The 286,919-nt window shown below is 43.3% G+C and overlaps 8 protein-coding genes, 8 long non-coding RNA genes and 3 pseudogenes across 38 annotated transcripts; 9 read left to right on the top strand and 10 right to left on the bottom strand.

Moving 5' to 3' along the window:
• The first annotated feature begins 7,370 nt into the window (after nucleotides 1-7,370).
• Nucleotides 7,371-37,953, top strand: LOC131511071 (zinc finger protein 426-like). Of its 2 annotated transcripts, none has more exons than XM_058728907.1 (4): nucleotides 7,371-7,554; nucleotides 8,181-8,269; nucleotides 8,914-9,040; nucleotides 37,864-37,953. In XM_058728907.1, the coding sequence occupies exons 1-4, from the start codon at nucleotides 7,371-7,373 to the stop codon at nucleotides 37,890-37,892; spliced, it is 429 nt and encodes a 142-aa protein (XP_058584890.1). In that variant the 3' UTR covers nucleotides 37,893-37,953. The 2 variants fall into 2 exon arrangements, with proteins under 2 accessions (XP_058584890.1, XP_058584889.1); XM_058728906.1 differs by lacking the exon at nucleotides 37,864-37,953 and adding an exon at nucleotides 9,865-10,422.
• LOC131511053 (zinc finger protein 177-like) lies at nucleotides 9,015-46,699 on the top strand. 4 transcript variants are annotated; one of them, XM_058728884.1, is made up of 6 exons: nucleotides 9,015-9,040; nucleotides 37,864-37,949; nucleotides 38,580-38,706; nucleotides 39,155-39,247; nucleotides 39,950-40,032; nucleotides 40,558-46,699. In XM_058728884.1, exons 2-6 carry the CDS (start codon nucleotides 37,917-37,919, stop codon nucleotides 41,656-41,658), a joined length of 1,437 nt encoding a protein of 478 aa, XP_058584867.1. In that variant the 5' UTR covers nucleotides 9,015-9,040; nucleotides 37,864-37,916; the 3' UTR covers nucleotides 41,659-46,699. The 4 variants fall into 4 exon arrangements, with proteins under 4 accessions (XP_058584867.1, XP_058584866.1, XP_058584869.1 ...); XM_058728883.1 differs by having other exon boundaries at nucleotides 40,555-46,699; XM_058728886.1 differs by lacking the exon at nucleotides 39,155-39,247.
• On the top strand, nucleotides 10,480-17,646 carry LOC131508342 (zinc finger protein 559-like; annotated as a pseudogene).
• On the bottom strand, nucleotides 34,465-36,540 carry LOC131511088 (uncharacterized). Its single transcript, XR_009261339.1, has 2 exons — nucleotides 35,137-36,540; nucleotides 34,465-35,017 (listed from the first exon to the last, which is right to left on the bottom strand). It is a non-coding gene; the product is annotated as an uncharacterized LOC131511088 (long non-coding RNA).
• Nucleotides 46,700-52,380: 5,681 nt separating the features above from the next.
• On the bottom strand, nucleotides 52,381-87,417 carry LOC131511048 (zinc finger protein 426-like). Of its 4 annotated transcripts, XM_058728864.1 has the most exons (8): nucleotides 86,492-87,417; nucleotides 82,626-82,692; nucleotides 79,694-79,791; nucleotides 79,111-79,196; nucleotides 78,355-78,481; nucleotides 76,910-76,990; nucleotides 76,299-76,381; nucleotides 73,134-74,973 (listed from the first exon to the last, which is right to left on the bottom strand). In XM_058728864.1, exons 1-8 carry the CDS (start codon nucleotides 86,505-86,507, stop codon nucleotides 73,708-73,710), a joined length of 1,824 nt encoding a protein of 607 aa, XP_058584847.1. In that variant the 5' UTR covers nucleotides 86,508-87,417; the 3' UTR covers nucleotides 73,134-73,707. The 4 variants fall into 4 exon arrangements, with proteins under 4 accessions (XP_058584848.1, XP_058584849.1, XP_058584851.1 ...); XM_058728865.1 differs by lacking the exons at nucleotides 73,134-74,973; nucleotides 76,299-76,381; nucleotides 76,910-76,990; ... (3 more) ...; nucleotides 82,626-82,692; nucleotides 86,492-87,417 and adding exons at nucleotides 52,381-55,779; nucleotides 56,231-56,313; nucleotides 56,994-57,074; ... (2 more) ...; nucleotides 59,200-59,253; nucleotides 66,475-67,011; XM_058728866.1 differs by lacking the exons at nucleotides 73,134-74,973; nucleotides 76,299-76,381; nucleotides 76,910-76,990; ... (3 more) ...; nucleotides 82,626-82,692; nucleotides 86,492-87,417 and adding exons at nucleotides 52,381-55,779; nucleotides 56,231-56,313; nucleotides 56,994-57,074; ... (2 more) ...; nucleotides 59,200-59,250; nucleotides 66,475-67,011.
• On the top strand, nucleotides 87,412-88,239 carry LOC131511086 (uncharacterized). Its single transcript, XR_009261337.1, has 2 exons — nucleotides 87,412-87,499; nucleotides 87,863-88,239. It is a non-coding gene; the product is annotated as an uncharacterized LOC131511086 (long non-coding RNA).
• A 351-nt stretch (nucleotides 88,240-88,590) lies between these two features.
• On the bottom strand, nucleotides 88,591-93,139 carry LOC131508635 (zinc finger protein 639-like; annotated as a pseudogene).
• Nucleotides 93,140-97,695: 4,556 nt separating this feature from the next.
• LOC131511079 (olfactory receptor 7D4-like) lies at nucleotides 97,696-98,762 on the bottom strand. The gene has a single exon (XM_058728914.1). It carries the CDS (start codon nucleotides 98,751-98,753, stop codon nucleotides 97,815-97,817), a length of 939 nt encoding a protein of 312 aa, XP_058584897.1. The 5' UTR covers nucleotides 98,754-98,762; the 3' UTR covers nucleotides 97,696-97,814.
• Nucleotides 98,763-100,757: 1,995 nt separating this feature from the next.
• On the top strand, nucleotides 100,758-101,405 carry LOC131511068 (small ribosomal subunit protein eS8-like). Its single transcript, XM_058728903.1, is given in 1 exon segment — nucleotides 100,758-101,405. A coding segment is annotated over 1 exon segment (627 nt). The 3' UTR covers nucleotides 101,385-101,405.
• An 11,705-nt stretch (nucleotides 101,406-113,110) lies between these two features.
• LOC131511080 (uncharacterized) lies at nucleotides 113,111-152,420 on the top strand. 12 transcript variants are annotated; one of them, XR_009261327.1, is made up of 7 exons: nucleotides 113,111-113,272; nucleotides 113,460-113,539; nucleotides 123,522-124,992; nucleotides 125,729-125,883; nucleotides 129,077-129,183; nucleotides 129,872-129,924; nucleotides 150,833-152,420. It is a non-coding gene; the product is annotated as an uncharacterized LOC131511080 (long non-coding RNA). The 12 variants fall into 12 exon arrangements; XR_009261322.1 differs by having other exon boundaries at nucleotides 113,111-113,374; XR_009261328.1 differs by having other exon boundaries at nucleotides 113,111-113,539; nucleotides 123,522-124,721; nucleotides 124,870-124,992.
• LOC131511085 (uncharacterized) lies at nucleotides 127,143-171,718 on the bottom strand. The gene is made up of 2 exons (XR_009261336.1): nucleotides 171,482-171,718; nucleotides 127,143-128,015 (listed from the first exon to the last, which is right to left on the bottom strand). It is a non-coding gene; the product is annotated as an uncharacterized LOC131511085 (long non-coding RNA).
• A 1,465-nt stretch (nucleotides 171,719-173,183) lies between these two features.
• Nucleotides 173,184-174,888, top strand: LOC131508634 (large ribosomal subunit protein eL15-like; annotated as a pseudogene).
• A 5,880-nt stretch (nucleotides 174,889-180,768) lies between these two features.
• Nucleotides 180,769-185,529, bottom strand: LOC131511087 (uncharacterized). Its single transcript, XR_009261338.1, has 2 exons — nucleotides 183,846-185,529; nucleotides 180,769-183,607 (listed from the first exon to the last, which is right to left on the bottom strand). It is a non-coding gene; the product is annotated as an uncharacterized LOC131511087 (long non-coding RNA).
• A 2,031-nt stretch (nucleotides 185,530-187,560) lies between these two features.
• LOC131511081 (uncharacterized) lies at nucleotides 187,561-240,429 on the bottom strand. Its single transcript, XR_009261331.1, has 7 exons — nucleotides 240,214-240,429; nucleotides 228,233-228,322; nucleotides 219,983-220,133; nucleotides 218,870-218,948; nucleotides 189,833-190,047; nucleotides 188,279-189,103; nucleotides 187,561-188,043 (listed from the first exon to the last, which is right to left on the bottom strand). It is a non-coding gene; the product is annotated as an uncharacterized LOC131511081 (long non-coding RNA).
• Nucleotides 240,430-251,702: 11,273 nt separating this feature from the next.
• On the bottom strand, nucleotides 251,703-256,846 carry FBXL12 (F-box and leucine rich repeat protein 12). Of its 2 annotated transcripts, XM_058728121.1 has the most exons (3): nucleotides 255,737-256,838; nucleotides 255,547-255,619; nucleotides 251,703-252,656 (listed from the first exon to the last, which is right to left on the bottom strand). In XM_058728121.1, the coding sequence occupies exons 1-3, from the start codon at nucleotides 255,820-255,822 to the stop codon at nucleotides 251,835-251,837; spliced, it is 981 nt and encodes a 326-aa protein (XP_058584104.1). In that variant the 5' UTR covers nucleotides 255,823-256,838; the 3' UTR covers nucleotides 251,703-251,834. The 2 variants fall into 2 exon arrangements, with proteins under 2 accessions (XP_058584104.1, XP_058584105.1); XM_058728122.1 differs by lacking the exon at nucleotides 255,547-255,619 and having other exon boundaries at nucleotides 255,737-256,846.
• LOC131510684 (uncharacterized) lies at nucleotides 253,995-255,540 on the bottom strand. The gene is made up of 2 exons (XR_009261139.1): nucleotides 254,627-255,540; nucleotides 253,995-254,375 (listed from the first exon to the last, which is right to left on the bottom strand). It is a non-coding gene; the product is annotated as an uncharacterized LOC131510684 (long non-coding RNA).
• Nucleotides 256,847-261,158: 4,312 nt separating the features above from the next.
• Nucleotides 261,159-262,619, bottom strand: LOC131510682 (uncharacterized). The gene is made up of 2 exons (XR_009261138.1): nucleotides 262,559-262,619; nucleotides 261,159-262,249 (listed from the first exon to the last, which is right to left on the bottom strand). It is a non-coding gene; the product is annotated as an uncharacterized LOC131510682 (long non-coding RNA).
• Nucleotides 262,571-264,256, top strand: UBL5 (ubiquitin like 5). 4 transcript variants are annotated; one of them, XM_058728117.1, is made up of 5 exons: nucleotides 262,571-262,709; nucleotides 262,986-263,052; nucleotides 263,228-263,311; nucleotides 263,472-263,509; nucleotides 264,090-264,256. In XM_058728117.1, the coding sequence occupies exons 2-5, from the start codon at nucleotides 262,997-262,999 to the stop codon at nucleotides 264,131-264,133; spliced, it is 222 nt and encodes a 73-aa protein (XP_058584100.1). In that variant the 5' UTR covers nucleotides 262,571-262,709; nucleotides 262,986-262,996; the 3' UTR covers nucleotides 264,134-264,256. The 4 variants fall into 4 exon arrangements, with proteins under 4 accessions (XP_058584100.1, XP_058584101.1, XP_058584102.1 ...); XM_058728118.1 differs by having other exon boundaries at nucleotides 262,645-262,721; XM_058728119.1 differs by having other exon boundaries at nucleotides 262,648-262,729.
• Nucleotides 264,257-271,271: 7,015 nt separating this feature from the next.
• PIN1 (peptidylprolyl cis/trans isomerase, NIMA-interacting 1) lies at nucleotides 271,272-283,695 on the top strand. The gene is made up of 4 exons (XM_058728116.1): nucleotides 271,272-271,404; nucleotides 273,440-273,652; nucleotides 282,082-282,192; nucleotides 283,073-283,695. The coding sequence occupies exons 1-4, from the start codon at nucleotides 271,347-271,349 to the stop codon at nucleotides 283,180-283,182; spliced, it is 492 nt and encodes a 163-aa protein (XP_058584099.1). The 5' UTR covers nucleotides 271,272-271,346; the 3' UTR covers nucleotides 283,183-283,695.
• Nucleotides 283,696-286,919: the final 3,224 nt, after the last annotated feature.

Here is a 286,919-nt window from a genome sequence, read left to right as displayed (position 1 = left end):
TAAAAGATAATGTAGAGGATTCCTAAGACTTATTGTAGACCGTCCATTGCCAACTTAATGATTTATCTGCCTCCTTCTAGGAAATGACTAATGACACCCCTGAAGCTCTGCCATGGGAGGTCACTGTAGCGTTAGCCTTAAGGCCAACTCAAGGCTAATAATAGGGAGAACTCTCCCACTCTGGGTCTCCCAAATGATAAGCCGTTTCCTTTTAGTTGGTACCTGAAAGGGATGGCCAAGCTCTTAAAACTTTTTAAGTCGAAATCAGAGGCTCATTAGGCATAACAGTTGCTCTCCTAACCCGGTAAAGAAGACATGTAGCTTCAGCCGCACATCTAGACAAGCCATTTCATTTAAACTTAGGTCACCTCTTCACCTCCAGTGTAGTGTCAGAGACTTCAGACTGAGATGCTGTAGCGTTTCTCCCTCTTGCCTCAAGTGTAGTTTGCAGCTCCCTTCACAAACAGGAGGCTGAACTACATTGAAAAAATGAATCACGCATAGTGCCATAGGAAAAGGTCAAGTGCAGCTATGTAGCGATTGTATTCATGATCTCCGCGGGGAACGTGCAGGCACAGTTGTGCAATGAAGAGGACGGTTCACGTATGCACCAAAATTTGAAAGCAACTGTCATCCAGGTGAGACGGGTAAGAGCACCGCGCCGGCCCTGGACCACAACCCCACCTTCCGCTCCAGCTCCTTCCGAGCGGCTCCCCGCCTCCCGGCAGGAGGAAAACTGCCTCTCTCAGCTAGCGGGCGCGAGAAGAGGCGTCGGCGCGGCCCGCCCAGCTTCCGAGGCCCCGCCCCTCGCGCCGTTTGCGGAGACCGGAAAAGCGCGTGCGCGGGGCGGCGGCCATCTTGGCCGCGCGCCACTCCCGCGTCGGAGGGAGAGTCATTGCTTGTCGCCGCCAGGCCTCTGAGTGGATACGTAGGAAGGGGGGAGCCCAAGAGAGAGGCGCGGAGTCAAAAGCCCCTTCCTCCGAGAGCCCGGGCCGGCTGGGCCCCCGAGGCGGGGAGCAGCCCCGGGGGGGGGCGTGGGAGCCAGGCCTTTCCTGGTCGCGGCGACTCCGGCCCCGACGTCGCCGCCCCCCCAGCGTGGCGGTTGTGTCGCATCCTGGCGGGCACGCGGTGCTCTTGGCGTTGTCAGTTATCGACGTTAAACGCCTTGAGTGAGTGAATTCGCGTTAAGTTAGAAAACTCAGCGCGGCAGAGCCTTGCAAATGCCCGAAGCTTCGACTGTAGCAGTTAGAGAGCAAAGACGCGGCGGGCCGGTGGCCGTTAGCTGGAATTGAATTCACCCTAAGTAGGGTGAAGTTTTGACAGGTAGGTTTTTCTTTCGGGTGTCCGTGTAGAAATTCTTCCTTAAAATCTGTAGCGCCACTATAACGAACATCCGTGGAACCTTCATCCACGTTCGCTAATTGTTAAGATTTTGTCTCTAGTCCTGTGTATTCTTAACGATGAGCCACTTAATGGTAAATTGCAGACATTCGCTTCACCTTTTAATCGTAAGCATCCATCCTCTGAGAATCAGGACAGTCTTCTAACATCAAAACTCCACTGTCCGTCCAAGAAAGTAGACTTTCTCCAGTTTTCCGAAAGTATCCATTACAGTTGTCGGGGTTTTTGGAGCTAGAACCCGAACAAGATTGCAAAATGCACATTGCATTTTGCTTTAGCTCTCTCGTCCCTAAAACAGTTGCCTGCATTTAAAACTGAAATTAATTTTGGTTCTTGAAGGCTCCAGGAAAGTTATATCGTAAAATGTTGAGATTCAGATACGATGTTGTTCTCTTACGGTTTTATTTAATTATCTAACTTGACTGTTCCTTGTAAAGTGGTCGTTGGGTCTAGAGCCGTACTGTCTCATAGAAATATAACGAGGTACAGATGTAATTTTTTATAATTCTTAATAGCCAAGTAAAAACTTTAAATGTACCTGGGAAATCATTTCTAATATGTTTTATTTAAGCCAATTTATCCAGCTATCAGTTTCAAATTAGTGGAATTAATGACAAATGCAGCTAATAGGGAATTCTTAATGAGAAATTTTATGTTTCTTTTGTAATAAGTTGCTGGAATCTGGCGTGTATGCCGGATCTCCGTGTGGATGCTGAATTTTCATTGGGAATTCTTGATCTGTATTTAGCTTTTACTGTTTTACTGTTGAAAAAGGTCTCCAAACTGAGATTGTTGGAACATACTGAAAAGTGTTTTTTTTTTTAAGTAACTGAATCAATTTTATTTCTAAAATCTAATTAATTAAAAGTAAATAAAGTTGAGAATGTAGCTTCTCAGTCACACTAGCCACCTTACATGTTCATGGTAGCCACAGAGAACCCCCCCCCCCAGTGGCTCCTGGGTTAGAGGCAAGTTTAGACACTGGAACGTTTCTGTGTACTTTGTATTGTATTCCATTCAGGAAGCACGTCCCATTAGGGATGAGAAGAGAAGCATTTAGTTAAGGTGGCCTTCTGTCTCATATAGGCACACTTTTTTTTTTTTTTTGGGGGTAATCCTTGGGTAATACTTGGCAACAGAGGGATATTCTGTTCCCCAACAGCCTTTCATCTAAGGGTTTCAACATCACTTGTCAATCTTTGCCTCAACCTATTTTTACATGGTGGGCGTGGGGGGGGGTGGTTACAAAGTGATGTTTTTGCTAATTGTGTCAATCCTTCTCCATTCTTTAGCTGAGCAGCTTTCCTTCCCCACTTCCCCTGCCCTCTATACTTTTTTTTCTTTTTGGGAGTATCACAACATATTCTTGGGCTTTTCTTTCATTCACTATTTTATAATCAATTCCTGTCATTTATTTTGATGCTCCAGCTGTCCCACATTTGCCTTTTGAATCAGTGTCCCTTCAACATGAATCCTATTAGTCTTTAAACACAACCCTATTAGTCTTTAAGTGTAAAACAAAGCCTCAGTTCACTTTGTACTTTCTTGTTACAAACCTGTAACCAATGATTTCTCCAAAAAGCCTGTTTCCTTTTAGACACCAAGGTTGGTGTGATACATGGGCTTGGTGCTACTTGGGTATAATCATGTCTAGGCCTTTCAGTGGATATCTAAAACACATGTTTCCTTACTTGTAAGTTCGTACTCATATTCCCAGTAAAAATTTAATATGGGATTTTTTTTTGTTTGCTTTCTCTTATTTTATACTCGTACCTCTTTTCTGTTATAATAAACACTAGCATTAATATATTGTTTTATGCTACAGTATGTGTATAGTGGTTTCAAAAAGTATAATACCAATGTTACTATCAACTGTAGACTTACTCAGTAAACTATTAAATTTATTTGAGTTTCTTTTTGTCCTTACAGTTTATATTAAGGATATAAAGTTCAGAGTACTCTGCTCAAATATTTGCATGTACTCTGAGTCTTTTCTCTGCATGGTTAGGTGATCAATTTGATACAGTTCAGAGGTGAAGGCAAATTGCAGCTGAGAGGCTATTTAAATAGGCACTGAACAGCAGAAACATGTTAGCCCAGTCTGTAAGAGCAAAATATTTACTGGTTGTTGATTGGATGGAGCCAGGATTTTTAATAATATTGAATCTTGGGTGGGTGGGGGGGGGGCCCTAGTTGGATGGAACCACAGTGTTACAGTTCTCGTAATACATCATAAGACACCTTTTATTTTCTCCAGGTTTAAGAAGAGGCAAAATTGGGCTGTCAAATGGAAAAGTTGTTGCAAATAATCACCCCTTTATTAATTAGGTTTTATATCATGAGTTTCCCCCCTTGAAGACCCTCTTTTAAATTACATTGGTCCTATTAACTATTTTACCTGGGGTCCATGGGATTACATTTTAATAAGCCAATCCATGACTGCTGAAGATTGAATTTTAATTTATCATTCATTATGTTAGAGCATCTGTCTAATATGGAATGTTTTTAGGGCACTGGGTATTATGACTAGGGGAGATTTAGGCAAGGTGTTCAAGAAAAAAATATTCAGTGACATTTGTTAAGGATGGTAAGGCAAACTTTTCTTAGGAGCATTGAGATAGGTGTAGGAATCACTGCAATGGGAATTTACAGCGTGGGTGAGAGCTTGGGCTCTACTCCAATTGAGTACCGCATAAGTGGAAATCTATAGCCAGGTTAATGAATAGAAAATTACTAAGAGGAAACATCTGAGGTAAGGGGGATTCTGGCTAAAATGACCTAACAGGGTTCTTACTGAAGACAGATCAGCGGGTGCCTGGGTGGCTCAGTCAGTTAAGTATCTGACCCTTGATTTTGGCTCAGGTCAAACCTCACAGTTTCATGGGTTCAAGCCTTGCATCGGGCTCTGCGCTAGCAACGTGGAACCTGCTTGAGATTCATTCTCTCCCCCCGCCCCCCTGCTAGTCCTCCACCCATGCTGTCTCTGTCTCAAAATAAATAAACTTAAAAACAAAAGACAGGGGGACCTGGGTGAATCAGTTGGTTAAGCATCTGACTTCAGCTCAGGTCATGATCTCACCCTGGTCAGGCTGTGTGCTGACAGCTGGGAGCCTGGAGCCTGCTTCAGATTTTAACTGCCTCTCCCTGCCCTTCCTCTTTCGTGCATGCGCCCGCACCTGCGCTGTGTGTCTGTCTGTCTCTCTCTCTGTGTCCTATAAATAAACATTAAAAATAAATTAAAAGAGTGATCAGACATCACCTGGGAAACGGTAGAGGATTAGGAACTTGATCAGATATTGAGGGTGATCATGTAATTAAACTGACTTAATTAGGGTTCTTGCTAAAACTAGATTTTACAAGGAAGTGCACAGATAGTCCTAGGACACTGAATGGCAAATGCTAGACACAAATTAATGCACACGATATGATTTGATATGAAGTTAAAAAACAGGCAGAATTACAGTTTTATAAGGCAGAATAGTGCTTCCATTTGGAGAGGAGAAAGGAGTAATTTAGATGAGGCATATGAGTGCTTCGGGTCAAGAAATTCATGATAGTGTACTGTACACTTATAATTCTGAACTTGTTTGAATGTATAATTCCAAATGTTTGAAAAAGGAACTCAACTATAATTTCTAAACGTTTGAAAGGACCAACAAAGGGGCGCCTGGGTGGCTCAGTCGGTTAAGCGTCCGCCTTCGGCTCAGGTCACGATCTCGCGGTCCGTGAGTTTGAGCCCCGCGTCGGGCTCTGTGCTGACGGCTCAGGGCCTGCAGCCTGTTTCAGATTCTGTGTCTCCCTCTCCCTCTCCCTCTGCCCCTCCCCCACTCATGCTCTGTCTCAAAAATAAATAAACGTTAAAAAAAAAAAAAAAAGGACCAACAAAATGAACATAAAGCATAGGTAAAGAAGGAATAAAAAAGGCAAAATTTAATGGAAAAAAAAGGTGAGGTTTTTCAAAAAATAAATACATAAATAAACTTTGGGCAAAGTCTGATTTAGCACTCCACCTACTCCATCCATCTTATACCTGTAAGACCTAGGGGAGAGGGTCACATCTTTTATGTGAGGGGTTTCTAAGCTGATTGATTCCCCATTGAAGTAGAGCAGTATTTGAAATGTATTCTGAGTTTATTTTGTTTATTTTGTTTGTTTGAATTATGCTAGTGCTTTAGATCAAAAGTTGAATCTCACTTTTTAGGCAAGTCAGATGTTAGTTTTCAAGAGTTTTCTGAAAAATGATTGTTTTCCTGTTCTGTCTTTATCTTTCCCAGAGCTAGTCCTGAGTTTGATAAGAAAAATCCTTGGGTGTGTGTGTATGTGTTGGGGGAGGCAGAGGATAATATTCCTGATCTGTTCATATTTTTTCCCTAGCACTTATCACCAGCTGATAGAATACAAATTTATGTGTTTATTATCTGCTTGGCCCTTGGAAAGTGATAAAAAATCTAAGGTATGGGGCATTTTCTGTTCACTGCTCTCTCCTCATTGCCTATTGTGTTACGTTGCAAAGAGAAGGACCTTCAAGATACTTGCATAATGAATGAAGGCATAGGTTGATGTAAGGATTTGAAGGCAACTGGGGCTAGGTGGTTTTGCCAGCTGGATGAGCTCAAAGATGTCTGAATTAAATAAACCATTTGTGCTGGGGATCCTCAAGAATACCCTTATGCTCTGCAATGCAGTAGGATGCACAAGACTCCTGCTGTTAAACCCGTTATGGTTTATTACAACCAAAGGATACAGATTAGAATCAGCAAAGGGATAAGTAAGACACACAGGATTAATTCCAGGACAAACCAGGCACAAGCATCCAGGTGTCTTTTCCCAGTGCAGTCAAATGGGCATTGCTTAATATTCCTAGTAATAATAAATTACCGAGGAAGCTCACCTGATACAGTAGGCTGTTCAGTTGGGCTGTGGTAACAAAAATATAGATTGGGTGGCTTGTCAACAACAGAAATATCTCACAGTTCTTTTTTTCTTTTTTTTTTTTTTTTTTTTTTTTTTTTCCTCACAGTTCTGAAGGCTGGGAAAACTCAAGATCAAGATGCCAGCAGATTTGGTGTCAGGTTAGGACCTACTTACTGATTAATGAAGGCAGTCTTCTCACTGTGTCATCACATGGCAGAAGGGGCAAGGTAGCTCTTTGGGGTCTCTCACAAAGGCACTAATCCCATAATTACCTCTCAGAGTCTTCACCTCCACAAACTGTCACACTGGGGATTAGGTCTCAATATATGAAGATGCAGGGAGGTGCAAACATTCAATCTGTAGCACCTGAGCTCTGGTGTCCTAAGGTTTTATCGTGGGTCAGTCCTGTAGGCCTACACCACCTGCATGACTGACTTCAGCCACTTAGGCTCCAGCGCCCAAAGCCTCAGGCGTATAAAAACATGTTTAACCATAAATCACGTTGTTAGCATAAACTACCTGGTCAGACTGGTATTGTGTGACCCAAGGCCTCAGGCATACAAAAACATTCTTACCAGGCAGGATAGTCCATGGACGTCTCCCACAAGCCCAGCCTAGAGTAGGTCTGAAGACAGGCCTTTCTCAGGAAAGTGCAGGATTTGAGCAACCCAGACCTGGGTTAATCATTTCTTGCACATCACCTTATGACGGTCATCCAGGTATGTTAGAGAATAACAATAACCTCAGGAGTTCAGGCTTTTGAGGTAGAGTAACCTGTATTCAGACTCTGGCTCTTCCTAATTGGTGATCTTGGGTCAGTGACTACTCCTGTCTCAATGAAGGTTGCCTCAGCTGTTAAATGACAGTAATAGTAACTATGTTGATAATCCTTTGGGCTACCACTGCTTGTGGCACATAATAGGTACTCCGTAAATGGCGATTGTTATGTAAATTCCTGTAGTATACTACTCTACAGTTTCTAACGGCTTTTATGTAATACAGCTTTATCTTTTGCAGAGAGCGACTAATGAATAATGCTTCATGATAGCTGAGTGATGCCTGTTGCTTCAAGATTGATGGTACGTGGCGAGAATCCACTGGTACTTAATCAAGAGGAATTGAGATTGACCTCTCCGCTAAATTCAGACACCATCTTGAGGGACTTTGGGAACGAGAAGGGTTCAGTCAGATTTTACTGTCATACCCACAGGATGCCAGCCATTGATCTTTTCTCCTGTGGTAAGTCCTTGTTGATGCTCCTGTCAGGGACTGGTTTAAACTGGCCTGTGAACGGCCTGTCTTGTCAAGGTCTAAGCAGTCCTGTTTCTGTGCTAAGAGAGGGCTTAAGTAGATAAGAACATCCTGATGTCTGAATCCTTAGATTTGGGAAGGAGGGATAAGGATGTGGTAGATGTTCTGCTTAATCAACATGAGATTCTTTTTTTTACGTGAGGTTCATTATTGTTGGCCAAAGAAAACAACAACTTTGGGGCACCTGGGTGGTCCAACTTCAGCTCAGGTCATAATCTTCACGGTTCATGAGTTCAAGCCCCACGTTGGGATTCTCTCTCTCTTCCTCTCTCTGCCCCTGCCCCACTTCTGCTCTCTGTCTCTGTCTCTCTCTCTCTCTCAAAATAAATAAATAAACTTAGAAAAGAAAACAACATCTTTACCTGTCTCAACTTTAAATTTCATTGTCTATAAAATGGGAATATTAAACTCTTCCTCCCAAAGCCCAAACCTTCCTTCTGGTTTCAGATGAGGCAGGCTGCTTAGCATGTGTGTCAACTCTGGAGTCGCTTCTAGGCTTGTGAGTAGAAACTTTGGGTAGCCTGGGTTCTCAGGTTTTATTTCTTCCTCCTAAGGTCATCTTGGTCAAGATTTTTTCTGTCTTCATGAAGAGAAATCAGAGGGAGAAAGGACAGTGACTAGGTGTCTGACAAATTATTCTCAGGTAAGTAGGAAGTTTATTCTTTTATAAAAGTACATGTTCTTCCTGCCAGATAGACATGTTTTTTTTCTAATAGAACACAGAGTTTCTTTGTGCATATAGGGCCTGCATACCCAGCTAAATTTCCTCAGGTTTCAGGATATTTTATGTGGTTGACAGATGACATAAGGAGATGATACTATTATCGCAGTATCTACTAATTCAGTCCAACTCTCATTCATGTTGATTGTGTGCTCTTGTCTTGCTTTGATACTCTATGAGGGAGTGGACATGTGTCTTTCAGAATTTGTGCTGTCCCTGGAGGAATGATTCATTCATTGCCAGCATTTATTGTGTCTGTAGTGTACTCAGACCATGGTAAGTCCTGTCATTAGAGAAAAATAAGATTAGAAAAGAGTACAGTGTAGCTGTGGTGAGATACCTGCAGTCAGGTGAATGAGGTGCTCTTAAAGCTACATGACTGGATGAGCTCACCAGTGAATATGTCCAGGTAGAGAGGAGAATGGGCATGAGGACCATCAAGCCCTGGAAGAGATGATGGGAGAACATGGAAACCTGTCTAAGCTTTGGGTCTCCCATTCTCTTTCTCCAGTGAACATTGGTTTAGATGGCAATTGCTTGATGCCAGAATGTTTGTGATGGTTTAGGATCTGGTGATCCTTGAGGATGTGGCTGTGGAATTCACCCAGGAGGAGTGGACTTTGCTGGATCCAACTCAGAGAAACCTGTACAGAGATGTGATGCTGGAGAACCACAAGAATCTGGTTGCAGTAGGTAAGGCTGGTACCATTTCTTCATTTAGCTTTTTCTGGAAGAAACCTTTCCTTTTTATTTTTTTTATTTAAAGGTAGACTCCATGCCCATTGTGGGGCTTAAACTCAAGACCCTGAGATCAAGAGTCGCATGCTCTACCGACTAAGCCAGCCAGGCGCCCTTGCTTAACTGTGTCCTAGTGTCTGTGCCGACTACTGGCAATGCAGTGGTAAAAAGAGCAGATGTTGTTTCTGCTCTCACTGACCTTAGCTTGAAGTGACTTCCTCTTGAAAACGAAGATCTGTTCATTGTACTGGCCTTATTGTCTGTATGGATTGAAAGGCTTAGGACTTAACTTATATGTGTGTGCTTGTATTTTAGTTTCATTTGAAAGTTTATTGGTTTGGGGCGCCTGGGTGGCGCAGTCGGTTAAGCGTCCGACTTCAGCCAGGTCACGATCTCGCGGTCCGTGAGTTCGAGCCCCGCGTCAGGCTCTGGGCTGATGGCTCGGAGCCTGGAGCCTGTTTCCGATTCTGTGTCTCCCTCTCTCTCTGCCCCTCCCCCGTTCATGCTCTGTCTCTCTCTGTCCCAAAAATAAATAAAAAATGTTATAAAAAAAAAAAAAAAAAAATTAAAAAAAAAAAAAAAAAGTTTATTGGTTTGATAAAGTTGGCACAAACATTTTGTTTCTCAACTTCTATCTGACCGTATCTGGTGTCCCTGCAGAGAAGACTCTTGGTCCTGGTTTGTGGAACTATCTGTCATCCCTTGCATGTTCTTCTTACATCAAGTGTCTTCCTCTGAGAGCCAGGTGCTAGCTATGCAGACCTGTTCTGATCTTTCAGGTGGAACAAGAAGGAGAGCTGAGGATAGTGGGAGAAGTTCTGCAAAGTAAGGGAAAAGGGAGATGTGATTCTTTATGAAAAACAGCAGGAATCCATGAGAGCTGCAGTCCATTTGGAAATGTTAAACAGGAAGCTTTTGAAGATGGATTTTTCCTGAGAATGCTGGTGCCTTTGGTTTCTGAGGTTCCTTGGGTCCTTCAAACTTCTCTTTAACTTTTCATCTACTTTCTGAAACTTCCTTTTGACCTGACAGTAAGATCTATTTCTTCTTTAAATTCTGCATTTAGTTCTTCATTCGTTTTCTTTCAGCTTTGTTTTCCTGGTTATGTTGCTCTCTGTTCACCATCAGTCTCGACATGTATAGAATCATTTCTTAGAGAATCACCTACCAATTTGACCAGCACCCTTTTTCAATGCCAAACTCTTAATATAGTCAGACTTTTCAATCTCTGTATGTTCATGTCTTTTTTATTTTGTAATCTATATTAAGTCAGTCTTTGAAAGTAAATAGGCATTGGTCTTTATTTTTAACTTCTTTCCATCATTTATTCCTCCAAGACCTTAATTTTTTTTTTTTAATCTTATTTCAGATTGGGAGATTTGTCTTAATACCAAATGGTCAGCACCTCAGCAGAATATTTTGCAGGGGAAAACACCCAATGGGTAGAAATGGTGAGATTCACAGTGTGTAATTCCTTGCCTTCCACAACAGTGGACGTTTGGAAATTCCGTAAGATAGAAAAGCAGCACAAAACCATAACAGACACTTGGGGCTAGTGTTATTCATCCTAAATGAAACCGTTTCTCATAGAGTCTCTGAGCATTATGAATTTGACAAGTACTTTAAACACTCCCCAAAATACATTCACACATTGTTAGCTCAATATTTCATATATAGAATTCAGATAAAGTTTTTGAAAAGTAATTTCATCTTGATCAATTATCAGCTAAATGCTATAAGAATCCCTGTGAAAGTAAAGACTACAAAAGGAAAAAAAAAAAAGACTGCAAAAGAACTGTTTAGCAGAATGGTCTCTTCATTCTGCTTGAAAGCACTCAGGTCTGGAACAATGCATTACATACAGTGAAAATGGAAGAGAAAACAAAAAACTTTAGTCATACTGATTGGTTTCCTCTATAGTATAACAGTTCAAGGCAGAGGGGAGGATCTCTGAATGTAATAAAGCTGGAAAACTTTTATAAGACCTCACCAATCTGTTCAACAGGAGAGAAACACATCTCACCAATCTGTTCACCAACAGGAGAGAAACACATTGGAGAGGAATTGTTTAACCATTGGGAAGAAACCTTGAGTGAACACTGCTGCTTTAAGACTTACAAGAGAGCTCACAGTAGAAAGAAAACTTGTGTGATCAGTGTGTAAAAGCCTTTACAAAGAACTCTGCCTTTAATCCATACAACAAAACTGATAATGGAGAGAACCCTCCTAACTGTAATCAGTGTGAAACACCTTAAGCTAAAATGCACATCTGGTTCACAGGAAACCTTGTACTTCAAAGAAACCTTATAAATGATAAATGCACTGTCAGAAAGGAATTCCTTCTTCCTCACACCTTAGAGAATGTGTAAGAATTCATAGTGGAGAGAGGCCATATGCCTTTAAGAAATGTGGGAAAGCTATTTATCATTCTACAAGCCTTTTTGTACATGTGCAGATTCACAATAGAAAAAAGGTCCTATAAATCTAAAGAATGTCGGAAAACCTTTAGTTGATCTTCATATCTTATTCAACATTTAAGAACTCAAAGTGAATTAATGCCTGTGGAATGTAAGAAATTTGAGAAAGCTTTTTCTTGTTCCCTAGATCTTGCTAAACGTGTACAATTTTATACTAGAGAGTAAGATTATGTTTGCAAAGAGTGTAGTAAAGAGTTTACTTGTTTATCAAAACTGAATACTCACATGCGAATTCACACTGGAGAAAAACCACAAGTGTAGTAAATGTGAGAAAACCTTCACTGATTGTTCAGGTCTTAAAAAACACAGAGGAACTTACACTGGAGAGAAGCCTTATCAATGTGAGGAATGTGGAGAAGTGTTTGTTAGGTCATCACACCTTACTGTACATATAAGAACTCACACTGGTGAGAAGCCTTATCAATGTAAGGAATGTGGGAAAGAAAGCCTTTAGTAACTCATCTTGCTTTGAAAATCCCATGCAGACTCACCCTGAAATGAAACCCTAAGATTGTAAGCAGTTGTGGGAAAGCCTTTAAATTCACAGTGTAGAAAGACATTTTGAACGTGAGGAATGTGGGAAATCGTTAGTCAACATGAAAGAACACATACTGGAGAGAAGCCATATGAATGTAAAAAATGTGGGAGGGCCTTCACTATTTCATCAGGCCTTACAGTACACGTGAGAACTCACACTGGTGAACGACCTTTTGAATGTAAGGAATGTGGGAAAGCCTTTACTCAACCCACATATCTTATTTGACATTTAAGAACTCACAGTGGGGAAAAGCCATAGATAGATGAGGAATGTTTAGTACTTCATGCCTTACTAAACGCATAAGAATTCACACTTGAGAGAAGCTTATGCTTGCAGAGAATGTGGGAAAGCCTTAAATACTTTCTCTTTTTAACTTGTACTAATTCATTATAAAGGTAACCTTATTATGAGGAATATAGGAAGCCTTTAGCTCTGTCTTGTATTTTACTGTTCAGCTATGATTTCACAGTTGTGAAAAATCTTATAAATGTAAGAAGGGTAGGGGGGTTTTTTTGTGGTTTTTTGTTTGTTTGTTTTTTTTAGTTTTATCCTTCATTTGGGGGAAATATGAAAGCACACATTTGGTTTGAAAATGTGTGCACACATTTGAAAGCACACATAGGATTTGAAGAGATCCTATGACTGAAAGAGATATAGGAATGTCTTTGATCTTTGTTATTAGGAAACAACTCACACTGGACAGGAATGGTAAATTATAAATGTAGGGAATGTGGAAAAAGGCTTTGTTAATTTTATTTTACATGTAGTAAGTCATGTTAGATTATGAATGTAAAAGCAATACTTTCAGTAAATAACTTACATATATTTTTATAAAAATTGAAATCCTAAAAGGGTTTTTAAAATGAAAAGCCTTTGCTACAAAGGGTTTTTAAACAAAATCTAAAAGTATAAAAGTTTTGGTAAAGTATAGAGTACAAATTTTCATTTACTGCATATAAGAAAAGTGATACTTGAAAACCAAGGAAAGCATTTTTATTTAAATGAGTTGCCTTTCTATGTGTATGTCTTTTTCAAAGTAGACCCACAGTTTTAAAGACTAATAATGTTGAACATCTTTTCATGTACTTATCATCCATTTATTGTTGATGAAGTGTATGTTCAATATCTTTTTTCTTGTTAGAGTCTTTGGTTATTAAGTTTGGTTTTCTTAACAGGTTTATTGAGGTATAATTGCCATGCAACAGATTGCACATATTTTAAGTGTACAGTTTAAGTTTTAATGCATGCACATATCCATGAAACCATCAGTTGTTTTCCTGTACACTAACAATGAACAAATAGAATTTGAAATTGCAAACACAATACTGTTTACACAACAAAATATGTACTAGATCTCTCTAGATCTAGAGGAATACCGCAAAATTCTGATGAACAAAATCAAAGAACTGAATGAATGGAGAGACATTTAATGTTCATGGATATACTCAGTAATTGTCAAGGTGTTTGTTCTTCCCAATCTCACTAATGGGTTCAATCCAGACAAAATTCCAGCAACTTATTTTGTGGGTATTGACAAGCTGATTCTGATGTTTATATGAAGAAACAAAAGACCCAGAATAGCTAAAACAGCATTGAAAGAGAAGAACAAACTTGGAGGACGGAAACTGCCTGCCTTCAAGACTTACTATAAACCTTGGGGCAGCTGGCTGCCTCAGTAAGAAGAATGTGATCTTGGGGTCGTGAGTTTGAGCCCCACGTTGGGTGTAGAGATTACTTAAGATTAAAAAACTAGATTTACTATAAAGCTACATTAATTAAAACAGTGTGGTATTGATAAAAGAATAGATCAATGGAACAGAACAGAGAGCTCAAATAGGCCACATAAATAGTCAACTGATCTCTGACAGAGGAGCAAAGGCAGTGGAATGGAGTAAAGATAATTCTTTCCAACATATGGTGCTGGAACCACCAGAAATCCACATGCAAAACCATGAATCTTTACAGTCTATATTTATAAAGATAAATTCAAGATGCATTATAGACCTAAGTAGAAAACACAAAACTATGAACTCCTAGAAGATAACATAGGAGAAAACCTGGATGTCCTTGGGTGTGGCAGTCCTTTTTAAATATAACACCAAAATAAATAAATAAACAAACAAATAAAACACCAAAGGCATGATCCATAAAAAGAAATAATTGATAAACTGGACTTTATTAAAATTTAATATGCTCTGTGAAAGACATTGTCAAGCAAGTGAGAAGACGCACAGGTTGGGAGAAAATATTTGCAAAAGACGTATTTGGGTAAAGGACTGTTATCCAAAGTATACAAAGAATATTAAAACAACAGTGAGAAAATAGCCTATTAATAATTGGTCAAAGACCTTAACAGACACTTCTCCACAGAACATGTACAGATGGCAAATGAGCATTTATGAAAAGAGGCTCCACACCATATGTCACCAGAAAAATACAAGTTAAAAGGAGATCCCCCTACACATCTATGAGAATGGCCAAAATCTGGAACACTAACAGCGACAAATGCTTTGCTGGTGGGAATACAAAATCATACAGCCAGTTTGGGATAGTTTGGTGGTTTCTTATAAAACTAAACATACTCTTACCAAATGATCCAGTATCTAGGGTCCTTGGTATTTCCCCAGAGAAGTTGAAAACTTCTGTCCGTTCAGAAACCAGCACATGCATGGTGTTGGGTTTTTTTTTTTTTGTTTTGTTTGGTCATGGATGTTTATAGCAGTTCTATTCCTAATTGCCAGAACTTCAGTAGGCAAATGAATATCTTCAGTAGGTAAATAAACAAACTGGTGCATCCAGACAATGGAATATCCAGCATTTGAAAGGAATGAACTATCAGGATTTGGAAAGACCTGGACGCACCTTTCATACACATTACTAAATGAAAGAAGCCAATCTGGAAAGGTTATATCCTTTATGATTCCAACTCTATGACATCCTGGAAAAGGCAAACTTGGAGATCAGTGGTTGTCAAGAGTGGAGGGAGGTGGCTGGGGGTATGAATGGGCAAAGCACCTGGGATTTTGAAGGCAGTGAAAATACCTTGTATGATGCTATAGTGGTGAATATGTCATTCTATATTTGTCGAAACCATAGAATGCACACCAAAAGTGAACCCCAGGGGACTGTGCCTGATTATGACATGTCAATGTGGGCTCATCAGTTGTAACAAATTAACCACTCAGGTATGAGATGTTAGTAATGGTAGAGGTTATGCGTGTGTGGGGGCAGGGGTATATGGGAAATCTGCGTACCTTGCCCAATTTCACTGAACCTAAAACTTGTTTAAAAAAAAAAAGGTCTTGAAGTGAATAGAGATCTTGAACCCCCAAACTGTGGGCAGGGAGCAAGATGAAATAGGTCTCTAAAACTACTCAGTTAAAAATATGGTCCTACGGGAAAGCAAGTATGATTCAGGTAGCAGAACTCTGCAAAGAATCATTGCTGTGGCTCAGTAGTGTCCCTTAAGGAAAAGGCAAGATGCTCCTGTTTGACTTTCAGAATTGCTATGGACCATTGGCTGCAGTGGGTCTTCCACTCTTCCCACCCACCCACCCCCTTTCTTTCTATGATAAGCAGCCAGCATTTTATTATTTTTTTAAGTTTATTTAGTATTTTTTTCAGTCTTCTCTTCACCCAGTGGGGCTCCATCTCCCGACCCCAAGATCAAGAGTCATGTGCTCTTCCAACTGAGTTAGCCAGGTGCCTCCCACCCATTTCTTAATATGAATATCTCTTCTGATTATCCTTTCCTTCTCTCACAATTATATGTTGAGTGTGTGGGGAGTAAATAACTTGTCTCTTTACTTCACAAATCTTCAAATTGAGAATAACATACTCAAGCCAAACCTTTTAAAATAGCCTTTTCCAGATTGGCCCTGACTTGGATGTTAAGATTCTGGACATAGAACTTGAGTCTGATACTATAGGCACGAGATTTTGGCATGGTTTTAATAGGCAATGACTATTGTATGTGTGGAGGTACATAAAAAAATTTGTGGCAGATTGATGGTTTTAAAACATGGCCCCCAAATTCTTTGACATTGTTGCCTTCCCTTGACTTTTACCTAGAGGAGTACAATATAAATGATGCCGTATAATTTCCGAGTCTAGGCCATAAGGGGCCATGCAATTCTCTCCTGGTTATCTTCACGTGTTCTCTTTTGGGATACTCCCAGTTAGTATTCTTTCCTTGGAAACAAGTAGTTATGCTGTAACATGGAGGGGCTACATGGAGATGCTTCTCTCAGCAGTCCAGCTGCTCTCAGCCTTCTAGCCATTTCAAGGAAGGCACCAGATGCATGTATGAGTCCCCAGATGACTCCAGCCCTTGGCTTGAGCTGTGTGAGTCTTCCCAGGTAAGGAAGGCCCTGGTCATTGTAGGGCAGAGACAAGCCATTCATTCATTCCCGCTGCATCTTGTCCAAATTCCCGACCTATGATCTGTGAAAATAATAGAGTGGTGGTGGTTCCACACCAGCACTTTTCAAACTTTTTGACTTCAGGACTCCTTTACACTCTAAAATTGAGCATCTTTATTTTATGGGCATTGTGTCTATGAGTATTTGACATATTAGAAAATAAGACATGTTTTAAATTTTTACAACTAATTTCACAGTGTACCTAACATTTATGAATAACTTTTTCAAAATGATAACAAATGTGAGAAGTGAGAGTCTCTTCTTGTCCAAACTTCAGTGAGGGTCCTGAACCTTCTCCTACATCCATCTGTGCACTTCCTTGTAAAATCCAATTATAGCAAGAACCATGCTAACTCATCAAGAGTTCCCCATTCTCCATTAACGAGCATTCTTGATACCTAGTTGGGTTCCTCATCCTCCACCGTCCTTCAGGTGATTTCTAATCACCCTGGCCTGTCTTCAGCAAAGATTCTGTTAGGTCAGTTCAGCCAGAATCCCCCTTATCCCTGATCTTTTCTCAATAATTTTCCACCCACTGACCTGTGTATCCTGTTCCTTGGCTGTAAGTTCCAACTTACCCATGCTGTATTCAGACTTAAGCCCAATCACTCCCCCTCCCCCTCACTGCAAAATCTTGTTGCAGTTGTCCCTATACCTGTCTCAATGGTGGAAAAAGTCCACTTTACCATCTTTAACAGGTGTCTTTAAGTATTTTTTCTTCCTTGCCAGATGAGTGACAACTTTTACAAAAAAATTTTATAAATCATTTTGCCTAGCTTAATGACAACTGGAGTCTCATACCTGCTTCTGAATTAAATTTTTTCCCGTAAGTTGTTTCGGATGAAGTATATATAGAAAATTCGGTTTCAGTGAGATATATAATTGGAAAAAAGAAGTATTTTCAGATAATTTTGGATATTTGATACGTCACCGAAACTCAACTAATGTAGTTTCTTAAAGATTAGTTGCACTGTGGAGTATGAAGTTCTGTCAGTGAATTCTTCCTATTCTGTTACATTCAAGTCCATTGATTTTTCTTGTATTTTGAATCGATATTTTACCCATGCATGACCTTGTGCCATCATGTATTAGTCATATGGGAAATAGTTCACTACATTATGCATATTTTTCTTTTTTTTTATTTTTTTAAATTTTTTTTTTTTTTTTTTTTTTTTTCAACATTTTTTATTTATTTTTGGGACAGAGAGAGACAGAGCATGAACGGGGGAGGGGCAGAGAGAGAGGGAGACACAGAATCGGAAACAGGCTCCAGGCTCCGAGCCATCAGCCCAGAGCCTGACGCGGGGCTCGAACTCACGGACCGCGAGATCGTGACCTGGCTGAAGTCGGACGCTTAACCGACTGCGCCACCCAGGCGCCCCATATGCATATTTTTCAAATGTTGGCCTATTTTATTATCCAGCATCAAGCATCATACACTAATACAATTATTGATCATAGCAGAAAGGTTTGTAAATGTTAAGAAACAGCCAGCATCATGGTCCCAGGTATATATTTTCTAAATTTTCTGTTGCCTCAAGGACATTTTTAAGGAAAACTGGATTTTTTATTTCTCATGAATATGTGGCAATAAGGAATACAGTGTGGCACTTGCTGCTACTGTCTTGATTTCTGCGAAGGTGCCAGCACTTTTACCCACCGTTGCTTTTATATCATCAATATAAATGTCAGCATGATGAAAAGGTAAATAATAGAACTATTTTAACAATAGGCTTGGCCTCACAAACTGAAAGTGTCTGGGGTCCCTCAGCAGGCTGGCAACCACATTTTGAGAACCACTATTATGTATGACCATGTTTGGAGTGGTTTGTTATACTGCAGAAATAACTATAACAGCCTTAACTCTCTTCTTCATTATTAGTCTCTTCAGTGGTCTAAACTATTAACTGGGAAAATCCAGGGTTCCAGTGTGCTTCAGAAATTGGCTTTCTTTTTGCCCAAGTAGAGTATGTGTGTTAAGGGCTCAGACTGGAGCCTGACTAGAGCTGGAGTGTGGGTCCTGTCCCTTGTTGCTTTTGAGCTGTGTGTTTGGGGTACTTCCTTAGCCTCTGCTAAGCCCCATTTCCATTTGTTAAATGAGATCATTAATACGTCAGATGCTTTTGTTGCTAAATGCCACAGAAACAGATTTCTAACAGTCTTGACTTAAAAGGGCTGGTGAGAGCTCACAGTTATTTTGCACTTACTGTATGCCCTGAAAGCTTTCCATGGATTGAGTCACTTCATCACAGCTCTCTGAGGGAGCCTCTGTTCTTACTCTGTTTTATGTGATTTATATGACATGAAGTATCCTCTATCATTTCTGTTGGATTCTAGTTCAGTGTTTCACTTTAAACCATGCAGTTTTTAGAGCTAACAGGAACCCTAGTCACTGACTCCAGGCTTTGTGGCCTCATCCAGAATTAACAATAGCCAAATTGTGTTCCTCCAGGTTCTGTATTACAAGTGGACAGATTTTCAGAATTATTGTGTTCCTCTGGGCAGAGAACTCACAATTAGAACACAGGTATCTCCACACAGAAACCCATTGTTGATGTTGCAGCTGACCCAGAACTGCCAGCAGAACTGAATCTGCCCTTGCTTTCAAGATGTGGCCAACAACTGATTGTAAAGAATGTGAAACACGCATTTTGACGAAAGTGAATAGTTAGGACAGTAGACAGTCGTAGGCTGGGTCTTGACAGGAATGAAGACAAGCCCGTGGTTTTGCAGCTGTGAATGAATAATTTTTATGAGTTTTTTAAATAGTTTTAATAATTTTTATCTCCCTATTTTTACTCCTCCCATTTATTTCCCCTCTCTTATTGTGGAAATTACACAGCAAATTTCATCCATTTGATTGCACATCATCCACAGTCTTTTTGTTGTTTTTCTAAGTTTATTTATTTTGAGAGAGAGAGACAATGTGAGTAGGGGAGAGGCAGAGAGCAAGGAGGAGAGAATCCCAAGCAGGCTCCCCTCTGTCAGCACAGAGCCCGATGCGGGTCTCCATCTCTATGAAACTGTGAGATCATGACCTGAGCCTAAACCAAGAGTCGGACCCTCAACCAACTGAGCCACCCACACGTCCCTATACAGTCTTGTTAGACATCAGATATTTCAGAATATGAGTATGACAATAATTAAGGACATGATTTTATTATTATTAAATAAGGACATTATTATTATTATTATTATTATTATTATTATTATTATTAAGCCACTTACTCACTAGATCCCAAGATAAACCTGAAAACTGCCCCCAGTGGTTGGTCGCAGAGACCTATTAAGTCAGAGTAAAATCATACCAGAACAAGACTGACCTTTTTGCTTCTTAGTAGTTGTTCAGATTTAGAGCCACAAAAACTCCAGGAGAAATAAAAGGGATGTATATTTTCTCCTTTGTTTTGCCACTAGTAACAGTACAAATGATTTAATTTCAGGTAATCCCAGTTATATGTGTTGATTTTTGAGGAATCTCCAGAAAATGAAAAATTTGTTACTGTCATCAAGAGTACTTGGGGTGCCTGGGTGGCGCAGTCGGTTAAGCGTCCGACTTCAGCCAGGTCACGATCTCGCGGTCCGTGAGTTCGAGCCCCGCGTCAGGCTCTGGGCTGATGGCTCGGAGCCTGGAGCCTGTTTCCGATTCTGTGTCTCCCTCTCTCTGCCCCTCCCCCGTTCATGCTCTGTCTCTCTCTGTCCCAAAAATAAATTAAAAAAAAAAAAAAAAGTTGAAAAAAAGAGTACATCTGTCTACTATAAAAAAAAAACTTAGCATTTGACAAGGGAAGGTAGATAATTTTAAAGTATACATGAGCATTTAATGAAGCCAGAAGTTTTAGTTTTGGAATCCTGAAATCCCTCAGGTTTAGTTTCTGGAAATTTGTATTGAAATACGTCTCCGTTCTTACCCCATATGTGGTACAATGATCTTGGTATTAATGGTGAGAGGGACTTCTTTTTTTTTTTTTTTTTAATGTTTGTTTATTTATTTGAGAGAGAGTGAGCAGAGGAGGGGCAGCACTGACAGCAGAGAGCCCAATGCAGGGCTCGAACCCAGGAACCGCAAGATCATGACCTGAGCCAAAGTTGGATGCTTAACCGACTGAGCCACTGAGGTATTTTTGTTATTTATTTTTTTTTTTGCTTTCTTTTTTTATTTTTATTTTTATTTTTTTTATTTTTTAATATATGAAATTTACTGTCAAATTGGTTTCCATACAACACCCAGTGCTCATCCCAAAAGGTGCCCTCCTCAATACCCATCACCCACCCTGCCCTCCCTCCCACCCCCCAACAACCCTCAGTTTGTTCTCAGTTTTTAACAGTCTCTTATGCTTTGGCTCTCTCCCACTCTAACCTCTTTTTTTTTTTTTTTTCCCTTCCCCTCCCCCATGGGTTTCTGTTACGTTTCTCAGGATCCACATAAGAGTGAAACCATATGGTATCTGTCTTTCTCTGTATGGCTTATTTCACTTAGCATCACACTCTCCAGTTCCATCCACGTTGCTACAAAAGGCCATATTTCATTCTTTCTCATTGCCACGTAGTATTCCATTGTGTATATAAACCACAATTTCTTTATCCATTCATCAGTTGATGGACATTTAGGCTCTTTCCATAATTTGGCGATTGTTGAGAGTGCTGCTATAAACATTGGGGTACAAGTGCCCCTATGCATCAGTACTCCTGTATCCCTTGGATAAATTCCTAGCAGTGCTATTGCTGGGTCATAGGGTAGGTCTATTTTTAATTTTTTGAGGAACCTCCACACTGTTTTCCAGAGCGGCTGCACCAATTTGCATTCCCACCAACAGTGCAAGAGGGTTCCCGTCTCTCCACATCCTCTCCAGCATCTATAGTCTCCTGATTTCTTCATTTTGGCCACTCTGACTGGCGTGAGGTGGTATCTGAGTGTGGTTTTGATTTGTATTTCCCTGATGAGGAGCGACGTTGAACATCTTTTCATGTGCCTGTTGGCCATCCGGATGTCTTCTTTAGAGAAGTGTCTATTCATGTTTTCTGCCCATTTCTTCACTGGGTTATTTGTTTTTCGGGTGTGGAGTTTGATGAGCTCTTTATAGATTTTGGATACTAGCCCTTTGTCCGATGTGTCATTTGCAAATATCTTTTCCCATTCCGTTGGTTGCCTTTTAGTTTTGTTGGTTGTTTCCTTTGCTGTGCAGAAGCTTTTTATCTTCATAAGGTCCCAGTAATTCACTTTTGCTTTTAATTCCCTTGCCTTTGGGGATGTGCCGAGTAAGAGATTGCTACGGCTGAGGTCAGAGAGGTCTTTTCCTGCTTTCTCCTCTAAGGTTTTGATGGTTTCCTGTCTCACATTCAGGTCCTTTATCCATTTTGAGTTTATTTTTGTGAATGGTGTGAGAAAGTGGTCTAGTTTCAACCTTCTGCATGTTGCTGTCCAGTTCTCCCAGCACCATTTGTTAAAGAGACTGTCTTTTTTCCATTGGATGTTCTTTCCTGCTTTGTCAAAAATGAGTTGGCCATACGTTTGTGGGTCTAGTTCTGGGGTTTCTATTCGATTCCATTGGTCTATGTGTCTGTTTTTATGCCAATACCATGCTGTCTTGATGATGACAGCTTTGTAGTAGAGGCTAAAGTCTGGGATTGTGATGCCTCCTGCTTTGGTCTTCTTCTTCAAAATTACTTTGGCTATTCGGGGCCTTTTGTGGTTCCATATGAATTTTAGGATTGCTTGTTCTAGTTTCGAGAAGAATGCTGGTGCAATTTTGATTGGGATTGCATTGAATGTGTAGATAGCTTTGGGTAGTATTGACATTTTGACAATATTTATTCTTCCAATCCATGAGCACGGAATGTCTTTCCATTTCTTTATATCTTCTTCAATTACCTGCATAAGCTTTCTATAGTTTTCAGCATACAGATCTTTTACATCTTTGGTTAGATTTATTCCTAGGTATTTTATGCTTCTTGGTGCAATTGTGAATGGGATCAGTTTCTTTATTTGTCTTTCTGTTGCTTCATTGTTAGTGTATAAGAATGCAACTGATTTCTGTACATTGATTTTGTATCCGGCAACTTTGCTGAATTCATGTATCAGTTCTAGCAGACTTTTGGTGGAGTCTATCGGATTTTCCATGTATAATATCATGTCATCTGCAAAAAGCGAAAGCTTGACTTCATCTTTGCCAATTTGGATGCCTTTGATTTCCTTTTGTTGTCTGATTGCTGATGCTAGAACTTCCAGCACTATATTAAACAGCAGCGGTGAGAGTGGGCATCCCTGTCGTGTTCCTGATCTCAGGGAAAAAGCTCTCAGTTTTTCCCCATTGAGGATGATGTTAGCTGTGGGCTTTTCATAAATGGCTTTTATGATCTTTAAGTATGTTCCTTCTATCCCGACTTTCTCAAGGGTTTTTATTAAGAAAGGGTGCTGGATTTTGTCAAAGGCCTTTTCTGCATCGATTGACAGGATCATATGGTTCTTCTCTTTTTTTTTGTTAATGTGATGTATCACGTTGATCGATTTGCGAATGTTGAACCAGCCCTGCATCCCAGGAATGAATCCCACTTGATCATGGTGAATAATTCTTTTTATATGCTGTTGAATTCGATTTGCTAGTATCTTATTGAGAATTTTTGCATCCATATTCATCAGGGATATTGGCCTGTAGTTCTCTTTTTTTACTGGGTCTCTGTCTGGTTTAGGAATCAAAGTAATACTGGCTTCATAGAATGAGTCTGGAAGTTTTCCTTCCCTTTCTATTTCTTGGAATAGCTTGAGAAGGATAGGTATTATCTCTGCTTTAAACGTCTGGTAGAACTCCCCTGGGAAGCCATCTGGTCCTGGACTCTTATTTGTTGGGAGATTTTTGATAACCGATTCAATTTCTTCGCTGGTTATGGGTCTGTTCAAGCTTTCTATTTCCTCCTGATTGAGTTTTGGAAGAGTGTGGGTGTTTAGGAATTTGTCCATTTCTTCCAGGTTGTCCAATTTGTTGGCATATAATTTTTCATAGTATTCCCTGATAATTGTTTGTATCTCTGAGGGATTGGTTGTAATAATTCCATTTTCATTCATGATTTTATCTATTTGGGTCATCTCCCTTTTCTTTTTGAGAAGCCTGGCTAGAGGTTTGTCAATTTTGTTTATTTTTTCAAAAAACCAACTCTTGGTTTCGTTGATCTGCTCTAGAGTTTTTTTAGATTCTATATTGTTTATTTCTGCTCTGATCTTTATGATTTCTCTTCTTCTGCTGGGTTTAGGCTGCCTTTGCTGTTCTGCCTCTATTTCCTTTAGGTGTGCTGTTAGATTTTGTATTTGGGATTTTTCTTGTTTCTTGAGATAGGCCTGGATTGCAATGTATTTTCCTCTCAGGACTGCCTTCGCTGCGTCCCAAAGCGTTTGGATTGTTGTATTTTCATTTTCGTTTGTTTCCATATATTTTTTAATTTCTTCTCTAATTGCCTGGTTGACCCACTCATTCGTTAGTAGGGTGTTCTTTAACCTCCATGCTTTTGGAGGTTTTCCAGACTTTTTCCTGTGGTTGATTTCAAGCTTCATAGCATTGTGGTCTGAAAGTATGCATGGTATAATTTCAATTCTTGTAAACTTATGAAGGGCTGTTTTGTGACCCAGTATATGATCTATCTTGGAGAATGTTCCATGTGCACTCGAGAAGAAAGTATATTCTGTTGCTTTGGGATGCAGAGTTCTAAATATATCTGTCAAGTCCATCTGATCCAATGTATCATTCAGGGCCCTTGTTTCTTTATTGACTGTGTGTCTAGATGATCTATCCATTTCTGTAAGTGGTGTGTTAAAGTCCCCTGCAATGACCACATTCTTATCAATAAGGTTGCTTATGTTTATGAGTAACTGTTTTATATATCTGGGGGCTCCGGTATTTGGCGCATAGACATTTATAATTGTTAGCTCTTCCTGATGGATAGACCCTGTAATTATTATATAATGCCCTTCTTCATCTCTTGTTACAGCCTTTAATTTAAAGTCTAGTTTGTCTGATATAAGTATGGCTACTCCAGCTTTCTTTTGGCTTCCAGTAGCATGATAAATAGTTCTCCATCCCCTCACTCTCAATCTAAAGGTGTCCTCAGATCTAAAATGAGTCTCTTGTAGACAGCAAATACATGGGTCTTGTTTTTTTATCCATTCTGATACCCTATGTCTTTTGGTTGGCGCATTTAATCCATTTACATTCAGTGTTATTATAGAAAGATACGGGTTTAGAGTCATTGTGATGTCTGTATGTTTTATGCTTGTAGTGATGTCTCTGGTACTTTGTCTCACAGGATCCCCCTTAGGATCTCTTGTAGGGCTGGTTTCGTGGTGACAAATTCCTTCAGTTTTTGTTTGTTTGGGAAGACCTTTATCTCTCCTTCTATTCTAAATGACAGACTTGCTGGATAAAGGATTCTCGGCTGCATATTTTTTCTGTTTAGCACACTGAAGATATCGTGCCAAGCCTTTCTGGCCTGCCAAGTTTCAAAGGAGAGATCAGTCACGAGTCTTATAGGTCTCCCTTTATATGTGAGGGCACGTTTATCCCTTGCTGCTTTCAGAATTTTCTCTTTATCCTTGTATTTTGCCAGTTTCACTATGATATGTCGTGCAGAAGATCGATTCAAGTTACGTCTGAAGGGAGTTCTCTGTGCCTCTTGGATTTCAATGCCTTTTTCCTTCCCCAGTTCAGGGAAGTTCTCAGCTATAATTTCTTCAAGTACCCCTTCAGCACCTTTCCCTCTCTCTTCCTCCTCTGGAATACCAATTATGCGTATATTATTTCTTTTTAGTGTATCACTTAGTTCTCTAATTTTCCCCTCATACTCCTGGATTTTTTTATCTCTCTTTCTTTCAGCTTCCTCTTTCTCCATAACTTTATCTTCTAGTTCACCTATTCTCTCCTCTGCCTCTTCAATCCGAGCCGTCGTGGTTTCCATTTTGTTTTGCATTTCATTTAAAGCGTTTTTCAGCTCCTCGTGACTGTTCCTTAGTCCCTTGATCTCTGTGGCAAGAGATTCTCTGCTGTCCTGTATACTGTTTTCAAGCCCAGCGATTAATTTTATGACTATTATTCTAAATTCACTTTCTGTTATATTATTTAAATCCTTTTTGATCAGTTCATTAGCTGTTGTTATTTCCTGGAGATTCTTCTGAGGGGAATTCTTCCGTTTGGTCATTTTGGACAGTCCCTGGAGTGGTGAGGACCCGCAGGGCACTTCCCCCGTGCTGTGGTGTATAACTGGAGTTGGTGGGCGGGGCCGCAGTCTGACCTGATGTCTGCCCCCAGCCCACCGCTGGGGCCACAGTCAGACTGGTGTGTGCCTTCTCTTCCCCTCTCCTAGGGGCGGGATTCACTGTGGGGTGGTGTGGCCCGTCTGGTCTACTTGCACACTGCCAGGCTTGTGGTGCTGGGGAGCTGGCGTATTAGCTGGGGTGGGTAGGCAAGGTGCACGGGGGCGGGAGGGGCAGGCTTAGCTCGCTTCTCCTTAGGTGATCCACTTCAGGAGGGGCCCTGTGGCAGGGGGAGGGAGTCAGATCCGCTGCCGGAGGTTTGGCTCCGCAGAAGCACAGAGTTGGGTGTTTGCGCGGAGCGAGCAAGTTCCCTGGCAGGAACTGGTTCTCTTTGGGATTTTGGCTGGGGGATGGGCGGGGGAGATGGCGCTGGCGAGCGCCTTTGTTCCCCGCCAAGCTGAGCTCTGCCGTCCGTCCGGGGGCTCAGCAGCTCTCCCTCCCTTTGTCCTCCAGCCTTCCCGCTTTCTGAGCAGAGCTGTTAACTTATGACCTCCCAGACGCTAAGTCGCGCTTGCTGTCGGAACACAGTCCATCCGGCCCCTCCGCTTTTGCCAGCCAGACTCGGGGGCTCAGCTTGGCCGGCGAGCCGCCCCTCCGCCCCGGCTCCCTCCCGCCAGTCCGTGGAGCGCGCACCGCCTCGCCGCCCTTCCTACCCTCTTCCGTGGGCCTCTCGTCTGCGCTTGGCTCCGGAGACTCCGTTCTGCTAATCCTCTGGCGGTTTTCTGGGTTCTTTAGGCAGGTGTAGGTGGAATCTAAGTGATCAGCAGGACGCGCAGTGAGCCCAGCGTCCTCCTACGCCGCCATCTTCCGGAACTCAGTATTTTTGTTTTTTAAACAAAAATTCTGGGGCGCCTGGGTGGCTCAGTTGAGCGTCCGACTTCAGTTCAGGACATCTCACAGCTCGTGAGTTCGAGCCCCATGTCGGGCTCTGCTGACAGCTCGGAGCCTGGAGTCTGCTTCGGATTCTGTGTCTCCCTCTCTCTCTGCCCCTAACCCACTCGCATTCTGTCTCTCTCAAAAATAAATAAACGATGGGGCGCCTGGGTGGCGCAGTCGGTTAAGCGTCCGACTTCAGCCAGGTCACGATCTCGCGGTCCGTGAGTTCGAGCCCCGCGTCAGGCTCTGGGCTGATGGCTCGGAGCCTGGAGCCTGTTTCCGATTCTGTGTCTCCCTCTCTCTCTGCCCCTCCCCCGTTCATGCTCTGTCTCTCTCTGTCCCAAAAATAAATTAAAAAATGTTGAAAAAAAAAAAATTAAAAAAAAAAAATAAAATAAAAAAAAATAAATAAACGTTGAAAAAAAAATTTTTTTAAGAAAATTCTAAAGTAGGAATTTTTTTTTTTGATCTGAAAATTTGGTCAGTAATAATGCACAGATTGGAAATGCAGAGGTTTCTAATCAAAGAAGAGTTACCCATTGAGATTGAAGGCTTGTTTTCAATTTGAGGTCTTATTTGTTTTGTTTTGTTTTCTTTTTTTTAAAGAGATCAAAGATTCTAGGCAAATGCATGGCAAAGTGTTCCTGGATTTGTAGGAGCCTATGGTGGCTTGGTATAAATGTAGTTATTCTAACATGACTTTTACAAATGCTTGTGAGGAAATCTCCAGCATTTCTACACTGCTTACCCCAAACCTAACTGGACTGTCAAAGCCCATAAGGTTCCCAGTAAGGGAAGCCTATATCATTAGTTCTCAAATGAGATTCATACAAATGGGAAATTCACATCTGGTGCAGTAGTTTGATGCCAACCCCATTCATGTCCCCAGGTTCTGCTTGGCACTTTGAAGGCATCTTGTGTGGGTTCCCTCCACTTACCTTTGACATAAAAATCAGTGCAACACCCCACACCCACTCCCCTGCCCCAAATGTTTGCATCCATGGGAGGTGGGGTCAGCCCTTTGGTAGTCCTTTGAGTAGAAGAACATTGAGGTGAAGGTCCAGGATTGTTCACTGTAGCAGAAGGGAGCAGAGCAGGCAGTGAGAAGAGACATTCCACTGTCTGAATTTCTGGACCATTTGGTTCTCTGGAATTTCCTTCCTCCCCCCACCGCCCCCCCCTCAGAAACAGTGAAATCAAGGAATCCGATTTCATTAGCTGTGTGTTTATGAATAAACAGCCTGACCTCTACATCTGCAGGTGCACCTTTGTCACGACCTCTAGAAATGAGAGGTCCTGGGTTTCCAGTGCAGTGCATAAACACAGATGGTCAGGATAGAGTTATTGGCCAAAGCTGTGTGTTGGCGGGGAGCTCATGAGGGCTAGGGCATTTTACCTCTGTCACAAAATATTCTCTGTCCACAGAACAAAGCCAAGAATCAGTGATCAGTAAATGTGTGTAAGCATCCTCATAGTTCACCTAACAGTACCGTGTCTTGCTGTGCTCATTATGTAGTGAAGAAAAGAACCTAGCCTCTTCAAAATCTTTTTTTTTTTGGGGGGGGGGGGTGGAATGTAGGTTGAAATTTTTCCATTTTTTAAAAGATTTAACAGCTTTTGAAGTTTAAATAATCTCTATACCCACCAAGGTGCTTGACTTTACAACTTCAAGATTGAGTCACATGCTCCACTGACTGAGCCTGCCAGCCTCCAGAAAACTTCCCATTTTAAAAACATGGTTCTGATCTGTAAACTTAATATTAGTAATAGAGTCCCTGGCACTTAAAGGGCCTTCAGTTTACTGGCAGGTATTTTCTGGAGCTGGTCTGCCTGAGAAGCACAGCCCACCAGGAGGTATTGAGATTTCTTTTTTTTTTTTTTTTAATTTTTTTTTTTTTTTAAGAGAGTCTTTAAATTTTTTTTTTTTCAACGTTTTTTATTTATTTTTGGGACAGAGAGAGACAAAGCATGAACGGGGGAGGGGCAGAGAGAGAGGGAGACACAGAATCCGAAACAGGCTCCAGGCTCCGAGCTGTCAGCACAGAGCCCGACGCAGGGCTCGAACTCACGGACCGCGAGATCGTGACCTGGCTGAAGTCGGCCGCTTAACCGACTGCGCCACCCAGGCGCCCCTATTGAGATTTCTTTTAACCACGGATCTCCACTTCTAGGTACCACCATTAAATAATATTAACAATGGTCCTCTTAATTATTCTTAAATCCTTCTGTGTCTAGGCAGATGTTTTATTCATGGGGGTGTCAAGAAAAGGCTCAACAAGGGGCTATGGAGGTTTTTATAAATCCTGAGTTTGGAGTGTCTAAATGTAGTAATAACCCCAAAGCACCTTAAAAATGTATCCTTTTCTCTACTACCAGATTGGGATTTTTTTACTTTTAAGTGTTTATTATTTTTGAAAGAGCACAAGCATGAGAGGGCCAGAAAGTGGGTGACAGAGGATCTGAAATGGGCCTGACTACAGTGAACCCTGTGTGGGGTTTGAATTCATGAACCCCGAGATCATGACCTCAGCTGAAGATGCTCAACCAAGTGAGCCACCCAGCGCCCCAGGATTTTCACTTTTAGATCATAGTCTCTGATTATGCAGATTTAAATCAATCCTCAGTCCTCACGCCCCTGATAAAATACCATTTCTTAGGGTTGTAAAGCACTGATTGAGACCCAAAGTTTACAGGGTTCTTTTAAGTCTAGTTTTAAGATACATGCTTTTAAATGTTTATTTTTGAGAACGGGGGGAGAGGCGGAGAGCGATGGAGACAGCTTGTTATATATCCTGCACCTGAGAATAATGCTGTATTAGAAAGGGGTCATACACTGCCCAGGGCCTGACACTTCAGGAAGTGTTTCTGGTATATGCTGTGTGCACTCTGTTGCGTTTTGGCTGCTCTTTCCCATTGGTCTTCCTCTGCATAGCTCCTCCTTGCTTGGAGTGGGGAGTGTTTGGACCTTTACCTAGGTGTGCTTTGATTCTTTGTTAGAATAAGCTGGGGGGGAGGGGGGGCAGGCAGGGAAGGGAGGAAAGCCTGATCCCAACAAGAGAAAAGGAAAGGGAATAAAGAAAAACAAATAGAGAATCAAAAACCTGTAAGACTGATTCCAAAGAAAAAGGGGAGGGGGGAGGGGAGAAAGGAAATGAAAATTCAAGCCTGATCCAAAAAAGAAAGAAAAGGAAATGAAACAAACAAGAAACCCTGAGCCTGATTCCAAAAGAGAAAAAAGAAGAAAGAAAAAAAATAAGCCCAGGGGCTCCTGGGTGGCTCAGTAGGTTGAGCGTCTGACTTTGGCTCAGGTCATGATCTCACACTCCGTGAGTTCGAGCCCCGCGTCGGGCTCGTGCTGACAGCTCAGCCTGGAGCCTGTTTAAGATTCTGTGTCTCTTTCTCTCTCTCTGATCCTCCCCTGTTCAAGCTCTGTCTCGATAGATAAATAAATAAATAAACAAACGTACGTTAAAAAGGATTCTGTGTGTGTGTCTCTGCCCCTCCCACACTCACTCTGCCTGCCTCCCTCCCTCCCTCTCTCTCTCTCTCTCTCTCTCTCTCAAAAATAAACATTAAAAAGAAAAGAAAAGAAAAAAAGTAAGCCTGGTCCTATTTCCACCAGAACTGCAGGTGTCATTTTGAAGCACTTGATTTTCAGTACACTTGGTGCATGCAGGGTGTTGGCCATGCTGGTCTGATGTAGGAGAGTCCCACTGCGTTGGCTCAGAGTCAGTCTTGGCCCAGTAAATAAGCAGTTGCCGGGCCCAGGGGGATGGAGTTTGGTGTAAGCAGGGCCCACCTCCACTGGGGGCCGCTTTGCTGCCCTCCGAAGTCCCACCCTGCTGGTGTTGGGGGTAAATGGCACCACCCCAATCTCATCCCTGAACAGAGGATCTCACAGCCTCCGCTGTTCAGGCAGCCCTCACAGAATGGCAAGGGCAGTCAGCTTGCCCTGCGCCACAGCTCTCCTGCTTTTTTTCTTTGGCGTGACTGGCATTCAGAACTCGAAGTCTTAAAGGACCCAGCACCACACGGATCCACTCCCTTCTTCTGGTGTAGAACCTCTCCACGCTCTGCCTGAAGTCCTCTGTCCCTGAATAATAGTACCATGTCTGCTGCCTGCACAGTGCATAGAATCTGTGATGTAGCACCACTAAAATCAGCAAAGGTTAGGGGCATCTGGGTGGCTGAGTCGGTTGAGTGAGTGACTTCGGCCTAGGTCATGATCTAGCCATTCCTGAGTTCCAGCCCCGCATCAGGCTCTGTGCTGACAGCTCAGAGCCTGGAGCCTGCTTTGGATTCTGTCTCCCTCTCTCTCTCCATCCCTCTCTCTCTCTCTCTCTCTCTCTCAAAAATAAATAAACATTTGGGGCGCCTGGGTGGCGCAGTCGGTTAAGCGTCCGACTTCAGCCAGGTCACGATCTCGCGGTCTGTGAGTTCGAGCCCCGCGTCAGGCTCTGGGCTGATGGCTCAGAGCCTGGAGCCTGTTTCCGATTCTGTGTCTCCCTCTCTCTCTGGCCCTCCCCCGTTCATGCTATGTCTCTCTCTGTCCCAAAAATAAAAAAAAAACGTTGAAGAAAAATTAAAAAAAAAAAAAATAAACATTTAAAAAATAATAAATAATAAAATCAGCAAAGGTTAAATTTCCTCAGGGTGTGCCCTTGTCCCCTGCAATGAAAGGCCTTTTGCTGCCGCCTGCGGGGTCTTTTGTCCTTGAGGATAAGTATGCTACGAGTATGCCAGGAAAGGAAATGTTCTTTCCCAGTCTGCCCCCAAATCACTACCCCATGCTGTGCACTCTGGGGGGGGGGGGGGGCCAGCTCCCTCTCCCTAGGAGCACCGCACCCCAGCTCCACTTTGAAGAAAGTTGCACACTTCCAAAACCTCAGAATGTGAGCTCCAAACACTGTTTGCAAAAAAAAAACAAAAAAACAAAAACCTGTGACTGTCAGTACTTCTTGCTCCCCAGTCTGTGGTCCACAGAGGTTTTCCTCTTGTGCGAATGGATGCTGCACTCTCTTAGCCCCTCTCTCTTTCTCCATCTTGTCTCTCCAGGGAAAGGGTTCCCTCCCTCTCCACCGCACCAATTTTTCCTCTCTTCCAGTTCACTTCCATGCACCTCACACCTGCCATACTGTCTCCCCCCAGCTGTGGAGATCCTTCTGCCAGTCTGCAGATTGATTTCCTGGGTGTTCCAACTGATCTGACCTGAATACAACTGTGATTGAGGGACAAGGAAAGCCCCGGATTCCCCTACTTCACCATCTTAACTCTTCCCCCCATATTGTTTTTGAAGTATGTATCACTTTGGTTTTTCTTCATCCCCCTCTCCTTTCTCCTTTTTATTTTCTTTTTAATTCCATTGACTTTTTAATTCCATTGAGATACTAAGTCATTTGTCCTTAAAATGTTCTTCATTATGTATTTGGCTGGTACCGTGTCTTTGTGTTTAACTTGTTGATCCCTATATTTCCTGTTAAAAGTAGCTAGTCTAGAAGCTTGACTAGATTCAGGCTTGATGTCATAAATTTGCTCTTAAACTAACGGAGATGTTTTAACTGGATTTAGGATTCTAAGTTGATGGTTATTTTTTCTTGGCACAGTGAGGGTACTGTCCTGCTCTTGTGTGACATCCATTATTCCTATCGGAACTGGGTCGTCGCTTGTTTTTCCTTTTTGGATGATCTTTGTTTTCCCCTGACTGCTCTTAAGGTGGTGGTGGGCAAAAAAATTAAACACCGAAGAAGAAAAAGATTATAATGAATCTAGGTGTGGATTTCTTTTTATTCATCCAGCTTGGAATTTATTGTGCTTTCAGAATCTAAAGGTTAGTGTCATTTACTAATACTAGGAAATTTGTAGCTAGTTTCTCATCAAACGGTGCTAACAAAGTTCTAATCTGGTTAGAACTTTGCATTGAGTTTCTTTCTGACTTCATGAGTATGTTTTTCCTTTCTAGAAGTTATATGAGCTTTCTTAAATTGCTTGACCATCTTTATAGCATCTTACTCCATATTCATCCGAGTTTCTCTTAATTTAAGTTTTTTATATTCCCTGTCTAAAAAGTTGAATATCTGAAGTAGTATTTTTTGCCTTTACTTCCTGCTGCCTGTGTTTTTGGCTGCTTTTCTTTCATGGTACATTGTGTATTTGCATTTATAACATTTTAAAGTGTGGCTTTCTCAATTTACTTAGAACTTTATGTGAGGGAATTTTTTGAGGCTTGGCTTGAAGTTGAGTTTTCCAGAGATAAGTCCATTTGCTCATACTAATTGCAATTAGTGTGGCAATGCCACCTAGGACCCTCTTGAAACGAAATTATGCTTTTTAAAAAAATTGTTTTATGTTTATTTATTTTTGAGAGAGACAGAATAGGAGCAGAGAGGGGCAGAGACAGAGAGAGGGAAACACAGAACTCAAAGCAAGCTCTGGGCTCCAGGCTCCACACTGTCAGCACAGAGCCCGACACAGGGCTCAAACTCACAAACTGTGAGATCATGACCTGAGCCGAAGTCGGATGCTTAACTGACTGAGCCACCCAGGCGCCCTCGAAATGAAATTATTCTTTATGTTTTCTGGACTACACGAAGAATGTGAATTTGGACTAAAACCTAAGATTTGCTTTTGCTACTGAATCTTATGCCAGGGTCTAGACAGGTGCACATCCTCAATGTCCCTTTCTGCATGGAAGTTTTTTTTCTTTTCCTTAAAAGTTTTAATTATGGACTTTCAAACATACTCAGGAGTCAAGAGTGCTATGATAAAATCTCCCTGTACTCATCACCCAGCTTCAGTGATTACCACTGCTTGCCATTCTTATAATGTCTGTTCCTCCCTTTATATATTATTACTGAGTTTTATTTTCCTGTTAGAACAAATATCAGACATCATATCATTTTGCCCATAATTTGAGTTGTCTCTCTAATAGAAAAGGACGTGTAGGGCGCCTGGGTGGCTTAGTTGGTTAAGCATCCAGCTCTTCTTTTCAGCTCAGGTCATGATCTCACGGTTGGTGGGATCAATCCCTGCATCGGGCCCTGTCCCGACAGCACTGAGCCTGCTTGGGATTTTCTCTCTCCCTTTCTCTGACCCTCCCCTGCTCATGTTCGCTTGCTCGCGCGCGCGCGCGCGCGCTCTCTCTCTCTCTCTCTGTCTCTCAAAATAAATAAACATTAAAGAAATAATAATGGGGCACCTGGGTGGCTTAGTTGGTTAAGCATCCAGCTCTTGGTTTCAGTTTAGGTCATGACCTCACAGTTGATGACTTCAAGCCCTGCGTCAGGCTCTGTGCTGACAGTGCAGGGAGTGCTGACTCCCTCTCTCTCTGCTTCTTTCTGCCTCTCTCTCTCTCCAAATAAATAAATGAACTTTAAAAATTTTAAATAATAATACTAAAGGAAAAGGAAAGGACAGCATGAGGATATAACTACCTAACCCGGTTTGGGGCTAAACGAGGAAGGGAGAGCTGTTACAGATCAAGAGACTAAGGAGGCAATCCACTAATAAAAATAAATGTTTAACAGAAGTTTTTAGCATTGTCACAATACCGTTATCACACTCCCTAAATGAACATTTCTTGATATTTTCAGTGGTCTTTGGCTACAAGTAGTTGCACAGGTTGGGTCTATCACTCCTTGCAGCAAGGCAGAATGCACAGCATTGTGCACCAGGGGACCTCTCAGTCCAAGGGTGTTAGACCTCCAGGGTGTGAGCTCGTGGCAGGTGCTCTTGGTGGAGGGTTCCGGATTAGATGTTGTCAGGAAGTGAGGGCAATTTTGCAATCGAATTTATTAGTAAAGCTTACCAAGAAGGAGGGAAAATAAACCAGGGGTGAAGCTGTAATTGATAAGGAAGCAGCGTTGTTCATTTTGGCCAGAAAGGGGGGACACTGAGTCATTTCTGAGGCTTAGATAATGTTCTGTGTTCAGACATGACTACAGAACAGCCCTGTTGTGTCTTCGTATGCCGTGGTCAGAGTGGCCGTGTCTGCTGTTACTGTTCTGTGACATCGTTCGTGTTCAATAGAACACACAGGCCTCGCTGATGGTCCCGGGGCTGCTCCTGGATGTCAGGGGCTGCTTTTCTCTTTGCCAGTATCATCTAATACCCAGTCTGTGTTCAGTTCCCCGGGAATGTCTCAAAGTGTGTTTCTGCAGTTGGTGTTGTTGGAATCGAGATGGAAGGTCCACACGCTTCTGTGAGCTGTTACAAGTCCTTCCTGTCTGTCCCCCAGACTGGGTTTGGCTACTTGTATCTTCGTGATATCATCTTGTATCTTCATGATGTTAACATGTCCCCTCAGACTCTTTCTTCTGTAAACTGCTAATTAGATGAAAGGATTTGTCAGGGTTTTTTTTGTTTGTTTGTTTTTTTGGGGTTTTTTTTTGGCAAAAGTACTTTATAGATGGTGCTGTTTCTTTTTACATCATATCAGAACTTACCTGCTATCCAGACATCGTCTTTGTGATGTTATCACTTGGTTCCAGTGTCAGCTTGATCCTTCCTTGATAAAGGTTCCCAGCTTATCTATACAGTCTCCAATTATCCCCCTAGTTAATAAGACTCCTCATTAATTACAAAAGTAGAAAATGGTAACTTCATAGAAAAACCTGTGGCATGCCACCTTAACCAACTGATCATAGTTCTCACCTATAATGAGACAGACTGGCACCTAAGGCCTCCTAAGGTGGCACGCTGAGGACACTCATCAGTCAGGTAGTCCTTCATCCAAAACTGAACTTCCTGGGGCGCCTGGGTGGCTCAGTCAGTTGAGCGACTGACTTCAGCTCAGGTCATGATCTCACAGCTCATGAGTTCGAGACCCGCATCAGGCTCTGTGCTGACAGCTCAGAGCCTGGAGCCTGTTTCAGATTCTGTGCCTCCCTCTCTCTCTGCCCCAGCCCACTCGCATTCTGTCTCTGTCTCTCTCAAAAATAAATAAACATCAAAAATTAAAAAAAAAACCAAAACTGAACTTCCTGAATCTAATCATGAGAAAACATCAGAAAAGCCAAAACTGAGGTAGAGTCCATCAAACATCGGACCTGGACTCTTTGTATCTTGAAAGATGAAGAAAGGCTGAGGAATGGGTCCCGATTAAAGAAGCATAAAGAACCATGGTTTGAGGGCATGATGCCGTATGGGAAATTTAAAAAGTGATTGCTGGAGGGGCACCCAGCTGGTTCAGTCAGTTGAGCGGCCAACTCTTGATTTCAGCCCAGCTCATGATCTCACAGTTCATGAGATCGAGCCCCACTGCACTGTGCCTGCTTTGGATTCTCTGTCGCCCTCTCTCTCTGCCCCTCCCCCCCAATAAATAAATAAATAAATACACTTTAAAAAAGGTGATTGCTGGAGCACCTGGGTGGCTATCAGTTAAGGGTCCGGCCTAGGCTCCGGTCATGAGCTCACGGTTCGTGAGTTCAAGCCCCACGTTGGGCTTTGTGCTGACAGTTCAGAGCCTGAAGCCAGCTTTGGATTCTGTGTCTCCTTCTCTGTCTCTGCCCTACCCCTGCTTGCACTCTGTCTCTCTCTGTCTCTCAAAAATGAATAAACATTAAAAAAACTGAACAAAAAAAATGATTGCTATAAAGGATATTACTGGACCAGTTAGTGATATTCTGCATAGAGAGTGTATAATATTAAATCCATGTTTAAATGTTCCTGATTTTGATCACTGCGGTTATGTTAGAGAATGTCCAAGTTCCTGGGCCACTCTGAAGTATGTAGGAGAAAAGGGTCATGGAATCTGATATTTCTTCTCGAATAGATTCTTCTCAATAACATTCTTGCTGAAGCACAGAGGAAATCGGGGTGGGGGGGAGGGTGTGGGGGAGAGAAGACAAATTTTAATGGCAAAGAATCTGTGGAAGTCTATCATATTCACACAGATCTTTCTTCCTTTTAGTTTTAACATATTTTCAAAATTGAAAACTATAAGTAAACATCCCCACTCTCTTTTCCCCTAATAATTGAGTAACCACTGATTGTTGCTTAGATTCATTAATTTACTATTGGTTGCAAATGGTGACTTTCTGACTCTAGCATTTTCTTTATAATAAACAAAGCTTATAAAGCATGTACAATTCTTGTATAAAGAAGAACTCTTCCCCATCACAACAACTTAGCAGTCGTAAACTATTGTTCATAAAGGAGAGAGAGACACATGCTTGATTCTTGCCTCTCATGAATTTTCAGAATTATGACTTGATATCCTGGCCTTCTCCAATACTGACCATTAAGGTTTTTTTAAAATATCATTATGAACTCATGATTTTGTTTTACATTTGATGATTTCAATTGACTGCAGTCATTATTTATTAAATTATTCTTTTTTAAGATTTTATTTTTTTGAGTAATCTGTACACCCAGCATGGGGCTCAAATTCACAACCCTGAGATCAAGAGTCACACGCTCTTCTGACTGAGCCAGCCGGGGGCCCCTAAATTATTCCATCTTAAGCCAAGGAGAGCTCCTTTAAGTTTTCTCCTGTGTATTTTTGACACAACTCCATTAGCCTTTGATGGGATTCTTACTTTCTGCTATAAGATGTTCCAGACTTGGGGCACCTGGGTGGCTCAGTTGGTTAAGCGTCCGACTTCGGCTCAGGTCATGATCTCGCAGTTTGTGAGTTCGAGCCCTGCATCAGGCTCCATGCTGACAGCTCAGAGCCTGGAGCCTGCTTCAGATTCTTTGTCTCTCTCTCTGCCCCTTCCCCGTTCACACTCTGTCTCTCCTTCTCTCTCTCTCTCTCTCTCAAATAAATAAATAAACATTAAAAAAATAACTTAAAAAAGATGTTCCAGACTCACCTTGAACACTTCACGTTCTGCACTGGACTCAGCTATTTCTCAAATGAGCCTTGGTTTCTTTCATGGGCAAGTGACATTTAGAGGCATTCTGGAACTAGTGGGGGCTCATTGCTCCTTGCAATGCCTATTGGCCCTAGACATTTTTAGGAGTTTGGCCCAGAAAAAAGTTTAAAAAGAAAAAGAACATATTAGATTTCTAATTCCTAGTTGTTCTTGGATAGGGAGATAAAATCTTAAGGTGAACTGTACTGTGTGTGTGGGTGTGTGGTCCCTCTGAAGCTAGTATGAGGAAGCTTCTAGGTTGTAAGCGTTGAATATCTGTCAAGCCTAGACTTTCATGGCTTCTGTCTTCTCTAGGTCGGCTTGCTCAGAACCCTGTCTGGTGACAAGGGAGACACACAAGAGGAAGAATGGCTGCAGGATTGCTGACCACCTGGTCACAGGTATATAGGAAATTATTCTGTTTCAAAGAAAAAAATGCTGTTTCCAAAGGATACGTGTCTTGCCCACAACCCACAGCTTCCAGCGGGCTGGCCTCAGGCTTTCCCAGTTCTTTGGGCGTCTCAGAATGAGAGAAAGAATGCCTTTGGAAAGGCTTCGATTACTACAACATTTGTAAATTTTTTGTTTTTTTCCAGATATTCCTCCAGGTTGAGTATTCGTTCCATATTCTGCTGGGTGCTATGAAGGAAAAGAGATTTTTCACTAGGAAAATCATTCATTCATTTTCCAAGTATTTTTCTCCTCCTGCAGTATGGTCAGTCTGTACTGGATCTTGACTAAGACTGGAAGGGTCCTCACAACCTACTGGGTGGAAATATCGGGTCAACTATGTATTAGAAAAGCTGCTAAAAGCTTGAGTCTGGATGAGGTGGTCCAGGCAAAGAGAGCAAAAGAGGAGAGTTCCAAGAACTGAGCCTTGGGGTAGATAACAAGAGACCTTCAGAGCACAACTGCACTTCCCAAGCAGTGCGCTGGTCTCCTTCCCCGGTCCTGGCAGCCTCCCCCACCATTCTTTTGCTACATAGTTAGAAATGGGCCTTGGCTGAGCCCGAATGTGTGCGATGTTTCAGGATTCAGTGACCTTTGAGGAAGTGGCGGTGGATTTCTCCCAGGAGGAGTGGGCACTTCTGGACCCTACTCAGAAAATCCTATACAGAGACGTGATGCTGGAGAACTACAGGAACCTGGCCTCTGTGGGTGAGACTGGCCTCCTTCCTTCATTTTTCCATTTCTTCATGCAGCAGGTAGTCCTTCATCACACACCGTGTTCTGGGTTTTGTGAAAAGAACGGCAGTACACAGTCAACACAAAATGAGTGGCCCCTGCTCTTGTGGGAATCTCGTGGCTTCCAGTAAAAATGCATTGATTTCATTTTCAGTATTATTACAACATTTAGGTAATTGCAGTGTGTATTTGTTCTTGGGTTTGGGTGTCAAGGGTCTGTTCCATGTGGACAGGACGTTATGTAGGTGTTTGTTTGGGGGACCTTGTGGAAAAGCTTGGATCTGATTCCTTTGTCACTCCTGAAGTGGTACTTGCCTGGCTTCAGAATCCTTTAGTATCAAAGTATTGGAACCACTTTTGTGGACAGACTTCTTGTCTCCTTCACAGTCCTCCCACCTCATGTGTCTTTCTCTACGAGCAGGGTACCCTCTCTGCAAGCACAGTCTGATCACTGAGGTGGGGCAGGAAGCACTGAGCACAGAGGAGAGAGGAATGCTCCAAGGTACCTGTATAGGTGAGTCCCAGGCAGAAGGGAGTCATTGTGTGGAGCAGCCATAGCTGATGTGGGATGGTCCTTTTAGGAATGTCGATTTGTGTTGACAACACTGAGGCCATTATTTGAACTTTCCCTCTTTGACCATCTCTCCCCTCATTCATATCTTCGTGTGGTCTCAGAGAAAAAAAAAACTGGGTTTTTTTTTCTTCTTTTTTTTAATATTTCTTTTTGAGAGAGCATAAGCAGGGGAGGGCCAGAGAGAGAAGGAGAGAGAGGATCCAGAGCGGGGCTTCGGGGCTCAAACTCATGAACCGTGAGATCATGACCTGTACCAGAGTCAGACAGTAAACCAACTAAGCCACCCAGGCGCCCTGAGAAAAATACTGTTTTAATTCCTCTGTAAATTTTACTTTTCTTTGAATACTTTTTGTGCCATTCTCCCTACTTTGCTTTCCAGATAATACACTCTCCTATTGTCTCAAACCTTCAGAATCGTTTCTAAGTAAAACACTTCCCATTCCATTGCTCATTCCTATCAATGGCATCTTCTCAAAGAGCCAAGTTCCTAGAATAATTTCTCTGGTCATGGGTTACATCTTCTGTTTCACATTTCCTCTCTATATTTAGTGTCATTGAAAACACATCCATGGGGCTCCTGTGTCCTTTCTTCTGTTATCCCTATTTTTTTATCCCAATAGTTATAAAAATTTTCAATTTCAGGCTTGGATATTCAACTGAAATCAAAAGATGCATTTCCTGTACAGAATGTTCCTAGAGAAAAAACTTGCAATGACATAAAGACGGTAAGATGCACTAGGAATGATTCCTGGTCTTTTACAGGAGGAGAAGTCTGTGAATGTCATGGAGTTAAAGCACTAGCTTCCAAATGAGGAGAGACAGTGAGGCAGGTGGCATTCACTCACCATAAAGCTGTCTCAGGAAAGTATTCCTGAATCTCATAAAATTAGAGGAATCTCTAAACTTGGCTCAACATTTGCTGTTTCACAGAGAATGCCAAAAAGTAAACATTTATTTAAATATGATTCCATTGTGAAGTATTTAATACATAATTAATTCAGTCTTTACTCATTATTGGCAAAACTCCGTATTTAGGATGTCCTTTATTAGGGATGATGGAGTCCTGGGTTGGAGCTGATTCAACTTGAAAGAATAGAGCAAAAAAAATTCCCATACATGCACTGAAAAATAGTAAAAATGTCAGTCGTAATCGTGTGTTTCCTGTGTATGGCCAAATCCACTTGGAAGAGAATTCCCATGAATGTAAAGAAAGTGAGGAAATATTTACTTACTTACTCCTTGTTCAGCAGGTACCAACTCAACCCAGCAAGAAACCCTTGGAATTTGATCGTTGTGGAAAATTCTTCAGAAAGAACTGTCACTTGATGTGTACAAGACATTGCAAGGGAGAGAAATGCCACAAATATAAGGATAATGGGAAAGACCTTGGCCAACCCTCAGTTCCTACGAGTCATGTAAGTACTCACAGTGGAGAGAAGACCTTTAAGGATTGTGGCAAAGCTTTCAATCAAGAGTCCTCCCTTAGGAAACACTTAAGGACTGTCACAGGAGAGAAACCTCACGAGTGTAACCAGTGTCTTTTGTCCCTCAGCATACACTCTTCCTTTCCAGTATATGACCAGATACCTACTGGAAAGAAGCTCTGTGAATGCAGTGATTATAGAGAAAGAGCTTTGCTTAGCGCCCACCAAAAACTGTGTACTGTGGAGGAAAGCTCAGAACATAATGAGCGTGGGAAAGTGTTCGCTGGCCCCTTGTCCCTTCAGAAATGTGTGAGACCTCACACTGGAGAGAAGCCTTATGAATGCAGTGACTGTGGGAAAGCCTTCATTTTTCAGTCTTCCCTTAAAAAACATGTGAGATCTCACACTGGAGAGAAACCTTATGAGTGTAATCACTGCGGAAAGTCCTTCAGCCAGAGCTCCCATCTTAATGTGCACAGAAGGACTCACACTGGAGAGAAACCCTATGACTGTAAGGAATGTGGCAAGGCTTTCACTGTTCCTTCATCCCTGCAGAAGCACATGAGAACCCACACCGGAGAGAAACCCTACGAATGCAGTGACTGTGGGAAGGCCTTCATTGATCAGTCATCCCTTAAGAAACATACACGATCTCACACTGGAGAGAAACCTTACGAGTGTAGTCAGTGTGGAAAATCCTTCAGCACGGGCTCTTACCTCATTGTGCACAAGAGAACTCACACTGGAGAGAAAACCTATGAGTGTAAAGAATGTGGGAAGGCCTTTAGGAATTCCTCTTGCCTGAGGGTGCATGTGAGAACTCATACAGGAGAGAAGCCCTATAAATGTACTCAGTGTGGAAAAGCATTCAGCACCAGCACTAACCTTATAATGCACAAGCGAATACACACTGGGCCGAAAGTATGAATGAAATAACTACAGGAAAGCCTTTACTGATCCTTGACACTTCATTCCTCATTGTAGAAGTCACACTGGAGAGCAGCCCTGTTGTGACCAATGTAGAAAGCCTCCAGGCACAATTCCTGACTTCCTGGGACCAATCTTACAAATGTTCTGGGTCTGTGATTGTCTTTATCAGCGAGTGTTTCATCCTGAAAGAGCGACACCATGTTAAGTATTAAAGGTTATAGGGCGCTCTGTAGTCCCCTTAATCTACGTCACAGAAGTGTTGATAAATGTTTTCACCGTAATTTACTACTAAATGTTTTCCAGTCCTCATCAAGATGTCTTGGACCTATAGTTTATTTAGAAATGTATTTTTTAATGTGAAGACTCCATGCATATGTTATTTTTGATAGATTTCTAACTTAATTGCATTATACACAAAATGCATGGTCTTCATGATACAGATTCTGTATGACAGATTCAAACAGAAAATTGTTGGAGACTTTCTGTGTGGGCTGATGTGTCAGATACAATGAGTTGCTGTCCCCAGATCTATTCCACCCTTCTTTTCCTAAAGTAACAAACTATATAATTGTATTCAAGTTGGCAGTGTGGACAGTTTTTTAAGGACTCATCTCCCAACTTCTTTGCCACTTTGCCCATAAGCCCATAGTTCTGGCCTGTGAGAAATAGAGGTCACTGCTTGTGGGTTCTAGAAAAGCTCATGGAAATGGGAATGTCTCATCTGGAATTTTCTACCATTTGCCCTCTCTTCTATCTCTTCTTTCCTAGTAGACCAAGAGGATGACAGTCAGAGGCTACTGATGATATGTCAGGGATATATACAGTATTATTTGTCTGTACTAACCCTGGATTGCCTATTTCTGGACTTCCTGTAACACAAGAAAAAATAAATTCCTAACTGGTTTAAACCACTCTGGAGGGAAGATTCTGTTAAAACGGATTTCAGTTAACTAATAAATTTCAATTTTCTTAAGGTGTATTTCATTTTGAGAGAGACAGAGACAGAGTGCGAGCAGGGAGGGGAAGAGAGAGAGGGAGACACATCATCTGAAGCAGGTTCCAGGCTATGAGCTGTCAGCACAGAGCCCAATGTGGGGCTTGAACCCACGAGATCATGAACCACGAGATCATGACCTGAGCCAAAGTCGGACACTTAACCGACTGAGCCACCCAGGTGCCCCTAACTAATACATTTCATGTGTAGTCAAGTTTTATGAATCCTTTAAGTGTGGTTGGAAACACCACCTCTTCTGTAATTATTTGGTATAATTGACTGTCAGTGCATCTGTTGGATGAATCTTACTGTGTTTTTAAAATTTGTGTCATTACAAACCTTCTTTGTCCTTTATTGAGAGAGGTATGTTAAAATGCGTCACTATCACTGTGGATAGTAAGGTGGTTGTTGGTTTGTTTTTTTTTTTTTTAACTCTGTCTCTTTTATTTTGAGGCACTATAACTAAATGCATACAAATGTTGTCATCCTATATTTCTGGTAAATTGCCTTTTTGTTCTTCTATAGGGCCCATCTGTCTTCCCTAATAATAAATGTTATGATTCGCTGGTATAAATGCAAACTGTAGACCTAGTCGGTAACATTTTCTCCCTACCAACTTGTAAGGACAACCAGAAACAACTTACCTCTCCTCCATATTATGTGGTGGTGTTCCTTGCAACTCCAAGGTGGGGGGGTGGGGGAGTCTCCTCATCCACTACATCCCCCGTGGGGGACAAAGAGATCAGGAGGTCCTCAGCAGCCTTCTCTGCCAAAGACAGCAGTGGCCCTCACATACGTCTCTGTTGTTCTTGCTTCGCTTCTGTCATGATGTGTACCCCTGCCTACCTGGTGGACTATGAGGGATCTTACCGATTTTATCCATGAGGTTTCCTAAGAAACCTCAGGAGGTTTCTCAACTCAAACCGGTTTGTAAATCTCTTGGTCAGTGTGCGTGGGCTCCCTTGAGTGCCACTGCCTATCAATATGTAAGAGCATCTTCTTGAAAGTCAAACTATTATAAAATTGGGAATTCCCTGTGTTGCTGTCTTGGAGATAGACTCCAGCCCCTGAGGTTGAAAGGGACCATCTAGAAAAGGAGACCACCACTCATAGCAAAGGGCCACTCAGGACCATCGAGAGTTTATAGGTAAATACCTAAAGAAAAAAAAAAAGGAGGGGCACCTGGGTGGGTCAGTCGGTTAAGCGCCGACTCAGCTCAGGTCATGATCTTGCGGTTCATGAGTTCAAGTCCCACATCAGGCTCTGTGCTGACAGCTCAGAGCCTGGAGCCTGCTTCAGATTCTGGGTCTCCCTCTCTCTCTGTCCCTCCCCCACTCAAACTCTGTCTCTCAAAAATAAATAAACATTAAAAATTTTTTAAAAATGGGGAAAAATAAAGAGTCCAAAAGGAAAAAAAAAAACTAGGCAGGGGTTTTATGTGGCTACGAGCAATCCCTCCCTTTCCAAGAAAGGCAACTTTAAATCTTATGCACTAAATAACTGTCAGGTCTAGCAAACATGTTAGTCTTCAACTGCTTACGGATTTAAAAACAGTAATGGGCGCCTGGGTGGCCCATTTGGTTAAGTGTCCGACTTCAGCTCAGGTCATGGTCTTAAGGTACGTGGGTTCAAGCCACATCAGGCTCAGCCTGATTCAGACCTTTTATCTCCTGTGGGTGGTTGTATAGGTCTGTTTTAAAATTTATCATTGTATCCTGACCTTTTCTTGGTGGGCATGATGTATCCTTGCCCTGATGGCTAGACCAGTCTAGTTGCTGCGCCTTCCAGGTTGCATCCTGCCCCAAAGCGGACCTACACAATTCACTCTTTGTCTTCTACCACCTGAATGCTCTTACTTGACTGGCATGAGCGGACATTCCTAACACAGGGACTACGTCATCATTGAAAATGCTCGTGGAGTCCATCTACACTGGAGTCCCCTACCTACTGGCCAGGGTAGGGGATGTAAACCGTGTCTGTCAGTTTTGGAAGGATGGCCTTGTGTCCCTCTCTCACCTGATCCTATCCCGTGAAATCTCAGGATGAAGCATAGGACTAGTGGCGAAAAGGTGAGATTACACCTAGTGATGTGAGACACCATGAACACATGCCCTGGGAACACCGCCCTACCAACTGGGGAGGCCCATACACTCTTCTATTCAAGCTGTGCAGCAGGAGGGTGAGAATAATGAATGTGCTCTTCCGCCCCTTTATCCAGTACCACAATCTGGCAAAGCAACCATATCACCTGTGTAGCTCAAGCAACAGGTGTCGCAGCGGGGGTCTGACTGTGCTTGTCATTCTATCCATGTGCTGTGAAAACAGACAAATGGTGTGAATATAGCTGGTCTTGACAATCTCCTGTGCTTGATGCCATCCCTGACAGTTCCTAAGTGTGAACGTTGGGTGTGGAAAGGGACAGACACAAATTCGTTTCAGCCTTAGTGATACAAATTCATACAACTCTGATGCCCCAGCAACACTGGGTTACATCATGGGTGGCCATCAGGGCTGCAGCTGCTTGGTGACACTTTTCTTGAGGCTTAATCAGACCATTGTAATGATCATCCAAATCAAGCTTCACAGTCAATCCTGAATGGGAATTACCTGTGTGCCTTTCTCTCTTGCCCTCCATCACTTTTATACCTGGGAAGAAGGCAAGTCCGTCAACACTCTTTCCCTAGGCAATTTGTTAAATGTACCTTTGCAGTGAAGAAACTTGAACGCTGAGATCATCTCTCCCATTGAGACAAAGAGCAGGCTTGCTTACTGCTTCAAATAAGCTAGATTCCACAAGCTCGGTATTCCTTTCCTTTAGCAACCAGGGTGTACGGACACATCCATGTAGGCCCTCTGTAACCCTAGACAGACGTGGGGACAAAGGGAGCCAATTCAGACATGCTGATGCTTGTGCTGCTGGCTAGACCGTGATTGAGTTACGGCCTTTGTCTCTGACGTCAATGTCTCAGCTTCTCTGCCAACATCAATGAGCTAGTGACAGGCTAACTTAAGGCCTTGGAAGAAAGGAATAATCAAATCACACGTTCAAGAATTTTGGCAATGGGAATGACATGTTAGTATAGTCATGGCTTTTCAGGGAGGGAGAACAATGGTGGCCAGGCTGTGCGTGAAGACATGAGTGTCTGCAATGCAGTCATGAAATTTCTGCCTCGAGAGGTTTCCTCATGATATGGGTGAGAAGAGGGACTTGGAGCCATACACTCCTACCTATTCACGAAAGTTGTTTAAGTGCTATAGTGCAGTTACATCAGCTTGCTTCTCCTCAACTTGTCAATCTTCCTCTAGCCTTTTATTAGTCTCCTTTTATGCATACTATATGTAGAGTTCTGTTTTAAATCACACTTTAAATCCTTTTCTTTCATTTGGAACATTAGTCCATAATATCATGTAGTTTACTAGTAAATAATGGACTTGGGTCTAGCATCTCATCTTTTTCAGTATTTATCTCCCCCTAATTTTAAAACCAGATGGGGCGCCTGGGTGGCTCAGTCGGTTAGGCGTCCGACTTCGGCTCAGGTCATGATCTCGCGGTCCGGGAGTTCGAGCCCCGCGTCGGGCTCTGTGCTGACAGCTCGGAGACTGGAACCTGTTTCAGATTCTGTGTCTCCCTCTCTCTGACCTTCCCCTGTTCATGCTCTGTCTCTCTCTGTCTCAAAAATAAATAAACGTTAAAAAAAAAAATTTTTTTTTTTTTTAATTAAAAAAATAAAACCAGTGTATTGCCCCTATTCCATCAACCTTGTATTTAGGCCTTTATTTCCCCTTCTTTCATTTTATTTAACATTGGACACAATGGTCAACTCTAATCATGGATTCCTTGTGCTTTCAATGTAATGACATTTTATAAATCTTTCATATTTTTGTTCACATACCTATTTTTGTACTTGTTTTGTGAAAAAGTACTGACACTGGGCATTCTTCCCTTATTCAGGAATGGTTCTAAAGTTACTCCATTAATCATGTTTGCATTGATTTTGAGTAGATTGTCTTTGTAGAGTTAATAAAAATCTTCTAAAACACTGATTTAGTTACACATGTCCATTTCTAAACATAACTGCATCAACTGAATTATCTATTTTGTTATGTTAGAGATTCACATTTAACGGCACAAAACATTGAATTTTTATGTGGGCAAAGAGCGTTTTTGAGAATATCTGGCTTTACTATCTTGCCTTTAAAAGTCTATTCAAACTTGGTTATATACAGATTTTATGATTTTCATCTTAAATGTATTGTTTAAAACCACTGAACTCTATTTTTAAAAAATTTATTTGAGAGGGGCGCCTGGGTGGCGCAGTCGGTTAAGCGTCCGACTTCAGCCAGGTCACGATCTCGCGGTCCGTGAGTTCGAGCCCCGCGTCAGGCTCTGGGCTGATGGCTCGGAGCCTGGAGCCTGTTTCCGATTCTGTGTCTCTCTCTCTGCCCCTCCCCCGTTCATGCTCTGTCTCTCTCTGTCCCAAAAATAAATAAAAAACGTTGAAAAAAAAAAAATTTATTTGAGAGAGAGAGTGCAAGTGGGGCAGTGGCAGAAAGGGGGGGAGAGAATCAAGCAGGCTCTGTGTTGTCGGTTGCTGAGCCCTGTGTGGGGTCTCATTTTCATGAACTGTGAGATCATGATCTGAGATGAAATCAAGAGTCAGATGCTTAACTAAGTCACCCAGGTGCCCAAAAAACATTGAACTCTTTAATCCTAACTCTTTAGGAATATAGTTTAACATATGGGGTGTGGGACTGGATCCAGTCACTTCTCCCCCAGAAACAATGGCGAAATGATTCAGTACCACTTATAAACTGTTCTTGACCTGCTTCAAATTCACTTTTTTGAATTTGAAATACCAACTTTATTAAACAAGAAATTCCTATTTTAGGCTCTAGATACTTCTGTGCTAATAATATATTTGCTTATGCTAATATACTGTTTTGACTGGCATATACAATACACTGTTTTGACAGTATGTCTGTGTTTTGATGCAGTTCTATTATAAATGTGTTAATACTTAGTGGCAAATATATAAAGGTTGGTAAAATTTGCTGCATTTACTGTTATGTTGCTCAGCTTGGGATACTTCCTGTGGTGGTACTACCTAATTCCTGTCATCATTGCCTTTTTGCATTTTATCTGTACATTTGAGTAATCACTCTTCCAGTCTTTACAGGGTCACATCAGGACAGATAGTCCTTCACCTGTCAGCTCAGCTTAGGCTATTTAATGGTCTGCTGGTCTTGCCTGCAGGCAACTGTATAGTTCAGAGCATATAGACTGCTTTCATAGATAAAACTGTCTTGTGATAGGTCCCCGGACGGATGGTTTTGCCTGTAGAATCATAGTCAAGTGGGTTTGAGACCAGGTCACATGGCTGCTGTTGGGTCTGTACTGGAGTCTGTGGTACACAATCCTGTTACCAGGTGAATCGACCCTGTCTGGTCCCTGGCCAGGAAAGGACATCACTTCAAGACCCTGGCCAGTACGGCTGACACTAAGACAAGGGATCTCTTCAGGGTTCACATATGGCAGGGCTATTTTTCCAGGTGGAAATGTATGGCTCTCTCGCTAAACATGCATTAATGGCCCCACAACGCAGCTGAGAGAGGCTGTAGCCATGTCACAGAGCTGCTTTAGGGTCCATATCCAAGACCAAGTTCTGCAGGCCTCCCTCAGTGGGCACTGATGGATGAAGTCTCCACCCAGGTCCCTAGGTGAGGATGATTCCTTCTATATCACGGCCAGAGTGTCTGGAGCTGGGTTATGGGCTGCTTCAATATCTGCAGTCAGACCAAGGTTAGTAGACCTGCCTCTAGGAACACAGATGGACACAAGTCTTTCTTGATTACTACATGGGAAAGACAACAGCTGAGTCACAGGCTGGCTGTTCAAGGGCTACATCTCAGAGTGAAGTCAGCAGGCCTGTTACTGGAGGCATGGGTGGACGTGACTCTTATTGGAGCCTGAAGGATAATGCTGCTGTCAAGGCCATATGGGGCTGTAGCTAAATCCACATAGGAACATGGCTTTTTCTGGGTCTAATTGGGACCACAGTCAACAATCCTGCCACCAAGGCATAGGTTGCCTTCTCAAAATGGCCCTCCTTGTTCTTGGACTCTACTGAGGTTTTACAGTCTCTTACATGGATCCCAAAATCCAACAAAGGCACTTTTGTTCATGGAAGCCTGCCGAATTATTGTTCCTATCAGAGAATACAAGTGGAGAACTACCTCATATTCTGCTGTCTGGCTGATGTCACTGTAATTACAATGTACTCAAGGAAATCTACTTACATTAATTTAGCACGTAAATATATCAAAGCAAAAGCTGGCAAGTCCAGTAGTATTCAAAATGTGATTACTGATGTTTCATAGCCCTTGCTGAATATAGTGTTGTATGTATGTCTGTGTTTTAGGGGGTGGGAGGGAAGTAGGCTCTTAACCTACAGAAGTATGTACTTGAATTATACTGCCGCCAGTGTAGACTGACGAACACCAGACCAATACAACTGAACTCTTGAGGTACTGTCACCAGTGAGGTGTTCCATAGGCACCTCAACTCACCATTTCCAAAATTACTCATGTTTTATCCTCCAACATGTTCTTCCTGTTATTCTCATCACTCGGAAAGCTAACACCATGGAACTGATTTCCTCCAGTGGTTCTCAGGCTGATTTTGCCCCCTACATGACAACTGGCAATTCCTTGAGACATTTCTAGTTACAACTCCGTGCTGGCACCTAGTGGGTGGATGAGAGGGAGCACTTAAAAAACTACAACACACAGGAAAACCCCTTAACAACAAATTATTAAATAGACCACAATATTGTGATTTCAGTATCCCAGTACAAACTGCTGACTAAAACACTCAACAATTCAGTATTCTCTTACAAGGGAATTAAAGATATTATCTGAAAGGAGTCTCATGGTCTTTCTCCATTACTTTGTGCCATTTCACTTTCTTTGTTATTGTGGTTAAATAGGCATAACATAAAATTTAACATTTAAATACTTTCTGGGGTACAGTTCTATTGATTTGGCATGAATCATATTGATTTTGTGCAACCATTATCACTCTCCATTCCCAAACATTTTCATATTCCCAAATTGGAACTCTACCCACTAAATGCTCATTTTTCATTCCTCTCTCCCTCCACCCATTGCCAGTCATACACTGATAAAAGTAGTTTGTATCTGAGGTCTTCAGGTGTATCTTAAGACCACAGTGATGGAAAATGAAGGTATGGGTCGCCTGGGTGGTTCGGTTGTTAAGCATCCAACTCTTCATTTCAACTCAGGTCATGATCTCACAACTCATGAGTTAGAGCACCCCACATTGAGCTCTGCACTAACAGTGAAGATCCTGCTTGGAATTCTCAATCTCTCCCTCTCTCTCCCTCTCTACCCCTCCCCCCTCACACATGCACAAGCTCTCACTCTCAAAGATAAACTTAAAAAAAAAAGTGTAGGTGTGATAAAACAAGGACAATAAAAGGGAATGAAAAAAGGAGGCTAGAAGGGAAAGAGTGAGGCAATATCTCAGACTTATCCTATGCAACATATACTACATAGAAACACCTCAGCAAACTACCATTTAAATCTAGATTCCTACACTGAAAGTTTCAAATCATGTCACTGTTTCCAGGAAAAGTATGATAATCAATTAGGAGAGTGTCACATTTCCAGGATAAAGGCCATTCCAATTAGGATCTTTAAAAAACGGGGTAAATCAGAAAATACTTCTAAGAAATGTCAGGATTACATAAAATTATACGTGTAAAACAACAGTCTTGATATGAAAAACATGTTATTTGACTGTAATAAATTTCCCTTGCATTATTTTAAGGGGAAAAGGTGAAGGAAGGAAGGATCAACGGCTGACAGAATGATTTTTTTAAGATTTATTTTTCATGTGCTCTCCACACCCAACTGGGGCTTGAACTTAAAACCCTCAGATCAAGAGTCGCATGCACCACTGACTGAGCCAGTCAGGTGCCCCAAGAGAGGATGATTTTTAAGGAAACCATGCTAGTGCTTGATGTATGTGCTTCACATCTAATGTTAGAGATCTAAGGAATGGCTATACAAAATTGGACCAAGCACAGAATTTTAGTGCTACAAATAGGGACAAAAAGGAACAAAGGAATTACTGAAAAGGTTATTGAGGAAAAACAAATGCAGTGACAACTATAAGCAAATCATAGCTGCTTTGGGAACAGAGGAAATGTATCTTTTCAGAGGAAAAAATAACCAGAAGATTTAAATTCTTAACAATTGCCTTTGCGTCCCTTGGTGTCCTCTTGGTTCAAAGGCCAGTGGCCCATCACAGACAGGGGCTCCTTGGCTGAGAAACCTACCAGGCGCCCCAATCACATCACTCTTCCTCAGGCTGTACATGAAGAGGTTCAGCATGGAGGTGAACACACTACATTACTGAGGCAATTCAGCTTCTATAGGAAGAATGGATCGACCAGAACTGAGGTCGAACACAAACCTTCTCCCACAGGAAAAGGAGAAAACATAGGTAGCATTAGGAAGTCAATAAAAACTAGAGAAGAATAGACGGGAGGAAAAAATACAAACTATCAATGGAACAAAAAATCTTTTGAAAAGATCAATGTAATCAACATTTACATAGTAATAGAAAAAGAAAAAAAGACTTAAATTACTAAAACCAGAAATGAAAGTGGGGGCATTACTGTGATTCTACAGGGGGGAAAAGGGATTGGAAGAGAGTGTATGCCAATAAATTTGATAATCTAGATGAAATGGAAAAATTCCTAAAATCACAAAACCTACCAATGCTAAATGACAAAATAGAAAAAGAATAAAGGGAAAAAAGAATTCTGTTACAAACCTATAATGAGCAAGGAGATTGAACCTATAATAAAGAATCTCACAACAAAGAAAATCCCTAGATGACTACACCCAAATGAAAGCTATTGATCAGCAAAGGAAACAAACAAAAAAACACAACATAGTGAATAGAAGATAATTGCAAAGGACATATCTGTTAATAGACTAATACCCAAATACACAAAGAAAATACACAATTAGGGGCCCCTGGCTGACTCACTCAGTGGAAATTACAACTCTTGATCTCAGGGTCATGAGTTCAAGTCCGATGTGGGGTGTAGAGATTACTTAAAAATAAAATCCTTAAACAAAAGAAAAAAAAAATCACAATTAAACATCAAAAAATCCAATTAAAGAATAAGCAGAGGACCCCAACTGTACATTTTTCCAAAAAAGGCAGATGGCCAACACAGGAAAAGATGATCAACACCACTGATTTTCAGAGAAATGTAGACCAAAAAAATACAAAATTTTTTTTTGAAGATTAGAATACACTAAGTGTCTTTGCATGCAAATATAGGGGGAGACATTGCTTATGGGTTGAAAGTCCAGTGCATAAAATATTCTAATTCTAATCTGCAAAAATGATTTAGAGATTCATAAAGTAAGTATATGCACTTACTAAAGAATAGGCCAATTTTCATTAAAAATTTCAGGGTTGACTGGCTTGGTTAGTGGGTAGAGCATTCAACTCACTCTCAGGGTCTTGAGTTTGAGCCCTAGTTTGGCACAGAGATTACTTAAGGAAAAAAAAAGTTTCGAGCAATGACAGACAAAGACGACTACACCCCATTATTACCCAAAAATAAATACCAAAAGACGTCTCAAATTGCCAGTAAATAAAATAATTCAGGCTGAACACAGAATTCATTATATCCAAATTGAGTTTTTTCTATAATTACAAGATTGGTTCAACATTGGAAAATCAATTAATCATACTTAGAAACACACAAATATATGGAAATCTAAGCAATGACAGAAGTGGCACTATCGAGAGATAAAAAGAAAGATTATCTTTTCAATAAATGGTCCAGGTAATTTTGATATCTAAGCAAGAGAGACAATCAGACACAGAGTCATACCATACACTAAAGTACTTCAGATGGGTTACATAAATACAAAAATATGAGATCACAGAATATATATAAACAAGGTACAACAAAATATCTGGATACATGAGAAAATTATAAATCTGACTCACAAAACTAAGAACTTTTCATTAAGAAAACATGAAAAATAAACAGACTTCTGGCACTTTTTCCACTTCATATACAACTTTGTTATCCACTAATACCAGAGATTCGGAGCTCACCTGTTTGACTTATCTCATGCAGCACTTAATAACGATATTACTATTAGTCCAAGTAGTTAGATAAGGCCAACCTGCAGTACTTACCTCAACCGTAAAGTCAAGGACTTAGTCTCATTTGACTGTGAACAAGTTCGGTTAGGTAAGACATGTAGGCTTTGAGATGACTAATTATGTCACCTAAGGAAGGCCAATGTATTATATGCTGCAACCCACTCAAAGCAGTGAAGACCACACCCATACCCAAGAGAATCACACTGTAACCCAATCTCATCCAAACACAAACATACCACAAATGTGCCCAGGTCACTTCTGATCAGGATTTATCATTAAGCTTGATCCGGAATGTTCTACACTGGTTTCATTAAGCCCCATAGGAAGTGACATTAAGCAGCTGCAGCCTCCATGGCCACCCACAACATAACCAAAGGCTACTCAAGTGTCACAGGTATAATGAATGTGTTAACACAAAATTGAAACTAGGTTGTGATGGTCTGTGTCTCTATCCAAAGACCACTTTCAAGAACTGCCAGTGATGCATCAAGTACATCAGGATACCAGGACCTGCCATAATCACATGGTTTTGTGTTTTATAGCATACAAAAGGATGAGAAACTAACCAAGTCACATGCCAGATGCAGTTGTTCCTGAACACACACACAAATGACATAATTGTTCTTCCAGGATGTGGTGATGTAAGAACAAAGAGAACATTCTCCATTCCCAACCTCTCACTGGGAAGCTACCAAAAATTAACACATTATTTCCTTCCCTACTACTGGGAGTCTTGCTCTCCTTCTAGGACCATGAAATTAGGATGTATACCCACACCATTCCTAAAGTCTTTCCTGACCCAAAGGATCAAGTGTGAGAGGAACAAGAGCATTTCCAGAAAATTTAGAGACATATGTCACCCACCTTGGCCAGCAGGAGGGAATACAGATGGATTCCATGAGCAGTGAACTAATTCAAGTGGTCACCATCTTCACAGTATTAGACAAGGTCCATACAACTAGAGAACCCAGGTGGTTTGAATAGCATTAAGTCTAAAACTGCTAGTCTCACATGGGTCTAGACTGCAACCTGGTGTAGAAACTTGACTAGAATAGCACAGATAGCTGAATAAAGAAAGCCAAAATATTCCGAAAAATAGTGGGGGTAGAGTGGCACATGTTCACAGGTCTACAAAACCATCCTATTAGCGGAGTTCCACACGTCTCTTACACATTGAACAACTTCACTGTTGTTCCAGCGTGGGTTGTAGGGTGTCCTGATTGCTTTCCAACATTGCTTAACTTCATACAAGATCTAGTTAGGGAGTTCTTCCATGTATTCAATAGGACACCTGTAGACTTTCCCACATTTCTCATATTCAGTCGGTATCCCTCCAATGTGGCTTCTTTCGTGTTTTTGAAATGAACTGGAAAAACTGAGGCTTTCCCACGTTTATCATGTATGTAAGTCTTCTATCCATTGTGCATTTTTAGGTGTTTTAGTAAGTCATGACGACAATGTGAAGGCTTTATCACATTCTTTACATTCACAGTTTCTCTCTGGGGTCAATTTTTACATGTTGAGTTAGGCTTGAGGAAACAGTGAAGGCCTTCAGTCAGTGTGTACATTCAAAGGACTTGTCTCCAGTGGGACTTCAAATGTGTATTTACAGATGTGGAAGTGGTGTAGGCTTTCCCACATTCCATACACTCACAGGGCTTCGCTCTAGTGTGAGTTCTCAAATGGAATTTCCCACGTTCACCACTTCCTAGGTCTTCTATCCATTGTGAGTTCGTAAATGTTTTTTAAGGAATGAGGGCCAAGCAAAAGCTTTTCCACATTCCTTACATTGATAGGGTTTCACTCCAGTGTGAACTGTTAAATGTCCAATTAAGCCTGAGGAAAGATGGAAGGATTTCCCACATTCCTTGCATTCATAGGGTTTCTCTCCAGTGTGGATTCTCAAATGTTCATTAAGTCGTGAGGAGTTAATGAAGGCTTTCCCACATTCCTTGCATTTATATGGCCTCTCTCCAGTGTGAATTCTCAAATGTGCTTTAAGAATTGAGGAACTACTGAGGGCTTTCCCGCATTCCTTACATTTATAGGGCTTCTCACCACTGTGAGTTTGAACATGTCTACGAAAGCCTGAGATCCAAGCAAAGCATTTCCCACATTCCTGACATTCAAAGGGCTTCTCTCCAGTATGAATTCTCAAATGATGATTAAGATATGAGGAACTACTGAGGGCTTTCCCACATATCATACATTTATAAGGCTTCTCACCAGTGTGAGTTTGAACATGATTACGAAGCATTGAGGGCCACTGGAAGTGTTTCCCGCATTCTTTACATTCATAGGGCTTCTCTCCAGTGTGAATCATAAAATGTATATAAAGGTGTGAGGAAGTGTAGAAAGATTTTCCACATTCGCTACACACAAATGGTTTTATTCCAGCGTGAAATCGACTGATGTGTTTATTGAGACGTTTCACATTTGCGTAACACTTCCCACACTCCCTACATTCATATGGTTCTCTAACCGTGTGCATTTGCATATACACAGGGTGACCTGCTGAGGGAACTGAGATCCCTGGAAATGGAAGCATCCATTCATAGAGGTCTCCTCCACCGTGACTTCTCCCCTGTGTCTGAAAGTGGGAATGACTAATGAACGTCATCCCACAGCCACTATTTTCAGAAGGCTTCTCTGCCAGACTGGTTCTCTCATACATGCTGTGTGGAGTCAGGTGGAAGACTTTACCACCCTGACTCAACTCAGAAAGCTTCTCTCTCGTAGAGCTTTCCTTTTGCAGAGGACGGAAGCTGTTGGCATACTGAGTATGCTCAAAAGTGTTCTCTCTATTTTCCGTTCTCATGTGTGTCTTAAGGAGTAAGTGTTGGCTTAAGATTTTCCCACTTTGCTCATACTCAGAGAGCTCTGCTCCCTGGTGGGTCCTTTCCTGTTGATAAACAGATGAAAGTTGATGATCGGATTTTCAGATTCATTACAGATTTCACACTTATAAAGCTAAAAACATGATGATTCTTCCCATTTTCATACATAAACACAGCTCCTGCTGACTGCTTTCAAGTTAAATGAGGGAACTCCTCTGACAAAAACCGATGCCATCTACTCTGCTCTTAGAAACATTCCATTAAAATTGTAGGAAAATGTTTAGACTCAATCCCTCTTATATATGTGGAAACTTGTACTTGTGGTATCTAGGAAGCAACAACTTCCAAGACAGGTTTGGATTATCCTCCCAAATCATAATCGAGTATCTCTGAATTGCTTTCTCTTGGATGAATGCCACTCGTCTCAAATACCTCCTACTTGCACTGATTTTATAACAAAACTACCAATCTTTTTTTTAACGTGGAAAAATAGGAGATATCACAACTCAACCTTACTTTTTGAATTTCTCTGGCTGTTTTTCCTTCCCCCAAATCCTGGAGAGATGGTGACTCTTTGCTTTGATGTTGAGTTTGCCATTCTAAAGTAAAACAAATGTAAGCATTTGCAGAAACAAATGACAGGTTAAACAATTAAAAAAAGATAAGACTCAGTTTTCTTTACTTTCATATTAAAAACTGTGAAAAAGGGGGCACATGGGTAGATCAGTCAGTTTAGCATCTGATTCTTGATTTTGGCTCAGGTCATGATCTCACGGTTTTGAGATTGAGCCCCATGTCAGGCTCCATGCCAACAGGTGGAGCCTGCTTGGGATTCTCTCTCTCTCAAAATAAACATTTTAAAAAAGTGTTGATAAAACAATAAAGAAAAAAGATTTCAGCAGTCTGTCTATGGGAAAATTTGGCACTAAGTGCAGATGGTCAAACTTTGGTGGTCTGCTAAAAAATAATTTTTGGAAAATTAAATATAGTGAGCAAAAACAGACTATTATCAAGGTAGAAAAGTAGGAAACCTCTGGACAACTAAGTTTACCAAAATGATATCTTAAAGAAGAAACAGAACAGGTCACTTTGTGACATCATAGAAAGCTTAAGTAAAAGAGGGAAGGAAGTTAAAGATACGCAAAAACATCAGAGACAAATGGTTTCAGCACTATGAGACAAAATGAATCTTAAATTTTACACATTGCGAGTATGCCATATTTCAGACTGACTAGTAACATTCTTCTCATTCACCAGCGATATCTGTCACAACACTCACCTGGGAAAACTCCTTTCTCCACTGTCCTCAACTCTTCTTGTTCCAACCTAGCTACTAGGCTGGGTTTTGACTGTTGATATCCTGTCCAGGGGGAAAGGTACATTAATAGAAGAGGACTGTGTAAGAAATGACAAAGCTTCTGATGAAAACAGTAAAATCATTTCAAAAGGACTAGAAAAGCAAATCAAAAGATTACTTATCTCTGACTCTGAAAGCCTAACCCAAAGGTATGTACACATTTACAGAGCACATAGACATTTATTCAAACAGCAAATAAAGGAGGTGAGGAAAGGAGACCTTCCTTTTGATGGGGAAAGCACTAAAGCTATAGTACTCAAATGCTGGATGGAGTGTGTTGCAATCATCAGGATGGCTTATTGAACACAGAAGACAGGGCAACAGCACCAGCTTTATAATTCAGAATGTCAAAAGTAGGGTCTGATTTGGGGCATCTGGGTGGCTCAGTCAGTTAAGCGTCCAACTTCAGCTCAGGTCATGATCTTGTGGTCTATGAGTTCGAGCCCCACGTCAGGTTCTGTGCTAACAGCTCGGAGTCTGGAGGCTGCTTCCAATTCTGTGTGTCCCTCTCTCTGCCCCTCCCCAGCTTGTGCTGTGTGTCTCTCTCTCAAAAATAAATAAACATTAAAAATATATATATGTTAAAAACAAAACCCAGGGTCTGACAACGTAAATTCCTAACAATGATGGTGTTAGTTACTATTGGCCCTAATACCACATTTATGGAAAACCCATTAAAGATTACAACCCATTAGTGCAGGGACTATGCATCTCTTATTTCCAATTATGTTTCAGATTAGGCATCACCAAGGCTGGAACACCAAAAATACATAGTACAAATTTGTTCCTAAAGATGTTACAAGGAATGTTGGCAGCCTTACCTACTGTGACCAGGTTCTGGTAGTTCTCCAGCATCACGTTTCTGTATAGGTTTCTCTGAGAGAGGTCCAGTAATATCCACTCCTCCTGGGTGAAGTCCAATGCCACGTCGTCAAAGGTCACTGCAATCTAAACCATCACACCAGGATTGGCTTGAGACAAGAAACATCTCCGCCAACATTCATGGGAGAATGAGGACGGGAGACTCAATACCGATGCAGGGTTATGAGGTTTCTCATTATCCTCCCATGGTTCTGTGGTCCTAGGTACTCTTCTCTCAATCTAGACTCACTCACTGCTCCTCTCCACTCATATGGTTTTAATGTCACCTTTTAAACAAGACCTTATGTCAGCTTAACCACAGTAGTAGGTCTTCAGTTTCCTCTACTAGAACACACTCCTGAGCATGCTACAGATTCTTCATAAACAGCACAGAATAACTGAATTCTTTGAGAAAAGGACACTTATACTATCATGTCAGAGCTCACAGCAAGGCGGAAGCCTGCATTTGGAATCCATGAGCTTCCAGATTGATTACCGAAATACCAGAATTTTTTCAGGGTAATCCCTTTTTGATAGGAGAGTTTCTACTTCCAGAGGAAACTCATCTGGGGACTCAGTCCTTGTCTGGAGTTTATTTGCTTTAGGAAGCTCAGGACACAGGTGTGCCTAGAAACAATGTGTTCACCTGGTGGATGTAAATATGGCTTTCTGTTGATTGATATGTTTTTATTACCTGATTATAATTTTTCGGTCTGACAGCCACCATCCCTTCTATCTCTGTGTTTTCCTCAGGATGGGAGAAAGGATTCCTAGAAAGAAGATCTTGGGGAATGGAAAGGATACTTCAGAATACAGAATTGACCCTACTTCCCAGAATCACCCACCTGAAAATCATTCCATCCTAATTTAAGATCCCCATATATCCCTGCATGAGAAATCTCACAGAAACACACACTACTGCCATAAAATACAACAGCCCTGCCTTACCTGGAGCCAGAAAAGGGACTTGCTAGACATGCTACCCATGAAGAAAGAGGTCATGGTCTTATTTTACAGGTATGGAAACTTAGCCCCTAAAACATTTGGTTCTTTATTTGCCCAAAATAATAAAACTCATCAATGAGATTATGTACCACCAATTCCCAACACACACACCAGGAAGCTTAGATAATAGCACTCTCTGGCATATTTCAGCTCTTTCTAAAAGAACAGCAGTATGACTAATTTAGGACCAGGTTGTTGGACTCCAGGTTGTGTGGGGATGACCTTTAGAATTCTCTGGAAATGAGAATCAATAATGACTTACCATAGGTCAAGTCAATGGTTGCCATCCTGGGAGAGTGACGGTGAAGTCTACCTACTGGGAAATTTGATCACTTCAGTACAACTTATGAATCTAGGTGAATATGACAATCTTCATTATTCTTGACATTGGGATACCCACAGTCCTTTTCATACCAATCATTAATCAGCAAGCATTGCCAATCCATCATCAAACATCACACATTAGCTGTCTCTCTGAAGGTGGTATGTGGGAAATGACTGAAAATGATATAATCTATGGCATGAAAGTCACTAATATCAATTACCATTCACTGCAAATCAGTATATGACAGATACCGGTCTCACTAACTTTATGTATACCAGCTCACTTAATTAGCATAACAACCCATTTCAATAGATATCACTAGCCCTACTTAATAGCTGATAAAGCTAGATTCATAGAACACTAATCATTGGTCCACCACCCTCCAATTAGGAAAAAGAAATCCAGATTTGAATGCAGATAGGCTTGTCTCAAATGTGTGATCTGAGGTTCTTATTCGCAAATATGATCAGTTGTCAATCTAGACCTGCACTGTCCAGTTTAGTAGCCACCAGTCACATACGCTATTGAGTACCTGATATGCAGTTAGTAAAACAGGATTTTAAATTTTGTTTAGGTAAACTTAAATACATCTACATTCTCAACTGTATTTATTACATGCACATACAAAGTACATGTCATAAAAATTCTACGTCCAGTGAATTTTGAAATCTTACTATGACTTAAAGAATTTAAGATACTTCCATTTTAGCAGTGCCTGAGTGGCTCAGTCATTTAAGTGTCCAACTTCAGCTCAGGTCATGATCTCACTACTTGTGGGTTCGAGCCCTGCAGCAGGCTCTGTGCCAACAGCTCAGAGCCTGGAGTCTGCTTCAGATTCTGTGTCTCCCTCTCTGCCCCTCCCCTGCTGGTGCTGTCTGTCTCTCAAAAATGAATAAACATTAAAAAAAAATTTGAAGAAAATTTAAAAAATAAAAAAAAAAATACTTCAATTCTTATATGGGTTACATGCTGAAATATTTGGAATAGATGGGATAAAGTACATTATTACGTATGATCTCTTTTTGTTTATTTCATGTACAGAAAAGCTTTAATCATATACATGGCCTGCAGGTCATATGTCCATTGGCTAGTATTAGCCTAGAATACTGCTGGACATTATATAGAAGAGAAAAATGAAGTGTTTTATTTAGTTAATACCTTGAGCTTTGGTTGATGGAGCTTACAGTGGCTTGGAGCCCTGAACCTCCTTTTTTAAGTTATCATAATAGGTTTATTCTTTCATTCTTTCCACAAACAATTAAGATAATTGTGGTCCTGTGCTAGGCAGAAAACAGTGAAATATACAAAAAATGTCCCAGGATTTAATGACCCAACATTCCTAAGGGACAAGATACTCAATTATTAATGGATACATCCATTCATAAGTGCTTATGGAGGAAAAACTCAAATAGGTGAGAAAATAAAGACTATCCTATATATAAGCACAAAGGTATACATGAATATTTTGGATTGCTTCTTGGGCAAGGTAAAGACAGAAAAAGAAAAAAACCATAGGCTGTTCCAAACAGGACCCAAAAATATATGAAAAATAATGATGGAAGGATTTTAAAGACTCAGAAGACATTTCAAGTATTCAGCAGCTTCAACGGGTCTTGACTGAGGCTCAGTTCAGTTAAGGTTTGCCCACTTCCCCTTACCCTGGCAAAGGAGCAATGCCAAATCAGTCTGTGTTTCACACTGGTCTATTTTATGAGTCTTCCCAGAAAACCTTCTTTTTGTATTATCATTTGTTTTTCACCAGGTTTTTATATTTACTCCATTGTTAATAAGGCTTCCTTCTTGCCTGGGTGGCTCAGTCGGCTAAGTATCTGACTTCAGCTCAGATCATGATCTCACAGCTCTTGAGTTCGAGCCCTGCATCAGGCTCTGAGCTATTAGCTGGAGCCTGCTTCAGATTCTATGTCTCCCTCTCTTTCTGCCCCTCCCCTACTTGTGCTCTCTCTGTCTCTCTCAAAAATAAAACATTAAAAAAAATCATAAGGCTTCCTTCTCACTTTAATATCTTTTAACCCGATACAGTTCAAACGATAACTCCTATGTTAAAGACTAATGACTCTTGGGGCACCAGGGTAGCTCAGTCAGTTAAGGATCCTACTCTTGATTTCAGCTCAGGTCATGATCTCACAGTTCACTGGCTCGAGACGGCATCAGGCTCCACGCTGACAGTGTGGAGCCTCCTTGGGATGGTCTCTCCCCCACTCTCTCTCTCTCTACCCCTCCCACACGTGTGCACACACTCTCTGATAAATAAATGAACTTACAAAAATTAATGACTTTTCAATAAATTAAACACAGAACAGCAGCCCAAATGCTGATCTACAAAACTGAATCCAAATGATGGTAAACACGAGAAGTTCCAGTTTCTTTACCATAAATGAAATTAACCCTCATGACCCAAAAATCTTTTTTTCCAAGAATTCTTATTCTACAGGTGAAAAGACCAGAACCCTGAAAATAACAAGCTGTCACAAACAGTGCATCTCAAATGCTAGTATAGGTTGCACTTACTCCTAGAGGTCTCAAAATGGGGCCTTTGGGCTGAATAAGCCCACAAATGTGTTTACTTTTGTGGCACGTGCACAAACATTTTTCCATTTGGTTTTGTTTCCTTTTCTGATGGAGATGTAAGTGCTATGCAATCAAAGGTGTAGATCTTAAGGATTTTCTGGATGAGCTCTAACAACTGTAGTTACCTTATCAGTCTTGAAAAAAATAGAGAATGGACAGCATATTGAACTTCTAAAAACACAGACAACATACTCGTCTCCCTGAAAAGCCCTCTTCAGCCTTCTAGTTCACTCCCTCACCCTAATTCCAGACAATCTGTTTCTGATTTCTTTCAGTTTCTATCAGTTCCTAGATAGGTTACTCAGTTTGTAAAACGTTTACAAATATATATGCTGACTTTTTTCTATTTAAAGAAACAATAAGGGAAAAACATTCTTAAGTCTCCCAGTGAATTTTGGACTTGTCCATTTTTTCTTATGTTTCTGTCAAGCATTGGTTTATACCTTGTGCAATATTATTGGGTACATACAAATCTTGAAATTGAATCATATTAGAGATATTGAATCATCTACCGTAAAGAACTCTATGTGTAGTAATGATTTATGACAATGCTGTCTGACATGGAGATCCATTTTCTTTTGGAGAGCTCTTTGGGTATCAAAGATGCCCTTTATTTTCCAATACGTGACATAGGCCCTGGCTCAGTGAGGGCACCAAGTGATTGCTGACTGACAGACAAAGACCCCAGAGTCCCTACGTCACTCAAAGCACATCTAACTAGGAGCGCCTGGCTGGCTCAGTCAACAGGGCATACAACTCTGGATCACAGGGTCATGAGCTCAAGCCCCAAGGTAGGTGTGGAGGCTCATTTAATAAAAAAAAGTTTAATTTATAAAAAACACAGTACATCTATCTAGATTACATTGAAATAACAGTCCCTGACAAAATATATATCCCAGGTTTTAGGAGATGTAGTTAAGTACTCTAATATGAGTGTGGGGTCTCATGCTTCTGAGCACTCACCCACCAGCTAGGGCATGTCTGTAAACTTCTTCCCCACAGAACCCCTAATGTGGATACTCGGGTGCTGTTTCTTATACCTGCTGTCACCCATGGTTCCCTCCACTCATCTGCTCACCAGTCATGGCTTGACTGTAATCCAGAGGTTTTCAAATGCTTGCCCATTGTGCCAACTACCTCTGCCCCAGGCAACCCAGCAAACTTCTTTACAACCAGTTGACTGCAATGATATCACTGACAATAAGGTCTGACCCAGTCTTGGGGTGAAGGGCCCTGTACAAATGTGAACTTCCCTATTACTCTCCATCACCTGTAGGGTCTGTGAGTTGTTTGTATCTCTGTTACTCTTCCAATGTATATCAACAAATCAAGGAGTGGGGTACCTGGATGGTTAAGCATCCGACTCTTGCTTTTAGCTCAGGTCATGATCTCACAGTTGTGTGGGTTCAAGCCCCAAGTAGGGCTCTGCACCCATAGCACAGTAATTTTTTAAAAAATCTTAACTCCAGGGGCGCCTGGGTGGCTCAGTCGGTTAAGCATCCAATTTCGGCTCAGGTATCTCAGTCTGTGGGTTCAAGCCCCACGTCAGGCTCTATGCTGACAGCTCAGAGCCTAGGGCCTGCTTCAGATTCTGTGTCTCCCCACCTTCTCAAAAATGAACAGTAAAAAAAAATTCTTTTTTAATAAAAATAAATAAATAAAAAGTCCAATGAACTCAGATTAAACACAGCTATAGCTTCTAAATGTATCTGCAATATAGACATTCTTGCCAACTGGCAGAATTCCCGTATCTCTGACCTGTAGGGTAAGGGCCATTATAGTAGGAAAAGTTAAAAGGAGGATCCTGGAACTCCCCACCACTGGATATAATCATCCAGGAATAATACTGACACTGCTGAGGGAACTGCAAAGACTAACACCAACATCCAGTTTGCCCAAAGACTGGGAAATAGAGGATTGGCTTTGAAGAAATAAACCATGGACATCTATAATCACCTCAAGACCAATTCCAGAAACCTAAACTAAACCTAAACTGTACTGGGTTGACACATTTTGTCTATCCTTGTATTTGTTTATTTATGTGCATGTATTTATTTGCATAAACTAGGCTTTCACTTCTGCTACATCCTTCCCATTTTGATTACTATACAAGCTATTACAGGATAACAGTTTTTAGGTAAAATATTTTCATGAGACTGTGACTAAATTTGAGGAGTACTTTACAAATGGACTGTGATGGAGATCAAATGACACTTGATGTACATTTAAAACTCCTTACGCAATATAATTAGGTACACATCACCCACAAAATAGTTTGTGACAGATTTGAAGCCTCTGAAACTGAAGTTCGGAAACTAAAACTGACAGGCCTGTTTCTGCAAATGAAGTTTTGTTTTTTTAATGTTTATTTATTTTTGAGAGAGACAGAGACAGAACGCAAGTGGGTTAGGGCAGAGAGAGAGGGAGACACAGAATCCCAAGCAGACTCCAGGCTCCGAGCTGTCAGCACAGAGCCCGACGTGGGGCTCGAACTCACAAGCTGTGACATCATGACCTGAGCGAAGTCAGACACTCAACAGACTGAGCAACCCAGGCACCCCCCTTTTTTTTTTTTAATTTTTTTTACTGTGCAAATGAAGTTTTACTAGACAAAACCACACACATTTGTTTAGTAAGGGGTATGGTTGCTTGCGCAACTACAAAGGCAGAGCTGAAGAATTCCAGGCCGGATGGCCAGCAAAGCAGAATGTACTCAATGCAAGAGGACTTCAGCCACCTCCACTTTAACCTCAAACTTTCTAACTGATTAAGGTCTTCTTTCCAGGTTCCCTCTTAACTCAGACAAAAGACCATGTGGGCAAACGATCCCCTGATGGAAACCTAAACTTCCCCCTTCGGCAAGAAGTACTGCCTGAGCCACAAGACCCTGCATGATGGACTCCAAGACAGTAATGGACCTGATCTTCACAGCCCACCTGCACTTACTCACTAACCTTTACCTGGCATTCTTATATGAACCTGTATTTTCAGCACTTTAGCTACATTACTACCTGAGCCTTTTCAGACAAAAAGTTGGCAAGCCTGGTTACTGGACTCACTTATCAGTGTATGAAATTACAGAAAATAAAGACAGCATGCAAGGCACCTGGGGTGACTCAGTCGATTAAGCATGGATTTGGGAGGACAGGGGTGTTGAGTGGCTTAGTCCGTTCAGCGTCCGACGTCAGCTCAGGTCATGATTCCAGTTTCTGAGTTCCAGCCCTGTATCAGGCTCTCTACTGTCAGCAGGGAGCCCGCTTTGGACCTCTGTTCCCCTATCTCTCTGGACCTACCCCACTCGCGCCCACTCTCTCGAAAATTAAAAAAATTAAAAATAAAAATAAATTAAAAAAATAAAAAGGCGGACTTCAGCTCAAGTCATGATCTGTTTGTGAGTTTGAGCCCCACAGTGGGCTCTCTGCTGTCAGCTCAGAGCCCGCTTGGGAACCTCCGTCCCTCTCTCTCTCACTGCCCCTCCCCCACTCAGTCTCCCTCTCCCCAAAATAAACAAACATTTAAAATAAATAAATAGGGGCGCCTGGGGTGGCTCCAAGCGTCGGACTTCCGCTCAAGTCAGGATCTGGTGTTCACGGGTCTGAACCCTGGGTGGAGCTCTTGTGCTGAGAGCGCAGGGCCTGGAGCCTGCTTCAGATTCTACCTCTCCCTCTCTCTCTCTCTGCCCCTCCCCCGCTCACACTCGGTCTTTCTCAAAAAAAAAAAAAAAAAAAACATTAAAAAAAAATTAAATAAAGACAGCACGGAAACATCAGGAATCTCAGAAACTCTGAGTTTCGCAAAGAGTGTGTGAGGCTTCCAAGTCAGTATCATGAAGAAACAATGGCTCTGCCCCAAGTTAGAAGAGCCTAAGAGACAAACAATTGTCATATATAAACCTTGAATACATCCGAGATCCAAAACATATTCTGAGGTAAAGTGGAAAATTTTACTTTTTATACAGTACATATTGCATAACATTTTTAATTTTCGCGGCTGAATCACTGTATTATGATTTCAGTAGTAAAACCTCATACTTAAAACATGCATTTCTGAGTATTTAAAGGTCATGTATCATGTCTACAATTTATTTCCTATTTACTCGCAAACAACCCGCTAAAAAATACATTTCTTTATCCAAAGAGCGCAACCACGCAAAATGCGAAAATGGGTGAATCTGCTTCGGTGCACATTCATAGCAACAGTTGCTTACATTTCCTTTAGGTTTAAGATTTTACTAAAAAAATGTCGGGAAAAAACTTAGTCCAAATGCCCTGTTAATGGGAAATCCAGTTATTCTGAAAATGGAGTATTCACGCCTCCATTCTTTTCTCCCGGACTCCCTGGCTCGCAACTTGGTGGGAATGGACAGGCTCAGGAGGGTCTCAGGAAAAGCGACGTGAAAACGGTTTCTCTTTAGTACAAAGACCAGTGGAGCACGTGTGTATAACTAGGTACTGAAACATGCACACTACACACAGCCGAGAAAGCATATCACCTGCCTAAGACAGTGTGTCCCGAAGAAAAGACGAGCGCAGACAAAGCCACATTCTCAGATAAAACTGCCTCTTCCCTTCCCCACCGAAAGGAAACACAGGCCCCGCTGACCCAACTTTCCAGAACGCTCACCGGCCGGGTCCCTGAGGCTGCGAGTAACGGGGCGGAGTCTGGGCCACTCCCAGCAGCAGAAACTCTTTTCCTTTGGGACAAAAGTCACAAAGGCCGCTTGCACGCTGCAGGACAGGCGAGCACAGTGGCCACGAACACCCCGCGCACGCGCCCTCCCACAGCAGGACCACAGCGGCTCCGCGCCAGAACCGCCGGCCTCAGCGGCCTGTCGGGCGGTCTAGGCGGATGCGAGCCGCGCGGCCCGGCCGTTAAGCAGGCCCATCGGCGACCCCGACTAAAACCGGCCTTGGACTCCCACGTCCTGCCTCCCTTCACGCCTTCCCCACCACAGCGAGCCCACGTCCAACCACCAGCAGCCCAACGTGCTCAATGCTGCGCGAAGCAGCAGGCGAAGAAACTCCGGCGAACGCGTGACACCACTTCCGCTTCCTGCCGGGAACCGGGGGCGGGGCTTCCACCTCAGACGGCGGAACTGGGCTTCCCTCGGGCGTGGGCTTCGCGCTGGGCCTGAGGCCTGGATCCCGCCCGGAGGACAAGGCTGGGGCAGGAACCAGGTATGGGGGCGCGGCTACGGGCGGGGGCGGGACCCTGCGCGGGGCGGGGTGGGGACCGAGCCGGGGGTGGGGGGCGGGCCCCAGCTCCCTGGGGCGGTGGCAGGGCGCCAATGGGCTCAACCCCACATCCTGCGCAGTCATGGTTTCCTGCCGGCCTCCCTGCACGTCCTGGAGACTCTACGGTCGTTGTCCTTGTCGTTAAGCCCGAGAGTCCGTCACATAGTCTGTCTACCGCATTCAGTCCATCCCGTCTCTAGGCCTTGATTTCCTCTGATTGTCGTTTACGTTGGACACGACGCTAAAGTCTAGTCGTTGATGCCTTGCTTTCATTGTTATGACAGTTCCTGTAAGTCTTTCCTTTTTCTGTGTCAAATATGCATATCTGTTTTTGTGAGATCGCACTGATATCAGGCATTCTTCTCTTCAGGCATGGTTATAAAGTTGCTCCCCTAATCACGTTTGCTGTGGTTTTCATTGGATGGCCTTTGTGCAGTTGGTAAAGATCTCTTTAAACAGGACTAGAGTACATCTACTCAAGACTTAGTGGAGGGGAGTGGGAGGGAATGGAGGAAATAAGTGAAGGGGATTAAGATGTACAGTCTTCCGGTTGTAAAATAACTGGGACACTGGATATAATGTTCACAATAGGGAATATAAGCCAATCCAACATTGTAACAACTTTGGTGACAGATGGTAACTAGACTTACTGTGGTGACTATTTTAGGATGTGTGCGTTGTATAGGATATATATATCAAATTGCTACGTGGACGCCTGAAGGTAATCCAGTATTGTATGTCAGTTGTTCATCAATAAAAAGTGAAAGAAATGTCCATGTACATCATGCAACGTGCTTTATGCATACATTGAATTGATGTCTCTTGTTAATGTTTCATTAATAACTGTAGAAACTTTTAATTTTTATATAGCTAAGAAGTCTGGTTTGTTTTTTGTTTTTGACCAAGAGAGTTCTCGAGTCAGGGAGAAGGGAAAGGGGAGAGATAATCCTACGCAGGTTTGATGGGGGGGGGGGCTTCATCTCACAACCCTTGGGATCATGACCTGAGCTGAGGCGCCCCTCCCCTTATTTGTTTTTGGTTACACTGGACGTAATGGTAAACTCTAATCATTGATTCCTTGTGTTTTCAATGTAATGACAATTTTATAAATCTTTCATATTTTGTTCACATATATATTTTTGTTCTTGCTTTGTGAAAAACCACTAACACTGGGCATTCTTCCCTTATTCAGGAATGGTTCTAAAGTTATATTTGCTGTGATTTTGAGTGGGTTATCTTTGTACAGTTAATAAAAGATCTTTTGAAATACTGATTTAAAACATATTTCATCCAGGCTTGTTCATGTGAATCGTTAAATGTTTTGTACCCATCTATTGAACTGATACCTATTTTGCTACATTAATGTTTCATGTTTATTGCATAAATCATTAAATTTTATATAGGCAAAGAAGTGTTTTTAATTTTTCTTAAATATCATTGAATGTTGTTTTTTTAATGTTTATTTTGAGAGCAAGAGAGAACAAGGGCAGGGGGGGCAGAGAGAGAGAGGGAGAGAGACAGAGCATCCCAAGCAGGCTCTGCATTGTCAGCACAGAGCTGGAGGCGGGTCTTGAACTCAAGGAACCATGAGATCCTGACTTGAGCTGAAACCAAGAGTTGGACGCTTAACCGACTGAGCCACCCAGGTGCCCCCAAAAAAGTTTTTAAAAATTATATATGAGGGGGGAGCCTGGGTGGCTCAGTCGGTTGTGTCTGACTCGGTTTCGGCTCAGGTCATGATCTCACAGTTCGTGAGTTCAAGCCCCACATCAGACTCTGTGCTGATGGTGCAGAGCCTGCTCAGGATTCTCTCTCTCCATCTCTCTCTGCCCTTTCCGCACTCTCTCAAAATAAATTAAAAAATAAACTTAAAAAAATAAAAAAAATTATATACGAGGGTGCCTGGATGGCTCAGTCAGTTCAACACCCGACTTTGGCTCAGGTCATGATCTCATGGTTTGTGAGTTTGAGCCCTGCATTGTTGCATTTGCCGCTGTAGGTGTTCAGCTTGGGGTTAATTGCATTGGTGGTAACATGTTTACCTAATTCTTGGGATCATTGCCTCTTTGTGTTAGATCTGCACATTTGAGTAATCTATCACTCTTGCAGTCGTTCTAGGGTCACATAGTTACAGAAAGTCCTTCATCTCTCAGCTCAGTGTAGGCTACTTAATGGTCTGTTGGCTCTATCTGCAGGCAACGGGGCTTGCCATTTGTGTCTCCATAACTGAAAGAGCAAACATCCCTTTAAGAGTGTATAGACTGTTTTCATAGGTAAAAACTGTCTTGTATGGGTCCCTGGACTGATGGGTTCTACCTCCAGAATCATAGTCAAGTGGGGTTGACACCAGTCACATGGCTGCTACTAGGTCTGCATTGGAGTCTGTGCTATACTGTCCCGTTGTCAGGGCCATCATCCTTTTTTGGACCCTGGTCAAAGGACGTCCCTCCAAGACCTTGGCCAACACCAAGACAAGCACTCTCTTCAGGGTCCAAAGATGGTGGTAACATTTCTAGTTGTGCGACTAGGCAGGCACAAATGGCCCCAGACCACAGCTGAAAGGGCCTGGAGCCAATTCACAAGGCTACTTAGGGCCCACAGCCATGACCAAGTTCTGCAGGCCTGTCTCAGGGGGTACTGATGGGCAAGTCTCCCCCAGGGTCCTAGGATGGGCAGGACTCCTCCTATATCGTGGCCTGGTGCCGGGAGCTGGGTTGTAGGCTACTTTAATATCTGCAGTCAGACCAAGGTTAGTAGGCCTGCCTCCAGGCTCACAGATGGACACATGTCCTTCTGGATTCCTCTGTGGGGAAGACCACAGCTAAGAGAGGCTTCAGGTGGGGGGCGCCTGGGTGGCTCAGTTGGTTGAGCTTCCGGCTTCGGCTCCGGTCATGATCTCACGGTTTGTGAGTTCGAGCCCCGCATCGGGCTCTGTGCTGACAGCTTGGAGCCTGGAGCCTGGAGCCTGGAGCCTGGAGCCTGGAGCCTGCTTTGGATTCTGTGTCTCCTTCTCTCTCTGCTCCTCCCCCGCTCATGCTCTGTCTGTCTCTCTCTCTCTCAAAAATAAATAAGCATCAAAAAAAATTTTTTTAAAAGAGAGGCTTCAGGTGGGTCACCGGCTGGCTTGCTCAAAGTCTGCATCTCAGAGTGAGGTCAGCAGGCCTGTTACCTGAGAGGCATGGCTGGATGTGTTTCCTTCCAGGGCCTGAGTGATGGTACTGGTCACAAGGCCAAATGGGGCTGTAGCGAAGTCCACATGACAACATGGCTGTTTCCACATGTGTAGCTGGAACCACAGCCAGTGAGCCGGCCATCTGGGCATAGGTGTCCCTTCTCAAAATGACCCTCCTAGTTTGTGGACTCTACTCGGGTTTTGTAGTCTCCTACCTGGATTCCAAAACTTCCACAGAGCACTTTTGTTCATGGAAGGCTGACTGATTATTGTTGCTGTGGGGGGATCCAAGTGGGGACCTCATATTCTGCCATCTTGCGTCCCAGGAATTTCAGTGCATTAATCTTAAGGAAATCTTAAGTTAACTTATCACATAACTAAATCAAAGCAAAAGATGGCTAAGCCAGTAGTATCCAAAATGTATTTGGTCACTTTTCAGTCATTGCTGCATATGGTGGTGAGTATGTGTGTTGCAGGAGAGGAGAGAAGCAGGCTCTCAAACTGGAGAAGTATGTCCTTGACTTATACCTGCATCAGTACAGACCAATGGACACACGAGTAAAACTGACCTCTGATATACTGTTACCAGTGAGGTGTTCTGTAGGCTCCTCAACTCACCCTTTCCAAGATGAAACTGATGTTTTATCCTCCCCACAATTTTCTTCCTCTTATTGCCATCAGTGTAAAAGCTAACACTTGATAGGAGGACGACAGAAGGCAAAGAATGAGGCAGTATCTCAGACTTCTCCTATGCAACATACTACATAGAAACTCCTAAGCAAACTACCACTCAAATCACATTCCTACACTGGAAGTTGAAAATCACATCCCTGTTTCTATGGTAGAATCCACTGCAATCACAAGCTATTTGTGGGAAATGGGGTAAATGAGAAGATCTCTGTAAGAAACATCATAATTGCATGAAATTATACATGTAAAACAGGATGAACAGTTTTGACATGGCCAAGGACTTTAATTACAACTGTAGTAGCCTTTTCATGCCCCTTCTTCATGTGAATAATGCACCCAAATAAATGCACTTGAAGAGTATCAACATTTGAGAGGGCAGTTGAGGAAAGCAGGCCAGCACTTGATGGAAGTGTTTCACATCTAATGTTGGCCATGTCAGGAATGGCTACAGGAAATCTGACCAAAGAATTTTGGAACTGTAATTAGGGAAGAAAGGTAACAAAGGAACTACTAAAGAGGCTGTTGAGAAACAAATACAAAGACAAAATACAAGCACGTCATGGGTGCTCTGGGAACAGAGGAAATGAAGTTTCTATTACAAGAGAAAAATAACCACAAGATTTAAATCCACAACATTTGCATTTGGGGCCCACAATATCCTCTCGGTTCTGAGACCAGTGGCCCATCAGGGCCCACTCTCTTAGGTAAAGACTTCCCAGGGCCCCCATCACATCCTTTTCCTCAGGCTGTAGATGAAGGGGTCCAGCATGGGGGGTACCACAGTGTAGATCACTGAGGCAATCAAGCTTCTCTGGGAAGAATGGTTCCAGCAGAACTGAAATACACTGCCAGGCTTCTCCCATAGGAAAAGGAGGTCACAGCAGTGAGACCCACCAGGTGGAAAGTGCTTTATATTTCCCCATCTAGAAGACATTCTTATTAAGGAAGAGACAATCAGACTACGAAAAGAGGATCCTAATGAGACAAAAAGTCGGCAAGCGTGGTTATTGACAAACACAGATGTTACTGATGAGGGTATCAGATCGTTGGAATGAGGACAGGTAGGTTTTGCATCATCCAATGATGCCACCGAAGGCCAGCGTATTCTATACTGCAACCCACACGAAGCAGTGAAGCCTACACCCCCACCTACACCCGAGAGAATCACTTCATATCCCAACCTCCTCCAAACATAAACCTAAGACAAATGTGCCCAGGTCACTTCTGATCAGGATCATCACTACATTTGACTCGGCGTGTACTCCACTGGTTTAAACCCAAACGAAAATGACATGAAGCTGCTGTGGCCTCCAAGGCCACCCACAACAAAACTAAAGGCTGCTCAAGGGTCACGAGTGTGTGAATGTGTCAACTCAGTACGGAAACAAGGTTCTGGTGGATTCTGCGTCTCTATCCAAAGGCCAATTTGAAGAACTGCCAGTGGTGGCAGCAACTACTTCAGATTATCAGGACTTGCCATATTCACAAGGTTCTCTATCTCCCACAGATGAAAGGATGAGAAACTAGCCAGCAAGTCATGTGCCAGCTGCAGCTATTTCTAAACACAGGCAAACAACATAATTGGCTTCTTCCGGGTTGTGGTGATCTAGGAGCTCTGTTCCCCACCTCTCCACACACTGAGATTGAAAGTATTTTCTAACCCAGTACTGGGTGTGTAGCTCTCTTTGCAGAGCTATGAAATCTGGGTGTATAACCCTCACCATTTCTAAAGTCTTTTCTGACCCAGAAAGATCAGGTGTGAGACAGAACCAAGAGCATTTTCAGGAAATTTAAAGACATATACCACCCCCACACCTTCACCTCCATGAGGCACCATCAGTGGACTCTCTGAGCAGTGAACTAACTACTTCAAATGTTCATCGTCTTCACGGTATTAGACAAGGTCCACGTGACCAGACAACCCGGGTGGCTTGAACAGCATTAAGTCTAACGGTGGTAGTCTCACCTGGGACCAGGCTGCAACCAAGGTGTAGAAACTAGACTAGCAAAACTCTCAGGGGCAGGAAGCCAGACCCTTCCCCAAAATGGTCAGGGCAGAGTGGCACATGTTCAGAACAGATATATAAACCCATCCTATAAGCTGAGTTCCACGTCTGTTACATTTAACCACTTCACTGTGTTCCTCCAGCGTGCTCTGTAGGAGACTGGTTGCCTTCCCACACTGCTTAACTTCACGGGGCATCTAATTAGTGAGTTTTTTCATGTATTCAGTGGGACACCTGGAGACTTTTCCACATTCCTCATATTCATACAGCTTTCCCCCCGTGTGGTGGTCATGTTTTTGAAATCAACTGGGTAACAAATTTGGTCACAATTATTCTGTACATAATCTATGGTACATTTTTTAGGTGTTACGTTGTGACCATGACGTGAAGGCTTTCTCGCACTCCTTTATGTCTAAGGCGTTGCTCTGCGGTATCAGTTTTTACGCATGGAGTTTGGCTTGAGCAAACAGTGAACGCCTCCCCTCTGTGTGTACACTCAAAAGGCTTCTCTCCAGTGGGACTTCAAATGTGTATTTGCAGTTGTGCAAGTGGTGTAGGCTTTCTCACATCCCGTACACTCACAGGGCTTCCCTCTACTGTGAGTCTGTATACGCTTGTGAAGCCTGGAGGACCAAGTGAGGTCTTTCCCACATTCCTTACATCAACAGGGCTTCTCTCCAGTGTGGATTCTTAAGTGTTGAATCCAGATGAAAGCAGCAGTGAAAGCTTGCCCACAGTGCTTACATTCACAGGGTTACTCTCTAGAGTGATTTCTCAAATGGCTATGAAAATAGGAGAAAGTCCTAAAGGCTTCCCCACATTCACCACATTGAAAGGGTCTGTCTCCAGTGTGAGGTCTCAAGTGTTCATGAAGATACGAGGAACTACCAAGGGCTTTCTCACATTCACCACATTCATAGGGCTTCTCTCCACCGTGAGTTCGTAAATGTTTTTTAAGGACCGAGGGCCAAACGAAAGCTTTCCCACATTCCTTACATTGATAGGGTTTCTCTCCAGTGTGAGTTCTCAAATGTACACTAAGTCGTGAGGAATTAGTGAAGGCTTTCCCACATTGCTGACATTTATACGGCTTCTCTCCAGTGTGAATTCTCAAATGTTCGTTAAGAATTGAGGAACTACTGAGGGCTTTCCCGCATTCCTTACATTTATAGGGCTTCTCACCACTGTGAGTTTGAACATGTTTACGAAGGACCGAGAGCCAAGCAAAACGTTTCCCACATTCCTTACATTTATACGGCTTCTCTCCAGTGTGAATTCTCAAATGTTCATTAAGAACTGACGAACGACTGACAGCTTTTCCACATTCCTTACATTTATAGGGCTTCTCACCACTGTGAGTTCGAACGTGTTTACGAAGGAGCGAGGGCCACTGGAAGTGTTTCCCACATTCTTTACATCGATAGGGTTTCTCTCCGGTGTGAAGTCTCAAATGCACATAAAGACGGGAGGATGTAGCGAAGGCTTTCCTACATTCACTACATTCAAAGGGTTTTATTCCAGTGTGAAGTCGAATGACATGATTGTTGAGGCACTTGGAATCTGCATAAGATTTCCCACATTGTTTACATTCATGGGGTTCTTGAGTGTGTGTCTGCACATGCTCAGTATGGCCTGCTGAGAAGACTGAAGCTCTTATAAACGGCTTCCATTCATCGAAATCTCCTCCAGTGTGAATCCTCATGTGCGCCTGAAAATGGGAATGATTAATGAATGTTTTCCCACAGTCGCTGCATTCCAAAGACTTCCCTGCCAGGCTGGTTCTCTCATACATGATAGGTGGAGTCAGGCACAGGATTTTACCACACCGATTCAACTCAGAAAGCTTCTCTCTAGTAGAGTTTTTCTTTTGCGGAGTAAGGAAGCCATTGTGATACGGGTTACACTCAAAAGCGTTCTCTCTATTTTGAGTTCTCACGTGTGCCTTAAGGTTGAAGTGCTTCCTCAAGTCTTTCCCACTTTGCTCACAGTCAGAGAGTTCTACTCCATGGTGGGTCCTCTCCTGTTGATGAAGGGATGAAAGATGATGACAGTGTTTTCAGACTGATAAGTTTCAACCTTATAATGCTAAAAACATAAGGACTCTTACCACTTTTATTTTTTATTTTTTTTTAATTTTTTTTTAAACGTTTATTTATTTTTGAGACAGAAACAGAGCATGAACGGGGGAGGGGCAGAGAGAGGGAGACACAGAATCCGAAACAGGCTCCAGGCTCTGAGCTGTCAGCACAGAGCCCGACGCGGGGCTCGAACTCACGGACCGCGAGATCATGACCTGAGCCGAAGTCGGCCGCTTAACCGACTGAGCCACCCAGGCGCCCCAACCACTTTTATTACATAAATACAGTTCCTGTTGATTTCTTTCAGGTTAAACCAGGGAATTCCTCTGCCAAAAACTGATGCCATCTATTCTACTCTCATGATCATTCCAGTAAAAATTTATTTATTTATTTATTTATTTATGTTTGTTTGTTTGTTTGTTTGTTTTTGAGAGCACGCACGCGAGTGTGAGCAGGGGAGGGGCACAGAGAGAGAGAGACATAGAATCTGAAGCAAGCTCCAAGCTCTGAGCTGTCAGCACAGAGCCCAACTTGGGGCTCAAACCCACGAACTGGAAGATCATGACCTGAGCTGAAGTTGGACGCTCAAATGACTGAGCCACCCAGGAGCCCCTAACTTTTTTTAATGTTTATTATTTTTGAGAGACAGAGTGCAATCAGGGGAGGGGCACAGAGCCCAACGCAGGGCTCAAACCCATGAACCGTGAGATCATGACCTGAGCTGAAGCTGGATGCTTAATAACTGACCGAGCCACCCAGGCACCCTTCTAGTAAAATTTCATGAAAATGTTTAAAGACTCAATGACAAGTTATATCTTGGGGAATGTGTACTTGTGGTATCGAGGAAGCAACAATTTTCAAAAACAGATTTAGATTATAAACCCTAAATCATCATATTCAGAGTATCTCTGACTGCTTTGTCTTTGGTCAATGCCATTTGTCTCAAATATCTCCAAACTGCACTGAGTTTTTATAACAGAACTACCAATCTTTTTTGAATGCGGAATAGAAGAAATATCATAAAAAGGGGTGTCTGGGTGGCTCAGTCAGTTAAGCATCAGATTTCAGCTCAGGTCATGATCTCATGGTTTGTGGGTTCAAGCCCTGAGTCAGGCTGACAGTGTGCAGCCTGCCTGGGATTCCCTTTCTCTCCCCTTCTCTCTGTCCCTCCCCCGCTCGCTCTCTTTCTCTCCCTTAAAATAAATAAATAAACTTAAAAAAAAAAAAGAAAAAAAAAAAGAAAAGAAATATCTCAAATCAGTCTTACTTTTTGTATTTCACTGGCTGTTTTTCCTCCAAAAAAATCCTGGTGAGATGCTAACCCTTTAGTCTGAAGTCCTGTCTCCCATTCTGAAGTAAAACAAAGACACAGATTCAAACATCTGTAGAAATAAACCATAGGCTAAACAATCTTAAAATAAGACTCAGTTTTATTTTCATATTAAAATTAGTGAAATAAGAAAGAAAAAAGATTGCATCAGTTTGTTCATGGGAAAAATACAACGAAAAGTGTGTGGGAACACACTTTAGTGGCTTACTAAAAAATAACTTTCTGAAAACCAAATATGATGTGAAACTATCAAAATATTGTCCAGGTAACATAATATGATCAAGTAGACACATGAAAAACATGTGGACAACAAGGACACGCCAAAGATAAACCTGTAGAAGAATCAGGTCATTTGTGACATCACAGAAATTTTCAATAGAAGACTGAAAGAAGTTCAAGGTATCCCAAAACATCAAAGACAAATGGCTTCAGCCCTGAGACAAAATGTATCTTAAAAATGTTACACATTAAAGTTGCAAAGATGTCATACCTCAGATTGACCAGTGACATGCTTCCCATTCACCAGTGATGTCTGTCACCACACTCACCTTGCAAAATACCCTGCTCCACTGCCCTTAGCTCTTGTTGCTCCAACCAAGCGATCAGCTTAGGTTTCGACAGTTGATATTCTGTCCACAGGAAAAGGTACGTTAATAGGAGAGACTCACGCAAGAGATCACAAGGCTTCTGATGAATCCAAAACTATATTTCTTTTTTTTTAATGGTTTTTTATTTACTTTGAGAGACAGAGCACAAGCAGGGGAGGGGCGCAGAGGGAGAGGGAGAGAGAGAATGAATCCCAAGCAGGTTCTGCACCGTCAGCGCAGAGCTGGACGTGGGGCTTGAACTCACGAACCATGAGATCACAACCTGAGCCAAAATCAAGAGTTGGACATTTAACCGACTGAGTCACCCGGATGCCCCTAAAACTCTTATTTCTTTTTTTTTTTTTTTTTAATTTTTTTTTTTTAATGTTTATTTATTTTTGAGACAGAGAGAGACAGAGCATGAACGGGGGAGGGTCAGAGAGAGGGAGACACAGAATCCGAAGCAGGCTCCAGGCTCCGAGCTGTCAGCACAGAGCCCGATGCGGGGCTCGAGCTCACGGACCGCGAGATCATGACCTGAGCTGAAGTCGGCCACTTAACCGACTGAGCCACCCAGGCGCCCCCTAAAACTCTTATTTCTAATGAAAGCAGTGAAATTATTCCAAAGGACCAAAAAGGCAAATGCTCCCTTTCTGTGACAAAAAATCATTATCTCTGACCCCTGAAAGCCAAAACAAATGCACATATATATTTAAAAAGCATAAGACAAAAAAAAATAAAAATAAAAATAAAAAAATAAAAAATAAAATAAAATAAAAAGCATAAGACATTTATTCAAATAGGAAATAAAGAAGGGGCACCTGGGTGGCTCAGTCGATTAAGCATCTGACTTTGCCTCGGGTCAAATCATGGTCTCGTGGTTTGTGAGTTCGAGCCCTGCATCAGGCTCTGCACTGTCAAAGCCTAGGATTCTCTCCCCGCCCCCCCACCCCCTATCTCTTTCCCTACCTTTCTCTCTTCCCTCCCCCTACTCTCTCTCTCAAAATAAATAAATAAACATAAAAAAAAAACCCAAAGGAAATAAAGGAGATAAGGAAAGGAGATCTTCCTTTTCTGATGGGGAAATCACTAGAGCAGTGGTCTCAAACGTTGGAGCGCATCACAATCGTCAGGATAGCTTACTGAACATAGAAGATAGGGCAACAACCCCAGCTTTATAATTCAGAATGTCAAAAATGGAGTCTGAGAATTAAATTCTTAGCAGAGCGATGGTGTTACTGTGGGCCCTACAGCCACATTTCCAGAATACCCACTGCAGATTACAGCCCATTAGTGCAGGGACTATGCATCTCCTATTTCCAATTCTGTTTCAGATTAGGTATCACCAAGCCTGGAAACACATTAAGTACATGATCCATATCAGGAATGGTGGCAGCCTTACTTACCTACTGTGACCAGGTTCTCGTAGTTCTCTAGCATCACGTTTCTGTATAGGTTTCTCTGAGAGAGGTCCAGTAATATCCACTCCTCCTGGGTGAAGTCCAATGCCACGTCGTCAAAGCTCACTGCAATCTAAACCATCACACCGGGGTTGGCCTAAGAAACATCCCCACCAACGTTCACCAAAAAACCCCAAAGGAACACGTTTTTTCAGGATGGGAGACTCAATACCGATGCAGGGTTATGAGATTTCTCATTATCATCTCATGGTTCTGTGGTCCTAGGTACTCTTCTCTCGATCTACACTCACTCACTGCTCGCCTGCACTCATATGGTTTTAATGTCACCTTTTAAACATGAGTTTATCTCAGCATAACCAGAGTAGGAGCTCTCTTCTTATTTCCCTCTATTGCAATAGACTTCTGAGCACGCTACAGATTCTCGATAAACAGCATAAAATGACTGAATTCTTTAAGAAAAGGACACTTACATCTTACCATGTCAGAACACACAGCAAGGCGGAAGCCTGCACTTGAAATCCTTGAGTTTCAGGATTGATTACTGAAATACTGAGACTCTTTTTCACTGTAATCCCTTTTCAATGAATTTCCACTTCCAGGGAAGCTTCAATTTGGGACTCAGTCCTTGCATGGGGCTTTATTTGCTTTAGGAAGCTCAGGACATAGATGTGCCTAGAAGGAATGTGTCCACCTGGTAGATGTAAATACGGCATTCTGTTGATTGATGTGATTATTTCTTACCTGATGATAATTTTTCAGCCAGACAGCCACCATCCTTTCTGCCTCTGTGTTTTCCTCATGAAGGGGAAAATGATCTCTAGAAAGATCTCAGGGAAAAAATAACACTTAGATTCTTAGAATGCAACACAAGCATATCTCCCAGAATCACCCACCTGAAAGTCATTCCATCCTATTCTGAGATTCCCGTATATCCCTACACACTCAAGAAATCTCATGCAAATACACACTATTGCCATAAAATACCAGAGTAGCCCAGCCACACCTGAAGCCACAAAAAGAATGTGCCAGACACACTGCCCATGTAGAAAGGGGCCACAGTCTTATTTTACAGGTATGGAAACCCAATCCCTGGGAAATCTGATTCTTTATTTGCCCAAGATAACAGAACTCATCAATGGGACTATGCAGCACCAACTCCCAAAGCACACACACCAGGAAGCTGACTTAGAGAACAGCATTCTCTGGCAAATTTTAGTTCTAATGAACCAGCAGCCTAACTGCTTAGGCCCAGATCCCTGGACCCTATATTGTATAGGGGTTACATTTAAGAATCCTCTGAAAATGAGAATCAACAATGACTTACCATGGGTCAAATCAATGGCTGCCATCCTGGGACACTGATGGTGAAATCTGCCTGGTGCGAAATCTGATGCCAAGATCACTTCAGTGCAACTTAAGAATCTAAGTAAATATGGCAATTTTCATTACTCTTGACACAGGGTTAACTGGAGTCCTTTCCACATCAATCATTAATCAGCAAGCATTACTAATCCATCAATCAAACATCATACATTAGCTCTCTCTCTGCAGATGACATATGTGAGATTCACTAAAAATGGTATAATCTATGGAATGAAAGTCAATAACATCGATTACAATTTCCTGAGGGTATGTGACACATTTTCTCACTAGGAGCTCTATGTATATCAGCTCACTTAATTATCATAACAATTCTCTACAATAGGTATCATTAGCCCTACTTAAGAGCTGATAAAGTTAGAGATACAGAACATTAATCATTTGTCCAACACCTTCCAATTAGTAAAAAAGAGATCCAGAATTTAATGTAGATAGGCTTGTCTCTAATGTTTGATCTCCTGAGGTTCTTATTCCCAAATAATAATCAGACATCATTTTAGACTTGCATTGTCCATTTTGGTAGCCAGCAGCTACATATGCTATTGAGTACTTGGTAGGTAGTTAGTAAAACAGGATTTTAAGTTTTATTTATTTTTATATTTTAAATGTAAAACTCATTTGCAGATTCACTTATTAGAGAACTTAAATATGGTTGGATAAACTTACATCTACTTTCTCAACTGTATTTATTACACGATTCAAACACATATCAAGTACATGTCACAAAAATTTTATGTCCAATGAATTCTGACTACTTGGTATGACGAAAAGAACTTAAAATCAATTTTTATATGGGTTACATGCCGAAATATTTTGAATAGATGGGATAAAGTGTATCTCCTTTTTTTTTTTTTTTTTAATTACAGGTATAGGAAAGCTTTGTTCATATACATGACCTACACATTTGTATTTCCATTGGACAGCACTGGCCTAGAATACTGCTGGATAGTACACAGAGGATAAAAATGAAGTGTTCTATTTGGTTAACACCCTTGGGCTTCATTTGATGGAGCTTAGAGTGGCTTGGAGCCCTGAACCTCCTTTTAAGTTATCATAATGGGCTTATTCCTTCATTCTTTCCACAAATAATTAAGAAATTGTGGTCTTGTGCTAGGCACTAAGTAGAAAACAGTGACATATACAGCAAATGTCCCAGGGCTTAATGGCCCAACATTCCAAAGAGACAAGACACTCAATTATAAATGGATTCATCCAATCATTGTTGCAAAAATTCAAACAGGTGAGAAAATCGAGTATCCTATATACAAACACAAATGTATACACGAATATTCTGGATTTCTTTTGGGCAAGGTAAGGACAAACAAGGCAAGTAACCATAAGCTATTCTAAATAACCCAAAAAGATAAGAAAAATAATGGTGGAAAGGTTTTATAAAACTCAGAAGACATTACAAGTATTCAACAGCCTCAGTGGGTCCTAATTGAGGCTCAGTTCAATTAAGGTTTATGGACTTCGTCTCACCCCGGCAAAGGAGCAATGTCAAATCAGACAGCTTCACACTGGTCTATTTAGAAGTCTTCCTGGAGAACCTCCTTTTCCTATTATCACTTCTGTTTTTCACCAAGTTTTTATGTCATTTTTATTCCTTTTTTTTTTTTAACTTTTAAAAAAATGTTTTTACTTATTTTTGAGACAGAGAGAGACAGAGCATGAGCAGGGGAGGGGCAGAGAGAGAGGGAGACACAGAATCCGAAGCAGACTCCAGGCACGGAGCTGTCAGCACAGAGCCCGACGCGGGGCTTGAACTCACAGACTGTGAGATCACGACCTGAGCCGAAGTCGGACGCTTAACTGACTGAGCCACGCAGACGCCCCTTTATTCCTTTCTTAACAAGGCTTCCTACTCACTTTATCTTTTAATCTGATACAGTTCAAAGGATAACTCCTACGTTAAAACTTAATAATTTCTTAATAAATTAAACACAGAACAGCAGCCCAAATGCTGATCTACAGAATGCTATCCAAGTGATGACAAACACTGGAAGTTCCAGTTTCATTACCATAAACCAAAATAACCCTCACAACCCAAGATACTTCATTCTATCCATGAAAAGACCAGAACCCTGAAATTACATGCTGCCACAAATACTGCATCTCAAATGCTTCGTACAGATTGCACTTACTGCCAGGGGTCTCAAACTGAAGTCCTTTGGGCTGAACAGACCCAAATGTGTTTACTTTCATGCCACACCTGTACATTTTTCCTTTTGGTTTTTCTTTTTAACTGAGATATAAGTGCTATGCAATGAAATGCGTAGATCTTAAGTATTCTGAGGATGAGCTCTGACACTTATGTTTACTCGTGTAATGAGCAGTACAAGGAAAATACAGAATATATTCATCTCCCCAAAAAGCTGTCTGACAGGAGGATCCCCTTTCTTTTGGAGAGCTCTTTGCATATTAAGGGTAGCATTACATCTGCTTGAAGAACATTATTTTCCAGTACATGTCACGGGGCCTGGCTCATTGAGGGCACCCGGTGATTGTTGACCAAGACCACTAAGCTACTTTACATCACTAAATGTGTCTCCATCTAGATTACACTTAAAGAACAGTCTCTAACAAAGTATATATCCCAAGTGTTGGGAAATGCAGTTAATTATTCTAGAAATACAAGCGTATGGGGATCTCAGTCTTCTGAGCACTTACCCACCAGCCAGGAATGTCTGCAAATTGAACACTTATTTCCTGTGGATACCTGGCTTGTCTGCATTCCAAATGCTTGCCCAATGCCTGCTGACCACCTCTGCCCCAGGAAACCCAGCCAACTTATTCACAAGCAATGGACTGCAATGATACCTTCACAAATAAGATGTGACCCAGTCTTGGGGAGAAGGCACCCCTACAAATCTTACCTTATTATTCTGTTCAGTTCTAGGATAGAGTGCTCTTTACATCTTTGTAAACTCTTCCCATGTAGATCTAGAAATCAAGGAGAGATTTTTGTCTCCTGATCATACACCCAGACTTATACAAAATTGAGACGGACAGTGACTGCAGGAGGTACACTGGTAGAGATGAGATGTGGAGATTCATCAAGTGTGTGACTTCATCAAGTCTTTGTTCTGGAGCCAGGAGCTAAGCTCCCTGACAATGGGAAAGACATTCAGCTGCGTTATGAAAATCAAGCTATCACCTGTAGCTCATTGTGAAGATAGGCAAACAAAAGCACTTGCTTGGGAGTCCAAGTAAATGCTATGTTTGGCTGCTACCTCACTAGTGATGAGTACAAGGATTCTTATGGCTGGACTTGCACACGAAATGACATGCTCAGATTTACTACGACAAGCTCAATTCAAGTTCTGAGAACCAGAAAGCTTCAAGACAGCTCTTAAAAAGCACCTTTCTTGTGGCCACGGGACTCACACTGTTGAAAATCAAACAGGAAATTTAATTGCACAGGTAAAAATAACACAATTAGAATGGCTGTCTCAACTAGTTGTTCGTGTGAAAATTAGGGCACTGATGAGAGAGGAACGAGTACTTGAAAAGTGGAATGGGGACATCTAGTCGGACCAACAGGAAGCTCACAATCTTGAATCCGTAAGACACTGACTCTCCCATATTAGGGAATTATCCTGCCCTTTCGTTTCTGAAATGAGCCTTCCTCTGCTTAAAAATACTGAGGAAAAATCTCACTTGGGGTAGAAGTCTTGGAAGCAAATGCTCCTCCTCAAGACCCACCCAAACTACGTGCTATGCCCCTGGTGACATAAGTAGTTCAGTTCACTATCCACAGTAACAGGAATACAACACAGTGCAAGATAAAATAGCTTGCACAACAAAATAGTTCCAACGCCAGTAATATGGAGAAGAAATCTGGGTACCCTACGGGAGAAACAGCTGTAAGCATGCCAAACCTAGAAGGCTGAAATACAACAAATAAACTGGGCCAAATTCATTGACATGGGTGCGCTTTTTAGACAGTCTGGGTTTAATACATTCTAGCTCATGGATCTGGGGAAAGCTCTAACAGCTTAGATGGCACCACAGACTCATTGGTGACCCACATACCAGCAGAAAGAGTTCACATACCAGCAGAACTCCACAACAAAATGTGAAGGAGCAAATCCTAGGGAGATGGGAATGTTGCAACGGATTTATCATGTGTGATACACAGCCCCCATTCCCCATCCCATCTTGAGGGAACAGAACACTCTTTCCACAACTTTATTGAGAAACAGGTAAGTGGAGCACCTTCACCCTTGAAGCCTAAGTGGTTATTCTCCTCTATAGGTCAGGTATGATTGTAGGTGATATACCATCACTGAGATGGACTCCCTGATTTCAGTAGGAATGAGGAGGACCCAGAGTAGCAGAAGTCAAGTAGGCAACACTTAACTATCAAAGACAAAGTGGGCACATGAACTGTCAAGACCAGTGAGAATGAAACAGGAAATCAGAATGCTTTGTTCTGCAGAGATCTTTAGTGGTGGCTAACTAATCGGAAACTAATTAGTCCCTTGCAACGAAACAGACAGGCAGCCTATTATAGCAGAGGTCAACAAACTTTCTCTAAAGATCCATACAGTACCTTTTAAGCAAAGCAGGCCAAATAGTCCCTGTGCTATATTTAACTCTGTCATTGTGGTTTCAAAGAACCAATGAATACATTTAAGTTTGTATAAAGCTCTATGTACAAAAAAATAGCTGGAGGGCCAGATTTGACCCAGGGTCCACAGTATGCCAACCTGTGTACTAGAATTTTACTTGATGTCTGTAAGAATAAGTCTCTAATAACCAAAACTCTGACTTGACTCACCCCAGTGGAAAATCACAGCCCACTACCCAACTTCCAGACATAGACAAATTAAACTTAGAACCCCTTCAGCAAAGGATTTTGCACCATCACCACAATCCATACTATAAATCTTCATACAGATCCTTCATATAAGCATTCATGAGAATGACTATACACGGGGGAAAAGAAAATACTATTCCACACCATCTCTAAGAGGACACTAAGTACTAAGGATCCAATATATCACTGTGGCACACCACCAAGTCAAAGTGGAGGCTGATGGTCGATAACTTTTTAAAAAGTCTTAACTCCAGGGGCGCCTGGGTGGCGCAGTCGGTTAAGCGTCCGACTTCAGCCAGGTCACGATCTCGCGGTCTGTGAGTTCGAGCCCCGCGTCGGGCTCTGGGCTGATGGCTCGGAGCCTGGAGCCTGTTTCCGATTCTGTGTCTCCCTCTCTCTCTGCCCCTCCCCCGTTCATGCTTTGTCTCTCTCTGTCCCAAAAATAAATTAAAAAAAAATAAAAAAATAAAAAGTTGAAAAAAAAAAAGTCTTAACTCCAATGAACTCAGATTAAACCCAGCTGCAGCAAGCTACCACTCTGTGGTTTTCTTTCCCCAGCGTCTAAATGTGTAATTGCAATACAGACATTCTTGGCACCTGGCAGAATTCCCTTATCTCTGACCTGTAGCGTAAGAACCATTATGGCAGGAAAATCTAAAAGGAGGATCCTGGAATACCCCACCACTGGACATACTCATCCAGAAATAATACAAACACTGCTGGGGGAACTGCAAAGACGAATGCCAACACCCAACGCACCCAAGGCCCGGAAGTAGGGGATTAGCCTTGAAGAAGTGAACGATGGACAATCGCCTCAAGGCCAATTCCAGAAACCTAAACTAAACCTAAAATATACTGGGTTGACATGTTTTGTCTATGCTTGTTGTATTTATTTATGTGCATGTGTTTATTTATATATACTATGTACTACACACACACACACACACACGCCTTTCACTTTTCCTATGTCCTTCCTGTTTTGCTTAATATACAAATTATTACAGGGTAACATTACAATTTAGTCTTTAGGTAGCTGATTTTCGTGGCATGGGCCTTACTGACGTACATTCCTGTGGTGTTTCAACAATACCCCCTTCTCTGATTTTGTAAGCAGCCAGTAACAGAACCCGGTCTGTTTTAGAACCTGGGATTTTAGAACCCCAGAGCCAGCTGCTCTTGCAGCTATGTACTACCTCTGTCCTTTCAGACAAAAAGTCTACTAACTCTATACTGAACCCAATTACCACTTTCTAAAATTCCAAGAAATAAAGAAAACATTTAAACACACCATGGAAATAAAATCACAAATAGCATTAAGTACAAGTTTTCAAAGAACATGTGACTCTTCCAAGTCAGTATTATGAAGAAAAAATGGCTCTGATCTAGCTTTATTTTTTTTTTAAGTTTATTTATTTATTTCAAGAGAGAACACACGTGCCAGCCGGGGAGGGGCGGACAGAGAGGGAGAGAGAATCCCAAACAGGCTCTATGCTGTCACCCCAACAGAGGGCTGGATTTCATGAGCTGAGCTGAAATCAAGAATCTGAGGCTTAACCCACTGAGCCACCCAGGCACCCCTCTGCTCTAGCTTTAAAGAGGCTTAGAGACATAAAAACTTGTCATATAAACCTTGATTGCATCCTAGATCCAGAAACATCCAAAAACGTATTTTGAAACAATGTGAAAAACTTTAGTTTTTACAGGGCAGATATTAGATAACATTTTTCATTTTCTTGGGTGAAATCAATGTATTATGGTTTTAGTAGCACAATGTCCTTATATTTAGAAGATGCGTTACTAAGTATTTGAAGGTCAAGCATCATCTACAATTTATTTCCTATTTACTCTCAAACAGTCCACTGAAAAATACATTTATCTAGAAGAAGCAACCACGCAAAATGCAAAAATGGGTGAACCTACCTGAACGCACATTCATAGCAGTAGTTGCTTACATTTCCTTCAGGTTTAAGCTTTTATGAAAGAAAAATGCCTTTCCACTAAATGGAAAACAGTCCAAATGCCCTGTTAATGGGAAATCCAGTTATTCTGAAAATGGAGTATTCACGCCTCCATTCTTTTCTCCCGGACTCCCTGGCTCGCAACTTGGTGGGAATGGACAGGCTCAGGAGGGTCTCAGGAAAAGCGACGTGAAAACGGTTTCTCTTTAGTACAAAGACCAGTGGAGCACGTGTGTATAACTAGGTACTGAAACATGCACACTACACACAGCCGAGAAAGCATATCACCTGCCTAAGACAGTGTGTCCCGAAGAAAAGACGAGCGCAGACAAAGCCACATTCTCAGATAAAACTGCCTCTTCCCTTCCCCACCGAAAGGAAACACAGGCCCCGCTGACCCAACTTTCCAGAACGCTCACCGGCCGGGTCCCTGAGGCTGCGAGTAACGGGGCGGAGTCTGGGCCACTCCCAGCAGCAGAAACTCTTTTCCTTTGGGACAAAAGTCACAAAGGCCGCTTGCACGCTGCAGGACAGGCGAGCACAGTGGCCACGAACACCCCGCGCACGCGCCCTCCCAGCAGGACCACAGCGGCTCCGCGCCAGAACCGCCGGCCTCAGCGGCCTGTCGGGAGGTCTAGGCGGATGCGAGCCGCGCGGCCCGGCCGTTAAGCAGGCCCATCGGCGACCCCGACTAAAACCGGCCTTGGACTCCCACCTCCTGCCTCCCTTCACGCCTTCCCCACCACGGCCGGCCCACGTCCGACCGCTACCAGCCCAACCGGCTCAACCCTGCGCCAAGAAGCTGCCGGAGACCCCGGCGAGCGCGTGACGCCACTTCCGCTTCCTGCCGGGAATCGAGGGGCGGGACTTCCACCTCAGACGGCGGAACTGGGCTTCCCTCGAGCGTGGGCTTCGCGCTGGGCCTGAGGCCTGGATCCTGCCCGGAGGACAAGGCTGGGGCCCGAACCAGGTATGGGGGCGCGGCTACGGGCGGGGGCGGGGGCGGGCGGGGGGCGAGGCCAGTTCCCCGCAGGGCGCCAATGGGTTCACCCCACAGCTTGTGCAGTAAATGGTTTCCTGCCGGCCTCCTTGCACGTCCCTTATCGTTAAGCCCGAGAGTCCATCACATAGTCTGTCTACCGCATTCAGTCCATCCCGTCTCTAGGCCTTGATTTCCTCATTGTCATTTACGTTGGACACGACGCTAAAGTCTAGTCGTTGATGCCTTGCTTTCATTGTTATGACAGTTCCTGTAAATCTTTCCTTTTTCTGTGTCAAATATGCATATCTGTTTTTGTGAGATCGCACTGATACCAGGCATTCTTCTCTTCAGGCATGGTTATAAAGTTCCTCCCCTAATCACGTTTGCTGTGGTTTTCATTGGATGGCCTTTGTGCAGGACTGAGGGTCACATCTATTCAAGAGTTAGTGGAGGGGAATGGGAGGGAATGGAGGAAATGGGTGAAGGGGATAAGAGATACAGTCTTTGAGTTATAAATAAAATAATGAAGACTAGAGATATAGCGTACCCATATTTGGAATATGGTCAATGTAACACTGTAACACCTTTGTATGTTGACAGATGCTAACTACACTTACTGTGGTGACCCTTTCATGATGTGTATGTATATCAAAGCGTTATGTGTATGCCTGCAACTAATCCAGTATTGTATGTCAATTATTCTTCAATAAAAAGAGAAACATCGTTTTCATGTGCATCATCAAATGTGTTTTATGTATCTATAGAACTGGTCATCTCGGTTGCTATGTTAAAGTTTCATCTTTTATTTGAGAGAGAGAGAGCGCGGAGGAGGGTCAGAGGGAGAGAGAGATCATCTTAAGCAGGCTCCATGTCCAGTTTGGAGCCCAAATGGGGGGCTTGATCTCAGGACGGTGTGATCATGACCTGAGCCAAAATCGAGTCAGATGCTTATCCAACTGAGCCACCCAGGCAACCCTAATGTTTCATCTTTTACTGTACAAACATTTGTTTTTTTAAACATCCCCAGAAAACTCAAATTTATTATTTTACATTAACATTATGGAAGTTAAAGAAAGTAATCAAGTTGTCTCATGGACTTGAAGGTGACTTCTTAATTCTCTCTCACTTCCTAAACCCCATAAAGCAGTCACTACATTTATAAGGTAAGTCAGCTTAGTGCTTGAAATCTAGATGACTATTAAATTCTTCAGTTGGTCTTGTCGAATATTCACCATATTGACATAAATTAACCCCTTCAGATAAATGTGAATTCAACTGTTTGCAATATTCTAGCATCCTTGAAAAGCCTTTCCCAGTCATCACAAGCATGAGGAGAAATTTAAGTATCCCTGTAGCAACACACCTGTTAACATTTGCAAGAAGTCTCCTCCAAAAACCACATACTTGACATACAAAGAAGTTTTTACATTTGTCAGGGGTAATTTTGCTGAAGAGGCTGTAGCTGTCCATCTTCTCCGTGGTTATATTTATGATTAACTCTTTAGTTATGTCCACTTACCACATGGGTGTGGAAGTCTTCTGGATCGACTGTTTCATGCTCACAAAACTGACACAAGTACCATTCATCACAGCTGTGCTCCCGGAAATGTAGGTCGAGGTCACTGCATGAGGAGAACTGTACATTGTGCAGCTCACACCAATAAAGGTGGTCAATAAAATGGGTGTCTGCAGTGTGCTGGCTGAGGTTCTCAAAAATCACTGTTTTATAGTCACAGTATCAATAAATGTAGGGCTCATCTTCACGCAGTTTGCGTGTTCGATCAGAAGCACATTGGTAGAGAAACTGTCCTTGCATGCTTGACACACATCTGAATCAGTACACTTATGCTTCAGGATCATATGCTGATTTAAATCAGGAAAATATTTGCTGATAGGGTTTTGGGAGTAATGGTGGGGTTCAGAGCCAACAGTCAAGAAAGACTTCTGGAAGATGTCTTTGGTGCAAAACAGTGATTTTATTAATGCACAGGCACAAGACCCATGGGCATGAAGAGCTGTACTGGGGTCGTGATGGGTAACTCATTATATATCCTCAGGTTGGGAGGGGGTCAGGGATAGAGAAAGTCTCTAAGGTATTTTGGAAGCAAGGTTTCCAGGATCTTGAGGGGCTGGTTGTTGTTAGGAAAACATCATTTATTACTGTTAGTAAAACCTCAGCCATGAGAGCCTTCAGATGTATATCAGGGGCCATATGCTTGGAGTGTAATTTCCAATATATACTCAGGGGTTAAAGAAAAAGGAGGCTTGCAAAGGAATTTTTATGTGTTTAAAGAGACTCACAGGATCCTGGTTGGGGCGGGGCAAACAGGATAATGTTAAGCCAAGATACCCTTTTGCCCCTAGCAAAGTGTCATCATCAAGGCAGCTGAGCTCCTAGAGGGAGGTCACTCTGCCTGTTTCAAGGACTTGTCCAGTGGGCTGTTGGCCATAAGGGAATTTAATTTTTTTTTAATTTTTTTTTAACGTTTATTCATCTTTGAGAGACAGAGCATGAGTGGGGAAGGGGTAGAGAGAGGGAGGGAGACACAGAATCCGAAGCAGGCTCCAGGCTCTGAGCTGTCAGCACAGAGCCTGACGCGGGGCTCAAACTCACGAACTGCAAGATCATGACCTGAGCCAAAGTCAGATGCTCAACCGACTGAGCCACCCAGGTGCCCCGGGAATTTGATTTTTCCTTTGCCTTAGTTTCCCACATCACCATGGCAAGCACTTAAACCCCCCTTACATCTTGATGAGGGTGATATTAGGGCTCCAGGAAACAGAGTCTGTAGGTTTCTAGAGATTAGGCTATGGATAAGATTGCCTTTTTCTTGCAGTTTACTAAGTTATCTGTAAACTGAAGGAGACCCCTGTCAGTTTAACCATTTGTTTTCTGTCCTTTTCCTTTGCTCTTAGGCAGCCAGGAGTGTCTGAGGACCATCACACATATCCCACCTGGGGGAGGGGGGGGGAGGGGAGAGGTGCTGTTAGCCTGTACTTTGCCCTCAGCTTGCCTTATGCTCCCTCATTACTGTTGAACTCACAAAGTTCACATTTCTAGATGCCACTGCTATTAGCTCTCAGTAAAGGCTACTTCTGCTGGGCCATCACATTCAAAGCTTGGCTCTTGCCAAGAATTTTGGAAAGCTTAGCTGGAGTCTCCCCTTCAGTTTGATTGTGGAGACTATCAAGGAATTGTTTTCTGTCTCTATATCATAATCTTCAGAAATTGCATGCACTTCTGCAGCAATTGGAATATCTTCAGCAGTGTGAATTTCTATAGGACTCTGCTCTTGAGTTTGTTGGTTGACTGATTCAGGTTGTAAAGGGCAAACATAGCTAGCCTCCTGTAGTCCAAGAGTAAACTATGACCTATGTAAGCTTAGAAGGACCACAGACTGTGAGATGCTGAACCAGTGTTTGTTTTGGGCTTTCTCCTGTTCCCAAAATATTAGTTCTGCTTAAAACCACATTTGCTGAGTTACTGAGAGATAAAACTCCCTCTTAACTGCTTGTTTGAGCTTCTGTAAACCTGCTTGGCGTAATCACCCTTCCCCATTCTCAGGCACCGCATTCTGTTCGAACTAGATAGAAGACTAATATTGTGAACAACATGATTCGGCATTCAACTAGCTAGAGTCAACAAGTTATATTTTAAAATTCTTCAGGACTGTGTGATTGGTGCCCGCCTCATATTTTAAAGACCTACAACACTGTGTGATTGGTGCCCGCCCTTTCAAACTGCCACCCTTTGCTACCCGAGTGGTCGATACAGCCTTTATGAGACATTCCCAAAGCTTGTTCGGGGCCAGACTTTCAGGACCTGTTGTATTTCCCTGTCTGGCCTGGCCATAATAAACTTGTTTTGATCCTGTTTTTGCTTTCCGAAGTTCATAAGTGACCACGACCTGTTAGTGTCAGGCGTTGGGCGGGGTAAAGATAGGAGTTAGAGTCAAAAAGAATTTTTGCAGGTTAAGGCTTTATTGGGAACTAAGGTTCGGGGCGAGGTTCCGTGACTCAAGGAGTGAGAGGAGTCAGGGAAGTCGCCCCGGGTATGGTGGGGTAGGGTTTTTAAGCTGCAGCAGTTCCGGGTTTAGGTTCGGGTGGGTCTTTCTTTCGTGCCAGGTTGTGCTGTTGCTCAGTAACTGGTTGACCTTCAGTTCGTTCTGGCGAGCTCGAGCTGCTCGGGGCTTTCCGTTGGGTTGTGCTGGCGCTCGGTGATTGGTTGCCCTTCAGTTTCTTCGGGCGCGCTGGCGAGAGGGCTGTCCCCTTCCAGGGACATCCTAACACGACCTACAACAAGGTGAGTCACACACTCTTCACAAATTTCAGTATCAGCAGATTTTTTTTGTGGGGAAGGCAGTGTGGTCTAGAATTCTAAGTAGAGGACTGGGAGCCAGATAGTAATGGTTTTTCTTTCTGGCCTTGATTCCATCTGTAAATTTTAGGAAGTCATTTGATGTCCCTCTATCAGAATCATCATTTTTGGTGTCAAAATAAGTTTGGTTGTCTCATGGAACAGACACCAAAACAATGGCCAGAAAAAATTCCATTGAATCCATCTGCAATTCTGCAGTTTTTACAAGACTATCTGCATTTCCTGCTTGGATTTAAAAAGTCTCTTCAAACTGTAGATTTTATTCAGATTTTATAATTTTCTTCTTAAACATATTTAACGGCATTTAAATCTCTCATCTGAATGGAATTTATTTTGACATGTAGTGTGTGATAGTGGATCCAGTCACATTTTTTCCTCCAGAGAACATGGCTAATTGTTTTAGGACGACTTATTGATAAACCGTTTGGCATACTGATTTAGAATTCCATCCTTATTTAAAAAACAATTATTATAATTTTTTTCAATGTTTATTTATTTTAGAGAGAGAAAGACAGAGCATGAATGGAGGAGGGGCAGAGAGAGAGAGAGAGAGAGAGAGAGAGAGAGAGAGAGAGAATCTGAAGCAGGCTCCAGGCTCCAGGCTCTAGCTGTCAGCATGGAGTCCAACGTGAGGCTCGAACTCACAAACTGTGCGATCGTGACCTGAGCCAGAAGTCGGACACATTGGTTTTGAGAACTCTTGTGTACTAGTAATATATTAATATATTTATGTATGTGCGTTACGCACTCTTGATTATGGTAGCTTTATATGTTTTAATGTGTCATGGTAAATATATAATGTTAGGTAATATTTGTTGTATGTTATGCAGTAGGTGTTCAGCTTGGCCTTCTTCACAGGTCAGCTGGTAGTGTATGCAGACAGGTGGGATTAGTATTAGGGTCTGTGCGTTTGAAGGAGCAAACACTTCTTTCCATCTAATTTAGAGGCTTCTTTCACTAGATAAAGATCTTCTGCTGGGTTTCAGGGATGGTGGCTTTGCCTCTGGGATCATAGTTGAGTGGGGTTGGAGCCATGTGATACCACAGCTCCTGGATCTGTAGAAAGGCCTATGGTTGGAAATCCTATTAATAAGGAAAAGGACCTTATCTGGGTCCTGGGAAGACAGGACTGCCTCCAGGACTTTGGTCAGGGCTGGCACAGGGTCTTCAGGGTCCACAGGTGGCAGTGGTGGGGTTTTGGAGTGGTGGGGGGTCCAGAGCCTATTTCCAAGAAAGAATTCTTGAGACATCTTGGTGCGAAAAAAAAAAGTGGTTTTATTAAAGCACAGGGACAGGATCCATAGGCAGAAAGAGCTGCACTGGGGTTGTGAAGAGTGGCAGGTTATATACTGTGGAGTTGGGGGAGGTAAAGGCAAAAGGAGGGCCTCCTGAAGGACTTTTACGTGTTAAAGAGGACTCACAAGATGCCAGGGGTCTTGCTATTGTCAAGCTAAGGTTGTTTTCCCTCTAGTAATGCATTAACATTAAGACAGTAGGAAGTTGCTGGAGAACTGTTATACTCTGTATTTGCCTCAAGCATTTGTTACTGGGCTGCTGGTTATAAAGAAATTTAATTTTACCTGTCATCTCCTTCTTGCCTTTGTTCCCCCTATCACTTTGGAGGGGAGGGTGATATCAGGGCTCTAGGAAACTGAGTACACAGGTTTCTGGAGATTGAGCTATTGATAAGATTGCCTTTTTCTTGTAACTTACTAAGACATTTGTAAACTAATGGAGATTCCTGTCCTGTTTGACTGTAATCTGTGTCAGTTAACCATTTGTTTTCTTTCCTTTCCTTTGTTCTTGGGCAGCCAGGAGTGCCTGTGGAATATTACACACATCCCACCTCGGGGTGGGGGGAGGGCAGGGTTTGGTGGGGGGGGGTGTTGTGCTAGCTTGTGCTTGACCTTCAGCTTGCCTTATGGTCCCTCATTAGCTTGGCTATTTTCCCAGTTGTGTGGAAAGGTATGGCTCTCTCACTACCATGTGTGAATAGCTCCACAACGCAGCTCAGAGGGGCTGCAGCCATGTCATAGAGCTGCCTTAGGTTCCACATCCATGACCGAGTCCTGTAGGCCTGCCTCAGTGGGCACTGATGGATGGGGCTCCCCCTCGGTCCCTCTGTGGGCATGATTCTTCCTACGTCATGGCAAAGAGTCTGGACCTGGTCTGTGGGCTGCTTCAAAATCTACAGGGACACAGATGGACACCAGTCCTTCTGGATTCCTCTGTGGGAAGACCACAGCTGAGAGAGACTAGAGCTGGGTCATAGGCTGGCTCTTGAAGGTCTGCCTCTCAGAGTGAGGTCAGCAGATCTGTTACCTAAGGCATGGATGGATGTGTCTCCTTCCAGGGCCTGAGGGATTTTGCTGGTGCCATGGGCAAATGGGGCTGTAGCCAAGTCCACATGGGGTTATGGCTGTTTCCAGGTGTGTACCTGGGACCACGGTCAGTGAACTGACCACCCGGGCACAGGTCTACTTTTTCAAAATGCCCCTTTGCATTCTCAGGCTCTTCTGGGATTTTGCTGAAACTCCCACAAATGGGGCGGGGGGGGGGGTCTCTAGAATTTGGAAAAGGCAAGGAAACAAACTTTCTCAAGCACCTCCAGAGAGAAGCAGCCCTGCTGATGCATTTTAGACTTCTGACCTCCAGAAATATAAAATAATAAATGTGTGTCATTTTAAGCCACTCAGCTTAATGGCAACATGTTATAGCTTCAAAAGAAAATTAATACACCTCTCTTCCAAAATCTGCCCACTTCATTGCCACTGGCTAGGTCACAGCCTCATCATTCATCGTCTCTCCCTTCGACCACCTCAACCATCTCCTAACTGTCCCCTCTGCCTCCACTTTCTCCCACTCAGAGTAATCCTAAGGTCCTCATGCTACACCTGTGTGCTCCATTGCTTTCAAATCCTTAATATGTCAAAGTAGACTCTCAATAGTCTGTCCTCTGTCCACATATCTAGACTTATTTCCAGTAACTCAGTCATCAGTTCCATATACCCTCCGGAAACGCCTCCGTCTTGAATTTCTCCATGTTAATGTGTATGTGCTTCCTTTCTCCTCTAGTTCCCACTCTCTACTTCCTACCCAACCCATTCTCCAGTTAAACCTCTAGTGATCATTTGGTGCTCAGTGCTCAGTGTATTCTCCCACAAGAACTTTTTGCTGAATCCCAAGCGTTGGCGATGATGTGGAAAATGTGGATCATCACTCATTTCTTGGGGGAATGCAAAGTAGCGAAGCCACTTTGAAAAAGCAGTTCAGCAGATTCTTACAAATGAAATGTAAATTTACCGTGTGACTCAGTAATTACACCATGAGTTGTCTACCCCAAAGAAATGAAAACACGTGTCAACACAGAGACACACATGCAAAAGTTCATCCATCATAACCCCAAACTGGAATATCCAAGTGTCTACCAACTCTGGATAAATAGGGCGACATTTATTTATACATGTGAGCATTATCCTGCAAACATAAGAAACAAAATGCTGATACGTGTTTTCTACATAGATAACCCTCAAAAATCGTTACGCTAAGTGAAAGAAGCCAGAATCAAAAGACCACATATTATATGATTCCATTTACATAAAATATCTAGAAAAGGCCAATTTATAGAGACAGGAAGCAGATAAGGCATTGCCTAGGACTAGGTGGGAGTGGACATTAACTGCAAATGGAGACAAGGGAACATTTTGGAGTGTTAGAAATGTTCTAAAACTGCATTGTGGTGATGGTTGCATAACTCTCTGTTTACTAAAATTATTGAATTTACATTTTGAATGGGTGAATTTAATGGTATGCAAATTATACCTCAATTTCATTAAATAAATTTAAAAATTTTTGTTAACATTTATTCATTTTTTGAGAGACAGAGCACAAGGTGGGAGGGAGGGGGAGAGAGAGAGAGAGAGAGAGAGAGAGAGAATCCGAAGCAGACTCCAGGCCCCAAGATGTTCAGCACAGAGCCTAACATGGGACTTGAACTCATGAGCCATGAGATCATGACTTTTGCCAAAGTTGGACGCTTAACCTACTGAGCCACCCAGGCACCCCTCATGAAATAAATTTTTAAATATTTTCTCTGGAATTACTCAAGATGACTTGAAAACTTTTTACCTTTCTTTTCATCAGGTTCTTTTATACACCAACATTATTATGCTCACCACTCCGTATTACAATCATGTTTACCTCTTTGGTCCCCTCCTCAATTTGTAGGGACAAATTACAAATTAGACAATAATTACACACTGCTAGAAACTTAATGGAATCAAAGTGAATTGAAGCCACCCCAATATTATTGAAAAATTATTATTTTTTTCAGTAATTTCAAGATCTAACTATATATGTATGTATATATATCTATATCGATATCGGTATCGATATAGATATAGATATATCTCCAATACTTGTTTTTTGTTCAGTTTGGTTTTGTCCCAAAACCAAAAATTCCAGCTATGATATTGTTTTAATTCCCTCCACAATCTTTACCACCTGACTTCATTAGGGGTCCTCAGAAACAGACACTGAGCCAATGATTCATGTGCAAGTGCTTTACTGGGAGAAGTAAGGAACAAGGACATGGGTTAGAGACAGGAGAAGTGATACAGGGGACAAAATATATCCAATAAAGCATACCGTAAGTCAGCTCCCACAACAAGTGAGCAGAGTTTTCATCCTGTGGGAAAATACTGGAAATTGGCACAAAATGGAAATATGCGAATTATCACAGCTAAGGAGTAAAGAAGATGGTATACCTCACACCTCTCCATCAAGATCTGTCCATGCTGGGGCATACTTCCCTGTTACTTCTACCCCCATGCACCTGTTGCTGAACATTGGCAGTCATAACATCGTTATGCGGTGGAGAAAGTAAAAGGATCCCGGGGAATGAAGGAGAAATGCTGATATCTTCTACTACTCCATTCTTCACTGCAGACTCATTTCTATCAAAATTCTTCTTGACAAGTGAAGTGAGTTCTGAATACAATTCACAAGTGTGTAACTACAACTCCTGATAATACCTACTATGAATACTCTCCCCCCAAAATAGTCTTAGTCTATTGTAATCATTATTACATGTTTCAGGATCTTGGGGGCATATCTTAAAACCACAATAATGGGGAAATAAAGGTCCAATAGAACATGAAATGGGCAGAAAACAAGAAGAAAGGAAGGAAAGAAGGCAGAAGAAAGACAAATATGAGGCAATATCTCAGTGATATCCTATGCAATATGTTACCTACAAACCTGAGCAAATGAGGTTTCAAATCAAGATCCCTACTCTTAAAGTTGAAAATCCACATCAGTGTTTTCAGGAACACTAAGATAGCAAACTTCGGAGCATGGGATCATATTCAGGTTTCCACGTTGGGATCCATCCCAATCTCAATCTTTTTGAAAAAGAGGGAAAATATCTTAAGTAAATGTCAAATACATAAATTTACAGATGTAGATCAACAAGCACAGTCTTGATATGGCAAGCACTTTGGTTATGACTATTGTGTGGTTTCCATTCTGTTTCCCCCAGGGAGAAACAAACTTACACCCAAATTAAGGTGAAGGATGTCAGCATTTGAGAAGACAGTTTTGGGAGGAAACCATGCAGGCACTTGCTATAAGTGCTTCACATCAAGTATTAAAAATCTCAGGAATGACTGTAGGAAAGCTAACCAAAGATAGAATGTTATGGGCTGCAAACGGGGAAGACAAACAAAAAAAGGAATTACTGAAGAGATTATTGAGGAGAAACTAATACAAAACCAAAACCAAATGAAGGCAAAGTCATGGGGACTTTGAGAATAGAAGAAGTGAGGCATGTCTTTTAGGGGAGGAAGAAAACCAAGAGATTTATATGCACAATTATTTGCCTTTTGGAGCTCACAATGTCTACTTGGTTCTGAGGCCAGTGGCCCATCATGGACAAAGGGCTCCACGACTATGGAGTCTTCTCAGGGCCCCCTTCACATCCTTGTTCCTGAGGCTGTAGATGAAGGGGTTCAGCATGGGGGTGACCACAGTGTACATCACTGAGGCAACTGGGATTCTCTGGGAAGAATGGATCCCAGCAGGACTGAGATAGAGCCCCAAGCTTGCCCCATAGTACAAGGAGACCACAGAGAGATGTGAGCCACAGGTTGAAAATGCTTTATATTTTCCTGCTGCAGAGGACATTCTCATTAAAGAGGAGACGATCAGAGAGTAGGAAAAGAAGATCCCAGTCAGAGGAAACACACCCAGTATGGCAGTCGACACATACAAGAAGATATTATTGATACGGGTGTCAGAGCAGGCTACCTGGAGAATCTGAACCACTTCACAGAAGAAATGTGGAATTTCCGTACCTGTACAGAAGGTCAGCCGCCTCACCAGTAGGACATGAATCAGGGAGACCCAGAAAATGATGAGCCAACACACCAGAACCAGCAGGCCACAGAGTCGTGGGTTCATAATGACTGTGTAGTGCAGGGGGTGGCAGATGGCCACAAACCGGTCATAGGCCATCACGGTCAGGAGGAAACCATCCATTCCAGCAAAAATCATAAAAAAATACAGCTGAGTGAGGCATCCAGGGTAGGAGATGTCTTTGCTCTGTGCCTGGATGTTTACCAGCATCTTCGGGACAGTGGTGGAAATGAAACAGATGTCAACAGAGGACAGGTTAGAGAGGAAGAAGTACATGGGGGTATGGAGGTTGGAGTCAGAGAGGATGGCCAGGATGATGAGCAGGTTTCCTAGTACAGTGACTAGGTACATGAACAGAAACAAGCCAAAGAGGAGGGGCTGCAGTTCTGGGTCATCTGAGAGGCCCCGGAGGAAGAATTCTGATACTCTGGTATGGTTTTCTGCTTCCATGTGTCTGATGTGTCTGCTAGAGAAGGAGTGAAAAGAAATATTTAGTGCCTAGCCAACTGGGACATCAGCCAGTCATTACCTTTATAATACCATCTTTAAAAATTTTTTTTAATGTTTATTTATTTTTGAAGGAGAAAGAGAGCATGAGCAGGGGAGGGGCAAAGTGAGAGGGAGACACAGAATCCGAAGCAGGCTCCAGGCTCTGAGCTGTCAGCACAGAGCCCAACGCAGAGCTTGAACTCATGAACTGTGAGATCGTGACCTGAGCCAAAGTCAAATGCCTACTCAGTCAGTAACCGACTGAGCCACCCAGGCGCCCTTCTAATACCACCTTTAGGTGGACATCCTTCGCCCTCCATTAGTTCTTCCAAAGGTAAGATTCACTCAGTCAAATGGTAGCTCATTTCCAATCTAAATGTTCTTAGGTATCCTTTTAAAAATTTAGCAGACATCTCTTTTTATCTCCTATTCACTGGTCTAATTCTATTTGAAGCCATGTACATAAACCAATTTCTTCTATGACCATTCAAAATAACTGAAGACATTGAATGTCTTTCTTTGATAATCTCCACTATTCAAAGACCTGTATACTAGTTACTCAATGTGTATTCTCAAGTCAAATCGCCTTAATTTTATGCTTCATATCAATGTGACATAGCTATTGTCTTATTATTTTTCATTCTAAGTATGTGGTTATGGATATTAACTTCTTTGAGGATTCAAAGGGCTCGTGTGCAGTAAATAAATGATAGTTTTTTGGTCAATAAATGATAGCTTTTTTAAATCAACCTATTCCTTCTTACTTTTGATACACAACTCTCCCAAAATACAGCATACAGCTGTGGTTTAGAACATAGGATCTGAGTCGGACTTGCTGGAATAGAAATTTGGTCTACCAACTTACTCTCTGTGTGACCCTGAGAAAGTTAATCTCTCATAGCTGCAGATACTACACACCCCCCCCCCACATGGAAGTGGTAAGTGTTCCCTACACCATAAGCCTGGTGAGTGAAGTAAATGAGATGATGCATGTAATGTTTCTACTGTGATGCTTGTGACATTCTGTGGACACTTGATAAATGTGAGATTCTGTCCTTACCATCACTATGGTCTGTCTGTCTTATATGGCTATTGCTTATCAATATTAAACTGAGAGAGCCATCAGAGATGGAACTCGGATCATTATAAACACAGCAGGCCTGGTAGCTCTTTTGAACACCATCAAGTACTTCTTATTAATGAAGATCCTATGCCTCCCTCTTTCAAATACCATCTGCCAAGTGGACTCATCCAAGAACAGGGAAGAGCAGGTGGACTACATAGATTTTTTAAAAAGGTGAAACAGGGGCGCCTGGGTGGCGCAGTCGGTTAAGCGTCCGACTTCAGCCAGGTCACGATCTTGCGGTCTGTGAGTTCGAGCCCCGCGTCGGGCTCTGGGCTGATGGCTCGGAGCCTGTTTCTGATTCTGTGTCTCCCTCTCTCTGACCCTCCCCCGCTCATGCTCTGTCTCTCTCTGTCCCAAAAATAAATAAAAAACGTTGAAAAAAAAATTAAAAAAAATAAATAAAAAGGTGAAACAAAAGCTCACACACATTAAAGCAAAACACGAAACTTGTATGGGAGCGTGTGCTCATGTGCACTCACTCTAGAGCAGGGGTGTGTTATATTAAAACTTAGCACTTTAATTGTGGAAAAATAATCAATAGATTTCATCAAAAATAGCAAAAATTGGGGCACCTGGGTGGCGCAGTCGGTTAGGCATCTGACTCTTGGTGTCGGCTTAGGTCATGATCTCCCAGTCACAGGATCAAGCCCCACATAGGGCTCTATGCCACCCTGGGCCTGGAGCATGCTTGAGATTCTCTCTCTCAATCTCTCTCTCTCTCTCTCTCTCTCTCTCTCTCTCGCTCCCCAGCTTATGCATGCTCTCTCTCCCTCTCTCTCAAAAAAAAATTAAAAGATTAAAAAATATCTTTAACCCTTTCACAGCCAGCGCCGAGAGCTATGGGCATCTCTCGGGACAACTGGCACAAACACCGCAAGACCGGGGGCAAGAGAAAGCCCTAGCACGAGACGCGGAAGTAGGAGCTGGGACGTCCCGCTGCCGACACTAAGATTGGCCCCCGCCGTATACCTGCAGTCCGAATTCGGGGAGGCAGTAAGAGGGAGCGTGTCTTGAGGCTGGACGTGGGCAACTTCTCCTGGGGCTCTGAGTGTTGTACGCGCAAAACAAAGATTACTGATGTTGTCTACAATGCATCCAACAACGAACTGGTCCGCACCAAGACCTTGGTGAAGAAACGTATCGTGCTCATTGATCGCACACAGTACCGGCAGTGGTACGAGTCTCACTATGCACTGCCCCTGGGCCACAAGAAGGGGGCCAAGCTGACTCCCGAGGAGGAGGAGATTTTAAACAAAAAACGATCAAAGAAAATTCAGAAGAAATATGATGAAAGGAAAAAGAATGCCAAAATAAGCAGTCTTCTGGAGGAGCGGTTCCAGCAGGGCAAGCTTCTTGCATGCATCGCTTCAAGACCAGGCCAGAGTGGCCAAGCAGATGGCTATGTGCTGGAGGGCAAGGAGCTAGAGTTCTATCTGAGGAAAATTAAAGCCCGGAAAGGCAAATAAATCTTCCTCCTTCCTATCTTCGGTCATGTAATAAAGGTGTTTATTATTCCCTGTAAAAAAAAAAAAAAGTATGGGGCGCCTGGGTGGCTCAGTCAGTTGAGCGACTAACTACCGACGGCTCAGGTCATGATCTCACGGTTTGTGAGTTCGAGCTCCGGGTCGGTCTCTGTGCTGACAGCTCAGAGCCTGGAGCCTGCTTCTGATTCTGTGTCTCCCTCTCTCTGTGTCCCTCCCCTGCTCATGCTCTGTCTCTGTCTCAGAAATAAATAAATATAAAAAAAAAAGTTTTTAAGTATATATATGTATATATATATATATACATATATATACTTCTATATATTCATAGAAGTTAAAAAATGTGTATATATATATATATATATATATATATATATATATATATATATATGGCTCAGTCGGTTAAGCATCTCACTTCTGCTCAGGTCATGATCTCAGGTTAGTGGGTTCCAGCCCCTGGTCGGGCTCTGTGCTGACAGCTCAGAGCCTGGAGCCTGTTTCAGATTCTGTGTGTGTGTGTGTGTGTCTCTCTCTCTGCCCCTCCCCTGCTCATGTTCTCTTTCTCAATCTCTCTCTCTCTCTCTCTCTCTCTCTCTCTCTCTCTCTCTCTCTCTTTCCCTCTCTCTCTCAAAAATAAATAAACATTAAAAAAAATTTTTTTAACTTAAAAGGCAAAGGGGTGCCTGGGTGGCTCCATCAGTTAGTTGAGTGTCCGACTTTGACTCAGGTCATGATCTCACAGTTGGTGGGTTCAAGACCCACATTGGGCTTTACACGGACAGCACAGAGCATGCTTTGGATTCTCTGTCTCCCTCTCTCTCCCTCTCTCTCTCTCTCTCTCTCTGTGCTCCTCCCCTGCTCATTCTTTCTCAAAAATAAATAAACATTAAAAAAAAAAAACTTAAAAGGCAAAAACTTTAAAAGGCAAAGTTAACATGACAGTAAATGTTTACTTTATGCATGATTGAAAGAGGCCCTTGTTATTACTAATGCCTAGAGAGTGCAATTAATTAAAGAGAGAAACAATTATTGAGGACCAATTTTGTCTGGGGAGTTGCATAGAAAAGTCTTTTCTGAAATTGTATTCTTGAACTGCAAGAGTAAGGATGGGCAATTGTTCATCAAGGGAAATAAGGAAAGGGCACTCATTTGGGGTGGAGGGAACAGAATGTGCACTTTCCTCATGGTTGGATGAGCTTAGTAATGGAACATTTTTGAGAGGCCAGCGAGAAGGAGAGCAGACAGTGAGGTTTAGGACAGACAGAGCACGTGAGGAGCACAAGTGGAGCATCCTATACTATGCCTAAATGTGCCTCTCATGTTGGTGATTTTATGTTTATTTGTGGGTCAGAGGTCATGACTATTTTTGCTCTCCATTGTCTTTCTAGAGATATACTTGGTGCCTACACTTACTAGGTGTTCAACACATGAAATGTTAGATGTATAATAATGACTGAAACCAAAAGTGTCCACTATAACACTACAAAGGAATCTTTAAGCTCAACATATGATTAAATGTAGACCAAAAAAAAAAAAAATAGAATAATAAGGTTAAATACAACACAGTCATACCTCTTTAAAAAGAGTAATATATCATAAACAAGTAACACAAGTATTTCAGGAATGGAAAGTTCCTTAATGCTAGGGTGTTTGCAAAAAGTATGCATCTCAAAAATAGAGAAATGAAGAGGAATCATAACCATAATCACGATGGAAAAAGTATTTGAGAAAATGTAACAGCCATTACTGTGGTTAGCTGCCTGGAAAAAGCCTCTTGCTACATGAAGAAACTTCGGTCAATTTCTTAACCGGAAAAAGAATAGTTGTTTAAAATTGCAGCCAACAGGGTATTCTACATTAAGACACTAAATTATTTCTGTTAAATTTGTGAGCAAGCCAAGACAGTTTACTCCAACTTCAATCAGTCAATATTCTCTTGAATATTCATATACATGAGTAAGAAAGTTGGGGAATGGATATTAGCCTGAATACCGAATGCCAGAAATAATTACATTATTTGTAGGTATATTTTGGACACTAAAGGAAAACAACAACACAGAACTAGTAAGTGCTATCAGTAAGTCAAGTCTGCCAGGAAAAACAGGGAATATAATAGAAAAATCCAATCACTTGAGGGACAAAGAAGGCAAATAATGCATAACACACTTCGAATGAGTGGGTAATGAATAAATGATGGGACAGGAAATCAAACAGGAACCTAGAATTCATGGGAAAGAATAGAGAAGAGGAGACTCACTGGAAAATAACTCCTATTGGAGAGAGGCTCTAGTTTCTGGAAGAGTGAAGGAAACATAGCAAGAGCTGGAAAGACTGGTTTAAGTAGCAAGTAAATCGCCTTCAAATTACAGAGGCTTCAGCTTTGTTATGGGATTGTTCCAGTCCCATTATTCTAGAGGTAAACCCAATACTCACTTTCTCATCCCTTTTCCTCATACTCCTCCAGCCCTTACTGGGAAACAGTGATCTTACCCTCTCTGATTGTTACCACTGAAGCTTTCTTTTCTTGCAGTTTGTCCCAGAAGAGCCCATTTGGGTTTTCCTCTAGGCTGCCATCAGAGAATTATAGGAAAGGGGCAACAGGACATGTTATTATCGTCTCAGTTACTGAATTCTCAAAGGTCCTCACTGAGTAAATTGTTCTACTGACTTTCCTCTTTCCAAACAATTCAGGTCCCTTGGGATACAGAGATGAAAGAATGGAAAATTTCCAGACAGTCATGTCTATGTAGGCAACAGGGGGCCAAGATGAAGGTATTTTCTCAAAAAAAGAAATTTCTTCTTTCTGTGGTTTGACTTAAAATGAGAAAACATCTCCTAAGAAACATTTAATTCCTACAAGAACGAAAACCAGGAATCAACTTTATGGGATGCTCATTGTTGAAGAATCTTTGGAGATTTCAAAGGTCACTTAATCCACAGTGTCATGGAAGCAAAAGAGGTCCTTTCTGAACAAAAGCAGAGTAGCTAATAGTTTTTTGTTCTCTTTAAAGGACTAACAAAATGACTGAAAATATCCCTTGACATTTGCTAGAGACATGGAGGCCTTTGCTGATATTAGATAGGGCTTCATTTTTTACCTCTAAAGTAAAGAGTAAGGCTGTAAACAATCCAGTAGAGTGTGTTGACAAGTGAGTATTGAGGAAATAGAGGTGCCAGTATAAATCACCTCTGAAATTTGTCAGGAAAGGTGAGGATAGAGGTAAAATAACGCAGAAAAGAAATTGTGGAGTATGGCTAGTTTAAATTTTTTTGTTTAATGAAAGTTTGCAACAGGTTTAATTTCAAAGCGTATGGTCACATTTTTTAATGTTTATTTTTGAGAGAGAAAGAGAGAGACAGATAGAACCTGAGCAGGGGAGGGGCAGAGAGAGAGGGAGGCACAGAATCCAAAGCAGGCTCCAGTCTCTGAGCTGCCAGCACAGAGCCCTTCGGGGGGGCTTGAACCCATAAAGCATGAGATCAACACCTGAGCTGAAGTTGGACACCCAAACTATTGAGACACCCAGGTGCCCCCAAAGAGTATGATCACATTTAGAGCAGACATTTGCATTCAGCAGACATTCGAGCTACACAATTCACAGGATGCATATACACTCAATAGTCAATGACAATCATAACGTGCAGTATCTCCAATATATGGGATACATGGGTTCAGAAATCAAGCTTGTTAGTAGAAACAGCCCTGTGTAATGTCACTCCCAGTGAGCCACTTGGGCAGTATTTGCTTCGGGTCTCCTCAACTCAACCCTTAGCAGGTTAAGATGTCTTGAATCCTAAAAGGTAGCACTTCCAGCGACATGGCCAATGTCCTATTAAACCTGAAGCTATCCAGCTACCTGGCACTTGAGGTCCCTCATGTCAGAAAGAGGGGACATCATTTTGGCAGGGTTAATTGACCCTGGTCATCAGTGTCACTGTGTGAGCACGGCAATGGGCATGCTCTGGTACCCTACTGTATTCAGTGGGCGGATGGGAGCAGTCCAGCAACATCCTCAGAGCAAACACAGTGGTGGATACAGATGGCTGTCAGGCAGTTGTGCTTTCACAGCAAGAGACATGAGTGGATGGGTGAGGCTGCTTCCTTTGGCTGAGGGCAATTCTCTAAGAGGGCTGAAGACTGAGGGCTGTCAGATGGCTGCACTCTCTGAACCTGGGGAAGAAGCCTTTCATTCTGAATGGAAAAGTGAGGGACACAACAGGGTTTACTACAGTCCACCCCATCGGCATTTGGATCATGGCCTGCAACAACATGTACAGTGTCCATGAGAGTTTATTTGTGATGCATGAGGGTAAGTAGTTGGGAAGGACTGTCCTTAGAAAGTGGGAGCCATGCTGAGAACTGGAGGACTATAGGGTTACTGATAATACCTACTCCAGCTTTGATGCTTCATCTTGCTCATGTTCTGGCCATGGCCTCTTTTGGGAATACCTGTTTTGGGTCCCTTGGAGACTAATATAGCCAAGGCCCAGATAGGGGGAGGCTTGCTTTGACCCTTTAAATAAATTTGTTAAATTTGTTAAAGATAGCAGTCTCTGGGGCGCCTGGGTGGCGCAGTCGGTTAAGCGTCCGACTTCAGCCAGGTCACGATCTCACGGTCCGTGAGTTCGAGCCCCGCGTCAGGCTCTGGGCTGATGGCTCGGAGCCTGGAGCCTGTTTCCGATTCTGTGTCCCTCTCTCTCTGCCCCTCCCCCGTTCATGCTCTGTCTCTCTCTGTCCCAAAAATAAATAAAAAACGTTGAAAAAAAAAAATTTTAAGATAGCAGTCTCTCCCCCTATCCTTTTTAAAAATAATTTTATTTTATTAAGTTTATTTTTATTTATTTTGAGAGAGAGAGAGAGTGACTGGGAGAGGGGTAGAGAGAGAGGGATAGAGAGAGACCCCAAGCAGGCTCTACACTGTCAGTGTAGAGCCCGATGCGGGGCTCGAACCCATGAACCATGAGATCGTGACCTGAGCCAAAGTCGGATGCTTAACTGATTGAGCCACCCAGGCACCCCTCTCCCCTTTCTGACACATAGCTGGCACCGCAAAATCTAATTAAAGGTTAGCTGTCAGGTGCTTGTGAAACCTCTGGAACAGTTCCCACACACACACACACACACACACACACACACACACACACACAAATAGCATCCCGTTGCCCTATAAAATTTCTGGAGTAGGGTCGGGACTTTGCAGAGAATAGCTGTGCAGGACCTGGATTGTCACCCGACCTGTCCCCCCATTTGTAAATTTCCCTGAATAAAACTGTATAAGTTGTATGGAGTCACCAGCTTTGTTTTTGGGTCTCAAAGTGCCTTCTCAGTGAAGAGACACTCCTCCTCCCCCACTTTGAAACAAGGAGCATGAGTAATGCTGAGCCACGCATAATCTTGTCTTTCTGACCTGCTTCTCTGTAACCTAATTCTCTCTCCCACTACTGCCATTAGACTGAACATGAGATCAACCCATGCCACTGCCAATGGAAATTATCTGTGGGGTGTTTCACAGGCACATCGGACTGAACCTTTCCACCAAAAAACTCAAGATCGTTCTTTTTTTTCCCACCCTCCTTCTTTCCTTCCTTTTCTCCTCCTTTCCTTCCTTCCCTCCTTTCCTTTTAACATGTGATACCAGAGAGAGCAACACCATCAACAACATCAACATATCCCCACATGGAGCATCCTGGATGGTTAAGGAACAATAACATGATGTTAAAATAGGATTCCTAAATATTTTTATTAGCACTTAGCAGAAACTCTGTTATTACTCTTTATATATTAGTTTATTTTCTTTCTCCCAATTAAAGGTAAATTCTGTGAATAGTGGGCCTTTGTTTTGTTTCAAACATCATACAAGTTCATAGAATCCAGCAGTTAATAAATGTTTGAATCCACAAATCAGTCAATCACAACAATGCTAAGAGTAGAATGAGAAATGATTTGGGGAGTGCAGACCTGTGTCACATTCACTCTCCCAGTCTCTGCCTGATACTAGACATCACATACACAAACTGAATATTTGTCACCGGATGAAATGTACACAGTGCGTTACCCTTTGAAAGAAATCTATTCAAGAGCTCCACCCCCACCCCCAGCCAGCCAAGCTTATAGACAAAACTCACAGGTGTCTGCACTTGGCCCTAACTCTGCTTTTCTTGGTCAGGTGCCCTACATTCTTGGAAAGTAGATCCCAACTACAAAACATATTCTTCTCTAGCCTGACCACAACCCACATCCCAGATGAGCCGTGGACAGAGCCCCTGGAAAACCTGCCACCCCCCCTGCTCTATGTGGCCAAGAGCTGACCCCCTCCCCATACCCATCCCGCCCTGCAACGGGCACAGCTGCAACCTTCCCACATCTTTCAAAACCCCTTAAAAGGCCCAGCCTGACAGAAATTTGGGTCAACATTTCTCTAGATGTCTGGCCCCTCTCCTCCCTTGGGGAGGAAATAAGCTCTGTCTTGCTGTTGCTCTACTCTTCGTGAAATTGTTTGCTACCCCCATCACTGGCCACCCTAACACCCTTTGTTTCTTTCATTAATCCTTCTGTTAATTTCAGAATGCCTTGTTTCTCTCATACATTTTACTGACATGGTACATTTAGGTTATTTGCCTCCTTAAAGCAAAACTCCATATTTAAAAGTAGTGTAAGTAGTGGAATATAATAAGAAACAAGAACTCTGGTCAAGATAGCAAGTTTCCCGCATGGTTAATAAAAAGGAATAATTACAGAAGGGCATATAACACACATCTTGGACAGTGTTGTGGGCTGAACTGAGTTCTCCCAGAATTCATGTTGAGATTGTGATCCCCAACACCTAACAATGTGACTGTATTTGAAGAAACCCCTTAAAAGAGGTAAATTAAAATGGGTACATTAGGGTGAGCCTTTAGCCAATCTCACTGTAGGTCTTTATAAGAGATTTGGACACACAGAAACACACCAGGGGCATGCATGCACAGAGAAATTATCTGAAGAGGCAGCAGGACAGGCATCTGCAAGCAAGTGACAGGGTTCCTGGAGGTACCAACCCTACTGGTACCCTGATCTTGGACTTCCAGCATCCACAGTGACAAGGAAATTAATTCTGTTGATTATGTTCACTCACTATAGTCTTGTATTATGGCAGCTCCAGCAAACACATACAGGCACCAATCCATACTTTCTTGTCACATCTTAGGCTTCAGCCATGTCTGCTGTAATTAGGTCAATGGAAGCCATGGAAAGTTTTGCACAGCTGCAGCTGGTCGGCACTTTGCCTCAGGCCGAAATCCCATACCTCCTGCTTCCTGCCCTGAATCTTCTGTGACACCACAATATGGGACACCTGAGGAATCTACTCTGTATTCATTGATGTGCAACCCAGAACCACAGGGGACATTAAATCTATCCAGGACCACCCTTGGCCAATAGAACTCCTGTCTTTTTATCTACCAAGTGGCAAGTTCTGAGACACACTTCATAATTTATATCAGAAGGGTTTGGTGAGATGCGGCACCAGTCACCCATAGAGGGATCAAAATGATAATGATTCCTTTCATTGCCTTTCCTTCCTTCCCTGATTTACTCCCATTGTTCTGTATTCCTGCTCCCTAGGATCAAATTCTCCCCAAAAGCCTACCTGCACAGAGACTTTTTGATGAGGACCAGTTTTCAAAAAACACATCACAAGATGAAAGAAGGGTAGCCACATAGCATTTTGCTTAGGAAATACTAATAAATTTGTTAATGTTAATGATATAATACTAAACTATTAGCAACTATAATAACATGCCTCATTGTTTTATACCTCAGTGCCCTTGTGTATGCTGTTTCTGATTTTATAGTTGATTCAGCCATTCCAGTGATGAGAATTCACCACTTAATTACACTCATATTCATGCAAAATGTTCTATGCACAAGGTTGTTTATTGCATGATTGTTTGTTATCTGAAAACATTGGGAACAACCTACCAGTCACTAGGGAACTATTCTGATAAAAGAGGGCACATGTACACAATGTGTATAATCAAAAAAAAAAAAAAAAAGCAAGATGTATGGTTTATCTACAATAAGCTACAACAGTAAATAAACAAATTGAGCCAAGTTGCAGTGTACAATATCAACACAGAAAAATCACCTGTGTTTCTATACACTACAACCAATCTGAAAATGAAATGTTTATAACTATGGTTACAACAGCATCAAGAAGAATAAAACACCTAAGGTTATATTTAATGATAGAGGTAAAAGATTTGTATATAGAAAACTAGAAAAATGTGGTGAAAAAATTACAGAAGACCTAATAAAACGCTGATGAGATAACACTAAACACCTAATAGAACAGCTAAAGTGAAAAACAATACTAAGTGTTGGTGAGAATGCAGAGCAACTGGAACTCTCACACAATGACGGCGGGAATGGAAAATTGCACATCTACTCTAGCGGTGATTGGTAGTTTCCTCATTAGTTACATATACACTTACCATGTGAAGCACTTCTCCCACCCCTAGCTGTTTTCTCCAGGGAATAAAAGAATTTGTGTGCACACAAACACTTTTACAAGAATATTTATAGTGGCTGTATTCAAAATTGCCCATAAGGAATAACTCAAATGTCCTTAAGTGGATACATGGATTAAAAAAGTTGGCATATGGGGCGCCTGGGTGGCGCAGTCGGTTAAGCGTCCGACTTCAGCCAGGTCACGATCTCGCGGTCCGTGAGTTCCAGCCCCGCGTCGGGCTCTGGGCTGATGGCTCGGAGCCTGGAGCCTGTTTCCGATTCTGTGTCTCCCTCTCTCTCTCTGCCCCTCCCCCGTTCATGCTCTGTCTCTCTCTGTCCCCCCCCCGCAAAAAAAAAAAAAAAAAAAAAAAGTTGAAAAAAAAAAAAAAAGTTGGCATATCCGTACAATGGAACAGGAGTCATCAATGAAAACTAAAAACACTATTCATGATGAAATTGATAGACCTCAATCAGAGACATGATGCTGAGTGAAAGATGTCAGTAACAAAATGGCTACATACTGTATGATTCCATTTATATGACATAATAAGATGAAAGTACAGTGATGGAGAACAGACCACTACTTGTTAGAGATAAGTGAGGGTGTAATTACAAAGGATAACACAATAGGTTTTTTTGAGGGGGAGGTGATGTCGATGTTCTAAATCCTGATAATGTGTGTAATATATATATGTAAATATATGTAAATATATATATTTGTATTGTTTCCCAGCAAGCATAATACCCAAGAGAAAAAGACATCTGCACAGAAAAACATACATGAATTTTCATAGCAGCATTCCTCCTGATACCCACAAAGTGTGAACAACTCAAATGTTCACTAACTGATGAATAAATAAAATGTAATATACCCATACAATAGAATATCATTTGCCAATAAAAAGAAATGATACATGCTACAAAACATATCAACCTTGAAAAACACGCTAAGAGGGGTACCTGGGTGGCTCAGTCGGTTAAACTCTGAGTCTTGATTGATTTCAGGTCAGGTTGTGATCTCACTGCCGTGGGTTTGAGCCTCACATTGGGCTCTGCACTACTGACAGCATGGACCCAGAGGATTCTGTCTCTCCCTCTCTCTGCCCCTCCCCCACTCACATTTCCTCTCTCTCTCTCTCTCAAAATAAATACTTTTTTAAAATGTTAAAAAAAGAAAAACACACAAAGAAATTATTGACAAAAGATGTATGGTTTCATTTCTGTAAAATAACTATGAAACACAAATTGATAGAGAAAGAAAGATTTGTGGATGCTTAGATGTTGAGGCAGGAGGAAAATAAGGTTTGGACAGCCAAGGTACTTGCAGAACGATGCAAAGGTTCTAAAATGTAATGATTGCACCACTGTGTGAACATATTAAAAAACATGGAATTGAATAGTTTTAAAAGAGTAAATTGGTGAGCACAAGCCCCATTTTGGGTGAGCCCTGTTTCTCTGGCTCCCTCTCCCTATCCCTTGTGGGATTCTCTCTCTCTCTCTCTCTCTCTCTCTCTCTCTCTCTCTCTGCTCCTCATTCACTTGCACCCTTTAAATAAATAAATAAGTAAATAAATAAATACTGTCTAAAAAAAGATGAAAAAGAGTAAATTGTTGACATGTGAATCATATCTCAATACAGCTGTTGCAAAACAAAAAAGATAAACTCGAGATAATAGCTACATCAGTAAAAGCATCAACAATTTCATGTCTCTGAAGAACCTTGAGAAGGAAGATGTAATAACCATTAGCTGCCATTATATTTTTACCATTCAGTGCTAAAGCATAGTATAAAATCATTGTTAAAAAAGAGTATGATGTGGGGCGCCTGGGTGGCGCAGTCGGTTAAGCGTCCGACTTCAGCCAGGTCACGATCTCGCGGTCCGTGAGTTCGAGCCCCGCGTCAGGCTCTGGGCTGATGGCTCGGAGCCTGGAGCCTGTTTCCGATTCTGTGTCTCCCTCTCTCTCTGCCCCTCCCCCGTTCATGCTCTGTCTCTCTCTGTCCCAAAAATAAATAAAAAACGTTGAAAAAAAAAAATTTAAAAAAAAGAGTATGATGTGACTGTAAGTATATATTGCTGTCACAGAAGTCTAGAAACCAAAACAGGTGTAGATAGAGCAATTCACTGTTTAATAAAAGTGAAATTTCAAATTGTATGTCAAGGATAGTTTAGCAATAGGTCATACTACAGTAAGCTATCTTTGGGACCCACTATCCCATACCACATGCTAAGATAGATTCTTGGAGGAATAAACATTAAAATGTCGTTAAAACTAATACACCTCAGAAGACAATGGAAAATCTGCATGTCGTCTAGGGTTTGAAGAGAATTTTTTAAGGCAAGGCAAAAAAGCCAGATTATTTCTTCAAAAAGACTCCTTTGGCTACACAGAAATGAAGTATTTTATAGAAACAAATTAAAGAAAGCAAAACAGTTATGCATTGAAGAGATGCGTAAAACACACTTGATAACGCACATAAGCAATTCTTGGTAGATGTACTAATAAATCAGGATTTAAAAGGACCTTTATTAACTTCATAACGACCACCCACTGAAATCCACATCACGCAGGACAATGGTAGAAACTTTAGAACTGTTGCTGAATAACTAAACATGCCTGGTATTGGTGCTGTCCCACAACTTAGTATGGAAACCCTGGCTCGTATTATGGCATGATTTGAAAAATAAAAAATCGAAATAAAAATACAGCTGTATATAGAGGAATTTACTACATAACAAGAGGGGAATTTCGAATCAGTACGTCAAGGATAGTTTATCAATAGATCATACTACAGTTGGCTGTATTTCTCACGAGAAGGGAGAAACGGATCCACTATCCCACACTACTATCCTACGAAAATACATTCATAAGATATCACCGAACGTAATACATTTTGAAGAAAATTATAAAATCTGTAAGTAATCTGGAGTTTGAAGAGAATTTTTAAGGCAAGGCGGGAAACCCAGAAATCACTTGTTAAAAAAGCGTCCTCTGGGACGACTCCTCCGCCCCCACCCCCAGCGTTGCCTTTCTGCCTTCTAAACACAGAACGGGCCTGACTCCAGCCCCATTCGACTCCCTCGGGCCAGAACCCGCCCTCTGCCTTCGTGCTGGGCCAACTCCTGGGCCCTCAGCACCCACGGGTGACAACACTACCGCTTCCGGCCTCCAAAGCGTCGGGCGTGGCCGCAACCCAAGCCCTGGAGCCCCGCCCCTTGAGGCGAGAGGCAGGAAGCGGAAGTGGCGTCACTGGCCCGCGGCGGTCTTTGTCCCGTTGCCTAGAGCCTTTCCGAGCCTCTCCTCTTGGTCGTCTTGCGGTGCTTGGTGTCGTCGGTGAGGCCGCGTGCCAGGAAGGTTCGGATGCAAGGAGGGCGTTAAAGGACAGGTGTGGCCCGGCCTCCGAGGGGCCTCCTTAAAGAGGCCGGGTCCCCTCCGCTCGCCCCCTTCGCGGCCGCTGGCGCCCGCGTTGGGCCGGCCGAGAGGAGCGGTGAGGGCGCACCTGCGAAGTGTTTTCGGCCACGGTGCCTCCTTGTTCAAATTCCTCCTAAGTAACCGTTGTGACTCTTCTCCAGGAGGATGAGAATTTCCGCTGGGCAAGTCAGGTTGGCCCGGCCCTGCGGTGGTCACCGCCCTGTCGCTCCTGGCTGTCCCGGTGAGCCCTGGGGAAGCGTTGGTTCAAAGGGCCCTTCCTCTAGAATGCAGAAAGACGTTTCTTGCGAGCATTTGGAATGTGTTTGCCGGTTCTTGTTGAGCGTCCCCTACAGGTAGAAAGAAAAGAGACTTGTTAGGTTCGAGGGTGAGCATATTTCTCTAGATAAATACGAACATGTGTAAGCTACAAGTCATCCTTCCAGGTGAAAGTAAGAATGCTCAGCTGTCTTGTCCTCTGATCGTCCTGGGGCCCTGCCTCCCCCACAAACTATCAGAAGAAGCGCCTCCGGGAGAAAAAGACGTTATGGGCTTTATAACGCTGGTTCCAGAATGACCGAGTTTACCCTTAACAAGATGTGTGGACTAAGTGTGGTCTTTGCCCTCAGTTTTTGTGCTGTAAAATCTGAAGCTTTCAACAGAATTTGATCATCCAGCACAGTGAATGTTGGTTATAGCAGTTTCACCCATTTTGACCGTTTTGCATGTTTGCTCTCTGCATAACAATACATTTTACGGGAACTGTTTGAGAGTGTAAGTTGAAAATGAAATGCATACATGATACTTTTAAATACTTGGTAATGTATCTTGTAAAAGACGTTATCCTACTAAAACCACAGTTCTTTCTTTGACCCAGGAAGATTGAAAATGAAAATGCCTCTTAAATCTGCTCCGTGTAAAAGCTGAACTTCCCCACATTATTCTAACATAAGTTTTTGGTGATTTTTGGATCTAAGACCCAGTCAGTTTTTATATGATGATTATTTCAGTCTTTTAGTCTTTTTTTTTTTTTTTAAGTGTGTTTATTTTGAGAGAGAACAAGTAGGGTAGGGGCAGAGAGAGTGGGGGACAGAGGATCCTAAGTGGGCTCCCTGCCGATTGTAGAAAGCCCAGTGTGGGGCGTGAACTCACAAACCGTGAGATTATGACCTGAGCCAAAGTTGGAGAGGCTTAACCGACTGAGCCACCCAGGCCCCCCTTTTAATCTTTTTTAACCTGTATTCCTTTTTGTTTGTGCATTACATTGACTTTTTATGAGTCTTATGTGTTCTTTTATTTTATTTTATTTTTTTAATTTTTTTTTAACGTTTATTCATTTTTGAGACAGAGAGAGACAGAGCATGAATGGGGGAGGGTCAGAGAGAGAGGGAGACACAGAATCGGAAGCAGGCTCCAGTCTCTGAGCCTTCAGCACAGAGCCCGACGCGGGGCTCGAACTCACGGACCGTGAGATCATGACCTGAGCCGAAGTCAGACGCCCAACCGACCAAGCCACCCAGGCGCCCCTTATGTGTTCTTTTAGAAAGTCACACATTTTGAAAATTCTGATTTTATTTTTCACAATATTTTTAGATGTTTCCTCCATTTCTTGTATTTTCTGTCAACTGGTAATTGGGTCCAGAACAGACGGTGGCAAACTTTTTGTCTGGAAAGGTGCAGAAAGTAATTACTTGATGGTCTGCAGGCCATAAGGTATCAGAATTACTCAGCTCTGCCTTTGTAGTTTTCAGGCAGTAATAGATCTGAGTCAACAAATGGGGATAGGTGTTCCAAGAAAACTATTTAGCAGTCAGCCTTGTGACCAACGTGTGCCAGTTCCTGATGTAGAGGCTTCAAACATCGTTTCCAAATATCCTATAGGTGATGTTGTGTACATCAAATTGCACTCCATCAGGAAGACTTGAATTTATACCATTCCTCAGATGCCCAGTTTGATTGCCTGCTTAAGTTAGTGATCACCAGAGCTCTCTGTTTTCAAGATAGACTTTTCCTTTGGAATAACAAAAGTCACATATGGGGTGACTTTTTTTTTTTTTTGAGAGAATGCACAAGCACGCCCACTTGGGGGAGGGGCAGAGGAAGAGAGAGAGAGAATCTTTTTAAAAAAAATTTTTTTTAATGTCTATTTATTTTTGAGTGAGAGAGACAGAGTGTGAGGGGGGAGGGGCAGAGAGAGAGGGAGACAGAATCTGAAGTAGGCTCCAGGCTCTGAGCTGTCAGCACAAGAGCCCAATGCGGGGCTTGAAATAGTAGACCGCAGACTGTGAGATCATGACCTGAGCTGAAGACGGATGACCAACTGACTGAGCCACCCAGGCAGAGAGGGAGAGAATCTTAATCAGGCTCCATGCCCAGGCTGGATCACACTCTTTCTAAAACAATACAATATAATATATATTATGTATGTAATATTACATAATCATACTCTAAAGTGAAATAATATTTATTATTACACTTAATGTATATATGCTTTAAAAAAGATGTTTAACCAACTGAGCCAACCAGGTGTCTGGGTTTATTTTGATACTCATAAGATTCTGAGTATTTTTGAGTATTCTTTCTAAGTACTTTTTTTTTTTTTTTTTTTTTGAGAGAGAGAGAGGGCACATGGTGGCGTGGGGGGAGAGGGAGAGAAAGAATCTTAAGTAGGCTCCATACTCATCACAGAGCCTGACACAGGGCTCCGTCCCATGACCCAGAGATCCTAACCTGAGCCAAAATCAAGAGTCAGATGCTCAAAGGATGAGTCATCCAGACACTCACTAACAATTGCTTTAGTTCTGTTAATACATGTGTGAGTAAATTTTTGTGTATAGTGTTTCACATTTGTGGGGGTGTGTTTCAAGGTAAGGGTAAGCTGCTCAGGTTGGTTTTCTTGGTCAAAGGGCAAGTATACAGGGCCCCCTGGATGGTTCAGTTGGTTAAGCAGCCACCTCCTGTTATCAACTCAGGTCTTGATTTCAGGATCATGAATTTAAGCCCCATGTTGGGTTCCATGCTGGGCCCAGAGCCTACTTAAAAAAAGAAAAAAGGACAAATGTGCATACTTTTAGATGGATACTATAAATTCTGTTAGAAAATTATTGTGGCATGTGTCAGTTTGTGAATCACCTTTTTAAAACTTCTAAAAATTAAGGAGAAACATAAGGAAGAAATTTATATTGTCTGGGCACTTGTTTCAAAAAGAATATTGTGTCCGTTTTTATCTGAGTACTCAAATGCCTTTGCAGAAGTACAATGTTTTGCTTTATGTTATAGTGTGTGCAAACATTTTATGTGAGACTTAAGTGGTTTTTATGTTGTAACTCTATTTTTGTCTTCCTTTTCTTTGTACTGTACTGTAACATTTTTGGTAGTTAGTAGAAATTGTCTCACATCCCACAAGGGGTCATTGAGTTCCTTTAATAAACTAGACTGTGTTCTTGGGACAGGGAAGTCCATAACATAGTACTGCCACCATACGGCTTATAGTCTATCTGAGAGTACAGACTTCAAGTGAATACTGGCAAGTTTGTGACACGAACATAAGAATGGCACAATATGAGGTGGTAATACCTATCGGGAGGGATTGATACAGATTATATATGTGTGTGTGGATATATTTATATATTTTTTAATGTTTATTTTTGAGAAAGACACCACGAGTGGGGGCAGGGGCAGAGAGAGAAGAGGACAGAGGATCTGAAGCAGTGTCTGCACCGACAGCAGTGAGCCCCAAACTCACGAACCTTGGGATCATGACCTGAGTCAAAGTTGGACGCTTAACCGACTGAGCCACCGAGGCGTCCTGGGAGGGATTGATATTTAACTTCTGAAGGGAAGCATGAGCAGGATTTACCTAGGCAGATTTTGAATGGGGGTGAGGATTTGTAGAGTGGGTAAGAAGGATGTCAGGTGAAGGGAACTTCATGAGCAAAATACAGCTTAGTGTATTTCTTGAACTGATGGAAGAGTGTTGGGAGAAGGTGAACAGACAGTGAGTGGTGAGAGATGGAGTAGAGGACAAGGGCAGGACCAGGGGAAAGAGTAAGGCAGTCTAGCCAGTATTCTAAGGCCATCGACAATTCTGAAGTGCCTAAGCAGGGGAATGATTTGAGTCCATTTACAACATAGATAGAATTCACTAACTCCCACTTTGGGAATGGATAAGAGTGAGGGTATGGAGTCAGGATAGAATTTTAGGATGCATAAGTTTTATCTTTATTTATTTATTATTAAAGAAATACTTTTTTTTAATGTTTATTTTGAGAGGGAGGGAGGAGCAGAGAGATCTAGTTTAAAGGGTTCAAGGGGCACTTGAGTGGTTCAGTCGGTTGAGCATCTGACTTCAGGTCATGATCTTGCAGTTGACGAGTTTGAGCCCCACGTCACGCTGTATGCTGACAGCTCAGAGCCTGGAGCCTGTTTCAGATTCTGTGTCTCCCTCTCTCTCTGCCCCTCCCCCGCTCATGCTCTGTCTGTCTCTGTCTCAAAAATAAATAAACATTAGAAAAAAATTTTAAAGATTGTTATTGATTCTTCTCGAAATGTTTGTTAGAATTCACCAGGGAGCCAGTTGATCCTGCTCTTCTGATTTTTGGGAGTTTTTTTAATTGTTGATGCAAAAATGAACAAAGCTTTTAGAATTTCTAAATTAAAAAATTTTTAAAAAAAAGGAAGAGAGTTTTATTCCCGCTGCCTGGGATACAGTCTTCACCAAAGCATGGTAGCCCCAGTAAAGGAACATTTAGTGTAGGGTTGTATAAATCTTTTACATAAAAGGCTACAAATTATTAGACAAAGGATATTTCAGAAAGCCGCAGACCTTACTGTAAGACTCTAGTATATGCAGGGCCATCTGACTTTAATCTTATAGGAACCAGGGAACTTTCTTCTTTTTTCTTATCTTTCATGTTTGGAATGTTTGGTTTTCTTTCTCTTTTTTTCTTTCTTTCTTTCTTTTTTTTTTTAATTTACATCCAAGTAGTTAGCATATGGTGCATTAATGATTTGACAACCAGATTCCTTAATGCCCTTTACCCATTTAGCCCATGCCCCCTCCCACAACCCCTCTAGCAACCTTCTGTTCTCCATATTTAAGAGTCTCTTATGTTTTGTTCCCGTCCCTGTTTTTATATTATTTTTGCTTCCCTTCCCTTAGGTTCATCTGTTCTGTGTCTTAAAGTCCTCATATGAATGAGGTCATATGACATTTGTCTTTCTCTGACTAATTTCGCTTAGCATAATCCCCTCCAGTTCCATCCACACAGTTGCAAATGGCAAGATTTCATTCTTTTTGATTGCCGAGTAATACTCCATTGTATATATATACCACATCTTCTTTATCCATTCACCCATCAATGGACATTTGGGCTCTTTCCATATTTTGGCTGTTGTTGATAGTGCTGCTATAAGCATGGGGGTGCATGTGCCCCTTCGAAACAGCACACCTGTATCCCTTGGGTAAATGCCTAGTAGTGCAATTGGTGGGTCATAGGGTAGTTCTATTTTTAGTTTTTTGAGGAATCTCCACACTGTTTTCCAGAGTGGCTGCACCAGTTTGCATTCCCACCAGCAGTGCAAAAGAGATCCTCTTTCTCTGCATCTTGCCAACATCTTTTGTTGCCTGAGTTGTTAATGTTAGCCATTCTGACAGGTGTGAGGTGGTATCTCATTGCGGTTTTGATTTCTATTTCCCTGATGATGAGTGATGTTGAGCATTTTTTCACGTGTCAGTTGGCCATCTGGATGTCGTCTTTGGAGAAGTGTCTCTTAATGTCTTTCGCCCATTTCTTCACTGGATTATTTGCTTTTTGGGTATTGAGTTTGATAAGTTCTTTATGGATTTTGGATACTGACCCTTTATCTGATATATCATTTGCAAATATCTTCTCCCATTCTGTCGGTTGCCTTTTAGTTTTGCTGATTGTTTCCTTTACTGTGCAGAAGCTTTTTATTTTGATGAGGTCCCAGTAGTTCCTTTTTGCTTTTGTTGCCCTTGCCTCCAGAGACGTGTTGACTAAGAAGTTGCTGTGGCCAAGATCAAAGAGGTTTTTGCCTGCTTTCTCCTTGAGGATTTGGGTGCATCAACTTTTAATTTTTTTTTTTTTTCAACGTTTTTAATTTATTTTTGGGACAGAGAGGGACAGAGCATGAACGGGGGAGGGGCAGAGAGAGAGGGAGACACAGAATCGGAAACAGGCTCCAGGCTCCGAGCCATCAGCCCAGAGCCTGACCCGGGGCTCGAACTCACGGACCGCGAGATCGTGACCTGGCTGAAGTCGGACGCTCAACCGACTGCGCCACCCAGGCGCCCCTAAGGTGCATCAACTTTTTTTTTTTTCAACATTTTTTAATTTATTTTTGGGACAGAGAGAGACAGAGCATGAACGGGGGAGGGGCAGAGAGAGAGGGAGACACAGAATCGGAAACAGGCTCCAGGCTCCGAGCCATCAGCCCAGAGCCTGACGCGGGGCTCGAACTCACGGACCGCGAGATCGTGACCTGGCTGAAGTCGGACGCTTAACCGACTGCGCCACCCAGGCGCCCCTAAGGTGCATAAACTTTTAAGGGCAGTAGGTACAAAGCAGTAATCTGAATGCTTTGGCATGCTAAGGTCTCTGATTATGTGTCATTTCCATTTGATGATAGAATGCTACTGCCTGTGCCCAGTCTCATAAGATAGGCACGTCAGACAATACCCAGTTCGTGACGGGACACTAAATCCGCTTGGTCACTTGATGTCTCATGGTTGCTTATTTAGTCTCTACCATGTATTTATTAGTGGTAAGCCATAAGTTGTTCCTGAAAAGAGTAGGTATATGCAGAAGAGGTCATAGATTTGCTCCAACCTACAAGACTGTGCCACGAATCTCCTTCTCGTGGTTGCCAGAGACTACCAACAACTTCCTATTTACTCTGGACAATTCAAGTGCCTTGGGAAATGATGGCTCACAGGGATTAAGTGCTTGAGAAGTTTGTACTGCTGCCAGAACTTGCTGCAGAATGCTCTTACTCTGGTCACACTTAAATCCGGAGGCCTTATAGGTGACTCTGTAGATGTATTAAAGTACATTCAAATGTGGTATATGTTACCTCTAATCAAGAAGTTGTGTCAGGGGCACCCGGGTGGCTCAGTCGGTTAAGCATCTGATTTCGGCTCAGATTATGATCTCCGTTTGTGCATTTGAGCCCCGCCTTGGGCTCCACACTGACAGTGTGGAGCCTGCTTGAGATTCTCTCTCTCTCTCCCTCTCCCTCTCTCTGCCCCTCCCCAACTCATGCTTTCTCTCTCTCTCAAAATAAATAAAAATAAGCTCTCTGTCAAATGGTATGCCTTTTGGTGGGGGGAGCAGAAGGCATTACGTACAGTAACTTGGACCAATTCCTCGTGCAGCTGTCTTGACATACCTGCCCTTGAACTTGGTTGAGTTGGTATACCACTCCTTTGTGCATGTTTTATAAAGATGTGTAAAGTATCTGCTACTTTCATTGGATCCAGTCCCCGTAATGTCTACATGGTGGACCGTGTGTTGTGTTGTGGAAAGTCAAGACCTTTGAGGACTGTATTTTGGCAGAGTACAGGAGAATGGACACAGCCCTGGGCCAGTGCTGTGGAGATACGCTCTCGGTCTTGTCAGGTAAAAACCAGATGCTTCCAGTTATTTTATGAAATTTGTATGGAGAAAATGGCGTTACCTACATCAGTAGCTGCATTCCAGATGCCAGAGTTGGTGCTCGTTTGTTCCAGTAATGATACTATATTTAGAATCAGCATTACTAATCTTGTTTCCCAATACCTTTGAGGAAAGGGTGGCTTCTGGGCCTTCAGCATAGATTGACGAAGGAGGTCTGTGCAGGCCACACGTGATATATACAGGCAACATTGCTGTCTCTAGGATTGGCTCCTTCATGTTACGCCAGGCAAACTTTGCCTTATCGTCATCATTAACCATAGGTCAGCATGGAGTCCAAATTTCAACCATGCTACCAAAATAAGCTGTTAGAGCCATCTAACATGACGAGCTAAATTCATGAGCTAATATGTCAAATCCAAATTTTCTAGTATGTACACCCATGTCTTTGAAACAGCTCTGTCTTACGTGATACTCTATCCTCCTTGGTCTAACACCCTAAAATCCATTTTCACACATGTTCCTCAAGATTTTTATGATACATGTTAGTGGAGTTGGAGTTATTTTTGCAGCTATTGTCTTCTACCTTATAGTTTATACCTGTCCCACGGGATTTTGTATTAATTGTGAATCTAGAGACATAGCAAGTGGTTGTGGTGGATCTTAAGAACAAGCATTTCCTTGCCGAGTATCTGCACCAAGTGAGATTATCAAAGCTTTGTCAAGTAGAAGAAGGCTAGTCTCCTCAGAAACTAAGGGACAAACTACCTTCCTGACAAGAGAGGTTCAGTGTCTTGTGGCTTCCTAGTCATGCATTTGATCTGGGTCCAAGTAGGTGTCCCCATGTCAAAGTTCACCTGTCATTTTTTTTTCCTAATACCTTCATTTTCACATCAAAAACTAGATGAGACTGACCTTAGCTGCTGTTGTACAAATACATTTGATAAATAATACAAAACATGGGTTCTCTGAAAAGATTCATAAAACAGACACATGTTAGGCACAGTGTGATTTGGAATTGCTCCTCTGCCAAGGCAAGAAGGAGGGAACAGACCTGATGGACTTGAGTGTTTCCCACCAAGACACTGTTGAGACTACTCAGTATTTGAAATGTATTCTGAGGGGTTTTTGGTCAAAACCTTGGCATTCCTCTTCTTCTTCTTACCTTTTTGTATCAAAGGTAGACCAACCAATGGTTATTTCTCTTTTCTGTCTTTACCCAGAAACCAACAATATAGTGTATGTGTGTGTGTTATAACCCTTTTTTCTTGCATGCTTGATTGATTTCCCATATCACTTATGAGGTGATATATCAATTATTAGTCTTTTCCCAAGGGAGTGTTGGATCTTTAAGGTCTAGTATACTTTCTGTATACGGTGCTCATTTGTGCTCATTGCCGGGTACTGGGATGTGATTTCTTATTCATAGAAAGAATAAAGGAATAAGTTCTGAGAGATGAGAGCTCAAAAGGAAGCCCAGAGCTTCAAGGTTCTGCAGCATCCATTAAGAAAAAAGTTTAAGTGTGTCAACCAAATAAAATATTTCCTTTTTTTCTTTTTTCCTATGCCTAACAACAGTCTAGACCAGTGCTAATGCAAGTGTAATGTGTAGATCATATATAATTAAAATGTTTTCAGTGCCCACAATAAACAAAGTGAAAGAAGTGTCATTATTTTTTTTTAACGTTTATTTTTGAGAGAGAGCGACAGAGCACAAGTTGGGGAGGAGCAGAGAGAGAGAAGGAAACACAGAATCTGAAGCAGGCTCCAGGCTCTGAGCTGGCAGCACAGAGCCCGACGTGGGGCTCGAACCCACAAACTGTGAGATCGTGACCTGAGCCGAAGTCAGTTGCTTAACCGACTGAGCCACCCAGGCACCCCAAAAGTGTCATTATTTCTAAGAATATATGTTATTTTACCAGAAATACTCTTTTTTTTTAAGTTGTATTTATTTTGAGAGACAGTGCAAGCAGGGGAGGGACAGAGCAGAGGGGAAGGGGGACAGAGGATCCAAAGCAGGCTGTGTGCTGACAGCAGAGAGTCTAATACGGGGCTCAAACTCACAAACCATGAGATCGTGACCTGAGCTGTAGTCTGATGCTTAACCAACTGAGCTACCCAGGTGTCCGTTTACCAGATATATCCTAAATACCATTTAAGCATGTAACCAATATTTAGAATTTGAGGTATTTGACATTCTTTCCTTCAAATTCAGTCTTCAAAATTCATTGGACACTAAATTTGGTCAGATATACTTCTCTTTATATCTTACAAAATTTACCGCTGAAAGACAATTAAAAATCCAAGTTATCTCAGGGTTGCCTGGGTGGCTCAGTTGGTTAAGGGTCTGACTCCATTTCCACTCAGGTCAGGATCTCATGGTTTGTGACATCGAGCCCTGCTTCGGGTTCTGGGCTGACAGCAAAGAGCCTGCTTCGTACTCTCTCACTCCCTCTCTCTCTGCCCCTCCCCTGCTCACGCTTGCTCTCTCTCTCTCTCTCTCTCTCTCTCTCACTCTCTCTCAGTTGATGTTACTGATACTGCTATAGGGCATACCATTTTTAGTGTGTTTCTCATATATCATCTACACAGAGCCAACGTATGACGATTGATGACTGATAACATTTACTGATTAATGGTAAATACAAAACACGACTCCAGATTACCCGGTGTCCATGGGGATGGCTGTCTGTACTTGTATTCATAAGATACCCTAAAATGGTCTTGGTGTCAGAGAAAGGAATGTCGGGTAAATTATTCTGTCACCCTTACAGGATGGCAGCCATTGATTTGTCCTCTGGTAAGTCCTGTTGATACCCCTTGTTTTTAATAGACTCAGCTTTAGATCACCCTTGCACAATGGTCTGGGCCTGAGCAGTTATGCTGCTGGCCCTTTAAGGAGGAGTCAAAATGGGCCAACGACTGTGTTTTCTAAGTTGTCTTACTGATATGTGCACATTGGGAAGAGGTACTACATAACTTTTTTATTAATTATATTGCTTTGGGCAGAAAATGAGTCCCATTTCTCGGGGCTTAAATTTCCTTCCCTGTCAAATTGACTTACTCTTTTCCTCATGGGCAGCATGGATCACTATCCCCTTTTCAGTTCTAGGTGAGACAAGACCACGCTGGCATCCTATAGCAGCAGTCTGTGTCTGCGGGAGATTTCTTGAGAGTTTTGGGAATTTCACACTAGAATAGAAAGACTTCTAGGCAGGTGAATGCGAGAATTATGGTCCTCTCTGGGTATACGTGGCTCCTTTGTTTTCTTCTATGTTTTCTTTCTGCCTTCCTGAGGAAAAGATAAAAGTAGGAAGGATGGTGGCTGACTGGCTGAGAGATTGTTCTTGGCTAGGCAAAAAGTATGTCCTTGTACAAAAGGACATATCTGTATTCACCAGATGGACACATTTCCTTCCAGGTGGACCGATCTCCAGAGCTTCTTAAAGTCACTCAAAGACTGAGTGTCTATTGAATTTCCCCACAGAATAGAACCTTTCGTATTGGTGGTACGGGAATACTCTGAAAATAATTTGAGCGTTTCAGTAAGTACTAACTAAACTTGACTCTCATGATGGTGACCTTTTTTATTTATTGTGTGCTCTCACAGATGATATGGAAGATGGAGGTATGCTTTTCTCAAAGAATTGATCCATTCACGACCATTTATCAGGTGTCTACAGTGTGTTCGGGCATGTGCTGCATTAGAGGGAAATAAGAAAAGAGCTCCGAGTCCAGGTGTGGTGAGACAAGGTCATGTTTAAGAGTTTCCATTGAAGCCATGTGACTGGAGTGAGTATAGGTATTTAAAATATTTAGAACCATTGACCCTTGGAGTGTGAGAGAATTTGAAACTCTGTATTACTGTTTCTCTCATCCTTGTTCCATTGAACATTGATGATGTTCCTTGAGTCAAGCCATTACATGTGTGATTATTTAGGATTCAGTGACCTTTGGTGATGTGCCTGTGGACTTCACCTTGGAGGAATGGACTTTTCTGGATCCCTCTTAGAGAACCTTACGCAGAGATGCAGTACTGGAGAACTCCAAGAACCTGAGTACGGTGGGTAAGGCTGCCATTATTCCTATAGCCTCCTGTTGAACAGATACATATTATTTCCTCATTGTGTTGCAGGATGGGTGATGTCAGATCTGAACACAAGTGACACACAGTTGCTTCACTGATGTGTTCTAATCCAGTGTGGGTGCTGTCAAAATGTGGTCTTTGGACAGACGGCATCACCGTCTCTGTTAGAAATGGACATTCTCACATTCCACTGGCATCTGTTAGAGTGGTGGCAAGTGGGACCCAGTCATGTGTTTTTAACATATAGTCCACGTGATTCTGATGCACACTAATATTTGGGAACCACTGGTTAATGGTTTCTCTATGAAAGTGAAAATCTCTTTGTTGCCCTTACTCTATTTCCTATCTCAATACAAGTGTTAGTGCATTGTAAATGTGTGTATAAGCCTGAATGTGGGTTTCCAGGCTCAGAGGTAACCACTCTTTTCAGGGTACAGAGTATATTTGCATTTGTTTAATTTAAAAAAATTGTTTTAAGTTTATTTATTTAAGTAATCTTTACACCCAACGTGGGGCTCGGACCTATGATCCGGAACTCAAGAGTTAACACATTCTTCCAACTGAGCCAGCCAGGCGACCCTGTATTTGCATTTTTATCTCATCTGAAATAATTTTATTGCTGTCATGAGTAATAAAACACCTGATTCATAGGAAGGTTGGTTATCTCTTGCATGAGTCTCTCTTCCATTAAGATCTCTTTCTCCATGAATAGGTTATCAACTCTTTAAACACACTTTTATCTCATGGTTGGAACAAGAAGAGTTGAGGACAATGGAGAGAGGTATTCCTCAGGGTGAGTGTGAAGAACATCCCTCATCAATGAGAAGTTCAGTATGTTTGGAAATGTAACAAGAGGCTTCTTACAAGGTATGGTTGACATATGACATATTAGTTCCAGATACGACATAATGATCCAGTATTTGTATATATTTTGAAATGACTGCCACACTAAGTTTAGTTAAAATCTATCACCATATATAGCTACAAAGTTGTGGGGTGTTTTTGTGATGAGAACTTTTAAGATTTACTCTTAGCAACTTTGAAATATAAAGTACAGAGGCACCGGGGTGGCTCAGTCAGTTAAGCATCTGACTCTTCATTTCGGCTTGGGTCATGGTCTCACAGTTTGTGGGTTCAAGCCCCGCATCAGACTCTCCGCTGACGGCACAGAGCCCGCTTGGGATTCTCTCTCTCTCTACCTCTCCCCCACTCACTCTCTCAAAAGTAAGTAAACTTAAAAAAAAGAAATATAAAATACAGTATTATTAACTATCATCACCATGCTGTATATTCCATTCCCATGACATTTTATAACTAGAAGTTTATACCTTTTGACCCATTCACCCATTTCACTCAACCCCCACCCCCTCCTCTGGCAACCACCAATCTGTTCTCTGGATGTTTGAACTTTGTTGTGGTTTTTTGTTTCGATTTTTTGATTCCACATACCAGTGAGATGGTATTTGTGTTTTTTTTACTTATTTCACTTATCATAATGCCTCAAAGACCATTCATGTTGTAAATGGCAAGATTTCTTTCTTTTTATGAGTGAATAGTATTCCATTGTGTATCTATACCACATTTTCCTTATTTCTTCATCTGTTAGTGAATACTTAAGTTGTCCCCATATCTTGGCTGTTGTAAATAATGCTGCAATGAACTTGAGGGTGCATGTATCTTTATCAGTTAGTGTTTTTGATTTATTTGGATAAATTCCCAGAAGTTGAATTGTTGGGTCATATGAGAATTCTTTTTTTTTTTTTTTCTTTAACGTTTATTTTTGAGAGAGAGAATACAAGCATGGGAGGGGCAGAGAGAGAGAGAAGGGGACAGAGGATCTGGAGCGGGCTCTACACTGGCAGCGGTGAACCCAACATGGGCTCGAAATCACAAACCACGAGATCATGACCTGAGTTGAAGTCAGCTGCTCAACCAACTGAGCCACCCAGTTGCCCCAATGACCATTCGATCGTTCTTTCTTTCTTTCTTTCTTTCTTTCTTTCTTTCTTTCTTTCTTTCTTTCTTTCTTTCTTTCCTTCTTTCTATCTATCTATCTATCTATCTATCTATCAACATGCAGAATCATCACACAAGCCTGTTCACTTTATGAAAATCATGGTATACACTTAAGAGTTTTTGTAGTTTCCTTTATTATTTACTTTACATCCAAGTTAGTTAGCATATGGTGCAATAATGATTTCAGGAGCAGATTCCTTAATGCCCCTCCCCCATTTAGCCCATGCTCCCTCCCTGTTTTTATATTATTTTTGCTTCCCTTCTCTTATGTTCATCTGTTTTGTCTCTTAAAGTCCTCATATGAGTGAAGTCAGATGATTTTTGTCTTTCTCTAATTTCACTTAGCATAATACCCTCTAGTTCCATCCACGCAGTTACAAATGGAATGATAGTTCTATTTAAATTGTTCGAGGCCATATGGTATAAGTAGGTTTAAACCTGTCCTGAGTTGGTGGATGCTCCATATCTCATTGAACCAGTCTCTTCGTCCTGAGAATAGGTTGGTTCAGTTAAAGATTTGTGTCTTATTTCAGGAGGCAGTGATACAGGTGGGTTACCCAAGTTAGGCCTGTATGGTACAAACTGTTGGGTATTTAATAAACATTTCTGTGGAAACAAAAGAAAATAAAAAAGGTTAATGGTTGGAGTAGATTGTAATCCCAGTTTTTGAGTCCTGAAGGTAGCCAGTCAAGATTTCTAGATGCCAGACTTGATGCACGTTCAGATGCACTGAGGGCAGGCAGTATATAAGCTGATGGATTTTACTTGTTTGCGATTTGAGGGTCTCTGGTGATCGGAGTGGCCCACATGGCAGCAGGTATGAAGATGGCCCAGCTGCTGTGGTCATTTCTCTTTTTTATCAGGTTATCTCACCTTAGCTGATATGGCTTTGTGCCAAGGGCAGTTTTATTTCTCAATGATTCCAAGTTATAAGGGTAGGGGAAAAAGTTGGAAATGTTCGTTTGGAGAGTTGTAGCCAGATCCTGGAGGAAACAAAAAGAATTTAGTATCCGGTCTAGTTTACAGATAGGAAACAAAGCCTTAAAGACAATTAACAACACTAGAATTTGATATCCACAGAGGTGTATTACTGAAATGCAATTTTTTCTCTATAGACAGTTACCCCCATTTGTATCAGATAATTAAAACAACACTAATTTATTTGTGAAATAAATTTTGTCTCATTAAATTTGGCTTGGTTATTTAAGTGCAGCAAGAATACTGATTGACCATATAGGCTCCTTTAAGTCTGCTTTGATGGAACTTTTGAGAGAGCAGGGGAGGGGCAGAGAGAGAGGGAGAGAGAACATCCCAAGCAGGCTCCACACTGTCAGCACAGAGCTCTGTGTAGGGCTCGAACCCACAAGCCGTGAGATCATGATCTGAGCTGAAATCAAGAGTCAGATGCTTAACCAACTGAGCTACCCAGGTACCCTGAGATTTAACTTTTAAAAGCCTCTTCAGGCTCAGAAGCCAAGGCAGGAACTTGCCATAGACTTGGCTTGCAATACCTATAGGTTTGGGTGAATTCCTCTCTTCGTGAGATCCCCCAACTATGGTGAAGTTCCTTTGCTTGCCAGAAAGTGATCTTCCTTACTCACCTGGAAGACTGCTGGGAGCCTTGTAGGCAAGGTACCAGGCCAGTTCTCCCAAGGGGCTTTTTTGTTTTGTTTAAAAAAGTTTTTTAATGTTTATTTATTTTTAGAGAGAGACGGAGACAGAGCATGAGTGAGGGAGGGACAGAGAGAGTGAGGGAGACACAGAATCCGAAGCAGGCTCTAGGCCCTGAGCTGTCAGCACAGAGCCCAACACAGGGCTCAAATCATGGACCGTGAGGTCATGACCTGAGCCAAAGTCGGATGCTTAACTGACTTAACCACCCAGGTGCCCCTGCGAGGGGCTTTATTGAGTCCATAAAGTCCATCTTAATTCCTTAAAGCTGTCTGGTAATTGAATCTATGAGTATCATTCTCAAATATGACTTTCTACTTAAAGCCTTGGTGATAATAACCAGTGTTTCCAATTGTGTCCCATTATGTGCAAGTGGAATAGATTCTTAACGAACCTACGCAAATGAGTATATTGCCCTGAAAATAAAAGTGCTCACTGAGAGTTTCCAAATTCTGGACAAATCACTTATGGAGAAAAAAGGTAAATATTTCATCCTTGTTCACAAAGGTATGTATCTTACCAAGTTGCTGATAGGTTAAGAGAAAAAGGTTTTATTAAATCTGGAAAAATGAAAACGTGAAGGAACTATAACTGTTTTACATAAAATGTCATAAAAATTATAATTACACTCACAGTTCATTCAATGTTTTTACTGTTCAACTCATGTTTTTACTGTTTGCCTTGAATCCACTTTTTCCATTAATTCTATAAATTTTTACCCAGTTCAGTTTTAGGATCTTACAGTTATTAGAAATCTGTACTTGTCAAAAATTCCTTTTCATGAATCTCCTTGAAAATGACCACTTTTATAGACACTTGCAAAGCAGTGCAGTAAAACAGTAACTATGTATAAATGAAAGAAGACTTTAAACATTGCCATTTTTAAGGTCAGATGAAAGAGTTGATTAAATTTATCAGGAAATTTGGTTATTTCTGTGACACATTTTAAGATAATAACTAGAATTATAAGTGATAGCATACGTTTTTAAGCATACAGGTTTTTAAGAATTTCTTACAATTTCTTATATTAATAATGTATTTGTTATAACTTGTATTAATTACATTTACCCACAGTATAACCTAAGAAGGTTTATTATGTATTTGATATGGTTTCCCATGTAACTTAACATACCATTTAACCTAATTAGTTTAATCTCTCTCTTATAAGGAAACAGAACAAATCTTTTGGGGTGTTCCAGGAGCCCTCTGGAAAAATCCCAGGTGAGTTCAACATTAAGACTTCACTTAGAATTTGAATTTTGGAAAGTTTGTCAGAAATATCAAAAGGTTTTGGGATGCCTGGCTGGCTCAATTATTAGAGCATATGACTCTTGATTCAGGGTTGTGAGTTCCAGCCCTACATTGGGTGTAGAGATTAAAAATAAAATCTTAAAAACAAGGTTTTAAAACAGTTGGTCAAATAAGGTAATTCACTATGAAGCAATACTTAATTATCCATTTAACCAAAATGACAATAAAAGATTTTAGAGCCAAATATAGAAGGTTACTTACTTATGAGCAAAACTCAGCTCTTGAGAAGACTAGGTTTACTTAAGCAAAGGCCTGAGGACAGAGATAACATGAAGCACAATAAGTTATTTTGCAACATAGAATTATGCTTTTTCAAAAGGTAAATTTAAAACTAAAAGCACAAAAAACTTTGGTGATCTCCAGAGCACACCAGTAATCCACGAAAACCAAATTCTAACTTTGTAGCAGTGTACTTTTTAATATTAAAATTCTTTTTACAATTTTAATTAGATCCACTCTAATCTTAGCCAGTTTGACCACAAGTAAAATTCTTTTCCCAGGATTCCTTTTTCACAAACCTTGTACAACTATCTTTTTTACATTCAGATTTTCTATTTTTTCAAAAATGTTTATTATTTTGAGAGAGAGAGGGGGACAGAGAGAGACACAGAATCCAAAGCAGGTTCCAGGCTCTGAGCTGTCAGCACAGAGCCTGATGTGGGGCTCGAACCCACCAACCACGAGATCATGACCTGAGCCAAAGTCAGATGCTCAACCAACTGAGCCATCCAGGTGCTCCCCTCTTTTTTCTTAAAACAAAATTATTTTCATTTCCCTTAACAAACATGCATTGTCATACCTAATACCTTTCATACACAAAGACGTATTCTACCTTCCTTGCATACCTTGCTTTATTATTTCTAGTAATTTTAATTAGGTTTCTATGGGTTAATTCTAATTAATATACCTATAGAAACTTGAAGTAGTAAGCAGTTGTAAATTGTGGTATACCAGCATTCTTTAGATTGGTAAATTTATGAGTTAAGCTTATACTTCCTCAAAACACTTTGTAATAGCATAGTTTTTCAGTGTGGTACAGACAGGTTTACTAATAGCCCCAAATATCTTCTTTCTCTGTAATAAGAAACCAAAAGTAGGGGCGCCTGGGTGGCTCAGTCAGTTGAGCGTCCAACTTCAGCTTAGGTCATGATCTTGCAGTTCATGAGTTTGAACCCCAGGTCAGGGTCGTGCTGACAGCTCAGAGCCTGGAGCCTGCTTCAGATTCTATGTCACCCTCTCTCTCTCAGCCCCTCTCCCACTGGTGTTTGCCCTCTCTCTCTCTCAAAAACAAAACATTAAAAAAAAGAAAGAAAAACCAAAAGTAGATAAGCTGGTGTTCAGTAATTAATGTTTCAGTATTTTATCTTATTTGGAAATGATCTTGATGATCTAGATATTTAATGAATTTCCCATCATTTATTTTAACTTAAGCAGAAGTTTTTTGTTTTTTGTTTTAAATAAACTCTACTCCCACCGTAGGGCTTCAGCTCACAACCCCAAGATCAGGAGTCACATGCTCTTCCAATTGAGCCAACCAGGCACCCATAACTTAGCAAAACTCTTAAAGTTCAAGCTACCAAAGAGATTTGGAAAACTTTTTTTTTTTTAATATTTATTTTTGAGAGAGAGAGCACGAGCAAGGGAGGGACAAAGAGAGGGAGACAGAGGATCCGAAGCAGACTCTGTGCTGAGAGCACAGACCTTGATGTGGGGCTCGAACTCACAAACTGTGAGATCATGACCTGAGCCGAAGTGAGACACTTAACCAACTGAGCCACCCAGGTGCCCTGGGAAACTATTTTTAAATAGACATACCATAACACGTAATTATTGCTGAAAAATTTGCCTGAACTTTTATCCCATTTACATCTATCTAAATCATTTGTTCCCAACAATTATGTTTAGATTCCCCACTTTAGAGATAGCATGAATTTATTTGACTATTAAACCCAGATGGAATATAAGTTGTTTATCTACATTATATTTAATGCTAATAACTCTGAAGACATGCCTGCTTTAAGCCAAATGTAAACTAGGTTTTCTTTACCAGAATAACCCCATGTCATGTGAACTGAAATGACATATAGAAACTAAATTTCTTGAGTTTTAGGAATACTTCATAAGCACTTAATTTTAATAGTTTTTTTTTTTAATGTTTTCTTCTAGGAGTTTTAGTCCCTCTTGATTGATTGGTTTAGTGCTCCAAATAAAGTATAGTAGTGCAACGCCTGTAATTAGGCCCATAAAACATAATTCTCCAGGGGCACCTGGGTGGCTCAGTCAGTTGAGTGTTCGACTCTTGATTTCAGCTCAGGTCATGATCTCACAGTTCATGAGTCTTGAGCCCCGCATCAGGCTCTGGGCTGACAGTGCGGAGCCTGCTTGGGATTCTCTGTCTCCTTCTGTCTCTCAAATAAATAAGTAAACATTTTTTAAAAATCAGTCTGTCAGTCCTTGTCCAGACTCAGTTTTGAATAAGGCCTTTTCAGAGTTGGAACAGGTCAGGAGACAAAGAGTGAAGTGGTGACACAGAAACCATACGCCTGTTGTATTTTATTGCTGGTGGTGCCATTGGTTTCCTGTTACAAGGCTGTTTCACTCTTCTGTGTTAGGATACACACTCCTGGCATGACCCGCTGGTTCTGTGGTCACAGATGGAGGTGTACCATTCTCCTCACCTACAGGAATCCTTTCCTTGTGCCTTTAGCTCAGAGCTTCTCCTTGGGCAGGGACAGTAGCCTTGTAGTCCAGTTCATCCTCCTTAACTCTCTTTGGCCTTAAGGTGTGGAGGGAGAACCCTTATGCACAGTATTAGTCCATGAAGGCCCTTATGGTCTGGTAGTTTCTTTAAATCATATGGCCTTGAACACCTGTCCTGGGGAGATTGTTGGATAACTGCAACCTTTGGGCCAGAACCCGTTGGCAGGACAGCGGCGAAGCAGTATGCAAAATCACATAGCAGGGCAGCAGACCTCTGGCAAGTGGTACTTCACTCCCAGATGCTGTTACCCTCCTGAGTGAGGTGGTTAGTAAAGCAAGCTGAAGGTAAAGGATATTCCTCGGTTAATTGCAAGGGCAATACTGCAGTCCTGCTGGCTATGCCAGTTGTTTTGTGCTGGTCTCAGCCTTTCAATAACCAATATTCTAGTTGGATTGGCCCTTGCGGTTGCAAGGCACCCTTCAGCAATAACCATCAAGAAAGAAGACCTAGAAATTATACAGCTCACCTGAGGCCACACAGCAAGGTCTCAGGTAGAAGAGAGAAAATGCAATGGCCTGGCATTCTCCTTTTATCGGACTTGAGGGTGGGGGCCTGTGTACAGGCTTATTCTTTATTGGTGGATTTCAGACATAAGAGTAGGAATTTTGAAGTATGGAGAAATCAACCATGTTTCTAAAATAAAGGGGCTTCAGTCAGAAGAGGTGGCCTGGCTCTTCAATCATATAGCTGGTAATATGTTTACTCTGGTAACCATCTTTGCAGTGGATGCCTCTTTGAAATGGATGCCTTGGCCATCAAACCTTTTAATTTTATTTATTTTCAATGTTTATTTTTGAGAGAGAGACAGGGCACAAGCAGGGGAGGGGCAGAGAGAGAGACACACACAGAATCCAAAGCAAGCTCTAGGCTACGACCTCTAAGCACAGAGCCCGATATGGGGCTTGAATTCATGAACTGTGAGATCATGACCTGAGTTGAAGTCGGCTGCTCAACCAATTGAGCCATCTAGGCGCCCCTTAAATAAGTTTTTTAAAAACTAAAAAAAAAAAAAAAAGAAGATACGAGGACAGCTCTGAGAGAGCATCAGTTGTACAGACATTTGCATTATAGAGGTCCCAAAGGAAACACAGAGGTAGAAAGCTTATTTGGAGAAATTATGAATGAAAAGTTCCCTAACCTGGGGAATGAAACAGACATCAAGGTCTAGGAAGGACAGGGAGCCCCAAAAAAGATGAACCCAGCAACGCCCACACCAAGACATGTAATACTTACCGTGGCAAAAAGTAAGGATAAAGAGAATTTTTATTATTTTTTTTAACTTTTTTTTAACATTTATTTATTTTTGAGACAGAGAGAGACAGAGCATGAACGGGGGAGGGTCAGAGAGAGGGAGACACAGAATCCGAAACAGGCTCCAGGTTCTGAGCTGTCAGCCCAGAGCCCGACGCGGGGCTCGAACTCACGGACCGCGAGATCGTGACCTGACCTGAAGTCAGCCGCTTAACCGACTGAGCCACCCAGGTACCCCTAAAGAGAATTTTTTTTTTTTCAACATTTTTTTTTTTTTATTTTTGGGACAGAGAGAGACAGAGCATGAACGGGGGAGGGGCAGAGAGAGAGGGAGACACAGAATCGGAAACAGGCTCCAGGCTCCGAGCCATCAGCCCAGAGCCCGACGCGGGGCTCAAACTCACAGACCGCGAGATCGTGACCTGGCTGAAGTCGGACGCTTAACCGACTGCGCCACCCAGGCGCCCCCTAAAGAGAATTTTTAAAGAAAGAGAGGAGAAAACCATTATATATGAGGGAAACCCCATGAGGCTATCAGCTGATTTTCAGCAGAAACTACAGGCCAGAAAGGAATGGCATAATACATTCAAGGTGCTGAAAGGAAAACCCCTACAACCAAGAATACTATACCCAGCAAGGTTATCATTCAGAATAGGAGAGAGTTTCCAACAAAAATAAAAGTTAAATGTACTTAGAAGAAATGTTAAAGGGAACTGAGTGGAAAGAAAAGGACATAATGAGAAGTAAAAGGAAAAACTTTTAACAAGTAAAAGTAAACATACAATAAACATAATTGATTATCACTTGTAAAGCCAGTATAGAGATTAAAACAAAATATCAATTATATCTATAAACAGCCAAAGGACTCAAAACAAAAGATGTCATATACATACATAAATATATACATAATGTTTACATACGTATATGTACACATATACCTCATATACATAAAATGAGGGAAGGGGGAGTAAAAATGTACTGCTTTTAGAATGTGTTTGGACTTAACTGATCATCAATATAGACCACTGTATATGTAGGACGCTATATATTAATCTCATGGTAATCACAAGGAAAAACTTATAGATACACAAAAAAAAGAAGGAATCCAGAGAGGGGGAAGATGGCGGCGTAGGAGGACGCTGGGCTCACCGTGCGTCCTGCTGATCACTTAGATTCCACTTACACCTGCCTAAATAACCCAGAAAACCGCCAGAAGGCTAGCAGAACAGAGTCTCCGGAGCCAAGGGCAGACGAGAGGCCCACGGAAGAGGGTAGGAAGGGCGGCGAGGCCGTGCGCGCTCCACGGACTGGCGGGAGGGAGCCGGGGCGGAGGGGCAGCTCACCGGCCAAGCAGAGCCCCCGAGTCTGGCTGGCAAAAGCGGAGGGGCCGGACGGACTGTGTTCCCACAGCAAGCGCGACTTAGCCTCTGGGAGGTCATAAGTTAACAGCTCTGCTCAGAAAGCGGGAAGGCTGGAGGACAAAGGGAGGGAGAGCTGCTGAGCCCCCGGACGACAGAGCTCAGTTTGGTGGGGAACAAAGGCGCTCGCCAGCGCCATCTCCCCCGCCCATCCCCCAGCCAAAATGCCAAAGGGAACCAGTTCCTGCCAGGGAACTTGCTCACTCCGCGCAAACACCCAACTCTGTGCTTCTGCGGAGCCAAACCTCCGGCAGCGGATCTGACTCCCTCCCGCTGCCACAGGGCCCCTCCTGAAGTGGATCACCTAAGGAGACGCGAGCTAAGCCTGCCCCTCCTGCCCCCGTGCACCTTGCCTACCCACCCCAGCTAATACGCCAGATCCCCAGCACCACAAGCCTGGCAGTGTGCAAGTAGCCCAGACGGGCCACGCCACCCCACAGTGAATCCCGCCCCTAGGAGAGGGGAAGAGAAGGCACACACCAGTCTGACTGTGGCCCCAGCGGTGGGCTGGGGGCAGACATCAGGTCGGACTGCGGCCCCACCCACCAACTCCAGTTATACACCACAGCACAGGGAAGTGCCCTGCAGGTCCTCACCACTCCAGGGACTATCCAAAATGACCAAACGGAAGAATTCCCCTCAGAAGAATCTCCAGAAAATAACAACAGCTAATGAACTGATCAAAAAGGATTTAAATAATATAACAGAAAGTGAATTTAGAATAATAGTTATAAAATTAATCGCTGGGCTTGAAAACAGTATAGAGGACAGCAGAGAATCTCTTGCTACAGAGATCAAAGGACTAGGGAACAGTCACGAGGAGCTGAAAAGTGCTTTAAGCGAAATGCAAAACAAAATGGAAATGACGACAGCCCGGATTGAAGAGGCAGAGGAGAGAATAGGTGAACTAGAAGATAAAGTTATGGAAAAAGAGGAAGCTGAGAGAAAGAGAGATAAAAAAAATCCAGGAGTATGAGGGGAAAATTAGAGAACTAAGTGATACACTAAAAAGAAATAATATACGCATAATTGGTATCCCAGAGGAGGAAGAGAGAGGGAAAGGTGCTGAAGGGGTACTTGAAGAAATTATAGCTGAGAACTTCCCTGAACTGGGGAAGGAAAAAGGCATTGAAATCCAAGAGGCACAGAGAACTCCCTTCAGACGTAACTTGAATCGATCTTCTGCACGACATATCATAGTGAAACTGGCAAAATACAAGGATAAAGAGAAAATTCTGAAAGCAGCAAGGGATAAACGTGCCCTCACATATAAAGGGAGACCTATAAGACTCGTGACTGATCTCTCTTTTGAAACTTGGCAGGCCAGAAAGGATTGGCACGATATCTTCAGTGTGCTAAACAGAAAAAATAATGCAGCCAAGAATCCTTTATCCAGCAAGTCTGTCATTTAGAATAGAAGGAGAGACAAAGGTCTTCCCAAACAAAAACTGAAGGAATTCGTCACCACTAAACCAGCCCTACAAGAGATCCTAAGGGGGATCCTGTAAGACAAAGTACCAGAGACATCACTACAAGCATAAAACATACAGACATCACAATGACTCTAAACCCGTATCTTTCTATAATAACACTGAATGTAAATGGATTAAATGTGCCAACCAAAAGACGTAGGGTATCAGAATGGATAAAAAAACAAGACCCATCACGGGCACCTGGGTGGCGCAGTCGGTTAAGCGTCCGACTTCAGCCAGGTCACGATCTTGCGGTCCGTGAGTTCGAGCCCCGCGTCAGGCTCTGGGCTGATGGCTCAGAGCCTGGAGCCTGTTTCCGATTCTGTGTCTCCCTCTCTCTCTGCCCCTCCCCCGTTCATGCTCTGTCTCTCTCTGTCCCAAAAATTAAAAAAACAAAAACAAAAAAAAAACGTTGAAAAAAAACAAGACCCATCTATTTGCTGTCTACAAGAGACTCATTTTAGATCTGAGGACACCTTTAGATTGAGAGTGAGGGGATGGAGAACTATTTATCATGCTACTGGAAGCCAAAAGAAAGCTGGAATAGCCATACTTATATCAGACAAACTAGACTTTAAATTAAAGGCTGTAACAAGAGATGAAGAAGGGCATTATATAATAATTACAGGGTCTATCCATCAGGAAGAGCTAACAATTATAAATGTCTATGCGCCAAATACCGGAGCCCCCATATATATAAAACAATTACTCATAAACATAAGCAACCTTATTGATAAGAATGTGGTCATTGCAGGGGACTTTAACACCCCACTTACAGAAATGGATAGATCATCTAGACACACGGTCAATAAAGAAACAAGGACCCTGAATGATACATTGGATCAGATGGACTTGACAGATATATTTAGAACTCTGCATCCCAAAGCAACAGAATATACTGTCTTCTTGAGTGCACATGGAACATTCTCCAAGATAGATCATATACTGGGTCACAAAAGCCCTTCATAAGTTTACAAGAATTGAAATTATACCATGCATACTTTCAGACCACAATGCTATGAAGCTTGAAATCAACCACAGGAAAAAGTCTAGAAAACCTCCAAAAGCATGGAGGTTAAAGAACACCCTACTAAAGAATGAGTGGGTCAACCAGGCAATTAGAGAAGAAATTTAAAAATATATGGAAACAAACGAAAATGAAAATACAACAATCCAAACGCTTTGGGACGCAGCGAAGGCAGTCCTGAGAGGAAAATACATTGCAATCCAGGCCTATCTCAAGAAACAAGAAAAATCCCAAATACAAAATCTAACAGCACACCTAAAGGAAATAGAAGCAGAACAGCAAAGGCAGCCTAAACCCAGCAGAAGAAGAGAAATAATAAAGATCAGAGCAGAAATAAACAATATAGAATCTAAAAAAACTGTAGAACAGATCAACAAAACCAAGAGTTGGTTTTTTGAAAAAATAAACAAAATTGACAAACCTCTAGCCAGGCTTCTCAAAAAGAAAAGGGAGATGACCCAAATAGATAAAATCATGAATGAAAATGGAATTATTACAACCAATCCCTCAGAGATACAAACAATTATCAGGGAATACTATGAAAAATTATATGCCAACAAATTGGACAACTTGGAAGAAATGGACAAATTCCTAAACACCCACACTCTTCCAAAACTCAATCAGGAGGAAATAGAAAGCTTGAACAGACCCATAACCAGCGAAGAAATTGAATCAGTTATCAAAAATATCCCAAGAAATAAGAGTCCAGGACCAGATGGCCTCCCAGGGGAGTTCTACCAGACGTTTAAAGCAGAGATAATACCTATCCTTCTCAAGCTATTCCAAGAAATAGAAAGGGAAGGAAAACTTCCAGACTCATTCTATGAAGCCAGTATTACTTTGATTCCTAAACCAGACAGAGACCCAGTAAAAAAAGAGAACTACAGGCCAATATCCCTGATGAATATGGATGCAAAAATTCTCAATAAGATACTAGCAAATCGAATTCAACAGCATATAAAAAGAATTATTCACCATGATCAAGTGGGATTCATTCCTGGGATGCAGGGCTGGTTCAACATTCACAAATCGATCAACGTGATACATCACATTAACAAAAAAAAAAAAAAAAAAAAAAAAGAGAGAAGAACCATATGATCCTGTCAATCGATGCAGAAAAGGCCTTTGACAAAATCCAGCACCCTTTCTTAATAAAAACCCTTGAGAAAGTCGGGATAGAAGGAACATACTTAAAGATCATAAAAGCCATTTATGAAAAGCCCACAGCTAACATCATCCTCAATGGGGAAAAACAGAGCTTTTTCCCTGAGATCAGGAATACGACAGGGATGCCCACTCTCACCGCTGTTGTTTAACATCGTGCTGGAAGTTCTAGCATCAGCAATCAGACAACAAAAGGAAATCAAAGGCATCAAAATTGGCAAAGATGAAGTCAAGCTTTCGCTTTTTGCAGATGACATGATATTATACATGGAAAATCCGATAGACTCCACCAAAAGTCTGCTAGAAGTGATACATGAATTCAGTAAAGTTGCAGGATACAAAATCAATGTACAAAAATCAGTTGCATTCTTATACACTAACAATGAAGCAACAGAAAGACAAATAAAGAAACTGATCCCATTCACAATTGCACCAAGAAGCATAAAATACCTAGGAATAAATCTAACCAAAGATGTAAAAGATCTGTATGCTGAAAACTATAGAAAGCTTATGAAGGTAATTGAAGAAGATATAAAGAAATGGAAAGACATTCCCTGCTCATGGATTGGAAGAATAAATACTGTCAAAATGTCAATACTACCCAAAGCTATCTACACATTCAATGCAATCCCAATCAAAATTGCACCAGCATTCTTCTCGAAACTACAACAAGCAATCCTAAAATTCATATGGAACCACAAAAGGCCCCGAATAGCCAAAGTAATTTTGAAGAAGAGGACCAAAGCAGGAGGCATCACAATCCCAGACTTTAGCCTCTACTACAAAGCTGTCATCATCAAGACAGCATGGTATTGGCACAAAAACAGACACATAGACCAATGGAGTAGAATAGAAACCCCAGAACTAGACCCACAAACGTATGGCCAACTCATCTTTGACAAAGCAGGAAAGAACATCCAATGGAAAAAAGTCTCTTTAACAAATGGTGCTGGGAGAACTGGACAGCAACATGCAGAAGGTTGAAACTAGACCACTTTCTCACACCATTCACAAAAATAAACTCAAAATGGATAAAGGACCTGAATGTGAGACAGGAAACCATCAAAACCTTAGAGGAGAAAGCAGGAAAAGACCTCTCTGACCTCAGCCGTAGCAATCTCTTACTCGACACATCCCCAAAGGCAAGGGAATTAAAAGCAAAAGTGAATTACTGGGACCTTATGAAGATAAAAAGCTTCTGCACAGCAAAGGAAACAACCAACAAAACTAAAAGGCAACCAACGGAATGGGAAAAGATATTTGCAAATGACATATCGGACAAAGGGCTAGTATCCAAAATCTATAAAGAGCTCACCAAACTCCACACCCGAAAAACAAATAACCCAGTGAAGAAATGGGCAGAAAACATGAATAGACACTTCTCTAAAGAAGACATCCGGATGGCCAATAGGCACATGAAAAGATGTTCAACGTCGCTCCTTATCAGGGAAATACAAATCAAAACCACACTCAGATATCACCTCACGCCAGTCAGAGTGGCCAAAATGAAGAAATCAGGAGACTATAGATGCTGGAGAGCATGTGGAGAAACGGGAACCCTCTTGCACTGTTGGTGGGAATGCAAATTGGTGCAGCCGCTCTGGAAAGCAGTGTGGAGGTTCCTCAGAAAATTAAAAATAGACCTACCCTATGACCCAGCAATAGCACTGCTAGGAATTTATCCAAGGGATACAGGAGTACTGATGCTTAGGGGCACTTGTACCCCAATGTTTTTAGCAGCACTCTCAACAATAGCCAAATTATGGCAAGAGCCTAAATGTCCATCAACTGATGAATGGATAAAGAAATTGTGGTTTATATACACAATGGAATACTACGTGGCAATGAGAAAAAATGAAATATGGCCTTTTGTAGCAACGTGGATGGAACTGGAGAGTGTGATGCTAAGTGAAATAAGCCATACAGAGAAAGACAGATACCATATGGTTTCACTCTTATGTGGATCCTGAGAAACGTAACAGAAACCCATGGGGGAGGGGAATGAAAAAAAAAAAAAAAAGAGGTTAGAGTGGGAAAGAGCCAAAGCATAAGAGACTGTTAAAAACTGAGAACAAACTGAGGGTTGATGGGGGGTGGGAGGGTGGGTGATGGGTATTGAGGAGGGCACCTTTTGGGATGAGCACTGGGTGTTGTATGGAAACCAATTTGACAGTAAATTTCATATATTAAAAAAATAAATAAATAAATATTGTAAAAATAAATAAATAAAACTGCCACCCACCAAAAAAAAAAAGAAGAAGAAGAAGGAATCCAAACATAACACTAAGTAGAAAGATAGAAATCACAAGGGAAGAGAGTAAAAGAACTACAAAAACAATCAGAAAACAACAAAATGGGAGTAAGCACATAGCTACCAATAATTACTTTAAATGCAAATGATCTAAGTGCTTCAATCAGAAGACATAGTGTGACTGAACTGAATGGAATGGAATGAATGAATGAATAAGACCCATCTGTATATTGCATATAAGAGGCTTCAGACCTAGACATACATTCAGACTGAAAATGAAGTGGAAAAATATGTTCCAGAGGCTCCTGGCTGGCTCAGTTAGTGGAGTGTGTGATTCTGGATCTTGGGGTCATGCCTTTGAGCCCCATGTTGCACATAGAGCTTACTTTGAATAAAAAATATGTTCCACGCAAATGTTAAGTAGAGAAACATGCTGGGGTAGCATTACAAAATAGACTTTAAAACAAGCACTATAATGAGACAAAGGAGGGCATTGCATAATGGCAAAGATACCAATTCAGCAAGAGGATGTAACAGTTGTAAGTATCTATGCACCTGGTATAGGAACACCTAAATATATAAATATTAACAGACGTAAACAAAGAAATTGACAGTAATATGATAGCAGTAAGGGACTTTGCCACCTCACATATCAATGGATAGATCATCCAGACAAAATTATTAAGGAAATGGTGGCTTTGAATAATACATTAGGCCAAATATATACAGAATAGTCCATCCAAAAACAGACTATACATTCTTTTCAAGTTCACATGGAACATTCTCCAAGATACATCACTTGTTAGGCCACAAAACAAGTTTCAGTAAGTTTCAGAAGATTGGAATCCTATCAAACATCTTTTCTGACCACAATGGTATAAAATTAGTAATTAATTACAAGAAAGCAACTGTACAAAAACACAAATGTGGTGGCTGACAATGCTACTAAGCAAGCATTGGGTCAATGAAGAAATGAAAGAAGAAAATTTAAAAGTACCCCAAGAAAATAAAAATGGAAACAATGCTTCAAAATCTTTGGGACATAGTAAGAGTAGTGCTAAGAGGGAAGTTTATAATGATACAGGCCTACCTCAAGAAATGAAAATTTCAAATAAATCTAATCACACATCTAGAGCAATTAGGAAAAGAAGAACACAAAGCCCAGAGCCGGTAGAAGGAAGGGAATAATAAGGACCAGAGCAGAAACAAATGAACAGGAACTAAAAAAATAGAAAATATCAATACAACCAAGAGCTGGTTCTTTGAAAAATTAAAAATGAAGAACCTTTAGCCAGACTCATCAAGAAAAAGGACTTAAAATCAGAAACTGAATGGGAGAAGTAGCAACTGGCCCCACAGAAATACAAAAGATCATTAAGAGACCAGAAATACTATATGCCAACAAATTTAATAACCTAGAAAACATGTATAGAATTCTGGAAACATAGGTCTTCCAAGACTGAGTCAGGAAGAAATAGGAAATCTGAAAAGATTGACACTAACAGAATTGTATTGGTAATCAGAAAACTCCCAACAAACAAAAATCCAGGACCAGAATGCTTTACAAGGGAATTCTACCAAACATTTGAAGAGGAGTTCAGGGCGCTTGGGTGACTCAGTCAGTTGGGCAACTGACTTGGTTATCAGCTCAGGTCATGATCTCACAGTTGTGACATCAAGCCCTATGTCAGCCTCTACACTGAGCGGGAGCCTGCATGGGATTCTCGCGTCACATGCATATTCTTTAAATAAATAACCATTAAAAAAATTTTTTTTAATGTTTCTCTCGAGAATGAATAAACAGAGTGCAAGCAGGGGAGGGGCAGAGAGAGAAGGAGACACAGAAACTGAAGCAGGTTCCATACTCTGAGCTGTCAGCACAGAGCCCGACATGGGGCTTTGAACTCATGAACTGTGAAATCATGACCTGAGCTAATGTTGGATGCTTAACCGACTGAGCCACCCAGGCACCCCAATAAATAACCATTTTTTATTTTTTTTTTAATTTTTTTTTCAACGTTTTTTATTTATTTTTGGGACAGAGAGAGACAGAGCATGAACGGGGGAGAGGCAGAGAGAGAGGGAGACACAGAATCGGAAACAGGCTCCAGGCTCCGAGCCATCAGCCCAGAGCCCGACGCGGGGCTCGAACTCACGGACCGCGAGATCGTGACCTGGCTGAAGTCGGACGCTTAACCGACTGTGCCACCCAGGCGCCCCAATAACCATTTTTTAAAAATAAAGAAGAGGGGGCGCCTGGGTGGCGCAGTCGGTTAAGCGTCCGACTTCAGCCAGGTCACGATCTCGCGGTCCGTGAGTTCGAGCCCCGCGTCGGGCTCTGGGCTGATGGCTCGGAGCCTGGAGCCTGTTTCCGATTCTGTGTCTCCCTCTCTCTCTGCCTCTCCCCCGTTCATGCTCTGTCTCTCTCTGTCCCAAAAATAAATAAAAAACGTTGAAAAAAAAAATAAAGAAGAGTTAATACCTATCCTTCCAAAACTTTTCCAAAAAGTAAGGAAAAAAGAAAAGTTCCAAATTCATTCTAAAAGGCCAGCATTAATGGGGCACCTGGGTGGCTCAGTTAAGCGTCTGACTTCAGTTCAGGTCATGATCTCACAGTTTGTGAGTTCGAGTCCCACGTCAGGCTCTGTGCTGACAGCTCAGAGCCTGGAGCCTGCTTCAGATTCTGCGTCTCTCTTTCTCCCTGAACCTCCCCCACTCACATTCTGTCTCTGTCTCTCAAGAATAAATAAACATTAAAAAAATAAATAAAAGGCCAGGATTGATGATGATGATGATGGCAGCAGCCAGCATTACCTGGATACGAAAACCAAAGACACTAACAAAACAAACCCGTGAACCATAAGGCCATTATCCTTGATGAATATAGATGCAAAATCCTCATTATTAGCAAACACAATTAAATAATACATTAAAGTATAATTTGCCAAGGTCAAGTGTGATTAAAAATTCCAGGTATGCAAGAATAAACAAAATTAAGGCTAAAAGCAATATGGCACAAAACACACATAGATCAATGGAACAGAATAGAGAACCCAGAAGTAGGCCCACAAACATATGGCCAACTAAACTTTGACAAAGCAGGAAAGAATATCCAATGGAATAAAGACTGTCTCTTCAGCAAATGGTGTTGGGAAAACTGAATAGCGACATGCAGAATGAACCTGGACCGCTTTCTTACACATACACAAAAATAAACTCAAAATGGATGAAAGACCTAAATGCAAATAGGAAGCTATCAAAATCTTGGAGTAGAAAGGAGGCAAAAACCTCTTTGACCTTGGCCGCACCAACTTCCTACTCAAATGTCTCAGGAGGCAAGGGAGACAAAAGCAAAAATGAACCATTGGGACCTCATCAAGATAAAAAGCTTATGCATGGCAAAGGAAACAATCAGCAAAACTAAAAGAAAATCAACAGAATGGGAGAAGATGTTTGTAAATGACATATCGATAAAGGATTAGTATCCAAAATCTATAAAGAATTTATCAATCTCAGCACCCAAAAACCAAATAATCTAGTGAAGAAATGTGCAAAAGGCATGAATCGACACTTTTCCAAAGAAGACATCCACATGGCTAACACATGTAAAGATGCTCAACATCACTCATCATCAGGGAAATACAAAGCAAAACCACAATGAGATACACCTCACACCTGTCAGAATGGCTAAAATGAATAACTCAGGCAACAACAGATGTTGGCAAGGATGCAGAGAAAGAGGATCTCTTTTGCACTGCTGGTGGGAATGCAAACTGGTGCAGCCACTCTGGAAAACAGTCTGGAGGTTCCTCAAAAAATTAACAATAGAACTACCCTATGACCCAGCAATTGCACAACTAGGTATTTATCCATAGGATACAGGAGTGCTGATTCATAGGGGCACATGTACCCCAAGGTTTATAGAAGGAAGCACTGTCGACCATAGCCAAAGTATGGAAAGAGCCCAAATGTCCATCAACTGATGAATGGATAAAGATGTGAGATATAGATATATAGATATATAGATATCCCCACACACACATATACACAATGAAATATTACCCAGCAATCAAAAATAATGAAACCTTGCCATTTGCAACAACATGGAACTAGCGTGTATTATGCTAAGCAAAATTAAAGAAATACAAATATATGACTTCACTCATATGTGGAATTTAAGATACAAAACAGATGAATATAAGGGAAGGGAAGCAAAAATATAAAAACGGGGAGGGGGACAAAACATAAGAGATTCTTAAATGCAGAGAACAAAGGGTTGCTGGAGGGGTTGGGGGTGTGGGGAAGGGATAAATGGGCAGGGGGCATTAAGGAGGACACTTGTTGGGATGAGCACACTAGGTGTTACATGTAGAGGATGAATCGCTGGATTCTCCTGAAATCATTATTGCACTATATGCTAAGTTTGATGTAAATTATAAATAAAATTTAAAAAATAAAAGCAATATGGTCATCTCAATAGATGCAAAAAGAAGTATCTGACAAAACTGAACATTTGCTCATGTTAAAAACTCAAAGTGGGTTTAGAGAAAACATAATGTAATAAAGGCTATATATATGAAAAACCCACAGGTAACATATGAAATGGTGAAAAACTGAAAGTTCTGAGATCAGGAATAAGACAAGGATATCGTCCTCACTGTTTCATCAACATAGTACTACCTGGAAGTCCTATCCACAGCAATCTGACAGGAAACATAAATAGAAGGCATTCAAGTTGTTAGAGAAGAGTAAAATTAACTATTTACAGATGATGTACTATATATAGGAAACTGTAAAGGTTCCACCCAAACCTATTAGAATAAATGAGTTCATTCAAGTTTCAGGGTACAAAATTAGTATACAGAAATATGTTTGCATTTCTATATGCTCATAATGAAGTAGCAGAAAAAGAAATGAAGTAAACCAATTCCATTTACAATTGAGTCAAAAGTATAAAATACCAAAGGAGACATACAGATGGCCAAGACACACATGAAAAGATGCTCAACATCACTAATCATAAGGGAAATACAAATCAAAATTACAATGAGATATTACCTCATACCTGCCAGAATGGCTAAAAACAATACAAGAAACAACAGATGTTGGCAAGGATGCAGAGAAAGGGGAACCCTCTTGCATTGTTGGTGGGAATGCAAACTAGTGCAGCCACTCTGGAAAACAGCATGGAGAGTACTCAAAAAACTTAAAAATAGAATTACCCTACAATCCAGCAAATTGGCATTACTAGGTATTTACTCAAAGAATAGAAAAATACGGGGCGCCTGGGTGGCGCAGTCGGTTAAGCATCCGACTTCAGCCAGGTCACGATCTCACGGTCGGGTCCGCGAGTTCGAGCCCCGCGTCAGGCTCTGGGCTGACGGCTCGGAGCCTGGAGCCTGTTTCCGATTGTGTCTCCCTCTCTCTCTCTGCCCCTCCCCCGTTCATGCTCTGTCTCTCTCTGTCCCAAAAATAAAAAATAAAAAACGTTGAAAAAAAATTTTTGAAAAAAAAAAAAAGAATAGAAAAATACTCATTCAAAGGTATTCATGCACCTCAGTGTTTATAGCAGCATTATCTACAGTAGCTAAATTAGAGCAACAGCCCAAATGTACACCGACTGATGAATGAATAAAGAAGACATGGCGTAGGGGTATCTGGCTGGCTTAGTAGTACAGCATGTGATTCTTGGTCTCAGGGTTGTGAGTTTGAGCCCCATGTTGGGTGTAGAGATTATGTTAAAATTTTTTAAACTTTTTTTTTTTTTTGAGACAGACCGTCCAAGCAGAGGGGCAGTGAGAGGGAGGGAGGGAAGAAGGGAGAGAGAGACAGTCAGTGTGAGCAGAGGGGCAGTGAGGGGGAGAGAGGGAGAATCCCAAGCAGGTTCTACACTGTCAGCACAGAGCCCAATGCAGGGCTCGAACTCCCAAACTGTGAGATCATGACCTGAGCTGAAACCAAGAGTCAGATGCTTAACTGACTAAGCCACCCAGGCACCCCAGTTTTTTAAACTTAAAAAAAAAAAAAAGATGTGATATATGTATATACAGTGGAATATTTCTCAGCCATTAAAAATGAAATCTGCAAAATAAGAGAAAGAGATCATTTAGTACCATATGATTTAACTCGTGAGATTTGAGAAATAAAACAAGCAAAGGGGAAAAAAAGAGAGGCACATGAAGAAATAGACTCTTAACTATAGAGAACAAACTGATGGTTACCAGAGGAGGGGATGGGGTTGGAGGGATGGGTTTAAATAGGTAGTGGAGATTAGTATACTTGTGATGAGCACCAGGTGATATATGGAATTGTGGAATCACTATATTGAGCAATTGGAACTAATAAATCACTATGTTAGCTGAAATTTTAATAAAAACTTGTTTTAAAAGTATAAAATACCTAGGAATAAGTTAAACCAAGAAGGATAAAGACCTATACTCTGAAAACTATAAGACATTGATGAAAGAAATTGAAGGTAAAGCAAAGAAATGGAAAGATCGACCATGCTCATGGCATGGAAGAACCCATATTGTTAAAATGTCCATACTACCCAGAGCAATCTACAGATTCATTGTAATCCCTATGAAAATACCAACAGTATTTTTTCACAGAATTGGAACAAATAATACTAAAATTTGTATGGAACCACCAAGATCCCATGAAGATTGTCAAAGCAACCTTGAGAAAGAACAGAGCTGGAGTATGACAATCCCAGGCTATAAGCTATCCTACAAAGCTGTACTCATCAAAACAGTATAATACTGGCAGAAAACGAGAAACATAGATCAAAGGAACAAAATGTAGAGGCCAGAAACAAACCCACACTTCAAAGGCCAATTAATGTACAATAAAGATAACAAGAATATACAGAGAGGAAAATACAGTCTCTTCAAAATGGTGTTTGGAAAACTGTACAGCTACATGCAAACGAATGAAATGACCATGTTCTTACACCATACACAAACATAAACTCAAAATGGATTAATGACCTAAATGTGAGACTTGAAACCATAAAACTCCTGAAAGAAAACAGAGGCAGTAATCTCTTGAACATATGCCTTAGCAACTATTTTCTGGATATATCTCCCAGGCAAGAAAAACATTAAGTGAAAATGAATTATTGGGACTACATCTAACTAAAAATCTATCGCACAGTAAAGGAAACCATCAATAAAATGCAAGGACAATCTAGTGAATGGGAGAAGATACTTGCAAGTGACATTTCATACAGGGTTAATATTTAAAATGTATAAGGAACTCCTAAAACTCAACAACAACAAAAAATCTAATTTAAAAATGGGCAGAGTCCCTGAACAGACATTTTTCTAAAGACTTACAGATGGCCAACAGACACAAAAAAATGCTCAACATCAGTAATCATCAGGGAAATGCAGACCAAAACCACAATGAGATATCACCTCACACCAGTCAGAATAGCTGTCATCAAAAAGACTGGAAATATTAAGTGGTGACAAGGATGTGGCAAGAAGAGAGCCCTTGTGCACTGTTGGTAAGAATATTAATTGGTGAAACCATTGTGGAAAATTGTATAATGGTTTCTCAAAAAATTCAATAAAAACAGAACTAATATGATCCAGTAATTCCACTGCTGGGTATTTACTCAAGGAAAGTGATCAAAATTTTAAAATGTATCTGCACCACTATGTTCACTGCAGCATTATTTATAGTAACCAAAGTATGGATGTAACCTTACTGTCCATCAGTAGATGAATGGAAAAAGGTTTGGTATATGTGTTACACACACATACACACAATGAAATATTACTTGGCCATAAAAAATGAAATCTTGTCATTCATGACAGCACAGATGGACCTAAAGGATATTGCTAAGTGGGATAAGTCAGAGAATGGCAAATATTAAGTGATTTCACTTACATGTGGAATCAGTGAACACAAAACAGAAAATTTCATTAACACGCAATACACATTGGTTGCCAGAACAGAGGATGTTGGGAGATGGGCACGATACATGGGGGGAGATTAAGATTAAAATTTTTAGTTACAGGGCACCTGGCTGGCTCAGTAGAGCATCTGACTCTTGATCTCAGGGTCATGAGTTCAAACCCCACACTGGGTGTGGAGCCTACTTTAAATTTATAGTTACAAATAAGTCAATGGGAATGAAAAATACAGAGAATATAGTCAATAATATGGTCATAATTTGGGGGACAGATGGTAACTATAGTTATCTTTGGCATCGTATGCAGTACAGAATTGCTGAATTGCTATATTCTACCCCTAAAACTAATATAACATGGTATGTCAACTGTGCTTCAATTAAATACACACAGACACACAGACACAGCCTTAACAATTCTACTAGGACACTCTTACCACTTCATCACTCACAGTTGTTTGCTGTAGGTTTCTCACTGTTTTTAATAGCCAGTATATTCCTGTATTTCATAGTTTGAGACTGTATGCCTATGAATTTAAATATTCTTCCTGGGGCGCCTGGGTGGCGCAGTCGGTTAAGCGTCCGACTTCAGCCAGGTCACGATCTCGCGGTCCGTGAGTTCGAGCCCCGCGTCGGGCTCTGGGCCGATGGCTCGGAGCCTGGAGCCTGTTTCCGATTCTGTGTCTCCCTCTCTCTCTGCCCCTCCCCCGTTCATGCTCTGTCTCTCTCTGTCCCAAAAAAAAAAAAAAAAAAAAAAATATTCTTCCTGTATCATCTGAAATGGCCATATTTGTTCACTGATAAAATTCAGATACTTAAAACTGCACCTTGCTCATGATAGGTACATAATAAATATTTGAATGAATTAATACAGGAGTTTACTTTCTAACAAATATGGTAATTTCACTTTTCTTCCAGCTTTATTAATATACATAATAATGTGTAAGCTTAATGAGCACATGTTGATTTGATAGACTTCTATGTTGCAAAATGATTACTTACAGAGTGTTAGTTAACACCCACATGACTTCACATAATTATTTCTTTTTTTGTTGTGAGACAATTGAAGAGTCTCTGTCAACAACTTTCAAGTGTGTAGTACAATAGTATTAATTGCAGTCACTGTGCTGTAGAACCTATTCAGAACTGGAAGTTTGTACACTTTGATCACATCTTACTTCTCAAAATCCACAACACTAACCTCCTGGAAAAGCTATCCAAGAAAACGTTCATGTCCCGGATAGATCACACTGAGTTTAACAGATATAACACTGCAGTCTGACAAGTGGACCCCTAAATTGATCTCTGTCTTGCCCTGATCTTTAAACTGTCTTTGTAAATGTTCTATCTTGTTCCCACCACATAAGGCCTGGAGGTCACATCCAAGGTGTGTACCCTCTTAGGACCCATTAACCATAACTTCTCTCATAAGCAAGGCAACACTGATAATATAATATTTAAGCCTAAACTTCCATTAAAAAAACAATCTTTCAAGCATAGCCATACTTCTGTTCACTGTTCTCATTACTTCTGTTCTGGGTGCTTTCATTTTACAGGCTGGAGGCCCAAACCCTGGAGGTAGTTTATTGTTTCAACCAAAGAGCAAATGCTGAGACCCATATCCAAGTAGTTATCTGCTGGGAAAGGATACCCCAGGCCCACATCACCTGTGCACAGAATCTCATTGCTGGCAGGGATACTGGCCTAAGATGACATCACTCCCTCCGAAGATCTCCCGAATAGAAATGACTTCGCCCAGTTCATGAGCTTCTGCACCAGCAATATCCGTGGCTGACCCTCCTAATGCAGAAAGTAGACAAAGGACAATATTGCTGATCTTCTTTTGATATTCTGTTTTGTTCCTGAGCTGCTTGCAGTCTGCTTAGCCCATTATCCAGGCATACCTGCGTTCTGCCAAAACATACCCCACGCTGCCATGCTTGTAGGGGAATCTGACAGAAAACTATTTGTGTCTTTCCAAAAATAACTTTTTTCCAGGAGATACTATTCCTATTAGTCTGCCTCTTAACCCTGTGGGAAGAAGACCACTCTCCAGCACCTTCTACGGCAGCCCTCCATCTTTCCACCATGACCTCCTGCCCTGCATCACCAACCACAAAATACTAATCTTTACGTCTATTTTATTATCATTAGCTCATGGCCTCCAACAGTGTAACTGCCAAGCTTGCCGCCTTGAATATTGTCAAATGCACACTTTATAAGTCCACAAAGATATTGTTAGAGTCCACACAATAATTTCATATCTTTACATAGTACCTACCAGATTTAATAGAGACCTTGGTTATGGGCTAGCCTACGAGGACTTCTTATACTCCCGTAATGTTTTCTATGTATTCCATGGCAACTTAAGCCATACTCTCTGATAATCACCACTACCATCACCCCAAAGTTTCCTTACTATCGAACCATCAGAAGATCAGTTGCCTTAATCATGTTCTCTTTTGCTCTGTGTTTATGATGCTTTGACACTTAAGGGATCAATCTGTCCAGGAAGATACTGCTCCTTCAGGTCTGGCTAATCCCTAAAGATAGTAAACAACTTGATCAAGAACATTTCTTTCTTGTGGAAACCAAATCATCCAGTATCCAATATCCCCAACCTCCTTTAACTCTTACATGCAAAGCCAGTATTTCTCCTACCTAAGTCAACCCAGGGCCAGATACCAGAAAACTAGATACATTGCCTATGACCCAAAATCTGGTGGCATTAGTCAAACTAGCCAATTCTGTTCAGCCCTACCTTGCTCTTTCAGTGGAAACCCAATGAAGACTGTGGCCTGTGTTTTCTCCTTTCTTCAGACCAATTCTGAACCCTCATGGGGAGTCATGCTGTTTACCCTTTGGGCTGTGGTAAACTTTTCCTTCAGTGTTTTTAATCTCCCTGTGTCTTTATTCAGTCACTTTCAGAAATTAAGATCAAGGCACCAATCTACCATTTCTTTGCTTTTTTCATAAGTTTTACTACCTATGTATAGATCCCAAAGCAAAGTATTTCCCTCCTTAGTTGATTTTTGAACTATATATAAAAGCTTTTGTTACTGAGTCATTCCTTTGTTATTTTATTCACTCACTCTGTATTAGTGTTCAAACTTATTAGGTAATTACAATGTTTTTCCAAAGTGTTTGTGCAGTATCTCTGTGGTTTAATTTGCCTTTCCCTATTGCTGATGGTATGAACATCTTGTCAAGTACTATGGCTATTTGTTTTCCTCCTTGTTGGACTACCAGTCATAGCTTTGGCTAATTTTTCTAATAGTTGTTCTTTTAAAATAATTTTGAAGTCTTTTGTTAATGTGGTACTCCTCATTCATGAATAACAAGATTGCATTAGTTCCCACTTAATGTGTTTTCAGTTTTGATATAGTATCTTAAGAAGAATATCTTTTTTTTTTTTTAAGAGAGAGCACGAGCTGGGGAGTTGGGGAGAAGGAGAAGAGAGAGAATCTTAAGCAGGCTCCACACCCAATGAGGAGCCCTGTGTGTGCCTTGATCTCACGACCCTGAGCTGAAATCAAGAGTTGAATGTTTAATGGACTGAGCCACCCAGGCACCCCAAAGAAAGATTTCTTAATTTGGGCATAGCTAATTTTGTTTCCAAAATTTTCTTTTACTCTGTGGTCATAAATATGTTCACCTGTCTTGAATTCCCAAATTTTTATACTTTTTGTTTCTCATTCATGTGCTTAATCCATTTAGAATTGGCTTTTCTTTTTGTTACCAATATGTCTAACTTTGTCTCATCCACCATGAACATAAAATTGTCACAAGACTGTGTATTGAAAATTTTGCCTTTCTCTGAGAACACAGAGAAAGGAGAACTCTTGTACACTGTTGGTGGAAATGCAAACTGCCAGTCTGAAGAGCTGGTACAGCCAGTATGGAGGGTCCTCAGAACGTTAAAAGTAGAACCACCCTGTGATCCAGTGATCACACTACTTGGTATTTACCCAAAGAATACAAAAGTATTATTTCACATGCACCTCTGTTTATAGCAGCACTATCTATAATAGCCAAATTATGGAAACAGCCCAAGTGTACATTGATGAATGGATAAAGAAGATGTGGCATCTGTAACAATGGAATACTAGCCATAAAAAGGAATGAAATCTTGCCATTTGCAACAATATGGATGGAGCTAGAGAGTGTTATGCTAAGCCAAATAAGTCAGCCAAATATCAGATTTCACTTATCTGTATAATTTAAGAAAACAAACAAGCAAGGGGAGAAAAAGGAGAGGCAAAGCAACACTCTTTTTTTTAGTGTTTATTTTTGAGAGGGACAGTGCAAGTGGAGGAGGGGCAGAGAGAGAGGGGGACAGAGAATCTGAAGCAGGCTCCAGGCACTGATCTGTCAGCACAGTGCCCAATGTGGGGCTTGAACCCACAAATTGAGAGATCACGACTTGAGTTGAAGTCGGATGCTTAACTGACTGAGCCACCCAGGCACCCCATAAACAGACTCTTAACTATAGAGAACAAACTGATGGTTACTAGAGGGGAAATGGGGGGGGGGGATGGGTGAAACAGATGATGGGGATTAAGTAATGCACTTGTGATGAGCACCAGGTGATGTATGGAATTGTTGAATCACTATTTGTACACCTGAAACTACTATTACACTGTATATTAATTGGAATTTAAATGAAAACTTTATTTTTTTAATGTTTATTTATTTGGAGGGAGAGAGCATGAGCAGGGAGGGGCAGAGAGAGCCGGGTAGAGGATCGAACCAGACTCCACTGACAGCAGCGAGCCTAGTGTGGGGCTCAAAGTCATGAACTGTGAGATCATGACCTGAGTTGAAATTGGAGGTTCAACTGACTGAGCCACCCAGGCTCCCCTTAAATTATTAAAAAATAATAAATATAGTGAGTTTAAAAAAAACATTTTTTAAAAAGTTTGCTTTTCTCTACTGATTTGGAGTGTAACATCAGCCATCGGGAGAAAAATCCATATAAATTTGGATCTGTTCTGGAGATTGTATTTTATTCCTTTGGTCAGTTGGGACTTATCTCTGCATGACTACCTCTTGCCTTCATTATACTAACTTTAACTGTGTCTCTTAATGCTGGAGAGTGCTATTTTTTGTGGCATTATTCCTTTTTTTTTTTTTTTGCAGTTTTGGTTTTTACTTTTTTTAATATTAAATATAATTTATTGTCAAATTGGTTTCCAGAGTGCCATTATTCTTTTTTTTTTTTTAATTTTTTTTTTTAACGTTTATTTATTTTTGAGACAGAGAGAGACAGAGCATGAACGGGGGAGGGGCAGAGAGAGAGGGAGACACAGAATCGGAAACAGGCTCCAGGCTCCGAGCCATCAGCCCAGAGCCTGACGCGGGGCTCGAACTCACGGACCGCGAGATCGTGACCTGGCTGAAGTCGGACGCTTAACCGACTGAGCCACCCAGGCGCCCCAGAGTGCCATTATTCTTAAGGAATGCTGTCTTTCCTTGGTTGTTTGCTAGAATTTGGAAATTACAGCACAGTTAGAGAAAAAGTTGGTAGACTAGTACAAAGGACTCCAATAGAACTACTCAGATTCACTAATTCGTAAAGTTTTGCTACTTCTTTCTCATTCATTCTCGCCCTCCTGTTTCTTCTCATACATGTGTATTTTCCTCCTGAAGTGTTCAAGGGTAAGTTGCATTCACCATGCCTCTTTAACCCCGTATTATTTTCAGTAGGTGTTTCTGAAGCACAAGAGTGTTATCTGATTTATAGTCCATATTGCTTTTATCAGCTGTTTCATGTTCTTATGGTAAAATTTATCCTTCAGTTCAAAGCCATGTATTGATTTCAATGGCCATGGTACTTTAACCAACTTCAAATATTTTCCTTAACTTTGTCTTTTATGATATAGACAATATTTAAGAACACAGCAGTTTCCTTTGTTGAATATCTTTCAACTGCTGTTTCTTTTTTAAGCTTCATGTTTTATATAAAAAACATTCATGTTTTATATTTTTGGCTGGATATCAAAAAAGAGACATATATATCAAAGATAGCACCTAGACAGAAGCCAATGAAGTCATTTACTCCAACATTGTTAATGTTAGTTTTGATTACTTTGGTAAAATACAGTAGGTGTCTGGTTTTTACTTGTACAAGTCTTATTTTCCCATTTATAATTAGTTGTGGGAGATCCATATATATTTTTATGTCAGTTTGCTAATTTCATCTAATGCTTAGTCTACTTTTGATGAGATGTTAGCTGAATCTCTGAATCTCTAAATCATTGTAAGGAGAATTTGAGTTTCTGGTATTGGACTTTACAAAAACCATGGTGTTTCTTCCTATATATTTATGTCTTCTTCAATGGAGTTCAATATTTTACAATTTTTTTTAAAGAAACAAAAGAAAAGATAAAGCTAGCCCAATTTCTTACAATTTGTTCTTAACATTTAATAAACTTTTATATTCACCTTGCTATACATTCGATCTCCAGAATCTATTCATCCTACATAACTGAGATTTTTGTGCCCTTGATCTACATTTCCTGTTACTTCCACCCCACCCCCACCCCACCTAGCCTTTTGTAAGGATTATTTCACTTAGCAGAATGTCCTTCAGGTGTATCCATGTGGTTACAAATAACAGGATTTCCTTCTTTTTATGGCTGAATAATATTCTACAACACATACATATCACATCTTATGTATTCATCTATAGATGGACATGAGTTTTTTCCATATCTTGTATATGGTGAATAGTGTAATTATCTTACTTTTAAATGTTATACCTTTTAATTTTTCTGATTGTGTATTGTATTTTATCCAGCTACCTTAGTAAACTTTAAAATTCTAATTTTTAGGTGTTGTTTTGGTTTGACACATAGGCAATCATATTATCTATAACTAATTACAGGGGGTTTTTTTCATACTAATTCTTACTTTATATATTTTTCTTGATACCAATAGAACAATACTTCCAGTACATTGATGACTAGAAAGTAGTAAAAACAGCATATTTGTGTTTTTCTTCATCTTAATGGGATGTGCTTTCCATCTTTACCATTTATTTTGTAGGTTGTTGTAAAGGCTTTTAGTAACCCTATTACCCTGCTTCTCATAGTTTGGGTAGGCTTTCTCCTGAATGCCTTCTGAACTTCTTAAATGCATTCCCTTTATTCCTCTAAGATATTTGTTCACTGAAATCATTCAAGTATGTAGAACTGTACCTGCGTTAGGTGCCTATTATTTGAATGAATAAATAAATGAATGGAAGCATTTAAAAAAAATTTTTTTATGTTTATTTATTTTTGAGAGACAGAGAGAGTGCCAGCAGGGGCGGGAGTCAGAGAGAGTGAGACGCAGAATCTGAAGCAGGCTCCAGGCTGTCAGCACAGAGCCCAATGTGGGGATTGAACCCATGAACAGTGAGATCTCAACCTGAGCTGAAGCAGATGCCCAACCAACTGAACCACCCAGGCACCCCAAGAAAGCATTTTAAAAAATCAACATGGTATACCTTAGAAGATGGCAGCATAGTAGGAGGACGCTCAGCTCGTTTTGTCCTTCAAACACAACTAGGTAGCTACCAAATCATTCTGAATACCCCACATATCAACCTGAAGTCTGACGAATAAACTCCACAACTGAAGGGAGAGAAGAAGCCGCATGGAAGAGGGTAGGAAGGGGGGAGACATGGTTTGGGGAAATGGATCACAGATGCTGTGATCACACAGAAGGGGGAGAGGGCAAGAGAGGAGGAGCACATAAGGGAACGCAAGGGAGAACATTTCCCCAGAGCCATTGGCTAGGAAAATGAGAGGGCCTGATTTTTGTGAGTGTCTGCAACTAGTGGAGCTTAAAGACTGGAGGCTTTTTTTAAATGTTTATTTGAGAGAGAGTGTGTGCAAACGGGGTAGGGGCAGAGAGAGAGGGAGAGAGAGAACCCCAAGCCCAAGCTGTTAGTGGGGCTCAATCTCATGAACCATGAGATCACGACCTGAGCCAAAATCAAGAGTCATGTGGATAGGTCTCTTAGGATAAAGAAAGCAAAAGCAAAAGCAAAAATAAACTAGTGGGACTACAATAAAATAAAAAGGTTTTGCACAGCAAAAGGAATGATAAACAAAATAAAAGGCAACCTAGGGAATGGGAGAAGATATTTGCAAATGATATATCTGATAAGGAGGTAACATTGAAAAAGATACAAATATAAAAAGAGCTTATACAACTCAACACCAAAAACTTCCAAACAATCTGATTAAAAAATAAGTAGAGGTGCCTGGATGGCTCAGCTGGTTGAGCATCAGACTCTTGATTTTGGTTCACGTCATGATCCTAGGGTCGTGGGATTGCACCCGTGTCAGGCTCTGCACTGAGCATGGAACCCAACTCATGCTCTCTCTCTCTCACTCAAAAAAAAAAAAAAAAAAAAAAGTTTAAAAAGTGGACATAGACATGTTTCCAAAGAAGATATATAGATGGCCAACAGACACATGAAAAGATGTTCAATATCACTAATCATCAAAGAAATGTGAATCAAGAATGCCTGGGTGTCTCACTTGGTTAAGCATCTGATTTTGGTCATGATCTCAGAGTTCGTGAGTTTGAGCCCCACTTCAGGCTTTGTGCTGACAGCTCAGAGCCTGGAGTTTGCTTCAGATTCTGTGTCTCCCTCTCCCTCTCTCTCTCTGCCCCTCCCCTGCTTTTGCACTTGCTCTCTCTCTCTCTCTCTCAAAAATAGATAAACATTAAAAAAAAAAAAAGAAATGCAAATCAAAGTCACAATGAAATATCACCTCACACCTGTTAGAATGGCTAAAATAAAAAATGCAAGAAACAGGCACCTGGGTGGCTCAGTCAGTTAAGCGGCCAACTTCGGCTCAGGTCATGATCTCATGGTACATGAGTTCAAGCACCACATGCGGCTCTGTGCTGACAGCTCAGAGCCTGAATCCTGCTTCAGATTCTGTGTCTCCCTCTCTCTCTGCCCCTCCCTTGCTCGCTCGCGCTCTCTCTCTCAAAAAATAAACATAAAAAAAAAATTTTTTTAATGCAAGAAACAACAAGTGTTAGTGAGAATGTGGAGAAAAATGAACCCTTGTGCATAGTTGGTAGGAATGTAAATTGGTACAGCCATTGTGGAAAACAGTATGGAGGTTCCTCAAAAAATTAAAAACAGAAATACCATATGATCCAATAATTCTACTAGTGGGTAGAATTCCCCACACAGGGAAAACTAAACCACTAATTTGAAAAGATATATGCACCCCTATGTTTATTGCAGCATTATTTACAATAGCCAAGACATGGAAGCAACCTAAGTGTCCCATCTATAGACCAATGGATAAAAAAATCAGGTATACATACACAATGGAATATTATGCAGCCATAAAAAAGGAAGGGATTGTGCCATTTCAGACAACATAGATGGACGCAGATCATATTATGCTAAGTAAAATAACTCATAAAGACAATTATCATATGATTCTCTCATAAATAGAATCTTTTAAAAAATGAAAAAGCAAAATCAGAATCATAAATATAGAAAACAAACTGTATACACACACAATGGAATGTAAGTCAGTAAAAAAAAAAAAAAAAAATGAGATCATGCCATTTGTGATAACATGGATGGACCTAAAGGCATTATGCTAAGTGAAATAAGTCAGATAAAGAGAAATACCATATGACCTAACTTACACGTGGAATACAAAAACAAAAACAAAACAAGAAACAAACTAAAATACAGAGAACAGGTGTTTGCCGAAGGGGAGTTTGAAGGGAGATGGGTGAAGCAGATAAAAGAGATTAAGAGATACAACCTTCCACTTATAAAATAAATAAGTCACAGAGGGTTAGGGTTAGGGTTACAGTCAAGAATTTGTAACAACACTGTATGATGACTCGTGGTAGCTGCAATTATTGTGCACATCAAGTAATATACAGAATTGTCAAATCAATATGTTGTATGCTTGAAACTGGTATAATGTTGTATGATAGTTATACTCAATAAAAAAGAAAAAAATGAAGGCTGAGTGATATAAGGAAGGAAATAACAGAGCAGAGCAGAAAGACATGAAATAATGACTAAAAAGATATTACAAATGATCAGTGAGACCTAGAGCTCTCTCTTTTGAAAGATAAACAAAATTGACAAACCTTCAGCTAGACCCATCAAGAAAAAGAAAAGACTCAAATGAGAAATGAAGAGGAGGGGCACCTGGGTGGCTCAGTTGGTTAAGTGTCTCTTGATTTTGGCTCAGGTCATGATCTCACAGGTTCATGAGATCAAACCCTGCATCCTGCTCATGCTGATAGGGCAGCACCTGGGATATTCATTCTCTCTCTCTCTCTCTCTCTCTCTCTCTCTCTCTCTCTCTCTCTCCTCTCTCAAAATAAATAAACTTAAAAAAAAAACAAAAAAGAAATGACGAGGAAACAAAAATATACCACAAAATATACTACATATACTACAGAAATACAAAGATTCTTTTTTTTTTTTTTTTAACGTTTTATATTTATTTTTGGGACAGAGAGAGACAGAGCATGAACGGGGGAGGGGCAGAGAGAGAGGGAGACACAGAATCGGAAACAGGCTCCAGGCTCCGAGCCATCAGCCCAGAGCCTGACGCGGGGCTCGAACTCACGGACCGCGAGATCGTGACCTGGCTGAAGTCGGACGCTTAACCGACTGCGCCACCCAGGCGCCCCAAAATACAAAGATTCTTAAGAGACTACCATAAACAATTATATGCCAACAAATTAGAAAACCTAGAAAAAAAAAAAAAAAAGGTTGAATTCCTAGAAATATACAACCTGCCAAGACTGAGTCATAAAGAATTTAAAAATCTAACAGATCAAGGTTGAATCAAGAATCAAAAACATCCCGACAAACAAGAGTCCAGGAACAGCTGGCTTCACTAGTGAATTCTAACACTTAAAGGAGAATGAATTCCAATTCTTCTTAAGCCTACACAAGACAGAAGAGGAGGGAACACTTCTAAGTTCACTTTATAAGACCGACATTATCTTGATACCAAAACCAAACAAGGGTGCCACAAGAAAAGAAAATTCCAAGCCTATATTCCTGATGAATATAGATGAAAAATCCTTCAATAAATTTTCAGCAAATTGACAATATAGGCAAATTGCTACACAATGAAGTGGAATTTGTTCTCAGGGATGCAAGGATGGTTCAACATTGCAAATCAATATAATACACCACATTAGCAAAATGAAGGGTAAAAACCATACAAATTACTATCTTGTGCACCTGAAAATAATATAGCACTACAGTAACTGAAATTAAAAACTTTTTAAAAATCACAAAAAAGTCACACACCTAAAGTGTGACTTTGGCTGAGGTCATGACCTCACCGTTCATGAGTTCAAGCCCCACATCAGGCTCTCTGCTATCAGCACAGAGCCCGCTTCAGATCCTCTCCCTCTCTCTCTCTGCCCCTCGCCCACTCATGCTCTCTCTCAAAAATAAACATTAAAGGGGCGCCTGGGTGGCTCAGTCGGTTAAGCGTCCGACTTCAGCTCAGGTCATGATCTCACGGTCCGTGGGTTCGAGCCCTGCGTTGGGCTCTGTGCTGACAGCTCAGAGCCTGGAGCCCGTTTCAGATTCTGTGTCTCCCTCTCTCTCTGCCCCTCCCCTGTTCATGCTCTGTCTCTCTCTGTCTCAAAAATAAATAAACGTTAAAAAAATAATAAAAAAATAAATAAACATTAAAAAAATAAGAAAATCAATTTAAAAATCACAAAAACCCATATGATCATTTTAATAGATGCAAAAAAAGCACTTAATAAAACCCAACACTGATTCATGATAATAACTGTCAGCAAAGTGGGTATACAGGGAATGTACCTCAACATAATAAAGGCAATTTATGACAAGCCCATAAATACCATCATACTCTGGGGAAAAGCTGAAAGTTTTTCCTGTAAGATCAGGAAAAAAGCAGCAACTCCCACTCTCATCACTTTTATTCAACATAGTATTGGAAGTCCTAGCCAGAGCAAGAAAAAATAATGCATCAAAATTGGAACAGAAGAAGTAAAAAATGTCACTATTTGCAGATGACATTATAGGATGTATAGAAAACCCTACAGACTCCACCAAAAAACTATTAGAACTAATAAATGAATTAAGTAAAGTTGCAGGATGCAAAATCCATATACAAAAATCTATTGTGTTCTATATACTAATAATGAATTGTTAGAGAAATTAAGAAAACAGTCACATGCACAATTGCATCAAAAAGAATAAATTACCTAGGGGCGCCTGGCTGGCTCAGTCAGTAGAGCATGCAACTCTTGATCTTGGCGTTGTGAGTTTGAGCCCCACACTGGGTGTAGAGATTACTTAAAAATAAAATATTTTTTTAAATTTTTTTTAATGTTTTTAAATTTATTTTTGAGACAGAGAGAGACAGAGCATGAACAGGGGAGGGGCAGAGAGAGAGGGAGACACAGAATCTGAAACAGGCTCCAGGCTCCGAGCTGTCAGCACAGAGCCTGATGTGGGGCTCGAACTCACGGACTGCGAGATCATGACCTGAGCCAAAGTCGGATGCTCAACCGACTGAGCCACCTAGGTGCCCCAAAAATAAAATGTTTTTTGAAAAAGAATAAAATACCTAGGAATAAATTTAATGAGGGAGGTGAAAGACCTGTATGGTGAAAACTATAAGACAGTGATGAAAGGCAATGAAGACAAAGAAATGGAAAGATATTACATGCTCACGGATTGGAAAATATCCATACTATCCAAAGCAATCTACAGATTCAATGCAATCCCTATCAAAATTCCAATGGCGTTTCTCACAGAAATAGAATAAACATTCCTAAAATTTGAATGGAACCACAGAAGACCTTGAATAACCAAAGCAGTCATGAGGCAAAAGAACAAAGCTGGAGGTATCACACTTTCTGATTTCAAACTGTTATCAAAATTATACAGAGCTAGAGTAATCAAAAAAAAGAAAAAGAAAAGAAAAGAAAAAGTATGGTAGGGGCGCCTGGGTGGCTCAGTTGGTTGAATGACCGACTTCAGCTCAGGTCATGATCTCACAGTCTGTGAGTTCAAGCCCCACATCGGGTTCTGTGCTGACAGCTCAGAGCCTGGAGCCTGTTTCAGATTCTGTGTCTTCCTCTCTCTCTGCCCCTCCCCCACTCATGCTCTGTCTCTGTCTCAGAAATAAATAAACCTTAAAACAAAAATAAAAACAAAAACAAACGTATGGTATAGACACATGCATCAGTGGCACATAATAGAGAGCCCAGAAATAAACTCATGTATTTTTGGTGAATTAATTTATGACAATGGAATTAAGAACATACAACAGGGAAAGAACAGTCTCTTCTATAGATGGTGTTGGGAAAACCGGACAGGCATGGGTGAAGAAGTGAAAACGGAGAGAAAAAAAAAAAAAAGAAGTGAAAACGGACCACTATCTTACACCATATACAAAAATTAACTCAAAATGGATTAAAGTCTTGGGGCGCCTGGATGGCTCAGTCGGTTAAGCATCCGACTTTGGCTCAGGTCATGATCTCACGGTTCATGGTTCAAGCCTTGTGTCAAGCTGTGTGCTGACAGCCTGGAGCCTGCTTCTGATTCTGGGTCTCCTTTTCTCTCTCTCTCTCTCTCTCTCTCTCTCTCTCTCTCTCTCTCTCCCTCCCTCCCTCCCTCCCTCCCTCTCTCCCTCTCTGCCCCTCCCCCACTCATGCTCTGTCTCTCAAGAATGAATAAAAAAATTCATGTTAAAAATGTTTTTAAAAATGTTAAAACAAATTTTTTTAATGGATTAAAGACTTGAGTTTAGGGGCACCTGGGCGGCTCAGTTGGTTAAGCATCCAACTTCAGCTCAGGTCATGATCTTGCAGTTCATGGGTTCAAAGCCCATGTCGGGCTCTATGCTGACAGCTTGGAGCCTGGAGCCTGCTTCTAATGCTGTGTCTCCCCCTCTCTCTGCCCCTCCCCTACTCATGCTGTCTCTCTCTCTCTCTCTCAAATATAATCACTAAAAAAAAAAAAAAAAAAAAAAAAAAAAAAGGTTAAGGGGCACCTGGGTGGCTCAATTGGTTAAGCATCTGACTTTGGCTCAGGTCATGATCTCACAGTTCATAAGTTCAAGTCCCGCCTCGGGCTTGGAGCTTGGAACCTGCTTCGGATTCTGTGTCTCCCTCTCTCTCTGTCCCTCCCCTGCTTGTTCTCTCTCTCAAAAAATGAATAAACATTTAAAAATTTAAAAAATATATCAAGAGAGAGAGAAAAATCAAAACCAGGAAAAATTAGTTCTAGTTTTGGAAAAGATGAAATAAATACAATTTGGCTCATCTGTCCCACTGAGTGAAGGAAGGTATAAAAAGCTTGGACACAATGCCTGGAACAGCTATTTGAGGAATCCAAAAATAAATAAATAATTGCAGGTAGACTGATGAAAAACCTCAGATTTCAAAGTACCACCAAACAGGCAGCAAATTTACCGGTTTTTCCCCCTCTGGTATAACCTGGCCTGGACTCAATGCAGTTGAAAATCCAAAAGTAGGTATCAGCAACAACAGACCTTGTTCCCAAAGATGCCCTCAGATCTTGGCACGAGCAGTAGGTAGTCAGGCTCTCAGTCTTAAGTGAGAGAGAGAAATACCAGTTTTTTTGTTTTCTGCATTTTTTCATACCCCGGCCTTCAAGAGATCTTGTGGCAGCAGTGAGACACACCAAAGACCTTGAGAACTGGACCAAGACCTTGAGAACTGGACCATAAGCTAGATGACCCTCTAGGTAGAACGGCTTCTAGGTAGAGACATAAAGAAAGCTGCATAGGGGGCGCCTGGGTGGCGCAGTCGGTTAAGCGTCCGACTTCAGCCAGGTCACGATCTCGCGGTCCGTGAGTTTGAGCCCCGCGTCAGGCTCTGGGCTGATGGCTCGGAGCCTGGAGCCTGTTTCCGATTCTGTGTCTCCCTCTCTCTCTGCCCCTCCCCCGTTCATGCTCTGTCTCTCTCTGTCCCAAAAATAAATTAAAAAAACGTTGAGAAAAAAAAAAAAAAAAAAAAAAAAAAAAGCTGCATAGGTTGTGAAAATTCACATTGAAACCACAACCCGCAGAATGCAGACTGAAACTCTTGAGCTGATTCTACCTGGTCAATTGCCCGGTAAAAGAAAGAGACCGCATTCTCCATAGGATTTAAAGGCCCAGAGTATTAAAAATGTCCAGAATATAATCCCAAACCAATCAATTATATGAGCAACAGAGCTTGGGCTTGTGTATGACAAGAGTGTAGCATAAGTACGTGACAGTAAGGGTTTTTTTAATTGTAATGTAAGTGCTTGAATTTGTGAATCACTCTGGGCTTGCTCCTTGGTCTGTGCTTTGCCCTGCAAGAAAAGGGGGATAAAAGGGGCACCCGAGTGGCTCAGTGGGTTAAGCATCTGACTTCAGCTCAGGTCACAACCTCATGGTTCATGAGACTTTAACAAGGTCTTTCCAATTTTGGACACTTAATCAACAGGACCACCCAGGTGCCCCTCAAAAATTCTTCTACACCCAGAAGAGAAATGGGGGTTTCAGGGCAAAAATTGCCTCCCAAATTGGAGAATTACAAGCAACTGAATCACAGCATTCTAGATAGAAACCAATGACCACAAACCTCTGTGGCAACAAGTACCAAAATAGAGAACACTGAACTGTAACAGACAAATTGATGGAGGCCAGCAAGGGCAAATCTGACAGGTAAAAATTCCAGTTATTGACAGCACATCCCTCCCCCCCCATTTGTGGATTTTACCTGTAGGAGCTCAAGCAGCTTCTCACCACAGATGTTGGAGAAAAATTCCCTCAAACTTCTGGAAGGGTGAAGGTAAAAGGAATCATGTTAAACGCCAGAGCATCCTAACCTTCTTAACGAGGTCGGCCCTCACAAGAAACTATTTAACCGGAGTCTGACCTGCTGGGGATTTATGGGAGCCTAACTCACCTGCAGGAAGGGATAGACACAACTCCACCCCCGGATAACCTCCACGTGGGAGATGGAAAACACCTCCAGCCAACTCCAGCAATCCCATCACACCAAAGAGGGAGAAAAACAGGACCACGTGTGAAATTCACAATTCAGAGGCAAAACATCACCAGAGAATGAGATCTACTCATAGGTCTATACAGTGCTTCCCTTTCCACCAAACCTTACTACTATCAGCTAAAGTCTTACTTATGGCAGTTTTGTTTACCTGGTTGTTTATAATCAACTATGAAAAAAATGTAAAACACACTAAAAGGGGAAAAATGCATTTTGAAGAGATGGTACAAACATCAGAACTAGACTCAGAGATGGCAGGCATGTTGGAATGGTCAACCCGGGAATTTAAAACGACTGTCACTAAGATGCTATGGTCTCTAATGGATAAACTAGACAGAATGTGGAAACAGATAGTTTCAATATTTACAAAATCCACAAATACTACATTATAAGAAAATATTCTGAATTTTGAGTCTAACTTTGAAATAGGAAACTTCCTGTAAAAACACAACTCGCGCACCCTGACTTAAGATGAAATTGGAAACCACAGCAGTCCTCAAAAACATAACACCATCTGATGCTTGCTTCAAAATCATTCCAAGAAAAGAAAACAAACCGCAATAACTGGCGACAGCTACTCCAGATGCAGATAATGTAGCCAGTGAATTTTCTCCTATATAAAAAAAAACCATTCTGCTCATATGGAAATACTTTTGAAGTTTATAAAAAGGGGGAAGGCACCTGGCTAGCTGTCAGAAGATCATGTGACACTTGATCTCTGGTGGTGAGTTTGAGCTCCATGTTGGGCATAGAGATTACTTAAATTAATACAAATTTTAAAAAGGGGTGGGGCACCTGGGTGGCTCAGTCGCTTTAGCGGCTGACTTTGGCTCAGGTCATGATCTCGCAGTCTGTGAGTTCGAGCCGCTCATCAGGCTCTAGTGCTGACAGCTTGGAGCCTGGAGCCTGTTTCAGATTCTGTGTCTCCTTCTCTCTTAGCCTCCCCCATTCATGCTCTGTCTCTCTCTGTCTCAAAAATAAATAAACATTAAAAAAAATTTTTTTAAGGGTAGGGGAATACTCCTATGTTCACGTAAAAAACAGATGGAGTAAGAAAAGGATATTACATGCTAATGTTAATCAAACATACAAAAATCTCTAAAATACCAGTACATAGAGTACATTCCAAAAATTTAAAAATATGGGACACCTGGGTGGCTCAGTCATTAAACATTCAACTTTGGCTCAGGTCATGATCTCACAGTTCGTGGGTTCAAGCCCCGTGTCAGCCTCTGTGCTGACACCTCCCCTCCAAGCTTGGAGCCTGGACCCTGCCTCAGATTCTATGTCTCCCTCTCTCTCTGCCCCTCCCCCACTCTCTCATACTCTCTCGCTCTCAAAAATAAACATTAAAAAAAATTTTAAAGAAAATTTAAAAATATAATTCTTTAGGGGTGCCTGGGTGGCTCAGTTGGTTGAGCGACCAGTTCTTGGTTTCACCTCAGGTCATGACCTCACAGTTCATGAGTTCAAGCCCTAAACTGGGGTCTGAGCTGGTGGCTCAGAACCTGGTTGGGATTCTCTCTCTCCCTCCCTCTCTCTGCCCTTCCCCCGTTCATGCATATGTATGTGTGTGTGTGTGTGTGTGTGTGTGCACTTTCTCTCTCAAAATAAATAAACTTAAAATATTTTAATTCTTTCTTTTTTTTTAATTTTTTTTAACGTTTATTTATTTTTGAGACAGAGAGAGAGAGAGAGAGACAGAGCATGAACGGGGGAGGGGCAGAGAGAGAGGGAGACACAGAATCGGAAGCAGGCTCCAGGCTGTGGGCCATCAGCCCAGAGCCTGACGTGGGGCTCGAATTCACGGACCATGAGATCGTGACCTGAGCTGAAGTCGGACGCTTAACCAACTGAGCCACCCAGGCGCCCCTAAAATATTGTAATTCTTTATGTCCAAGTTGTGTTTCCCTAGAATTACAAGGTTGCTCTAACATTGGAAATTCAACCAATTCACCACATTTGTTTTTAAAGAGTCCTTTTATGCATTTATTCATTCAAATACTGGGTATCTATCATAGGGAGATACAGTTCTAAGGACTTGAATTAGATCAGGGAACAAATTTCATCATTTCAGAGGAATCAGAGGAATGCACATAATTAACTCAGTGATCATTCATGAGAAAGCCTCCCTAAACTATGAAAGATAAAATTTATAACAACATTAAAGCAAATGGTAAAGATGGAATATATATCCCATTGATATTAACAAGAGGTATGCCGATTTAATGACTTCCAGTCATGGGGCGCCTGGGTGGCGCAGTCGGTTAAGCGTCCGACTTCAGCCAGGTCACGATCTCGCAGTCCGTGAGTTCGAGCCCCGCGTCAGGCTCTGGGCTGATGGCTCGAAGCCTGGAGCCTGTTTCCGATTCTGTGTCTCCCTCTCTCTCTGCCCCTCCCCCGTTCATGCTCTGTCTCTCTCTGTCCCAAAAATAAATAAAAAACGTTGAAAAAAAAAAATTAAAAAAAAAAAAATAATGACTTCCAGTCATTAAAAAGTCTCCATTTTTCTGGAGATTTTATTTAGTCAGTAAAACAAGAAAAAATACAAATGATCTAAGGATTGAAGTGGAAAATTAAAACTGTCGTTATTTAAAATGATGCAATTGCCTATGTGGGAAACCCAAAAGAATACATAAAAATAAGAATTTTAAAGAAAATTTAGCAAGGCTGCTAGATATATTTCAATATATAAAGACCACCTGCATTTTGTATACTGACAATCAGAAAATCTAAATTAAAATGTATGAAATACATGTGTGATAAAATTATACTAAGAAAAATTTTTAAATGCTTAACACTAGATCTAAAACCATGCACAGCTTTTGTGGGGAGAAAATTACAAAATATTGAACCCCTTTGAAGAAAACTTAAATGGGGAGAATCATCTTGGTCTTGGATTGGAAAGCCCAATACAAAAAATACTGCAATTCTTGGGCACCTGGGTAGCTCAGTTGAGCACCTAACTCTTGAGTTTGGCTTAGGTCATGATCCCAGGGTTGTGGGATCAAGCCCCAAGTCAGGCTCTGCATTGTGCATGGAGCCTGCTTAAGATTCTCTCTCTCCCTCTGCCCCTCTCCCCTCCTTGCATTCTTTCTCCCTCTCTCTAAAATAATTTTTTTAATTAATTAAAAAAATACTACAATTCTAAAAATGATTTAGATTCAGCAAATGTCTAATCAAAAGTGACCAAGTAGGGGCGCCTGGGGGGGTCAGTCGGTTAAGCACCCAACTTCGGCTCAGGTCATGATCTCACAGTTCCTGGGTTCGAGCCCCACGTCTGGCTCTGTGCTGACAGCTCACAGCCTGGAGCCTGCTTTGGGTGCTGTGTCTCCCCCTCTCTCTGCCCCTCCCCTACTCACGGTCTCTCAAAAATAAATGTTAAAAAACATTTAAAAAAAGTGACCAAGTATTCTTGGAGAACCAAAAAACAACCAAACAAAACCCCAAAACCTGATACACAAATATAAATGATCTCCCACAACTTCCTGATAATACAAAGGAACTGCACAATGCAAGGACTAGATCATTCTATCTTCCAATTAAACTGGCTATCTGTGAGCCATCAGGGACACAAAAGTTTTAACCAATGTCCTTTCGAAGAGCCTTGAATTGTGTATTTTCTTTAATGTTTACTTATTTAGTTTTGGGAGTGAGAGAGAGCGCAAGCTGGGGAGGGGCAGAGAGAGAGGGAGACAGAGGATGTGAAGCAGGCTCTGTGTGACAGCCTGATGTGGGGCTCAAACCCATGAACTGTGAGATCATGCCTTGAGCTAGAGTCAGACTCTTAGCTGACTGAGCCGCCCAGGTGCCCCATCAAACTGTGTATTTTGAGAAATGAAATGTGTGCCTTGGTTACTATTAGTAATGTCAATAATGTCAAAGGAAATGCGGAGTGACCTGACAAGACTGTGTATTGTGGCCTCCAATACATGCAGAGATATGTAATTTAGGTATCTGTGAGGCAAGAGATTCCCAGAGTTCTTGGCCCTGAAGAGGTCAATTTTTAGGCAATGGCTCAACAGTTCAATAAACATGAAGCTAGGGCCATTTATTCACCAGGATATCCAGAGCCAAGATGACTGCCTGGGACTTGGCCGGGTGCAATGTTTCTCAGGATCCTTAAGTTTATTTATTTATTTTGAGAGAAAGAGAAGAGAGCAGGGGAGGGGCAGAGAGAGAGGGAGAGAGAATCCCGACCAGGCTCTACACTGTCAGCACAGAGCCCAAGGTGGGGCTTGAACTCACAAACTGTGAGATCATGACCTGAGCTGAAACCAAGAGTTGGATGCTTAACAGACTGAACATTCCAGGAGCCCCGTGGAGTCCTATTTTTTATTAGCAACATCCTGGTTAAGAGATAGAAATCAGTAACATTCTACTGTGCCCCATCACATATGATGGTTAGCAGTGGAATTCATATAGTCCATGAACTCTCATTACTGTTTACTACCCAGGTAGCCAAGGGATAGATGGATGGATGGGTGGATGGATTTACCTACTTATGCACTTATTTTCAGTTTTAAGAAAAGGCAAAACTGGGTTATTTAATTTTGAAGCAGTGGAGATAAACACCTCTTTAGTAATGGGGTTTATATGAGTTTTAATCCTTGGTGGTCTTGTTGTAACTTACGTTGGGCCATATTATTTTAACAAAGAATTCACAGGGTCCTATCTCATCAACAAAACTTGTAAGTGCCAGGGGCGCCTGGGTGGCGCAGTCGGTTAAGCGTCCGACTTCAGCCAGGTCACGATCTCGCGGTCCGTGAGTTCGAGCCCCGCGTCAGGCTCTGGGCTGACGGCTCGGAGCCTGGAGCCTGTTTCCGAGTCTGTGTCTCCCTCTCTCTCTGCCCCTCCCCTGTTCATGCTCTGTCTCTCTCTGTCCCAAAAATAAATAAATAAATTTAAAAAAAAAAAAAAAAAAAAAAAAAAAAACTTGTAAGTGCCAAAGAGTTACCTTAATTTACATTTATTATTTATTGTTGTCATAGATATATCCAAGATGATACATTTTAGGGCAATAGGTAGGTATTAGGGAAATTCAGGCAAGACTACAGTTCAAGTGAGGCATACCTATTAATCCTCTATTTTTAATTACTTTTTAAAGATTATAATGGATACAATGTTTACATTTGGTGTGATCCCCAGGTATAACTATGTTTGAGCCACAGTACTGATTAAGTCTATGAAGCTTTTTCAATTAGTGCATTTTAGCAAATGTTAATTTAGAAATTACGTTGAAGAGGCACAAAAGCCAATCAATATCCCTTTTATCTTTTTCTTACATATTTTTTGAGTATATAAATTCTATCACATAGTGATCATACATTTGATTATTACATATATAACCAAGTTATATAAATTCTTAGTATATGAAATTTTTTTTTTAACATTTATTATTGAGAGACAGAGAGACACAGAGCGTAAGCAGGGGAGGAGCAGAGAGAGGAGGAGACACAGAATCCGAAACAGGCTCCAGGCTCTGAGCTGTCAGCACAGAGTCCGACGCGGGGCTCGAACCCACAAACTGTAAGATCATGGCCTGAGCCTAAGTCAGTCACCCAACCAACTGAGCCACCCAGGCGCCCCAGTATATGAAATTTTAATATACACATTTTGGAATTCTAATTGGACCTAATAATGGGACTTTGTTTTAATGATTATAGAATTTATTTCGATTCTATATTACAATATTATGTATAAACATTTTTTATTTATTTACCTTTTATTTTCTCCCCCGAACCTAGGGATTTGTTGTTTTTAAAATCAATAAGTAATCTAAGAGCACTATGGTTTCTATACCTGGAACCTGCTCTGTACATAAAATTTAAAGATCTCTTTTTGGGGGGCAGAGAGTGCTTCCCCAAAAAGCTGCAATCTTTACTTTTTTTTTTCCATTTAGTCTCCTGACAATGATTGTTTCCCTTAAAAAAAAAAAAAAAGAAAAAATGGGGCACCTGTGTGGCTCAGTCAGTTAAGCGTCTGTCTGACTCTTGATTTCAGCTCAAGTAATGATCTCACAGTTCATAGGATTGAGCCCTGCTTTGGATTATCTCTCTCCCTCTCCCTTTGCCCCTCCCTCTCTCTCTCTCCCTCAAAATAAATAAATAAACATTAAAAAAAGAACTTAAAAACCACAAAAAGGTATTTACCTGATAAGCTCCTGTGGTGGTCCTGAGTGGCCCCGTTGTGACCATCAGCCTCTCTTTCTAGGCTATCCCTATCAACTTCAGAGGGCCTGAGATCTAAATCCAAGAGAAAAATAATGGCAGAATCCAGATTTTGTGATAATTTGGTTTGCGGGAGAATGCTTTTTAGCATTCTGGTCAGCAGCAGCACTCGGGAGTGCCCACATACACTGACCAGGAGATTGACATCCTCATATGAGCTGAGAAACCTCCTCAAAGGTCTTAGGGAAGCAAAAACAAAATGCCCCCCCCCCCTTTTTCATTACACATTGCGCCACCAGTCTCCATGGATGGGATCTTTTCTTTTTCCCAGTAAGAAAAAGTTGTGATAGAAGCAAAGAAAACATCATCAAAGGGATTTGCCTTTAAAGCAGCATATACATTTTTGAAAGCCAGGGTTATCCATAGGGTGGGCCCCCTCCACCTAACTACTGATGAATGAGATGGGCCTGGCCAAATTTCAAGTCAAAAAAATTTTTTTTAATATTTATTTTTGAGAGCGAGACAGAGCATGAGCAGAGGAGGGGAAGAGACAGAGAGGAAGACACACACTGAAACAGGCTCCAGGCTCCAAGCTGTCTGCACAGAGCCCGACGCAGGTCTTAAACTCGGGAACGGTGAGATCATGACCTGAGCCAAAGTCAGACACTTAACCAACTGAGCCACCCAAGCACCCCAGCAAGTCAAGTGGATGAGTGTTTCCCAAGGGTCACAATTCCCAAGGACAGTCAACAGCTTTTAATGGCCTGTCAGTGGAACACATATTCACATCAGACCTACTTGTCCATCAAAGTAGATTTCTCACAAAGGGCCACCACCTGGGGTTCAATGCCTGGCTCCTAAGGCCTCCTTGGTGGTGCTCTAATGGCATTGATTTCAGGCTAGTGGACCAGTCTCAGCACTGTCACCGTAGCCTGAGGATAACCACTCTGTGCTTCCCACTCTCCAGGAGGCCTTCACTGTGCCTCTTTTAATATATGCCAATTGTCCCTAGATGCTTCTGTGATTTCCCATCCAGTAGGACATCTTTGTCATTAATAAAATGTTGACTGGGGGCCTCTCATACACCCAATCATAGTAACTATACAAAGCAAGAATCTGGGATCAATCTCTTACCACCATTTAGGTTGGAAAACCATGAAAGGACGTGCAGATACAGCACAAGGCAGTAAAGGCCAAAGTGCAAGTTCACCAGTAGCCAGTACTACTCTCAGGCAGAACTTGCTGTTTGGTGTAGTCAGTGAGCCAAGAGCAGCCTAGAGGCATGCACCCCACTAAAACACTGAGTCACCTTGTGCCAAATGATTTGTGCTGGGGTCTTAAATTATAAAGGTGACTGGATGGTAACACAGGTTAATGCCACTGAAAGTTTATCATGCACAGTCCCAAGAGAAGGGGGCACACCAGCTAACGCAGGATCACATAGGGAAGCACCAGGTCAGGAGGCAGAAACAGGAATGAAGGGAAAGCATAGGTCAGAGCTGTGTTGGGGGTTCCTGCAGGAAAGGCAAGACAGACCAAGGTAAAGCTAAACATTGTGTCATCTGAGTAATTCCAGGGGGCTCTGGATCATAGGAGTTGCCTGCTACCTAGCCCTAGGTTGATTTAGGGCAGGAGGAATATTGGATCAGAGTGTGGCAGTTAAGATAAAGGAGGTGATTGGAGTATGGGCTCTGGAGTGGTTGGTCTGCATATGAAAGGTGAGCTTCCAAGGAAGTTATTTACCATCTTTAAGGATTAGCTAGTCCTGCCTTTCCCTCTGGAGACAGTCATTAGCTGAAAGGTAAACCAAGATGGCACTTACAAGGACAGCAAAACCTTGGATTGTGAGTAACTTGTTCTGTGAGTGTTCCGCAAGAGGAGCAAACCTTTCTAATACGTTTTAACTTGATAAATGAGCGATGCCTTGCAATACAAGTAGTGCATCACGCCAAACATCACATGATCACAAATGAGCCAATGGTTCTCTCTCCTTCTCTCTGCGGGACTGTGGGTGATTGTCTCCCATGCTCTGATGCTCAGTCCCAGGCGAGGTGTTTGGCAGAAATCAGTGATTGTTCAGAACACTGGAAGATGCCCACAACTGGCACTAGTGTAGTTTTTGTCACTTCAAAGCACCTAGGGACAGTCCTTTGCTTTTCCATACAAGAGTAAGCTTGGGATGGGAATGCTTTGCTCCATTCTAGGTCAGCCTGCCTGCAGACATGGACCCTTTCCTCTGCTGTCCTATTGCCAGTTACATTAAATACAGTATATGACAAGAGTTCATTAATACAGTACTATAGTCAACACCCATAATAGTGAAAGTCGTTCCTACACAATAACCCTCCTCTCTTGCCTCCCTCACACCAGCCAAGAAGGCTTTCAAAGTTAAATCCAGGTTAATTTTTTTTCTTTATATTTTGCATTTTCTTTACCATTCTGTATTATATTACAGTATTACAGTCATTTTTATAGGAATATTTTGGGGTTGTGGAATGAATCGTCTGAGTCTCCATGATTTCTTATGGGGAAACCCACTTTGATATACAGTACTGTATATCCAGGAGCTATGGAGGAAGAAGCAATCTGATGTAATGTGCTTTCTTCTCAGGGTGCACTGCTGACAGTTCTACCAGCTCTCTGAGCTTCACAGGGCCCCCCGCCCAACGCAGCATGATAAAGCATGCAGACTGGGGTACAAAGCCAAGACATGTCCTATATTGGATTCGTGTGCGACACAGTGGCCCAGTTTCTAAGGGTGCAATCTATGACAAGCCTGTCCACCATGGTGTTAACCAGTCAAATTTTGCCCAACGCCTTCAGTCTATTGCAGAAAAGAGAGCTGAATCCCACTGTGGGGGCTCTGAGAGTCTTGAATTCTTACTGGGTTGGCGAAGATTCCACATACTAATTTATCGAGAAACCCTGACACCCAGTTGATCACCAAACCAGTCCACAAGCATAGGGAGATGGGAAGGCCAACATCTGCAGGGGCAAGAGCCGTGGCCTTGGAAAAGGTGACGAGTTCCACCACACTATTAGTGGTTCTCACCGGGTGGCATGCAGTGGACCCAATTCTCTCCAGCTCCATTATTACTGCTAATCTAACATTTGTAAAATTCTTACCTAATAAACAATTTATGTCAAAAAAACAAATTAGCTAGTCTTGGGAGGGGCAGTCATCTCTTGCCAGGCAGCAAGACCCCAAAGATGTTAAAGCAATATAATACACAGAAAATTAAAAATATGATGAATACAACGGCTAAGCCAATGTCCAAAAACAATGGTTTCCTCCTGAATGGAAGAAGGTGATGCAAGAAGGATGACTCACATGGGTAAGGCAATCTTCCACCTTACTTATCTGGAAGGTGGATACATATGGACCCACCATTTTGTACTTATTAGCAGCACTTAAGGATCTTCACACAATTTTCTGTTTGCATGCTAGAACTATAAAATTTGAGAGTGGAAAATACCAGGGGCACCTGGGTGGCACAGTCAGTTGAGCATCTGACTCTTGATTTCAGTTCTGGTCATGATCCTGGGGTCATGGGATGGAGCCCCACATCAGGCTCCGTGCTGAGTATGGACTCTGCTCAGGATTCTCTCTCTCTCTCTCTCTCTCTCTCTCTCTCTCTCTCTCTCTCTCCTTCTGCCCCTCCCCCCCCCCACTCTCTCCGTCTGTAAAATTAAAACAGGAAGAATAAAGTCACAGAGTCACATTAAAAAGTCACATTAAAATAATGTAGCATAGGCGGTGCACCTGGCTGTCTCACTCGGGAGAGCATAACAACACTTGATCTTGGAGTTGTGATTTTGAGCCCCACATGGTGAGGGTTGGGGGGAGAGTAGAGTTTACTTTAAAAAAAAAAAACAAACAGGAGGAGGTACAGCAGAAGAGTCAAAGAGATGGCAGCATGAGACAGACTTGGACTGAAGTTGCTGTCCTTTAAGAAGTAAAAAAAGATCCACCAAGAAAGGAAAGTGTGAGGCATCTAGAAGCTGGAAAAAGCAAGGAAACAGATTCACCCCAAGAGCCTCCAGTCCTGTTAACATATTGATTTTAGCTCAGTGAGACCCTTTTCAGAGTTCTGATCTCCAAAATTGTAAACTAGTAAAATTTTTGTTGACTTATGACATCATTTGGTGATTTGTTACAGCAGCAATAGTAAATTCATAACACATTGTAAAGCTGGAATATTAAGGTATAGATTGTGAGGTCAAAGAGAAGCACTTACCTTTATTCAGGATAGAATGGACAGGGCAGAACAGGATGGACAACACATATACAAATTTCTCAGAAATCTATTCCAAGAAGACTTTGGCACACCCTGTTCCACAAAGTCAGCTTTTGAAAAGGTCCCCAATGACTTTTATGGTTAAATCCCATCCTCATTTAACTCCCCCAATCAGCATTTGGTATAGTTGAGCAAGTCACTGCTCCTTGCTTTGGATTAATGGATTAAGACACCAATCTTAATCTACTCCTGTACCATGGGATCCTACTTCTCAATTCACTTGCTACTTCCTCCCATGACCCCAACTGCCAAAGTGTCCCAGGGCTTGCCAATCCTCAGGTGAAATTATCTAACCTAATGGTTTTAAGTGCCGCCTATACACTGATGACTGAAACATAGGTGCTCAGCCTGATGAGCTTTGTCTTCCCATGTACCAAGAAGTCTACACACAAGCAGGTCCAATGGCTGAGCAATGATACCAGGAGGAGAAGGCATCTCTTGTGTTTCAGCCATTCCACATTATCTGTGGCTTTTGTCCTCAGTACACAACATATCACCTAAACTCCAGGAATGTACCTGATTTCCAGGAAGGAAGGAGAAAGAATGGAGGCCAATCATTGAAGAGAAAAAGCCATTGGAGACTGTTCCCTTTTTAACAGCTTTCCCAGAATCCACACTGATGACTTCTGCCTACTTCTCACTAGCCAGGACTATGAAATAAGTCTTCCCATAAACCCAAGGAAACCTGAGAAGTAGGAATATTTTTTTTTAACGGTATGCCTAGAGATAATCTGGATTCTATATATAAGGGACCAAAGGACAAAGAATATTGAGATGACTAGATACTACTTGCCATACAAAGCCAGAGAGAATTTTCCTATAAATAACCAAATAAGGATATATATATAAAGAGCCCATTTTATAACCCACTTGCAAATATACTAGAAAGCAGTACCTAAAAACATTTACAAAATGCTCTTACATTGCCAATTAAACTTCCAAATATCTCGTAATTCACTGAAGACTTATATAGGGAAGTCTTTAGAGGTGAACCATAATGAAAACACCATTATATGAAATGAGTATGATATTACAGAAATTCTCTAGAGTGTCTTTATTTTTTAAATGTTTATTTTTTGAGAGAGCACATGCGACTGCAGGGAGGGACAGAGAGAGAGACAAAGAGAGAGGATCAGAAGCCAATTCCACACTATCAGCACAGTGCCTGACACGGTGCTTGAACCCATGAGCCGTGAGATCCTGACCTGAGCTGAAGTCCGACACTTAACTGACAGAGCCACCCAGGCGCCCCGAGCACTCATGAGTCTCTTAAGGGATGTGTATTTACCAAAAATCATTCCCACAACTTTACATTCATTCAGCTTCTTTCCAGGGTGGGTTTTCACACACAGATTAAGATTTATAAGATGGATACACCATTTCCCATGAACCCGATAACCGCAGTTTCTCTCCACTATGGATTATCATTTTTTACTAAAGGTCAAAAGCCAAAAACCACACACACACACACACACACACACACACACACACACAGAGAGAGAGAGGCATTTCCCTTTGCTGCCTCTATAAGATTATCAAAGATTCGCTTATGGGGCAGAAGTAAAGTTTTCCCGCATTCATCTTACCATCAGAAGGTTTCTCTCCACTGCATGTTATGACTTACTCATTGACACCTGAACAATTTTCAGCACTTCTCACAGTCATGAGTCTTCTTGCATATGAAGCAATCAACAATTTCTGAAGGTTTTCCCATATTCCTCGTATGTATAGAAATCTCTCCACTGTTGAGTTTTTACATGTTGAGTTCTTAAAATTACTGTAAGTCTTCCTGTTGTCTTTTACATTTTTAGGGTTTGATGCCAGTATGAAGTCTCAGGTGGATATTAAGGCCTCAGCACTAAGGTTTTCCCCACATTTCTTACATACAGATGACCAATCCCTAGAGTGAGCTATGTGCTATCAAAGCATGTGAACATATTTTAAGCTATATCTCGTTCTTACCTTCACATGACTTTTACAGTAATCTCTTATTTATTTATTTATTTATTTATTTATTTATTTATTTACTGCACATGCTAATGGGAGGGGCAGAGAGGGAGAGGGAGAATCTCAAGTGGGCTCCATGCACAGCACAGAGCCTGATGATGTGGGGCTCATCTCACAACTGTGAGATCATGACCTAAGCCAAAATCAAGAGTCAGGTGCTTAACCAACTGAGCCACCCAGGCGCCCCTATTAGTTATTTTTACATAATCCGAGATCAAGAGTCACATCCTCTACCAACTGAGCCATCCAGGCGCTCCTGAGTTTTACAGAAATTTTAGGTACGTAAAATTAATGTTAGCACAACAACAACAAAGACTCTCCCACACTCCTTGTAACTGTAGGGTTCTCTCAAGTGTGAGTTCTTACACATTCTATAAGGTATGAACAATTACTGCTCTCCCACATACATTATACGAATGGGAATTCTGCCCTAGGGAAGTTCCTATCACGTAAGGATGAAAAATGAGTAAAGCGATCTCACATTCTTTAATGTCATAAGGTTCTTTATCCAAATGAGTTTAGATGTGAATATGAAAGGGGTTCCTGGGTGGCTCAGTCAGTTAGGCATCCCACTTCGGCTCAGGTCATGATCTTGTGGTTCGTGAGTTTGAGTCCCACGTTGGGTTGTGTGCTGACAGCTCAGGGCCTGGAGCCTGTTTCACATTCTGTGTCTCCCTGTCTCTTTCTGCCCCTCCCCTGCTCACACTCCGTCTCTCAAAAATAAATAAACGTTAAAAATTTTTAAAAAGATGTGAATACTAAGGTCTGAGGAACATTTACAGGTGTTTCTCAAGTGCTGAAGACTGAGTGGAGGTTTTCCCACATTCCCTACATTCATATGGTTTCTCTCCAGCGTGAGTTCGCACGTGCATGTTAAAGCACGTGAAGTATCTGAAGGCTTTCCCACATTCTTTACATTTGTATGGCTTTCCTGCAGTGTGTGTTCACATGTGCATATTGAGATTTGTGGAATGAGCAAAAGCTTTCCTACGTTCTTTACAAGCATAGGCCTTCTCTCCAGTATGAGTTCTTAAATGTGTGGTAAGGCCCGATGACTGAGTGACAGCTTTCCCACACTGCCTGCCTTCATATGGCTTCTCTCTGATGTGCGACCTTACGTGCTGAGCAGTGAAGAATTATTAAAGGCTTTTCCACATTCCTTACATTCATGTAGTTTTTCTCCAGTGCGACTTCGCATGTGTAAAAGAAGTCCTGTGGGGGGCGCCTGGGTGGCTCAGTCGGTTGGGCGTCCGACTTCGGCTCAGGTCATGATCTCGCGGTCCGTGGGTTCGAGCCCCGCATCGGGCTCTGTGCTGACAGCTCAGAGCCTGGAGTCTGTTTCGGATTCTGTGTCTCCCTCTTTCTCTGACCCTCCCCTGTTCATGCTCTCTCTCTGTCTCAAAAATAAATAAATGTTAAAAAGAAGTCCTGTGGATCGAGTAAAGGCTTTCCCACATTCCACACATACAGAGGGCTTTTTTCTGCTGTGAGTTCTTCTGTGACCCGTACGGTATGAGGAATGAGTGAAGGCTTTCCCGCAGTCTTTACATTCATATGGCTTCTCTCCAGTGTGGTGTCTCACATGTACCTTACGGGATGACTGTAACAAAAGTTCTCCGACAATGTCTCTCCCTTGTGTTTTCATGTGTGTTTCTGAGTTTTCGTGTGCCCAGTAAGGTCTGAGAGCTAGCCAAAAGCTTTATCATGTTGAACCCTCTCAGTTTTCTCTCCAACAGGGATTTCTTTGAGCAAAGTACAAATAAAGTTCGTTTCAAAGGCTTCTCCATTCTCATTACCCCTAGAAGTTTCCCGTCTAATGTGAGTTGTGAGTGTCCACTCAACGCTCTTCGACACAGGTTAGAACCGTCTCATCTTGCCCAGCACTGCTTCTCTCCTGCTGATTAGGGTTTAAATGACAACTAAAGACTTTTTCACACTCATTATGAAAGAATTCTCCCCTCATCACAACTTTTATATATTGGAAACATCATAATTGAAGGCTTTGGTTTTTTGTTTTTCCATTCAAGTGTACAGAGATCCTGTCCTGTTTTTGAGTTATTTTAAGCTGAACAGACAGACTCTGAGGCTAAGACCCTGCATTATATCCTCTACTTTCACAGTATCTTACACAGTTATTCCAGTAATTACCCATACTACATCATTTAAAACCTAAATTATTCCAACTAAATCCCTGTGTATCAAAAACTGAACACCTGAGCTGTGTATATGTGGATCTCTGAGGAGAAACAGGTGTGAAATAGGTTTGGCGTGCTCCTCAAGTTCCTGATATTCAAAGAATCTTCACAGATTCTGCTTTCTTTGGGTAAACGACATTTATTTCATATCATTCTCCCGGATTTTGTACTTCTGGCCCTGATGTGGGGAAAGGAAATACTTTTGGAGATCTTACCAACTGTATTCCATTTGGTGTTTTTTCCCAAGGAATCTCATGAAGGGGTGTGGAACCTTTGGTTTGGAGTTGCAAGTCCACTTCTGGAAAAAAGTGGGACAATGTGGTCTTGGCGAAAAATTCTGGGATAAAATTGTTTAAAAGCACATGGACTGACGCCTCAAAATATGGCGGAGGAGGGAATTCCAGGGCTCCTTCCCACCAGAAAACCAACAAGCTTACAAAAACTATCAAAATAAACTATCACAGCAGTTTGAAATCTAGTAAAAAATGTACATTCACAAAGGGAGCACTGATGGAAGAAGCAGCTATAATTCAGCTCATCAAGAGGGGCGCCTGGGTGGCTCAGTTGGTTGAGCATCTGACTTCGGCTCAGGTCATATCATGGTTTGTTGGTTCAAGCCCAGCATCGGGCTCTGTGCTGACAGCTCAGAGCCTGGAGTCTGTTTCAGATTGTGTGTCTCCTTCTCTCTCTGCCCCTCCCCTGCGCATTCTTTCTCTCTCTCTGTCCCTCAAAAATAAATGTTAAAAAAATAAAAAATAAATTTATCAAGTGAGTGCTGAGGCATTTTAATTACCCACCTACCATCCCCACTCTTCGGATCAGCTCCAGCCATGTAGACAACAGGATGCATCCTTGAGCAAGTTGCGAGGGATCAAAGGAGCGCTATGGACCTTGTTCTCAAAGAAGCACCACTGGGTGCTTCGATCTTTCTGGCAGCTTCCTTGAGTATCACTGCCGCAAGGGTGTGGCGTTGTATCACCCAACTCAGAGAGTTCCAGGAACAAGGCAGCATCTCAGACAACTTTTTTTTAAATTTTTTTAAATTTTTATTCATTTTTGAAAAAGAGAGAGCACAAGCAGGGATGGGGAGGAGAGAGAGGGGGACACAGAATTAGAAGCAGGCTCCAGGCTCTGAGCTGTCAGCACAGAGCCCAATGTGGGGCTCGAACCCACAAACCATGAGATCATGACCTGAGCCGAGGTCGGATGCTCAACCGACTGTGCCACTCAGGCGCTGCTCAGACAACTTCTGATGAAGATGTCTAGAGCCAAAATATTGCCTAGAGCAGCCCGAGGAAAGGGAGAGCATTTGGGAAAAACAAAACATAGCCTGAAAGGCCTTAGGAGGCACAGACTGGAAATGTTGATATGTGCGTGAATAGGGGTTTTATTTTATTATTTTTTTAATGTTTATTTTGAAGGAGAGAGAGCACAGCAGGGGAGGGGCAGAGAGAGAGAGAGGAACACAGAATCTGAAGCAGGCTTCAGGCTCCAAGCTGTCAGCACAGAGCCTGATTCGGGTCTTGAACTCACAAACTGTGAGATCATGACCTGAGTTAAGTCAGATGCTTAACCAACTGAGCCACCCACTGCCCCTGAATAGGCCTTTAAAAGCTCGAGTGTTTACCAGAGAATCAAGAAGTCCATAAGCACACCTGGGGCTGGATGCATGCTGGGAAAATGTGAGAGGATCCAAAGAGGATCCAAAGATCAACCTCTGGCTGATCTTCAGGATCCACCCCAGCAGGGATGGAAGACTAAGGAAGAGTTGTAGATGGCCTAGCTAAACACCAAAGGAGTGGCCCAACACACAGCCCATCAACAAAAACCAAAAGAACATTTTTAGTTTTCTTCTCTTGGCTCCGGGCATTTAAGGAATTTCTGTCACTCTAGTTTAGTGACCACTAAATTAACAGAACACAGATTTCAGGGACAGCACTAAAAAGAAATGCAGAACATACAAAAATAATTTATAAAAGCCACTAAGCAAACATCAACAATACACAGAAAGCAGCAACAGCAAACCCTGGGAAAGAGGTGAATCAGATTTTCAAACAGCTGCATTATGATATCTAGAATTTATGTTTCTAGGGCTCCTGGGTGGCTCAGTCAGCTGAGCATCTGACTCTTGATTTCGGCTCATGTCACTATCCCAGGGTTGTGGGATTGAGCCCCGTGTTGGGCTCTGTGCTGCATGTGGAGCCTGCTTGGGATTCTCTCTTTCTTTCTCTTTCTCTCTATCTTTCTCTTTCCCCCTCTGCCTCTCTCTTGCTCATTTACTCTAAAATTAAAAAAAAAAAAAAATTGTTCCTAAAAGCCAAGGCACTGGACTTAGTAACAACCTTAAATCCATTTGTTTCGACACACCCAGCTAACAGAAACCATGGACAAAGAACTATAGGAAACTAGAAGAATTATGTTTCACTAAAGAAATTATCAATAAGAGACAGAAACAAAAAAGAATCAAAAGACGGGCACCTGGGTGACTCAGTTGATGAAGTGTCGGACCTCAGCTCGGGTCATGATCTCAAAGTTCATGGGTTCGAGCCCCACGATGGGCTCTGTGCTGACAGCTTGGAGCCTGGAGCCTGCTTTGGATTCTGTCTTCCTCTCTCTCTGCCCCTCCCCCACTCATACTTTGTCTCTCTTTCTCTCTCTCCTTCTCTCTCTCTCTCAAAAATGAATAAATGTTAACACAAATTCTTTTTTTTTTTAAAGAACCAAAAGAACTAAAAAGTACAGTATCAAAAATGGGTGGTACAGGGGCACCTGGGTGGCCCAGCTGGTTAAACATCCAGCTTCAACCCAGGTCATGATCTCATGGTTCCTGAGTTCTAGCCCCGCGTCAGGCTCTGTGCTGACAGCTCAGAGCCTGGAGCCTGCTTTGGATTCTGTCTCCCTTTCTCTCTCTCTGCCCCTCCCCCTTTTGTGTGCGCTCTTGCTTGCAAACTATCTCTCTAAAATAAATAACTAAAAAAAAAAAAAATGGGTGGTACAGGCAAAAGGATAGACATAAACATGAATCCAGAAAAAGAAAAGAAAAAAAACAAAACAAAACATACTCTTAACAGTGTGCCAGGACAATTTAATGGGGGAAAGAATAGTCTCTTCAACACCTAATGCTAGGATACCTGGATAGCTCTATGCAGAAGAATCAAAGCAGACCCCTGATTCAGACCATATACACAAATTCACTCAAAATGGATCAAAAATCTGGGGCGCCAGGGTTGCTCAGTCGGTTTAGCGTCTGACTTCAGCTCAGGTCATGATCTCTCGGTCTGTGAACTCCAGCCCCACATTGGGCTCTGTGCTGACAGCTCAGAGCCTGGCATCTGCTTTGGATTGTGTCTCACCACCCCCTGCCCCTCCCCCACTAGTGCTCTGTCTCTGTCTCTCAAAAATAAATGTAAAAAAAATTTTTTAATTAAAAAAAAATAAAGTAAAAATGGACCAAAAACCTAATGTAAAGGCTAAAACTATTAAAAAATCTTAGAAGAAAGCAAGTGGGTAAATCTTTAGAACCTTGGATCTGACAGTGTCTAATCTTTGTAAGATATGAAAAAGCACCAAAGAAAACAAAGATAAATGGGACCCCACCCAAATTAAAACTGTTTGTGCAAGGGGCGCCTGGGTGGCGCAGTCGGTTAAGCGTCCGACTTCAGCCAGGTCACGATCTCGCGGTCCGTGAGTTCGAGCCCCGCATCGGGCTCTGGGCTGATGGCTCGGAGCCTGGAGCCTGTTTCCGATTCTGTGTCTCCCTCTCTCTCTGCCCCTCCCCCGTTCATGCTCTGTCTCTCTCTGTCCCCCAAAAAAATAAATTAAAAAAAAAAAAAAAAAAAAAAAAACTGTTTGTGCATCAAAAAACACTACCAAAAAGAGCACAACGATATCCCCCAAATGGGAGAAAAAACATGCAAATCATACATGTGCTTTGGGCCCACTATGAGAGGCCAGAAAGAACTCCTGCACGTCAACAACAAAAAACAACACAGGGTAAAAAAGGGGCAAAGAACTTGAATCAGCATTTCTCCAAAGACACAGAAATGGTCAACAAGCACAGGATAAGATGTTCAACATCATTTGTTTTAGGGAAATGCACATCAAAACCATGGTAAGACACCACTGCATACTCTAGGATGGTTACTATTAAAACAAAAAAAGAAGATGGGGCACCTGGGTGGCTCAGTCGGCTAAGCATCTGACTCTTGATTTCAGCTCAGGTCATGATCTTACGGCTCATGAGTTTGAGCCCCAGGTGGGGCTCTGTGCTGACAGCGCAGAGCCTGCCTGGGATTCTCTCTCCCCCTCACTTTCTGCCCCTCCCCAGCTCATGCACGTGCACACTCTCTCTCTCTCTCAAAATAAGTAAATTTTTTTTAATGTTTATTTTTGAGAGAGAGAGAGAGAGAGAGAGACAGAGACATAGAGTATGAGTGGGGTAGGGGCAGAGAGTGAGGGAGACACAGAATCCAAAGCAGGCTCCAGTCTCCTAGCTGTCAGCACAGAGCCCGATGTGGGGCTAGAACTCACGAGCTGTGAGATCATGACCTGAGCTGAAGTCGCATGCTTAACCGGCTGAGCCACCCAGGTGCCCCAAAATAAGTAAAATTTTTAAAAAGATTTAAAAAACAGAAAAGAAAAAAAGGAAATAAGTGATAATAGCAAGAATGTGGGGTAACTTCTACACTGTCCGAGGGAATATAGTACGGTACAGCCTCTATATAAAATAGTTTGGTAATTCTTAACAAGTTAAACATAAAAGGACCATATACCCCCGCACATTGTCATGAAATTGAATTCTGTATGATTTTACTAGATATGTACGGAATAGGTACACCTGTAAATAGAAAGTAGATTAGTGGTTGCAGGGGCTGGGAGTAGGGCTGAACGGAGGCTGACTGCTGATTGGTTACAGGGTTTCCTTTTTAAGCAAAAGTATTTCGGAACTAAAAAGAGCTGATGGTTGCACAACACTGTGAATGTACTCGGTACCAATAAATCACACTCACCAAAATGGTTCATTTGTGTATTTTATCCAAAAAGAAAAAAACATATGGCACATACTTGTATCTAAATATGAGTGGAACAAGACAAAAAGGTTGAAAAAAGGGAACTTGGGACTACACAGAAGGCAGTGTGTTAGAGAAGTCTGGCAATCATAAGAGTATGAGGTCGAAACTGCAGGCAATCTACAAAGCTTAATACTCAGGAAAACTAAGGCTGACGGTAAACAAAAAACACTGAGAGAGTCAGGAAACAAAATAGAAAGTATTGTAAAAAGACCTATCTGCAAGTAATGAAATTTTCAAATGAGCCAGACAGGTCTTTCTGAGAGAACAGAAGAAGGTTGACATCAATGGAAATTTAAAGGTAAAGGGAGTTAAAGGTTCCTGAGCAAACTCAGAAACGAAGTGGCTTCGTTCAGCCTTCTCTGAAAAAGGGTAGACCTCCGAAAGCTTGCCAAGTGTCATTTCCAAATGGACTGCGCCTTTCCTAGACTGGCATCGCTCTGCACAAAACCGTATCATGAACTTACCCTGCAGGACTCCTCTCCCTCCTGTCCTCAGCAATTCTGCTCCTTCCAATGCAGAGCTGAGATCAGGTTTGCATGATTTGTATCCTGCTTAAGGGAAAAATACATAAAGAGAACCCTGAAAGACACGAAATGCGGGTCTTTGGATAGGAACCAACATTTTAGCCTTCACGGTTTCTGAAGACGGTGAAGTCTCACTTTATAAACTGCAAAATCATCACATGAAATTTTAAATCAATGCAATAAAACTATTCTAAAAGGAACAAAAATCGAAGTACAGGGACGTCTGGGTGGCTCAGTTGGTTAAGCATCCGACTTCAGCTCAGGTCATGATCTCACAGTCCATGAGTTCGAGCCCCGCATCAGGCTCTGTGGTGACAGCTCAGAGCCTGGAGCCTGCTTCAGATTCTGTGTCTCCCTCTCTCTCTGCCCCTTCCCTGCTCATGCTCTGTCTCTCTGTCTCAAAAATAAATAAAAACATTAAAAAACATTAAAAAACTCAAAGTACATTCTTTGTGCCCTCAAAAGACTAGAGAACTCTAAGACCTGAAAATCACATCCGGCCTCATACACATCTTAAGTCTTAAAGTTTTGCAAAACTAAAAGGCAACCGACAGAATGGGAGAAGATATTTGCAAATGACATATCAGATAAAGGGTTAGCATCCAAAATCTATAAAGAACTTCTCAAACTCAACACCCAAAAAACAACTAATCCAGTGAAGAAATGGGCAAAAGACATGAAGAGACACTTCTCCAAAGAAGACATCCAGATGGCCAACCGACACATGAAAAAATGCTCAACATCACTCATCATCAGGGAAATACAAATCAAAACCACAATGAGATACCACCTCACACCCATCAGAATGGCTAACATTAACAACTCAGGCAACAACAGATGTTGGTGAGGATGCGGAGAGAGAGGAGCTCTTTTGCACTGCTGGTGGGAATGCAAGCTGGTGCAGCCACTCTGGAAAACAGTCTGGAGGTTCCTCAAAAAACTAAAAATAGAACTACCCTATGACCTAGCAATTGCACTACTAGGCATTTATCCAAGGGATACAGGTGTGTTGTTTTGAAGGGGCACATGAACCCCCGTGTTTATAGCAGCACTATCAACAATAGCCAAAGTATGGAAAGAGCCCAAATGTCCATCAACGGATGAATGGATAAAGAAGATGTGGGAGATATATATATATATAATGGAGTATTACTCGGCAATCAAAAAGAATGAAATCTTGCTATTTGCAACTACTTAGATGGAACTGGAGGGTATTATGCTAAGTGAAATTAGTCAGAAAAAGATAAATATCATAGGACTTCACTCATATGAGGACTTTAAGAGACAAAACAGATGAACATAAGGGAAGGGAAACAAAAATAATATAAAAACAGGGAGGGAGACAAAACAGAAGAGACTCATAAATATGGAGAACAAACAGAGGGTTACTGGAGGGGGTGTGGGAGGGGGGATGAGCTAAATGGGTAAGGGGCACTAAGGAACCTACTCCTGAAATCACTGTTGCACTATATGCTAACTAATTTGCATGTAAATTAAAAAAAAATTAAATTAAAAAAAAAAAACAAGGGGCGCCTGGGTGGCGCAGTCGGTTAAGCGTCCGACTTCAGCCAGGTCACGATCTCGCGGTCCGTGAGTTCGAGCCCCGCGTCAGGCTCTGGGCCGATGGCTCGGAGCCTGGAGCCTGCTTCCGATTCTGTGTCTCCCTCTCTCTCTGCCCCTCCCCCGTTCATGCTCTGTCTCTCTCTGTCCCAAAAATAAATAAAAAACGTTGAAAAAAAAAAAAATTTGGGGCGCCTGGGTGGCGCAGTCGGTTAAGTGTCCGACTTCAGCCAGGTCACGATCTCGCGGTCCGTGAGTTCGAGCCCCGCGTCAGGCTCTGGGCTGATGGCTCGGAGCCTGGAGCCTGTTTCCGATTCTGTGTCTCCCTCTCTCTCTGCCCCTGCCCCGTTCATGCTTTGTCTCTCTCTGTCCCAAAAATAAAAAACGTTGAAAAAAAAAAAAAAAAATTAAAAAAAAAAAAAAAAAAAAAAAAACAAGGGGGAAAAAACCAGAGGCAAATCAAGAAGCAGACTCTTAATTATAGGGAACAAACTGATGATTACCTGAGGGGAGGGGAGTAGGAGGGTTGGGTTAAATAGGTGATGGGGATTAAGGAGTACACTTGTTGTAATGAGCATGGGGTACTATGCGGAAATGCTGAATCACTATATTGTATACCTGAAACTAACACTGTATGTTAACTATAATGAAATTAAAATAAAAACTGAAAAAAAAGTAATAAAATAAAGTCAAGTCTTAAGGTTTTCATGGGGTGCCTGGGTGGCTCAGTCGATTAGGCATCCAACTTCGGCTCAGGTCATGATCTCACGGTTTGTGAGTTCAAGCCCCGTGTCAGGCTCTGTGCTGACAGCTCAGAGCCTGGAGTCTTCCTTGGAGTCTGGGTCTCCCTCTCTCTGCTCCTCCCCCATTCATGCTCTGTCTCTGTCTCTCAAAAATGAATGTTAATAAAAAAAAAATTTTTTTAAGTCTTAAGGTTTTCAGTCCCTAAAAGAGTATCATTTATCTAGACAGATCTTCATTTGCACAGGGAATCCTCCAGAGAGTGAGGCCCCTGAGGCCAGGGATTATGTCTGTCTTTTTTACCACAGTCTTCCCATTTGACAGCAAAGGTACTTAAGAAACATTTTTCTCATAAGGTGTTCTGTGAAGAAACGATGCTTACCTAGTGTGATGAGATTCTGGTAGTTCTCCAACATCACATCTCTGTAGAGAGCAACCTGTGTTTGATCCAACAAAGTCCACTCCTCCTGGGTAAAGTCCACAGCTAGATACTCAAAGGTCACTAAGTGCTAAACCATCAGACATATGCTGCCTTCAGCAAACTACCATCTTGTTTGAGGTTCTCAGAAAGATGAAGGACTGAGGAAGGTAGACCAGAAGCCTACAGGACTCTCGGGCCCAGATCTCGTCTGCTCTCCAGCTATAGACGTGCCTGGTGATCACAGCCAGTCATGTGGATTTACCAGCATGTCTGACATGTGATGAAACTTATGTTACCACAACTTTATTGTGGGCTCTTCTTGCTTTATTTTCCTCCTCTATTTATAGGCTGCGGTTAGCACTGAGCACACTGTAACACTCTGTAAAATCTACTAAGAGATGAATTATTTCCACAGTAACACATGCATTCCATGAGATTAGATACCTTCATATCATTCCTCAGTATCTATCATAACACTCAGTGAAACGGTAAGCCAACAAGCATGACCAAGCATCAGAAAGAATTAACGAATACGGAGATAAAAGAATCACATCCAATACAATCCCTATGTATTCTGAGATGGCATGAGTCCTGGAGACATTTACCTGGGACTCATTCCTTAAGCAGGGCCATTAATTGCTATAAAAAGCCTGGGGACATTACAAGAAGATATGGCTACCACAGAGAGAAACAGGACATTCTGAAGAAAGGTCAACTTTCTACTTACCTGAGAAGAATCCATCAGTAACCCAGCCACCGTCCTTGCCTCTTCGAGTTTCCTTTCCTCTAAAGACAGAAAAGGTCCCGAGAAAGATGACCTCAGAGAGAAGGCCATGAACTCTGAAGCCAATCCAATTCCAATAACCACATGCCTACGAACGGTCCACACCATGCACAGAACACACACCAAACACGCTAATTCCATATGACTGAGTTACCTGGAACAAGTCGATGGTTTTCTGGATCTTGCTACCCACGAGATACAGATGGATAAAAATTCCATCTTACAGGTGCCTGGGTGGCTCAGTCAGTTGAGCATCCAACTTTTGATTTCAGCTCAGGTCATGATCTCACAGTTATGAGATCAAGCCTCGGGTCAGGCTCCACACAGTCTGCTTGGGATATTCTCATTCTCTCTCTCCCTGCCCTTGCCCTGCACATGCACGTGGGTGCTCTCTCTCTCTCAAAATAAATAAACATTTTTTTAAAATTCCATCTTGAGTTATACAAATTACAGTGAGGCAGAGCTGTTTGACACAATAGAATTCATGAATATATTACCCCCTGAAAAAGCGCACACACACACACACACACACACACACACACACACACACACACTTCCTGCATCTCAAATCCCAGGAACCTGACTTATACACACTCTGCTCATTTCAATCACGCTTATACGGTCCACCGCATGATCCCTCGGCCCCCCGAGCACTGGCTCTGCCATTTGTGAAGGAACTACATGAAGCAAACAAATTTGGAAAGAAGCATCAGCAAGGACTCACCACCCACCTGATTCACAGCAAGGGCTGCCATCCTGTGAATCTGATAGAGTTTCCAGAATATTCCATCTCTTGCTCAGACCACTTCAGAGGAGCTTTTGAGTTTAAGACGTTGATCTCAATTTCTCTTCATACACTGGAGTATCTGGCTAACTGGTTCACAACATCCATCATTAAACATCAGACATTTTTCCTCAATCATCAACCATCACTCTTTCGCCATATCTGTGCAGATGAAAACACGTGACAGCTGTTGAAAACCGTCTAATACCCTATCATACAAATATTAGCAACTGCTATTTACTATTATTAGTAGTTGTACATATATAATCTCCTTTCGTTGTTAGAACAACACTCCAAATTGGGTATAAATAACTATCATTTAATAATACTCCGTCCACACCCTCTGCTGGGCATAATGGAGATGAGAAATACAAAGGGTTTTATGAAATCAGAAGTCCCTCTCAGTACCCACTGCTGGAGCTTGGCTGGATTTGGAAACTTCACCTCCTTCTGTCTCTTACTGCTTTATGCAGTCAGCTAATATTCAGTAAGGACCTTCTTTAAGCGAGGCCAGGTATGAGGCAATGAGGAGGGAACAGTTCTTGAGGATCTCACAATTAAATGGGGCAATGGCGGGGCGCCTGGGTGGCTCAGTCGGTTGAGCGGCCGACTTCGGTTCAGGTCATGATCTCAAGGTCTGTGAGTTCGAGCCCCGCGTCGGGCTCTGTGCTGACAGCTCAGAGCCTGGAGCCTGTTTCGGATTCTGTGTCTTCCTCTCTCTGACCCTCCCCCGTTCATGCTCTGTCTCTCTCTGTCTCAAAAATAAATAAACGTTAAAAAAATAAATAAATAAATAAATAAATAAATAAATAAATAAATAAGGCAATGGAGGTAATAAACAGATGGACATCTGAAACTAATATTGTGATTTTAGAAAAACTCGAAATACATTTCTTTTTTTTTTTCTTTTTTTTTTTTTCTTCAACGTTTTTTTTTATTTATTTTTGGGACAGAGAGAGACAGAGCATGAACGGGGGAGGGGCAGAGAGAGAGGGAGACACAGAATCGGAAACAGGCTCCAGGCTCCGAGCCATCAGCCCAGAGCCTGACGCGGGGCTCGAACTCATGGACCGCGAGAACGTGACCTGGCTGAAGTCGGACGCTTAACCGACTGCGCCACCCAGGCGCCCCTCGAAATACATTTCTAATGTTAGCCACTCCAACAGTGTCGGAAACACATCGTTGTTTTTATGTCGAAACTGAAGGCTTTCCACATTTTCTCACAATTAACCAAAGACTAGTACACAAATACATTGTGCATCTTTTTGCCTTTTCATATTGCTGTTCAGTTCTACTTTTCTCCATTAAGTATTGGTTTTATTTTTATTCACCCTTTCAGTACATTTTCTTCTTCTCCCTCTCCTCCTCCTCCTCCTCCTCCTCCTCCTTTTTGAGAGAGAGAGAGGGGAGAGAAGTAGGGCTTGCCCTGCTGGGGCTCGTGCTCACCTGAAATGGGGCTCAAGCTCAACGGATGTGCAAACTCACAAACAGTGAGATCCTGACCTGAGCTGAAGTCTGATGCTTAACCAACGGAGTCGCCCAGGCTCCCAGTATATTTTCTTCTACATCTATATTCCTTGCTCAACTTTATCAAGCAGCGCCCTTAGTTCCATTTCTTAAACTTCTTTTATGGAATTACAGCATACATATGACTAAGGGAGGCGATCATGAATAAAAATCTCAATGAAGTATTCAGAAATGAACAGCCCCATGTAACATCATTCCAGGTTGAGAAATAGAATATTTCCATATCCAGCATCTCAGACATATTCCTTGTCTCTTTTCCAAATCGCTAACTCCATGCTTCCCAACTGCAACCACTATCCTGACATTTAACACTCGGCAGTGTACTGCCTATTTTTGAATTTTTATTTAATTTTTTTAATGCGTATTTATTTTTGAGAAAGAGAGAGAGACGGAGGGAGGGGCAGAGAAGAGGCAGAGACAGAGAATGCCAGGCAGGCTCTGAGCTGTCAGCACAGAGCCCAACGTGGCGCTCAATCTCACAAACCATGAGATCATGACCTGAGCCAAAATCAAGAGTCAGACGCCTGACTGACTGAGCCACTTAGGCACCCCATTTTTTTCTAACCTTTTTAATGTTTATTTACTTTTGAGAGAGAGAATTTTAAAGAAAAGGTATCTAACAGCCTGCAATCTTTTGTGTCTGGCTTCTTTCATTGGACATTGCTTGTGAGCTTCATCCAAGGGGTTACCTCTGCGTTCCTTCTCTTTGCTCATTTTGAGTATGCCACAAAAAATATACGCCACAAGTCATCGGTTCATCCCTTGATCCACTTTCAGTTATTTCCAAGCGAGGGATATTTCAAATAATGATGTTACATATAGTGTTTATGTTCAATTGGTGGCCATGTGTGTGCATCACTGGTGTGTCAACACCAGATCATATTTAGTTGATATACTTTAAAAATGTGTTTCCACTAGCAGTCTACAAACATCTCAACCAATACCGGGCACTGTCCCTTTTCAGTTTTACTTTTAGCCATTCAGTGTGTGCAGTAGTATCACACTGTGGTTTTTATTTGCAAATCCCTGGTTGCTAATGACATCGAGCACCTCTTTATATATTCGTTGCCCATCTGTTTTTTTGTTTTTAATGGAAGGGCCTATGCAAACCTCTTGTTCATTTCTCACTTCCGGTATTAATTTACAGGAGTTTTTACATAACTTCTTTGTTGTTACATGGGAGGCAATTAACCCCATGCTAAAGATCAAATATGCCTGCAACTTATTTCCACCTCCTTACTTTCAGAGAGGTTACCACAAACATTTAACTCTACACACGGAAAGAGATGTAGAGAAGGTACACTATGCATGCTAAATACTAACAACTGGTCAATGTACAGCAAGGTAACACCTGAACAATTCATCCCATTTCAGTAACGGGTGGCCACAGCCAGAGCATTTCCGTCCAGTCCCCACCGGAACGCACCGCAATCGCCACGTCGGAGAGAAGGGGGCGCTGCGGCCGTTTTCCACAACCGCGTACACGTTTCTCCTCTGGAGAAAGGACACAGTTTGTTCTGGCAGCTTTCGCAGAGAGGCTCACAGCGGGCAGAGAGAAGGCCCTGCCTCCACCCGGGACCCCGAGCCGCGGCCCCGACCCCCACCCGCGCGGGCGGAGACGACCGAGGCTCTGGGACGGACCCGGGCGGCCGCGGTCCCTCGGGCGCGGTGCACCCGCGATTCCCCGCCAGTCGCGGAAGCTCGCAACCTGCGGGGAGCCAACGCATTAGAAGCGGGGCGGAGCTCGAAGTGAGTCGGTTTCCGATTAGCACTTCCGCTTCCGGTTTCCGGCACGAGGTCAGCGTACGGGACGGGGCATCAGGAGCAGAGGGGTTGGGTCCGGGGTGGCAGCCGCTGCTGCCGGATGTCTGGGGAGCGGGCTGGAGCTGGGTCTGGAGCTGGCTGTCGCACCCACCACGTCCGAGGCGCAACGCTGGGATGTCCGAGGGCAGGGGACCGAGTTAGAAGCGGCACGGACACGGTGGGCGGGGTTTGCCCCCAGTTCTGGGCCACGGAAGCTCTTGAAATGCTCTCTCTTCTTCAAGACTTTCTCCTTGTTGGTTCAGCCCCAGGCGGCGCTCTGCGTTTTTATAAAGATGAGCCTGCTAGCCCATAAAATGAGCTCCCAGCTCATCAGTCCTCTCGCTGACCTTCAGCTTTAAGGTAGAATCCTCATAGCACATAATTAACCCATTTAAAATGTACCATAGTATAGTCAGAGTTGTGTATCCATCACCACAATCAATTTTAGTGCATTTTCATAATCACAAAAGGAAACCCAGTACCCTCTTAGCCATAATCTTCCCACCTCACCACCCCCACTCCCCCAGCCCAAAGCAATAATGTAGTTTGGGGTTTTATTTGTTTTGTTTTTTGTCTCTGGGGATTTGCCTATTCTAACATTTCAGGTAAACGGGATATTACAACATGTGGTCTTTGTGTCTGGCCTTCTTTGACTTCCATAATGTTATCAAGGTTCATCCATGTTGTAGTGCGTACCAGTCTTTATTTCTTTTTCTTACTGAATAGTATTCCACTGTATGGGTGTGTCACAATTTGTCCACTCAATAGTTAATGGACATTGGGTTATTTCCACTTTTTTTGGCTATTAAAAATAACATGGGGGTGGGGGGTGCGCCTGAGTGGCTCATTCGGTTAAGAGTTAAGTGTCAGACTTTGAATCAGGTCATGATCTCACAGTACGTGGGTTCAAGCCCACATCAGGCTCTGTGCCGACAGCTCGGAGCCTCCTTCAGATTCTGTGTCTTCCTCTCTCTCTGCCCCTCCCCCATTCGCACCCTGTCTCTCTCAAATATAATAATCAAAACACATTAAAAAATAACATTTAAAAATAACATAGGATATTTTTTGAACAGTGATCAGAGGAAAATTCATATTCCTAAATGTATCCTTAAAAATGAGATAATAAAAAATAAATTCCAACCTAAAAGACAAACAAAAAAACCTAGAAATAGAATATCAATGTAACCCAACCTAGAAAATTATATAGGAATTTACACTACCAAAGAGCATCAAGCTCAGATAGATTGGTTTTTGGTTGAGTGGGGGTGGCAACAGCTTTATTGAGACAGAATTCACATATAATTCATCCGTTTACTTTTTTTAATATTTATTTACTTTTGAGAGAGAGCACAGAGGGGGAGGGGTAGAGAGAGAGGGAGACAGGATCCAAAGCAGGCTCAGAGCTGACAGCAGAGAGCCCAATGTGGGGCTTGAACTCAGGAACCAGGAGACCTGAACCAAAGTCAGACGCTTAACCAACTGAGCCACCCAGACGCCCACAATTCACCCAAAGTGTATATTCAGTGGTTATATTCACAGAGTTGTGAAACCATTGCCACAATCAGTTTGAGAACAATTTCACCATCCCCAGCTCCCCATCCCATCCCATCCCTAAGCAGCTATTAATTTATTTATTGTCTCTATAGATTTGCCTATTTGATGATTTCGCATAAGTTTTAAAAACTATGTGGTCTTTTGTGACTGATTTCTTACACATAGCATAAACTTTTCAAGGTTAATCTATACTGTAGCATTTATCAGTATTTTATTAAGTTTATTTACTTATTTACTTAAGTAAACGTTTACACCAACATGAGGCTTGAACTCATGACGCCCAGATCAAGAGTTTCATGCTCTTCCAACTGAGCCACCCAGGTGCCCCAGTATTGCATTCTTTTTGACTGATGAACAACATTCCTATCAGTTGGTGGACATGGGGGTTGTTTTCACTCTTTGGCCGTTTTGAATAATGCTATGAAATATTGTTGTGCAAGTTTTTATGTGGACATGTTTTCATTTCTTTTGGGTATATGCCTAGGACTGGAACTGCTGGGTCATATTAAACACTAAGTTTAACCTTTGGGGTAACTGCCTGGCTATTTTCCAAAGTGGTTGCACCATTTACAATCTCACCTGCAGTGTGTGAGGGTTCCAAGTTCTCCTCATCCTTGCCAACACTTAGTATTGTTTTGTTTTGTTTTTTAAAACATGTAGCCATCCTAGTTGGTGTGAAGTACTGTTTCATTGTAGTTTTCATTTTAATTTCCCTGATGACTAGTGGATATTGAGTATCTTTGCATGTTCTTATTAGCCATTTGTATGTCTTACTTGAAGAAATGTCCATTCAAATCCTCAACTATTTTTAATTGTGTTATTTATCATTTTATTATTGAACTCTAAGAGTTCTTTATGTTTTCCAGATGTTGGTCCCTTTGCAGACATAGAATTTTCAAATTTTTTCTCCCATTCAATAGGTTGTCTTTTCACTTATTTATGGGGTCCTCTGAAGTACAAAACAGTTTAATTTTGATTAAGTGCCAGCTTGTCTATTTTTCTTTGGTTGCTTATGCTTTGGGTGTGAAATTTAACAAACCACTCTCAAATCCAAGATCACTAAAGATATACTACTGTATTTCCTTCTAAGAGTTTTATTATTTGAGCTCTTACAGTTAGTTCTTTGATCCATTTTGAGTAATTTTCAAATATGGAGTGAGGTAGACAACGAGCTTCATTATTTTGTGTGTAGCTATCCAGTTGTCCCAGCACCATTTGTCAAAAAGACTATTTGTTCCTCTACTGAATTGTTTTGGTACTCTCATCAAGCATCAGTGGACTGGAAATGCGAGCCTGGATACTTTAAATTTTTTCTTTTAACATTTATTCATTTTTGAGAGAGAGACAGAGAAACAGAGCATGAGTGGGGAAGGGGCAGTGAGAGAGGGAGACACAGAATCCGAAGCAGGCTCCAGGCCCTGAGCTGTCAGCACAGAGCCAACGCGGGGCTCAAACTCACGGACTGCGAGATCATGACCTGAGTTGGTTAGACATTTAACCTACTGAGCCACCCAGGCACCCAAGCCCAGATGCTTCAGATACAGAATTATACCAAACCTTCAAAGTTCAGATACTCAAGGTAGTCCATAGTTGTTTAAAAGCAATAAGAATGAAGAAAAACTTCCTCATTCCTTTAATGAGATAACATTCATATAAAACCTGATAGGATACAAAAGTAGAAAATTACAAAGCCATATCACTTATAAATATTGATTCAAATGAGCTATGTTAAATATTAGCAAAAAGAATACAAAACCACTAAGAAAATAATAAACCCTGAGCAAGCGGAATTTGCTCTAGAAATTAAAAGTTTAATTATTAAGAAATCCATTAGCACCTGGTAGCTCCATCAGCTGACCGTTCAACTCTTGATTTTGGCTCAGGCCATGATCGTGGGGTTGTGCGATCGAGCCCTGCATCAGGCTCCGTGCTGAGTGTGGAGCCTTCCTGAGATATTCTCTCTCTGTGTCTGTCTCCCCCACTTAGCCACTCAGCTTGCTCTCTCTCTCGCTCAAAAAATTTTTAAAAGAAAGTCATTAAATAATATACCATATCAATACATCTAAGAAAACAAATCACATGATTATCTCCATAGATGCTGATGAAGCCTTTGACAAAATTCAACACCCATTTTTGATATAAGCACTCAAAAAATAGAAACTAATGAATACTTTCTTAAGATGATTGGCTATATTTATAACGGTGTGTGTGTGTGTGTGTGTGCGCGCGCGTGCATGTGTGTGTATATGTGTGTCTGAGTGTGCACTGGTGACATTGGGGAGAAACTAATAAACATAAGAACTGCAAATGAAGTAAAACTATCTCTTTTTGCAGATGATATGATACTGTACATGGAAATCTCTAGAAAACTAATGATAAGACTAATGTAAATAAAAGAATTTAGTAAGTTAGCAGGACAGGAAAAGCCTCCAGTTAATCAATAACCAGTAAGGTGATATAATGGTAGAGAAAACCTCATTTATAATAGGAAAAAAAAAAAAACACCAAACACCAGAAAGCTTTGGATTAAACTAAACAAGCAATGTATAAAACCCATATAAGGAAATTTTAACATAATCTAGAAAGGCATAAATGGACTTGAACAAAAGGAAAAACATCCCTCATTCTTTGATAAAGTGGCTTGACATCATAAAGATATCAATTCTCCCCAGGTTAATTCAGAAATGTAACATAATCCTAATAAAAATGCCAATAAGCTTTTTTTTTAATGGAGTTAGGCAAATTGATACTAACATTTATATGGAAGAACACACATACATGATGATGTCTAAGAAGACACTGAAAACAAGAGATGAAGCCCTACTGACACTAAAACAAACTATAAAGCCACTACAATTAAAACTGTGGAACTGGCACACGAATAGGAAACAGCTTCGATCAAATGGAATATCTGGAAATCAACCCCAAAACGTGGAAATGTAATTCATAACGGTGGTATTTCAGATCACTGGGACAGAAATGAGTGGTTTAATGAATGGTGCTAAGATAAAATTACATCTATCCTTCACACCACTCACAAAAATAAACTCCAAAGGATTAGGAATCTAAATATGTGTGTGCACGCATGTGGTGGTGTTGGGGGGGGGGGGCGAGAGGGAGGAGCCATACACATATGTAGGGTATTCCCGTTATTTCCAGGGTGATTCGGGAAAAAGAAATGATCATGAGGTGGCAGTACCACACAAAAGCTTTCTTTGGGCAGAACTTCGGCAGGTTTTCTTGTAGAGAAAGTCCCTCAGGTATGAGAAAATACGGAAGCTATAGCATGAAAGCCACTACTCAGAAAGGGAGGGGGCCAACTCCTACTGCAGGAGGTGATCACAGAGGGGGTTAATGTGTCTAGGCTATGTTGCTTAGCAGCTAGTGGGAAGTCTCTGGGTCAGAAAGTTCAGAAGGGTAGCAGCAGCTTGGGGGTAGTTATAGCCCCAGGATTTATCTTATGTGCAGCTGTTAGACTTGGGGCATAACTGCGGTGTGTGCAAAGCAGGAAGGCTTTGAATGGCTAAAATATCTCCTTGTTCGAACTAAGTTTAAAACAACTGAAAGTGTAAGAAATTCGCATTTGGCACTGTGAACAATGTTGCTGTGAACCCTGGCGCGCAAATATCTATTCAAGTCCCTGACTTCAGCTCCTTTAGATAGATACCCAGAAGTGGAATTGATGGGTCATACAGTTAGTTCTCTGTTTAATGATTTGAGGAAACTCCTTGCTGTTTTCCACAGCAGTTGCACCACTCCACATTCCCACCAGCAATGTGCAAGAGTTCCAGTTTCCCCACATCCTCACCAGCATGTGTTATTTTCTGGTTCTTGGATAATAGCCATCCTAAGGGGGCGGGGGGATGAAGCGGTATTTCATTGTGGTTTTCATTTGCATTTCCCTAATGATTACCGATATTGGACATCTTCTCATGTACTTTCAGGTACTTGGTTACGTGTGTATCTTCTCTGGAGAAATGTCTATTTGAGTCCTTTCCCAGGGGCACCTGGGTGGCTCAGTCGGTCAAGTGTCCGACTTCAGCTCAGGTTGTGATCTCACCGGTTCGTGCGTTCGAGCCCTGAATTAGGCTCTGTGCCAACAGCTCAGAGCCTGGAGCCTGCTTGGAATTCTGTGTCTCCCTCTCTCTCTGCCCCTCTCCTGCCCATGCTGCATCTCTTTCTCAAAAATAAACATTAAAAAATTTTAAAAACAAAGTCCTTTCCCCCATTTTAGTTGGGTTGCTGTTTTTTGTTGTTGAGTGGTAGTTCTTTATCGATTCTGGATGTTAGCACCTTATCAGATATATGATTTGCAAATATTTCTCCCATTCTTTGGGTGGTCTTTTCACTCTCGTTATTGTCCTTTGATGCACAGAAGTTTGTGATTTTCAGGGGCGCCTGGCTGCTCAGTCAGTAGACTGTGCAACTCTTGATCTTGCGTTTGTGAGTTTGAGCCCCATGTTGGGTGTAGAGGTTGCTTAAATAAATAAAACGTGTCTTAAAAAGCTTGTGGTTTTGATTAAGTTCAACTTACCTATTTTTTTTAATGTTCATTTAGTTTCGAGAAAGAGTGTGTATGTGGCGGGGAAGGGACAGAGAGAGGCAAAGACCCAGAATCTGAAGCAGGCTCCAAACTCTAAACTGTCGGCACAGAGCCTGACGCGGCTGGAACTCACAAACCGTGAGATCATGACCTGAGCCAGTCACTTAACTGACTGAGCCACCAGATGCCCCCCTTTTTTTCTTAATGTAGGCTTTTATTGCTATAAAATTCCTTCTTATACCTGCGTTTGCTTCAACTCATAAATTTTGGTAGGTGTTTTCATTTTTGATTCAAGACTTTTTAAAATAAAGTTTATTTACTTTGAGAGAGAGAAAGAGAGAGAGTCCACAAGCAGAGGAGGGGCAGAGAGAGAGGGAGAGAATCCCAAGCAGGCTCCACGCTGTCAGCATGGAGCCCAATGTGGGGCTTGAACTCGCGAACCGTGAGATCATGACCTGAGTTGAAATCAGGAGTCAGACCCTTAAACAACTGAGCCACCCAGGCGCCCCAACTGAGCCATTTTTAAAAATTTTTCTAGGTGGAATAGACATATTGTGGTTAAGTAGAACACCCATATTCCTTGGAGATGCACATGAAAGCATTTACGTGTCTGTCATAATGTCTTCAACTTAAGTTTCAAATGATTCAGCAGGGGGTAAAAATGTAAACTAGGAGGTGGCAAAGGGTTAACAATTGATAGGTCCAGGTGAAGGGCATATATATTCTTTCAACTTTTGAAAGTTTTCAAAATAAAAAGTTGGCGGGGGGCAGGCAGGGGAGAATCCCTTTGGTCCCAAACAAAATCGTCTTACGATAAAACGAATCCGGACTCTGGAAAAAAACATGAGTGTTTCCAAGAAACCAGCCTCTCTCTTCATAGTGATCCTGGGAAGCTACCGCTGGATGAAAGAAATGTCACGGATTTACCTCCTCACCCATAGAGGGATTAGGGGCGCCCGGGGGCAGTCCGCTCAGCTCTCACCAGAACCCGCCCACATCCGCAGAGAAGCCAGGATGCACCGACCGCGCCTCACGCGCCTGAGCGGAAGTAGCGCGTTTTCCTTCCCACCAAAGGCAGGCCAGTTATTCGCTGGAAGCCTCGCGTGGCAACGAGACCAGACTCGTACTTTGACCCCGCGCTTACCACGTCGGGCCCGACGCCCTACCCCACTTCCGTTCCAGAAGAGCGGGGGACAGACCGGAAGCCAATTTAGTCGGCCCCGCCCCCGCACGCGGGGGGGGGGACTTCCGTAGAGCCGCTGCGTCCCAGGAGAGCACACTTCCGCTTCCGATCCCGAGGAAAGAAGGGGTGCGGCCCACTGCCTACAACTTAGGGCGCGGAAATTCTATGTTCCTGCTTTGAGAACCTAGTTGAACACAGTGGTGCGACCAGGCCAGAGGCGTGGCCTGACTCGGGGTTCACAACCACTTGGAGGCGGGGCTTTGTCCCCGCAAAGTTATTTCTTTTTCTTCCCACTTGTATCTACAACCCTATACCATGACCGGCCATGTTCGTAATGGCAAGCTTGCCAATCCGCAAAATGTTACACCTTTCCCTTCATTCGTTTTTCTTAAAATGTGCTTCAAGTGTTTGCTTTTTGCAGTTTTGGCTAGTCATTCTTGGATGCTTCTTGCATGTATGTGTATGTATGCATTTCACATTGATTAATTATATGATTAATAGAATAATGGTATTTTTATGTGTTTATCATGAGTCTAGCCACCTTGACAAACATTAGTTCTAATAATTTGTTGATTTTCTTGGATTTTTAAATGGCCTAAATAACTGTAAACAATAATCTATTTTAATGTATTTTTCTTTTCTGCCAATAATTGTACCTCATTTCATTTTCCTGGCTTACGGGTTGGTCAGAATTTCTAATAATAGGTTGAATAATAGCAGTGATTAGGTGGCATCCTTGTCTTGTTTTTGATGTATAAAGCAATGGTTCTAAAGTTTCTCCATTAATTATATTTGTAGTGGGGTGGGAATGTCAATGACCTTTAACAGGTGAAAGAAAGTAATTTTTATCCTTGAACTGGGAGGAGACTTTCTTGTGAAAATGCGTTGAATTCTGTCCAATGATTTCTTAGGCTTCCATTGATTTAACTTTATAGAATCTTAAGTCATACAAAATACTCAATATTTGTGTAGTGAAATTTGTCTGTCCTTTATAGTTTCTGAATAAATTATTGTGCTATCAAAAGTGTGTCCAAACTCTAGGTTATGAAAATATTTTCCTAATTTTCTTATAGTTTGAAACCTTTATAATAGTAGGTATTTAGGTATGTAGTGTGACATGGAAATGGAACTCTGTGTTCCTCCAGATGGATGGTTTATATGTTGCTTTGGTTGCAGTGGTTTTGTAATTTTTAATATGTTTACAACAGTTATAGGGATAACTAATGTTGTTTCACATATTAAATTATATACCCTCAGAGCTACTCTACAAAATGCTGCTACTCTCATCCTCAAGTTACAATTAAAAAACAAACTTATGCACAGAGAGCTTACACTTGATTCAGTCTTAAGCAGTCTGGTTTCACAGTCATCTTGCTTCACCATTGGGTTATTGAACACCATTAAGACAAGTCTTTATTTAATAGATTCTTGGCTGATCTCTGGCATTTATTTCTCATGTAAAATTTGAAATCATTTAGTTATTGTTTTACATTTATATGTTAGTCTTAGGAGAACTGGTCTTTCTTTCTTTATATAAATCTTCTCATCCAGTAATTATTTTCACTTGTTCAGATCTTTTTTCATTGTACTTGATAATCTGTATATGTGTATCTTGTCTATTTCTTGTTGTATTTCTAATATTTTGAAATCTCTTCTCCCTATTGAGAATGGAAGTTTTCCCCATATTTATTTCTACATGAAGCTTGTGTGTGGAGGAGGTTGGATGTGTATGTGAGGTGTTGTCTTGTGATGAGTGCTCCTGAGAAAATTGATGCTGTTTTAAAACAGAATATTTTGTGCTTCTATACATAAACCATAACTAAAGATAGAGATAATCTTGGTCTCTTTTTTCCCACTATTTATAGAGGTTATTTATAGGAACCAGAATCTGGAAAGCAGTGTTGAATTGGCATGGAATATATGGGCAATCCTGCCTTGTTCTGGATTCAACTGAAAATATTTTGGCCCTGTACCTGAAGCTGCCTGGGGCCCTCTGGCCAACTTGTAGTCTTTAAGCTTTAGCAAGCAGCCTTAGCTCACATGATTGGTTAACCTTTCTTTGTGTATCTATAGATCATGCATTCTTTCCTAGAAAGAACAGAGTACTTCTAAATGTCGCCAGACCCTCCTGCACCACGCATGGGCACCAAGGAACAAGACCCCCCTGCATAATCGTTGGGCACTAAGGAACCAGACCCCCTGGCACAATCTCCAAGCACTGAGAAAACATCTGTAGCTGGTACCATTGAGTCTGCACATAATGACAAAATATTACGGACCACTGTACTCCCTTTACTGATTAACTGCCCTAAATTCTTTTAAAAACCCCTGGGCCAGGCAAGAACCTCGGAGTTGGCCTTTGGACAAGAGTCCACCTTCTCCCCAGGTAGCTTAGCCTCCTGAATAAAGCTCATATTCCTTTCCAATCAAAACTCATCTCTTGAGTATTGGCTTTTCAAGCGACAGGCAGCCGAACATGGGTTTCTGTAACAGGTCTTCAATTAAATGAATCATTTAATAGAATTATTAAATAAAAATCATTCTACTGGTGAAATGTGAATATGGTCTATAGCCTAATAATATTATGCCAATGTCAACGTCTTTGTTTTGATTATTGTACCATGGTTATGTAAGATGTTGTTGTTAAGGGAAGCTAGGTGTACTAATTTTGTAATTTCTCTTTGTTAGGTGAGGTCATCAAGATGTGACCACTGGTTGACTCAAGAGCTGGGCTTGGGCAGTTGGAGGCTCCTCACCCTTTCCCTTGTCCTTGCAATGCATGTTCCACTTGTTTTCCCCATTCCCAGAAGCTGCCCCAAGGATATAGCCTTGAGACAGAAATGTGGTGTTGAAACTACCAAGAAGGTATACACGTCTGAACCCGTTAAGGCCTCTATATAAACTTTTGACAGGCAGGTGCTGCAAACTACTTGTCTTGAGGCTGCCTAAAACAAGCCTCTTAAGTAAATTCCTTTGCCACCTAACTCTTGATCTTGGGGTTGTTGAGTTCAAGCCCCACGTTGTGTGGCTCAGTTAGTTAAATGTTCAAGCCCCTGTTGGGCTCTGCTGGCATCGTGGAGACTGCTTGTGATTCCGTCTCTCCCTCTCTCTCTAAGTAAATAAACTTAAGAGAAAAAAAAAAAACTGCAGGGGGACCTGGCTGGCTCAGTCAGTAAAGCATACAGCTCTTGATCTTGGGGTCATGAGTTCGAGCCCCACGTTGGATGTAGAGATTGCTCAAATAAAGAAAGTTAAAAAAACTTGCCACCTACCAGTCTGGAATGGTTTGCCTCTATTTTTGTCTTTCTCCACCTTAGGGTAAAGGGGCTGGTTTCAGATTTCACCCAGGAAGCTCCCAAGGAGGTTTTGAAGCAACACTATTGAGTCTAAAATTGTTCCAAAATAAAAAGTGTTTTTTTAAATTATATTATGATTGAGTTGGGATAGTGTTCAAACTTCAGCAGGTGCCCAAAATGCCTACTTAACATCTCCACTACCTTGTGTGATGGCCATCCTAATTTTGAGATGCCCAACACAGAATTCATGATTTCCCCCAATACTTGTTCCTGCTTTCCTTCATTTCTTTTCCTTTTTTTTTTTTTTTTTTTTTGCTTTACTTCATTTCAATAAGCGACAATTCCATTATTGTAGTTGTTCAAGCTGAAATCCTTGGGGCCACCTTTCAACCTTTTCTTTTTCTCATATCCCACACGTAATCTACCACAAAATCCTATCAATTCCATGTTCAGAATATTATAAAGAATACAAAAACTACAGTCATAATTAATCCGCATAACACCATATATCTACACGTCACTGGATGTTAGGGCTTATCTGCTTCAGCAGATGTAGTTACCTTAACTAATATGATAGATGAGATAGTTAATAGATAGAAAGATACAATGATAGATGACAGATACAGAGATAGATACATAAATAGATATCCTTGTGGTACTTGTGTATGTGTTTCTAGACATAGAAACAAAGAGGGGAAGTGCTAAGTCACTGGGTATGCTGTTTTTTATTTTTAAAATACATCTAGGGGCACCTGGGTGGCTCAGTCAGTTAAGCATTTGACTCTTGATTTCAGCTCAAGTCGTGATCTCACAGTCATGAGATTGAGCCCTGCGTTGGGCTCCAATGCTGGGCATGAAGCCTGCTAAAGATTCTTTTCTTCTCCCTCCTGCCCCTCTCCCCTGCTTGCACTCTCTCTAAAAAAATTAATATATAAAATAAAATACATATAATTATCCTCCAAAGTGGTTGTTACCATTTATACTCGCTCATATTTGTGTAATAAGGTATCAGTTTTCTTACATACTTGCCTATCATTGAATTTTAAAAATATTTTCCATTCTGGGGCGCCTGGGTGGCTCGGTCGGTTAAGCATCCGACTTCGGCTCAGGTCATGATCTCGCGGTCCATGAGTTCGAGCCCCGCGTCGGGCTCTGTGCTGACAGCTCAGAGCCTGGAGCCTGTTTCAGATTCTGTGTCTCCCTCTCTCTGACCCTCCCCCGTTCATGCTCTGTCTCTCTCTGTCTCAAAAATAAATAAACGTTTAAAAAAATTTTAAAAAAAATATTTGCCATTCTGGGATGCCTGGCTGGCTCAGTTGGTGGAGCATGTGACTCGATCTCAGGGCTGTAAGTTCAATCCCTATGATGGGCCTAGAGCTTACTTAAAAATAAATAAAATATTTTTAAAAAATAAGAATATTTGCCATCCTGATGGGAGGAAAATAGTGTCTCAGTATTAATATACTTTTCCCTGATTATTCCTAAGAAATTATGTTCTTTCATCGAATTTCAGGTCTAATTTTATATCTCAACATGTGACACCTTCTCTTTTCTGTTATTTTTAATATATCCAACAAGGTGATAGAAAAACCATTTTCGTATTTTTAAATATCTTAAATATATTTTTAAATTTGAGAGAGAGAGTGCGAGTGGGAAAGAGGGGCAGATGCAAAGACAGGGAGAATCTTAAAAAAAAAATTTTTTTTTTATGTTTATTTTTGAGAGACAGAGTGCGAGTGGGTGAGGGGCAGAGAGAGAGGGAGACACAATGTGAAGCAGGCTGCAGGCTCTGAGCTGTCAGCACAGAGCCCAACAAGGGGCTCGAACTCATGAGCTGAGAGATGGTCATGACCTGAGCCAAGGTCAGATGCTTAACCAAGTGAGCCACCCAGGTGCCCCAAGAGAGGGAGAATTTCAAGCAGGCTCCACACTCAGCAAGAGGCCCCGGCTCAATCCCACCACCCTGGGATCTTGACCTGAACTGAAATCAAGACTCAAACACTCAACCGACTGAGCAAAAGCCATTTTGTATTTTTATATATTCTACTTTACTAATGAATTATATTTACGTATTTATTTTTAAATGTTTATTTTAGGAGAGTGGGCATGTGCAAGAAGGGGAGGGGTAGAGAGATAGGAGAGAGAACCCCAAGCAGGCTCCCTGCTGCCACTACATAGCCCGATTCAGGGGTCAAACCCACGAACCATGAGATCATGACCTGAGCCGAAACTAAGAGTCTGACACTTAACGGACTGAGCCACCCAGGCACCCCTGAATTGTATTTACTTATGAAGTTTGACATTGTTTCAGTTGATCCTTAGACCTGCGATCTTGTCTTGATCTCTTTACCCATTCTTCCAAAATAAGTTTCTCTCATTTCTGTAAAATGAGAAAATAAGTTTCTCTCATTTCTTAAGGTTCTGCTCAGATCTTTAAACAGTGTTAATCAATAATAATGTTAAAGTGGAGTTTTAAAAAATGAGTAAATGAGTAAAACTACTCATCTGATAAAAAATAATAAACCATTACATGTAAACATAAATAACATTTTTATTTTGAAAAAATATTTTCCAAACCAGAAAATTTAGACAGATAATTGCACTATTTGATATTTTCACATCTCTTTAGTGTCTGCTTAACAGATATAAACAGCTGTATTCTCGGGGCACCTGGGTGGCGCAGTTGGTTGGGCGTCCGACTTCAGCCAGGTCACGATCTCGCGGTCTGTGGGTTCGAGCCCCGCGTCAGGCTCTGGGTTGATGGCTCAGAGCCTGGAGCCTGTTTCCGATTCTGTGTCTCCCTCTCTCTCTGCCCCTCCCCTGTTCATGCTCTGTCTCTCTCTGTCCCAAAAATAAATAAATGTTGAAAAAAAAATTAAAAAAAAAAATAAACAGCTGTATTCTCATATTTGCTTCTACAATCAATCTGTTGTGATTTGTTTTAATTTAAGTATATGAAGGAATTTAGCTTCACAAAGACACACAGATGAAAAGAGAAGTGTATTTTTACAGCCTCTTGAGATAACTGTGGACAGTCTTCTTTGATACTGCACCAAAACTAACAAGTGGTCATTTTTAAATTTTTAATTTTTGTAATGTTTCTTTATTTTTGAGAGAGAGAGAGACAGAGTGCAAGCAGGGGAGGGGCAAGAGAGAGAGGGAGACACAGAATCCGAAGCAGGCTCCAGGCTCTGAGCTGTCAGCACAGAAGCCAACGTGGGGCTCAAACCCACAAGCCGTGAGATCATGACCTGAGCTGAAGTCAGACGCTTAACTGACTGAGCCACCAGGCACCCCAAAGTGGTCACTTCTTAAAGATTAGTTGCAATAGGAATCTAAAACCCTATCAATAAACTTGTCGTGCTCTGTCACAAACAAAAACAAATGGATTGAGAATTTAAATGTGAAACTGAACTTCAAAAAATGAAGACACTGAAACCAAACACATTTATAATCAGTTGTTTGGGAAGGACTTCTTAAACAGAGCACAAAAACCTTTATCATTGGGGTGCCTGGCTGGTTCAGTCAGTCAGGCGTCTGAGTTTGGCTCAGGTCATGATCTCAAAGTTCATGGGTTCAAGCCCCGTGTCGGGCTCTGTGCTGACAGCTCAGAGCCTGGAGCTTGCTTCGGATTCTGTGTCTCCCTCTCTCTCTTGTCCCTCTCCTGCTCATGTTCTGTCTCTCAGAAATAAATAAATGTTAAAAAAAAAAAAAAAAAAAAACCGGGGCGCCTGGGTGGCGCAGTCGGTTAAGCGTCCGACTTCAGCCAGGTCACGATCTCGCGGTCCGTGAGTTTGAGCCCCGCGTCAGGCTCTGGGCTGATGGCTCGGAGCCTGGAGCCTGTTTCCGATTCTGTGTCTCCCTCTCTCTCTCTGCCCCTCCCCCGTTCATGCTCTGTCTCTCTCTGTCCCAAAAATAAATAAAAAACGTTGGAAAAAAAAAAAAAAACCTTCACCATTAAGGAAAAGACTAATAAATCTGACTAAAATTCAGAATTTCTGCCATCAAGACATGATAAAGAGACATTTACAAACAAGAGTAAAAATTGGTAACAAAGATATCATAGTTCTAAACATCATGGGGAAATAACAAAGATACAAAGAAAAATCATCAAAACCATGTACAGGTAATTCCCAAGGGGAAATTCCAAACAGCCAGTATTATAAAAAATACCCATTATGAATAATCAGCCAAATACAAATCAGAACAATGAGATACCATTTCTTTTTTTTTTTAATTTTTTTTAACGTTTATTTATTTTTGAGACAGAGAGAGACAGAGCATGAACGGGGGAGGGTCAGAGAGAGGGAGACACAGAATCCGAAGCAGGCTCCAGGCTCTGAGCTGTCAGCACAGACCCCGACGCAGGGCTCGAACTCACAGACCGCGAGATCATGACCTGAGCCGAAGTCAGATGCTTAACTGACTGAGCCACCTAGGCGCCCCAAGATACCATTTCTTAACTACTCTAAAATATAAAATGCAAAAAAACAAAACACATAAAACATGAAAACAAATTTTAGCATACAGATTCTATAGCCAGTGAACTTGTTTGTTTATTTATTTTAGACACAGAGAGAGAGAGAGAGAGAGAGAGGTAACAAGTGAGTGAGGGGCAGAGAAAGAGAAGTAGAGAGAAGAGAGAAGGGAGGTCACCCGAAGCAGGGCTCAAGATCACCTTATGTGGGACCTAGACTCACAAACCTTGAGATCATGAGCTAAGCCGAAATCAGATGCTTAACCAACTGAGCCACCAAGGCGCCTGAGTTCACTTTTAGACTCATTTATATGTATGTGCAATGGGAGATGTGCAAGAATGTTTACAGCAGCATTATTCATAATGGATAAAAGCTGCAAGCAACCCAAAGAAGTCCATCCACTCTACACTGGATAAATAAGCTGTGGTATATTCATACAAAAAGGCCCTTACGTAGCAACTAAATAAATTAATTACAACTATATGTGACACATAAATAAATGTCAAAAATGTGTGAGCAAAAGTAGGTCATATGAAAATATATAAACATGTTATTCACTTACATAGTGTTTTTCTTCCCTTGATCTTTTTTTTAGTAACTATTTTGAAATAGTATCAGAACCACAAGAAGTTGAAAAATAGTACAGAGTTCCCATGTACTCTTCACCCAGCTTCCCCCAATGAGAATATCTTAACATAACCACAGTACATTCTTTAAACCAGGAACAATACTATTCATTCAGGTACAGACCTCATCTGCATCTTACCTATTGTTATTTGTACTCTTTTCTTTTATGGGGGCGGGGAGACAATACAGTTCTGTAGGTAATATATGAGTGATCAAGTACTGTGACATTTTATTTTATTTTTAATGTTTATTTATTTTTGGGACAGAGAGAGACAGAGCATGAATGAGGGAGGGTCAGAGAGAGGGAGACACAGAATCTGAAGCAGGATCCAGGCTCTGAGCTGTCAGCCCAGAGCCCGACACAGGGCTCGAACTCACCGACCGTGAGATCATGACCTGAGCCAAAGTCGGACGCTTAACTGACTGAGCCACCCAGGCGCCCCTGTGACATTTTATCACATATACAGATAGCTTCAAGTAACCATGCTCACAATCAGGATACAGAAAAATTCCATCTCCACCAAGAAACCCCCTTTTTTTTTTAATTTTTCTTTTTAAAATTTACATCCAAGTTAGTTAGCATATAGTACAACAATGATTTCAGGAGTAGATTCCTTAATGCCCCTTACCCATTTAGCCCATCCCCCTCTCACAACCCCTCCAGCAACCCTCTGTTTGTTCTCCATATTTAAGTTTCTTATGTTTTGTCCCTCTCCTTTTTTTTACATTATTTTTGTTTCCCTTTCCTTGATCTGTTCTGTGTCTTAAAGCCCTCATATGACTGAAGTCATACATTTGTCTTTCTCTAATTTTGCTTAGCATAATACCCTCTAGTTCATCCACATAGTTGCAAATGGCAAGATTTCATTCCTTTTGATTGCCAAGTAATACTCCACTGTATGTATACACCACATCTTCTTTATCCATTCATCCATCGATGGACATTTGGGCTCTTTCCATACTTTGGCTATTGTTGATAGTGCTGTTATAAACACTGGGGTGCATCTGCCCCTTCAAAAGAGCATACCTGTATCCCTTGGATAAATATCTAGTAGTGAAATTGCTGGATTGTAGGGTAGTTCTATTTTTAATTTTTTGAGGAATCTCCAGACTGTTTTTCCAGAGTAGCTGCACCAGTTTGCATTCCCATCAGCAGTGCAAAAGAGATCTTCTTTCTCTGCATCCTTGCCAATATCTTTAATTAATTTACCGATAAATTAAACTAAAATCCATTTATTTTTGTGTATGGTGTAAGAAAGTGGTCCAGGTTCATTCTTCTGCATGTCGCTGTCCAGTTTTCCCAGCACCATTTGCTGAAAAGACTGTCTTTATTCCATTGGGTATTCTTTCCTGCTCTGTCAAAGATTAGTTGGCCATACGTTTGTGGGTCCATTTCTGGGTTCTTTATTCTGTCCCATTGATCTGAGTGTCTGTTTTTGTGCCAGTACCATACTGTCTTCATGATTACAGCTTTGTAATACAGCTTGTAGTCCGGGATTGTGATGGCTCCTGCTTTGGTTTTCTTTTTCAAGATTGCTTTGGCTACTTGGGGTATTTTCTGGTTCCGCACAAATTTTAGGATTGTTTGTTCTAGCTCTGTGAAGAATGCTGGTGTTATTTTAACAGGTATGGCATTGAATATGTAGATTGTTTTGGGTAGTATCAACATTTTAACAATATTTGGTCTTCCTATCCAGAAGCATGGAATATTTTTCCATGTTTTTGTGTCTTCTTCAATTTCTGTCATAAGCTTTCTATAGTTTTCAGTGTATACATTTTTCACCTCTTTGGTTAGATTCATTCCTAGGTATTTTATGGCTTTTGCTGCAATTGTAAATGGGATCGATTCCTTGATTTCTCTTCTGTTGCTTCATCATTGGTGTATAGGAATGCAACCGATTTCTGTCCATTGATTTTATATCCTGCAACTTTGGTGAATTCATGGATCAGTTCTAGCAGATTTTTGGTGGAATCTTTTGGGTTTTCCATCATCTGCAAAGAGTTAAAGTTTGACCTCCTCCTGGCCGATCTGGATGCCTTTTATTTCTTTGTGTTGTCTGGTTACTGAGGCTAAGACTTCCAATACTATATTGATTAACAGTGGCAAGAGTGGACATCCCTGTCTGGTTCCTGACCTTAGGGTAAAGCTCTCGGTTTTTCCCCATTGAGGATGATATTAGCGTTGGGTCTTTCATATATGGTTTATGATCTCAAGGTATGATCTTTCTATCCCTACTTTGAGGGATTTTATCAAGAAAGAATGCTATATTTGGTCAAATGCTTTGTCTGCATATTGAGAGGGCCATGTGGTTCTTGTCCTTACTTTTATTGATGTGATGAATCACACTGATTGTTTTGTGGATATTGAACCAGCCCTGAATCCCAGGTATAAATCCCACTTGGTTGTGGTGAATAATTTTTTAAATGTATTGTTGGATCCAGTTGGCTAATACCTTGTTGAGGAATTTTGCGTCCATGTTCATCAGGGAAATTGGTCTATAGTTCTCCTTTTTAATGGGGTCTTTGTCTGGTTTTGGAATCAAGGTAATGCTGGCTTCATAGAAAGAGTTTGGAAGTTTTCCTTCCATTTCTATTTTTTGGAACAGCTTCAAGAGAATAGGTGTTAACTCTTCCTTAAATGTTTGGTAGAGGGGCGCCTGGGTGGCGCAGTCGGTTAAGCGTCCGACTTCAGCCAGGTCACGATCTCGCGGTCCGTGAGTTCGAGCCCCGCATCGGGCTCTGGGCTGATGGCTCGGAGCCTGGAGCCTGTTTCCGATTCTGTGTCTCCCTCTCTCTCTGCCCCTCCCCCGTTCATGCTCTGTCTCTCTCTGTCTCAAAAATAAATTAAAAATGTTGAAAAAAAAAAAATGTTTGGTAGAATTCCACTGGAAAGCCATCTGGCCCTGGACTTTTGTTTTTTGGGAGATTTTTGATTACCAATTCGATTTCTTTACTGGTTATGGGTCTGTTCAAATTTTCTATTTCTTCCTATTTCAGCTGATTTTTAAAAATTTTTTTCTTATTTTTCCTCTTTCAGTTTTGGTAGTTAATATGTTTCTAGGAATTTGTCCATTTCTTCCAGATTGCCCATTTTATTGGCATATAGTTGCCCATAATAATCTCTTATTATTGTTTATATTTCTGCTGTGTTTGTTGTGATCTCTCCTCTTTCATTCTTGATTTTATTTATTTGGGTCCTTTCCTTTTTCTTTTGGATCAAACTGGCTAGTGGTGTATCAATTTTGTTAATGCTTTCAAAGAACCAGCTTCTGGTTTCACTGACCTTTGTTTCCTTCTAACCCATGTTATCCTTCTCCCAACCCATGGCAATATGTTGTCACGTAAGAAATTAATAAATTCAGAATCACAATAGTTATTTCATCTTGAGAAAATTCATGAAGATCCCATACATGAGACTTCTGAGGCACAGCAATCTTCTCTCTCTTGGCTTGGTTGATGGGTACAAATTTACTCTTTTTTAACGGTGTGTATATATTTTCATCAAATCTTTTCTATTTCCAATTCTTTCAAAGAAAAATACAGAGTAGAAATTACAACTATTAAGGTAGCAGAAATTAATCCAACATACTAGATATGACAATAAAAAATGAGATTGGTTTCCAAACCAAAAGGTATTTTCAGATTGGATTTTTTTTTAATCCAGCTACATCCTATTTACAAGAGACACATCTAAAACTTAAGTACATTGAAGTTTAAATGAGAAAAATGGAGACATACATAACAAATACCAACAAAAGGAAACTGGCATGGCTTTATTAATAATACTAAATTAACAAACTATTAATGAGATTAAATTATTAATATTAAATCAATATTAAATTCAATTAAATAAATAATTTTTTTAAGATTAAAAAATCTTTCTCCTTACTGTCTCCAATTTTTCTCCTACTTTGTCCCAAATCCATTTCAATCAGGCTTCTGTGGGCAGATCAAAGAATCAACTTTGACAAGGTCCTCAAGGACTTACATTGATATTTTGATATTTATTGTCAAACTCAGTCAGAAAAAAAGGGAGAAGAGCCAAGGAGGACTGAGTAGGGGGTCTCAGACCTCAGCACAGTTTGGCCAAGTTTGGGCCAAGTCAGTGAGGGGTTCTTGAGCCACAGACATCACTAGAAGAGACTTACCACCCACAGGAAGGGCTTACATGATTCCTCCTGCCAAGCTTACTGACTGCTAGGAGCAGTCTTAGCACAACACCGCAGGTAGGTCCTGGGATGGGTAGCAACCAGGGCCATCAGCCAACTAAGCACCTAGGAGGCTATCTAAGGGGCAGGTTCTCACGGCCGCCACACCAGGAATAACCATACTCAGCTGGGAGTAATGAAAATTAACTAAGAGTAATAAAAAGTTCCTGGGGCACCTGGGTGACTCAGTTGGTTAAGTGCCTGACTTCTGCTCAGGTCATGATCTCAATGGTTCATGGGTTTGAGCCCCACGTCGGACTCTGGGCTGCCAGCTCAGAGCCTGGAGCCTGCTTCCGATTCTGTGTCTCCCTCTCTCTCTGCCCCTCCCCCATTCATGCTCTTTCTCTCAAAAATAAACAAACATTAACCAAAACAAATAAATAAAATAAAATAAAATAAAATAAAATAAAATAAAATAAAATAAAAATATTCCTGATAGCTCCTCACTTTTTCTTTTTCTTTTTATTTTTTTTTTCAATGTTTTTTATTTATTTTTTGGGACAGAGAGAGACAGAGCATGAACGGGGGAGGGGCAGAGAGAGAGGGAGACACAGAATGGGAAACAGGCTCCAGGCTCCGAGCCATCAGCCCAGAGCCTGACGCGGGGCTCGAACTCACGGACCGCGAGATCGTGACCTGGCTGAAGTCGGACGCTTAACCGACTGCGCCACCCAGGCGCCCCTCACTTTTTCTTTTTAAAGAATCTTTCTTCTTCTCACATAACATAAGTCTAGAAATAAGCAGTTCACGGCTGCTACAGCCACTCAAAGAAACCCCCGGGAAGCAGGGAGTCTTGCGTTCTAGATGCACCATCTCTACCTGTAGTTTCTGCCTACCAGTCACAGAGTAACCTCCTTCCAACTCCAAGCACTGTATCTCGTTTCTAGGCAGAACGGAGGAGGAAGGACCATGAACAAAAAGTGAAAATAACAAGATGGGACTGTCGCCTTTTTCAGAGCTCTCCTAGAAGCTGCAACAGTGACTGGCTACCTGCCACGGGCCAGGGCTCTGGGACATGACTATTCCTTCAAAAAAGACTAAGAGAGAGAGGCGCCTGGGTGGCTCAGTCGGTTAAGCATCCAACTTTGGCTACGTCATGACCTCAATGGTTCCTGGGTTCGAGCCCCACATCAGGCTCTATGCTGACAGCTCAGAGCCTGGAGCCTGCTTCAGATTCTATGTCTCCCTCACTCTCTGCCCCTCCCCTGCTCACGCTCTCTCTGTCTCAAAAATAAACATTTAAAAAAATAAAAATAAACTAAAAAAAGAAAGACTAAGAGAGAGTGCTTGTTGGGTTTTGTTTTCATTTGGTTGGTTTTGTTTTTACAGTGAACAATAACAAGTTGAGCAAAATCCAAGTTGTGAGAGTAAGAAGAATGGGGAGAATGGATGTAGAGGCAGCCAGCAGTGTCTGCCGCCCCAGAACAGAGAGAAAGTCCCAACAAATGCCAAAGAATCCATATCCTACAGATCACGGACTCTGACCACAAAGCCATCAGATGGGAAATGAAAAGGCAACTAAGAACTGGCACTGCATCTTGGAAACATATTCCTGAGCAGCCCATGAGTCCAAGAAGTCGTCAAAACGGAAATGAGATGGTATTTACAACTGAGTCATAATAAATAAAAATATTAACTATCACAACTTTTTCAATAATCTAGAGGGCATTTAGAGGGATATGAGTATTCTTGGGTATATATATTATGAAAGAAAAAACAAATTAATGAGCTAGGGGTCCACCTTAAGAATGCAGCACAATGGCAATCTCCTGTTCACAAATGGATATGGCCTCGGTCTCTCAGAACGAGTTCTCTTGTGAACAGTAAGTGAAGATCCACACTTGAAGACCTTCCATATTCATTATCCTAACAGGACCTCCCTCCATTGGGCCCTCACATGTTTCATACAAGAATGAGTGCTTATGAAGGCTTTCACACCTTCTTCTGTGAAAAAAATAAGACTTTTCTGTGCAGGTATACAGTTCCTGCCCTATCTGATTCTTTTGAGTTGAGCAAAGTGACTTTTGCCAGATGGCTCCACTAAGTGTCTTTTATCCCAGAACTTCACAATTAAGATTTCTTAAAACCATTTTTATAACAAAATTATGTTCCAAATCCTCAATAAAGGGTATTTGTGGGATGGGAGAGATTCGATTATAGTTTGTGTGCTAGTAACATTATTTTGTTAATGTTAAATTTCATGACTATATTAATATTTTGATTATAGAGGAAAATGTCTGTGGGAAGGCAATTCTCCATGGGCAGCTCATGTTTACACATCTTACTCTGTTCTGTACTATGTCTTCAAGGATGTTTATATAACATCCATAGACAGGGGGCAGATTTTTTGTTGTTCAGTGTAATAAAGATAATGTCTCCTTCTGGGGCAAAGAACAAGAAGGTTTGTTTGCAGCTCCTTAGAGAAGCTTGGGGTTCCTCAGGTATAAAACAAATCCACTTCATGTCTCCCCTGTGGGTCTTGAGAGTCAAGAGGAATTGATGGCAACATGAAGCTTATACTGGCTGCTGTGCTGTAATAAAGTCCTTGATCTCTGATCCAGAAGTCTGGTGTCTTTAGCCAACATCCATGAAACTGTGGCAGGCTAATTTGTTAGCCTATAAGTAGGAATTTGAGTTCCTAACAAAGTCTTTGTTCTTAGGATAAATGTTAAAGGAGTCTTATGTCTTTAAACGCTCAACCATAAAATAAAATTATACACACGCAAACACACACACACACACAAAGTTATAACTGTCAAAAAATGTTGACAACTGGTGAATCCAAGTGAAGGAATGGACTTGGGGAATTTTCCCAACTAATATTATGAGGCTACCACATCACTGTAACCTTGTAACAACAATAACAAAAGGATGACAGGAGAAAGAAAACCTGCAGGCTATCTCACTCAAAGATGCAGAAATCCTATCATATTAGAAAACTAGGAACAAAAAAAAAAAAAAAAAAGGAAAACTAGGAACAATGATGTGTGACAGATATGTTATCCAGGAATGCAGTTAATTTCACAGTGAAAAATAAACTGAAGTAATTTACTCCACAAACATGTTAGAAATGTTACATGTATTCATTCATTCATTCAACAAATACTTATTGAGTGCCTATTATGTGTCCATTGCCTACCATTGTTCTAGAGGTTTTGAAATACATCAGTGAACAAATATTACCATCTCAGGGGAAGCCGAACAAACATAAAATCCAACATCTGTTCATGAGAAAGAAGGCCAACACCTTAGATAACAAAAGAAACTCTCTCATCCTAGTAAAGTTATCTACAAAAATGTTATAGAGAACACCACACTTAAAAGATGAAATATGAAAAAAAATGCCCTTTAAGATCAAGAAGAAGAAAAGAGTTCCTAGGACTTCTTCTAGTCAATAGGGTTCAAGCCACAGCCAGAGTCAGGCAACAAAAGCATAAGAAAAGAATAAGGATTGAAAAGGAGCAAAAGAATTCTGCCTGTATTTGTAGATAAGATTATCTACAGAAAACCTCAAAAGATCTACGCATCAGTTATCAGAATAAGAGTAGAGCAAGTTTGCTACAAGCCAAACTCAACATAACAAAGACAATTATCTATGAGGACCAGCAAGATACATACACCGCCAGCCCTTCTCCAGAAACCTTCCAGCCTGATTTAGTTTGAAGTATCCAATGCCTATGAAAGAAAACAATTCAAGTTCTCATAAAAAGTCCAAAAAGACTTCTAAAGAACACAAGGGAAAGAACCAAATTAGACAGTGCAGCACTGAAACTACTGAGTAAAAGGAGGCAGACTCTGAAAAAGATGACAATGTCAATCAAACTAAATAAAAACCCATCTGAATCCCAGTAAATGAGTTAAAGAGGGTCACACTCTTCAATCATTTATCCATTCCAAAAAGGATTCATCAATTGAACTCCCACATCATTTGAGAAAAGATATTATTACTGTCCCCTACAAACAATGTCAAAATTGCAAGGATAACTCAAAAGCTATGTATTATGGATATATCCTACCACAATGGAGACTGTACTAGAGTTATCAAAATGCACGTCCAATGGCATCTCCTTTTATAACAGATACAGTTTAGTGAGATACAGTTTCATATCATAAGACTCATCATTTTAAAATTCAAATGATTTTTAGTGAACTCACTGAGTTGTGCAACTATCAGCACAGACCAGTTTTAGAACGTTACTGTCAAAACCAACAAGATCCTTCATGTCTATTAAATCAGGTTCCCACCCCCAGCCCAAGCAAACACAACCCTGCTATCTGCCTCTATGGCTTTGCCTATTCTGGATATTCCAAATAAATGGAATCATACAATATGCAGTCCTTTGTGACTGGTTTCTTTCACTGAGCATAATGTTTTCAAAGTTCATCCATGTTGCAGGATGTACCAAAACTTCATTTCTTTGTATTGCCAAGTATTGCCCTCTTGTGGGTAGTCAGGCTAGAGCTCCTATTGAAGGCTTTCCCACAGTTGCTGCAACAGTAAAGCTTCTCCCCACTATGGACTCTCCTGTGCACCCCCAGATGGAATTTCCTGCCAAAGGCTTTGCCATAGTCATCACACAGTCCCTCTTGGCATGCACTCACTTATGCACGGTCAGGTCATTGCTCCTGATGAAGGCCTTTCTACAGTCATTGCATTTATACAGTTTCTTCCAATTGTGTATCCTCTTAAGAACAGCAAGGACTCAAGCTGGATCTGAAGAAATTCCCACGTTGGTTGCAGTCATACAGTTTCTCTCCAGTGGGAGTTCACAAATGTGTTATAAAGGACGAATGAGGACCCAAAGCTTTCCCACACTGAAAACATTCATAGGGTTTCTTGCCAGCCTGAGATCACACATGTGTCCTAAGGGATGAAGGATAACTAAACACTCTCCCACATTCTTTACGTTCATTTCATTTCTCTCCTATGTAATTTCTCTTGGGTGAAACAGGTTAGAATTCCTTCTGAGGTTTTTCCACATAGACTACATTCATGGGGAATCTCTCCAGGTTGAGTTGGTGCCTATTGGTTAAGGGATAAGTTGTAACTAAAGGCTTTCTCACTCTCAATGCACTCACGGGGACTCCCCCCACCCCATGAAAGTCTGCACTGTAAAAAAAGCAAATTCCTACATTAGAAAGTGCTGCCATTTCCAGGGCTTATGTACGGCTTCTGCTCTGTTCAAATTCTCTTGAATTTTAAGTAAGGTGAGTGCTCTGCCACAAGGTCCAGAATGGAAGCTTCTCATGTATATTTTTCCTGATAATTATTTAAACAAAAACTGGGGCACCTGGGTGGCTCAGTTGGTTGGGCATCTGACTTCACTCAGGTCATGATCTCACAGTTTGTGAGTTAGAGCCCCACATCGGGCTCTGTGCTGACAGCTTGGAGCCTGGAGCCTGCTTCGGATTCTGTGTCTCCCTCTCTTTCTGCCTCTCCCCCTCTCACACTCTGTCTCTCAAACATAAATAAACATTTTTTTTTCAATTTTAAACAAAAACTGAATGATGTGTCAACATTCACTAAGTCGTATTAATGGATATGTTTACCTGTGGGAACTCTCCACAAATAAATATTGAAATTGGTTTAGAATGTTCTGCAAATTCATGATACTCAGAGACTCTCTGGCTCAGAAACAACGTCTTCTGGGTGAAGGTCATTGGTCCCAAGTGTCTCCCCTGGTGGTTATGCTCTTCTGTGTCACAGCAACCCCAGCAGAGAACCAGCAATGCACCCTCAGGAGAGAGGCGTTCGGGAGCCTTACCCTCTTCCTGACAGAAGTTTTTCCCAAAGTTTATTCTGCTTTGCAGTGGTCTCTTTGGCTTTAAGTTGAAACTTTTGATCTGAAATTAATGGGGGAGAGGAGGACAAATATTTTTTTTAGAGAAATAAATTGTGAGGTAAAGGTGATTAAAAACAAAAACGTGGAGCACCTGGGTGGTTCAGTCGATCAAGCATCTGAATTCAGCTCAGGTCATGATATTATGGTTCATGAGTTCCAGCCCTGTATTGGGCTCTGTGCTGACAGCTCAGAGCCTGGAGTCTGCTTCAGATTCTGTGTTTCCCTTTCTCTCTGTTCCTCCCCTGTTCATGCCCCCCCCCATCTCTCTCTCTTTCACAAACACACACACACACACACACACACACACACACATAAATAAACATTAAAAAAAAAATTTAGAAACAAAAACAAAGAGGGTGTGCCTGGTTGGCTCAGCCAGTTAAGCATCCAACTCCTGACATTGTCTCAGGTCATGATCTCACACTTCATGAATTCAAGCCCCACACCAGGCTCTGCTCTGGCAGTACAGAATCTGCTTGGGATTCTTGCTCTCTCCTTCTCTCTCTGTCCCTATCCTGAGCTCTTTCTCTCAAAATAACTAAACTAAAAAAAAAAAAAAAGAACAAAATAGATTTTAAAAAAGAACAAAATAAACCAATACATTTAAAAAAAAAAAAAAAAAAAAAAAAAAAAGAGGGGCCAAGATGGCGGAACAGCATGCAAGGTTTTTTTGCATCTCTCCTCCCTGAAATGCAGCCAGGTCAACACTAAAACCATCCTGCACACCTAGAAAACTGATTTGAGGATTAACACAACCTGAACCACAGAACTCGACAGGTACACAGAGCAGAGAGGTGAACTGGGGGGAGAGAGAAGCCACAGAGGGCAGGGAGCTGTTTTTGCTTGTGGAGAGAGGACAGACATGGGCAGACAGTATGGGAACCCACCCCCATGCCCGAAAAGAGCAGATGAGAAAAGAAAGAGTACGCAAGGGACTGAACAAAAAAGGGAGATAGGAGAAAGCAGAGGGTTTAAATTCCATTAACAATCTATAAATAGGGGGAGCAAAGAGTCTGTAACTCTGCAGCTCATTACCTGGCAGTGCTCTGGTAGGAAGGGCGAATCCCCAGGAGTGGAGTGGAGTCCAGGAGATTCTTGGGCCACATGAGGAGGGGCAGTTCCCCTGGTGGGAGGACATTTAGTAGAGGCTGTGTGGCCACCCCACAGACAAAGGTCCTAGCAGGCCCTGGAGAACAACCACATTTGCTGGTGTTGGAAAAAGGACATTAAGGGGGAAACCTGGTGCCAGATGTGTGTTGTAATTTACCATAATCCCCGAAATGCTACTGCTACATGATTGTGTGAACTTTTTCTGGGGCAGACTGGCACCCAGCTGCAGTCTCTGGGCATTGGCAGCAGCATGGTCCTGTGAACATTCCTGGGGGCAGCTGTGCACTGGCCATTCCTCAGTGAGACCCTCCCCCAGAAGGTCTGAGCAGGTCAAAGCCACAGTCCCTCAGAAGTGAGGGGCTGGGAAACACAGCCCCACATGAGATAAAACTCAGGACGGAGGTGCCACCTGGCAGCCTGATGGATTGGTCAAGGACAGTGTAAAAGCAGGAATTGGACAGAAGCCAGAGACAAAGAAGGGGTGAGCGATTGCCGGTCGGGAAAGCACAGAATTCTGATAGTGGAGACTGGGTAGCTGGGCGACGCCACTTTCACCCCCTCCTGTTCATGCGCCATTTTCACCCCTCCTGTGGTGCAGCACCACAACAATCCACCCCAGTAAGCTAAGCAGCGCCATCTAATGGAGAACGGAGCCATTACACTAAGCCCCGCCCATCTGGGCCACCCTCGCTCTTCAGGAACACCACAAGTCTCTCCTGCTTAGTTTATGGACTATAAAGGGCTTCATAGTTTGACTTCTAGGGGAAACCAATGTAATTTCAATCCTATTTGTCTGTTTGCTGGTCCATCTATTCATTTTTTTTAATTTTTCTTTTCTTATTCTTGAATACAGAAAGAGAAAAAAATGTATTTTTATTTTCCATTTTTATTAAAAATGTTTTTAATTTTTTTCTAATATATTTTTACTTTTTTGTAAATTTTTCAAATTCTATTTTACTTCATTTCATTTTATTCTATTTCATTGTATTCATTTTTTCAAATTTTCAAACATTTTCCTCTTTTTTTCCTTTCTTTTCTTATCCTTCCCTTTTTTCTCTAATCTATCAAGCTCCTTTCACCAACCAGACCAAAACACACCTAGGATCTAGCATCCTTTGATTTTTTTTGTGTTGCTTTTAATTTTTTAATTTTAATTTGTTTTACCTTATTAATTATTTTTCTTCCTTCAAAATGATAAAACGAAGGAATTCACCCCAAAAGAAAGAAAAGGAAGAAATGACAGGGAATTAACCAACACAGATACAAGCAAGATGTCTGAACCAGAATTTAGAATAGTGATAATAAGAATACTAGCTGGTTGGGGCGCCTGGGTGGCGCAGTCGGTTAAGCGTCCGACTTCAGCCAGGTCACAATCTTGCGGTCCGCGAGTTCGAGCCCCGCGTCAGGCTCTGTGCTGATGGCTCAGAGCCCGGAGCCTGCTTCTGATTCTGTGTCTCCCTCTCTCTCTGCCCCTCCCCCGTTCATGCTATGTCTCTCTGTCCCAAAAATAAATAAAAAACGTTGAAAAAAAAATTTTTTTAAAAAGAATACTAGCTGGGGTTGAAAATAGATGAGAATCCCTTTCTGAGGAGATAAAAGAAGTAAAAAGCTAGTCAGGATGAAATAAAAATGCTATAACTGAGCTGCAATCTCAAAGGGATGCCACGGTGGCAAGGATGGATGAGGTAGAACAGTGAATCAGAGATATAGAGGACAAACTTATGGAGAAAAATGAAGCAGGAAAAAAAGGCGAGACTAAGGCAAAAGAGCACAATTTAAGAATTAGAGAAATCAGTGACTCATTAAAAAGGAACAACATCAGAATCATAGGGGTCCCAGAGATGAAGAGAGAGAAAAAGGGGTTGAAGGGTTATGTGAGCAAATCATAGCAGAAAACTTTCCTAACCTGGGGAAAGACACAGACATCAAAATCCAGGAAGCACAGAAGACTCCCATTAGATTCAACAAAAACCAACCATCAAAAAGGCATATCTAGTCAAACTCACAAAACACTCAGGCAAGGAAAGACTCATGAAAGCAGCAAGGGAAAAAAAGTCCTTAACCTACAAGGGAAGACAGATCAGGTTTGCAGCAGACCTACACACAGAAACTTGGCAGGCCAGAAAAGAGTGGCAGGATATATTCAATGTGTTGAATCAGAAAAATATGCAGGCAAGAATTCTTTATCCAGCAAGGCTGTCATTCAAAATAGCAGGAGACAAATTTTCCCAGACAAACAAAAATTAAAGGAGTTCGTGACCACTAAACCAGCCCTGCAAGAAATTTTAAGGGGGACTCTCTGAGGGGAGAAAAGACAAAAAAAAAAAGAGAGAGAGAGAGAGAGAGAGAGACCAAAGCAACAAAGACTAGAAAAGACCAGAGAACACCATCAGAAACTCCAACTCTACAGACAACATAATAGCAATAGATTCACATTTTTCAGTATTCACTCTAAACGTCAATGGACTAAATGCTCCAATCAAAAGACACAGGGTAACAGAATGGATAAGAAAACAAGATCCATCTATATGCTATTTACAAGAGACCCACTTTAGACCTAAAGACACCTTCAGATTAAAAGTAAGGGATGGGGAGCCATATATCATGCTAATGGTCGCCAAGAGAAAGCTGGAGTAGCCATACTTATATCAGACGATGTAGACTTTAAAATAAAGAGATGTAACAAGAGATGAAGAAGGGCGTTATATCATAATTAAGGGGTCTATCCAACAAGAGGATCTAACAATGTAAACATTTTGGAAACACCCAAATACATAGATCAATTAATCACAAACATAAAGAAACTCATTGATAATACCATAATAGTAGGGAACTTCAACACCCCAATTACAGTAACAGATATCTCAACAGAAAATCAACAAGGAAACAATGGCTTTGAATGACACACTGGACTGGATGGACTTACAGATATACTCAGAACATTTCATCCTAAAGCAGCGGAATTCACATTCTTCTCCAGGGCACATGGAACTTTCTCCAGAATAGATCACATACTGGGACACAAATCAGCCCTCAACAAGTACAAAAAGATCGAGACATATCATGCATATTTTCAGCCACAAGGCTGTGAAACTCGAAATCAACCACAAGAAAAAATGTGGAAAGATAAATACGTGGAGACTAAAGAACATCCTACTAAAGAATGAATGGGCTAACCAGGAAATTAAAGAGGAAATTAAAAAATACATGGAGGCCAATGAAAATGATAACACCACAGTCCAAAACCTCTGGGATGCAACAAAGGCAGTCATAAGAGGGAAGTATAAAATAGCAATCCAGGCCTTCCTAAAGAAGGAAGAAAGGCCTCAGATATACAACCTAACCTTATACCTCAAAGAACTGGAAAAACAACAGCAAATAAAACCCAAAACCAGAAGAAGACAGTTAATAATAAAGATTAGAGCTGAAATCAATGCTATCAAAACCAAAAAACAGTAGAATAGATCAATGAAACCAGAGCTGGTTCTTTGAAAGAATTAACAAAATTGATAAACCCTTAGCTAATTTGATCCAAAAGAAAAAGTAAAGGGCCCAAATAAATAAAATCAAGAATGAAAGAGATCACAACAAACACAGCAGATATAAAAACAATAATAAGAGAATATTATGTGCAATTATACACCAATAAAACGGGCAACCTGGAAGAAATAGAGAAATCCTAGAAACATATAAACTACCAAAACTGAAAGAGGAAGAAATAGAAAATTTGAACAGACCCATAAATAGTAAAGAAATCGAATTAGTAATCAAAAATCTCCCAAAAAACTAGAGTCCAGGGCCAGATGGCTTTCCAGGGGATTTCTACCAAATATTTAAGGAAGAGTTAACACCTATTCTCTTGAAGCTGTTCCAAAATATAGAAATGGAAGGAAAACTTCCAAACTCTTTCTATGAAGCCAGCATTACCTTGATTCCAAAACCAAAGACCCCACTAAAAAAAACTATAGACCGGGGCGCCTGGGTGGCGCAGTCGGTTGGGCGTCCGACTTCAGCCAGGTCACGATCTCACGGTCCGTGAGTTCGAGCCCCGCGTCAGGCTCTGGGCTGATGGCTCGGAGCCTGGAGCCTGTTTCCGATTCTGTGTCTCCCTCTCTCTGCCCCTCCCCCATTCATGCTCTGTCTCTCTCTGTCCCAAAAATAAAATAAAAAACATTGAAAAAAAAAAAAAAAAAAAACTATAGACCAATTTCCCTGATAAACAGGATGCAAAATTCCTCAACAAGGTATTAGCCAACTGGATCCAACAATACATTAAAAAAATTATTCACCACAACCAAGTGGGATTTATACCTGGGATTCAGGGCTGGTTCAATATCCACAAAACAATCAATGTGATTCATCACATCAATAAAAGTAAGGACAAGAACCACATGGCCCTCTCAATATGCAGACAAAGCATTTGACCAAATACAGCATTCTTTCTTGATAAAATCCCTCAAAGTAGGGATAGAAGGATCATACCTTGAGATCATAAACCATATATGAAAGACCCAAAGCTAATATCCTCAATGGGGAAAATCTAAGAGCTTTACCCCTAAGGTCAGGAACCAGGCAAGGATGTCCACTCTTGCCACTGTTATTCAACATAGTACTGCAAGTCTTAGCCTCAGTAATCAGACAACACGAAGAAATAAAAGGCATCCAGATCGGCCAGGAGGAGGTCAAACTTTTCACTCTTTGAAGGTGACATGATACTCCATATGGAAAGCCCAAAAGATTCCACCAAAAACCTGCTAGAACTGATCCATGAATTCAGCAAAGTTGCAGGATATAAAATCAATGCACAGAAATCGGTTGCGTTCCTATACACCAATGATGAAGCAACAGAAAGAGAAATCAAGGAATCGATCCCATTTACAATTGCAGCAAAAGCCATAAAATGTCTAGGAATAAATCTATCCAAAGAAGTGAAAAATGTATACACTGAAAACTATAGAAAGCTTATGACAGAAATTGAAGAAGATACACACAAAATGGAAAAATATTCCATGCTCCTGGATGGGAAGACCAAATATTGTTAAAATGCCGATGTGACCCAAAGCAATCTACATATTCAATGCAATACCTATTAAAATAACACCAGTATTCTTCACAGAGCTAGAACAAACAATCCTAAACTTTGTATGGAACCCATACCCATACCCTTTGTATGGAACTTTGTGAAGACCCCCAAATAGCCAAAGCAATCCTGAAAAGGAAAACCAAAGCTGGAGGCATCACAATCCTGGACTGCAAGCTGTATTACAAAGCTGTAATCATGAGGACAGTATGGTACTGGCACAAAAACAGACACTCAGATCAATGGGACAGAATAAAGAACCCAGAAATGGACCCACAAACGTATGGCCAACTAATCTTTGACAGAGCAGGAAAGAATACCCAATGGAATAAAGACAGTCTCTTCAGCAAATGGTGCTGGGAAAACTGGACAGCGACATGCAGAAGAATGAACCTGGACCACTTTCTTACACCATACACAAAAATAAACTCAAAATGGATGAAAGACCTAAATGGAAGACAGCAAAGCATCAAATCCGAGAGGAGAAAACAGGTAAAAGCCTCTTCAACCTCGGCCGCAGCAACTTCTTACTCGACACCTCTCCGGAGGCAAGGAAAACAAAAGCAAAATGAACTATTGGGACTGCATCAAAATAAAAAGCTTCTGCACAGCAAAGGAAACAATCAGCAAAGCTAAAAGGCAACCAACAGAATGGGAGAAGATATTTGCAAATGACATATCAGACAAAGGGTTAGCATCCAAAATCCATAAAGAACTTCTCAAACTCAACACCCAAAAAACAAAGAATCCAGTGAAGAAATGGGCAAAAGACATGAAGAGACACTTCTCCAAAGAAGACATCCAGATGGCCAACCGACACATGAAAAGATGTTCAGCGTCACTCATCATCCAGGGAAATACACATCAAAACCACAATGAGATACCACCTCACACCTGTCAGAATGGCTAACATTAACAACTTGGGCAACAACAGATGTTGGCGAGGATGTGGAGAAAGAGGATCTCCTTTGCACTGCTGGTGGGAATGCAGGCTGGTGCAGCCACTCTGGAAAACAGTCTGGAGGTTCCTCAAAAAATGAAAAATAGAACTACCTTACGACCCAGCCATTGCACTACTAGGCATTTATCCATGGGATACAGGTGTGCTGTTTCGAAGGGGCACATGCACCCCAGTGTTTATAGCAGCACTATCAACAATAGCCAAAGTATGGAAAGAGCTCAAATGTCCATCGATGGATGAATGGATGAAGATGTGGTATACACACACACACACGCACATGAACACAATGGAGTATTACTTGGCAATCAAAAAGAATGAAATCTTGCCATTTGCAACTATGTGGATGGAACTAGAGGGTATTATGCTAAGCAAAATTAGTCAGAGGAAGACAAATATCATAGGACTTCACTCATGAGGACTTAAAAATACAAAACAGATGAACATAAGGGAAGGGAAGCAAGAATAACATAAAAACAGGGAGGGGGCCAAAACATAAGAGATTCTTAAATATAGAGAACAAACACAGGGTTGCTGTAGGGGTTGTGGGAGGAGGGTTGGGCTAAATGGGTAAGGGGCATTAAGGAATCTACCTCTGAAATCATTGTTGCACTATATGCTAACTAATTTGGATGTAAATTTAAAAATAAATAAATTATTGGGGCGCCTGGGTGGCGCAGTCGGTTAAGCGTCCGACTTCAGCCAGGTCACGATCTCGCGGTCCGTGAGTTCGAGCCCCGCGTCAGGCTCTGGGCTGATGGCTCGGAGCCTGGAGCCTGTTTCCGATTCTGTGTCTCCCTCTCTCTCTGCCCCTCCCCCGTTCATGCTCTGTCTCTCTCTGTCCCAAAAATAAAAATAAATAAATAAATAAATAAATAAATAAATTATTTTTTAAAAAGTGGGGGGGGGGGGGGGGGGTCCTGGCTGGCTCAGTCGGTAGAACATGCAACTCTTGACCTCTGGGTTGTGAGTTCAAGCCCCATGCTAGGTGTAGAGATTACTTAAATAAACTCTTAAGGGGCGTCTGGGTGGATCAGTTGGTCAAGCATCCGACTTCAGCTCAGGTCATGATCTCACTGCTTGTTGAGTTCAAGCCCCTCATCAGGCCTTGTGCTGACAGCTTGAAGTCTGGAGCCTGCTGCAGATCCTATCTCTGTCTCTCTTTCCTCCCCTGCTCACTCTCTGTCCCTGTCTCTCTCTCAAATAAAAAATAATAAAACATTAAAAAAAAACCTCTTAAAAACAGACAAAAACAAAGAGCCACACCCATGTAGCTTTTTTTCATAGACTGTAGACTGACTCCAAACATGAGAAGTCAATTGTGATAGGAAAGAATGCCCCAATATTTAAAGATGTACTTTTAAGGATTTCAGCAATATGAACAATTTGACAATGACAGAAACAAGGGATGGAAATGCTAAGAAATAATTTGGCAGGAAAGAGAGGGCTGCTAACAGTCTGATAGAGGACACTATGGGGCAAGCCAAGCTTGGGGAAAGTAGACAAATGGACAAATTGGTGGGCCTGTGTTCCAATAAAACTTTATTTACAAAAGTGGAAATGTTCTGAAGAAAGGAAGCAGGGCAGAGTTTTCTCTAGAAGCCATAGAAAGTGGAGGAGAAAAGGGAGGAGAGGAAGGGAATCCAAAGCCTCAAGACGAAACTCATCCCAAGTGGCCTGAGATGATTTATGACAAGATAACATTAAAAAAAATTTTTTTAATGTTTAATTATTTTGGGGAGAGAGACAGAGAAAGAGCAGGGGAAGGGCAGGAGAGGGAGACACAGAATCTGAAGCAGACTCCAGCTCTGAGCTGTCAGCACAGAGCCCAACCCGGGGCTCAAACTCGCGGACCGCGAGATCATGACCTGAGCCAAAGTCAGACGCTTAACCGTCTGAGCCACCCAGGAGTCCCCAAACAAGAGAGCATTTTAGATGACATTGTAATAGTGGTGTATGGTGACAGATGGTAGCTACACTTGGGGTGAACACAGTATAACATATAAACTTGCTGTCCAATAACTGTGTTGTACGCCTGAAACTAATGTAATGCTGTGTCAACTATACTTCAATTAAAAAAAAAAATCATGACATTTTAGAAATGTCCTAAATGGAGTTCCTTTTGCCTGAGGCTCACCTGAACGGGTTTCTTGGACAATTAGAACTCTCCTCTTCTTGGTCCTCAGCTCCTTATGGGTGAGCAGGTTGGGTTTATGGAAATGATACCCTGTACACAGAGAAAGACACATCAGGCGGAACGTGCAGGGTGAAAAGGCAACCTCCCCTCAGAGTGGGACCACCACTTTCAGAGGACGGGCATGTGTGGCCCCATGGGCAGTGATGATGGTACCCAGGACCCAAACAAACTACCTCACGTCGTGTCCTGGAGGGACTGGGGATCCTCAGACCCAAGCTCAGAGCCACACCAAAGCTTCTAAACATGAAAAAACTAAGGTTGGCATAAGAGACGAATCTCCATTCTCAAGGGGAAGATGCTAGAGTACGGACTAGTGACGAGACCCCAGGGGTTAGCCGCCTGCTTTTGCAAAGATAGTTTCATTGGAACATGGCTCTGCCTATTTGTTTACATTCCTCACTACACTGGCCACTACATGGGTAGCATTGCATCATTGTGTGTAGCTGCAACAGAAACACTATGGCCCACTACGCTGAAAATATTTCCTCTCTGGCCTTTTAAGGAAAAGTGTGGCCACTCCTGCTGTACCCTGTCACTCCTCAAGAGTGGGCCACATCTCCCTCTTCACTACTCTTTTCCCAAGACCAAGAACAGTTCCTGGAATGTAACAGGTGCTGAAGAAATATTTGCAGCAGAAACCTATGAATGAAGAGATTAGGCTGACGGAGGCCAGGCTCCTATAGTTGCCCAGCATCATGTCTCTACGCAAGATTTTCTGATCAGGGTCCAGTGGTGCCCACTCCTCCTCGGGGAAGTCCACTGCTACTTCCTCAAAGGTCGCTGAATCCTGAAACATCACACACATTTGGGCTCAGCCAAGGCCCATCTCCATCAGTGTCCCAGGAAGGTGGGGTGTGAGGATGGCCCCAGAAGACCAAGGAATGGGACATTCAGGTGGGGCAGGGGCGATTCCTCACCTCTCGTCTCTCTCCACTCACACATCCTCAGCAATCTCATCTGGCCTCATTGATTTATTAGCTCTTCAACAAGGGGTTGAACTTTTCTCTGTGCAACTAGTCTGTGATCCCATCCAGCCTGGGTCCCCTAGGCGAGACACCACACAGCCCTGAGCCTATGGAGGCCTGGGACAAATACTCAGGAAACGAATGAATTATGTCTCCATGAATTCCTGAGACAAAGTCAGCACATAGCCTTTTCTTGGTTTTCTGCCATAGCTCTGAAGCTCTGAAGTGACTATTGAGCTAGTATGAACAGGCGCCGAAAAACATTCACAAATACTGAACATTCTCTGGGAAGTCCCTTAGCCACCACCATTCATTAGAGGCTAATGGTCCTGAGGAGTATGGAGACAAGTCCTGGTCAGGTTGGAAGGCTCCAGGCCACAAAAGGAGACACAGCCAACCTCAGGGAGGGAGATGTCACATTGGAATGAGGGGATTTTTTTATGTTTGTTTACTTATTTTGAGAGAGAGAGAGAGAGAGAATGTGTGTGTGCATGAGCAGGGGAGGGGCAGGGAGAGGAAGAGAGAGAATCCCAACAGGCTCTGTGCTGTCAGCGCACAGCCTGAAGTGGGGATCAAACTCGCAGACCATGAAGCATGAGCCAAACTCAAGACTTGGCCGCTTAACTGACTGAGCCACCCAAGCACCCCAAGGGGGATTTTGATTTAATATGATTACCTATGACCAGGTTGTCAGCAACCCTGGAGCCATCACTTCAGCCTCCACAATTCCTTCCTGGACACAGGTGGACTAGACCAGGCATTGCTAGAGGACAAGAGGTGGATGTGAGAAGCTGGCCAAGCCCTAGACTCCAGCTAGCACCTGCCTGGAGGCTATATCACATGACCCATGACCTCGCACACAAACAAAGCAAATGCCTGCAGGCACACGGGTTTCCTAAAAGGCCATGGCAATCCTGTCTCTCACAACCAGAAGAGAGGCCTGGGGGCCTTGCTGTCCATGAGGAAGGCTTGAAACCTCCTGTGATGTTGAGGGTACTCAAGTTCAGAGAAGTTTACCAAGTCAATTGCCCAAGTTAATAAAAAGAATACAAGGTAAAATGTAGTTCTATACCTCAAACATCTCAAGCCCTAAAGGCCCCAACCCTAATGCAGGCAGACTGGGGGCTCCTGAGGCTCCACTCCCACCTTGTCCTGGCCTTTGGAAGCCCTGAAGGAAAAGGGTCTCAGGAAAATGAAAGGGGGAGGGGCAGGGGGGGCGGTGGTGATCTAGCTCCACGCAGATGCTCAACAGGGAGGAAAGCCCGTGCAGGTGTGGCTGGAGCTTGTGACCTGGGTGTCTGGAGAGGAGAGTGATGGGAGAGGGTGGCAGAGGGGCCAGGAGCCTGGTCAAGATCAGGGCAAACAAGCCTAGATCCAATCTGGATTTACACCTTGTGACTGGCAGGCTAGCAGGAGTTTTCTAAGAATTTTCTATTCCTATTTATATTTTTAAAGAACATACTAGCAAGGGGGACAAACTATATAAGAGACTTTTTTAAAATTGAATTTATTGTTATTATTACTATTTTTTTTGTAATTTACATTCGTTAGTTAGCATATAGCACAACGATTTCAGGAGTAGATTCCTTAATGCCCCTTACCCATTTAGCCTATCCCCCTCTCACAACCCCTCCAGCAACCCTCTGTTTGTTCTCCATATTTAAGTCTCTTATGTTTTGGCCCCCTCCCTGTTTTTACGTTATTCTTGCTTCCCTTCCCTTATGTTCATCTGTTTTGTATCTTTGAGTCCTCATGAGTGAAGTCCTATGATATTTGTCTTTCTCTGACTAATTTTGCTTAGCATAATACTCTCTAGTTCATCCACATAGTTGCAAATGGCAAGATTTTGTTCTTTTTGATTGCCGGGTAATACTCCATTGTGTATATATACCACATTTTCTTTATCCATTCATCCATCAATGGACATTTGGGCTCTTTCCATACTTTGGCTATTGTTGATAGTGCTGCTATAAACACTGGGGTGCATGTGCCCCTTCGAAACAGCATACCTGTATCCCTTAGATAAATACCTAGTAGTGCAATGGCTGGGTCGTAGGGTAGTTCTATTTTTAATTTTTTGAGGAACCTCCAGACTGTTTTCCAGAGTGGCTGCACCAGCCTGCATTCCCACCAGCAGTGCAAAAGAGATCCTCTTTCTCCACATCCTCGCCAACATCTGTTGTTGCCCGAGTTGTTAATGTTAGCCATTCTGACAGGTGTGAGGTGGTATCTCATTGTGGTTTTGATGTGTATTTCCCTGGATGATGAGTGACGCTGAACATCTTTTCATGTGTCGGTTGGCCATCTGGATGTCTTCTTTGGAGAAGTGTCTCTTCATGTCTTTTGCCCATTTCTTCACTGGATTCTTTGTTTTTTGGGTGTTGAGTTTGAGAAGTTCTTTATGGATTTTGGATGCTAACCCTTTGTCTGATATGTCATTTGCAAATATCTTCTCCCATTCTGTTGGTTGCCTTTTAGCTTTGCTGATTGTTTCCTTTGCTGTGCAGAAGCTTTTTATTTTGATGCAGTCCCAATAGTTCATTTTGCTTTTGTTTTCCTTGCCTCCGGAGAGGTGTCGAGTAAGAAGTTGCTGCGGCTGAGGTTGAAGAGGTTTTGGCCTGCTTTCTCCTCTCGGATTTGATGCTTTGCTGTCTTCCATTTAGGTCTTTCATCCATTTTGAGTTTATTTTTGTGTATGGTGTAAGAAAGTGGTCCAGGTTCATTCTTCTGCATGTCGCTGTCCAGTTTTCCCAGCACCATTTGCTGAAGAGACTGTCTTTATTCCATTGGGTATTCTTTCCTGCTCTGTCAAAGATTAGTTGGCCATACGTTTGTGGGTCCATTTCTGGGTTCTTTATTCTGTCCCATTGATCTGAGTGTCTGTTTTTGTGCCAGTACCATACTGTCCTCATGATTACAGCTTTGTAATACAGCTTGCAGTCCAGGATTGTGATGCCTCCAGCTTTGGTTTTCCTTTTCAGGATTGCTTTGGCTATTTGGGGGTCTTCACAAAGTTCCATACAAAGGGTATGGGTATGGGTTCCATACAAAGTTTAGGATTGTTTGTTCTAGCTCTGTGAAGAATGCTGGTGTTATTTTAATAGGTATTGCATTGAATATGTAGATTGCTTTGGGTCACATCGGCATTTTAACAATATTTGGTCTTCCCATCCAGGAGCATGGAATATTTTTCCATTTTGTGTGTATCTTCTTCAATTTCTGTCATAAGCTTTCTATAGTTTTCAGTGTATATATTTTTCACCTCTTTGGTTAGATTTATTCCTAGGCATTTTATGGCTTTTGCTGCAATTGTAAATGGGATCGATTCCTTGATTTCTCTTTCTGTTGCTTCATTATTGGTGTATAGAAATGCAACCGATTTCTGTGCATTGATTTTATATCCTGCGACTTTGCTGAATTCATGGATCAGTTCTAGCAGATTTTTGGTGGAATCTTTTGGGCTTTCAATATGGAGTATCATGTCACCTTCAAAGAGTGAAAGTTTGACCTCCTCCTGGCCAATCTGGATGCCTTTTATTTCTTTGTGTTATCTGATTGCTAAGGCTAAGACTTGCAATACTATGTTGATAACAGTGACAAGAGTGGACATCCCTGTCTTGTTCCTGACCTTAGGGGGAAAGCTCTCAGTTTTTCCCCATTGAGGATGATATTAGCATTGTTTTTCTATGTTTTTATTTTACTTTTGAGTGCGAGTGTGGGAGGGACAGAGAGAGAGGGAGACACAGAATCTGAAGCAGGCTCCAGGCTCTGAGTGGTCAGCATAGAGCCTGACGAAGGGCTTGAACTCACAGACTGAGATCATGACCTGAGCCAACGTGGGACGCTTAACCAACTGAGCCACCCAGGTGCCCCAAGAGACTCTTAAATACAGAGAACAAACTAAGGGTTTCTGGGGGGGATGTTGGAAGGGGGGCTGGGCTACAGCGGTGAGGGGCATTAAGGAGGACACTTGTTGGGATGAGCACTGGGTATTATATGTAAGTGATGAATTACTAAATTCTATTCCTGAAATTATTATTACATTATATGTTAACTAAGTTGGATTTAAATTTTTTAAAGTGAAAAATAAAAAAAGATCATACTGGCAGCTGTTCATAGGACAGAACAGGGAAAGAGACAGTAAAAGTGGGGGTGGATGGTAAGGGGCAACAGCAGGGTCCAGGTGAGAATGGGGACTCCTTGGGAGCAGAAGAGATGATTGTACACATATTGAAGGAAATGTCAAAGGATCTGCTAGAGTTAGATTGGGATGAAAAGTGAGAAGAGGGGGAGATGTGTAGCCAGTTTTGAGAACTTAGAGAAACCACAGAAGGTTTTTATACTCACAATGTCAAGCTTCACACCCAAACCCTGTGCTCCTGGAAAACTGTGATGGGCAAGAAATTCCCCAGCCCTTTTTGTGTTCTGGGAAATGCCCGAATACAATGAAACACCCTTCCCTGCATGACTTAGATAGGGCAGGATGATGACCCCTTGTTTACCTTTGACAATGCCAGGCACAGACCATCCAAATTCCCACCTTTGTCTCATGAATGAGTAGCTCCACTGTTTGTCCCCACTAAACTACTTAGATAAAATGCCTCTGAATTTAATTTGAGTTCACTAAACTTCAGCCAAGCTTCTCTCCTCCTGAACTCACCCCTGAGCACAGGGACTCAGATCAACCCTCTACAGCCCCCCCCCCGACAATCAGCTGACCTCCCTGACCAACTAGCCTATCACCCCACCCACTTATCCCACTTCCCGGTCTTGTAAATTCTTTCCTATAAAAGAAAAGCTCTTTAGTGCCAGTGTTTAGGATGGGAGTATTCTGCCTACAGCAATGGTCTCTCCTTACAAAACCACTAAACTGGATAGGTGGTGTGCTACCACCCTAAGAGGGAAAGATTAAGAAAAGGCAAATTCGACAGTCTCTTCAACAGATGATTTTGGGAAAGCTGGACAGTGACATGCAGGAAGAATGAAACTGGACCACTTTCTTCCACCATACACAAAAATAAATTCAAAATGGGTGAAAGACCTAAATGTGAGACTGGAAGCCATCAAACTCCTAGAGGAGAAAACCGGCAGCGACCTCTTTGACCTGGGCTGGAGCAACTTCTTACTAGATAGGTCACTGGAGGCAAGAGGAACAAAAGCAAACATGAACTATTGGGACTTCAACAAGATAAAAAGCCTATGCACAGTGAAGGAAATGGTCAACGAAACTAAAAGCCAACCTACAAAATGGGAGAAGATATCTGCAAATGACATATCTTTTTTTCAGTTTATTAATTTTGAGAGAGAGAGAGGGGCACCTGGGTGACTCAGTCAGTTAAGCATCGAACTTCAGCTCAGGTCATGATTCCACAGTTAGTGATTCCGAGCCCCACATCAGGTGAGCATGAGCCCTGCTTTGGGTGAGCCACACTTTTCTCTCTCTCTCTCTCTCCCTCTCTCTGCCCCTCACTCACTTGTAGCCTCTCTCTCTCAAAAAGAGAGAGAGAGAAAGGCAGAGAGAGAGAGAAAGAGAGACAGGGAAAACATCCCAAACAGACTCCTTGCTGTTAGCACAGAGCCCAACGGGGGTTGGGCGGGGCGCCTCAATCTCACAAATCGTGAGATCATGACCTGAGCTGAAATCAAGAGTCAGTCGCTTAACCAACTGAGCCACCCAGGTGCCCCACAAATAACATATCTGAAAAAGGATTAGTATCCAAAATCTATTAAAAAAAACATCAAACTCAGGCCGTCTGGGTGGCTCAGTTGGCTGAGCTGAGCAGTTGAGCATCAGACTCTTGATTTTGGCTCAGTTCATGATCCTAGGGTTGCAGGATCAAGCCCCCCCCATGGGGCTTGGCAATGAGTGTGGAGCCTGCTTAAGATCCTCTCAGTTTCCCTTTGCCCCTCCCCCCCACTCACATGCTTTCTCTCTCAAAATAAATAAATAAGCTTCAAAAAAATTTTTTTAAATAAAAATAGAACTACCCTATGACCCAGCAATTACATTACTTGGTATTTACCCAAAGGATACAAAAATACTGATTCAAAGGGACACATGCACCCCAATGTTTATTGCAGCATTATCAACAATAATCAAATTATGGAAAGAGCCCAACTGTCTATCAACTGATGAATGGATAAAGAAGATGTGGTACACATGTACAATGGAATATTACTCAGTCATCAAATTGAATGAAATCTTGCTATTTGCAGTGACATGGATGGAGCTAGAATGTATTATGCTAAGTGAAAGAAGTCAATCAGAGAATGACAAATACCATGTGATTTCACTCATATGTGGAATTTAAGAAACACAAGAGATGAACATAAGAGAAGGGGGAAAAAAGAGAGGGAAGGAAACCATAAGAGACTCAACTATAGAGAACAAACTGAGGGTTGGTGAGGGAGTTGGGCAAGGGATGGGCTAAATGGGTGATGGATATTAAGGAGGGCACTAGTGATGAGCACTGGGTGTTAGCTGTAAGTGATAAATTACTTTTTTTTAACATTAATTATTAAGAGACAGAGAGAGACAGAGCATGAGCATGGGAGGGGCAGAGAGAGGGGGAGACACAGAATCCGAAGCAGGCTCCAGGCTCTGAGCTGTCAGCACAGAGCCCGACGTGGGGCTCAAACTCACAAACCGCGAGATCATTGGCCTGAGCCAAAGTCAGATGCTTAACCAACTGAGCCACCCAGGCACCCCTGTAAGTGATAAATTACTAAATTCTACTCCTGAAACCAATATTACACTATATGTTAACTAACTAGAATTTAAGTAAAAAGTTGAAACAAAAAAAAGGTGGCAAATTGTTCAAGGTGAAGTTTTACAGGAAAACATATATATTTTGTATAATATGTGAAAATTAATATGTATATATCATATACAATATACCTTACAGATACACAGAACATTTAACATATTTTACATATGGCATATTTTCCCATCAAATCAGAAGGGGTGGCTCAGATGGTTAAGCAGCTGACTCTTGACTTCAGCTCAAGTCATGATCCCACAGTTCGTGAGTTCAAGCCCAACACTGGGCTCTGCACTGGCAGTGCACAGCCTGCTTGAGATTCTCTCTCCCTCTCTCTCTGCTCCTCCCCTGCTTGTGTGTTCTTTCTCTCTCTCAAAATAAATAAATAAACTATTAAAAAGAAGGGGGAGGGGTTATATAGCAACAGAGAGCCCAGGCACTAAGGAACTAGGGAGCACAGAGAGGGAGTACGGCTATCCATCTGACCACTGTCTCCCACATCATGGCAATAGAGGAAGGGATGGACAGCTGGAGGGTTCAGGAAAGGAAGGGAAATTTCCTCCTAGGGCAGGGCAACTCCCACAAGGTATGCTCCCCCTTAGAGAGGCTTTTGGGGGAATTGAGACTTTGGAGGCAATCTTTTTGTAAGAGGTATATCGAGACCTATTGTTTCGTTTGTGGGAATAATGTGGGTTGGCAGGAATAATTTCAAAACTAGGTAGACCAGCAGGCCAAGGGAGGGCTTCTAGGGGATAACTTATCTGGGTTCCAAGTTCAGACCACCAATCCCTTGGCACTGGGTAGAAAAACTGTCTTAGCCACAGATGACAAAGGATGACTAGAGGCCACTGATAGTTGGGAGTGTGCTGGGATATTGGAATTTATGTCTACTAAAATTTTAAATAGTCCTATGCCTTCAACTAGCAACTTGTAGGACCGTACCCAAGAGAAACTCTGGCATCTGTGCAGATAGATAGATAGATACATGTGTGTGTTCAAGCTTGTTCATTAAAAACTGTTTATAATAGGTAAAAACTGGAACCAATTGAAATATACATTACATTATAGCAAGGGCCCAAATAATTATCATATATTCATACTGTGGGAAATGATTATGGTGTTTAAAACAAAAACTGATATAGATCTGAAGGTAAAGTATAAATATATTTACATAATTTATAAAATATGTATATGCAGAAAGGTATATACATGCATTAAAAATGACTGTTAGGCAGGGGTGCCTGGGTGGCTCAGTCGGTTGGGCATCCAACTTCGGCCCAGGTCATGATCTGACGGTTCGTGGGTTCGAGCTCCCTGTCAGGCTCTGTGCTGACAGCTTAGAGCTCAAGTCTGGAGCCCGCTTTGAATTCTGTATCTCCCTCTCTCTCTGCCCCTTCCCTACTCACACTCTGTCTCTGTCTCTCAAAAATAAACATTGAAAAAAAAATTTTTTAATAAAAAAAAGAAAATGACTGTTGGGCAAAGGACTTGAACAGATATTTCTCCAAAGAAGGCATATAGGGGCGCCTGGGTGGCTCAGTCAGTTAAGAGTCGGACTCTTGGTTTCAGCTCAGGTCATGATCTCATGGTTTGTGAATGTCAGGCTCTGCACTGCCAGTGCAGAGGGGATTCTCTCTCTCCACTCTCTCTCTGCCCCTACCCGCCTTGGGCTCTCTCTCTCAAAATAAATAAATAAACATTAAAATAAAGACATACATATGGTCAATAAGCACATAAGATGTTCAACATCATTAATCATCAGGGAAATGCAAATCAAACCCATAAGGAAATGCTACTTCATATCTATTAGGATAGCTATTAGCAAAAAAATAAAAATAGGGGCACCTGGGTGGCTCAGTCAGTTAAGCGTCCAACTTCAGCTCAGGTCATGATCTCACGGTCTGTGGGTTTTAGCCTTGTGTCAGGCTCTGTGTTGACAGCTTGAAGCCTGGAGCCTGCTTCAGATTCTATGTCTCCCTCTCTCTCTGCCCCTCCCCCGCTCATGCTCTGTCTCTCTCTCTCTCTCTCTCTCTCAAAAATAAACACACACCAAAAAAAAAACTTTAATAGAAAATAAATAAATAAAAATGTTTTTAAATGTTTTAAATGTTTAAAAAAAAATACTCATTGCTGATGGTAATGTGAAATGGTACAGCCACTGTAGAGAATAGTGTTGTGGTTCCTCAAAAAGCTTAACATCGAATTACCATATGATCCAGTAATTCCACTTCTGAGTATATATCCAAAAGGACTGAAAGCAGGAACTTGAAGAGATATTTGTAAACCAATGTTTGTAGCGGCATGATTCACAAAAGCCAAAAGGTGGACAACCCAAATGAACAGAAAAACAAAATGTATACACTTAAGGTTGAATAATGTTATAGTTATATTTATATATTATATAAAATTCTAGTGTAAATAAATGTAAGTACATAGAATATATATTTATATATTACATCTATATTAAATATAAGTTCATTTTACAATATAAATTATAAAATATATACAAAATGTAAATATACAAAAATGTAAAATATGCAAAATATGTAACTATATAATATGAAATATATAAAAATATAACAAGATATAAAATATGCAAAATATAAACATATATAAACTATGTCTATAATAAATATATAAATATAATATTATTCAACCTTACAAAGGAATAAAATCCTGATACATGCTACAACATGCGTGTATTTTAGAACATTACGCTAAGTGAAATAATCTAGACACAAAAGAACGATATTGCACGATTCCACTTATATGAGGTACCAACAATAGTCCAGTTTAGAGAGAAAGAAAATAGAATAGAGATTACCAGGGGCTGGGAGTTAGGGTTACGGGAAGTTTTTTGTTTGTTTGTTTGTTTTAATTTTTTAAAAATGTTTTTATTTATTTCTGAGACAGAGAGAGACAGAGCGTGAGTGGGGAAGGGGCAGAGAGAGAGGGAGACACAGAATCTGAAACAGGTCCCAGGCTCTGAGCTGTCAGCACAGAACCCGCCGCTGGGATCGAACTCACGGACTGTGAGATCGTGACCTGAGCTGAAGTCAGACGCTTAACCGACTGAGCCACCCAGGCGCCCCATGGGGAGTTTTTTTTTTTTTTTTTAATGAGAACAGTTTCATTTGGGGAAAATGGAAAAGTTTTGAAGATGCGTGGTGGTAACGGTCGCACAATAGTGTGATTGTACTTAACGCCAATGAACAGTACCCTCAAGAAAGGTTAAAGGGAAATTTTTATGATATGTACATTTGACCACAATAAAAAAAAAAAAAAAGAAAAATGATGGCAAGACCACACTGCCATCAGTAACACTGGAGGCCTACAAAGCAGGACATTGTATTTTATGTGCACTTGGCAGGGAGAGTGTGAAGGGAACCGTTAACATTCTTACTATAGTTTCTGAATTATTTGAATGTTAACAAAAACAACATACCCATGCATCACTTGTGTAATCAAGAAAAACAGTCAAGCGCAAACAAACATAATGCACGTAGCTGAGGCGTCACCTGTGCACACAGCTAATCTCACGGATCAGAGTCACTTTTGCCTTCTTTCCAACCAAGGGAAGAGCTTTTTAAATCAAGAGTCTATATGGAAACCAATTTGACAGTAAATTTCATATATTAAAAAAATTAAATAAATAAAAAATAAAAACTAAAAGTGTAAAAAAAAAAAAAAGCCTCTGTTGACAGCAGTCCACTCTTTTATGACAAAAAATAAAAAAAGAGTCTACACTCTTCCTAGGGGAGCCTGGATGGCTCAGTCCCTTTAAGCGCTGGACTCCTGCCTTAGGCTCAGGTCATGATCTCAGGGCTCCTGAGTTCAAGCCCCGCACCAGGCTCTCTGCCCGCTTCCCCCCACGTCCGCACGTACGCGCGCGCTCTCGCTCTCTCTCTCTATCTCAACTAAACAAACTCAAAAAAAAAATACAAAACCTTTAAAAAAATAAAAAATAAAACTCGACCGCGAGGGCAGGCCCTTGGAGGAGAGGTGTAGCTGATGTGCGAAGTACAGAAGTGAATAACTTTAACTGTAAGGCTTGTTACTTACATTTTCACTTACTTCATTTCATTTTCTTCATTACACTTTTTTATTGACCCTCACGCTAGATCCTGAGAAAGCATTTTTCCCAAATGAATTTATCAAACGTAATTCACCAAAATTAAGTTTAAGATATTCTCACCTCAGCAATTCTCACAAAAGCCACAAGTGAAATTCTCCCGTATAACGAAGGCAGAAGGGGACACCCTGGAAGTAGATTTCACCAACACCTCTCACTCCCGCCCCAACCGACACCCCCAGTTCAGAAGGTCGGAAGGACCCCGAGAAGCGACCAACGTCCGTTGATCTCCACGCTCGCGAGACCCAGCCCCTGCCGGGGCGCGCGGCCGCCGACTCAGTCCCCGCCCCCCCGCCAGGGCCCCGCCCCCACCGAGACCACGCCCTCGCCGGCCACGCACCCCACAGAGGCCCGCCTCCGAGAGGCCCCGTTTGCCCACCCTGACCAAGACCCCGCCTTCCGCGAGCCTGGCATCCTCGCCGTAGTCAAGACCCACTCCCCAGAGGCCCTTCTCCCAGCTCTAGCTCCGACCTCGCACCTGCAGTCGCCCTTCTGTGCCGCAGGCAAATAAAGAGAAAAACCGTAAAGGGAAGTTGGCCGCTGCTCAGGTCCCAAGCACTCCACTTCCGGTCTCGGGGCTTAAAGGTGGAAGGAAGGCTCCGGCAGGACTTAGCGGCGCCGAGGCCGAGGGCACGGACTTCGGCGGGGGACCAGAACGGTACAGAGTCGGTTGGACCGAGCCTCGCGCCCACCTCGGACCAGTCAGGCAGCTCCCAATCAAAAAATGCTGTTCTCTGAGTTCTTGCAGCGGGGTTCAAGGATGTACTAAGCTTGGAGGTGCTTTGTTATGAAGCAGTTGATACCGGATACATCCTTTTCACTATTCTTTAAAAACTTCTTTGCCCCTTCTCAGAGGTTTTTGATATTACCTTTGAACTTGTCATACATTTCTGTAGTAGTCTTGGGACCGTTGGCCTTATGTTTTAAATCTTTCCGTTTTTATATGGCAAATAGTGAAGCATTTTTAGACTTTCATTAAGTATGAACATGTTTAGATCTTTTATATATTTCACTTGCTGGTTTTTGTGTGGTCACCATCACTTTTTGTTTTTACTTAAGTTTTTATGTGTTTAAGTAATCTCTACACACAACGTGGGGTATTGAACTCAGGAGCCCAAGATCAGGAGTCGCATGCTCTTGTGACTGAGCCAGCCAAATGCCCCAACCATCACTTCCCTTGATAATGCTTTTCCTTTCATTTATTCAAGTCATGCCTTCACAGAACTCTTTTTTCAACTGGGGAGGAAGACAGATGGTAAAACAAACATACAAGAAAACATTTCCTATGTGAGTGCCACATTGGAATGTACTATTTCTAGTATGTTTACAAACTGAATCCTGTGGTGATTCATTCAATCATTTCTTTTTAAACCTCTTAAAAAGGGGCTCCTGGGTGGCTCTGTTAAGAGTCTGACTTTGGGGGCGCCTGGGTGGCTCAGTCGGTTAAGCGTCCAACTTCCACTCAGGTCATGATCTCGCGGTTCGTGAGTTCAAGCCCTGCGTCGGGCTCTGTGCTGACAGCTCAGAGCCTGGAGCCGGTTTCAGATTCTGTGTCTCCCTCTCTCTCTCTGACCCTCCCCTATTCATGCTCTGTCTCTGTCTCAAAAATAAATAAATGTTAAAAAAAAAAATTAAAAAAAAAAAAAGAGTCTGACTTTGGCTCAGGTCATGATCTTACCATCCATGAGCTCAAGCCCCATGTAAGGCTCTGTGCTGAGAGCTCAGAGCCTGGATCCTCCTTCAGATTTTGTCTCTCCCTCTCTCCTTGCCCTGCCCTCTCTCCCCAAAATAATATACATTAAATTTTTTAAAATAAGAAATACCAAAAAAAAAAAAGTTGATCTTAAAAATTATTTTACTAGCAAAATATAGGTTTATTCAAGAATGGCCAACAATTACAATTTGGGACAAGCAAACAATGGCAAAAACCATAGTATAGCCCAACAAAGTAGAGGAATGTTATTTCATGGAAAAGAGTAAATTGGGAGGGGTTGTTTTGAATCAGTCTGACTGACAGACAAAAGCAAGAGTTGAGAGTGATGAGGAGTTTCCCATCTGCTGAGTTGCCTGGGTAGTCAATTTCTTGCATGAGACACAATGTACATCATTCCCTGTTGGGGCTTGTGACAGTTCTTCCTGTAGTTAACATGGAGTAGTAGAGTTAGACCTATCCCTTCTGGCCTCCTGACTCCATTTTAGTGAGGTTTCCCTTTATTTTCACAACAGGAAACAAACTTATAGTTTAAATTTTATTTTATTTTTTAAGATTTTATTTATCATTAAAGATTTTATTTTTAAGTAATCTCTATACCCAACATGGGGCTCAAACTCACAACCCCAAGATCAAGAGTTGCATGTTACACAAACTGAGCCAGCCAAGTGCCCCCTATAGTTTAAATTTTTAAGAACTTTTGGGGTGCCTGGGTGGCTCTGTCAGTTAAGCATCCAACTTCAGCTTAGGTCATGATCTCACTGCTCATGGGTTAAAACCCCCGCACTGGGCTCTGTGCTGACAGCTCAGAGCCTGGAGCCTGCTTCCAATTCTGTGTCTTCCTGTCTCTCTAAACCACCCCCCACCCCCCACCCCCCCCTGCGCTCTGTCTCTCTCTCTCTCTCAAAAAGTTAAATAAACATTAAATAGAATCATATATACACTGGAGCAAGGCTTCTTTTCATACAACATGTTTTTAAGATCATCCATGCTCATGTCCTTTTAAAAGTTCTCATTAAAGGGCAAGGGGCACTAAAGAGGACATTTGTTGGCATGAGCTCTGGGTGTTATATGTAAGTGATGAATCACTCAATTCTACTTCGGAAATCATTATTACACTACATGTTAACCAACTTGGATGTAAATTTTAAAAAATTAATTAACAGTTTTTTTCAAGTAAAAATTAAAATAAAAGTTCTCTTTTAAAAGGAAAAGAAAAGCCCTTTTCCTGTACCACTATACTTTTGGGTTATAACATCAGCCTAGTGCTTGGGGCAAAGGAGCAGCGGGGAGATGGAAGGAGCAGCAGATGAGAAAAATGAGGTCCAGAGTCATCTGGACCCATTACTTCCACCACACCACAGCAACCCGGACCCCGCCGGCCGGGAAGAGCGGTGGATCCGGAAGTCTCTCGGGAAACGCGCCGCAACGGACTGACCGGACCTGCCCTTTGGCCCTGGATCTTTCGAGCCAGACCCTCCAGGCGACACCAGAGCTGGGCGTTCCCATATGCCCCAGAAGCGATGCAGCCTGCGGCGGCGCCCGGCTGACAGACACTTCTGCTTCCGGTTTTGTGAGCCGAGATGGCGCGGGTCGCCAGGGCTCCCGCCCTGCGGGGTCGGAGGAGGGCAGAGCTTGAAGAAGCCAGCGGGCAGGCAAGGGTCTTAAATCCGCCCAGCCAGGAAGGAGTAGGAGGATTAGTGGGCGGGGCAGGGGCGGGACAGTGCCTGGGGGCGTGGCTTGGCCTGAGACAAGTCCTTGGGGGCGTGGCGGGAGGGGGGGCGGTGAAGACCAATCCTAGAAGGCGGGGCTTGAGGGTAGTGCGTTGTGGGCAGGGCTAAAGGGGCTTCCGGTCTCAGGGGGCGGAAACCGGATGAGGACCAGGTGTGAGGGCAGGGCTTGGGCGGGCCTCACTCTCAGTGGGCGCGTCCTCAGCATCCCCGTCGTCAGGATCCCCAATAAAAGCTTTTTTTGCTTCTTTTGTCATTCCTTCCGAGACTCTGTGACAGAACACCAGGTTTACAAAAGTATCTGTCAGTCCACAAAGTGGATCACACCTCCATTCATCCCGTTCCTTCCTTAGGGCCTTAAAGTTTTTAAATTTTCTTCTTCAGTGGGTTGTATCTTTCAGTTAGGTTCACTCCTAGACACTATATATATACATTTAATTTTTTGTTTCATTTCCCATTTGATTGTTTTGGGGGAGTTCTGAGAGATGGGGGACGTGCTCTGACTTAAGTCACAAGTGTAAATAAGAGTATCCAGCCCATACAGTAGATGCCCGACAAGTATACATTCCTTCCATTTTCCCTATTTATGAAGGGTGACGAGGTGTATAAATACTACCAACGTCTCCTAATTCCTATATTGTGAGGGTACAATTATCTACGTGGCAAATCCGGTGACGTGCTGCCATCTTCTGGTGATTGAGGGGATTACACTCTATCTCAAGTAGCTCTTGAAACCAACTATAAAACTTTACTTCCCTATTGGAAAGGTTTGTGAAAACGAATAAAAGGAAACCTCATTTAGAATGGAGTTGGGAGACCAGCAGGGAGAGCTTTCATGCCCAGCGCTAGTCAATTGTAGGTCCAACAGGAAGAGAGGGACCTTGTAAGTAAGTACTCCTTTAGTATCCCAGCAAGAGGAAGGAAGCTTTTTCCTCCCCCAGCAACAGCTCAGTCAATGAGAAGCCATTATACTTCAAACTCCCAATTTATTACAATTCACTTTTAATTTATAAAAGCCCCTCCCCACTCCCCCTTTTTCCTCTATAAAAAGAGCTACCTTCCTTTATTGTGGGGACTTACCTATGGTTTTGCCATGGTTTGCCTGGGCCGGGGATTGCAAATTTTTGTTGTTCCTAAATAAGCCCATCTTTTGCTGATAAAATAACCGCCAGTTTTGTTTTTAAGGGCAACAGTTCTCACATTAAATGTTGATTTATTTATTTCTGAGAGAGAGACAGAGAGAGCAGGGGAAGGGCAGAGAGAGAGTAAGAGAGAACCCCAAGCAGGATCCGTGCTGTCGGTGCAGAGCCTCTCCTGGGACTCCATCCCACCAACAGAGAGATGGTGACCTGAGCCAAAATCAAGAGTCGGTCGCTTAACCAAGGGAGCCAGACAGACACCCCAACAGTTCTCACTTTGAAAAGCATTTTCCCTTCCCACTATACCTTTGGTTATAAGATCTGCCTGGTGTTTGAGGTAAAGAGAAAGAATAGTTTGACAGATGAGAAAACTAAGGCCCAGAACCATGTACACCCCCCAGCCATCTGGTTGGAGGAATTCAGGGAATGAGTGTGAGTTTCTGGAGAATGAACAAGTGCAAAGGTCCTGAGGTAGGAGAGGTTTGGCCTTTAAAACAACAGCAGAGGGGCGCCTGGGTGGCGCAGTCGGTTAAGCGTCCGACTTCAGCCAGGTCACGATCTCGCGGTCCGTGGGTTCGAGCCCCGCGTCAGGCTCTGGGCTGATGGCTCGGAGCCTGGAGCCTGTTTCCGATTCTGTGTCTCCCTCTCTCTCTGCCCCTCCCCCGTTCATGCTCTGTCTCTCTCTGTCCCAAAAATAAATAAATAAATAAAAATTTAAAACAACAGCAGAGGGGCACCTGGGTATTTCATTCAGTTAAGCATCCGACTCTTGATTATGGCTTAGGTCATGATCTCACAGTTTCTGAGTTCGAGTCCTGCATCAGGCTCTGTACTGACAGTGCAGACCTTGCTTGGGATTCATTCTCTCTCTCTCTCTCTCTCTCTCTCTCTTTCTCTCCCTCAAAGTAAATAAATAAACTTTTAAAAAGTAGGCAACATCAGAAGTCCAGTGTCTAAAATGTTTGAAGTGAGTCGGGCAGGTTGGAGACTAATTGGAAGTGAAGTCAGAGAAGCAATGAAGTCAGATCATACAAGGCCATCTGAGCAACTCTAAGAATTGTGGGTGTTACCTTGAGAGCAATGGAGGAGCCCCTGAAGAGTTTTGAGTTCCAGGAGCAACATGACCTGATGTCTATTTTTAAAATTCTCTTTGGGGCACCTGGGTGGCTCAGCTGGTTGAGTGTCAGACTTCGGCTCAGGTCATGATCTCGCGGTTCGTGAGTTTGAGCCCCGCGTCGGGCTCTGTGCTGCCAGCTCAGAGCCCGGAACCTGCTTCGGATTCTGTGTCTCCCTCTCTCTCTGCCCCTCCCCCGTTCATGCTCTGTCTCTCTCTCCTTCCAAAATAAATAAACATTTAAAAAACTTTAAATAAATAAAATCAAATTCTCTTCGTCTTTTGTGTGACTCTAGGGAAGAAAAGATAGAATCAGCGAGGACCATTAGAAAGTTAAGGCAATAATCCCAGTGACAGATGGAGATGGCTGGACAAAGGTGGCTGGGGAGAATGGAGGGAGTGGGATCCACTCTGGTGCTAAAATTAAGGCAGAGCCAGTGGCTATCTGCTGATGGATTTGTGTAGTTTTAGAACAAAGAGTCAAAAATGACCCAAGGGATTTTTGTTTCTTTATCATTGTGAAAAATAATTCTGGACATTGGTAAAGAGACTTCATTCAAAAGGGTTATTGAAAAAGGGAGAAAAGGCAGGGCAGGGTGCCTGGGGGGCTCAGTTGGTTAAGCATCCAACTTCGGCTCAGGTCACGATCTCACAGTTCATGAGTTCGTACTCCTCCCTTGCGTTCTGTCTCTCTCCCTCTCTCTCTCTCTCAAAATAAACATTAAAAAAATTTTTTTAATGTCTTTGATTTTTCTCCAAACTCCCAATAGTAGACAAAATTCTAGAAGGCTACCTCAAACTTCTCACAGTGATTTCCTCTGGGGCCTGGGATTAGAAAGAGGTATCCTTTCTGTACTGTTAAAATTCTTCACAGGCATATATTATTTTTTTTATTATTTTTTTTTTTATTTTTTTTTTCAACGTTTTTTATTTATTTTTGGGACAGAGAGAGACATAGCATGAACGGAGGAGGGGCAGAGAGAGAGGGAGACACAGAATCGGAAACAGGCTCCAGGCTCTGAGCCATCAGCCCAGAGCCCGACGCGGGGCTTGAACTCACGGACCGCGAGATCGTGACCTGGCTGAAGTCGGACGCTTAACCGACTGCGCCACCCAGGCGCCCCATATATTATTTTTTATATCAGAAAAATTATTTTAAGAAGATATATGTGTTTTAACACAAATATCCATCAAAGGTGAATGGGTAACAAATTATGCTATTATAGTCACATGATGGAATACTACTCAGGAACAAAGTTTTGATTCCTACAAGAGCTTGGATAAATCCTAAAATCATCATAATGAGTAAAAGACAAGATACACATGTGTCAAAACTCATCAAATTATGCACCTAAATATGTGCTGTTTATTGCTATGAATTATACCTCAGTAGAGCCATGCAAAAATTTATTCATTTATTTTTAAATATTTTTATTATTTTTGAGACAGAGAGAGACAGGGCATGAGCAGGGGAGGGGCAGAGAGAGAGGGGCACAGAGAATCCTAAGCAAGCTCCAGGCTCTGAGCTGTCAGCACAGAGCCCGACGCGGGGCCCGAACTCACGAACCGTGAGATCATGACCTAGGCCGAAGTCGGACACTTAACGAACTGAGCCACCCAGGTGCCCCAAGCTATGCAAAAATTTATATGTCTAGTCTTTGTCCCCTGATGGGGCACAACTGTTGGGCCAGGCTTTTAGAACTGCTACCTATCAGCTAGGCAGTTTTGCCTAATGGTTAGGACTGTAGGATAAGATTACTCAGTTCTGCTACTTCTCTAGTTGTGTGACTTTGGGCAACTTAACTTCTCTGTGCCTCAGTTTCCTCCTCTGTACCTTCCTCACTGGGCTGCTGGTAAAAGTCCATGCATGAAGGACTGAGCATAATACCTGACATGAAATAGACACTGGAGAAATGTTAGTTCTTGCGATTGCCCTTTACTTCCAATGGAGGGTGTATTCATCCTGTTTTTAATTTTCTATATTTTGTGATGCTTTGACACCTTAGGGCCTTGCAAACCTGGCTCAGGACCACCCCTCTGAGGGTTGGGTAATTCCTAGAGATAGGAAACAACTTGCTTTTGAGCACACTTTCATATGCAAACCAGCCAACCCAACTACCTCTGTTATCTCCTAACACAGCAAGCCAATATTTCCTCTGCCCTAAATCACACCAGGGCCAAGTAGCAGACAACTAGGAATGGCCTCTAGAGCCTAGAGCCCACCAAAATTATTCAAAGTAGCCAATTCTAAGCTTGTTCAGCTTGCCTACCCTGCCTCGCCTATTTCTTCCTGCAAAAACCATAATAAAGGCTCATGCCTGTGCTTTCCTCCTACTTCTCCTGCCTCCTACAGACCCCATTATGGTTTTTCCCCATAATGGCTCTGTGAGACATTCCCCTCCTCTTGGGAATCACAAGTACTGTACCTTTTAGGAAAGAATCTGCCACTCAAAGCCTTGCTGGTTATGGATAATGCCCCTCCTCATCCTCCAGGCTTCGAGGATGACTTACTAGAGGAATTCAAGTTCATTAAGGTCAAGTTCCTTCCTCCCAACACCACTCCAGTCCTCCAGCCCATGGATCAGCAGGTTGTTGCGAACTTTAAAAAGCTTTACACTAAAGCACTATTTCAGCGATGCTTCGAGGTGGCCCAAGGAACAAACCTTACCCTCCAAGAGTTTTGGAAAAATCATTTCCACATCCTGAACTGCCTCAAGATCATCGACAGAGCCTGGGATGGGATCACCAAGAGAACCCTCAATTCTGCTTGGAGAAAACTGTGGCCTGATTGTGTTCTTAGATATGACTTAGAGGGGCTTGCTCATGAACAGGAGCCACCGGTGGTCGATGAAATTGTGTCCTTGGGGAAGACCAAGGGGGGGACTGGAGGTGAATGAGGATGTCATTCAAGAGCTGGTGGAGGAACATGGCCAGGAGCTGACCACTGATGGCTGATGGATCCGCATCGCAAGCAACAGCAAGAGGTTATGGATGAGATCTCGTCTGCAGAGGAGGAGGTGGAGGAAAAGGAGGAGGAATCCCTCACCCCAAATGAGATTAGGGAGACGTGTAAAATGTGGGAAACAGTGCAAGATTTTGTAGAAAAGCACCACCCGAATAAGGCTGTAGCAGTGCGAGCGAGGAATCTGCTTAATGACAATGCGATGCCACATCTCGGCGAAATCCTCAGAAGGAGGCAAAAGCAAGTGTCATTGGCTAAGTTCCTTGTTAAAGTTGCACAAGAAAAAGATTCCATGGAGCCAAGAGCAGTGATTCCGTTAGTGATAGTGAAAGTCGGTCGTCCTACACAATCACCCTCCTCTCTCTTGTCTCCCTCACACCAGCCGTGAAGGTTTTCAAAGGTAAGTGCAGGTTAATTTATTTTTTTATTTATATTTTGCATTTTATTTACTATTTTGTATTATATTACAGTATTGTAATCATTTTTATATAAATATTTTTGGGTTGTGGAATGAATCATCTGAGTTTCCATTCTTCTGGGGAAATTCGCTTTGATATACAAGTGCTTTGGATTACAAGCATGTTTCCAGAACAAACTGTGCTCGCAAACCAAGGTTTTACTGTAATCAAGTTTTCTTCCAAAGACACTTGTCTCCGTGTCCATCGCCGTACGTGATTTTTGAAAAAAGATTTTTTTATGTTTATTTATTTTTGAGAGAAGGAGGCAGAGCATGAGTGGGGGAGGTGCAGAGAGAGAGGGAGGCACAGAATCTGAAGCAGGCTCCTGGCTCTGAGCTGTGAGCACGGAGCCCGACGCTGGGTTTGAACCCGCGAACCATGAGATCATGACCTGAGTTGAAGTTGGCCACTCAACTCACTGAGCCACCCGGGCGCCCCCACCATATGTGATTAAAACAGATCTCAGGGGCGCCTGGGTGGCGCAGTCGGTTAAGCGTCCGACTTCAGCCAGGTCACGATCTCGCGCTCCGTGAGTTCGAGCCCCGCGTCAGGCTCTGGGCTGATGGCTCGGAGCCTGGAGCCTGTTTCCGATTCTGTGTCTCCCTCTCTCTCTGCCCCTCCCCCGTTCGTGCTCTGTCTCTCTCTGTCCCAAAAATAAATAAAAAACGTTGAAAAAAAAACAGATCTCAGGTACATTTCACAACAGAGGGCATCCTCAAGCCCCTGGCCCCTGGTCACGAAGGCGGTGGTCAGGCTCTGCCATAACCCTACCAGCCCTCCGAGCTAAGCCCAGAAAGGGGTCACTGAAATCGGGTGAGACCGGGAGAAAGACACCTCTTCAGTACCAGTGCCCCAGCCTGGAACAATCTAGTCCCCCAGGTGCCCTGGCCTGGCGCTGCCAGATTTGGTCAGCACGGGACAGGTAGACACTCACCGTGGCCACACTGGATGAGCACTCATACCATAGTCCTCAGGTGGCCAGATGGAGAATTTCTCCTCCACCCCCTAGCGGGAAAGCATGAGAGAGACAGCCAGGTCCTCTGAGAAGTGAGCTTGGAACAAGGAACCAAGGGTATCAGTTCAACCCCATCTTCTCTTCTGGCTCTGGCCCACCACGGAGCAGGCAAGCTGGGCCAGTGGGCAGGTGGTGATCCTGTCGCGTTCGTACACGCCCTCCTCCCCAGCTCGGGTCAGAAGCGACACTCCTCTCCTGATCGCTATCAGCCTGCCACCTGCATCTTTCAAGTGGCTCAGACTCGACGGGCAGGAAGAGGAGTTGCTGCTTTCTGAACCCCTAAAGCCTGTGCCACCTGTGGGGACCCTCCAACCTCACCCCATCAGCTGACTTCGCTTCCTATTGCTTGCCACGCAGATCTTCTTCCTGACCTTGAAAGAGGTCAAACTCATCCCTATGTCAGCCAGTGTCTTGGCCTTCTATTTCCCCCCGCACTTCCCAGAGCGGGTTCCTCCTCACCCCTCAGGTCTCCAAACTTGAGAGGCTTGCCCCACCCACTCCACCAGGCACAGGCACCTCCATCATGTGAGCCTACTTCAAAACCGTCTCGGTCTCGGGGCGCCCGGGTGGCTCAGTCGGCGAAGCGTCCGACTTCGGCTCAGGTTGTGATCTTGTGGTCTGGGATTTTGGGCCCCGCATCGGGCGCTGTGCTGGCAGCTCAGCTCCAGGCTCCAGGAGCCTGCTTCGAATTCTGTCTCCCTCTCTCTTTCTCTGCCCCTCATCTGCTCACACACTGTCTCTCTCTCTCTCTCAAAAATAAACATTAAAAAAATTTTTTTAATTGTCCCAGTCTCTAAAACCATCCCATCAATGTGTTCACCTGCAGGTCGACCCTGCCGTCTGCTCAGGTCTTGTTTTGTTCACTGCTGCAGCCCCAGGGCTTCGACCAGTGCTTGCAAAATAGTGGGCAGGCAAGAAACGTTTGTTGAATGAATAAACCAAATGCTTTTGGGAAAAAATATATATATATATTTTTCTTTAATAGCAAAATAATATATACATTGTGGAAAAATTTGAAAATATAGAATACCAAAATACCGAAAGTACAACTGAGAACCTTCACTGACACTTTCAATCGTCAAAGCAGAAGTCTTCCTGGGCTTTCTCATCGCATCCCTCGTGTATCAATGGCGTGTCAGCGTGGGGGTGCACATGCATAAGTAGTCTTGCCAGGCCTCCTAAAGGGGCCCTGGCCCCTCAGCTCCCCCTAACTCTTAACCCCACCCTGCTGCATCCATTCTGTTCCTGAGAATGACCCATCGTCGAGGACCTTTTTGGCCCAGGGGCTGGTAAAGAGTAAGGCTTCGCGACATAACCATGAGGTAGCTATGATCTTCCCCACTTCCAGATGTGGGGATAGGCCCTCCGAGAAGCTGGCTGATGTCACAGAGGCCAAACAACTGGCAAACAGGGATTCCAACTGTCCGGAGGCCCCAAGGCCTTCGTTCTACCTTGTGGCTTTGGGCTCTCTCAACCTGGTTATGGGCCCTCTGCAAGGTGCTGTCCAGAGGGTCTGGGGCTCACCCATGAGAGCCAACATGGATGGGTGGTGCAGTCACATCCACCAGTCCATGGACTCTTTGGGGCAGGCCCTGACGATGACCATACAGTGGGGCAGCCCCTTACACAGGATCCTCTCGGCCTCCTGATCCTCCCACCCCAGCCCCTGCAGCTCAAGGACCCTGAGCTTGGGCATGGCGAGGCAGGAAGAGAGGATTTCAGCTGGGGAAGGCATTTCTGGGGTGATGAGAGGGCCCAGCAAGCACAGACTCTCCAGGGCTGGCATGCCCTCCAAGACGGACAGGCCGGGGGCAGAGAGGCCCCTCACGGTCAGCCGGATCTTCCGCACATCTCGGAGGTGGCGACTGACGGCCAGGAGGGTGCTGTCAGCTGAGAGGGTGCAGCCCAGCACCTCCAGCCTCTGCAGGTAGCCCAGCTCCTGGAGGCCCGCATCCAGCCCCGTCTCGGTCACACGGTAGGTACCGCCCAGCACCAGCGACCGCAGGGCGCGGAAGCGCGTCAGGCCCTGCAGGTGCTCATCACGGAAGGCAGGGACCCGGTCCAGCACGATGCACTCGAGCAAGGGCAGCACGGTGGGGTCCTGCTCCTTGAGGAGCCAGGCCATGGAGATCTCGCAGCTGTGCAGCTCCAGGGTCCTCAGGGTGCAGGGCAGGCTGGTGATGGGCACCATGCTCAGGTCAGCCACGTGCAGGCAGAGACGCTTCAGGTTAGGGCACTTCTGGCCCAGGGCCCTCATCAAGGCGGGGGACAGCCGGGGGGCCTGGGAGCCTGAGAACAGGTAGCCGCCCACCCGCAGGGAACGGAGCCGGGATGCCATGTAGCGGCGAAGGAGGTGCCACATGACTTTAGGCCGCATCTGTAAGAGCCAGAGGCGGGGGTGACAGGGTGAGAGATACGGAGAATATCCCAAGGCCCCTGCTTGCCTGGAGACGGACCAGCCCCAGCTGGGGCACTAGGGCTCCCCTGGGCTTCTGCCCGACCCCCGCCAGCCTCACCTCACCGTGCACCTCCCCAGGAGTAACAGGCCAAGTGAACCCCATCGTTTTGACTTCTAGGTGTGAACAAAAGCACTGAGAGAAAAGGGAAGATCATAACAGATCTGTCTTCAGCAACAGAGTGGGGTCCTTGTAAGTAAGAAAGCAGAACAAGTCACCAGCATTTATCCCTTTCTTCGTGGCCACTGCCACCAGGAATAAGCAACACAAAGCCCAACTGAAAAAGGCTACAACTGTCCAGAGTAAATTAAAGTCATCTTAAAAATAATAATAATAGGGGCATCTAGGTGGCTCAGTCGGTTCAGCGTCCAACTTCAGCTCAGGTCATGATCTCACAGTTCGTGAGTTCAAGCCCCACATTGGGCTCTGTGCTGACAGCTTGAAGCCTAGAGCCTGATTCAGATTCTGTGTCTCCCTCTCTCTGCCCCTCCCCTGCTCTCTCTCTCTCTCTCAAAAATAAATAAGCATAAAAAAATAATAACAAAAATCACAACCTAGTAACGGTGAAAACTGCAAAACTTAACCCCAGGAAGTTAATTACCGCAAAACAAACAAAATGTAAGTGGAAGCACCTTGCATTTCATTGTATGTACATTTAACCTTTTTTAAAAAAGACGGTAGGGGTGCCTGGGTGGCTCCATTGAGTGTCCACTTCAGCTCAGGTCATGGTCTCACCATGTTCATCGGTTTGAGCCCCACGTCAGCCTCTGTGCTGATAGCAAGAATGGAGCCTGCTTTGGATTCTCTCTCTGCCCCTCCCCTGCTTGCGCTCTCTCCCTCAAAAAATAAACATAAAGCAAAACAAGAAAGAAGAGAGAAAAAAGAAACTGCATGGTGTAAAATTTGTGCACAGCATAAAACCTGAGGGGCTGTTAGAAAATCAGAATCTGGGGCCCCACCCAGCTCACTGAATCAGAATCAGCATTTTATTATTTTCTTAAATTATTTTTTAAGATTTTTATTTTTTATTTTTTTATTTTTTAAATTTTTTTTTTTCAACATTTATTTATTTTTGGGACAGAGAGAGACAGAGCATGAACAGGGGAGGGGCAGAGAGAGAGGGAGACACAGCATCGGAAACAGGCTCCAGGCTCTGAGCCATCAACCCAGAGCCTGACGCGGGGCTCGAACCCACGGACCGCGAGATCGTGACCTGGCTGAAGTCGGACGCCCAACCGACTGCGCCACCCAGGTGCCCCTAAGATTTTTATTTTTAAGTAATCTCTACACCCAACATGGGGCTTGAACTCACAATCCCGAGATCAAGAGTCACATACTCTACTGAATCAGCCAGCCAGGTGCCCCAGAATCAGCACTTTAACAAGATCTTTAGGTGATTCATATACACAGTGAAGTTTGACACTATTTTATAACACTGTTTGTGAGAGTAAAAAGTTGGAAATAACCTAAAGGTCTGTCAACAGGAAAACAGGTAAACAAATTGTGGTATATTCACTTAACAAGTTGAAAGGAATGAGCTAGATTTACATGTGTCAAAAGCAATGTTGTGTAAATAAAGCCATCGGTGCATATATAATAAATAGCATTTAATTACCTAGACAGAACAGCATTATTTCTTTCTTTTTTTTTTTTTTAATTTATTTTTCAACGTTTTTTATTTATTTTGGGGACAGAGAGAGACAGAGCATGAACGGGGGAGGGGCAGAGAGAGAGGGAGACACAGAATCGGAAACAGGCTCCAGGCTCCGAGCCATCAGCCCAGAGCCCGACGCGGGGCTCGAACTCACGGACCGCGAGATCGTGACCTGGCTGAAGTCGGACGCTTAACCGACTGCGCCACCCAGGCGCCCCAGAACAGCATTATTTCAACTTTAGAAACACATTAACAAAATTGTATATTGCTTATGGGTAGTCACACAGGAAGTAAATAAAAACATGAAAGGAATACTACAGATCCATTTTATAATAGTGGTTATCTCTGAGAAGGGCTTCAAAAAATGCAATGAATACATCTATAAATGATGTATGCATATGCATATACATAAGTCTTTGCATGTATGTTTCACACGATCTGCAGCAAAAATGACCAAAAGTTTGGGGCGCCTGTGTGGCACAGTCCTTTAAGCATTGGACTCTTGATTTCAGCTTAGGTCATGATCCCACATTGGTGGGTCTGAGCCCCAGGTTGGGCTCCACGCTCAGAGTGCAGAGCCTGCTTGGAATTCTCTCTCCCTCTCTCTTCCTCTGCTCCTCCCCTGCTCGCTCTGTTCTGTCTCTCAAACTAAATAAACTTAAAAAAAAAAAAAAAAAAAAAAAAAGACTAAAGGTTAAAATGGGTTAAATCTAGGTGGTAAGTACATAGTTGTTTCAGATTATCCTCTATACATTTCTCTGTATATTTGAAATAGTTCGTAAGAAAACAAGAAAAATACAATGCAAATGGGAAAACGTGGAAAAGGTTCAGTTGCAATACTCGGTAAATAAATTCTGGAAATTAAGTTGAATCTGGAGAATGATTTCTCCAGAAAAACTCATTAATAGCTAATGTAATCAAGAGGCATTTGTCATAGGCTCACCGTACGCCAGACACTGCTCTAAGCTCCCTGAACGATCCTGGCTATCCTCATTTTGGAAATGGGGAAACAGGCCAGGAGGTCACCGAAGGGCAGCTAAGGGACGCTGCCGGGATGCACCCTGGACTGCCAAGCTCGAACTCTAGGGTGCAAGGAGTGGTCCTTGCGGCCCAGAGACCCCACCGCGTCCCATGCCCGCCCGGTCGACCCCGTGTACCGTGTACAGAGTCAGGTCGACGTGTCGCCAGAGCCACCGGTCGTCCACCAGCCTCTTCCAGCGGTGACAAACCCTGGGAGGAGGGGACCCGCCGTTAAAAAACTAACCGCGGCCCCCCGGGGACCGGATTCGCATCTCCGGGTGCTCCCCCCGCCCGGCTCTTCCCCCAACCCGCGGGGCGGGGCCGCACCTGGAGATGCGAATTCGATCCCGGACCGGGAGGTAAGAGAAGATCTCTAACAGGACTGAGTCCGGCAGGTCCGCCAAAGTCGCCATGATCCCGCCGACACGCACTTCCGCTTGTGGCTGTAAGGGGATTCACGATCTCACCCTCCGGGGGCCAGCAGGCGGCGGGTGGCTGGGGGTGCCGGCAAGGCGGAGGCCGCCGCCTCCAGCAGCCGGCGGAGAGTTTCAGCTTTTCTCTCGCGGGAACAGGGTTGGGCCCCGGCGACAGACCCGCCCACTATCTGGATGGAGCGCAGGGGACACGCTGGGAACCAGGCCTGAGCCCGGAAGGCGTGGCTGAGGCGGTGACGCACCCGGAGGCGGGGTCAAGGGCGGGGACAAGGCTGTGGGCGGGGCTGAGGTTAGGGCAGAGCCCGGAGGCTTGACGGGGCAGTGACTAGGGACCCGAGGGCAAGCCTGGGGGGGTGACGGGAGACCCAGGGATGAGCTAGGGGCTGGAACTAAACCACGGAGCGGGATTAAGGGCGGGAACAAGGCTCGAGGCGGGGCTGGGGACTGGGATCCAGCCTGGAAAAAGTGGCTCGGTTGTTGGTTGTTGACTGGCGGCCTCGGGTGGGCGTTAAGTGCGGTGACAGGCCCGGAGCGCGGCGAGTCTTCGGAGCGCCGGGCTTACAGACCCCAAGGCCAAGCCCGGAAGGCGCGCTCAAGCATTGGGGCGCCTTGACCGCGGGGTTGGGGCGGGACGACCAGCGGCTGGCCTAAAGGAGAGCGAGGCCCTAACTTGTTTTTAAACCTAGTAATGCTTTTTGATGCCTATGAACATGAATAAATTTGTAGAACTGAAACAGCTTGTTAAAGGGTGTGTTCAATTTTTCGTTCTGATTGATAGTGCTAAGTTGTTCTCCACAGAGGGGGAGTTGACACTCCCACCAACTGTATATCATTCACTTCTAAAACATTCATTTTGGGAGCACCTGGGTGACTCAGTAAATGGGCATCTGACTTCGGCTCGGGTCATGATCTCGCAGTGCGTGAGTTCAAGCTCCGGGTGGGGCTCTGCGCTGACAGCTCAGAGCCTGGAACCTGCTTCAGATTGTCTCCTCTCCCTCTCTCTCTCTCTGCCCTTCCCCCACTGTCACTGTCTCTCTCTCAAAAATAAAAACATGATTTTTTTTAAATTTGTTTTTGAGAGCGAGCTTGTGTGGGGGCGGGGCAGAGAGAGAGAGAATCTCAAGCAGGCTCCAAGCCCAGCATGTTGCCCGGATGCCTGGCTTCATCCCACAACTTGAGTTCATGACCTGAGTGGAAATCAAGAGTCAGATGTTTAACCAACTGAGCCCCCCAGGCGCCCCTAGGATTATGTTTTATTATTTTTTTAATTTATTTATTTTGAGAGAGAGAGTGCATGCACGTAAGAAAGAGCAGGGGAGAAGCAGAGAGCAAGGGAGAGAGAGAATCCCAAGCAGGCTCTGTGCTGTCAGAAGAGAGTCCAACACGGGGCTCAGTCTCACAAACCTTGAGATCATGAGCTGAGCCGAAATCAAGAGTCTGATGTTTAACCAGCTGAACCACCCAAGTGCCCCCTTTAATACTTTAAGCAATCGCTACACCCAATGTGGGTCCTAAATTTACAACCTGGAGATACATTTTAAATTTTGTAATTTTAAGTAGGTTCCATGCCTAACATGGGGCTTGAACTCACGACTCTGAGATCAAGAGTCACATGCTCTACCGACTGAGCCAGCCAGGTGACCCATATCACTCTTTTTTTTTTTTTTTTTTTTTAAGATTTTATTTTCAGGTAATCGCTACGCCAAACGTGGGACTTGAAACCATAACCCCGAGATCAAGGGTCACATGCTCCACTGACTAAGCCAGTCAGGTACCCCATCACTCATTTTTAAACTTTTTTTTTGTAACGCTTATTCATTTTTGAGAGACAGAGAGAGACACAGTGCGAGTGGAGGAGGAGCAGAGAGAGAGGGGGACACAGAATCTGAAGCAGGTTCCAGGCTCCGAGCTGTCGGCAGAGTCCACTGTGGGGCTCGAACTCACGGACCAGACCGTGAGATTATGACCTGAGCTGAAGTCAGATGTTTGACTGAGCGACCCAGGCGCCCCTCACTCATTTTTAAATTAGCAATTCATAAGGGCAGTGAATTTCATTCAAACATTCCTGTATTGAGGAGTATTCAAGTTGTTCCAGATTTGTTACCACAGACAATATCGGAGCTAGGCGTTATTTTATATACGTATGTACGTGTACACATATATCCCATGTTTTTATTTTTATTGGATAAATAACCAGGAGCTGGTTTGATGGGTCAAAGGGGCATGTGAAATTTAATTTTGAGGTTTCGCTAAATCACATCCCCAAGAGCCTATAATGGCAATAAATGTTTTCAATACATACACACAGGTGCAGAAATTGGAGATGTTGAAAACTGTTTAAAAAAAATTTTTTTTAATGTTTGTTTATTTTTGAGAGAAACAGAGACAGAATGCGAGTGGGTTAGGGGCAGAGAGAGAGGGAGACACAGAATCCTAAGCAGGCTGCAGGCTCTGAACTGTCAGCACAGAGCCCAACACGGGGCTTGAACCCCTGAGCTAAGAGATCATGACCTGAGCTGTGAGATCATGATATGAGCCGCGGTTGGTCACTCGGTCACTCAACCGACTGAGCCACCCAGGCGCCCCATTGAAAACTGTTTTAAAAAGGAATGCATGGGGCAGTTAGGTGGTGAGTCCGTTAAGCACTGACTTCGGCTCAGGTCATATTTCGGTTCATGAGTTCGAGCCCCTTGTCAGGCTCCACTCTGATGGCACCAAGCCTGCTTGTATTCTCGATCTTTCCTCTTTCTCCCTTCCCCTACTCACGCTTTCTCGCTTTCAAAATAAACTTTAAAAAAAAATTTTTTTTAATGCAAAATAGGGGCTCCTGGATGGTTCAGTTGGAAGAGCATGTGACTCTCAATCTCAGGGTCTTGAGTTTGAGCCCTAAAATGGGTGTAGAGATTACTAAAAATAAACTTTTTTAATGTTTATTTCGGGGAAGGGGGAGAGAGTGCACAAGCAGCGTGTGCATCCACAAGCGGGGGAGGCTCAGAGAAAGAGGGAGACAGAGAACCTTAAGTGGGTCTGTGCTGACAGCAGAGAGCCCTATGTGGGGCTCGAACTCATGAACCATGAGATCAAGACTCGAGCCAAAGTTGGACGCTTAACTGACTGAGCCACCCAGGCACCCCTAAATATAAATAACTTTAAAAAATACATAAATAAACATTAAAAAATTTTAAAACATGCAAAACTTATTAAGATGTAAATATTAAATGTGTGTAATTTTGCCTATCAACTGTACTTCAGTAAAGTTAAAAAATAATACATCTCTATGCTCACACTTATCCATAAATAAATACAAAGTATGGGGCACCTGGGTGGCTCAGTCGGTTGAGCATCTGACTTCGGCTCAGGTCATGATCTCGCGGTCTGTGAGTTCAAGCCCCGCGTCGGGCTCTGTGCTGACAGCTCGGAGCCCGGAGCCTGCTTCAGATTCTGTGTCTCCCTCTCTCTCTGACCCTCCCCTACTCATGCTCTGTCTCTCTCTCTCAAAAATAAACACTAAAAAAATAATAATAATAAAACACTATGGTTTCCATCTATCAGGTTAAAAAAGATGAAGAAGCCAGAAAATACCCACACTGGCCTTGGTGTGAGGAAACAGACTCTTTCAACCCTGCAGAAAGGGCAGAATTGATTCAAACTCTTGAAGGCAATTTAGCAATATCAGATTGCAGCCTCTATTGGACCCAACAATCCCATGTCTAGGATCTCAAATTGCTAAAAAAAAAAAAAAAAAAAAAAAAAAAAAAAAAAAAAAAAAAGAGGCAGGTCTTTCAATGCTATTTGGAACAATCTCCAGGATATTGTTTGCTTTATTTTTTGTAAACTTTTTTTTTTAATGTTTTATTTATTTTTGAGACAGAGAGAGACAGAGCATGAGCAGGGGAGGGGCAGAGGGAGAGGGAGACACAGAATCTGAAGCAGGCTCCAGGCTCTGACCTGTCAGCACAGAGCCCGACGCGGGGCTCGAACTCACAAACTGCGAGATCATGACCTGAGCCGAAGTCAGATGCTCAACCGACTGAGCCACCCAGGTGCCCCGATATTGTTTGCTTTAAAAAGCAAAGGGTGGGGGGGCGCCTGGGTGGCGCAGTCGGTTAAGCGTCCGACTTCAGCCAGGTCACGATCTCGCGGTCCGTGAGTTCGAGCCCCGCGTCAGGCTCTGGGCTGATGGCTCGGAGCCTGGAGCCTGTTTCCGACTCTGTGTCTCCCTCTCTCTCTGCCCCTCCCCCGTTCATGCTCTGTCTCTCTCTGTCCCAAAAATAAATTAAAAAAAAAAAAAAAAAAAGTTGATAAAAAGCAAAGGGTGGGGCGCCTGGGTGGCGCAGTCGGTTAAGCGTCCGACTTCAGCCAGGTCACGATCTCACGGTCCGTGAGTTCGAGCCCCGCGTCAGGCTCTGGGCTGTTGGCTCGGAGCCTGGAGCCTGTTTCCGATTCTGTGTCTCCCTCTCTCTCTGCCCCTCCCCCGTTCATGCTCTGTCTCTCTCTGTCCCAAAAATAAATAAAAAACGTTGAAAAAAAAATTAAAAAAAAAAAAAAAAAAAAGCAAAGGGTGTTGGGGTACCTGGGCAGCTCGGTCAGTTGAGCATCTGACTCTTGACCTCGGCTCAGGTCATGATCTCGTGTTCATGAGATTGAGCACCACATCGAGCTCTATGCTGACAGTGCAGAACCTACTTGGGGTATTCTCTCTCTGCCCCTCCCCTGCTTGCCCTTTCTCTCTCTCTCTAAGTAAATAAACGTTTATTTAATTTAAAAAAAAGGGGGGGGCGCCTGGGTGGCTCAGTCGGTTAAGTGTCCGACTTTGGCTCAGGTCATGATCTCGCAGTCTATGAGTTCAAGCCCCATGTCGAGCTCTGTGCTGACAGCTCAGAGCCTGGAGCCTGCTTCAGATTCTGTGTCTCCTTCTCTCTCTACCCCTCCTCTGCTCATGCTCTATCTCTCAAAAATAAACATTTAAAAAAAAAAAAAAGGACACAAATGCTTAGACAGCATTGTTCATAGTAGCAAAAAATTAAAATTAAAAAAACGCACACATGATTTATTATGTGTCTCACTCTTTTTTTTTAAATGTTTATTTTTGGGGCACCTGGGTGGCTCAGTCGGTTAAGTGTCCGACTTTGGCTCAGGTCATGATCTCGAGGTCTGTGGGTTTGAGCCCCGCATCTGGCTCTGTGCTGACAGCTCAGAGCCTGGAGCCTGTTTCAGATTCTGTGTCTCCCTCTTTCTCTGACCCTCCCCTGTTCATGCTCTCTCTCTGTCTCAAAAATAAATAAATGTTGAAAAAAATTTTTAAAAATAAAATGTTTACTTTTGAAGTTTTGAAGTTTATTTTTGAAGTTTGTCCCCATGCGGGAACCTCAAGATCATGACCTGAGCCTAAGTCAAAAGCTTAACCGACTGAGCCACCCAGGTGCCCCTTGTGTAAATTCGTAAAGGACTGGCAGGGGCTGGTCCAAGACCCATTCTTACTACAATCCCAGGCTGGGAATTGCTATCCCCTTTCCATAGATGAGGAAAATAAGAATAAGTGTGGGTAACTGTATTCCTTGAGATCATACAGTGTAATATAAAGCGGTAATGTTGAGGTTTTGACTCATCTAAATCCAAAGCCTGTGTCTCCAATCTCAGTAAGTTTTCCACTCAGAGTCCCTCCCCTCTCAAGCGCACTCAGAAGGGCTCTCAGAGGAATGACAGGTCAAAGTTCTGAGCAGAAAGGCCCCTGAACCTAGTGTTTGTGGTAGGACCTCCTGGGCCAGCTCCCTACACCAGGTCAGCCCCACACAGGGTCACAGAGCATCTGCCCTTTCCACAGAATGACCTCTCATGTCTCCCACCTAATCTCATAGCCCAGTTTGAGAAGGTGGATTGGGCAAATCAGAAGTGGTGGCTCATTTTCAGGGCGAATGCCTCCAGGGTCACCAAACTGGGAAAATCCTGTCTGCCGAGAAAGAATGGTTGACCAGTTCCACTGGCAGCTATTTGCTCGAACTCAGAGAAGGGTACCCCCTGTCCCACCAGCTCTGGGGAATCAGACCAGTCCAGGGGCAGAATCGGGACTGAAAGGCAAGGCTGAGATCTGGTACAAAGTGCTCTCTGCAGGGCGGGAGCGTCCTTTCTTGAAGACACAAACGTGGGTAGTTTTGTCCTTGTGCCGTTTTCAGTTTACTTGCCGGTGTTGACAGGCTGGCGTGCAACCTGGACTCCATTCTAAGTGCTGGCGTCCAGGACGAGATCAGGCGGCGTTTCTGCTTACTGACTGCGGTCTGCGCCCAGGTGTCTTGGAGGGGTTGGGTGGGAGGGGGGCGCTCAGGCGCGATAGCCAAACGGAGGAGTGAGCGAAGAGGCCGGAGGAGGTGACTGCATGACTGGACCCAGGCTCCCCATAGCCCCGAAGCTGCAATTAAGAGGCTTCGTCGGGCTCAAAAACGGGAGGTCACTACCCCCACGGGATGTCCCCGGAGCCCCCTCGCCCGCCCCATGTTCCTACCAGAAGCCACACAAGACGGCGTCTCCCCACATCTAAGGGGCCCCAACCGAAGGCTTCCAGCGGGCTGGGCGCCGGCCCCTGACCTCTGGCTTTCCTTCCACGCCCCTTCCCCGACCAGGCACGGGCCGGGACGCCGACTGGGCCCCACGCACCCACGGCAGGCGGCCCCTACCCAGCCTTGGGACCCTGCACCGCTCCTGGGAACCGCAAACCCACCCTGGGCCTGGGACCGGAAAGAAGTCGTAGGGATGTTGAGCAGGGAGCACGGACCTACGCTTCCGGTTGCTCACTTCCGCTTCCGACTCTGACCGGGGTTCCGCCTTCGAGAGAGGGGATTGTGGCGTCGGCGGATTCCAAGCGTTTCGAGGTCAGGGGCCAGGTAGAGAGGTCCACAGTTGGGGAAAGCTGGTGGGACCCGGCCATCAAGGGTCTGTGCCCCTGCGAGAGGCGAGGCTGGGCCTTCGGGCGACCTGAAGAGGGGAGGCGCGGCTCCCTGGGGTCCGCGGTCCTGAGACTGGGAGTCCCGGGAGGACACGGATCTGGGAGGTTGAGGGGTGAACATAGAGCCCAAACCCGGGGTCTTGGGTCCTGGGAGACCCCTGAAGCCCTGACTCTGCTGCCTTCCACCCCGCGCCCTGTGTAGCTCCAGACAGGATGATCGAGGTTGTTTGCAACGACCGTCTAGGGAAGAAGGTCCGCGTTAAGTGCAAGTATCCACCGGCGGCCGAGAGGCAGTGGTTCCTGGGGCACCTCAGTCTGTGTTGTAGGGGGGACTTTCCTGGGGGAGGGGGCGGATGGGGTCCTGGTAGAGTGCATTCAGCCCTGGAATGTCCTCTTCCACGTTCTACCTCCCCCTTCCATTTTCCTTAACTCCTCTGCGCCCAGCACTGATGACACCATCGGGGACCTTAAGAAGCTAATCGCAGCCCAAACTGGCACCCGTTGGAACAAGATCGTCCTAAAGAAGTGGTAAGTACAGTGGTAGAGCTGGGCGCTGGACAGGATCAGTCCAGAGGTTTGGGTTCCAGAGCCCTGCAGGCAGCCCTTTGCTTAGGCAGGGCTTCCTCGGCTTGCCTCTAGTATGAAAAGCCACCTTAGGGCTTCTGTCTAAAAGGTTTCTATCCCACAGGTACACGATTTTTAAGGACCATGTGTCCCTGGGGGACTGTATCCTTTGTGTGACTTCTTGAGGAAGGGTCTGCATACCCGACTTGGTTCTCTTTGTTCCGTGCTGGAATCTATGTGCGATTGTGCGTATAAAACGTTTAACTTAGTGCGCAGCACATGGTAAGCATTTCGAAAATGGGAGCCACGTAATTATTTTGTTGGGGGAGGAGGGTGGGTGGTGAAATATTTTGACTTGGTTTAGAAGACACTGGAAGGTCAACATGTTTCTTACTGAACTCTACCTGAGTGTGGACAGGAGGCCAGGATGGAGTGAGACTCAGGCATGTCTGTTGTGCAAAAGGAGCATCAACTTTTTTTTTTTTCTTTCTTTTCTTTTCTTTTCTTTTCTTTTCTTTTCTTTTCTTTTCTTTTCTTTTCTTTCTTTCTTTTCTTTCTTTTCTTTCTTTTCTTTCTCTGTCTGTCTTAAATGGTTTGGATTCTTTCCAAATCAAAATGACCCGGTTCAAAATGCCTTCCTTGGGCCTGGGTGGAGCCCTCAGGCCACCCTGACCCACCTGTGCAAGATGATGGGGGTGGAGCTGGAACCCACAGTGAGAATTCCTTAACACCTTCACTTCAGATGAAATCCACGATGGGATGAACCTGGAGCTTTATTACCAATAGAGCAGAATTCCTTCCTGCTGACCATCCTCCCCTCCTGTTTCCTCTCTGCTCCCACCCTCATCCCCACACTGGTATGGATGCTTGTTTTTAAAAACTCCTGTTAATAAAATATTAGAAGTTGCATCATTGTTGTCCTCTTTGAGCGAGGCCTTATCTAACATGGGGAGGGTTGACATCCGGTTGTCACTCTACTTTCTACGCAGCTGCTCAGTGAGAGTTCAGGATCAACTGGGTGTGACCCAACCCGCAGCTCTGGGTTTTGCCATGGGTCTGTGAAAGAGGTCGTGGGATTATCGTCATCCTGATAGATTAGTGAGTGTCTGGGTAAGGACACTGGATGTAGTAGTAAGGAATACGGGTTCCGGATTGAGACCAACTATGGTTGGAATCCTGGCTCTGCCACCAAGAGTGATCCTGAGCAGAGTAGTTAACTTCTCGAAGCCTTCATTTCCTTATCCAAACTGGAACTGAGAGTGTTTACTTCATTGTGAAATGTAGATGAGCTAAAGCAGGGTTAAGCATCCACAGGTCCTGAACTTTTGAAATCCCAGAGGACAGAGTGTGGCAGGGGCTGAACTTTGGTCATTAGTGGTGGTATTTGGGGAAGTCCGCCTCTTCGATTCGAGGTGTCCTGCTCTAAAAAGGAGCACCATGATGGCACTCACATCTCAGAGGCAGTGCAGTTAAAATATCGGGATGTCTGGCACAAAGTGTTTTCACCTGTCTCCAGCCTTCCCCCAGGTATGAGTAGACAAGACACCAAACACCCCATCTGTGTTCCCTGGGCCACAGATCCCAGGTCCATGTTGGCCCTTCCCCAGATCCTTTTTCAGGAGCTTCACCCAGAAACTTGCCCTGTCCCTTTTCCCCACTCTTACTGACCTGGGTGATTTTCTGCAGTACGTTAACATGTTCGAGTCTAGCCTACTGCTCCTCCCCTCCCCCTAAATTCCACCCAGTCTTCTGCCTCCTCCCTTCATTTCATTACCAAGCTTCTTGGGAGGTGGACCTGCCAGCCGCCTGGTTTTGCTGGCCTGTAGTTCATGGAGGAGGATCTCGCCTTGGTCTCCATTAGACACCTCCCTACCTGCCTTCTTGGCTTCCCTTCTTAGGACTCCCCTCCCTCCTAACATCAGAAATAACTATTTCCGGGGCGCCTGGGTGGCGCAGTCGGTTAAGCGTCCGACTTCAGCCAGGTCACGATCTCGTGGTGCGTGAGTTCGAGCCCCGCGTCAGGCTCTGGGCTGATGGCTCGGAGCCTGGAGCCTGTTTCTGATTCTGTGTCTCCCTCTCTCTCTGCCCCTCCCCCGTTCATGCTCTGTCTCTCTCTGTCCCAAAAATAAATTAAAAACGTTGAAAAAAAAAATTAAAAAAAAAAAAAAGAAATAACTATTTCCTGGGGCACCTGGGTAGCTCAGTCGATTAAGCATCTGACCCTTGATTTTGGCCCCGTGTTGGGATTCTTTCCCTCCCCCCCCCCCCCCCCCGCCCCGGCCACACGCACTCTCAAAAATAAATAAACAACAACACATTTCTGTTTCCTGATACCTTGTTCTTCCTACTCTTAGAGTTGTCTCTCCCCATATTTGTTTATTTAGAAACAAACCTGAGTTGCCTGGGTGGCTCTGTCGGTTAAGCGTCCGACTTCAGCTCAGGTCACGATCTCACGGTCCGTGAGTTCGAGCCCGGCGTTGGGCTCTGGGATGATGGCTCAGAGCCTGGAGCCTGTTTCCGATTCTGTGTCTCCCTCTCTCTCTGCCCCTCCCCTGTTCATGCTCTGTCTCTCTCTGTCTCAAAAATAAATAAACGTTAAAAAAACAAAATAAAAAAATAAATAAAAGATGACTGCTGAGGGGCGCCTGGGTGGCTCAGTCGGTTAAGTGTCCGACATCAGCTCAGGTCATGATCTCATGGCCTGTGGGTTTGAGCCCTGCATCGGGCTCTGTGCTGACAGCTCAGAGCCTGCAGCCTGCTTCAGATTCTGTGTCTCCCTTTCTCTCTGCCCTCTCCCACTTGTGCTCTGTCTCTGTCTCTCTCTCAAAAAATAAACATTAAGAAAAAATTTTAAAAAATTGATAGCTAATGGGGCGCCTGGGTGGCGCAGTCGGTTAAGCGTCCGACTTCAGCCAGGTCACGATCTCGCGGTCCGTGAGTTCGAGCCCCGCGTCAGGCTCTGGGCTGATGGCTCGGAGCCTGGAGCCTGTTTCCGATTCTGTGTCTCCCTCTCTCTCTGCCCCTCCCCCGTTCATGCTCTGTCTCTCTCTGTCCCAAAAATAAATAAAAAAACGTTGAAAAAAAAAATTGATAGCTAAAAGATGACTGCTGATATTTGCTTGTAAAAACAATCCAAATGTTTTGTTAAAAATTAAGTTTTTTTTAACATATTATTATTGAGAGAGACAGAGCATGAGCATGGGAGGGACAAAAGAGAGGGGGAGACACAGAATCCGAAGCAGGCTCCAGCCTCTGGGCTGTCTGCACAGAGCCTGACGCAGGGCTCGAACTCACAAACCACAAGATCGTGACCTGAGCCGAAGTCGGACACTTAACCCACTGAGCCACCCAGGCACCCCTAAGTTTCTTATTTCTCAACAGCACCCCTCCCGCCAGTAACAATTGTTAACATATTTAAATGAATCCAGAAATCTGAAATACAACCTGTAGTTTTTATACAATTGGGATAATTATGTGTTCTGTGATATACACTCTTCAGTGCTTTATTTTTTTGTTAAGTAGGCTCTACACCCAACGTGGTATTCAAACCCATGACCCCGAGATCAAGTCACATGCTCCACTGACCGAGCCAGTTAGACACCCCAGTAGCGTTGTTTTTTATGCTTTAGTTTTCACCTTTCTATATAAATTATCTCATTCTTCATTAGTTGTTGTTTGTTTTTTTTTGTTTTTGTTTTTGTTTTTGTTTTTGTTTTTGTTTTTGTTTTTGTTTTTACTGATATTTGCTTGTTTTGCTTTTTTTTACACAAAAAGGCAGTAGGAGGGATTTGTGATGATGGAACTCCCCTGTCTGGAACTGTGGATGCAGGACTTTGCATTTGTCACTCAAGATGTAGGAGGAAAGATGGAATGCAGCCTGTATTATAAATGAATCACATGACTACACCTAAAGGGGTGAGGAGAAAGGAGCTGACCCAAACAACTTCGGAAAAAGCATTTTGACTGGATACTGTAAGGCTAAAGACAAAAACAATTATACACAAACACTGTACTCTAGTTAAATAAATTCCTCACAGCATTGTGACTGAGCAATTCTGGAACGACTTTTGTACATACATAAACACGGTGGAACAGAGGGGTAAATAAATATATTGTAGATAGTGAAAGCCAGATTTCTCACTGCTGGAGAAAGAAGTTACAAACAAGGTGGGACGGAAGGAGATAGAATAATCCAGCCCTGCGAGGCTGGATTAGAGTGGGAAGCAGCAGTATGGACTCATGTTTGTAGTTTAGTGTGCAGATACCTATGTATACACATATATTTCCTTGCTTTATCCACTTGGGCCCAAATGAGTGACACCCCAGTAGCAATGGACATACCCAGCACCTAGATCTTGGTTTCTAAATACCATTCTCCAATGAAAGGAACCAAGGCTTGCAGAAGTGATTGGTTCCAGAGCTGGGACAGAGAATATACAAGCTGAGCCTGGAATATCTTGTGGTGCCAGGAAATAGGAAGTGCTCAAATAAAAGGGATGAGAGCATGTAGAAAGGGCACAGAAGCCAACCTGTGAAAGAGCTCCCAGTGGCCAAATTTGGAACAATGTGCACAACAAAATAATGATAGTATCGGACTATAAACAGAAGAAAACAAATATCTTTGAGCCCATGCTGGTATCAAAAAATAATTGAATATATAGGGGCGCCTGGGTGGCTCAGTCGGTTAAGCATCCGACTTTGGCTCAGGTCATGATATCACGGTTTGCGGATTCGAGCCCCACATTGGGCTCTGTGCTGACAGCGTAGAGCCTGGACCTTGCTTCAGACTCTGTGTCTCCCTCTCTCTCTGCCCCTCCCCCACTCACATTCTGTCTCTCTCAAAACTAAACATTTAAAAAAAAATTTTTTTTAATAATTTAATACATAAATGGGGAGAAGGGACAACTCTTTTATTTTTAAAAAAATTTTTTTAATGTTTATTTTTATTTTTGACAGAGAGAGAGAGACACAGATCATGAGCAGGGGTGGGGCAGAGAGAGAGGGAGACACAGAATCTGAAGCAGGCTCCAGGCTCTGAGCTGTCAGCCCAGGGCCTGACGCAGGGCTCGAACTCACAGACCATGAGATCATGACCTGAGCCGGAGTCTGATGCTCAACTGACTAAGCCACCCAGGTGCCCTGGAACAACTCTTTATGACAAAAAGATTCCAGTTAAATGTAGAAGGAAAAAGGGAAATAAATCACCATAGTAAGAACTGTAGACCAGAAATACCAATAGATGCTAAGATTGGTGGGCAAAAGTTTAAGCAGAAGTAGGATATTTGCACAGTCTCAAAGTATCTCCCAAAAAGTAATTCATTACAAAAAGGAAAATAGTTGCCTTAACCAATCAATCAAAGTTAATAACATCACGAATGGTAGGCAGACTCTAAGATGGTCCCTAATGATCCTCTTGTCCCAGTATTCACATCTTTGTGTAACCCTTTCCTCTTGAGCATAGACCAGACCTAGCTTCTGACAAATAGAACATGGCAAAGTGATGGGATATCACTTCTGAGATTAAGTTGCAAAGAGACTGTGGTTTCTGTTTTGCCTGCTCTCTTGCTTTCTCACTTGCTCATTGATGAAAGCCAGCTGCCTTACAGAGAGGCCCTCAGCCAATAGCTAATGAGGAACTCTTCTTCAGTCTGTCATCCCCTCAGTAACTAAATCCTGCAGGCAACCACATGAAGGAGCTTGGGAGTAGATCCTGCTCCAGTCAAGCCTTCAGATGAGACCACAGCCATTTCTGCTGACACCAGCTAAACTGTGCCTGGATTCCTGACCCATAGAAACTGAAATAATATTAGTGTGAATCCACTGAATTGTGGGATAATTTGTTTTGCAGCAAAAGATGCCTTAATGCAGCTAGTAATACATTGCAACATCATTGATCACCTGGTATGATGCACTGAGAAGGGCACATTGTCTCTGGATATCCTTCCCAATAACACATAGCCTCAATCAGATCATGAGAAAAATATCAGACAAACCCTATTACAACAAAATATCAGAATGAGAGACATTCTGCTTTTTGAAAGTATCAAAGGTCATGAAAGACAAGAAAAGACCTACATGTTATATACTGGAGGAAACTAAGGAGACATGACAATGTGGATCCTGGGAAAGCTGGGGAAATTCTTTTCTAGAGTTTAGTTTAATTAATGGTATTGTACTAATGTTGATTTCCAATTGTATTTACAAATGCTTGATCATTATTCTAAGGCAGGGTTTCTCAGCTTTGGCACAGTTGACATTGGGGCTGGATAATTCTTTGTTGAGGATGCTGTGCCTTGTAGAATGTTAAACAACATCCTTGGCTTCTACCTACGAAATGCCAGTAGCGTCTCCCTCCCTACCATTTGTGACAACCCCAAATGTCTTAAGACCTTGTCAAGTGTCCCCTGGGGAACAAAATCACCCCTGGTGATCTCTGTTTCATTATTTACTTTTTTAAAGATTTTATTTTTAAGCAAACTCTACACACAATGTGGGGTTTGAATTCATGACCCCAAGAGCAAGAGTCACATGCTCCATCGACTAAGCCAGTCAGGTGCCCTACCTCTGTTCTATTATTATGTAAGATGTTAATATAAGAGATGGCTGGGTAAAGAGTATATGAAAAATCTACACTATTTTTGCAACTCTGCACTAAGTTGAAAATCATCTCTTTTTTTGAGAGAGACAGATTTTTAGGTAGACTCCATGCTCATTGTAGAGCCAGACGTGGGGTTCAATTCCATGAGCCATGAGATCATGACCTGAGCCAAAATCAAGTTGGATGCTTAACCGACTGAACTGCCTAGGCACCCCTGATAAATATTATTTCTTATCCTCATTTGCATATGGAGAAGCTGAAGCACAGAGGTTAAGTAATTTGTTCAAGGTCATAGCAAATGGAGGGCTGGGCTTTGAACCAAAGTAATCTGGCTCCTTAATGCTCTTAACCTACTACATCCTGTCTCAGATTCCTTGTAGACATATTTCCCTGTATTTCATATCACTGCGCCCCATTCTTTTTAATGGTCACATGGGTCTGGTTACAGATGAACTATCATCGAACTCTTCCCTGTTGGTGTCTGTGCTCTCATATCTGTCTCCAGCCCGTCCTCAGGCACCTCCTCAGTGTCCCACAGGTGCACACTCAACTTTAAATGGATTCAAACCGAGCTCACCATCCTCCTAATCGGCGGGTCCTCCTGTGTCCCTAGCTAAGTGGTAATGCCAACACCCACCAGTCACCCAGCACAGAGGCAAGAGCCAGACTGAGAGGGAATAAGTAGAGTAGGTTCCAAAGGAAGTAGAAGATGTTTGGGTCAGTGGCATCGGACAGGGTTAGCCTTGCCCTCCCCCCCCCCCCCAAAAAAAAAAAAAAAAGAGAGGTGGGAAGATAGCTTTGGACATCTGGAGAAAGCAGGTGGGTAGAGGGAGGATGGAGGAGCCAAATTTAGGCTTCTGGGTTCTTCGCGGCTCATCACCAAGGCGACTACGTCGCTATGGCAACAAACTAAGGCAGCACCAACTCTTTCAAATACCTCGTGGGCTGCCGTCACCCCCAAACCACCCAGGCACTTCCGCATGGGGGGTTGCGGGAACGGTTCAGGAAGGCGGGATACTGACGCAGGGACCAATCGGATGGGGCCTGTGGCGAAGGACGCAAAAGATGGGGTCGGGACTTCTTTGCAGCTCGCCAAAGGGCGTTGAGAAGGACGGGCTCCTTTCCCTTCTCTACCAGTTACGGGCCGAGTGAGGAAGGGGGCGGGACCGGGGTGAGGCCGTACGGGGGCGGAACCCCGGTAAAATGGGGGAGGATCCGCCTAGTCTTGGTGCTACCCAATAGGAGGCCAGAACACCTCTCCGGACTGTTGGGGTGCCCAATGAGCATCGTCGCCGGGCCCCGATGCGAGGAGCTCCGAGCCAATCGGCGGCGGCGGTGGGTGGGCGCGGGCGGCATAGGCGGTGCGGCGGAGGCGGAGCGGGCGCTGCGGCAGGAGGGAAGATGGCGGACGAAGAGAAGCTGCCGCCCGGCTGGGAGAAGCGCATGAGCCGCAGCTCAGGTGCCGCGGGGGTCGGGGCTGGGGCGGGGCCGCGCGGGCCCGCGGAAGCAGGGCTCGAGCTCGCCCCTCGGGCGCAGCGCCGCCGCCCGATTCCCGTGGGGTCTTGGCTTCTCCGCGTCTTCCCAGGGTAACGGCCCGGGCCCGCCCCGTGGGGGCTGCGAACCTCTGGAGCGGGGATGCCGGAGGAAACTGAGGCAAGGGGCGGGCCCGGAGAGACCCTGCGCGCTGCCGGGGGGGGTAAAGGGCCCGTGATGCCGCAGCACTCCCCCGGGTGATGGCACTAGCCCTGCCCATCCGGCTGACACCTTTTGGCCTAATGCACCTGACGTCCCCGGGGAACGCCTGTGCACCCCGCTGGGCCCGGGGGACACTCCTGGGGAAGGACACCCCAACCCCATGCTCAGGGCGTGGCTCCAGGGTGGTGCTCGGCCTCGGGTGCACAGCCTACTCCTGCCATCCCCACCTAATGCTGAGTCTGCGATATCCGCTCGGTGGTGTTCTGCCTCAGGATGGTCCCTGTGCTGGGAGCCCGATTTCAGGCTTATCCACAATAATAATATCAATAACAGGGCGCGTTCATCTCACCGTCCAGCATTGTGCCAGGTGTTTTAAGTGTGTTCTCTCTCTCGCTCTCTGAATGACCACAACTGTAGGAGGTAGGTAGTTACTATCCCCATTTTGCAGGTGAGGAAACTGAGGTCGGGAAACTTAAGGAACTCACCCAAGGTCATTCATTCCAGGGGGGCAGGGGTTAGATTAGAACCCAGTCAGTCTGACTGCAGAGCCCCCTGCCCTTGTCACGCAAACTCCTGAGGATCAGGCCCAGCATTTCACTGCACCGCCTCCATAACCCATAAAAATTGCACAGTTATTTCTGTTAATTGAATGCCAGGCACTCTGGTGACCGCTTCATGTGTATCATCACTATTCTCCACATTAACCCCATGAAGTTATGTCCTTATTCTTTTGCTTCACTCCCTCTTTTCAGATGAGAAAACCAAGGTTCGGGGGGATAGAGGCCGTTGCCAAGGTTTTAGAGTCGGTCAGTGGCTCAGCTCTCACCCAGCCTGCTCCAGCCCTGCTCTGTGGCTGCAACCTCGTGATGAATCTGATGCTCGGCCCAGTTCTGGGCCCCCTCTCTTGCCTTTTCTGCCTGCCCCCTCCCTCCCTGATGGTCTTCCTCAGGGGTGACACTCAGCTCTTCGTGGTGCAGGGTGCAAGTTGTCCACGCAGCCCAGGCAAAATGTCAGCCCCCGGAATGGTGCCTGGGCTCTACTGGGTCCTACTTCAATCTTCTTCTTTGCAGCCTTCAGTCCTTCATGCTCCTCAGGCCCTGGGTAATGTCTGGCCCCCAGCCGTGCTGGTCCCTAGTTGTGCAGCACTGTGCACCGAGTACGGATTAAGAAGAGAGCTTTTGTGTTTGACACCCTGGGTGTAATTCCTGCCTCCAACCCGGTGTGCCTGGAGCAGAGTTTACACTCAGGAAGCGTTACCAAAGATGGGGAAAGGGAGGCCTCGTTTTTGTCATCTCTAAAATGGAGGTTATAGCTATCACACTCTTCAGGTGTACCGGCCACTATCCTAAGCATGTTACAGATGCGAACTCATTCCCTTCGAACAGCCCGACAGGCGGGTACCGGTGTCTCCATTTTATGCGTTGAGAACGTGGAGGCCCGGGGAGGGGAGTTCATCCAGCGAGTGACAGAGCCAGATTTGGACAGGCAGTCTGGCTGCTGAGTACGTGCTCCGGTCCGCTCCGTGTCCCCCTGGCTTCCTCTCTTCTGTCACCCTGGGTTATTTTCCTCCTTGAAGTTACCAATAACTAAAGTTGTGATGTTGTCTTATTTGCTTGTCTGGTGCCTCTCTGCCCCCACCTAGAATGTTAGCTCCCTGAGGGGCCAGTGGCACGTGGTGTAGGACCCAGTGGATTTGCTGCATGAAGGCATCCCATCGGCCAGTCCCTTATCTTGGCCTCAGGGTGGCGTCCTGTGAGCAGGTCCCAGCTGAATTCCTGCCCCCCCCACCCCCCCTCCAGGCAGGGTGTACTACTTTAATCACATCACTAACGCCAGCCAGTGGGAGCGGCCGAGTGGCAACAGCAGCAGCGGCGGCAAAAATGGACAGGGCGAGCCCACCAGGGTCCGATGCTCACACCTGCTCGTCAAGCACAGCCAGTCACGGCGGCCCTCGTCCTGGCGGCAGGAGAAGATCACCAGGACCAAGGAGGAGGCCCTGGAGCTGATTAATGGTGAGCAGGGCTGGAAACGGGTGGGGGGGGGGGTGGTGGGGTCTCCGCTCCTTGGGGGCCAGAGCTGGCCTTGTGGAAATCACCCCAGCTAATTCAGCCGTCAGCGTTGGCTGATACAGAAGTGCCTGTACCCGACCTGAGCCTCGCCCACCCAGCTGTCTCTCCTTTTTCTTTCTCTCTGGCATTGGGAGGGTGAGCCAGGTTAGGAAGGGAGGGCCCAGCCTTGGGGGCTGGCAGACCCGGGTTCAGATGGTAGCCATGCCCCATAAGCTCTGTGACCTTGGGGGAGTTGTGCAACCTCCTTTGAGACTCAGTTTTCACCTCTGTAAAATGGGCACCGTCACACACCTGCCTCTGAGGCCCATTGTGAAGATTCAGTGAGGTGAGAGTGTTTGGTGCACGGTGGGCCCTTGGCCAGTGGGAGTTATTGTTGATGGTAATGTCATCGATCAGGGTTCTGGGGCACATATGTGGGTGGGTCAGGAGAGAGGTTGGAAAGGTAGCAGCTTAGAACTTGCTAGCAGACTTTGGTTAATTAATTCTGCCCTGAGAGAAGAGGCTGTTCCTGTCTCTGTTCCATGGTTCCTCCGTGGTCTAAGCAGTAGTGAGCAGACAGACTTTGTCTTAAAAGGTCAGGTAATAAATAGTTTAGGTTTTACAGGCATACGGCTCTGCTTTGTAACTGATAGCAGCTTGAGATAATATGTAAACAAACGGCTGTGTATGTGCCAATAAAACTTTATTTACAAAAGCAGAACTTAGCTCATTAGGGGCCATAAGTTGTAAACCCTGGTGTAGAGCTGCTGGGTATGGCCGCCACTCCCCACACAAGGCTGTTTTCACTTAAATTAATTAAAACTAATATTAGAGACTATTCCTCATACTGGCTGCACTTCAGGTGTTCAGTAGCCACATGTGGCCAGCGGCTGGCATCTTAGCGCAAATAGAAAACATTTCTATCCTTATGGCAAGTTCTTTTGGGTGGTGCCGGTCTGGATCTCGCATGTGGTTTTATCATCCATTCAGGCTCTGCCACCACAGACCCCAGACCCCTCCTGGGCTGCTCTTACCCCATATAACCAGTGCCTTACCCAGACCCAGACAGCCCGGGTTCCCATCTGGCTCTGCCCCAGCCCTGGCTCTGTGACTTCGGAAAAGTTACTTAACATCTCTGAACCTGTCTTTTGACTTGTAAAATTAGTATTTTGACCATTGAACCTATCTCCTAGGGTAGTTGTGAGCACTCTGACCTAATTAATGCAGTAAAGCCTGAATAACAGTTCCTGGTGTCCAGGAAATGTTCTCTAGTTGCTAGCGGTCATTAGGGTGGTTGTTCTTAGCCCAGGCCTGGCCAAGTGCACACTTGGTCAGTATTGGCTGTTGTTTTACTATCCCATCCCAGTATTTGGCCTATAGGATATTACTTACCCAAACCCACGCACCTCCCCCCCCCCCCCCACGGTGTCTAGCACGATCCATGCATGGCCCCTGTGAGCCTCCTACCTCAGCATTATAGAGAGGAGCAGAGTTCATGCACAGAATCTGGACTGAGCTCCGTGAAGGCAGGGACTGGCTTTCTTCCCACCATATTCCCAGCGTTCAACACACAGCCTGGCCTACAGTCCCTGCTCACAGCATTGTTTCAGGAAGCAGCGGGAAGCGAGAAGGATTCCTAGCAGAGGAAATGGCAGAAGTAAAGGCCTAGGGCAAGGCTGTAGCCAGGACTCTGGGGAAAGACCCTTCAAGGGCATGTCCCAGCCAGGTTGAGGAGGGCTCTGAATGAGTTGAAGAGTTTGGGTCCTTTCTGGAGACGGCAGGAAACACACGACTCCATGTGCCTGGGGGATGGGCCTGTGACGCTTTGCTTTCAGGAGAGAGCTGTGTGGCTGGAGGGTGAAGGGCCGGGGAGGCCCGGAGCCCAGCCGATTGGGTCTAGCAGTGAGCGACGAGGGGGGGTCTGCCCGCCTCAGGGGAAGCAGAGGAAGTAGGTGGGGAAAGCCCAGAGAATCACGAGGGGACTTCTCGAGTCCTCCCAGCTCAAATGGTCCCTGTCCTGAGCCTTTTGGAGCCACGAGAGTGGGCAAGAGGTAATAGGCATTTGGAGATCGAGTGACAGGAGGTGCCACCACTGACGGAGGGGACTCGAGAAGGGGCGCAGTCTGGGGAGGGACTCCTGAAATCTGAGGAGCCCGAGGAAGAGCTGTTGGGGGCAACTGCAAGAGGGTCCAGGTTCAGCAGAGCACCCAGGCCAGAGAGGGAGACCCTTGGAACGATCCTGGCAAGAGATGGCAGGAGGCTGAGGCAGGTGGGCACGGGGAGATCTGAGCGCAGCTTGGAAGGAAGGCTGTCACACCCTGGGGACTGCCTGGGAGGGGCAGGTGAGGGTGCCTCCCCGTCTCCAGGAGGGACGAGTGTGTGCCTGGTGGGCTGATATTGTGGTGGGAGCGGGGGGAGGGGGGGGTGCTGAGGTCAGCTTAGGCCTTGGCGAAGGGGTAACTGGGAGGTGCTCCCAGGAAGTAGCTGGGCTCTGGGGCCTAACCTTAAGTTGGTGCAGACTTGGGGGTGTTACTAGGGGCTGGCTGCACGTACCTGCGCGGATGGCCTGGGGGCCCTGCAGCTCCAAGCAGTGTGACCTGATGGGCCAGGGAGCGGTGAGGGGAGCAGATTCTGGAGAGTTGAGAAGGCAGAATCAGGAGGACTGGGTAACGGATTAGTTGGGTGGGAGTAGGGTAAGGTCAGAAGCAGTGTGGCCCGTCCTGGAGTCACACGGAGATGGAGCCTGGTGCCAGCTGTGAGGCCTTGAGCAAGTGTCTTTATTCTCTGAGCCTCAGCTGCATCATCTGTAGAATGGAGACAGGATGGCCTGAGATCCAGGGGCCGGCAGCTGACTGCCCAGCAGAGCGCTGGGCTCAGGGCCTGGCGCTTGCTGTCCCCACACGACCCCCGTCACTCGGGCACGCGTGGCTGGGCGCGGAGGTCTAGGCAGGGGCTCGGGAGCCTGGTGTGCTCAGCGTGCAGACCCTCCGGTGACCCTGGCCTGCTGACTCGGCGTCTTGGAGCGGGGCTGGGACAGGCTCCCGGGGGGTCATTAGGAGAGCGCAGTGAGCGGTGTGCTTCGTAACCAGACGCTCGGGTGTGCCGTGCCAGCAAGCTTGGGGTGTCGGGGCCCGGTTTTCTCTTCGTGAAGGTAGATGTTCCCTGCGTCCTGGGCTCGGTCCGGGTGATCAGATCAGGATTTGGGGTTGACTCTCATCAGTACCCATTTAGATCCGGCGCTCCCCCACTGCCCCGAGGGGACGGGCTGCCCGCAGTAAGAACCAGTGTGCGCATTTTCTGCTGAGGCGCCTTTTCCCAGTGTCGGCTCCACTGCAGCTGCTGGGCTACGGCCAGGCCCTGTCAGGGATCTGAGGACCAGCTGCCTGTCATTGCCAGTGTCCTTGTGTAAGGAGGCCGGGCTGTGGACAAGCCCTCTCCACCTGCTCCCCGTCCCTGAGGGTCCCAGGGAGGCCCCGGTGTGAGCAGCAGTCCCCTCAAACATACACCCGGGGTCTGAGGGTCAGTGAGCACCTTTGACCTAGTGTCCCCACACAAGGTCAGTGACTCAGGAGTATTGCAGGGGCTGGCTGCATGTACCTGCATGGATGGCCTGGGGGCCCTGCAGCTCCGAGCGGTGTGACCTCGCGGGCCAGGGAGGGGTGAGGGGAGCAGATTCTGGAGAGTTGAGAAGGCAGAATCAGGAGGACTGGGTAATGGATTAGTTAGGTGTGGGGTGGGTGCTGGCTTCAGGCTGGGTCTCTGGCCTCTCTGGGCTCCTCCTTCTGGATCTTGGGTCTTTTGGGACAGCAGACCTAATCCTGTCACCTTTTTCTCTGTCCAGGCCCCTTCCCTAGTTTGTCCCTGAACCTTTTTAGAGTCAGAGGCCACCGCATTATTCACTCACTTTCACCTAAATGATTATGGTGTATTAGCTCGGGGTGTTCTAACAGAATACCACAGACTAGGTATTTATTTGCCACAGTTCTGGGGCTGGAAGTCTGGGATGAAGGTTCTTTTTTTTTTTTTTTTTTTTTTAATGTTTGTTTATTTTTTTTTAATTAATTTTTGTTTTTTTTTAACATTTATTCATTTTTGAGACAGAGACAGAGCATCAACGGGGGAAGGTCAGAGAGAGAGGGAGACACAGAATCCGAAACAGGCTCCAGGCTCTGAGCTGTCAGCACAGAGCCCGACGCGGGGCTCAAACTCACGGACTGCGAGATCATGACCTAAGCCAAAGTCGGACGCCCAACCGACTGAGCCACCCAGGCGCCCCAGTGTTTGTTTATTTTTGAGAAAGAGCGTTAGCAGAGGAGAGGCACAGAGAGAGGGAGACACAGAATTTGAAGCAGGCTCCGGGCTCTAAGCTGTCAGCACAGAGCCCAATGCAGGGCTTGAACCCACGAACTGTGACATCATGACCTGAGCTGAAATCAGACACTCAACTGACTGAGCCGCCCAGGCACCCCTGAGATGAAGGTTCTGACCAATCCAGTTTCTGGCAAAGACTCTTCCTGGTTTGGAGACAACTGCCTTCTCGCAGTGCGCTCATGTGGCCTTTCCTTGGCGTGTGCACGTGTGGAGAGAGAGACGGAGCTCTCTGGTGTCTCTTCTTATAAGGACACTAATCCTATGGGATCAGGGGCCTCCCCTGTGACTTCATTTAACCTTAATTACTTGCATGAAGGCCCATCTCCAAATACAGTCACATTGGGGGTTGAAGCTTCAACATATGAATTTGGGGGGACACAATCAGTCCCTGACATATGGACTGACAAGTAGTAACTGTCAGGCTTGTTTCACCCCAACGACTGTTCCAGCAGTAACTACCCCTCCTGGTAGCCCTTCTGGTGGGAGCTGCTATAATCAGCCCATTTTACAGGCCAGGCAAGTAAGGCTCCAAGAGGCAGTCACCCCCACAGAGGGTCACAGAGCTCAGGATGGGAAGAGCTGAGGTCTGAATGCAACAGTTGGGGTCCAGAGTTTACCCTCCTTAGCCTCAGAGACGCACTGAGCCGGCCAGCCCGTGATCTGTCAGCAGCGACAGGTGCCCTGCTGTCGTGCACACAGTTTCCAGGGCTCCTGATCTCCCCTTCCTGAAGCAGGTGGAAGTTCCCCACTCCAGACTGGGAGGTCCTTGAGAGGCTGCCCCTGGGTCTGCCTCGCTCTCAACTGGAGCCCCTTTGGATGGGTGCCATCTTGGTGAGGGGTGTTGATGTGGGCAGGTTAGGCCAGGGCATTGCCAGGCGGGCAGGCGAGGGTTTCCTTTTCACCCTCTCTTCAGCATTTGGATCTGAGATGCACAAGAAAAAGACACGAGGTTCCAGCATTTTCTGCCTGAAGAGCTGAGGGGGATCCCTCTCCCTCCTTCCCCGTGGCCTGTTTCTGTCTCATTTATTCATGAATTTCTTCAGCATTAGCACCTGTTCTGTGCACAGAGCCGGGAACTGGGAACCCAGCAGTGAGCAAGGCCAACCCAGCCCTGCCCTCTCAGTATGAGGTGACTGACAGACCACAGACAGGACATTGGTAAATGCACGGAGGCTTCCTCATGCAGTGGGGGTCTTAGGAAAGGCTCCTCGGTGAGGCCAGAGGACAGCAGGCAGGAGGAGACCATTAAACAAAGGCCTTGAGGTGCTGGGGGCAGGGCAGGACTGGGAGGGGCGTCATGGGGGATGGGGTAATACTGAGCTAAGGGGATGCACAGAGGTCTGAGGGTTCCCTCGCATCTTGGCTTGTGGGCCAGACTCCTGAAGGTCAACTTCTAGAAAGGGGAGATTGGAAAGGAGTGTTTTGTTTTTAATTTTTTTCTTTAACATTTATTTATTTTGAAAGACAGAGCATGAGCAGGGGAGGAGCAGAGACAGAGAGGGAGACACAGAATCCGAAGCAGGCTCCAGGCTCTGAGCTGTCAGCACAGAGCCCGACGTGGGGCTCGAACTCACGGACCGTGAGATCATGACCTGAGCTGAAGTCGGACACTTAACCGACAGAGCCACCCAGGCGCCTGTTTTGTTTTGTTTTTAAGTCACTTAAGGCTCCTGTCCAAGCAGAATGTTTTCTGAGAGTTGGCTGGCCAGGGAAAGATTTGGGTGCTGTGAACGGTGGTGGGTAAAAGCTTGGCTTTTATTAGATTTTTAGGCTGCTTTCAGTGTATGTGTACCTTGGCCAGGCCGTCTAGTCTCAGGGATCCCTGCTGACTCACGGCCCCAGCTGCTGGAGGATGTGGCAAGGAGGGGCTCGCCCTGGGCTGGGGGGCTGGGCCTGGCCCTGCAGGTGCGGGGCCTGTGCGGACAGTTATGCTTCCCGGAGGCAGGCAGGTACAGCGGGGAGCACCGCGCTCCGGATTCTCCGGCCAGCGTATTGGGGTCCACACAGAAAGGAAAGGAGGCAGAATCTTGAAGCTGCCCAGGTGAGGCAAGGAACGATAAGCAGAAGTCCAGGGAATGGAGAAGGAGGCCTGTGTTCATGATGTCCAGTTCAGCTTGGATCACGGATGGACGCAGCTGGCACAGGGGGGCCCCCTAGCCGCCCCAGGGACGTGTTCGACCACACCAGGGCAGTACAGGCAGAGGCCACCACAGCCTACAGGGGATGGGGCTTGTGTGACATCGGCGAGCCTTTCTGACCAGGCAGCATACACTGACGGCCGGACCAGACTGAGACGTGCAGGCGAGGGAGACCAGGGATGGGCAGGGCAGATCAGACAGAAATAGGGGTAGCGTTCTCACTGGGATGCACAGCCCTCACAGAAGGGAGAATTGTGACAGCAAGTGACATTTGTCAAGGTCTCCATGCCGGGCACTGTGCTGTGTGTCGCTGTGGCCTGCTGGAAAGTGGCTAATGGTTCAGAGGCAAAGGGATGGTCGGAACATGACAAGAGTGACAGGAACACGGGACAGGCAGGGTGGTGGGGACAGCCGTGGAAGCAGCCAGGCAGATCAGGTTCCAGGACATCGGTTGCTGCCTTGATGTGCAGCAAGATGGAATGATACGTGTGTGGTCATGGCTGTGTGTTTTGGTTGTGGTCCTCGCAAAGTCTGCGCTAGCTCAGCGTCAGGCAGATGGCCCTGCCTGGGTCTCTGGGCTTCAGTGCACGAGAGAGAGATTAATCAGCAGTGTCTCTGGCGCTCACACAGGATCAGTGGAGGGAGTGTCACGGTGGTGTTCAGAAACCCACTGGCAGGTAGGACAGGGTGATCCTCACCTGCGGTGTGGGCTGGGTGGGTGTGTGGAATGTCCCCAGGAGAGTAGCTGTCAGGGAAGCCACGTGGGAGCAGCTCAAGGTGAAGGGCCATTCTGGTGGTCTGGGGCTGGATGTCCTGGGGGCCCCGCCCAGTGGCTGCACCCGCGGTGGGGTGGGGGGTGGTGGTGATGCAGGGACCAGACTTGCAGGAACACTCACTCATGTGCCAGGCCAGCTGGTTGGAGCAGGAGGGAGGCATTTAGGGGAGGAAGGGATGGCTTCTGGCTGCAGGAGCTCCTGCCTGGACTCCAGAGCGACTGGGGGCTCCTCCCCACGGTGCACACACAGTCCTCCCGCGCACTCTGCGCCCCACATGTGAGTCACCCAGGTGCGCTGTGCTGCCCCCAGCCTCCCTCTCCCCGCAGGGAGAATCGGCGCCCAGTGGGGACAGTTCGCACCCCACAGAGGGTGAATCCAATGCCTGGTACCAACACATCCTTTAGGGGCAGCTGGGGGAACTGTGTCAGCCACCTCTGGGGCCATAGTCGACGTGAACAACACGTGTCCCACCTAAGCTGCCTTGTGGTCTCTTCACAATGCCCCAGTGAGCAGCCTGGACCTTCATCCCACTTTCTATACATTGGACAACTGAGGCCCAGGGGCTGAGGAGTTAGCTGGCTCCTGTGGCAGAGCTGGCCTGGTCCCCCGGGCTCCTCCCTTTCTCCTAAAAGTCTCTAGAAAGTTTCCCCATCACTGCCCCTGGGGGATCTTGGACTGGGTGGGAGGGGGAACCTGGGTCCCAGCATCTCTCTTCAATGTCAGCCCAGCCTTCTGCTGTCCTCCCCGATGTATGTGTGCAGGGTAGGAAGAGGTCATGCTGTGTTCATGTCCCGTTTGTGGGGGGAGGCGGTGGAAGTGACAGCGGGGGTGGAAGAATGGGGGGCGAGCCCAGCATGGCTGTCGAGGCCACTGCAGGGCCAGGGTGTGCACACATGTGGAAGGCACCGTTTCATGGACAGTGTGACTACACACACGTCAGGGGTGAGGAGGCATTCGTGGATGTGTGTGAGGCCAGTGTTCACATGTGCATGTGTGCAAGGTAGGGCAGGGGTTACATGCCGCCCTCCATCTGGAGCCCTCCACCTCGTCCCGGCCTGCCTTTGACATGCCGTCTCCCTGTGTGTCCCCGTTTTGTGTATGTCTACAGGCTACATCCAGAAGATCAAGTCAGGAGAGGAAGACTTTGAATCTCTGGCCTCACAGTTCAGCGACTGCAGCTCGGCCAAGGCCAGGGGAGACCTGGGTGCCTTCAGCAGAGGTGCGCAAGGAATGGGTGCTGCCGAGCTCTGGGGGGGCTTCTGTCCCATCAGTGGGGGTCCCCTAGCCAGGTAGAGGTTGGGAGGGGCGGTCCCTGCTGCAGAAGCCTTGAGGCTCCACCAGGTGGCAGCACAATCCCTCAAGCTTCAGTGGTTGCCCTGCTTGGGGGTGGCTGGGCCACAGAGCCTCCTGCCTGGTGTCCTTCAGTCCTGGGATGGGGGGGGGGGGGTCGGTCTGCGTGTCTCTGTGCAGTTGTCCCCATCAGGGACCCAGTAAGGTAGGTACTCTCCTCCTGTTGGGGGTATAAGGCTGAGTCCCCTGAGCGCCCCAGGGCCTGTCCCCTAGAATGCCCCTCCCAACACCACCTTCAGGAGTGGGGACAGCAGGAGAGAGGGGAGGAGGGTGAGGGGAGGGTAGCAGCCCTGGCTTTAGGCCTGTCTGGCTCAGGCAGTGCAAGGGGAGGAGCCACCACCCCCTCCTTTTCCTCCTCTCCCCCTCCATACTGGGGTCTGCAGAGCATCAGGGCTGGGCCAGAGATGGGGTGAGGCAGGGGGGAGCGGTGTTGGCAAGGGGCTGTGAGCCGAGGCAGGCAGGACAGGTGATGTGGCGGGGGCTGGGATCGGGGGGCCCAGGGAGGTGAGTTCATCACTGAAATATGTCTCTAAGTGCACAGCAGCACCTCTGCCTGCCATCCTTCATGCTGTCCTCAGGCTTCCTGGGGCTTCTTAATGGCCCTGCCGCCCCACAGTGACAGGGCCGTAAACCGCGTGATGGATGAGCAGGAGGCTCAGCGCAGGTGGGAGCCCCATCTGCCCGCCCTGCCCGGTCATGGCCCGCGGTCATGTCTTGACCCCCACGCCCCATCCCTCACGCTTCCCCAGGTCAGATGCAGAAGCCGTTTGAAGACGCCTCCTTTGCACTGCGGACGGGGGAGATGAGCGGGCCCGTGTTCACGGATTCCGGCATCCACATCATCCTGCGCACGGAGTGAGGGGTGTGGGTGGCCCAGGCCCGGCCTGCAGGGTAGGGCGGGGCTAGACGGGTGGCTGGGCCCACGGACCCTGCTGCTCCCTGCTGGCCACCAGGTGCCCCTCCCTGCTAATGTCACAGTATTTATTGTTCCCAAAATGGCCGGGGGTGGGGGAGCTCTTCACCACTGGGGGCTCCCTCTCTGCCCCCAGTTGGGGCTGTCCCTGCCAGACTCCTCTCCCCTTTAGGAATTGACTTCAGAAGGGCGGCTGCGTGGGGAGGCTCCCAGACGGAAGGGGTGGGGGTGACCTGTCCCAAAGAGAAGGCCTAGTCAGCTGAGCTGCCCCCTGCGTCCCCCGACCCAAGTCCAGGATGGGGGCAGGAGGCCCCCGGTTGTTTCTGGTTATGCTATGTTCCTCTATTCAGTTGCAAAAAGCACATGCTCCACTTGGGGCCCGGGCCGCCCAGCCGCCTTGGGGCCTCGCTGAGCATCAGTGCAGCACCCCCCTTGCCCTCCATTAAACTTGGAACCACTGCTCTGCTGTCCTGTGTCTCGTTCCCTCCCCGCTGAGGCGAGGGGGCAGCTGTCGGAGTGGCAGTCGTGTTCCGCCGACCCTAGTGTCCAAGCTGCATTTCCTCCCTGAGAAGCTTCTCTTCATCCTGGGCCCTGGGGGCTCCTGGCGGGGAAGACACCAGTCAGCGCCAGTGGTCCTCGAACTCGGGTGTTCAAGAATGTTCTAGAAGGCAAGAGCAGTGCACTGGCCCCACATCTCTGCATGCAGCAGACCCAGGTGGAGCTGGGGATCTGCAGGGGATCCTTGGAGAGCCAGACTGAAGCCTCCCGCCCCCACTGCGCTGGGTGCCCTCCACACACACACACACACCCCCATACCCTCCACAGGCCGCTCCTAAATAGAACAGATTACATCCAGCACTCTGATGCCTGCTTCCCTGTTACCACAAATGCTTCTGGCAGGTTGTTCCTGGGTCCTGCCTCCTCCTCAGATGTTGTTACCTTAGCAACACGGAACCGGCGGGAAGGGAGAAGGGCCACTGCCAGGCACCTCTGAGAGCGGGCATCCCACCCGGCCCTCTGGAGGAGGGCGTCCCTGGACGGGACCGTGGGTAAAAGGCTGTCTTGGGAGCAGAGGGGATCCCTGTGGCACATCAGGTGGACGCACCTGCCCGGTGGCCTCCGGGTGTGGCCCCCCTGGTTTCCGTCACCTCGCAGCTGCCCCTGTGCCAGGGCCTAGGCTGGGGGCCCAGTTCATTCGGGGGGTTTGTGGGTTTCACCCGCTCTGCCCCCTCAGTTAATGGGAACCAGTCCGGATCGGGGGGTGGGGGATGGCAGGCTAGCAGGGCTCGGGGACCTGAGCAAAATAAAGGCCTGCCCAGCCCTACTGACCCCAAGGGAGGCCCCCGAGACTGTGCCTCATAAACAGTCACCTGGGCCAACTCCCATCTGGCTGGTTTCTGGAGCAATCGCTCTCTGCTCACTGCCTGCCAGAGTGTCATTAGGAAGGTTTAATGGGTTTCCTCTTGGCTCTGGCAAGCTGTGGGGGGAGCCGGCGGGCTGGTTGCACCTCCAAGCAGAATCTTAACATCGCCTGCGGGGGCCACGAGGCAGGCAGCAGCCCGTCCCTTGTTTGCACCAACAATTCTGTGGGGTCCCGGAGGGCCCACCCCCCCACCCCCACCCCACTGAGACAGCAGAGCCTCTGGGAAGGGGCAGGAAAGAGGGCGGGGCGGGGGGGAGGGTGTGGAGAGGGGGTTGAGACACCGCTGGGGAGTGTGATGTGTTTTCCTGGGTGGGGTTGGCAGGGAAATGGTCTTTGTGGCATTCTCTGTCACTTTGGGCGTGTGTGTGTGTGTGTGTGTGTGTGTGTGTGTGGCCATGTGACTCTAGTTATCCCTAGGTGTGTGTCCTGGGTGACACTGGGAGTCCCCCCTACTGGATGTGACCACTCCTCCTCCGTTTGTCCAAACAAAAGAATATGGCTGTTAAGTAAACGTGCCCGGAGTCGGCTCAGTGTCAGGCTGTGGCTCCCCTCACCTGCTGCACATTCCCACCCGCTGCCTCCTGCCTGGAGGTGGGGCTGTAAATCCCAGGCCTTCTGGGGACGACGACGAAGGTGCATTCGTCCCTCCTGGCCCTTTAGTCGGGCATTTCCCCGCCCCAAATGCCCTGGGGACAGGGGTGGTTTCCACTCTCCTGTCACATGCACCAGTTCGGGCTTCTGTGGCCACGCGGCAGGGCCGGAGTAGGTCACCTCAACTCGGGGTGACGCGGGCTCTGCCACGAGATGGGCTGCGAAGCTTCTCCAGGGAGGCCAGGCACACGTCCGTCCGGAGGGGGAAAGCCAGAGTTGGCAGCAGGCAGCCTAAGGCACACAGATCCTGGCCTGGTCTGGGGAGGAGGGGTATTCCTCTCCTGCCCTACCTTGGTCGGCACAAAAGCTACAAACAAGCGTCAGGAGCACTGGGGCCTGCCTCTGTGTGTGACGGGGGGAGAGGGCGCTTAGGGCGCCAGGCGCTCTGGGCATCACTCGGAGGACAGGCGAACCGACGGGACGGACACCCACGGCCCGCCCGGTACTCTGTGCCCGGTTCCAGGTTTGTGTGTGTTTGGGACAGAGACTCAGCAGCCCTCAATCCCCAACCTTATTTTGGGAGTTGGAGAGACCAATGAACTTCTCCCCGCCCCCACTGTGAGCTATCTGGGGGATTTGCCTCCAAATCAATGTATGGGGGCAGGGGCTCAGGGGACCTAAGTGTCCCAGCCCTGTGTTTTTTTGTTGTTTTTTTTTTTTTTTTTTAAGCAGGTACAAAGTGCCTCTCTGTGGGCTTATCTGGGAATCAGTTCTTTTTCAATGTCAAACTTGTCAATTTAAATGGAAATTAATTGCTTTTGTTGAAGATTTCTTTAAAAATTGGTTTTAAATGAGTGCATTAGGCAGTCCCATTTATTATTCATTGGTTTCATTCGCAGCATGGCCCTGTGTCCCGAGTTCCCGGAGATGGCAGCATGGAGCGGAGATGATTTAATCAGAGGTCATTAATTAGAGATGGGGGTGGGGGGTAGCTCCCAGAAGAGCGGTTTCGCCTCCTCCATGGTCCCGGTGGGCTGGGATCTAGGCCTGTGGGGATTCTTTGCATAATATTCCTCCCTGGCTTCAGTGGGGGCCTGTGGTGGGGCGAACGTGGGTGGTGGTCAGCGCAACCTTTGTTCCCGGTCACCTGCCCCAGAGGTGACTCTACCCTCTCCTGCAGTCTGTCTCACCTCGGCCACCAGGGATCTGGCTAAAACAAAGCCCTCATCTGTTCTTTCCCTTCTGTGCACGCCACCCCCCGGCGCCCCCCCCCCCCCTTAGTCACATTACCAAGGCTCCTAAGGAATGGGCCTCTGCTTCTCCGACCTCTTCGACTCCCTCTCATGCCCCTTCCTGCCTCCCATACTTCCTAGCTTTTCCCATCCTTCCCTCCAGGAGCTCTAGGCCCATCGCTACCCCAGCCCCCTCAAGGTAAATGGGCTCCAGGTGTAGGGTGTGGGTGTGTTCGGCTGAAGGTACCCAGTGCGCCTTCAGGCTGTTTCTTTTTTTTCAGTGAACTAGGAACAGGTGCAACTCATGTAAAATGATTTTGAAATCACAAAGCAAAAAGAGAAAAGGAAAAATACTACTGTGTCCCACTCTCTCATACCCAAATTCTTAAAAGCAGCCAAATTGTTAAAAAAAAAAAATCTCTCTCTCTCTCTCTCTC

Source organism: Neofelis nebulosa, chromosome 4 (genome assembly GCF_028018385.1).
Source record: "Neofelis nebulosa isolate mNeoNeb1 chromosome 4, mNeoNeb1.pri, whole genome shotgun sequence".
Classification (NCBI taxonomy): Eukaryota; Metazoa; Chordata; class Mammalia; order Carnivora; family Felidae; genus Neofelis; species Neofelis nebulosa.
Note: the sequence above shows the minus strand (reverse complement) of the source record. Positions and strands in the feature narration are given on the sequence as shown.

Coding starts and splice junctions, on each gene's coding strand:
- LOC131511071 (XM_058728906.1), top strand. CDS start 7,371: ATGCCTGTTGCTTCAAGATTGATGGTACGTGGCGAGAATCCACTGGTA. Junction 8,270..8,913: donor GTCTGACAAATTATTCTCAG/GTAAGTAGGAAG, acceptor GTGATGGTTTAG/GATCTGGTGATCCTTGAGGA. Junction 9,041..9,864: donor CAAGAATCTGGTTGCAGTAG/GTAAGGCTGGTA, acceptor CTGATCTTTCAG/GTGGAACAAGAAGGAGAGCT.
- LOC131511053 (XM_058728883.1), top strand. CDS start 37,917: ATGGCTGCAGGATTGCTGACCACCTGGTCACAG. Junction 37,950..38,579: donor TGCTGACCACCTGGTCACAG/GTATATAGGAAA, acceptor GCGATGTTTCAG/GATTCAGTGACCTTTGAGGA. Junction 39,248..39,949: donor GCTCCAAGGTACCTGTATAG/GTGAGTCCCAGG, acceptor TTTCAATTTCAG/GCTTGGATATTCAACTGAAA.
- LOC131511048 (XM_058728864.1), bottom strand. Junction 79,197..79,693: donor AGCCATTGATTTGACCCATG/GTAAGTCATTGT, acceptor TTTTTCCCTGAG/ATCTTTCTAGAGATCATTTT. Junction 78,482..79,110: donor GGCTGAAAAATTATCATCAG/GTAAGAAATAAT, acceptor GTGATGGTTTAG/ATTGCAGTGAGCTTTGACGA.
- LOC131511079 (XM_058728914.1), bottom strand. CDS start 98,753: ATGGAAGCAGAAAACCATACCAGAGTATCAGAATTCTTCCTCCGGGGC.
- FBXL12 (XM_058728121.1), bottom strand. CDS start 255,822: ATGGCGACTTTGGCGGACCTGCCGGACTCAGTCCTGTTAGAGATCTTC. Junction 255,620..255,736: donor GATCGAATTCGCATCTCCAG/GTGCGGCCCCGC, acceptor CCCTCCTCCCAG/GGTTTGTCACCGCTGGAAGA. Junction 252,657..255,546: donor TCGACCTGACTCTGTACACG/GTACACGGGGTC, acceptor TGGCTCTTACAG/ATGCGGCCTAAAGTCATGTG.
- UBL5 (XM_058728117.1), top strand. CDS start 262,997: ATGATCGAGGTTGTTTGCAACGACCGTCTAGGGAAGAAGGTCCGCGTT. Junction 263,312..263,471: donor AAGATCGTCCTAAAGAAGTG/GTAAGTACAGTG, acceptor TCTATCCCACAG/GTACACGATTTTTAAGGACC. Junction 263,510..264,089: donor CCATGTGTCCCTGGGGGACT/GTATCCTTTGTG, acceptor CCTTCACTTCAG/ATGAAATCCACGATGGGATG.
- PIN1 (XM_058728116.1), top strand. CDS start 271,347: ATGGCGGACGAAGAGAAGCTGCCGCCCGGCTGGGAGAAGCGCATGAGC. Junction 273,653..282,081: donor GGCCCTGGAGCTGATTAATG/GTGAGCAGGGCT, acceptor GTATGTCTACAG/GCTACATCCAGAAGATCAAG. Junction 282,193..283,072: donor CCTGGGTGCCTTCAGCAGAG/GTGCGCAAGGAA, acceptor ACGCTTCCCCAG/GTCAGATGCAGAAGCCGTTT.